The sequence below is a fragment of the Nycticebus coucang genome, chromosome 4 (assembly GCF_027406575.1).
Source record: "Nycticebus coucang isolate mNycCou1 chromosome 4, mNycCou1.pri, whole genome shotgun sequence".
Classification (NCBI taxonomy): domain Eukaryota; kingdom Metazoa; phylum Chordata; class Mammalia; order Primates; family Lorisidae; genus Nycticebus; species Nycticebus coucang.
Window position 1 is genome coordinate 113,704,480 of NC_069783.1, and position 285,097 is coordinate 113,989,576.

The window sequence follows — 285,097 nt, forward strand, 5'->3', positions numbered from 1 at the left end:
GCTAGGATGCTTGACAGTGGTCGTGACACTGAAAGTGTCTATGACACTTTCTGTCTTGTCCCTTTCTGTCATCATCTGAGGGACTTCCACCCTCACATCCTACCTCCTCTCTACCTATATGGCTAGCAGACTGGGCCTGCCCCAGTGGGAGGTGAAGAGGCCTTTGGGGGCCTGAAAGGGACACGTTGGCTGTGCCTTACCTTTGTCAAATAAGAGGAGAAACAACAAAACCAAACCACCTACAGAGAAAGAAGTACCCACAGTGAGAAGGGCCCCCATGGCCAGGCTGGGCTGGGAGTGGGGTGAGAATACTGTTCATACTCATCCTGCTGTCCATGACTATTCTGGACGCCTAGATGGACATCCATGGCCAGGGTGGCCACCACCTGCTACTCTGACACAAAGATGCTGGAAGCTGGAATGGCACAGAGAGAGCAGCTCAGGCCTGCATAGCACAGTGGTCCCAGCTCACTGCCCAGCCATGGTGAATCTGACTTTTCACTGGTCAGTTCTGCTAGGACAACAGTTATGGCATATGTGGTTAATCAGAATAAAATCAAAGGGTACCAGATTGAATGAAAGCTCTTGATTAGTGTCCAGACTGCATCCAATTCTGAGTTATGTTTTGAAGGGAACAAGTCATTTGAGAGTTCCTGTTCGCTAATATGTCCCCATGAACTTTTTAACTGACTTGATAATATATCTCCTAAGCCCTTAGCAGCTGCAAAAATTGATTCATAGAGTTATTTGTCTTTTTGTACTTTTTAATAAAAAGAACAAAACGTAAACTGGGTTGCAAAGCCCTGGTGACGTGATCTGACAAGCTGGTGCCTGTAGTACCCTGGCGCCCATGCTGTCTGCCCTAAGGTCGCAGTTACACAGCCTATTTTGGGGTAGACAGTTCCATTCCATGTTCTAGGGTGTTCCAAGAACTCTGATGGTGTCAGATTTCCACCTGAATGCTGTGTAGTGGGTAGTGCTTTGCATGTGAATTAGGATGCTGTTGCTATTCTGTTTCTCTTACACAGACTGCCCCTTAGGAGAAAGGTTCTTTAAGTGGATCAGAAATGTTATCTCAGATGCTAGTTTCTCTGGGGAGGAACCTGGTTGGGGGAGGGCATGTTGGATTGAACACACCAGAGAATAACATTTGGCACATTTGCCTAAATGAGACCTCAGGGCTGATGAGAAGTGTCTAAAATCAGACCATAACTTTCATCTCTTCACACTACAATGCTATGCTATTTTCAAGGCGAAGATACCACTGTACACTGAATTAGTAATATCCCCTGTATATCCCTGAAGCTGAGAAACTGGCCCCTAGTTTTGCCTACTACATGTTTTGAAACCCAATGGAGTGTGAGGTGGTGGCTCCAGCACACTGGCTGGTGTGGTGTGAGGCAGACTCTGGCCTCGGGGGCGGGGCTGCTGTGTGGTTTCGCCAGGTGCAGCAGCTAGGGGCTGGGGTTGCTCTGCCTTCTTTCTGGCAGTTGCCACTGGGGTTAAGCATGGCCAGTGATGCTCTTCATAACGGCTGCACACAACTGCTTGGGTGTTTTGCTGGTAGGAAGCTACAATCAAGGACTCCTGGGAGCCCTGAGCACATGGCACCCTCACTTGAGCCTAATAACAGGGGTGAATAAGGCACACTAAGCCACCCTAGGCCGAGGATCCAGGTGGCACTCCAGGGAAATAGAATAGGGCGGGCCACTGATCATCATTCCCCTGGACCACATACATCCTCAAAAAGGCCTGTTCCTGGGGCGGCGCCTATGGCTTAGTGAGTAGGGCGCCGGCCCCATATACCAAGTGTGGCAGGTTCAAACTCAGTCCCCACCAAACAGCAGCAACAACAAAAAAATAGCCGGGCGGGCGTTGTGGTGAGCTCCTATAGTCCCAGCTACTTGGGAGGCTGAGGCAAGAGAATTGCCTAAGCCCAAGAGCTGGAGGTTGCTTTGAGCTGTGACGCTATGGCACTCTACCGAGGGCGATAAAGTGAGACTCTGTCTCTATAAAAAAAAAAAAATAAAAAAAGGCTCGGCGCCTGTGGCTCAAGCGGCTAAGGCGCCAGCCACATACGCCTGAGCTGGCGGGTTCAAATCCAGCCCAGGCCTGCCAAACAACAATAATGGCTGCAACCAAAAAATAGCCAGGCGTTGTGGCGGGCACCTGTAGTCCCAGCTACTTGGGAGGTGGAGACTCGCTTAAGCCCAGGAGTTTGAGGTTGCTGTGAGCTATGATGATGCCACGGCACTCTACCCAGGGCAACAGCTTGAGGCTCTGTCTCAAAAAAAAAAAAAAAAAAAAAAAAAAAGGGGGCGGCGCCTGTGGCTCAGTCAGTAAAGTGCCGGCCCCATATACCAAGGGTGGCGGGTTCAAACCCGGCCCCGGCTGAACTGCAACCAAAAAATAGCTGGGTGTTGTGGTGGGCGCCTGTAGTCCCAGCTACTCGGGAGGCTGAGGCAAGAGAATCGCTTAAGCCCAGGAGTTGGAGGTTGCTGTGAGCTGTGTGAGGCCACGGCACTCTACCGAGGGCCATAAAGTGAGACTCTGTCTCTACAAAAAAAAAAAAGGCCTGTTGCTGCTTGAGGCTCTCTCTGCCCACCATGTTCAGCACTGCCTTAGACCAGGGTATCTAGCCACTATTTACACCTACCTGACAGTGTCTTCCTTGCCTCCACCCACTTTTATATTCCAGAAGCAGTGGAATGTTCAACTTTGTAAGTTCCATTGCTTAACAGAAATTTTCTTTTAATGTCTCAATGTTCTAAAGATGAGAGTGGGGGTAGGGAGATGTAGGAAAAGCGGTGCCTCTTGGAAAACACACACGCATCCACACACACAGTCCTCCGAGCTTTAACCTTTCCTTACAACGTCAGTGATCATCCAATCCTATCTGGAATCTTCTGAAATGGTTAAGCCAAGAATTTCAGTCGTGAATATTTCTGCAGTGATTTCGTCCGGAAGTTCTTCTTCAAGACAAATTTCTGCACCTAGCCAAACAAGAAAAGAAAACCAAATGCCTTCACAATGATGAGGTTTCTAACTCAAAAGTATTCTCCAAAAACACAAGAAAATGCTACTAAACAAAAGCAAGAGATACTTTGTATTAATGGTGTTTAGCTTTGATTTCTTGAAAACCCTTTGGTGACTGGGGGGTGTATAGCACACCCCCTGGGTGAGGAGCTCAACTACAATTTGAACTTTACCTTAGAAACAAAAACAATATAACCTAAACATTTGTACCCTCATACTAATCTGGAGAAAAAAAAAAAAAGGAAAGAAAACCATTAGGTAGAAATTGGCTAAAATCCCTCCTTTATGGTATGGAGCACTGTCAACCAAAATCTCTGCAAACCTCACTGGAAACCCTCAACAACATGGTATCAATGATTTTACTATTTCTGGATTCCTGGGAACATGACATAAATGTGTAACAATGGGCAAGTTAGATTCTGAGATCCAAGGTATGCAAACCTTGTAGATTGGAAATTACCCATGAGATTCTAGAGTCTAGAACTATCCAAGTTTGGGAAAGTTGTTTAATGTGACGCAGGGAATGGACAATGGAAGGAGAGGGAGAAGGGAGACTGGTGAGTGCTCTGCCCCCCCTTCTCCAAGCTGCTCAGTAGAGATGCTCTAGCCTGTGCTCTAGGCAGGCCCAGAAGCAGCCTGCTTGGATTTCTTCCCCTGAGCTGAAATTCACAACCCTAACTTCAGGTCCAGGGATGAAGGAAGAAGGTGAAAAATACTTACGCTGTAGCAGGAAGGGCAAGGAAGAGGAGGATCTTTTTTTTTTTTTTTTTTTTTGAGACAGAGTCTCACTATGTTGCCCTGGGTAGAGTGCTATGATGTCACAGCTCACAGCAACCTCAAACTTTGGGGCTTAAGCGATTCTCTTGCCTCAGCCTCCTGAGTAGCTGGGACTACAGGCACCTGCCACAACCTCTGGCTATTTTTCTTTTTTTTTTTTTTTGGTTGTAGTTGTCATTGTTGTTTAGCAGGCCTGGGCCGGGCTTGAACCACCAGCCTCCGTGTACGTGGCTGGCGCCCTACATTGAGCTACAGGTGCCAAGCCAAGGAGGAGGATCTTTAAAGACTTTAAAGTTCAGGCAGCTTAAAGCTGGGCTCAAGCTGCCCTCTCTGAGCCTCTCTTGGCAAACCCCTTCTGAAACAGCTGAAAACCGAATCCTCTGCTGGTGGCCAATATTCACTCGCCCAAGCTGGAAAGATGAACAGTTCAGTGGAATAAAGGGGAAAACAAGGCCAGAAGACACAAAAAAAGAGCAGAGCAAAGGAACAAAAGGCTTCCCTCTCTTAGACATAACTACGGCTCACTGATCTTTTCATAACTTATTCATGTGGGATTCCCAACAGACTTACTTTGTTGTGTGCATAGTCTTAAGGAGAGTGGCTTGCACTGATCAGGAGAAATAAATGCACTTAAGTTGGCAAATGAGTGTGCCCCAGCTACATGTCCAGCCACAGTACCTTTGAAGGAAGAGGTTGCAGGCTCAGATTTCCACCCCTCAGGATTCAGGCCGAACAGCGTAGCAAAGCAATCAGACATCTCCTCTTCTGTCATGTGTTCGCCTGGGTGTTAGTTACAAAGTAAAAAGGTGTCTGTTTAGCTCTTGGGGCTAAGCATAATATCAGGGCTTAGGGTTATTATTCAGAGGTCTTAAAGAAAATTATTCTATTTCCTTTAATTAGACACAAAAACAATCTAGAGAATCCCAGGATGCTGCTATATATCCTTTACATGGTGTCAAAAAAGGGTGCTCCAACCAGGGAGAACGTGAGGGCTCGTATAGAGAAATAAGGCAACTGGCTGATAAGACTGGACTCAGCTTTATTACAAATTCCCTCACATAAGAACCACCTAGTTTGACTGGGATGAAAAGGTCATCTAGAGAAAAAGCCTACTTGACTTTCTCACATGAAATAACAAGGAAAAGAGTCAGTAAAAATAAAAAGGTTTATATTGTTATGGTTTCATTTCCCAAATGCATCCCAATCTTAAGGTACCCCCGAGAGACTGATAAACTGGCATTTTTTTTTTCTCTTTTTAGAGACAGTCTCACTATATTGCCCTCAGTAGAGTGTCGTGGTGTCACAGCTCACAGCAACCTCCAACTCCCGGGCTTAGCAATTCTCTTGCCTCAGCCTCTTGAGTAGCTGGAACCACAGGCACCTGCCACAACACTCAGCTATTTTTTGTTGCAGTTTGGCCGGGGCCGGGTTTGAACCCGCCACTCTCGGTATATGGGGGCTGGCGCCTACCCACTGAGCCACAGCCATCGCCCTAAACTGGCATTTTTATTCTCATGTCACAAGTGAGGATACTGAGTCTCACAGAGTTTCAGGAAGATGGAACAAGAATGTCATTCTTCTGGGCCAGGAGAGTGGCTCACACCTATAACCCTAACACTCTGGGAGGTTGAAGTGTATGGATCGCCTGAGTTCAGGACTTCGAGTCCAGCCTGAGCAACAGCGAGACCCCATCTCTAAAAATAGCAGGGCACTGTGGTGGGAGCCAGTAGTCCCAGCTACTCCCAGCTGAGCCAAGAAAATTGCTTGAGCCCAAGAGTTTGAGGTTGCTGTGAGCTGTGAGGCCACAGCACTCTATCAAGGGTGATAGGCTAAGACTCTATCTCTAAAGAAGAAAAAAAAAAAAAGAATCTTATCCTTTTCTCATCCTTTTGGTTTCTAGGTCAGGGCCTTTCTCATTACTTCTTGCTGCCAGATGTGTAGGTTGATAAGCAGCATCCCTCATGGCTGACACCCTATCAACTTATTGTCCTTTCATGAAGGGTGAAGATCCCAGAGAGTCTGTCCCCTCAAACTCAATTCTCTCCATTGGGCATACCCATGGATGCCACCAGATACCCAGATTGTGTACGTACCTTTAGTTAGAAGCAGTTTCAGGAAGTCCTCTCTTTGAATAGCCTTTTTTCCTTTTGAATTGGTATAACCAAGAACATTAAAGCTCTCTTGGATGCCACTCATGGTGTTACCAAAAGGTGGCCTGTGATTAACATAAACTTTGAGGAAATCTGGTAAGTTGATTTTATCAATTAGCTTTCCCGTTTCCACGTACTCACTAAATTTGATTTCGTTAAACATATCATCAATCTAGGGAAAAGATTTTTAAAAAAGACCGTAGTCAACAGAAAAATACATATACTTCTAAAAATTGGAGAGTAACAGAAAAATATTCACAGTTAGCCTAGAACATGTCTGTTACATGTTGACTTGTGTCCTCCAGGATATAGGACAGGACCTCAGAATTTGACCCTGTTGGAAGTAGGATCATTCCAAATATAATTTGTTAAAAAGTGGTCATACATATAATTTGTTAAGAAGCAGTGCCTGTGGCTCAGTGGGTTGGGCGCTGGCTCCATATACCGAGGGTGGCAGGTGCAAACCTGGCCCCGGCCAAACTACAACAAAAAAAATAGCTGGGCGTTGCGGCGGGCACCTGTAGTCCCAGCTACTCAGGAGGCTAAGGCAAGAGAATTGCCTAAGCCCGGGAGTTGGAGGTTGCTGTGACGCCACAGCACTCTACCGAGGGCGACAAACTAAGACTCTGTCTCTACAAAAAAAAAATAAATAAATAAAGAAGTGGTCATACTGACTGAAGTAGCGTGGGCCTTTAATCCAATATGACTGATGTCCTCATGAGAAGAGGAGAGAAACACACAGGGAGAAGAGGCAGAGGTCTGAGTGATACAGCTTCAAGCCAAGGACTTCCAAGGATTGCTGGCAACCACCAGAAGCTAGAAGAGGCAAAGAAAGATTCTCCCCAAGAGGGAAACATGGCCTGACCATAATTTTGGCCAGGCACAGTGGCTTATGCTTGTAATCCCAGCACTCTGGGAGGCTGGGACTTCCAAGGATTGCTGGCAACCACCAGAAGCTAGAAGAGGCAAAGAAAGATTCTCCCCAAGAGGGAAACATGGCCTGACCATAATTTTGGCCAGGCACAGTGGCTTATGCTTGTAATCCCAGCACTCTGGGAGGCTGAGGCGGGTGGATTGCTTCAGCTCACGAGTTTGAGACCAGCCTAAGCAAAAGTGAGACCCCGTCTCTACTAAAAATAGAAAAAATGAGGCAAGAGGATCACTTGAGCCCAAGAGTTGGAGGTTGCTGTGAGCTATGATGCCACAGTACTCTACCCAGGGTGACAAAAAAGACCTTAATTTTGAACTTTTGTGAAAGATTAAATTTCTGTGGTTTTAAGTCATCTAGTTTGTAGTACTCTGTTATGGCAGCCTAAGACAGTGTCAAATTCCTCAATACTGGCATGAATACAATATAAGCACAGTCACCAACACTGTTTCATTATATTCTTATATATAAAAACTTTACACCTAAAGACCTAACAGTGTATTAACTACTTCCTTGCCTATGAAGCAGATATTAGTTTCATTTTAAAGACAGAACCATCAAGAATTTAGAAATTAGGCGGCACCTGTCGCTCAGTGGGTAGGGTGCAAGCCACATACACTGAGGCTGGAGGTTCAAACCTGGTCGGGTCAGCTAAAACAGCAATGACAACTGCAACAACAACAAAAAAACCGCCGGTCATTGTGGTGGGCGCCTGTAGTCCTGGCTACTTGGGAGGCTGAGGCAAGAGAATTGCTTAAGCCCAAGAGTTGGAGGTTGCTGTGAGCCATGATGCTACAGCACTCTACCGAGGACAACAAAGTGAGACTCTGTCTCAAAAAAAAAAAAAAAAAGAGATGAGGTCTTGCTATGTCATCAAGGCTGGAGTGTGTGGCTGCTTATAGCCCTCACTATAGCTTGAAACTCCTGGGATCAAGTGATCTTCCTGCCTCAGAATCTCAAGTAGCTGGGATTACAAATATGTCACCATTGCATTGGGCTGGAAAACTTAATATTGTTATGATGCTCTCCAGATCTCAGATTCAACCTAAACCCTATCAAAATCCCAGTTGGAGTTTTTTGCAAAAGATTTCAAGCTGGGGCTGAACACAATGGGTCACTCCTGTAATCCTAGCACTCTGGGAGGCCAAGGCAGGTGGATTGCCTGAGCTCATGGGTTCGAGACCTGCCAGAGCCAGAGAAAAACCCAACATCTAAAAATAGCCAGGCATTGTGGCAGGCACCTGTAGTCCTAGCTACTCAGGAGGCAAGAGGATTGCTTAAGCCCAAGAGTTGAAGGTTGCTGTGAGCTGTGACGCCATGGCATTCTATGCAGGGAGACAAAGTGAGACTCTGGCTAAAAAAAAAAAAAAAAAAAAAAAAAATTCAAGCTGGTTTTAAAATTCAAATTGCAAGGTAAAAAGAATACCCAGGCCAGGTGGGGTGGCTCATGCCTTTAATCCTAGCACCTTTGGAGGCTGAAGTAGAAAGATCACTTGAGCCTAGGAGTTGATGCCACTGCCCTCCTCTATGTTGGGTGACAGAACAAGACTCTATCCAAAAAAAAAAGCATAGCCAAGATAATTTTGAAAAAGAACAAAGTTGAAGAACTCACACTTGCCAATTTCAAAACTTAACTACAAAGCTGCAGTAGTCTAGACAGAGTGGTTCTGACAAAAAGATAAATAGTTCAATGAAACAGTATTAAGAGTCCAGATATATAAACCCTCACTTTCATTATCTATTGATTTTTGACAAAGATGCCAAGTGAACTCAATAAGGAAAGATAGTCATTTCATCAAATGATGCTGACACAACTGGACATCCACATGCAATACGTGGACTCCCTTCCTTACACCACATACAAAAGTTAACTCCAAATGAGTCAGACCTAAATGGATAAGCTTAAACTGTAAAACTGTCAGAAGAACACATAGGCATAAATCGTTGTGACTTAGTATTAGGAAAGTCTTCCTAGATATGACAACACAAAGCAAAGTGACAAAAGAAAACTTGAAAGAAAATTGGACTTCATCAAAATTAAAAACTTTTGTGCTTCAAAGGACACCATCAAGAAAGTGAAAAGACATATCACAGAAAGGGAGAAAATACTTGTAGATCATATATATGACAAGGGATTTGTATCCAGAAAATGAAAAGAAAATTTTTGCAAACTCAATGACAAAAAGACAAACCAATTAAAAAGTGGGCAAATTATTTGAATAGATATTTCTGCAAGAAGCTATATGAATGGTCAGTAAGCACATGAAAAGTTGCTCAAATCATTAGCAACTGGGGAAATCCAAATCCAAACAACAAGGAGATACCACTTCCTACCACCAGGATGGCTAAAATTGGAAAGACACACACTAATAAATGTAGGTGAGGATGTGGAGAAATTGAAACTCCAATATGCTGCTAGTAGGAATGTAAAATAGTGCGGTTGCCATGGAAAACGTTTGGCCATGAGAGATCAAGCATAGTGTTTCCACGAGACTCAGTAATTCCTCACCTAGGTATATGCCTAAGAGAAATGAACATATATTCACACAAAAACTTGTACACAAATAGTTACAACAGCATTATAATAATGCTGTGAAGTGAAAAATATCCAAAGGTTTATCAGCTGAGAAGCGGCCAAATTAAAGGTGGTCTACCCACCCAGTGGGATATTATTCAGCTATAAAAAGGAACAAACTAACATGCTATGACACAGACAAACCTGGAAAACATTACACTAAATGAATGAGGCCACTTACTAATAGAAACCAGACAAAAATCACAACATAAGGCCGGGCGCGGTGGCTCATGCCTGTAATCCCAGCACTCTGGGAGGCCAAGGCAAGTGGATTACCTGACCTCACAGGTTCAAGACCAGCCTGAGCCAGAGTGAGAACTCGTCTGTAAAAATAGCCGGGGGCCGTCGCGGGTTGTGGTGCCGACATGGCCAAGTCCAAGAACCATACCACACACAACCAGTCTCAAAAGTGGCACAGAAGGGAGGTGCCTGTGGCTCAGTCGGTAGGGCGCCATATACCGAGGGTGGCAGGTTCAAACCCAGCCCCGGCCAAAACTGCAACCAAAAAATAGCCTGGCGTTGTGGCGGGCGCCTGTAGTCCCAGCTACTCGGGAGGCTGAGGCAAGAGAATCGCTTGGGCCCAGGAGTGGAGATTGCTGTGAGCTGGGTGAGGCCACGGCACTCTACCAAGGGCCATAAAGCGAGACTCTGTCTCTACAAAAAAAAAAAAAAAAAAAAAGTGGCACAGAAATGGCATCAAGAAACCCTGATCACAAAGATATGAATCTCTTAAGGGGGTAGATCCCAAGTTCCTGAGGAACATGTGCTTTGCCAAGAACCACAACAAGAAGGGCCTGAAGAAGATGCAGGTCGTGAGTGCCAAGGCCGTGAGTGCACGTGCTGAAGCTATAAAGGCCCTTATAAAGCCCAAGGAGGTTAAGACCAAGATTCCAAAGGGTGCCAGCCGTAAACTCAGTTGACTTGCCTACATCACCCACCCCAAGCTTGGGAAGCATGCTTGTGCACGCATTGCCAAGGGTCTCAGGCTCTGCCGGCCAAAGGCCAAGGCCAAGGATCAGACAAAGGCCCAATCTGCTGCTTTATCTGCAGCTCCAGCTTCAGTTCCAGCTCAGGCTCCCAAAGGTGCCCAGGCCCCCACAAAGGCTCCAGAGTAGAGGCATCTGTCTGCCATGAAGACAAAAGGACTGGTGTGATCTCTAGGCTGCTGTCTGTATGGGGCTGGGGTCCTCCTGTGCTATTTGTACAAATAAACTTGAGGCAGAAAAAAAATAAAAAATAAAAATAGCCGGGTATTGTGGCGGGAGCCTGTAGTCCCAGCTACTTGGGAGACTGAAGCAAGAGAATCGCTTATGGCCAAGAGTTTGCTGTGACGCCACAGCACTCTACCAAGGGCAACAAAGTCTCAAACAAAGTCTCAACAGAGTCTCAAACAAACAACAAAAAACACCCCACAACATACTATAGCTTCTACTCATGAAATACCCAGGGTAGGCAAGTCCACAGTGCTAGAAAATGATTAATTAGTGATTGGCTGTGGCCAGAAAGGTGGGGCTTGGGAGAAATAGGGAGTAATTGCTAATGGGTATGGGGTTTCTCTTTGGATGGTGAAAATATAAAAGTGGATCATGGTGATAGTTGCACAGTTCTGTGAATAAGCTAAAATCCATTGAAATATACATATATGCTTTGAAACAGCAAATTGTCTGGTTGGTGAATTCTAGCTCAATAAAGTTTTTGTTTTTGTTTTTAGGACACCCTTTCCCAACTAAAGAATAAAAGCACCAATACCTTTGTGTTCACTCCCATGCTTCTTCCCCATCTTACTACCTCTGTCCCAGGCAACCACTCTCTGAATTTTCCATTCGTCATTACTTTGCTATTTTGTGTAGTTTCATTACATGTGTACATATCCCTAACCTACAGATTGTTTCCTTTTGTTTCAAAGATATTTTAAAAAGGAGATCATTTTAGACCCAGGCACTTGTTGCTCTCAAGTTGTCACCCATACAGTTACAGGATATAATTCATTTCATTTCATTCACTTTCAGACTTTTGTCACTTAGATTCATGCATCTGTATGAAGTGAAAAGAAAATGTGATGATATTTTGCTCTAAGAACTTTAAAATATTCCTTAGGGGCTACGTTAGGCCACCTCACCGTAGTTCAGGAACAGCATCTGATCAGGGATAAAATCTGTAACTCCAAGTTCCTAGATTCATTTTTTGAGAAAAACTTTCTTTTTTGCCACTAGCAGATGACCAGGTCATTGTACTACTACTATTATCTCCCGGAGAATCTAGGCTCACAAGACTTTTTAGATACTCATTCTTTGCAACTTAAAAAAAAAATAATAATTTTTAAACTTTCCCCTCCTCTTTGGAAAGTCATTCATTGTGTATTTTCCAAATTTTCTAGAAGGGGCAAAGAATGCTGACATGTCAGGATTCAAGTGGAAATGTGGTGCCAGTGAATGCAGGGTTCCTCACAGGACTTGTTATGTCCCTGGCAAAACACAAAGAAGAGAGAAATAAAATTTAAGAAAACCCCAACCATTCCTCCCTGTCATCAGCCTCTCTCTGCGCACTGGTTTTGTCCCATGATATAGTAGTCAGATGAAATTTGAAAACCCTGATTATGCCTGGCAAAGGGCTAGGAAATAGTAACTTATTTTAACATCTATGTTTTAAATTAATATGTTTCCCAATAAATCGTGGGATTTGGAATTTTACAAAGAGAGAATAGAGCCACAGAAAAGCGGGAAATAATTCACCACCTCTCACCCCCAAATAGGAATTCTACTTTGGTCTATGAGAATGAGTCAAGAAGTAAATCTATCTCTGTGTGCAATAATTATCAACAGATAACCCATCGGTAACTTAGGGGGCTAAGGTGAAAGGATCACTTGAGGCCAGGAGTTTTAAGACCAACTTGGGCAATATAGCAAGACCCTATCTCTAAAATTCAAAAATTAGTCAGGCGTGTACTAAGATCACGCACTGCATTCCACCAGTCTAGGCAACAAAAGTGAGACCCTATCTCTAAAAAGAAAAAAAAAAAAAGGTAACCAATTTCTCCCTATCCCATTCAATCAATGTAGAACAGAAATTCGGAGAACACCAATTTTTCTTTTTATTCTTTTTTTTTTTTTGAGACAGAGTCTTACTTTGTTGCCCTTGGTAGAGTACCGTGGCGTCACAGCTCGCAGCAACCTCTAACTCTTGGGCTCAAGTGATTCTCTTGCCTCAGCCTTTCTAGTAGTGGGACTATAGGTGCCCACCACAATGCCCAGTTATTTTTTGTTGCAGTTGCCATTGCCGTTTTAGCTGGCCAAAGCTAGGTTCAAACCCGCCATCCTCGGTATATGGGGCTGAGTCCTACCCACTGAGGGTATATATGGGGTATATGCCCTACCCACTGAGCCACAGGTGCTGTCCAAGAGAACACCAGCTTTTCAAAGCAATGCCATACCAGCCTCTACCCTGTGTCTTGGTCTAGCCCTGAGTATCAAGAAGAAAACAAAAACCTGTAATCTAACCACATGATCATCATTTCTGTGAAAGAGTTGAGTTTTCTTCCATGCATATAAAATATATGCATATTTTTTACAAAATTGGTATCATATTACATAATTTTGTATTTTTCCTTTAACATTGTATCTAAATGATCACCTAGTATTTTCAGAGAAGCCACATAATCTCAATGCAACATTCCAGGAATGGCTGTTTGAAATAACATTACTGGTTACAGATACAAATGAACCATTATTGATACTATATAAGTAGCTATAAATGGTAACACTGTTTTATATGAGTGCTATACTATGTTAAATGCACATTAAATTATGTACAAATAATTTTTTTTTTTTTTTGAGACAGAGTCTCACTCTATCCACCTCGGTAGAGCGCTGTGGTGTCACTGCTCACAGCAACCTCCCAACTCCTGGGCTTAGGTGATTCTCTTGCCTCAGCCTCCCGAGTAGCTGGGACTACAGGTGCCCACCACAACGCCCGGCTATTTTTTGTTGCAGTTTGGCCAAGGCCGGGTTTGAACCCGCCACCCTCGGTATAATGGGGCCGGGCGCCCTACCCACTGAGCCACAGGCGCCACCCTAAATTATGTATAATTTTATGTAGAAAGAAAGTGTCCAGTAGACACTATCTAGTATAATATTTACATATTATACTATATCATTTTAACAGTATTAATATATACCAATGCCACTATTTACTTTAAGCCAGTGGAGATGGGGGCTAAAAGTATGATCTTGGATGACAGACTTAGGTTCAAACTCTGGCTCTGCCATTTCTACCTATGTGAACTTGGGTGAGGTAGTTAACATTTATTATCCTCATGCATTGGCCTTTTTTTTTAAAGCTTATAAAACTACATATGTAAAATGCTTAACGAAATGCCCAACTTAGCTGAGCATTGCGGCGGGTGTCTGTAGTCCCAGCTACTCGGGAGGCTGAGGCAAGAAAATCACTTGAGCCTAAGAGTTAGAAGTTGATGTGAGCTGTGATGGATGGCACCCTACCAAGGGCAACAAAGAGCGACTCTGTCTCAATTAAAAACAAAACAAAATGCTCAACACAAGTAAACACTCATCAGACAGTAATTATTCTTCTCATTATTACTTTCTACGCACTTGCGAATTAGAACACATGTAGTCATATAATATAAATTATTAGACTTACATAATATAAATTATCATGTAATGTATGATCTAACTCAATTCAGAAACAGACTAAAGATGACAAAAAGAAAACCAACTCATTGGGGGCCACACTTAGAGAAGTGCTGCTCTTAGACCCCAGGGCTTCATGTGCTAAAATGAATCAGCATGAAGCTTGTGATTTTCAGTAAAGAGTAATGACGGGTAGCATTGTGGTGTACAATTCTTTGGGCCCACATCTGTCTTCCTCATTAAGCTGTAGCTAAAGCGTCAGAGTTTCATCTCTATTGCCTAAGCAGCTTAGTTCAGAGCCTGGCACATCAGAGGAGCTCAGAAAAATGTTTACTGAATAAATGAAGTAAATAAACAAAGCGAGGCCACTTAAAACTCACAAGAGGCTTATTTAAAATAATAACCACTTACTGCCCTAGTTAATTTCCTTCAGTTTACTCATAGTTACTGGGCATCTGGTTTAGTGCAAGACAAATGAAAAGCAAGTCACTTAATTGTTAGAAGAGTCTTGCACTCAGAGCTTTCAATCTCAGTTGGTCAGGAAATACAGCAGAACCTCCGTACCTAGCTGGGACCACTTCTCCTGTATTGACTACCTCCTTACGTTGACCTAATTTTCAGAAACCAGACATAACAGCACAGTAGGCCTAGTTCCTATGTTGACCGCCTCTGCACGTTGATCAGTTTGTTACAGTCCTTTGGACACTCAACCTACAGAAGTTCCACGGTGTGCATGTGTATGTGTGCATACACATACACGTTATATAACTACGTAGTAACAAGTGTGCAGGGAATGAACAAATAATATTCTGGGCTCTGTCCCAAAATAATATTCCAGTCTCCTGGAGGAAAATATACATTTATAAAGGGAGAAGATGAAACTTTCTTTTATGTGAAATCATCTATTATACACTTTGCAGATCTTTCATATAAAAAAATGGAGACTTGTAAGAGCAGCCTACCCTGACGACCTTCCGCTTCTAAGTGCAGATTTCTGCAGAAGAAGGGAATGGCTAGGAATTCTTTGGGGAGGGTTGTATTCTGTATAATTTGGCTTCAATTTACCACACTGTCTAGCTTCAAATCCCCAAGGCAATTATAATGACGTAAGAAAAACATAAATAATGTATAGTCTTTGGGGCACTGGTTTGAATCTCTGTGTCCGAGCCTTTTATGTAACCAGGCAGACTTTATGCAACTTCTTGAGGGAGAGGGAAAAGCTACATCTTAATAGGAAATGTGTCATTAACCATGGCAAAGCCTGAGTTTAACAGTTTCAAAGTCGTGAAAAGATTTTTTTAAATCACTATAAATCTGACATGAAAACAAAAGATCAGAAACTTTTCTTTGTGTAGCTTTAGCTATAAACTAACTCATCAGCTAACAAAGCTTGCACACTGATGTGGGGCACATCTGGATCACAGGGCCTTCAGAAAATGTCTTCAAAGAGTAAATGCATTTTTTAAAGTGGATGAAAAACTCTGGAATCCAAGGGATTCATAAAAACATTGACTGAGGCAATAGTGGCAGTGAGGGGAAAACATATACAATAGCCAGTGAAAATCTTACACCACCATTTTTGTTTTTAAGTTATTGTCAATGTCACTTTATAGCATTTGTTGCAGACTAACCTTTTCCTTGGATAGCTTTTATTCATTGGCAAGATTTTGATAGGTTGCTAAACTTTATTTTTTGCCATTGACAGGGTGAGTAAACCTTCAGTAATTAGGCTTCCTTATTTCCTTCAGGAGCAGAAAAAGAAGTCGCTAGGTTTGGTGGGGGGTGTTCTGTGCCTACCTCCTTCTTTAGCACCCTGTGCAACAGGTGGGTGCTGGGCTTCAAGGGCCGAACACCCAAAATTCCCTCATTCACAAAGCAAACCAACATAGGGTTTCAAATCAGGACTCCTGAATGAGAAGACTGCCATCAATTTGATGACTTTTGGACATTTATGTAAAGATCAACAGTTTATGTAAAGTATAATTTAGAAAAATCAAATACATATACCAGGTAAGTCAAGAAAATATAAAATTTTAGAGTTTCAGAAAGAGTATTATAAACAAGGCAGCACTAAGTCAGAGGAATATTCAAGTAAGGGAGTTTTAGAATCATGAACCCATAGATGTGGATATAATGATGAAGACAATAATACTAGATAATACTTTTTTTTTTTTTTTGAACAGGCTCTCACTCTGTCTCCCAGGCTAGAGTGCTTTGGCATCATCAAAGCTCACAGCAAGGGCGGCACCTGTGGCTCAGTCGGTAAGGCACCGGCCCCATATACCGAGGGTGGCAGGTTCAAACCCAGCCCCGGCCAAACTGCAACCAAAAAATAGCCGGGTGTTGTGGTGGGCACCTGTAGTCCCAGCTACTCAGGAGGCTGAGGCAAGAGAATCACTTAAGCCCAGGAGTTGGAGGTTGCTGTGAGCTGTGTGAGGCCACGGCACTCTACCGAGGGCCATAAAGTGAGACTCTGTCTCTACAAAAAAAAAAAAAAAAGCTCATAGCAACCTTAAACTCCTGGGCTCAAGTGATCCTCCTGCCTCAGCCTCCCAAGTAGCTTAGACTACAAGTACATGCTGCCATACCAGCGAATTTTTCTATTTTTTTTTTTTTTTTTTGTACAGATAGGTCTCATTCTTGCTCAGGCTTGAATAATATTTTTTTTACAGTAGTATTAGGCTTTTATTTTTAATATCTATTTTGCCATGAATTCATAAGGAAAAGGTTCCAGTAGTTCAGGGAGGTGCCTTGCCATTGAATGTGACAAAGCTTTGTATGACTGTTATGCCATGAATTCATAGGGAATAGATTTCAGCCCCTTATATTACTGTTAAATGGGTCTCTCGGTTCTCCTGTGTGCTATGCTGTATGCCTATTATGCCATGAATTCATGGAGAATAAATAGATTCCAGGACCCTAATATCACAGTTCCATTGGTTCTCATGGTTCTCCTGTGTGCTATGCTGTATGCCTACATGCCATGAATTCACAGGGAATGGGTTCTGGAGCTCAGGCTCCTTTCCCTTGGTTCTCACAAAGTGGGCTTCTCTGGGTGGAGCAGGCTGGCGCTTCAGTTGAACCCAGGTACCTTTCTCTTTGGCTTCCTTCTTTTTCTGATCATTTTCCTTTACACGTTTCAGGAAGCTATTGCAGCTCTTTTAGAGTGCTTAATACGCTCAATATGAACATGAATCTTCTTGACAAGAATCTTGCCCTTAACTTATTTGTTTACAACAATGCCAACAGCATGCTGGGTAACATCACAGACTCTTCCAGTTTTGCCATGGTAACATTTGTGTGGCATGCCTTTCTGAACAGTACCCATTCCCTTGATGTCTACAATGTCACCTTTCTTATAGATTTGCATATATGTGGCCAAATGAATAACTCCATGTTTTCTAAAAGGCCTAGAGAACATGTATCAGGGGCCTCTCCTCTTTCCCTTTGTGTTTGTCATTTTGGTGAATTACTGGAAGATAGCATCTCCTGCCAAAAGGAAGATTGAATAATATTTTTTAAATCTTTAATGTGTGTCATGGACTATAGTAAGTGCTTGCTCATTTAATCTTCATGATATTTTCAGGAAGTGGCCACTACTACTATTGTCTCCATTTTGTAGATGAGGAAACTGAGGGGTGGAGAGGTTCAGAAGCTTGACCAAGTCTTAACTGGTACCTGGTCATAGTCAGGATTCAAGTCCAGACCTGCCTGCCTTGGGAGCCTCCATGGCAGACTCCATAGTTAGCTTTGAGGTGCAGCCATCAGAGGGGCACCTGATGGACTTACCAAGCTCTGGACTTAAAATTCTGTGAAACAAAACATGGGCAAATTTATATTTCTGTTAACTTGTAACCAGCCAAGGAGGAGTCCTGAGTAATAATCCTATTTAGCATATTGAGTCCTCATATTTGAGTGAGTGGCTCCAGTCGATACCCCTCAGATCAGGGTTCTCAGGCACGGTTCATAGTCCGGCTGCTCATCTCAATGACTCTGAGAGGTGAAAATGTGGACTCCAGGCCCTGTATGTGGAGATTCTGGCTAGCTAGATCTTAGAAAGGACCCAGGACTTGGATATTTTAGTAAATGCTTCAGGTAACTCTGATGCAGCTTCCCAGTTTGGGAACCACTGTTCTAAGAAGCAGCCTTTGGTAAATAGATCTCTAAGGAACACTTTTATGTGGGCTATACAAACTTTCTCAGTAGTTGCTCCTGTTTTACAAAATGCACATTAGTGAAGGACCTTCTGTTTTGAAGCGCTAACAAGAATACCTGGTGTTTCTATGGTCCTCATTCAAAAAACTCAGTTCCCCAGATGCTATTTGGAGAATGAAAGTCACCTTCCAGTCATACATAGAACACACAAGACAGGTGATTCTGGGTAGGCCACCAAAGCCAAGAGAAATGACTGAGGCTACAGCTTATTTTCCTAAAATGTTCTCAGTCACCTGACAGGAACATTAAGTCTTAGTTGGGTTTCAAGAGTTGGGTGTCCCTGATGGTGGGCATGTAAAATGCTACATTCTTGACAATAAGACCTTAAGGTTCATATTCTCTGACCCATAGTCTACTTCTTGGATTCCAACCCAGGAAAATAATTAGGGAAGTATGCAAAAACCACACACAGAGATGCTCCTCAGAGCTGTGTCCCTGACAGCCAAATATTTCAGACAACTTATGTGCCCAGCAAATAGGAAATGGTTCCATTAAGTATGCAGCCTTTAAAAAGTGTGTTGCCAAGGAATTTTTACCACTATGTTTGCAAAACAATTGTTACTGAGAATGTTGATACATACACATATACACACATGCTCTGTATAATGTTGATACATAGATATATATATACATCATATAATCCCAATTCTTTTTTTTTTTTTTTTATTGAGACAGAGTCTCACTTTGTTGCCCTTGGTAGAGTGCTGTGGCATCGTAGCTCACAGCAACCTCAAACTCCTGGGCTCAAGTGATTCTCCTGCTTCAGACTCCCGAGTAGCTGTGACTACAGGTGCCCACCACAACACCCAGCTGTGTATATATTTTGTTTGTTTGTTTAGCAGGCCAGGTTCGAACCCACCAGCCCTGGAGCATGTGGCTGGCACCCTAACCATTAAGTACAGGCGCCCAGTCACCCAATTCTGTGTTTTAAAAAAGATATATCTGAGACAGTGCCTGTGGCTCAGTGAGTAGGGTGCCGGCCCCATATACCGAGGGTGGCGGGTTCGAACCCAGCCCCGGCCAAACTGCAACAAAAAAATAGCCAGGCGTTGTGGCGGGCGCCTGTAGTCCCAGCTGCTCGGGAGGCTAAGACAATAGAATCACCTAAGCCCAAGAGCTGGAGGTTGGTCGCTGTGAGCTGTGTGACGCCACAGCACTCTACCGAGGGGGATAAAGTGAGACTCTGTCTCTACAAAAAAAAAAGAAAAGATACATCTGTGCTGAGTGAGGTGGCTCACGTCTATCCTAGCACTCTGGGAGGCCAAGGCAGGTGGATTGCCTGAACTCACAGGTTCAAGACCAGCCTGAGCCAGAGTGAGACCTTGTCTCTAAAAATAGCCGGGTGTTGTGGCAGGCTAGTAGTCCCAGCTATTTGGGAGGCTGAAGCAAGAGAATCACTTGAAAATCCCTTGAGCCCAAGAGTTTGAGGCTGCTGTGAGCTATGACACCATGACATTTTATGGAGGGTAACAAAAATAGACTGTGTCTCAAAAAAAAAAAGACACATTTATATCCATATATAAAACAATAAAAGGAAATCCACCAAAATAAGAAGTTATTATCTCTGAGTAATTTGTATTTTTCCTTATAGTTTCAATTTCTAAATCAGAAAAAGTTAAAAAATTAAAATATGAAAAGCATATTTTCAGAGAGTATTTTTTCTTAAGACAGAGTCTCACTTTGTCCCCCTGGGTAGAGTGCCATGGAGTCATAACTCACAGCAGCCTCAAACTCTTGGGCTCAAGGGATCCTCTTGTCTCAGCCTCCCAAGTAGCTGGAACTATAGGCATCCATCACTATGCCCAGCTAATTTTTCTATTTTTAGTAGAGACAGGGTCTCACTCTTGCTCAGGCTGGTCTCGAACTCCTGAGCTCAAGCAATCCACCCACCTCGGCCTCCCAGAGTTACTAGGATTAAAGGTGTGAACCACCATGCCTGGCCTTCAGAGAGTATTTAATAAAATGAATAATGCTTATGATATAATATTAAGTAAAAAATATAAGATATAAATATATGTTCAATATGGTACCAATTATTAATAGTTCTCTAAAACTATATACACACACATAGTTGTGCTCCAATAACATTTTAGTCAAGGAGGGACTGCATATGGGATACTATAATTTTACTCTACCTTTTCTACTTTGAGTTATGTTTAGATACACAAACATTTTCCACTGTCTTATGGTTGCCGACAGTATTTTGTACAGTAACAAAATGTACAGGTTTGTGGCCTAGGAGCAGCAGGCCACACCATTTTTCAGGAGGTATCCCCATTCTTAAGTGATGCATGACTATATGTAATAATATGGATATATAAGCTGTTTAGCCTGGATAGTGGAATTATAAGTAGTTATTTTTTTCATTCTATGTGTACATCTTTCCCAAATTTGCTATATTGGGAATGGATTATGTTTCAAGCCAAGAAAAAAAAGACAATGAATTGCATCTTAAACAACAGTTTACATGAGGAACATTTCTCTGGGGTCTTCTTGTCCCTGTTGGGAGCTCCTTGCAGCTGGGCTGTGGCATAACCATGAGAAATGACTGTGTCTTCTGAGCTCCACAGCTCCCAAACATCCACCTCCCAGGGGCACCCCAATAACACTGCTAGCTTGATAGCAACTACACAGTGAACATAGAGATGATGACAATAACTGCCATCACCTCCCTGTGCCCCGTGCTTCCCAGACCTTGCCTCCTGAAATCCTATGAGGCTGGCCCTTACCCAGCAAGAGGCAAATCAAGGCCAGAGCCCCAGTCTGCCCACTTCCAACACCCACGCTGGTGAGCTGCACTCCAACCAACATCACATTTCTGTAAGGAATATGTCTTTTAGGAATAGCACATATCTTCACTGTCAGTTACTCAGGAGTGAAATCTGAAATGCCCAGAACCTTCTTTCTGATCCATTTATGTAAGAAAAATCTTTAAAATTTTAGTTTGACCTATAATTATTGTTCCCAGAGGTTTTCTTTTCTTTCTTTCTTTCTTTATAAATAGCATATCCCGCTGCTGTTCTTGTTTTTGTTCCACCTACCTTCTCTTCAGATGGGTAAAAGCCGATTGCTCTCATGACAAAAGGAAGCTCCGACAGGCAAATGTGTTCTGACACCTCTCTGGTCTCCATTGTATCGATACCTTGACTGCGGAGCTGAGAATAGTAGAAATAGTCTTCTAACTCCTACATGGAAATAAAATAGAAATGCAACACACACTTTGGCTTAAGTCTGAAGCATCCATTAAGACTTCAAGGACTTTTTTTTTTGTAGAGACAGAGTCTCACTTTACCGCCCTCGGTAGAGTGCCATGATGTCACATGACTCACAGCAACCTCCAGCTTTTGGGCTTACGCGATTCTCTTGCCTCAGCCTCCCAAGCAGCTGGGACTACAGGCGCCCGCTACAACGCCCGGCTATTTTTGGTTGCAGTTTGGCCGAGGCTGGGTTTGAACCCGCTATCCTTGGTATATGGGGCCGGCGCCCTACTCGCTGAGCCACAGGCGCCACCCATGACTTCAAGGACATTTTGTAGAAAATATATTTTGAACCCACCAGTCTCTGTGTATGTGGCTGGAGCTGTAACCACTGTGCTATGGTGGGTTCAAACCTGGCCGGGCCAGCTAAAGAAACAATGACAACTACAACAACAACAACAACAAAAATAGCCAGGCATTGTGGCAGGTGCCTGTAGTTCCAGCTACTAATGAGGCTGAGGCAAGAGAATCACTTAAGCCCAAGAGTTTGAAGTTGCTGTGAGCTGTGACGCCATGGCACTCTACCGAGGACAACATAGTGAGACTCAGTCTCAAAGAAAAAAAAGAAAGAAAGAAAATACGTTTTGAGCTCAATAGCAAAAAGAGCTTTGGAATGAAACAAAAGGGTTAACCCTGGGCACATCTGTTTTACAAACTTAACTAGATGTTACCAGGAAGCGTTTACTCTGAGGACAATTACCCTGTAGAATTTTCCTTCCCTGCCACCAGACACCAGACCATAGAACGGGATCAAGTCTTCACCCCCAAGAGAAACCGCTGCCTCCAGGGCGCTGGAACAATAACAGAAACATGACTATTAGAAAGCACTCATGCAGTCATGCATGAACACGCTTCAGACAGTGGTCTGCACGGCACCATGGCCCTCTGAAGAGTATCAGCACACAGATACAATCAGGGTCTCGGTAATTTCATTAACAAAAATCCCTCCAAAATGAAGTTGAAAACGGAAAATTCAATTCCAAGTGTGGAACTCGGTGGTACAGGGCACCTGACTTAATTATGGTCATATTCTCCCACTGATGACAGTGCAGATGCTTGACAATTTGTCTGTAATCTTTGGGAATATGTCTCTCCTGAGGCAGGAGGGAAAAGGGAGCTCTCATGTTCTGAAGTCACAATCCTCCCAAGCAGAGCACCTTTACCTGTAACTTTAGATCCACAATGACCAGAGCCAAAAGAATGGCATATTGTGCAGGTGGACTGCCAACACTAATTGCTTCCATAAAAACTCAGGAGACCATAGGGACTCATGCCAGTCAGATAAAAATAACCCTCTACTCTCTAACACAGGGTCAGATTTTCCAAAAATAAGCCCTTTAAGTGCTAAGAAAACCTATTTTTGATGAGACTGATTTTGCCTCATAACAAAAGGCTAATAATCTGAAATCATTATAATAATCCACTAACTGGATTTCTGCTAATCAGGTGATTAGCCTCTTTGCTTGGGGGTTAAAACACACTTCGATGTAGACCACAGTGGGGAAGTGGTTAGGTGTCCAGAATGTGGAGACACAGGGACACGTGTGAGTCCTTGCTCTGCCACTTGCAAGCTGTGTGACTGTGAGCAGGTATCTTCGCCTTCCTGGCCTCTGTCTGCTCAACTGCAAAATGGGAAGATTTATAGAGCTTGCCTCACAGGTTGCTGTAAGAATTCTATAGGTGAATGCACATAAAGACTGGAGACAAAGCCCTTTATTTCCCCTCCTGTGATGAATGTTGGTTGAGGTGTGGGGTCAACTCGCAACCCACCAGTTACTCCATCTCCTGGGCAGCCATTTAACTCCTTGGAGCTAGTTTCTTGATCTGTCACAAGACAGCGGTGAGGAAGAAATTATATAGTGCACACGAAGCACTCGGCACAGGGCCTGGCCCAGAGCAAAGGCTCAGGACAAAAAGGTGAGGATGATAATTACCATGGAGATGGGTGTTGATAGGCCCCTTTACTTCTCTCACAGAGAGTCAGCAATGGTCCTCTTCCTGGGGCTCTTTGTACAAGCCCGTGGGTGGGTGACAGTCTGAGGGACCTGGTGTATTCTCCAGGTGGGCCTGAGGGCCCCCTCCAGCAGGGCCCTTCACCCCACCCTTGGCTCTCATTTTAGGCTGTGGAGGCACGTGCCCAGCTGAGAGGGCTTCCTCTCCGTGGCCTTAAGGCCAGGCCTAGGCCTGATCCTGACGGGCTCTATGAGCAACAAGGTCACTTTTAGCCATGTGGTTCTAGTCTGGAAGTGACACAGAGGAGCTGTCACCACGAGGACCCCGAGGGGAAAGGCTCACAAGAGTTCCTGGTCCTCTGGAACAACCTGATACTCTGGGCTCCAGTGGTCAGGGAGATCCTATGTGCCCTGCTTCCTGGTTACTGTCAACTGACCCATACTGGGATAGCTCCAACCAGAGGTGGAAAAGAGAGTCACTCTCTCTGTAGTGAGAACTACAATTTATGAAATTTGGGAACTGTCAGTGGCCATGTTCTGCAGAGAATGAAGCCAACAGCACAGACATGCAGAGGGCACCTGCAGGTGCTGCTGTCTCTGCTGTCCTGCTGTGCAGCTCATGTCAACGACCTTCTCATAAATCTCCTTTTGCCTAAATTGGGTTTCTAACACTTTGTGCCTCTAACATTGATTAAGGCACAAAAGGGAAGTGACATTTACTGAAAATCTACTCTGTACCCAGCAATATATACAGTACTTCCGGGAAATGAGCTAAAGTTCAACCAGCCATGAGTACTGTGATGGTACATGGTTAAGTGCCCAGGAAATGCTCCCTGGAGGAGGAAGAGGAACAGTAATGACAGCAATCATCACCCTCAAAACAACTCCTAACTCCGCAAGTAGGTGGTGAAGCTGAGATGTGAACCCAGGTCTCTTTGCTCCTGGCTGAGCAGGGCAGCAGGGTGGCAGGAGGCAGTGAAGCTGAACATAAAAAGGTAATGGGGGATGTTAAGACAGATACCAGACAAGGAGAGGGAAAGGGTAGCAAATTTTCAAAGATAGGGAGGGAGAAATGTGGGATAGAGAGGGTACTCCCAGGGAAGTTCTGTATGCTGAGACAGTAGCACTTTGGGGTTGGGAGGTGCACTCATTAAAACAATCAGAACATGGGCAACCTGTTAGGGACCCCTTCCATTGTGTTGGAAACTTTCCTATCTTTTTCTAATAAGCTATTGTTCTATAAAAAAAAGTGATAATAATAATCAGAATGTGAGGGGATTTATCCTCCTTGTTTCACCCTACAACTTGTCCCCACCAGGAAAGCTGCTAGGGAATTTTGTTTGTTTACTTGTTTAGGGTTTTTACATTTCTTTCCATTAGCAAAGCAGTCACCAGAAGCAGTAATGAAGTGCTAATTGGTTTATAATGATCCTTTGTCCCCACAACAGATTAAATTGATATTCTCAGAAGCCTGGACTCTGGCCAAGCACAGGAAAGCTATTGGAAAGCCGGGCCTTTTTTTCTCTTTAGGTCTCTACCACTCCGGAGCCCATGACAACTGAGAAGGGAACAAAAATGAAAAAGGGAAGAGTCTGCTCTTCGGCAGGGTGCTGCTTGCCCTAGCGGTCTAGGTAGCAAGGAATCAAGCAGCTCATTCTGAGGACAGGAAGGGAAAGTATTTTTCATTCAGGGTGCTCACCTCCAGATTCTAAGTCCCCAGATTCCCAAGATCTGCTCTCTCAGGTGAAGGCAGAGGTAAAAGTCAGAGTTGGAACTGCAATCTGAAGTCACGATGGCTCCAAAGCAGGTTTCACTGGCTATTTTTACTCATATTTGGGTTAAGAGGAAAAGCTTCAATGTCTGCCATAAAAAGAAAGATATGCGCCTGGCAGATGGCAGGGGGTACACTTTACTAGAAGCCATAAATCAAATACATTCTTTGAGGAAGGAAGGTGCCTCTGAGCTGGTTCTGCCTGGCTCCTTATTGTCACGGGGTCAGGAGAGAGGCCCATCTGAGACAGGCAGGCAGAAAGGGCTTGGAGAAGGTGGTCAGAACGGAAACTGGCTGCTGAGTGGTTTACTCTGCTCAGGGGAGCTCACTGCATTTGGATAGAGGAGAGGATCAAGTGAGTGCCCGCCCCTTCTTTAGTGATAAAGATCCTGGGCGCATAAGTAAGGGCCCTTATTAGAAAGAAGGGAAGAAAGGAAATCATTAATTTCCTGAGTACTTAGCTCTGCACTATCCTATAAAAGTCCCTATGATTACCCACATTTCACAGAAAAGGAATCTAAAAGATCACAGCTGTTAAGAAACTGGCCCTGTGGGTGGCGCCTGTGGCTCAAGGAGTGGGGCACTGGCCCCATATACTAGAGGTGGTGGGTTCAAACCCGGCCCTGGCCAAAAACTGAAAAAAAAAAAAAAAAGAAAGAAACTGGCCCTAGGTCCCACAGCTAGTAGAGAATAGGCCCCATATTGGAACTCATGTCTCTTTGACCTTTAAGTCCATATACTTTCCAATGTCCAACTCCAGAATTTTCCAGCCTTACTTTAGGCTGAGGTTCTCAGTTCAGGATGGGGGACAGTGAGAAGAGCAGACTGAAAATACATATTTCAAATAATACTCTTACTATTTCTGTAATGCACACTTTGGAGATTTGGCCTAGATCTTCCTAGTTGGAGTGGATATGCAGAACAGACTAAGACAGAGTAAGATTTTAGTGAGCAAGGGTGAACCCAAGGTATAGTCACACTGCCTGAACTGCAAATGCCATGGGTCCAAGAGACTTATGTCTGCATGTAAATGTGAACAGATGTCACAAGAGAATAATGTGAAAGCCAGGCCTTGTAACATCTAAGCACAGTGCCCGGCACATGTAGGGGTTCAGTACTTGTCTGCCGTTGCTGACTGAAAAGAAGGGGCTGCGCTTGACATTCTCCTTATGGGCCAAGTTTCTTGCCCCATCACAGACCTTAAGTTGATTTTCCACTGTACAACCGAGCGATCGTGTCCTCCTGCTGTGAAGGCATAGCAACCATCGTAGGAAAGGGCCAATCCAGCCACCCCATTTGGGTGGCAAATTATAGCAGATGTCTTATGCGGATTGCCATCGACTGGTAAGATCTGAAGTCCAACCTGGAAAGGAATTCGTAACTGGATATTCAGGATCAGGTAACTAGGCATCAAGAGAGGCTGGCACACTCACATGTTACCTCCACCTCTAAGTGCTGGAGAAACCTATGTGTTTGGAACCCTCTCAGGGTGTGAGAGCTGACTTAAAATCACTAGGCATCCATACACACCAGCCCTCCGGGGAGGTCCCTGAGAGGAGATGGGCCGCTGCACAGTGTCAGCAGGTACACAGAAGGGAAGCCTTTCTCCCTGCCTTGTGCTCAGATGTCCAGGGTTTTCCAGAATAATTCTCACATTATGCTTTTCTTTTTTCTTTCTTTCTCTCTCTCTTTTTTTTTGTTTGAGACAGTCTCACTCTGTTGCCCTGGGTGGAGTGCTGTGATGTCATAGCTGTAGTCCCAGCTACTCTGGACGCTGAGGCAAGAGAATCGCTTAAGCCCAGGAGTTGGAGGTTGCTGTGAGCTGTGTGAGGCCACGGCACTCTACTGAGGGCCGTAAAGTGAGACTGTGTCTCTACAAAAAAAAAAAAAGAAAGAAAGAAAAATCCTTTGGTGATCTTCACAAATCCCCATGTCTTCAGAAAATATAGTAATTCTGCTCAGAAATACCTCCCAAGAATCGTTTTCACTAATCTATGGCAATTTTCAGTATCACTATGACCTGGCTAGAAGTAGGGGACTGAGCTATAAAGACAGGCCTCGCTGAGTCTTACAATCTTCGCAACTGACTGGTGCTCATCACACAGCCACTTACAGAGGTCAAGAACCAAGAGCTGCTACCTTGTCTCTGTTAATGAACACCAAGTAGCGCTTCTGTAGTTCCATGGTGGTCCTCGCTGGGAGGACTTGTGCCTGTTCAATAGGAGAACCATAAGCTGGTCCAAGGAGTGTCTTTCTGAATGAGAAAAAAGAAAAAACTTTTTAAATTCCATAAATCTGAATGTAGGTTTTAAGGCTTTTTGGTCATGATATCCTTATACATTTTTCATTCTGAATTTTCTATCTTGTCACTTAGCTAACTCTGTCCATAAGAACTCTCTCCACTGCTGCCTGTGCTGCCATAAATAAGGGGCCACAGCCCCAACAGCAATGCTCCAGGGAAGCTGATTATGGAGGATGCTTTTAGTAGCAGTGATTCTGACTTTCCTCTTTGACAGCTGAGTGAAGGGAACATTATGCTTCAAGAATGTGTATGTGGGGGCGGTGCCTGTGGCTCAGTGAGTAGGGCACCAGCTCCATATACCAAGGGTGGTGGGTTCAAACCCAGCCCCAGCCAAACTGCAACAACAACAACAACAACAAAAATAGCCGGGTGTTGTGGCGGGCGCCTGTAGTCCCAGCTACTCGGGAGCTTGAGATAAGAGAATCGCCTAAGCCCAAGAGCTGGAGGTTGCTGTGAGCTGTAACACCACGGCACTCTACCGAGGGTGATAAAATGAGACTCTATCTCTACAAAAAAAAAAAAAAAAAAGAATGTGTATGTGAACAAGGGATGAGAAAAAAGCTGTGAAGAAGTGACATGCATTGCCAGGACACAAATAAACACCCCGTTCTTTCCCCACTGGGAGGCCAGGAGATTAGAACGAGATACTGCAGATTGTCCCAGATGTCTGATGTATAGGTATGTGTGCAACATACAGATTTCCAAAAAGCTGTCTAGGCATCAAATTGTAATTGAATCATGTCCCAGCACCAGTAGAATCTGCTCAGAGGTGAGGATACTGGATGCTACCTGAGACCCAGAGCTGGATTCTTCTTGAAGATACCAAAAAGTAAGCTTCAGACTTCACTTGTGCAGGCACCTTCTGATACCCTGGGAGGGGCCCTAGCTACTTTTTGTTTTTAATTACGTCTCCATTTTTATTTATTTATTTTTTGAGACAGAGTCTTACTATGTTGCCCTGGATAGAGGGCCGTGGCATCACAGCTCACAGCAACCTCAAACTCTTGGGTATAAGCGATTCTATTGCTTCAGCCTCCCAAGTAACTGGGACTATAGGCACCTGCCACAACACTTGGCTAGTTTTGGGTTATACTTGTCATTGATGTTTGACAGACCCGGGCCGGATTCGAACCTGCCAGCTCTGCCACTGAACTACAGGCGCCAAGCCTTGCTTCCTTTATTTCTTTTTTTTTAAAGAGAGTCTAAATACCACAAGCCCTACAAAACCCAGGTCTGTCCCTGTGGAAGCTCAGTAGGGATTTCAGCTTATTCTCATAAGCCTGAGAGTTTGGATGTGGTTCCTCCCTGTATCCCTTGTTCCTAGCCCGGGTATTCCTGGGCCAGCAGGCGCTCATGTATGTGCTGGACAAATGAAGAGCAGATTCCATTCAACAAGACTTTCCTGAGTACCTCTCTGTGCCAGGCATTGCGTTAGGTGCTCAGGATGTGGAAATGAGTAAAATATGGCTCCTGCCACTGTGGTCACATTCTGGTAGGGACAATAGACATGGAATGAACATGAGGAGAGCAGCGTGGAAACCCAGCAACTTCACAGTGCAGGGATTTTGCCAGGAAGAGGAAGACTGGCCAGGTGACATCTAAGCTGCTTCTGGAACGGTGAATTGGAGAGGTAGAGAAAAACATGGAAGTCCCGGGGACACATGAAGCAGGCATGGGAGGTGCAAAGTTAGGGGACATAGAATATTGTCTGAAAACTGAGGGAGCACAGAGGGAAAAAATGGGAGGTGGAGGAAGGTGAAATTGAATAGGGGATTGGGGCAGATATGAAAGTGGCTTTCCCCACTGGGCTCCATGGTGCTGTGGGGAGGGTGTGCGTCAAGACTGGGATGACCTATGAGCAAGTTTATATGCATGTCGCATTAGGTGACATTTTATTTATTTATTTATTCTGAGACAGAGCCTCAAGCTATGGCTCTGGGTAGAATGCCGTGGCATCACAGCTCACAGCAACCTCCAACTCCTGGGCTTAAACGATCCTCTTGCCTCAGCCTCCCGAGTAGCTGGGACTACAGGTGCCCACCACAATGCCCGGCTAGTTTTTGGTTGCAGTTTGGCGGGGGCTGGGTTTGAACTCGCCACCCTTGGTGTATGGAGCTGGCACCCTACTCACTGAGCCACAGGCACCCCCCAGGTGACATTTTAAAAACACTAAAATGACCACTTGCTAGACAATGCACCATCTAATTCTAAATCATGCTTCTTTTATCGTTTAAGTGGAAGTGTTGAAGGCTCTTCTTCACATGTCACTGAGAGGGTGGAGGCAGGGCAGAGCCTGCTGAAAAACACAGACTCTGATTTGAATCCTGGCTCTGACCCTTGAAAATTAGGGCAGACCAGGCTCAGTGGCTCACACCTATAATCTCAACACTTTGGGAAGCTGAGGCAGGAGGATTGCTTGAGGGCAGGAGTTCAAGACCAGCCTGGGCAATAGCAAGACCCTATCTCTACAGAAAAATTTTTAAAAAATTAGCCAGGCATGGTAGCACATGCCTATAGTCCAGCTACTTGGGAAACTGAGGCAGGAAGATCACTTGAGGCCTGGAGTTTGAGGTTGCAGTGAACTATGATGATGCTACTGAACTCTAGCCCAGGCAACAGAGCAGACCTGTCTCAAAAGGTCTTACGGATTTGTCTATTAAGTGGAAGTGTCTAAACACTTCCACTTAAAGACCCTGTCTCAAAAAAGAAAATTAGGGGCAAGTTGGGAAGAAACCGGAACCTTTATATAATGCTGATGGGAATGCAAAATGGTATAGTTGCTGTGAAAAAATGGCAAGATCCTCAAATGGCTAACCACATAGTTACTGTATGAACAAGTATGTCCACTCCTAGGGCTACATATAAGAGAAATGAAACATAAATCTTCACAGAAATCTATTCCCAAATGTTCACAATAGCCAAAAAACAGAAACAACCCCAATGTTCATCAACTGATGAATGGATAAACAGAAAGTGGCATATCCATACAATGGAATATTATTCAGCCATAAAAAGGAATGAAGTACTGATTCATGTCACAATGTGAATGAACCTGAAGAATATTACGTCAAGTGAAAGAAGCCGGGTATAAAAGGCCACGTATCGCATGATTCCACTTACATGAATATGAATTTATATATCCAAAATAGACAAATTCGTAAGATAGAATGCAGATTACATTACATTTATATATCCAGAATAGACAAATCCATAAGACAGAATGCAGATTATACCTCAGAGAGTGGTTGCCAGGGACAGGAGGGGAGGGAAGAGTGGGGAGTGACTGCTCATGGAGACTAGGTTTCTTTCACAGGTGATGAAAATGTTCTTGAGTTGGATAGTGGTGATCATTCAACTTTGTGGATATACTAAAAACCACTTATGTGTATACTTTAAAAGGGTGAGTATGGTTTTATAAATTATATACCAATTTAAATTATAAATAAGGGGGAAAAAGTTAAGAGTTACTCAACCTCTCTCTGTCCTGGGTTCCTTATCTGTAAAATAAGGAAAAGGACAGTACTTACCCTCTAAGACTGTGCTGAGTTATATAAGTTAACTTATATAAAGCACTTAGCATAATTTCTGGCACACAAATATATAACTGTTACCTAGTACTACTGAACACATCAACCAATATCTTTTTCTTCTTATTGAAAAAATATTACAGGCTCTGCACCTGTAGCTCAGTGGTTAGGGCACCAGCCACATACACTGGGGCTGGTGGGTTCAAACCCGGCCTGGGCCTGCTAAACAACAACAAAAAATAGCCAGGCGTTGGCATGGGCACCTGTAGTCCCAGCTACTTGGGATGCTGAGGCAAGAGAATCACTTAAGCCCAAGAGCTTAAGGTTGCTGTGAGCTGTGATGCCATAGCACTCTACTGAGGGTGACAAAGTGAGACTGTATCAAAAATAAATAAATAAACAAATATTATATATTCATTGTGAAATTTTTCATACATTTAAAAATATAGAAAATAGAAAATCTACTGTAATTCTGCTTTGCTGTACCCTGTCCCGAGATAATCACAGGTAACAGTTGGGTGCATATGACTCAAGAATTTCTTATATAATTTTATATAAAAATAGAAATACGAGGGGCGGCGCCTGTGGCTCAGTCGGTAGGGCGCCGGCCCCATATACCGAGGGTGGCGGGTTCAAACCCAGCCCCGGCCAAACTGCAACCAAAAAATAGCCGGGCATTGTGGCGGGCGCCTGTAGTCCCAGCTACTCGGGAGGCTGAGGCAGGAGAATCGCTTGCGCCCAGGAGTTGGAGGTTGCTGTGAGCTGTGTGAGGCCACGGCACTCTACCGAGGGCCATAAAGTGAGACTCTGTCTCTACAAAAAAAAAAAAAAAAAAAAAAAACAGTTTAAAAAAAAAAAATAGAAATACGCTATTCATGCTGCATTGGCACTTTGCTTTATCTCGTATTACATATTCGAGATATTTCCAGTTACTACAGAGAGAGCTGTCTTACTCTTTTTCTTTTCTAAGAGCAGCATCATGTTCCACTGCAGTGACGAGCTATCATTTAACTAATCCTCTGTTAACGGGCATTTGAATTGTTTCCATTTTTAAAAATATTTTCAAACAAGACATCCTTTTACTTATGTCTTGGCATGCTGTGTGAGTACTTCTGTGGGCTATATTCCTACAAGTCAAAAGATACAACATTTAATAGAGAGTGACAAATTGCTGTCCCAAAAGGTTACACCAATTTACACCCCCACCAGCAGCAGGTGAGAGTGCCCTGTTTCCCTAATGCCTTGCCAGCACTAGGCACTATCAATCATTTTTATCTTTGCCTGATCTGATTTGTGAAAATGATACCTTGTTTTCATTTGCACCTTTGATATACTAGTGAGTATCTGTTCATAGGTTTATTGGCCTTTTTCTGTGAACTGTCTTTTCATGTTCTTTCAAATATTTTAAAAATCCATTTTAAATTCTTTTGGATTTATCCTGAAAAGGTAATTCCTTCCCACTTAGCTGTTGTTATGAGGCCTTATTATTCCTACAACTTAAAAGATGCTTCATGCAGGGGTTTTATTTTGGAATGATGGAAATGTTCTGGCACTAGACAGAGATGGGGCTGCACAACATTGTGACTGTACTAAATGCCAATGAATTGTTCACATCAGTTATCTATTTTTTACAAACAGGCCTTGGGTCTGTTGCCCAGGCTGGAGTGCAGCCGCATAATCACAGCTCTGCAGGCTCCAACTCCTGGCCTCAAGACATCCTCCTGCCTCAGCCTCCCAAGTAGCTGGGACAATAGGCACATGTCACCACACTCAGCTAATTTTAATATTTTGTAGAGATGGGGTCTCACTATGTTGCCCAGGCTGGTCTTGAACTCCTGGCCTCAAGTGATCTTCCCACCTTGACCTCCCAAAGTGCTGGGATTATAGGCATGAGCAATTGTGCTCAGTCAATAAGCTATTTTTTGAAAAAGATGCTTTACGCTTTCAGATTGATCTTCAATAGCCAGAAACTTATAACTGTGTGGTTAAAAGTCCCTCCTGCCTCTTTTCTCTGGTTAACAACTGTTAGGAGGAACTTCAAGTCTGCAGCCTGCCATCTCTAATTCTCCTACTCCACAGATCCAGATTTTCTCAACACTGGGCATATCTGAGGGATGTTCTTTGTCCAAAAAGTAGGTATCTACCAGGCCCAGTGGCTCATGCCTGTAATCCTAGCACTCTGGGAGGCCAAGATGGTAGATTACTTGTGCTTATGAGCAAGACCAGCCTGAGCAAGAGTGAGAGCCAGTCTCTAAAAACAGCTGGGCATTGTGTTGGGTGTCTGTAGTCCCAGCTACTTGGGAGACTAAGGCAAGAGGATCACATGAGCCCAAAAGTATGATTTTTCTATGAGCTATGATGCCATTGACACTCTACCAAGGGTGACCAAGTGAAACTATCTCAAAAAAAAAAAAAAAAGTAGTTATCCATTAAAGACAGTGTATGAAGATTCTGAAATCTTCCTAAAACTCTTCTTCATATATGCCTTCAAGGGTTTTCATGGTTTTTAAAAATTGTACTGGATTTCTCTTCCTATCATATGACATGACATTGCTCAGTCATTTTTCCTTCTGCCTTCTGGAAAAGAACAGTATTTAAAAAAAAAAAAAAAAGATTCTGGGTGGTCCAGGCCTTTTCAGGACCTATCTTATCTGAGATACATTTCAAAACGATCATCTTCCTTAAGCCTGAGCCAGCTGCTGCCCTAACTTCCTTCCCCTGAGTGGGATTACTGAAACATTCTCACTTCCAGTTTCTCCTGCCTCCTCCTCTTTTTTCAGCTATATGCAGGGCATAGACAAACTACAAGCAGAGGCTCCCCTCCAAGGCAGAACAGGTGAGATCTCAAAGCCAGGGTTGTGTTAGGGGCCTGTAGTGCTCAGTAGAAGACAGTTTAGGCTGGGTTCAAGGGTCAATTCCTGCCCTGCTTGACCTTGGGCAAATAAGACAGTCTCCCCAAACCTCAGCAGGATACTCTATAGGATTGTTGAAGATGAAACAGGATGAGGCATGCAGGCTCTGGTGCAGAGATGGCACACAGTAATAAATGCTTATCACAAAGGGCAACCCCTGGGACCTGCGTAGGCTGGAAGCACAAGAGGCCACCTGCAGATGCAGGAAGGCTTCAGAAGGGGGGGAGATGCTGTGCTAAGAGGCTAAACTTTGGATGCTCTGGGCAGGGTCATTCAATCTCCATCTACTCTTCCTCCCTGGGGTCTCCTGTCTGTGGGCTTTATTTGTTATCATTTTGTATTCGCTCCTAACCACTAGACAACCAGGGACTCATGGATTTGATCCATCCTCCAGCCCAGCCTCTCCCACGACCTCCATACTCAGGAGCCTAATTTGTGTATTCCCACTTGGATGATGAGTAGGCATCTCAAACTTGCCTTGTCCAAACTCTAACTCTTCATTTGTCTCAAATCTATTCACTTTCTTTGTTTTTTTAAGAGATGGGGTCTCACTCTGTCATCTAGGCTAGAGTGCTTGGTGCATCACAGACTCTGAAGCTTCGGAATTCCTGGCCTCAAGTGATCCCCACTGCCATGGCCTCCTAAAGTGCTAGGATTATAGGTGTGAGCCACCGGGCCTGGCCCTCAAATCTATTCTTCCCCTTGTCTTCCTTCCCTCTCTAAAGGTATGTGAGAAGCCCCAGCTCTCACACTTCCCTTTGCTCAGCTTGCAGGATCCACCCCCAAATCAGATTGGTCCCTGCTGCCCCTGGGGCCAAGCCACCAGAATCTCTTACAATAGCTTTCTGAGCCTTGCTTCTACCTTTCAGACACAGACTCTAATTTCTATACAGAAGTCTGACATCATTTTTAAGTATGAATCAGAACATGTCACTCCTCTGCTCAAAATCCTCCACTAACTCTTTTTTTTTTTTTTTGTAGGGACAGAGTCTCACTTTATGGCCCTCAGTAGAGTGCCATGGCATCACACAGCTCACAGCAACCTCCAACTCCTGGGCTTAAGCGATTCTCCTGCCTCAACCTCCCGAGCAGCTGGGACTACAGGCACCTGCCACAATGCCCAGCTATTTTTTTTTTCTTTTTGGTTGCAGTTCAGCCGGGGCCGGGCTTGAACCCGCCACCCTCTGTATATGGGGCCAGCGCCCTACCGACTGAGCCACAGGCGCCGCCCCTCCACTAACTCTTATGCAGAAAAGACCCAGAGTCCCCACAGTGTCATATGTCAGGCAACCTGCCTATGCTTCTAACCTGCTCTCCCAGGCTGACTTTCTCAAACCTCAAACATTTTCTGCCTTCCATCCTTTGCACTTGCTGGTCCTGTGTCTGGATGATTTTTCCTCCAATGACATGGTCTGCTCCCACCTTTCCTTCGAGTCTCCATCCAGAACTCATCCTCTCTGACCCCCAGCCCCATGTACAGCAGCAGCCCCTCTGCTCTAGGACCTCCCTTCTCCTCCTGCCTTTGCCCCCTTTTTGCAGAACGCTGATGACCACCTGGCCACCGTTACCCCTCCCCATGAAAGTGTAAACTCCATGATGATGGAACAGTACCTGGCTCATGTAGGGAGTGAACAAAGAAATACTATCAGTTGAATTTAAAACTCCTGTGAGAGGGCGGCACCTGTGGCTCAGTGGATAGGGCACCAGCCCCATACAGTGAGGGTGGCGGGTATGAACCTGGCCTCTCCCAAACTACAACAAAAAAATAGCCAGGCATTGTGGCGGGTGCCTGTAATACCAGCTACTTGGGAGGCTGAGGCGAGAGAATCGCCTAAGCCCAGGAATTGGAGGTTGCTCTGAGAGCACTCTACTGAGGGCGATAAAATGAGACTTTGTCTCTAAAACAAAACAAAAACTCCTTTGAGAGCTAAAAATAATAAAAATCAACAATTAGTAGTATTCAGGTGAAAGTATGTTTTTCTTCATGAGAGAAGTAAGGAGAATTTAGAACATCAGTGACTTTTACGCTTCCCAGGGTCTGTTTCCTTCATTGACTCACAGGCACTGAGCTCTGGACGCCTTACCTCTTGCAAGACCAGGCTTAGGTGAAAGGGCTCTAGGTTTGCATCCTGTCTCTGGCACTTACTTCCTGGCCATGTGACTTTAGGTGAGAATTACTTAGTTATTGATGCCTCAGTTTCCTCCTTTGCAAAGTAAAGATGATAATTGTAACCAAGCTGTTCACAGGTCCTTAAGTTGAGCCTTGAAATAGGCTGGGACTAGAGAAATTGATTTACAAATTAGCGGGGAGTTCTTCGTACTTACCTGCACATTTTGGTAGTAGAATTAAAAAGTTTCACTTTGTAGCCACTGTTGCAAATGAGTAGGAAGAGCTCCTTGGCCAGCGGTGGGTACCAGACCATACAGGTGGGGTAGTCACCCTGGTCAGTTCGGTGAATGTCCAGGACTTCCAGGTGGTCTCTGCAGCTCTGGAGAAGATTATACTCTATCTGCAGAGGGGCTCAGATAGACACCATAAGGGCTTAGCCAAAGAAGAGGCTCAGCTAAGGAGCCTCAAGCTCTTGGTTAACAGCCTTTGTAATTATCAGCCAATAGTACTATTCTAGGGGAGACACTGACACCTAATCAGTTCCCATTATTGAGCATTCACTATGAGCAAGATGATGAGCTAAGTGCTCTTAAAGCAGTATGCCATTTAATACTTATAACTCTCTTACCAAGTAGTACTATTGTGCTCATTTTACAGATGAGAAAACAGATGTTCAGAGTTGCTTGCCCGAGGTCATATAGGCAGACTAAAGCTTCAAATTTAGGCCCAACTGATTCTGAAACTCAAACTCTTACAGTACTGTTATCCTGCATCTCTTACCGGTATCTTAGGAACTCTCTGAGAGCAGGAACTAACTCATAACTAAATCTCAGCACAGCACTCAACCATTGTAAATTAGCAGCCTGCTGAATCTCTCCCATAGTTATGTTTTGCTGAGCAGACCAGGATGGATGGATGGTTAGGTGGATGGATGGAGTAAAGGAAGGAAAGAGAGAAAAGGAAGGCAGCAAGGAGGGAAAGAAGGAAGGATGTGCAGGTAAATATATTGACTGATGTTCAATCCTTTGGGCTTGTAATACCAGCTACTTGGGAGGCCTGAAATATTGCATTCCTGGTAACTCACATCTTTTACTATTTTCACATTTAGCTGACAGTCTGGCCCGACCCCTGCACACAAAGTATTAGTGAGTGTCAGCTTTCCCAGAGCGCACAGGGAGGCAAGGGGCAGGGTCTCCATGCTATGGGGACACTGCCTCCCACTGCCTCCCCACTTGCTGCTTCCCAGAGGCTTCCTCATTTAGAATGTGAGACTCTGTGCCACGTCACACCTGTGTTAAGGCAAAGTGACTAGGTAGAGTAGTGATTTTTAATCCGTGTGCTGTGAAAAAATTTTAAAGATCATTAATTATACACAGCTATGATTTAATTTTAAAAAGATTATTAATTAAATTATTTTTTCTTTTTTTCTCTGTTTATTAAATTATTTTTGAGGGAAGCTCAAAGAACAGTAAGTATATTCTTTTTTCTTTTTATTCTTTTTGTTGATCAACATAATTCAAGTGTGCCATGGAAGTTTAACTATAGGTTCCAGTGTGCCATGGAATAAAAAAGGCTGAAAAGCAGGGTGGAGGAAAGCTATCCAGCTCACCAAAAGCCTGTCTCTCCCAAGGCTCAGCAGTCTGGGCTCATTGCTGTCCAGGTGAACCCCAAACAGGAGACTCTGGATGCTTTTGCGATGAGAACGAAGTCTTGCTAAATATTCCCAGCCCCTTTTTCCATGTTTGACTACCACCATGTAAATGGCCACGGTAAAACTTACATCCTAAACATGAGCACAAAAGAAATTATTCCTTTTTTAATTTTGTAAATTAATAATCATTATACTTTTATACTAATTTTGCTTTTAGAATATTTTCTTCAGGGCGGCGCCTGTGGCTCAGTGCGCAGGGCACCGGTCCCATATACCAAGGGTGGCAGGTTCGAACCCGGCCCTGGTCAAACTGCAACAAAAAATAGGTGGGCATTGTGGTGGGCGCCTGTAGTCCCAGCTACTCAGGAGGCTGAGGCAAGAGAATCGCCTAAGCCCAAGAGCAGGAGGTTGCTGTGAGCTGTAACGCCACAGCACTCTACCGAGGGGGACAAAGTGAAAAAAATCTTAGTCTATCAGAGCAAGTAGTAAAATAATGCTCATTATACAGATGAGAAAATTAAGGTTAAAAGCAAGTATCTTGCAAAGGGGGTGGGGGAGAAAGTATTTATTGACACTATGGTCTTACTCTCAAACCAAGAACCTAAGTCTTTTTTTTTTTTTCGGCCGGGGCTAGGTTTGAACCTGCCACCTCCGGCATATGGGACCGGCGCCCTACTCCTTGAGCCACAGGCGCCGCCCAAGAACCTAAGTCTTTTGGCCTTGTCCATTTCCTTTGTCCAGCTACATAAAATAAAAAAGGTAAGATATAAACAAAGGTGTGAAGGCCAAGAGTGAATCAGATAGGAGTGAGAGAGCCCAGACTGATGGGATACAGGGACAGGGTGCCAGAGCTGTGTGTGCCCACAGTGTGCTGGGACAACGTTCAGCTTCACAAGTGTCGTGTACACAAACCAGAAGAGCAGCCACACCACAGTGGAAAGGGGAGAGTGCTGGAAGGGATGGTAGTCTAAGCTGATTTTCCCCCTCTCAACATAAAGGCAGACCAAGAGGGAGGAGGGAAAGGTAAGAGATCTGAGAAAATCTTTCCTGGGATTACAAGCCAGCCCTATTTACAGAAGGAAGAAACAGAATCCAAAATATGGTGGAGGACACTGCTCTGAGATGAGTCTTGTCAAAAATCAGAAAGAAATAGCCAGGTGTTGTGGCGGGCACCTGTAGTCCCATCTACTCAGGAGGCTGAGGCAAGAGAATCGCCTAAGCCCAGGAGCTGGAGGTTGCTGTGAGCTGTGATGCCACAGGACTCTACCGAGGATGACAAAGTGAGACTCTGTCTCTAAAACAAAAAAGAAATATAGCTCACAAACCACACAATTAACCATTTAAAGTGTACGATCCTGTGGTTAGTATTATCACAGAGTTTTGTAATCATCATCACAATTTTAAAGCATTTTCATCACTCCAAAAAGAAAGTCTACATTCCCCCCCCACCCCCACCCCTTTCTCTTTGGTTTTAAATAAGGTTGCTAAGCCACTGGGCAGTCGTCAGAGAAAATACTTACAGCAGTTGCCATATACTGAGAATCATGGGAAAAGCTTATATGCGTCACGCTGGTTCTGGAATATCTGAAAGGCTCTGGGATATCATTTTCTAAAGACATTGCATCAAGAATGTATACTGTCCCCTCTGTGAAACCAGCTCCAAGAAGGGCTCCTAAAATGACAAGCCAGAGAACAATGATGGAAAAGGACTTCATTCATTCAGGAAATATTGAGTCTGTGCCAGGCTTTGTTCTAGGGAATCACAATGAACACAACAGAGAGGTTCCTATACAGAGAAACAAACTGAAAAGCATGACATCTTTGGATGAGTGCTCAGATAGTACTAGGCCCAGAATGCTGTGGGATCCTGACAAAGAAGGTACCTTATTGATCTTGCTGAGGGGACTCAGAGTTGGAGAAAACTTTCTGGAGCTGTGACAGCCAAGGTATATCCCCCTTTGGTCTGTTTTCCATTTGGAATCAATGATAAGCTAAAAAATGCAATTACCTTCAGGGTTGTAGGTCAGACTCTGTACTCCAAGCCCTTTCTCAAAGACCCTACTGAAAAGGTACTTTTTCTTCTCATAATCCCACACTTTGATCATCCCACAGAAACTTCCTATAGCAATGAGGGGTTGATATGGGTGGCAGGAGATAGCACAAATGGCATCCTTGGGCTCTACAAATAATTTCTCAAGTTTGGTCCCATCTGTTGTTAAGTGGTACACGGCAGCGTCAGATGTTCCAAAGATAAAATTCCTGTTTGCCAAGGAGAGACCAAACAGTATCAGTGTTCGCAGGGAATGGGGTATGCCAGCTATTCTGCTTCTAATTGCACATAAAACGCCTCTGTCGTCTGTAATTTAGTGACATTATTAACCCAACATCTCCAAAAATATACCACCAATACCCAACAGCCTCCATTTGCAAGTGAAAAAGCCCACTTTTCTACAAGTAAATTGAGTCATTAAGTATGCAGATGGACAGTCAGTTGTACAATTAGCTAATCTGCACATGCAAATATTCATTTGTGTATGCAAATATGGAGTTTGGTGCACACATACAGATGTGCCTATAAATACTGCAAGGGCAATTAAGCAGACTCACAGATAATTCGGTCTTGAAATGTTATGGGCATCAATTATCCTGTGCCTTTCACCATAGAGGCCAGGACACGCTCAGTGTAGAGAAAAGAGACAATGCTACAGGAAGGACTCCAGACTCAAAAGAGAGAATTTAGGGATGAGGACCTTCCAGCTTCCATTTTACTAAAGAGTCTTAACATCAAAATTATGTTTAATTAATTTGTAAATGATCAAATAGTGAGATCTACCTGCAAGGCAGGTAAAGGACTGATCAGAAAAGCCAGGTCTCTCTATTTCGTATCCCAGGAACAAGCCGAACCTTCCACACCATGCAAACTAAAAGGATACGGTCAGTCTTTTTTTTTTTGAGACAGACCCTATAGCTATTGCTCTGGGTACAGTGCCATGGCATCACAGCTCACAGCAACCTCCAACTCCTGGGCTTAAGCAATTCTTTTGCCTCAGCCTCCTGAGTAGCTGGGACTACAGGCACCCACCACAATGCCCGGCTATTTTTTTATTGTAGTTGTCATTGTTTGGCAGGCCTGGGCTGGATTCAAACCTCCTACCAGGTCTGGTGTATGTGGCTGGAGCCTTAGCTGCTTGAGCTACAGGCGCCACCGGACATCAGTCATTTTTTGACCATTCAAATGACTAGATTCATTAACAACTTACCTTACAACAAAAAAGTCACCTTTTAAAGTGCAGTCTGGAGGGTAGTTTGATTTTTCTGTAGGAGGAGGTGCCGGGGTCTTTGAAAAGGACAAAGTTCTTATGGGGCTCAAGTTGAAGTGACTGTACCAGCTGACGATAGACAGGGTATGATCATAGAACTTAATGTTACCCTTAACGTCACCTGTGACAATATAGCTGAAATGGAGAATAATATCAGTTTGGTAAACAGCAGTAATAATAAGTACCTTCTATTGAACACTTAAATTATGTATCAGGTTCTGGATTCCAAGGCACTGTAAGAGCTTCATTTCTTATTCACCCAGTGAGACTTATTTTACTGTTATTCCACTTCAAATGTAGGAAAGTAAGGCTCAGAGAAGTTAAAAAATAACATAGGATCCCCAGTCAAATTTGAATCTCAGATAAATAATAAACAACCTTATAGTATAAGTACATCCCAAAGACTGTATGGGACACACGTATACCTATCAGGTCGACATGGCCAGACTATACAGGGAATCTAGCTGGATCTAAAGCAAAGTCCATGCTCTGAGATACACTTGTCCCTGCCCTCCAAGATTAGCCATATATAATGGTGGTGAGCAGTGATTTATACTCTCCACCACATGACTACAGATGGCAATGAAGACAGTCACTCTACCAGCCCTCCAAAATCATACAGGCTGGCAATGGGCTGCTTTACAGAAAGACACTGCTCATTAGAGTGATCGTAAAACCCTATCCAGTCACCACAGCCTAAGGCAGTGTTGCATGACAAAATGGCTTTTATTTCCAATCCTTGGATCCATCCCAAATGAGTCTTTTTTTTTTTTTGTAGAGGCAGAGTCTCACTTTGTGGCCCCTCGGTAGAGTGCTGTGGCCTCACCCAGCTCACAGCAAACTCCAACTCCTGGGCTTAAGCGATTCTCTTGCCTCAGCCTCCCGAGTAGCTGGGACTACAGGCGCCCGCCACAACACCCGGCTATCAAATGAGTCTTTTTAAAAAGACTCTGACATAATTCTAATTGCAGGAAGGAGGAGGAAAAATTTCCTCCTATATATGCATGCTGATTAAATGAGGTTTCTGATTAATGAGCAAGGCAGGTGGGCAGAGTAATTGGTCACATCTTTTGCTGCCCTCTGCTGGACAGAAGCAGCAAAACTGGCCAAAGGTTTTCAGAGACCTTTTCCTTCATGGTCCTAGCTGGAGAGAGGGGAACCCAGGTCTGGTCTTCACTGGGTCCTAACCCCCAATTAATTAAAAGGTGATGGCGTGACCAATTGCAGTTCTACCATTATTCTTTAGCACCATTGAGTAATGATGACAATTTGCATTTCTCTTTGTAAAACCATGTCAGACCTCACTGTTACCTACGTCAAAAGAAAAACAAAAGCGAAATAGGCTTTTTGAAAGCAGATGGTATAGTGACTCCAACCATATGGGCAGAGTCCTGTCATTAGACAATTTTCTCCACACTTTTGGGAACTTTCCTTGCACACTAACAATGGCTGCCATTTACCTCCAGCCTCCTCTGTGCTAGCAGTGTGCCTTGTCTCACTAAATACTCATAAAACAGTGCTGAGAGAACTAGTGTTGTTATGCCCATTTTGCACATAGAGAAATGGAGGCTCAGCGAAGTTAAGTCCCTTGCTCATGGTCACCCTGCAAGAAAGGGCAGCAGCTGGAATGCAAACCCAGCTATGGCGTTCTGTGGTGTTTAATGACCACTGTGAGTTCCTACAGCTGCTCAAAATCAAAGAGTGAGGGAATTTTATAAAGTTCTGATGTATTTGATCTTTTCACAATGGGTAAAAATGTTATTTTGTGATCAGAAAAAAATATATTGCTATTTGAGTTATTTTCTTAAATTTAAACTATATACAATTTGGAGCACAAAATAAGTTTAATTAGCACTGACCAAAAAAAATCTGTTACTTTTTCTTTCACTAACAAAAGGATTTTTTTAACATACAATTTTTAAAAGTCCAAATAGTACAAATGGGGCTATAAAAAGAAGTACATCCACCCCCAGCCTTGCTCCTGGTTCTCAGTTCTTTTCCTCAGAGGTACTCAGTATTTCCAGTTAATTGTAACTTTCCTCAGAAATATTCTCGGAATATATATAAGATATGTGTATACATGCAAAGGAGTTTTATAATATTTTTATAACCATCTATAGCTATGCTTTTTAATAATTACCTATCAACTGTAGTGAGCACAGTGATAGCTTCTTTCTGCAAATGAACCAATTTACAAGGCTTGATATAGGGAGAGCCCAAAAAGGCAGACGAAGATGAGGGTGAGCGGTGTATGTCCCAGACAACCAGCTTCCCTTCCATTGTGGCTGAGAGTATTTGTGTTAAATTCAAGTGAAAGACGGACTGGCTAAATTTTCCCACGAGCTTGTTGAAGGTCTGTGTTTCAAAAGACAGGTTATGAGTTACAGTCGGCCATAAATACAAAACAAACCACTTCTCAACATGACTTTTTTTTTTTTTTTTTTGTGATTTTTGGCCGGGGCTGGGTTTGAACCTGCCACCTCCGGCATATGGGACCGGTGCCCTACTCCTTGAGCCACAGGCGCCGCCCTCAACATGACATTTTTTAACATTATGCTGAAATACACTGGGAGAAAGACAAACTAAAGAACCACTCATTAAAAACCCTCTCCTGTGGATTGCCATGGTCCAGGCAGTTCTGAACCTCTGAAGGTTTGCTAAGAGCAAGTTAAGGGCTATGTTCTATGCTCAATTAAACTGTTTAAAGCAAATGGAAGAGTAGATAATAACTGTTACTATACCTTTTAAACTTCTCTTACAGAGGGGTCAAAGACTGATAAAGAAATTGATATCTGTTGTGAGCAAAAACATGCTCCAGTTGTAAAATATAAAATAATTTTCCCAGTCTTCTTTGATCATAAGGTATTTTTCCCATCAATAAGTAGGAATAATTTAAGTATTATACACAAAAATGCCCTAAATAAGACTCCTTATCAAATTTGTGCTAGGTGAAGTAAGACTCTAAGCCAGCTTTCTCAGTGTCTTAGAGATGAAGTATCAAAAGAACCCAGAGCAGTACGAGTTCCTGTGAGTGTTTATAGAATGAATGAAAGATAGGAACCCAGTAACCTATCATATAATATATAGCAAGTCTGCTACCCAATTCTCTAATTATACAGAGAAGATCCTAGGGTTTACCTCTTCTGATTTGAACACAAGAGGAATAGTAAAATAATAATTAGTCAATCAAGAGCATCAAGTTCTTTGTGTGTGTGTGTGTGTGTGTGTGTGTGTGTGTGTGACAGAGCCTCAAGCTGTCGCCCTAGGTAGAGGGCTGTGGCATCACAGCTCACAGCAACCTCAAACTCCTGGGCTCAGGCGATTCTCCTGCCTCAGCCTCCCAAGTAGCTGGGACTACAGGTGCCTGCCACAATGCCTAGCTATTTTTTGGTTGTAGTTGTCATTGTTGTTTGGCAGGCCCAGGCTGGATTCGAACTCGCCAGCTCTGGTGTATGTGGCTGGCACCTTAAGCACTTGAGCTACAGGCGCTGACCCCATCAAGTTCTTTCTAAGAGAAGCTATGTTCAATAAAAAGCATTTTTATCCTTTCAAATTACATTCATAGCTCATTATTCATGGATTCAGTATTTTTAAATTCACCTACTTACTAGAGTTTATTCATAACCTTCCCAATCAATACTCAGCACTTTCATGGTCATTTGCAGTTTTTCCTGTGTAGAGTGGCAAAAAATTTGCTTCATCCAACACAAATATTCCCAGTTGAGGTCAAACAAGGCAATGCTCTGCCTTCTTTTTTATTTTATTTTTTAGAGACATAGTCTCATTTTGTCACATTGGTAGGGTGCTGTGGCATCCTAGCTCACAACAACCTCAAACTCTTGGGCTCAGGCAATTCTTTTGCCTCAGTTTCTGGAGTAGCTAGAACTTCAGGCACTCACCACAATGCCTAGGCTATTTTTAGTTAGAGATGGGATCTTGTTCTTGCTCAGACTGGTCTCAAACTTGTGAGCTCAGGCAATCCACCCACCTTAGCCTCCCAGAATGCCAGGATTATAGGTGTGACCCACCATGCAGGCCCTGCTCTTTTTTTTTTTTTTTTTTTTTTTTTTTGAGACAGAGTCTCAAGCTGTCTCCCTGGCCTGGGTAGAATGCCATGGCATCAAAGCTTACAGCAACCTCCAACTCAGGCTCAAGCTATTCTCTTGCCTCAGTTTTTCTATTTTTAGTAAAGATGGAGGTCTCACTTTTTCTCAGGCTGGTCTCGAACTCGTGAGCTCAAGCAATCCACCTGCCTTGGCCTCCCAGAGTGCACGAGCCATCGCACCCAGCCAACTGTCTGCCTTCTTGTTTCAACTCTCCTATTGTAAACAAGAGTCCTTTTTTAAGTCAATAACCATGTTATTTGCCTTTTTTCTTGGTGATTTCAAGACTCATATTGGCCCCCAAACATAGTGCTAAAGTGCTATCTAGTGCTCCTAAGCAGAAGAAGGCTGCAATGTGCCTCACTGTGAAAATACACGCGTTAGATGAACTTCGTTCAGGCATGAGTTATAGTGCTGTTGGCTGTGAGCTCAATGTTCATGAAACAATGATATATATTAAATATGATGTTTTAAAACAGAAAACATATATAAAACAAGGTGAGTATTGATCAGTTGGTGAAAATGTGATCAGAGGCTCACAGGAACCTAATCCTGTATTTGCCCTAAGAGTAATGGTTCAGTATTTGCTAACTTAGCACTTGCAGAGACTTTACAGAACATGACTACCACAAATAATGAGAACTGACTGTACTTTCTGATGCTTTCATTTATGAAAACCAAAGTTTGTAGACAGAATAATCTTTCCCTGTATGTCCATCCACTTCATCTTTTTTTTTCTTTTAACATGTACTCTTAAAAAATAAGTATCTACAAATCATACTAAGAGAGAAGAAAGGAATCAGAAAAATCATCATAAAGTCCTCATGAGGACAGAGTACAGTGATACAAAGATAGAAAATGCTACAGAACTGGAGTTCCACTTCAGATACAATAACCTTGAGGTAAGCAGGCAAGACAAAATGTTTTCTCAACATCTGGTTCACCACCTTCCTATTGACTTTCAAATATCTAAATACCCACTATCATTGTTTATTATTCTGAAACTGAGCCGCTTTATAAGGGGTTTACTCATGTTCAGCTATTCTACTTATACCACTTCAAATTAACCTTCAGTCCCTCTGTTAATATGCACGTTGCATTATACTTTTGGATTTTTTTCTCATGGCAGTAAATTTTTCTCCATAACATTTTATTTTTAACCCAGTTACAACCTAAGAATAGGGGGAAGGGGGAAAGGGAGGGGAGGGAGGGGGAAGGTGGGTAGAGGGAAAGGGATTGGTGGGATTACACCAGCGGTGCATCTTACAAGGGTATATGTGAAACTTGGTAAACGGTCTGTGAAGCTAGTGAATGATGCCCCATGATCATATCAATGTACACAGCTATGATTTAATAAAAAAAAAAAAAAATTTTATTTTTAACAATACTTCCATTATTTTCAACTGACAATGCAATATGGATAAAGTACACAAGTAAAATGTTTCAAATTATTTCCCAATGGTTTAATATCAAGACTTACAAAGAATAGCCCAAAGCAACTAAGCTTGTACATGCATATTTATTCTCCACAAAATCTGATGTATAAAAATGCAACAGGCATACTCACTTTTTCTGTTAAAAGTGGGGCACTGTGAGCAAGTATTTCTCTCTCTTCATACTGGTAAGTACAGAAAAAATAATCACTACTAAAAAAGGACCTGGTTTCAAAAGAAGAACTACATAATGACAAAATCAAGACAAATACATTTTAACGAGGTCAGAAATTTGTAATTTCTTTTTTTTTTTTTTTTTTTTTTTTTAATTTGGCCGGGGCTGGGTTTGAACCCACCACCTCCGGCATATGGGACCGGCGCCCTACCCGCTGAGCCACAGGCGCCGCCCGAGAAATTTGTAATTTCTACAGGGTAAGAAAACTTACTGCCTCGGGGAACATCTGAAAACATTCTGAAAGAAAAGCAAATCCATAAACGATGCCAAAAATGATTGTGATATTGTGACCCCCCTTTTGTTCTCTTGGAGATAGCACTGACTGGAGCACAGTGGTGTCATCACAGCTCATTGCAACCTCAAAATTCCTAGGCTCAAGCAATTCTCCTGCCTTAGCCTCCCCAGTAGCTGAGACTACACGTGTGTGCCAAGACACCTGGCTAATCTTTTCTACTTTTTGTACAGAATGCTCTTGCTTAGGCTGGTCTCAAACTCCTAACTTCAAGCAATCCTCCTGCCTCAGGCTCCCAGAATGCTAGGATTATAGGCATGAACCTCTGTGCCTGGCCTAATTTCAATGTTTCTTTAACCTTAGGATTTTGCCTGTGCTGGTATATTCAGTATATCACTGACCTGCTTGCTAATTTATTTCTTTTTTGTTTTTGTTTTTGTTTGTGTGTGTGTGTGTGTATGCACGCAGTAATTTCTTTCTAACAGTGAATAAAGTCCAAGGTCTCGTGCTCGCTTCGGCAGCACATATACTAAAATTGGAACGATACAGAGAAGATTAGCATGGCCCCTGCGCAAGGATGACACGCAAATTCGTGAAGCGTTCCATATTTTTATATCATTGTATACAGTTATGATTTAATAAAAAAATTAAAAAAAAAAAAAAAGTCCAAGGTCTCAAAAACCCCTATATTTTAGACCTGTTAAATACAGGTATATCCAAATAGGCCAGGCATCTAATCCTAGCATTCCTGGGAAGCCACGGTGGCAGGATTCCTTGAGCTCATGAGTTCAAGACCAGCTGGACCAAGAGCTAAGACCCTGTCTCTACTAAATAGAAAAATGAGAGCATTGTCACTCATGCCTGTAGTCCCAGGTACTCAGGAGGCTGAGTCAGAAGGGTGGTTTGAGCCCAGGAGTTTGAGATTGCTGTGAGCTGTGATGATGCCACTGCCCTCTAGTCTGGGTGACAGAGCAAAACTGTGTCTCAAAAATAAAAGTGTGTGTTCAAATAAATATTTGCTCATTACTTTAATAAAATTAAATTATCTGCTTTGGATTTAATATGCTAATTTCCAATGGGACTAAAATGAATACTATAATTAAATCATAACATTTTAACATAGATCCATTGCTTTCTAAGCGGAGATATGTATTTACATTATCAAAACATCAGTAGTTAAGGAATGAACATACACTTGTACTCACACTTGAAACAAATCAAAATATTTCTACTTACCCATGAATAATATATTGCCTGTGTTTTACTATTGCTCACCAATTCTTTATTATTAGTTGGATTAAAAGTAAGGTGCTTCTGAAACATAAAGTGTGGAAATATATTAATGCTAATAAATTTTCTCATGTATGGCCATTCCACTCTGAACACACTTGATCTCATCTGATAATAAACTTTCTGTCTTTCTCTGCTTAAACTGAATGTTAAAATTAAATAATAATTTTTTTCCTGCTTATCAGAATCTTTTATTTTTTTATTATTTTTTTTTATTAAATCATAGCTGTGTACATTAATGTGATCATGGGGCACCATACACTGGTTTTATAGACCGTTTGACACATTTTCATCACACTGGTTAACAGAGCCTTCTTGGTATTTTCTTAGTAAATACCAAGATTTTAATTAAGATAAAGGAGTAGGAATGTAACAAAAAGAAAATACATGGCATTTGGTAAATAATAGGAATATCATTTAAATACTAGTTATTAAAATAGTGTCAAATGTGTTCCTTTTCTAATATTATTTTTTATAATTCATCATCTATAAATTGGAACAAAATAGAATAAACCAATGTTCATAAATAACCTTTATTCTTGGTTATTTGGTCTTATTATTCCATAACCCTTATTCAGTCTTTCAGACAAAGACTGCTGTATACACATTTCTAAATTTGACAGGGCCACACGGTATCTTGGAATGAATGTAAGACCCTGGAAGAGGTTTCTGATTCCTGCCAAGAAGTTGCTGGCTTCCTTCCTAAAAACTGACCCTGCAGAAACCATGCAAATAAGGGAAACATTAAGGGAAGAAACAAAACAATCACAGAAACAACAACAAAGTGAGATAGACATTTCTGTGGTGTCTTGAGATGTGCATGGGAGGTGGGAGATGCAGCCTGAGGCGAAGGGCTGCAGGAAGAATGTGAGGACAGACTGAGGCAAAGCTTTTTAAGTTCTATTCCTTCCGTGTCCACCCCATCTGCACACCTATTCCTTGTTTTTTGTTGTTTTTTTTTTTTTGAAACAGAGCCTCAAGCTGTCGCCCTGGGTAGAGTGCCATGGCATCACAGCTCACAGCAACCTCCAACTCCTGGGCTTAAGCGAGTCTCCTGCCTCCGCCTCCCAAATAGCTGGGACTACAGGCGCCCACCACAACACCTGGCTATTTTTGGGTTGCAGCCGTCATTGTTGTTTGGCAGGCCCAGGCTGGATTCGAACCTGTCAGCTCAGGTGTATATGGCTGGCGCCTTAGCCACTTGAGCCACAGGCACTGAGCCTGCACACCCATTCCTAGCCTGTCACTTTCTGCATCACTACTTGTACCAGTGTCTGAGAATTAATATCAGGACAGCACAAAAGCCTGAGTGTGGTGAAGAACTGATAAAAGCAAGTGCATGGACCAGACCTCACGAAGACTGAGAATCAGCCTCAAGTCACCTAGAATTCTTTGTTTATTCAAAGGATTTGTTCTATAAAATTTGGATTCTGTCAAAAGCCCAAACTTAAATAGAAAAAATTAGCTGGGCATAGTGGCAGGCACTTATAGTACCAGCTACCCTGGAGGCTAAGGCAGGCAGATTGCTTGAACCCAGGAGTTTGAGGTTGCCATGAGCTAGGTTGATGCCACAATACTCTAGCCTGGGCAACACAGTGAAACTCTGTCTTAAAATAAAATAGAATAAAATGGCCACACTCAAGGATCCAGAAGGTCACAGGTTCCCCAACCCTGGAAGGTGACCATTCTGTCAAGTGCTGTAAGAAACAAATGTAAGGGGGCGGCGCCTGTGGCTCAGTGAGCAGGGCACCGGCCCCATATACCGAGGGTGGCGGGTTCAAACCCAGCCCCAGCCAAACTGCAACAAAAAAAATAGCCGGGCGTTCTGGTGGGCGCCTGTAGTCCCAGCTACTCGGGAGGCTGAGGCAGGAGAATCGCCTAAGCCCAGGAATTGGAGGTTGCTGTGAGCTGTGTGATGCCATGGCACTCTACCGGGCAATAAAGTGAAACTCTGTCTCTACAGAAAAAAAAAAAAAAAAAGAAAAAGAAACAAATGTAAGGGCAGCGCCTGTGGCTCAGTGAGTAGGGCGCCGGCCCCATATGCCGAGGGTGGCAGGTTCAAACCCAGCCCCCGCCAAACTGCAACAAAAAAATAGCCAGGCGTTGTGGCGGGCGCCTGTAGTCCCAGCTGCTCGGGAGGCTGAGGCAAGAGAATCGCGTAAGCCCAAGAGTTAGAGGTTGCTGTGAGCCGTGTGACCTCATGGTACTCTATCCGAGGGTGGTACAGTGAGACTCTGTCTCTATAAAAAAAAAAAAAAAAGAAAGAAACAAACGTAAGTCTTCTTTGGAGGAAGTTATTTTCTCGAGCCTCAAATTATTTATACGCTTTTAAAACACACCATTAACTATTCAACAAAAATACCAAGACAAATGAAACAGACACATCCAAATGACTGAACACCAAGGAGAAAAGCAATCTGCAGAAAGAGTCAACCAGGAGATTTAGGTATTGGGAGTTTTCAGGCACAGATGTAACAATAATAAGCGTAATTAATATGTACGAAATAATAGAAGACAAGATGGAGAATCCTAGCAGATAGTTCTATTTAAATAATCAAATGGAAATTCTAGATCTAAAAAAAATGATTAAAAAGTTTAATAGGCACATGTGAATTCATAGGCCTCTGAGCAGAACTGTGGATTTGTCTCGCCTGGATATTTGGGATTTTATTTTTTCAAGTAAAGTTTTCATTAAAAAAAAAAAGTTTAATAGACTCAGCGCCCATAGCACAGCAGTTACAGCAACAGCCACATATACCCAGGCTGCTGGGTTTGAACCCAGCCTGGGCCAGCTAGACAACAATGACAGCTGCAACAAAAAATAGCCGGGCATTGTGGCAGGCACCTATAGTCCATCTACTTGGGAGGCTGAGGCAAGAGACTCACTTAAGCCCAACAGTTTGAGGCTGTTATGAGCTGTGATGCCATAGCACTCTATTGAGGGTGACAAAGTGAGACTCTGTCTAAAAAAATAAAGAAAGAAAATAATAAAAATAAAAAATTGGGTGGATGGGCGGTGCCTGTGGCTCAAGGAGTAGGGCGCCAGTCCCATATGCCAGAGGCAGTGGGTTCAAACCCAGCCCCAGCCAAAAAAAAAAAAAAAAACTGGGTGGCCCTGGTGGCTCAGTGGGTAGGGCGCTGGCCCTATAGACCAAGCATGGCGGATTCAAACTTGGCCCTGGTCAAACTGCAACAAAAACATAGCTGCAACAAAACAACTGCAACAAAAACATAACGGGTGTTGGGGTGGGCGCCTGTAGTCCCAGTACTTGGGAGGCTAAGGCAAGAGAATCACCTAAGCCCAGGAGTTGGAGGTTGCTGTGAGCTGTGTGATGCCACAGCTCTCTACTGAGGGCAATAAAGTGAGACTCTGTCTCTAAAAAAAAAATAAAATAAAAAAATTAAAAGTTTAATAGATGGTAGAAAAAAGTAGATACAGCCAAAGAAAAGATTAGTCAATAGGAAAGGAAGATAAATTATAGTAGAAAATATCCAGACTGGGAGAGGTGAGCTTGAAGCTGCCTCCACATCTTGGAGATGGGAGATGGGCGATGGTTGTGGTCCTTCTGTTAATGCAAACAACTAAACTGGCACATCAGTCACCTCAGAGTGAGGCTATCGTCACTGTAACTGTTGACCAAAGCTACAGAGTGAGGGAGGGTGTGAAAGCTGAGCGCGGTGACGTTGACAGCAGCTTCACCTGCCTTCTGGGACGGCAGGAGTGAAGCGACTAAAGACTGGAAGGATGGTGCAGTCCTGTTCCGCCTACAGCTGCAAGGATCGCTATGATAAGGATAAACCTGTTTCTTTCCACAAGTTTCCTCTTACTCAACCCAATCTTTGTAAAATATGGGAGGCATCTATCAGAAGAAAAAACTTTAAACCTACCAAATACAGCCGTATCTGTTCAGAGCACTTTACTCCAGACTGCTTTAAGAGGGAGTGCAACAACAAATTACTGAAAGAGAATGCTGTCCCTAGGATATTTCTTTGTACAGAACCACATGATAAGAAGGAAGATCTGGAGCCTCAAGAACAGCTTCCTCCACCTCCTGTGACACCGCCCCTTTCCTAGGTTGATGCTGCTATTGGCTTGCTGATGCCTCCTCTTCAGACCCCTGATAATCTCTCTGTGTTCTATGACCACAACTACACTGTGGAGGATACAATGCACCAGAGGAAACGGATCCATCAGCTGGAACAGCAAGTTGAAAAACTCAGAAAGAAGCTCAAGACTGCTCAGCAACAATGCCGAAGGCAAGAGCGACAGCTTGAAAAATTAAAGGAGGTTGTGCATTTCCAGAAGACGACGTCTCAGAAAGAGGTTATGTGATTCTACCAAATGACTACTTTGAAATAGTTGAAGTACCAGCATAAAAAAAAATGAAATGTATATTGATTTTTAATGGAGCAATACCACACATCCTCTTTTAGCTTATAAAGGAGTTTCATTTGAAAAAATAACACTTGATTACTTATATAAAAGCAATTCAGAATATTTTTTTAAAAAATAAATTGGATATATGCTGTAAAATTATAAATATTTTTGTTTGTAATTTTAGGGTTTTTACATTTTAACAAAATATTTTGGAAGTTAAAAACTAACCTCAGACCTCCAATGTAAGTTGGTTCCAAGATTGGAGATTTTTGTTTTTTAACTGTTGACAGAGATAATGTAAAAATAAAGTGCAAAGGGTGGCGCCTGTGGCTCAGTCGGTAAGGCGCCGGCCCCATATACCGAGGGTGGCGGGTTCAAATCCGGCCCCGGCCAAACTGCAACCAAAAAATAGCCGGGCGTTGTGGCGGGTGCCTGTAGTCCCAGCTACTCAGGAGGCTGAGGCAAGAGAATCGCTTAAGCCCAGGAGTTGAAGGTTGCTGTGAGCTGTGTGAGGCCATGGCACTCTACCGAGGGCCATAAAGTGAGACTCTGTCTCTACAAAAAAAATAAAGTGCAAAGAGAATGAGAAAAAGAAAATATCCAGACTGAAGCACAAAGAGATAAAAGAATAGAAAATACAAAAGAGAATTTAAGACAAATAGGGCAAGATGGAAAAAGATATGACTTAACATTAAGTGGAGTCCCGGAAGGAGAATGAAGAAAGAATGTGAGAGAAGGAAATGTTTAAATAAACAATGACAGACCAGCCAGAGGCTCATGCCTATAACTCCAGCCCTTTGGGAGGCTAAGGTAGGAGGATCACTTGAGGTCAGGAGTTCAAGACATCCTGGACAACACAACAAGATGCTGTCTCTACAATAAAAAATAGAAAAATTAGTCAGGTGTGGTGGCATACACCTGTAGTCCCAGCTACTTGGGAAGCTAAGACAGGAAGATTGTTCGAGCCCAGGAGTTAAGACCAGCCTGGGCAATAGTGAGACCCCATTTCTACAAAAAACAGAAAAATTAGCCTGGCATGGTGACATGAGCCTATGGTCCTAGTTACTCAGGAGGCCGAGGCAGGAGAATCACTCAAGTCTAGGAATTTGAGGCTGCAGTAGGCTGTGATCACACCATTGTACTCTATCCCATGCAACAGAGCAAGACCTTGTCTCAAAAAAATAAAAGCTGGCTTGGTAGTTGGCTTTTGAACAGAAATGGTAGAAGTCAGAAGATAATGGAATTATGTCTTTGAGGATATGAAATGCAGAAAGAAAATACTAACTGCCACTCTAGAATTCTATGCCCAAGGAAAATATCCTTCAAAAACAAAGACTTTTACATGAACATTCATAGCAGCTTTATTTTTAATAGCCATAATCAGGCAGTGCCATCAATGGTGAATAGATAAACAAATTGTGACATATCCATTCAATGTACTACTATATTTTAATTATTAAAAGGTACTACAATTATTTAATTATATGGCTATGAGAAGATTATTATTTTTTTTTTTATTTTTTTTTTTTTTAGAGACAGAGTCTCACCCTATGGCCCTCGGCAGAGTGCCGTGGCCTCACACAGCTCACAGCAACCTCCAACTCCTGGGCTTAAGCGATTCTCCTGCCTCAGCCTCCCGAGTAGCTGGGACTACAGGCGCCTGCCACAACGCCCGGCTATTTTTTGGTTGCAGTTTGGCCGGGGCTGGGTTTGAACCCGCCACCCTCCGTATATGGGGCTGGCGCCTTACGGACTGAGCCACAGGCGCCGCCCGGCTATGAGAAGATTATTAAGGGATGAGGCACAGAGGAAAGCAGAGAGACAGCTAGAGGATGGTGCAGGTGGATAGCAATGACTGTGGACTGGACTAGGATGGTGGCAACAGATATGGAGAGGAGAGAAAAGATTTTAGGATGTATCTTAGAAGTAAAAGGTTGGGAATGAATGAGAATACCCAAGAAGAAAGTATAGCAAGAAGAAGAGGAAGAAGATCTCCAAGAACCAAATCCTAAGGAATACCAGTATTCAGAAAGTATACAAATGAATGAAAAAGAATCTACAAAGCCTAAAAAAGAATGGCCAATTAGATAGCAGGAAAAATATCCATAAGCCCACCTGGAAGAGTATAACTGCTGTTGAGATGAAGAGTGAAAAAAGTGAGGTTTATTTGATTTAAAAACACCAGTGACCACGATAAGCATAGTTTCAGTGGAATCATGGCAAGGAGGAAAAACTATGTAGCTGTGAAAATGAAGGAATTATAGCTTGAAAGTCAACACAGATGAATCTCGGAAAACAATGGAAATAACCAATAGAATGTATTCCAAATACATAAAGGTCAAAAACAGGTAAAATCAAACAAGATAGTACTGAGGGATACATATATCACTGTAGAAAAGTAAAAAGAAAAGCAAGGGAATGCACAAAATTTGGGGACAGTGGTTAACCTCAGAGGAAGAAAGAGGAGAGATTAGGGAAGGGGAACGAAGAGGCTTCTAGGATTTAGATAACACTCTATTTATTGATCCGCTGTAAGTCCATAGGCCTGTTTGGTTTTCCTCTTTAAAATATATACACATTTTGGGCAGCACCTGTGGCTCAGTCGGTAAGGTGCCGGCCCCATATACTGAGGGTGGCGGGTTCAAACCCGGCCCCAGCTGAACTGCAACCAAAAAAAAATAGCCGGGCGTTGTGGCGGGCGCCTGTAGTCCCAGCTACTCTGGAGGCTGAGGCAGGAGAATCGCTTAAGCCCAGGAGTTGGAGGTTGCTGTGAGCTGTGTGATGCCATGGCACTCCACCGAGGGCCATAAAGTGAGACTCTGTCTACAAAAAAAAAAAATATATATATATATATACACATTTTTCATGTATGCCTTATTTTATAACAACAATTTAAAGAGATCAAATATTTCTCGCGGGGGAAAAAGAGTGAAGAAGAGATGAGAAGTAGAGAAAGCAAGTGGAGACAACTCTTCTGAGCAGTTTCACTGTGAAGAGAAGCAGAGGGCAGAGATGCGGGGTCAAAAGGAGTTCTTTAAAGACAGGTGACGTGAAAGCAGGTTTCTGTGTTAATGAGAATAATGATCCAGAGGGGAAGAGGTGACGGCTGCAGGAGGGGGCCCTGAGGGAGAGGGAAGTGAGGAATTAAAGAAGACATACATAAATGGCAAGATAATCCTATGTGCTGGCCCTTCATGGCAATCAGAGGGAAAAAGAGAAGACAGGGAAGTCAGAAGTAGGCTGTGGGCTTGGGAGTGAGAACGGACCAGGGTTTGGCTGACCCATTCTCACTGACAGCTTCCATTTTCTCAAGGCCATATGAGAGCTGGTTGTCAGCTGCGTGAGGGGAAGGGCTGAGAGAGTAGGGAGGAAGTGGGAACTGTTATTCCTGGAGACAGAACCCACTAGGACAGCCAGGCTGCGCTAAGAGTCCTTTTGAACTTTACTACTGAATTCAAGGACAAATTATTTATTTATTTATTTATTTTTTGAGACAGAGTCTCACTCTGTCACCCTGGGTAAAGTGCCATAACATCATAGTTCACAGAACCTCAAAATCCTGGGCTTGAGCAATCCTCTTGCTTCAGCCTCCTGAGAAGCTGAGACTACAACCATGTGCCTTTATTCCGGCTAGTTTTTTTTTATTTTTAGTAGAGACAGGGGTCTTGTTCTTGCTCAGGCTGGTCTTGAACTTGTGAGCTCAAGCAATCCACCCGCCTCAGCCTCCCAGAGTGCTAGGATTACAGGTGTGAGCCATTGTACCTGGCCCTGGGTGGTCCCTTTAGCTTTCAGTACCCAGCTACAGCTGTGCATACAGAGCAGGCTGATAGCCGGTTTATCCAGAGTTGGGGTGTTTTTGCAGCATTGTCTGATAGAACTTGCTGAAACCTGAGGATGGATATGTTCTATACTCTGTGCTGTCAACAGTAGCCAACAGCCACATGTGGCTAATAAGCACTTGAAATGTGGCCAGCAAAACTGAGGAACCAAATTTGTAATTTAATTCCATTTTAATTGATTTAAATTTAAACAGTCGCATGTATTTGGCAAAGTTGCAGAATACAAAACCAACACACAAAAATCAGCTGCAGCCAAGCACAGTGGTTCATGCATTTTGAGAGGCCCAGGCAGGAGGATTGCTGGAGTCTAGGAGTTCAAAACCAGACTGGGAAACATAGTGAGATACCATATCTACAAAAATAGTAAAAAGAAGATTAGTCAGGCATAATGGTATGTACCTGTAGTCTCAGCTACTCTAGAGGCTGAGGTGGGAAGATCCTTTGTGACCAGGAGTTGGAGGCTGCAATAATCTACGATTGGGCTCCTACACCCCAGCCTGGGCTGGGTGCAGTGGCTTATAATCCTAGTGCTCTGGGAGGCCAAGGCTGGTGGATTGCTTGAGTTCAGGAGTTCGAGACCACCCTGAGCAAGAGTTAAGACCCAACTAAAAATAGAAAAACTATCCAGGAGCCTGAGTCCCAGGTACTTGGAAGGCTAAAGCAAGAGGATTGTTTGAGCCCAAGAGACTGAGGTTGCTGTGAGCTATGATGATGCCATGGCACTCTATCCAGAGCGACAGAGTGAGACTGTTTCAAAAATAAATAAATAAATAAAAAGCAGCTGCTGTTCTGTACACTAGCATAAACAATCTAAACAGGAAATTAAGAAAACAATTCCATTTACATTTGCATCATAAAAACAACAAAATACTTAGGAATAAATTTAACCAAAGAAGTGAGAGATGTATACCCTGAAAATTACAAAACATTGCTGAAAGAAATTAAAGAAGATCGCCCGCGAACCGCGGCGGGGGCGGCCAGGCAAAAAAAAAGAAATTAAAGAAGATCCAAATAAATAGCAAGATATCCTGTGCTCATGAATTGTGAAAAGAATGATACTACCCAAAGGGATCTACAGATTCAATGCAATCTCCATCAAAATCCTAAAGGTATTTTTTCAGCAATAGGAGAGATACATCCTAAATAGCCATGTGGTTGGTGGCTACTTATTAGTGCAACTTTAAGAAGAAAAACTTTTTTCAAGAGCAGGAGGACCATTGTGAGGAAAGGAGAGAAGACAGGCATAAGGCTGCGTGTAGTTACCCAAACTGTCTGCTGGGTTTTTTTTTTTTTTTTTTGTAGAGACTGAGTCTCACTGTACCGCCCTCGGGTAGAGTGCCGTGGCGTCACACGGCTCACAGCAACCTCTTAACCCTTGGGCTTACACAATTCTCTTGCCTCAGCCTCCCGAGCAGCTGGGACTACAGGCGCCCGCCACAACGCCCGGCTATTTTTTTGTTGCAGTTTGGCCGGGGCTGGGTTTGAACCCGCCACCCTCGGCATATGGGGCTGGCGCCCTACTCACTGAGCCACAGGCGCCGCCCGTCTGCTGGGGTTTTAGATCTGCAAGCCAAGTATGTACTTATCTCAGTGCCTGGCACAGAGGAGGCACTCAATAATTACACAGTGAAAGAAGGGCACAAGGATGAATGAGACAACATAGAACGGCCGTGACGCACGAAATCAAGAGACCTGGTACAAACTTTCTCAGTGTTCTTGGCAAGTCACCTCATGTAAATTGAGAATGATAATTTTCTCTATATGCCTCATAAGTCAGTTAGAAGCAGGTAAGAGGATGCTTCTTGAATAACAAAGGGGGCTAGTAGGTCATTTCAGACAAATTTTTTAATAATTAATAATAGTATTTCACAGATACTAATATCTTCTTGCTGGCACGTTTGCATGGATTATGTAAGATAATGCAAGTAAAGAATTTAGCAGAGGGGGTGGTGCCTGTGGCTCAAAGGAGTAGGGTGCCGGCCCCATATCCTGGAGGTGGCAGGTTGAAATCGAGCCCGACCAAAACTGAAAAAAAAAAAAAAAAAAAAAAGAATTTAGCAGAATCTGACACATAATAAGTGTCAGAAAAGTATTAGCTATTATTATCAAAGATAAAATGAGATTCAGGGATATGACAGTGTTTTTTCTACTGCACTATAATACAACTCCACTGAAACGAAAACTAGAATTTTTTTTTTTTTTTGTAGAGACAGAGTCTCACTTTACGGCCCTCGGTAGAGTGCCGTGGCCTCACACAGCTCACAGCAACCTCCAACTCCTGGGCTTAAGCGATTCTCTTGCCTCAGCCTCCTGAGTAGCTGGGACTACAGGCGCCCGCCACAACGCCCGGCTATTTTTTGGTTGCAGTTTGGCCAGGGCCGGGTTTGAACCCGTCACCCTCGGTATATGGGGCCGGTGCCTTACCGACTGAGCCACAGGCACCGCCCTTGTTTTTGTTTTCTTTGAGACAGAGTCTCACTTTGTCGCCCTTGGTAGAGTGCTGTAGTGTCAGAGCTCACAGCAACCTCAAACTCTTGGGCTCAGACTATCCTCTTGCTTCAGAGAATACTTGGCTTGCAGTCTGAGTAGCTGGGACTACAAGTGCCTACCCCAATGCCCAGCTATTTTTAGAGACGGGTCTTGCTCTTGCTCAGGCAATCCACCTGCCTCGGCCTCCCAGAGTGCTAGGATTATAGGCGTGAACCACCACACCTGGTCCAAAAAGTAGGTTTTGATCTGGCATCACTGTAATTTTAGGTTGATATTTATACAGGCTCAAATTGAACTCACCTGAAGACCATACTCTTTGGGGAGTTCGAGAGTATATGCTGGTACTTCCACCGCCAAAGTCCACTTCCAGATGCACACTTTCTGTAAATGATGGCAGACAGAGGGGCATGAAAAGGTCTCTGAAGGCTGCTGAAGTAACCAATACCTCCTGTGGGGGCCCTGCAACTTCAAGTAACTAAGCAAAGTACCACCAGCTAAACCACAAGTAGAGAGGCCTTGATTCTATTCTGTGGAGTCTCGTCTTCTGATGTCACTGATGTCATGCAGACTGAGCAGAGCTGCCTAAGGGACACTCTTGCTGGCTAGCTTAATGAGGCTGACCCTAAGGGTTTTACCTGGACTTCAGCATCTGAGATGGTTGCCAGATATTTGGAGTCACGTGTCATGGCTATTGCCCTGATGCCATTCCCTTCTGGGCAGCTGTCGAATATTGTGTGTACAGGAATACTGTAAAAAAAAGAAACAGGACAAGGAGGTATCCCTAATTTCCCAGAGGGGACTGGGGCAAGTCGGAGCTCAGCTCAAACCTTCCGAAAACATAACAAAATGTGGCATATCTGTACAATGAAATATTATTTGGCCATAAAGAGGAATAAAGCACTAACATGAACTACAACATGAATGAGCCTCAAAAACGTGATGTTGAGGGTGGCGCCTGTGGCTCAGTGAGTAGGGCGCCAGCCCCATATACCAAGGGTGGCGGGTTCAAACCCAGCCCCAGCTGAACTGCAACCAAAAAATAGCTGGGCACTGTGGCGGGCGCCTGTAGTCCCAGCTGCTCGGGAAGCTGAGTCAGGAGAATCACAAAAGCTGGAGAATCACTCACAGCTGGAGGTTGCTGTGAGTCCTGTGACATCATGGCACTCTACCCAGGGTGGTTAAGTGAGACTCTGTCTCTACAAACAAAAACAAAAACAAAAACGTGATGTTGAGTGAAGGAAGCCAGACACCAAAAGGCCACAAATTGTATAGTTCAATATGAATTATTTAGAGTAGACAAATCCATAGAGACAGAAAGTAGATTGGTGGTTGCCAGAAGGTAGAGGGAGAAAGAAATGGGGAGTGGCTGATGATGGGTACAGAGAGTCCTTTGGGGATCATGAAAATGTTTTGGGGGCGGCGCCTGTGGCTCAGTCCATAGGGCGCCAGCCCCATATACCGAGGGTGACGGGTTCAAACCCGGCCCCGGCCAAACTGCAACCAGAAAATAGCCGGGCGTTGTGGCGGGCACCTGTAGTCCCAGCTACTTGGGAGGCTGAGGCAAGAGAATCACTGAAGCCCAGGAGTTGGAGGTTGCTGTGAGCTGTGTGAGGCCACAGCACCTCTACTGAGGGCCATAAAGTAAGACTCTGTCTCTAAAAAAAAAAAAAAAAAGAAAATGTTTTGGAAATAGAGGGGATGGCCGCACAACAACAGGACACACATACTAAATGCCACTGAACTGTACCCCTTCAAATGGTTGATTTTAGGCCAGGTGCAGTGGCTCACATCTGTAATCCTAGGGCTCTGGAAGGCTAAGGTGGGTGGATTGCTTGAGCTCAGTAGTTTGAGACCAGCCTGAGCAAGAGTAAGGCCCTGTCTCTACTAAAAATAAAAAAACTAGGCTCGGCACCTGTAGCTAAAGCGGCTAAGGCGCCAGCCACATACACCAGAGCTGGTGGGTTTGAATCCAGCCTGGGGCTGCCAAGCAACAATTATAACTACAACCAAAAAATGGCCGGGCGTTGTGGCGGGCACCTATAGTCCCAGCTACTTGGGAGGCTGAGGCAAGAGAATTGCTTAAGCTCAGGAGCTGGAGGTTGCTGTGAGCTGTGATGCCATAGCACTCTACCCAGGGCGATAGCTTGAGGCTCTGTCTCGAAAAAAACAAAAACAAATAAACAAAATAACTAGCCAGGCAAAGTGCCTGGTGCCTTTAGTCCAGCTACTCAGGAGACTGAAGCAAGAGGATCGCTTGAGCCTAGGAGTTTGAGGTTGCTGTGAGCGATGATGCCACAGTACACTATCCAGGGTAACAGAGTGAAACTCGGTCTCAAAGAAAAATAAAATAAAATAAAATGGGTGATTTTATGTTATGTGAATTCTACCTCAATAATAAAAAAAAAAATAAAGTCCAACTCAAGGCAGGATGTCAATGTGCTGTTTGCTTTCCTCATGAACTCTAGTCTTTCATTCACTCCTTACTGGGGGTCAATTCTGTGACAGGCATGAAGAATGAGAACATGAAAAAAAATGACGAGGACAATGCCCAGCTTCAGGAAAATGGGGACTCTCCTACATAGGCGGGAGTGTAAATGAACACAACCTTCCTAGACTACTTCTTAGACAGTAGTTTAGCTGTATCTATCTAAAATTTTCAATGCATATATTCTATGGCCCAGTAATTCCACTCCCAAGACTTTTTCCTAGGGCGGCGCCTGTGGCTCAGTGAGTGGGGTGCCAGTCCCATATGCCGAGGGTGGCGGGTTCAAACCCAGCCCCCGCCAAACTGCAACAAAAAAATAGCCGGGCGTTGTGGCAGGCATCTGTAGTCCCAGCTGCTCGGGAGGCTGAGGCAGGAGAATCGCATAAGCCCAAGAGTTAGAGGTTGCTGTGAGCCGTGTGACGCCATGGCACTGTACCCGAGGGCGGTACAGTGAGACTCTGTCTCTACCAAAAAAAAAGACTTTTTCCTAGAGAAATAACAGCAAAATTAAACAAAAGATGAATGAAAATTCACAGTCATTGATAGCAAAAATAAAACAACATAAATATGCATTAATATACTATATGCAAATTGTTGAAAAATAGTAAGGCATAGGGCGGCGCCTGTGGCTCAATGGGTAGGGCGCCGGTCCCATATGCCGGAGGTGGCGGGTTCAAGCCCAGCCCCGGCCAAAAATAAAAAAAAAAAAAAAAAAAGAAAAATAGTAAGGCATAACCATATAATGAAAAATTATGCTGCCTGGTAAAGAATGGGTTAGATTAGAAAAGTGACCAAAATTTTGTGAAAAAAGTAAATTACAAAACAATAACACCATCTTGAACATGAGAGAGAGAGAGAAAACTCGAGAGCATGAGCGCACATATCAGAAAATTCTAGAAGATAGGCTGGGTGTGATGGCTCGCGCCTGTAATCCTAGCCCTCTGAGAGGCTGAGGAGGATGGATTGCTTGAGCTCAGGAGTTCAAAAGCAGCCTGAGCAAGAGTGAGACTTGTCTCTAAAAATAACCTGGTGTTGTGGTGGGTGTCTGTAGTCCCAGATACTCGGGAGGCAGAGGCAAGAGGATCACTTGAGCCCAAGAGTTTGAGGTTGTGCATCTACCCAAGGGGACAGAGTGAGACTTTGTCTCAAAAAGAAAGAAAGAAAGAAAATTCTGGAAGAAAAGAAAGACTCTAAACTACTGGATAAACAATGGTTACTCTAGTGTTGGGTTTTGAGTAAGAAGGAACTTTCATTTTTTATTTATACCTTTCTGTACTGGGTTACTGGAAAAACTTAGAATTGTATGATCTAGACATAAGCCTCAACATATGCAGAATTTAATCACATGCAATTTAAATATCTAAAAGAGCAAAAGAATGCAAGAAGCAATGGAAGCAAGGATGAAAGCAAGGTGTACTGCGGAAGGAGGGGTCACTTGACCTCTAACGAGACGGAAGAGTGGGCGACGGTAAGACTTAAACCAAGAATATGAGCTACGTGGCTCCTGGTTTTTTTGTTGTGGTGGTGTTGTTTTGAAGTTCTTGTCATAACAGGTAATATAAATAAGCATCAGGATGTCACATCAGTGTACCAATTGGCTGGAACTAAGTCTGTGTCCCAGCTGAGGCTGTTCTGGTTCTCTGTTACATGAAAAACATCACCCCACTGAGAAGTAGCCTCAAAAATCCACTTGGGGAAGCTGGGCATAGTGGCTCACACCTGTAGTCCTAGCACTTTGGGAGCCCGAGGTGGGCGGATCCCCCTGAGCTCACATGTTCAAGACCAGCCTGAGCTAGAGTGAGACCCCATCTCTAAAAATAGCTGGGTGTTGTGGCAGGTGCCTGTGGTCCCAGCTACTTAAGAAGCTGAGGAAAGAGAATCGCTTGAGCTCAAGAGTTAGAGATTGCTGTGAGCTAGGATGTAACAGCACTCTATTGGCGTAACAAAGTTAGACTCTGTCTCAAGAAAAAAAATCCACTTGGGAAGGTAATGCCAAAATTCTTGGGACAGGCTCAGCACCTGTGGCTCAGGCAGCTAAGGCACCAGCCACATACACCTGAGCTGGTGGGTTCGAATCCAGCCCAGGCCCGCCAAACAACGATGGCTGCAACCAAAAACAAAACAAAACAAAACAAAAAATAGCCAGACGTTGTGGCGGGCACCTGTAATCCCAGCTACTTGGGAGGCGGAGGCAAGAGAATCACTTGAGCCCAGGAGTTGGAGGTTGCTGTGAGCTGTGATGCCACAGCACTCTACCCAGGGTGATAGCTTGAGGCTCTGTCTCAAAAAAAAAAAAATTGGGGGGGAATGACATAATGAAATCCTTAGTGGAAAAACATATCTTATCCCTGGAGATATTCAGAATTAAATAGAGGAAAGATAAAGTCAGTCAGACTTCTACTATTAACATATTTTTTTTTTTAAGTTCTTTTTATTTTTGGCCGAGGCTGGGTTTGAACCCACCACCTTTGGCATATGGGACCGGCGCCCTACTCCTTTGAGCCACAGATGCTGCCCTACTATTAACATATTTACATATTTGTGATTAGAGAATTTCTTCAATTTTTTAGGAATGTGTGTTTAAGTCAATATGACATATCAGAGTCTCTAACAGATTAGATTTGTGGATTCTAATTTATTTTTTATTTTTTTTTTCTTTTTGTAGAGACAGAGTCTCACTTTATGGCCCTTGGTAGAGTGCCGTGGCCTCACACAGCTCACAGCAACCTCCAACTCCTGGGCTCAAGCGATTCTCTTGCCTCAGCCTCCCGAGCAGCTGGGACTACAGGCGCCCGCCACAACGCCCGGCTATTTTTGGTTGCAGTTTGGCCGGGGCCGGGCTTGAACCCGCCACCCTTGGTATATAGGGCCGGTGCCTTACCGACTGAGCCATAGGCACCGCCCCTGTGGATTCTAATTTAAAATATGTTGGGTGGTGCCTGTGGCTCAAGGAGTAGGGCGCCGGTCCCATATGCCGGAGGTGGCGGGTTCAAACCCAGCCCCAGCCAAAAACCACAAAAAAAATAAATAAATAAAATAAAATAAAATATGTAGTTGATTTAGACTTGTGATTTTAAATTGAAATTGTATTAGTGTTTATAAACACTTAAGAGAATTTAAGATTTACCATATTTATAGCTAATTTACTAGATTTACAAGAATTACTGAAGTACTAGTGAAGGATCTATTTGTTAATCAGACTACTAAAAAACTTTAAAAAGAAACTGAATACATTGAATCTCTAAATGCAGTTTTTAAATGTTTAAGAGGAGTTAATAACCAAATTTGTAAGCAGGGCTAAACATTAATCAAAGCATCCTCAAAGGTGATTGCAAAAATATGCTACATTTATAGAGTAAAAAAAAATTTTTTTTTTTTTTTTGCAGTTTCTGGCCAGGGCTGGGTTTGAACCCGCCATCTCCGGCATATGGGGCCGGGCCCTACTCCTTCGAGCCACAGGCGCCACCCATATAGAGTAAAATTTTTAAGTTGAATGAAAAGCTTATGGAAGAACTACAGTTCTTAATTTTTTTTTAGATATATATTTATTTGCATATATAGTTTACACACATGCCATAAACTCCAATAAAAAATAACCCCTTAAAGGAGGCTCTTAGATACATGGGTCTTGTTTATTTAATTTTTCATTTAAATAAAGTGAATGTTGATTCTAAAACCAAAACAGCCTCTGAATAATCTTTTTGTGGTCCCAAAACCATCATTTAAGATATCATAAAACACACATTGACACAGCATTTCAATTGTTAATGCTTGCATTTTTTTTTTTTTTTTTTTTTTTGTAGAGACAGAGTCTCACTTTATGGCCCTTGGTAGAGTGCCGTGGCCTCACACAGCTCACAGCAACCTCCAACTCCTGGGCTTAAGCGATTCTCTTGCCTCAGCTTCCTGAGTAGCTGGGACTACAGGCGCCTGCCACAACACCCGGCTATTTTTTTTTTTTTTTTTGGTTGCAGTTTGGCTGGGGCCGGGTTTGAACCCGCCACCCTCGGTATATGGGGCCGGCGCCTTACCAACTGAGCCACAGGCGCCGCCCGCTTGCATTTTTTTTTTTTTTGAGACACAGTCTCACTTTGTCACCCTCGGTAGAGTGCTGTTATGTTATAGCTCACAGCAACCTCAAACTCTTGAGCTCAAGTGCTCCTCTTGCTTCTGCTTCCCACGTAACTGGGACTATAGGCACCTGCCACAACGCCCAGCTGGTTTTTTAGAAACTGGGTCTTGCTCTTGCTCAGGCTGGTCTTGAACTCCTGACCTCAGGCAATCCACTTGCCTCAGCCACCCAGAGTGCTAGGAATTGTTAATGATTTTGAATTGGCTTTATTTTCTAAATTAAAAAAAAAAGATCACTGTCCTCAGGTTGCTCTGAGTCTAGTAGGAAAACAACTTCAAAAAGGTCAAAAGCCACAGATTGGCACTATAACAGGGCTGGCTCTGGTGAAGGGGTCCGTTAGCAAAGGCTTTGGAGAAGGGACATGCTTGAAGGACTCCTGCCCTTCTGCTGAGGCTTTGTAGATTTCCTTTTGCATGAGATAATAACATTCCCTTGTAGTTGAGTTGGATGTCACATTACTTGCAACTGAAAGCCTGGAACAGCTGCAAAGGATGGCTAAGCATGCAGGCAGGGGCAATTCACTTTCCAGGGGAAGTGTGTGCCCATTTCTGAATGCAAGTGCGTATTCTCTCTCTGTAACAGGCTGATTTGGCAATGGGCAGTCTCCAAGGGGCAACACAACCAGATTTATGTCTGGAAAAAGATCACACTAAAAATGCTGTGGAGAAAAACCACGTGATGATGTCTATATATATGTATTTAAAAAAATAGCAAATGTAGGCCAGGCACCGTGGCTCACACCTGTAATCCTAGCACTCTGGGAGGTTGAGGTGGGTGGATAGCCTGAGCTAAGGAGTTCAAGACAAACCTGACAAAGAGTGAGACTCCATCTCTACTAAATAGAAAAAGTAGCTGGGCATTGTGGTGGGTACCTGTAGTCCCAGCTACTTGGGAGGCTGAGGCAAGTGGGTGACAAGAGGGTCACTCCAGTCCAAGAGCGAGATTGCTGTGAGCTATGACATCATGGCACTCTACCCAGGGGACAGAGTGAGATTCTGTCTCAAAAAAACAAAAAATAGCAAATGTTCTGGAAGGAAACATACCAAATTAATTCCCAAAGAAGACTGGACTGAAAATGGTAGTCAATGTTTTCTAATATAATGTATTATTTCCATTAAATGTAACAGTTTTTCATTAAAATGTATTAAAACTATTGTAAAAAAAACCAACAGGTGAGTGAACAGAATGCGGTATATCCATACAAGGGAATGCGATACCCTGTGAGCAGGAATGAAATACTTGTGCACACTAAACATGGGTGAGCCCTGAAAACATTATCTAAATGAAAGAAGCCAGACACAAAGGGTGCATGTTATATAATTAATTGATGTGAAATGCCCACAATAGGCATATCTCTATTTTTCATTTTTTAAAATTTATTTATGGTTTTTTTGAGAGAGTCTCACTTTGTTGCCCTCAGTAGAGTGCTGTGGCATCACAACTCCAGCAACCTCAAACTCTTGAGCTTAAGTGATTCTCTTGCCTCAGCCTCACCAGTAGCTGGGACTATAGGCACCTGCCATAATGCACCTGCCACAACGCCTCTATTTTTAGAGGCAAGGTCTCGCTCTGGTTCAAGCTGGTCTCGAATCTATGAGCTCAGGCAATCCATCCACCTCTGCCTCCCAGAGTGCTAGGATTACAGGTGTGAGCCACCATGCCTGGCCCCGATAATTTGTTGTTGTTTTTTTTTTTTTAAAACAAGGTTTTGCTCTGTTGCCTGGGCTAAAGTACAGTGGCATGATCTTATCTCACTGCAACCTCAAACTCCTAGTTCAAGGTATCCTTCTGCCCCAGCCTCCCAAATATCCAGGACTACAGGCACCTGCCATAACACCTCACTAAATTTTCTATTTTTTGTAGAGATGAGTTCTCACTCTTACCTAGGCTGTTCTTGAACTTCTGGCTTCAAGCTATCCTCAAGCCTCAGCATCTCAAAATTTTAGGGCTATAGGCATGAGCCACCATGCCTAGCCTATTAAAATAAGTTTTATGTTATATATTTTAATACAATACAAGCAATCAATGTCAAGGTGGATGGGTTTAAGATTGGTGGAAGGTTAAACTTGCAGGGAGGGAGGGAGATCAATTAGGAGGTTGATGAATGGCCCAAACAAGAGAGGATAGGCAGAAGCAGTGGGGATGGCTCAGAAGCTACTGGAAGTCGCCACAGCAGAACTTCTGAACATGATAGCAGGAGACGTCTGAGGGAACATCGGGTAGAATATCCTCCAGCAGCTTCCTCATCAGAAAGAAGAGGAAAACATTGACAGAGTCCTTGAGATTATGTGGATGTGTTTTCAAATCCTGCACCTGCTCCTTCCTGGCTGAAGAACAATAGGCCACGTTTAAGGATTGGGGACAGAGTGAGTCTGAGAAGAGTCTGAGAATAGATGTAAGTGGATGGGAACCAGGGGTACATGGTATCAGAGAGCCACAGGAAATGAAGAGTGTCAGATGCCACTGAGCAGTTAGTGGTGAGTGGTGAGGACTCCATGAAGGTCACCAGTCACCTAGGGGAGAGCAGTTTCTGTGTCCCCCATTCAGAAACATTCAACATAACTTCTTCCTAATCTTCTTCTCCATCTGGACTCACTTGCCAATCCCTCCCTCCCCACATGGCCAATGAGGGTCTGACAATCTTGTCACTGAATCCAAAACTGCTCTCTGCCCAGGACTTAAGAAAGAAAATCCGGGTATGAGCATCTATCCCAGACCAGGTACTGTGCTCTATTCATCTTCACAGCATGCTGTGCCATAGGTACAATGGGTTAAACAGTGTCCTTTCCAAATTCATGACCATCTAGAAACTGAGAACTTTGCGGACGTAAGACATAATTAGTTAAGATGAGGTCACAGTGGGGTAAGGTGGGACCTAAATCCAATGGCTGGTGTCCTAGAGAAGAGAAGACACAGAGACACACAGGGAAAACCACAAGAAGACAGAGGCAGAGACTGGAGTGCTCCCTCTGCAGGCCTAGAAACGCTTAAATGACCAGCAACCAGCAGAAGCCAGGGGAGAGGCCTGGGACAGCTTCTCCCTTCTGGCCCATAGAAGAAACCAACTTGTTGATTGATTTTGGACTTCTGGCCTCCAGAACCATGAGAGAGTAAATCTCCGTTATTTTAAAACACCTAGTTTTAGGGCAGCGACTGTGGCTCAATGGGCAGGGCACCGGCCCCATATACCAAGGGTGGCGGATTCAAACCCAGCCCCGGCCAAATTGCAACAAAAAAATAGCCAGGCATTGTGGTGGGCACCTGTAGTTCCAGCTACTTGGGAGGCTGAGGCAAGGGAATCACCTGAGCCCAGGAGTTGGAGGTTGCTGTGAGTTGTATTACGCCACGGCACTCTACTGAGGGCAATAAAGTAAGACTCTGTCTCTACCAGAGGAAAAAAAAAAAAAACAGTTGTGGCAGGCGCCTATAGTCCCAGCTACTTGGGAGGCTGAGGCAAGAGAATAGCTTAAGCCCAAGAGTTTGATGTTGCTGTGAGCTGTGACACTACAGCACTTAACCCAGGGCAACAGCTTAAGACTCTGTCTCAAAAATAAATAAATAAATGAATAAAATAAAATAAATAAAACACTCAGTTTATGGTAATTTGTAACAGAACCCCAAGGCATGTAAAACAGTAGATATTATTATCTTTTTTTCACAAATGGGGACACTTCTCTGGGTCTGTAAGTCACGCAGCAGGCGATGGCACAGAAGCCTAGAGGAGCCTGAGTTTGCACGTACACCTTCCTCCCTGCCATGCTGCTCTTTCATGTCACTGTGGTGTCCCCTGGGCCCCCTCCCCTTTTTCCTTCCAATTCTCCTACCTGGGCAAGCCACCACAAGCACATTTTCTATTCCCATTCCTATTCCGCCCAGCTGTGCCGGACAAAGCGTCACCACACTTTGTCTCGACTGATCCACTCTACTAGACTCATCCACTCCCAGCTCGTGCTTTTTGTCCTCAGCCAGGCCCTCCCGGAAACCCTACAGTTCTTTCCTTTCACTTTGAGTGACCTCTGCGGCATTTCAATTGATTACACAAACCACATCCCCACATTTTAAATTCCAACCCCTATTTTAACATCCTCAGCAAATAAGCCAGCCTCCTGCTTTAGAACTGTTGCCCAAAGTGATGTGCTCAGCCTCACGACATCCCCCAGCGCCTAGGTATCTTCTTGCTCAGTGCTTTTCAAAGTGGTGAAGGACTTTTTAAAAAATTTTGAATCCATTTCAGACCAATGCATACACAAAATAAAAATATCATTGCAGGGCCGGGCGTGGTGGCTCACACCTGTAATCCCAGGCTAAGGTTGGTGGATTGCTTGAGCTCAGGAGTTTGAGACCAGCCTGAGCAAGAGCAGAGTGAGATCCTGTCTCTACTAAAAATAGAAAAATTAGTTGGGCATAGTGATGGGCGCCTGTAGTCCTAGCTACTTGGAAGGCTGAGGCAAGAGGATCACTTGAGCCCAAGAGTTTAAGGTTGCCTTAGCAAACTCAGCTTGTTGTAAACTTTCCCGAATGCTTCCTCTGTACTTCCTGTTCAGCATGGGCCAGCACCTGCTGAGAGGTCAGCTCAGTCTGTGACCACACTTCAAGTAGCACTGCTCTAGCCCACAGAAATTTCACCAACTCCTTGTCTGATGCACTGTTAACAAAGGGACCCTAAAAGCTGAATTATAAGATTTAGGAAGAAAGGCAATAAAAGATGACAACCTTGATAATCAGAGAGACTTCCCATCCAATCTGTCGCCAGCAGGAGGGAAGGAAAGAGATGAGTTACAGAACAGATAACAGGAGTGGAAGAGCCTAGGTTTTGGGACCTGGGCCCCAGTGCCAGAGAATCTGTCAGCTTGTTGGCCTCTCAAGATCCCTGGACTGGTTTCTGTGATATCAGACTAAAATGGGCTCACCATTTACCCAAGTTAAGAAGGTCACTGGGACTCACTCTTCAAGCATCAGAGTGTGTCAAAAAGCAGTCTTAACACAAGAAAAACATCAGACACATTATGATAGAAGGGCACCCTATAAAATCTCAAAAAGTAAATCAAAACTGCTAAAATCTTCACAAAGTAAGTCTGAGAAACTGCCATAGCCAAGAGGGGCCTAAGGAGACATCACAGCTCAACCTAATGTGGCATCCTAGATAAGATCCTGGGATGAAAAAGGGACGTGAGGGGCGGTGCCTGTGGCTCAAGGAGTAGGGCGCCGGTCCCATATGCCAGAGGTGGCGGGTTCAAACCCAGCCCCGGCCAATAACCAAAAAAAAAGAAGAAAGAAAGAAAAAGGGACGGGAGGGATAAGCTAAGGAAATCTAAATGAACTCTGGATGTTAATAATAAGGAATCAATGGCCAAGGGCGGTGGCTCATACCTGTAATCTTAGCACTCTAGGAAGCCGAGGTGAGAGAATCCTCTGAGCTCACGAGTATAAAACCAGACTGAACAAGAGCCAGAGCCCATCTCTACTAAAAATAGAAAATTAGCCAGGCATTGTGGTGGGCTCCTGTAGTCCCAACTACTTGGGAGGCTGAGGCAGGAGGATCACTTGAGCCCAGGAGTTTAAGGCTGTTGTGAGTTAGGCTGACACCATGCCACTTTAGCCTGGGTAAGAGTGAGACTCTGTCTCAAAAAAAATAAAGTAATATGGGTTGGCGCCTATAGCTCAGCAGCTAGGGCAGCAGCCACATACATGGGAGCTGGCAGGTTTGAAACCAAGGTGGGTCTGCCAAACAACAATGACGACTACAACCAAAAAATAGCTGGGCATTGTGGTGGATGCCTGTAGTCCCAGCTACTTGGGAGGCTGAGACAAGAGAATCACTTAAGCTCAAGAGTTTGAGTTTGCTATGAGCTACGAAGCCACAGCACTCTACGGAGGGCGACATAGTAAGACTATCTCAGGAAAAAAAAGTAATAATAAGGTATCAATATTGTCTTATTAATTACAATAAATAGGCATACTAATGGAAGATGTAAATAACAGGCAAACCTTCTGTACTATATTATCAAAGTTTTCTGTAAATCCAAAACTATTCTACAAAACATCTACTGATTTAAAAAAGAGGCAATGGTGGTGGGCGGCGCCTGTGGCTCAAGGAGTAGGGCGCTGGTCCCATATGCCGGAGGTGGCGGGTTCAAACCCAGCCCTGGCCAAAAACCACAAAAAAAAAAAAAAAAAAAAAAAAGGCAATGGTGGTCTGTAAGTAGAGGGGAGATGTTAGAATTAGAGTATACAGAGCCACAGCAGCTTTGGAAATCACTCTACCCAGGGCAACAAAGTGAAACTCTGTCTCAAAAAAAAAAAGCCTCCATAGGGCAGTAAGATTGAATATACCAGGTGGCGCCTGTAGCTCAGTGGGTAGGGCGCCAGCCACATGCACTGGAGCTGGTGGGTTCGAAACCAGCCAGGGCCTGCTTAAAAAATAATAATAATAATAAATAAAATAACAATGACAACAATAACAAAAAAATAGCTGGGTGTTGTGGCGGGTGCCTGTAGTTCCAGCTACTGGGAGGCTGAGGCAAGAGAATTGCTTAAGCCCTAGAATTGGCAGTTGCTGTGAGCTGTGATGCCACAGCACTCTACCCAGGGTGACAAAATGAGACTCTGTCCCCATTCCCAAAAAACTCAAACCTGTAAGATCAGTGAATACACTCACCTTGGCCTCCCAGAGTGCTAGGATTACAGGCGTGACCCACTGAGCCTGGCCCAATGTTTCTCATTGTAAATGACAGATTTGGCATTTGGTTTGTGTTTTGAACTTGTATGAGCTGGGTTAGTATGAGTCAGCCTCCCTTACCCCTGAATACTTTGGAACACGAACAAACCAAGTTTCTAGGCACCAGTATTATTCATTCTTTGGTTAGTCACAGTAACAGATTCTCTACAGAAATTGGGGTGGGGGAGACATGACTGCACAAAGCCTACCCTGTGAAGGAGTCCCACATAATGATCAAGCAGTCTGGCCCTTTGTCTGCTGTAGCAATCCACCGCCTGTCTTCACTGACGCAGAGGCAGGAGATAACATTAGGGTGGCCCTATAGAAATGGAGAAAAAATGCTCTGAAAATATCCAGAATACTGCCCAACCTTAGGTACCATCAAGAAAGGCTGAGCTTCCACAGAGAAATCTAAACTTCTTTCAACGCTCATCTGGCTAAAAATTCTACTCCCACTGGCCTTCCCTGGGGTTCTTGCATCTTCTAATAGGTAGTTTTCAAATTTCCTCTCCCCAATAAACTCAGACTGGGTGCAGGGTCTCACACCTATAATCCTAGCACTCTGGGAGGCCGAGGTGAGTGGATTGCATGAGCTCAGGAGTTTGAGACCAGTCTGAACAAGAGTGAGACTTGGTCTCTAAAACCTAGCCCAGCATTGTGGCAGGTGCCTATAGTCCCAGCTACTTGGGAGGCTGAGGCAAGAAGATCACTTGAGCCTAAGAGTTTGAGGTTGCATTGAGCTGTGATGCCATGGCACTCTAATGAGGGTGACAAGGTGAGACTCTGTCTCTAAAAAAAAAACAAAAAAAAAACAACAACACATGTAACTGAAAGGGTAACATGAAACTGTTTACCAGGTCAACTAGTGGAAAGTCAGATACTAAGAAATAGGACATTTGGATAGGTCATTTGGATAGTGGAGTGGTGTGAGGAGGGCAGACATGTGTAAGGAGGTTTAGAGAGAGTGAAACGTAGACAGAGCTGCTGAAGGGAAGGAGGGAAAAGAGAATAACTTAACACTTTCTTACTTACTTACCTACTTAATACTTCCAAGTCAGGAGACCTGGATTTATCATTACTAGTGCAATCTTGAGCAAATCACTTAAATCACTCTGGGCCTCAGTTTCTTCTATAAAAATGGGTGCATTAACACTCACTTTTCAGCATGATTATAAGGAGCACAACCCTTTGAAAACTAGAGGGATCTACATGTCATTAGATCTGCATCCCTGCTGAACAGGTGCCTCTCTTGTTTCACCATAGTTACGTGGAGACATGATCTACCCGGTCCACATTTTTGCAGAAATGTGAAAAGCACAAGTGTTTTAAATCCTTATAACTATAAAATTAACATCAACTGTTGTCTGTAAGTTGATTTTGATTAGAATCAGAAAGACAATGAACAACAAAATGTCCTTCTAAAGAGAGGATTTTCTGTAGATCAAAGAGAGGTCAGAAAGCATGACAGTGATATAAAGAAGTCATCCTTTGACATACAAAACAAAATGCTCCACACAGATTAAAGACAACCTCTTTTACTTGCAAGAAGGAAAACCCAGCATACCTGAAGGTGGTACTGATGATTCCTGAAGACATTGTAGATGACTGCAGTATGAGCACAGACAAACAGAAGAATTCTCTCATTTTCCTCTCGAATATAGTAAACAGGAAGAGAGCTGTTCCACCCAAAGCACCAGGTCATGGTCTGGAAAACAAAAATAAAACCATGAAGACACTACAGTGTGGTTCGGCGCCCAGGGCACAGTGGTTACAGTACTAGCCACATACACTGAGGCTGGCAGGTTCGAACCCAACCCAGGCCAGCTAAACAATGACAACTGCAACAAAAAATAGCCGGGTGTTGTGGCGTGTGCCTATGGTCCCAGCCACTTGGGAGGCTCAGGAAAAAGAATCGCTTAAGCCCAAGAGCTTGAGGTAGCTGTGAGCTGTGACGCCACAGCACTCTACTGGAACAACAAAGTGAGCCTCTGTCTCAAAAAAAAAAAAAAGATACTACAGGGTGGTACCTGTGGTTCAAAAGAGTAGGGTGCCGGCCCCGGCCCCGGCCCCATATACCGGAGGTGGCGGGTTCAAACCCAGCCCAGTACTATGGCTCCTGGTGTTCCTGGCATAAGTCCCTGGAGGAAGAGGATTTGATAGCAAAAGTCCAATGAAGAGAAACCACTTAGAGGCTCGGCGCCTGTGGCTCAAGCAGCTAAGGCACCAGCCACATGCACCTGAGCTGGCGGGTTCGAATCCAGCCCGGGCCGCCAAACAACAATGACGGCTGCAACCAAAAAATAACCGGGCGATGTGGTGGGTGCCTATAGTCCCAGCTACATGGGAGGCGAAGACAGGAGACTCGCTTGAGCCCAGGAATTTGAGGTTGCTGTGAGCTGTGATCCATGGCACTCTACCCAGGGCAACAGCTTGAGGCTCTGTCTCAAAAAAAAAAAAAAAAGAGAAACCACTTAGAAAGTCCTCAACTGCATGCTATAATACGGATAAATCTTGAAATGTTATGATAAGTGAAAGAAATAGTGACATAGTTGCACAACCCTATGAGTATGCTAAAAACCAATAAACTGTATTCTTTAAAAGGGTGGATTTTTGAGGATGTGAAAAAATTGGAACTCTTGTGTACCCTGGTGGGAATGTAAAATAGTGCAGCAGTGGTAGAAACTAGTATGGCTATTCCTCAAAAAATTGAAAATAAAGTTACCCTATAATCTAGCAATTAAGTTTCTGGGTATATAACTCAAAATTACTGAAAACCAGGTATTAAAAAATACTTGTATATCCATGTTCATAGCAGCAGTAATTACTCACAACAACCAAAGGTGAAAGAAACCCAAGTGTCCACTAATGGACAAACGGATAAACAAACTGCATGGCCTATTCATACAACAGAAAATTACTCAGCCTTAAAAAAGAAGGAAATTCTTACAGAGGCCACCATATGGATAAAACTTGACAACATTCATAAGTGAACAAACCAGTCACAAAAGGAAAAATACTGCATGGCTCCACTGATATAACATACCTAGAATAGTTAAATTCACAGAAACAGAAAATAAAAAATAGAATGATGGGTACCAGAGGAGGTCAGAGGAAGAGGGTATGGGGAGCTGTTCACTGGGTGCAGTGTTTCAATTTTGCAAACTCCTGGAGATGGGTAGGAGGGATGGTTGCAAAGCAAGGTGAAGGTATTTAATAACCCCGAACTGTAAATTTGAAATTGTTAAAATGGCAATTTTTTTTTTGAGAGAGGATCTTGATCTATCAATCAGACTGGATAGCAATGACAATCACATCTTACTTCAACCTTGAGCCCCTGACCTCAAGTGATCCTCCTGTCTTAGCCTCCCCAAGTGTGAGGATTACAGGTCTGAGCACCACATCCAACTGCATTTGATTCTTACACACCTTTTTCTTGGGAGGATAAATGATAAAGAGATAAAATCCATCCAAGTGCAATGGCCGACACTTATAATCCTAGCACTCTAGGAGGCCAAGGGGGGAGGATTGCTTGAGGTTAGAAGCTCAAGAATAGCCCTAGCAAGAGTGATACCTTATCTCTACCAAAAATAGAAAAAATCAGCTGGGTGTGTTGGTTTGCATCTGTAGTACCAGCTACTAGGAAGGCTGAGCAAGAGGACTGCTTGAGCCCAGGAGTTGGAGGTTGCTGTGAGCTATGATGACACCTCTGCACTCTTGCACTATCCCCAGGGCAATAGAGTGACAACACTATCTCAAGAAAGAAAAAAGATAAAATCCCCTTGATGAATAAAAATTCTATACTGCTTGGGTGGCACCTGTGGCTCAGTCGGTAAGGCGCCGGCTCCATATACCTGAGGGTAGCAGGTTCAAACCCGGCCCGGCCAAACTGCAACCAAAAAATAGCCGGGCGTTGTGGTGGGCGCCTGTAGTCCCAGCTACTCGGGAGGCTGAGGCAAGAGAATCGTTTAAGCCCAGGAGTTGGAGGTTGCTGTGAGCTGTGTGAGGCCACGGCACTCTACCGAGGGCCATAAAGTGAGACTCTGTCTCTATAAAAAAAAAAAAAATTCTATACTGCCAAGAATAAATCTAAAACAAAAATGTTATGAAATGAGAAATTATAGGTACTATAAATCTGACTACTGCTTTTAATTCTTTCTTTTTTTTAAGAGACAAAGAGTTTCATTTTGTCGCCCTCAGTAGAGTGTCATGGTGTCACAGCTCACAGAAACCTCTAGCTCTTGGGCTTAGGCGATTCTCTTGCCTCAGCCTCCCAAGTAGCTGGGACTATAGGCACCCGCCACATTGCCCGGCTATTTTTTTGTTGCCGTTTGGCCAGGGCCGGGTTTGAACCCCCCACCCTCAGCATATGGGGCCAGCGCTATACTCACTGAGCCACAGGAGCCGCCCTGCTTTTAATTTTAATTTTGTTTTCACAGTCTTCTATAAAAATTAAAGATAAACAAACTGGAATATTACTCAGTGAGAAAAATTAATGAGCTATCAAGCCACGAAAAGATATGGAGGCTTGATATGCATAAATGCATATTCCTAAGTGAAAGAGAAAGCCTGAAAAGGTGGTATACTGCATGATTCCAATATATGGCATTCTGGAAAAGAAAATCTATGGAGACAATAAAAAGATCAATGATTGCCAGGAGAGAGGGATGGACAGATGGGTGGAGGATGGGGATTTAAGGTAGTGAATCTGCTCTGTGTCATACTAGAATAGGTGTATGTCATTATACGTTTGTCAAAGCCCACACAATGTATAACACAAAAATGATCCCTAATGTAAACTATAGATTTTAGTTAATAATAATGTATCAATATACGTTTGTCAACTAACAAATGCACCACACTAATGCAAGATGTTAATAAAAGGGAAAACTGGGGTAGCACCTATGGCTCAAAGGGGTAGGGCGCCAGCCCCATATGCCAGAGGTGGCTGGGTTCAAACCCAGCCCTGGCCAAAAACTGCAAAAAAATAAAAAAATAAAAACCAGCGTGGCGCCTGTGGCTCAGTCGGTAAGGCACCGGCCCTATATACCGAGGGTGGTGGGTTCAATCCCGGCCCCGGCCAAACTGCAACAAAAAAATAGCCGGGCGTTGTGGCGGGCGCCTGTAGTCCCAGCTACTCGGGAGGCTGAGGCAAGAGAATCGCTTAAGCCTAGGAGTTGGAGGTTGCTGTGAGCTGTGTGATGCCATGGCACTCTACCAAGGGCCATAAAGTGAAACTCTGTCTCTACAAAAAAAAAAAAACAGAGTTGGCTTAAAAAATAAATAAATAAATAAAATAAAAGGGAAAACTAGAGAGGAAGGAGGCGCAAGGGAGTACATGGGCACTCTCTGTGTCTTCAGTTCAATTTTTCTCTAAACCTAAAACTACTCAAAACTAAAGTCTATTTAAAAACGAATTAGAGCAGTGCCTGTGGCTCAGTGAGCAGGGCGCCGGCCCCATATACCAAGGGTGGCAGGTTCAAACCCGGTCCCGGCTGAACTGCAACCAAAAAAAATAGCGGGGCGTTGTGGCGGGCGCCTGTAGTCCCAGCTACTCGGGAGGCTGAGGTAGGAGAATCGCCTAAGCCCAGGAGTTGGGGGTTGCTGTGAGTCGTGTGACGCCACGGCACTTTACCAAGGGCCATAAAGTGAAACTCTGTCTCTACAAAAAAAAAAAAAAAAACAGAGTTGGCTTAAAAAATAAATAAATAAATAAAATAAAAGGGAAAACTGGAGAGGAAGGAGGCGCAAGGGAGTACATGGGCATTCTCTGTGTCTTCAGTTCAATTTTTCTCTAAACCTAAAACTACTCAAAACTAAAGTCTATTTAAAAACGAATTAGGGCGGTGCCTGTGGCTCAGTGAGTAGGGCACAGGCCCCATAGACCGAGGGTGGCGGGTTCAAATCTGGCCCCAGCCAAACTGCAACAAAAAAATAGCCAGGCATTTGTGGGTGCCTGTAGTCGCAGCTACTGGGGAGGCTGAGGCAAGAGAACCGCCTAAGCCCAGGAGTCGGAGGTTGCTGTGAGCTGTGTGAGGCCACGGCACTCGACCAAGGGTGATAAAGTGAGACTCTGTCTCTACAAAAAAGAAAGAATTAAAGCCAAGTTAGGAAATGCAGAAGAGCACTGAAAGTGATGGTTAAGTGATGAGCTGCTAAAAATCAGTGAGTTATATTGGGAGTATAGAAACAAAATCTGGTAAGTTTCCATTTTTATCTTTGAACAATACTTACAAAGTTAAATTATTTCTCTCCAAGATAAACATGGCAGGTAACATGGCTGACTTCTCTCTCTTACATTCTTCACTCCCCATCCTCTCCTGTTTCCATCTGCTCATTCCCTATAATTTATATTTATATTTAGCTCTCTTATTGTGTGGGTGTGAGTGGTAGAATTATGGAATCATAATTGTCTCAAGCTGCAACTTCTAGGAACAGAATTATTTAATAGTCGGCTGGTTCTTAAAAGCTGATTTATTCAAATGAAATTGTTCTTTTGGAAACTAGCTAATCCTAAAAGGATCATTTTATTCATCCTAGAAATTTATTTTTCTATTTAACAAAGTAGTTATAAAAAGAAAACATTCCTAACCATCCTGAGCAGACTCCTCTCGTTAGCTGTAACGGCTCTTCCAAAGTCAAAATTAGGCTGACTTCCCTCAGTACTAACACAAACACCTTAGTCAAGCAGCATTCACTACTGAAATCACATAGCATCAATCATCATGTGTTGCACCATTTTTTTTTTTGAGAGAGCCTCACTTTGTCACCCTCAATAGAGTGCCATAGCATCATAGCTCACAGATAACTTCAAACTCAGCTCAAGTGATTTTCTTGCTCAGCCTCCTAAGTAGCTGGGACTACAGGTGCCTGCTACAATGTCTGGTTATTTTTTAGAGATGGGATCTCGCTCTGGCTCAGCCTAGTCTCACAGTGTGAGCTCAGGCAGTCCACCCACCTTGGACTCCCAGAGTGCTAGGATTACAGGCGTGAGCCACCGCGCCCGGCCTTTGGACTAGTTTTGTTTGTTTGTTTGAGACACAGCCTCAAGCTGTCACCCTGGGTAGAGTGCTAGGGTATTACAGCTCACAGCAACCTCCAACTCCTGGGCTCAAGCGATTCCCCTGCCTCTGCCTCCCAAGTAGCTGGGACTACAGGCGCCCACCACAACGCCCAGCTATTTTTAGGTTGCAGCCGTCATTGTTGTTTGGTGGGCCTGGGCTGGATTCAAATCCGTCAGCTCAGGTGTATGTAGCTGGCACTTAGCTGATTGAGCCACAGGAGCCGAGCCTGTTTGTTTGTTTTTTAATTTCAGATTGTTATGAAGGTACAATTAGGTTACAATGTTTGTGTTTGTTAGGTAAGGTCCCTGTTGTAGTTCTATCCCTAACTCATTTTGCACCAGTTTTAACATTCATGACGAATGATGGTGGAGATATACACCTCTTTACGTCAATATTTTTCTAAAACATGGTAATCTGGAAAACAAAATGTTTTTGTCATAAAAGAAAGGATCTGACTAGATGATGCTCATAAGATTACTGTTCATAAATACACGATTACCTTGTGTCTTTGGTGGAGATGGGATTCACAATTAGGCCTATTTAAATCAAACCATGAGCATGATTTAAGTTATGACAAGCCTGCGACTAAGGCAGGGGACCCCAAAGGAAAAGGAAGATGTTACAGACACCAGAGCTATGGAGGAGCACATTCACTGCAAGAACTTTTGTGAGAGCAAGAATCTAGATGCAACATAAATGGCTGCTGAGAGGGGAAGAGTTAGATTTAAAAAGAGGGGCCTGTATGGTGGCTCACACCTATAATCCCAGCACCCTGGGAGGCCCAGGCAGGAGGATTGCTTGAGGCCAGGAGTTTGAGTATAGCCTGAGCAAGAACAAGACCCCAGTCTCTACTAAAAGTAGAAAAAGGCTCAGCACCTGTGGCTCAAGTGGCTAAGGCGCCAGCCACATACACCTGAGCTGGCGGGTTCGAATCCAGCTCCGCCAGCCAAAACAACAATGACAGCTGCAACCCAAAAATAGCCGGGCATTGTGGTGGGCGCCTGTAGTCCCAACTACTTGGGAGGCTGAGGCAGGAGAATCACTTGAGCCCAGGAGTTGGAGGTTGCTGTGAGCTGTGATGCCACAGCACCCTATCCAGGGTGACAGCTTGAGGATCTGTCAAAAAAAAAAAAACTCTTCAAGGGCTGCACCTGTGGCTCAAAGGAGTAGGACGCCAGCCCCACATGCCAGAGGTGGCGGATTCAAACCCAGCCCTGGCCAAAAAAAATAAATAAAAGTAGAAAAAAATCAGCCAGGTGTGGTGGTATGTGCCTATGGTCTGAGCTACTCGGGAGGTTGAAGCAGGAAGATGAAGCTCAGGAGTTTGAGGTTGCAGTAACTTACGATATAACAAAAAAAAATTAAAAAGAAGAGCTACATGTACTAATATAAGAAACCTTCTGGGCAGTGCCTGTGGCTCAAGGAGTAGGGCGCCGGCCCCATATGCTGGACTTGGTGGGTTCAAACCCCGCCCTGGCAAAAAAAAAAAAAAAAAAAAGCAACAACAAAAAAATAAAAAGAAAGAAAGAAAGAAACCTTCTAAGACATATTAAGTGGAAAAACATTTTGCAGAGATGCAGAATTATCTCACTGATAAAAACAAAACAAAAAGTAAATGCTAAATGTGAGAACACATACACATATGAGCACGCGGATAACACGTTTATACATGCATTGAAAAAGTCAGGAAACGGGCAGCGCCCGTGGCTCAGTGAGTAGGGAGCCGGCCCCATATGCCGAGGGTGGCGGGTTCAAACCCAGCCCCGGCCAAACTGCAACAAAAAAATAGCCGGGCGTTGTGGCGGGCGCCTGTAGTCCCAGCTGCTCGGGAGGCTGAGGCAAGAGAATCGCGTAAGCCCAAGAATTAGAGGTTGCTGTGAGCCGTGTAACGCCACGGCACTCTACCTGAGAACGGTACAGTGAGACTCTGTCTCTACAAAAAAAAAAAAGAAAAAGTCAGGAAACATACACAATTATACTGAGCAGTAACCGTAGTTACTTCAGAGAAATGGGATCAGAGTGGAAGTATTTGTAGGAAGAGGGATCTTTGCCTTCAAAAATGTATATATTGTCTGGATTTTTTACAAAGAGCACTGAGTAGAGCGGCGCCTGCGGCTCAGTCGGTAGGGCGCCGGCCCCCTTATACCGAGGGTGGCGGGTTCAAACCCAGCCCCAGCTGAACTGCAACGAAAAAATAGCCGGGTGTTGTGGTGGGTGCCTGTAGTCCCAGCGACTCGGGAGGCTGAGGCAGGAGAATCGCTTAAGCCCAGGATTTGGAGGTTGCTGTGAGCTGTGTGATGCCACGGCACTCTACTGTGGGCCATCAAGTGAGACTCTGTCTCTACAAAAAAAAAAAAATAAATAAACAAAGAGCACTGAGTATTTCTTTTTTTTTTTTGTAGAGACAGAGTCTCACTGTACCGCCCTTGGGTAGAGTGCCGTGACGTTACACGGCTCACAGCAACCTCTAACTCTTGGGCTTACGCGATTCTCTTGCCTCAGCCTCCCAAGTAGCTGGGACTACAAGCACCCGCCACAACGCCCGGCTATTTTTTTTTTTTCTTGCAGTTTGGCCAGGACTGGGTTTGAACCCACCACCCTCGGCATATGGGGCCGGCGCCCTACTCACTGAGCCACAGGCGCCACCCGAGCACTGAGTATTTTTAACAAAAAGAAAAAATAATCAAGAGGGGGAGGAAAGGAAAAAGAAGAAGAAAGAAAATACAAGCAAAAAGCTAAAGAAATGTCAGGAGGCTAGAGTATAAGGATTACTTAAATTTGAATCCAGCGTGGGCAACATAGCAAGACCCTCTGTTTAAAAAAAAACAAACAAAAAACCTGGCTTGGCCACTAGGGCGCCAGCCACATACACCGGAGCTGGCAGATTTGAACCTAGCCAGGGTCTGCCAAACAACAACAACAACAACAACAACAAAAATAGCCGGGCGTTGCGGTGGGCACCTGTAGTCCCAGCTACTTGGGAGGCTGAGGCAAGAGAATCACTTAAGCCCAAGAGTTTGGGGTTGCTGTGAGCTATGACACCACAGCACTCTACCCAGGGCAACACAGTGAGACTCTGTATCAAAAAACAAACAAACAAAAAAAGCTAAAGAAATCTGCCAAGTGAGACAGTTGAGACAGTCTAGAAAAGTTTTGGTTCTGCAGTCAGAACCCCAACTGGGAAGTGGCTCTTGGCAAGTCCTGAGAGCTGGGGCCATGACACACATTCTCATCAGGGATATTACCTGATTTCTTATTAGCTGGCTAAATAAGACAAAGGTCTTCATGGATCCTAAAAACTCAATCATTCTTTCTCTCAGACTGAGCAATTACAAGCTACAGAAGAGAACCTATAACTCCTCTGCTCAACTCTGCAGAAGGCAGGGAATCTGCAATTCCCACTAGATCTTTTCCTCCATCATCATCATCATCACACAGTTGTTAACACTTACCAAGTGCTCACTATGAGGTAGTGACTACAGTAAGTACTTTATATACACTTACTCAGTTCCAAATCTTCTAAAGGCATGAATCTATAGGGAAATTTTTTTTAAAAAGCATGAATCTAGGAAACAATTTTCAGAAAGTAGCAGATGGAGGAAGAAGGGAAAAAAACCTCTCCTCTTCCTTCTCCTCGTAAATGATAATATTTTTATTCCTCGCAGATGGTGCCTCTCTGGAATATTCTCAGCAGCAGCAAAGGCAGACTCCTTTGCACTGCTCGGGGCTTTTCACAGCAGCTCTCACTCTTGCCATGCCTTTCGCGTTCTGACCGTCTGGGAATGGATGGTTTTGGAGCATGCGAAGAAATCAAGACAGAAGAGAGGAGGCAAGAAGGGTAAGCAAGGTGTTGATGGAATATTACATTGTGAGGGAGAGAAAGAGGAGGGGAAGAGAGGGAAGAATAAAAAGGAGAAGGTGGAGTGGAAGACAAGGGAAAGGAAGAGAGATGGAAAAGAAAAGGAGGGTAGAGGAGGGATCAATTTTGAGTGAAATATCACCCTGTGCAACTGACAAAATACGTCTGGAATTTCCTGCCTGCTAAACAACACTATTGAACCCAGATGTAGCAGTTTATGTTCTACCACATGTGTCCAGCCAAACCTCTTAACTGAACTTTTAAAAGGTATAAGTCTATTATTATTTTTTTTTTTGAGGCAGAGTCTCGCTATGTCACCCTCAGTAGAGTGATATGGTGTCACAGCTCACAGCAACCTCAAACTCTTGGGCTTACGCGATTCTCTTGCCTCAGCCTCCTGAGTGGCTGGGACTTACAGGCGCCACAACACCCGGCTATTTTTTGTTGCAGTTGTTGCTGTTCAACAGGACTAGGCCGGGTTCAAACCCACCAGCCTCAGTGTATGTGGCCGGGGCCCTACTCACTGAGCTACAGGTGCTGCCTATTATTAGTTTTAAAAGCATCTTTCTGTTAATATTTTTTTCTCCCCCCAGCCATAAAATTCCCCTACTTCACAATACTTCCAAAGCACTAGGGGAAATTCTTTTCTTTTTTAATTTTTTTTAAATTTTATTCAAATTAATATGAGGGTACAATATTTCAGCTCCATTGTTCTCACTTCCAGGGCAAAGTTCCATTTGCAGAAGAGCCCCTCACCCAGGGGGCGTGTTATACACCCTCACAATGTGCACATTAGGTGAGATCTTGCCTCATGCCCTCCCTTCCTCACAGTGGTGGAAATTCTTACAAAAAGCATGTTACACTTACCAAGGGATATATGGTGCTGTCATCCTTCTGGAACAAAATGTCTTCCGTGGTAGTGGATACCATGGACTCCTCGGTGATTCCTGCTTTATACTGGAATTCTTTCTCTTTTTTATCGAGAAAGACTGATACTTTCTTTTCCTGTCCCTTCTTTTCCATCTCTGATTCCAAATCTCTTCCTTCTTGTCCCAATTCATCTTTGGGCATTTGGGTGGTTTTCTCCTCAAGGTCGCCTGAGGGCTGCCTTTCAGGTGAACAAACCTGTTGTTCCTCAAAACTGGTTTCATCAGAATCATGAAATTCATGTCCTGAGCTCAGGTGTCTTGAAAGCTCATTTGTTTCAGAACCCTCTGGTTGCAACGAATGCTTTGACTCACTACCTCTATGGGTTTTCTTTTAAAAGAAATAAAAGGAGATTGTGATGATAATGCAACATCCCCCCGTTATTGTTTTTAATTTTTTTTATTTTGTTTTTAATTTTTAACTTAAATTTTTTTTCTTTCTTTTTTAATTTAACTGACTGCTGGAAAAAATTTTTTCTTTTTTTGAGACAAGATCCTCCTTTCTAACAAAGGTTGGAGTGCGGGGGCCTGATCATAGTTTACTGCACCTTCAAACTCCTGGGCCTAAGCCTTGCCTCTTGCCTCAGCCTCCTAGGACTGCAAGCACCCACCACCAAACTCCGAGGCAGAGTTTCACTCTATTGTCCTGGGTGGAGTGCTGTGGGGTCATAATAGCTCACAACAACCTCAAATTCCTGGGCTAAAGTGATCCTTTTGCCTCAGCTTCCCAAGTAGCTGGGACTACAGCTGTATATCATAAGACATGGCTGATTTTTCTATTTTAGTAGCGATGAGGTCTCACTCTTTCTCAGGTTGGTCTCGAACTCCTGAGCTAAAGCTATCCACTGCCTTGGCCTCCCAGAGCTAGGATTATAGGTGTAAGCCACCACGCCCGGCCAGAGGACAATGTCTTAATATGTTGCCCAGGCTGGTCTCAAACTCTTGGGCCTAAAAATCCTCCCACCTCAGCCTCCCATGTATCCGGGATTACAGGTGTATACCACATCCCCCATTTAGTTTCCTTTTCTGTTCCTAATCAGCCAGTCTCACCAATATTAGCCTCTCCTTGGTATTAGGAAATGTTTTAAAAAGGAGGCTGGAACATTTTATATTTAAAAAATAAAGATATGTTAAGTTTATTCTTGGCCTGCTATTGCTAATACTAGCACAGCCCATAGCAAAACACAGTAGCAAAATCATTCTACTAAGTGGCACTGGTGGTCTCCAAAAGGCTGACTAGTCACAGAGAATTACTGATCCTTGGGCCAGAGTTGAGCTTTTATCATACTGACTCTGTGCTAAGACAAACACACTTCAGGTAACCCCTACCAGCCCTAAAGTCAGCTATGGCAACACACCTCCTCCAGGAAGTCTTCCATGATCACCCTCCAAACTGGGTTAAGTAGTGTTTTATCTTCCGGGTAACATTTGATCACTGCACATAGCATACTGTTTTATAATGTCTGGTTATAGGTGTGCCTCCTGACACACCTTAGAGCTCCTTAAAAGAATGGATTGTCTTATCTGGTTTTGTATTGACATAGCCTGGCCTATAATAAGCATTCAGTGAATGATTCTGAATGAATGGATAAATGAATTACAATAACTACTTTTTTTTTTTGTAGTTTTTGGCCAGAGCCAGGTTTGAACCTACCACCTCTGGTATATGGGGCTGGCGCCCTACTCCTTTGAGCCACAGGCACCACCCGAATTACAATTACTACTTACTGGGAAAGTTCCTGACACAGGTGACTGGAAATCAGTAACAAGTTTCTCCAAACTGACCATGGACTTAGTAATCTTTTGGACGGTGTCTTCTTCCTGTAATCCTGTTGCCTCTTCCTCCTGGGCTTCTCCTTCCTCTTTGTCCTCTTCTTCTTCCTCCTCCTCTTTCTCCTCCCCCTCCCCTTCCTCCTTTCTCTCCTCTCCCTCTTTCTTCTCCCTTTCCTCCTCTTTTTCCTCTTCCTCCTCCCTCTCCTCCCCCTCTTCCTCTGCCCTTTCCCTCTCCTCTTCCTCCTCCCTCTCCTCCCCCTCTTCCTCTCCCCTTTCCCTCTCCTCTTCCTCCTCCCTCTCCTCCCCCTCTTCCTCTCCCCTTTCCCTCTCCTCTTCCTCCTCCCTCTCCTCCCCCTCCCCTTCCTCCTTCCTCTCCTCTCCCTCTTTCTCCTCCCTTTCTTCCTCTTTTTCCTCTTCCTCCTCCCTCTCTTCCCCCTCTTCCTCTGCCCTTTCCCCCTCCTCTTCCTCCTCTCTCTCCTTCCCCTTCCCTTCCTCCTCTCTCTCCTCCCCTTCCTCCCCCTCTTCCTCCTCCCTCTCCTCCCCCTCTTCCTCCTCCCTCTCCTCTGCCTCTTCCTCCTCCCCCTCCTCCTTCCACTCCTTCACTCCCTCCTCCCCTTCGTTTTCTTCTTCCTCCTCCTCTTCCTCCCTCTCCTCCCCTTCTTTTTCTTCTTCCTCCTCCTCTTCCTTCCTCTCTTCACCTTCCTCCTCTTCCTTTTCCTCCTTCTCTTCCCCCTCCCTCTCCTCACCTTCCTCTCCTCCCTTTTCTTCTTCCTCCCCTTTCGCCTCCTCCTCGTCTGGAAAATCTCTCCATGCTAATGTGTCATCTTCTTTTGATTCTTGTATATTTTCTACTTCTTTATAATTTGGATTATAGTCTTCTTCCATTTCTGTTTCTCCATCTTCTTCTGTTTCTTCTAGGGAAGTTTCTTCTGCATCTGACATTCTTCTCTTTGGAGTTTCCTCTAGAGAAATTGTGACCACAATAATCAGCAGGCCCCTCTGTTTCCTATTGTGATTTCCTGGTGCACTAACCTATTGATGAAATGTGCAATACCAGCTCTGGTTCCTTCCCACAAGAATAAAAAGAATGTCATATTTGTGGGAAAGCCTAGCCCAAATCTTAAAAAAAATGATCCTGGGACCTCTTTGTCTTTCTAGGAATAATCTCAGAGCCATCTAACTCATTTAAAATATATTTATACTCCCACAGGCAGCAAAATGCATAACCCAGGCATTAGCAACAATTCCAACAGTAGGAATAAAAGAAGCAGCAGTGCAGCTTAGTATTAAAAGCATGGGCTTTGCAGTCAGCTTATCCTAGAACTGAATCCCATTTCACACTCATTTGCACTCACACTCATGAGTCCAGGGGCAACTCATCTTACTCTTCAGAAGAATCTGCATTTGCTCACAGGCAAAATAAAAATGATAATCCTAAATGCTAAGATTGTTGTGAAGATTAGGTAACACCTGTAAATTGCTCAATACAGTTCCAGCACATAGTGTCTGAAAATGGTAGCAATACTCAGTATGGAGCTAGAAGCAACCCTAATTCATAGAGAAAGAAACAGTTTAAAAGCCTTTTGACAAATTCTCTCATTTATTCCTTACAACAAACAAGAGTACCAACTGGGAGAAACGAGAAGGATGGACACGTTAGCTCTGAAAAGTTGGACCCAGAACAAAAATCGCCAAATTTTCAGTGCATTAGAATAAGAGAACCCAACTCCTTGAAAATATAGTCCCAAAGAGTACAGGGTAGATAAGGTGTTTCTATTTCTTCATTTCTCTTTCTTAGCCAATGTATCGGTTCATCAACTCCATCTCTGGCAAAAATTTAAGTAAATAAAGAGTTTCAGGCTCTGAGAAGTGAAGTGCCTTATTCAAGATGACAGTTGATAAGAAACAGATCTGACACTTAGTTCCTACATCTGAAAAATTACTCCCATGGATTCAAGTCCAGGGCTCTCACCACCAATTCAAACTTTGCCAGGGCATTTTTATGGGGACTGGGATGGGGACGGGTTCAACACCCAGTCGAGCCGCAGGGGCTTTAGGGCAGAGCTGGCAGGTGTGTGGTTCTGTGGTGGGGGCTCTTCTCCAGCTCGGATCTTCCTGGGGCCGTCCCAGGCCCAGCCCGGCCTGAGTAAAGTGCGTGCCCCTCATGAAGCACCAACTTCCGCCAGGCCTAGGGACCCCCACCCCAGGCTCCATGACCTTTGCCCCAGACTTACAGAGCGCGCCCACTCTCGTCCCCAAAAGGCCAGAGTCGTCTCTGCCGCCTGGACTCCCTCAGCTACTTCCGAGGGCTGGAGCTGCGGCTACCTTCTTATCTACGAACTCCTTAGTTACGGTTGCTACCCAAGCTTTGTCCCCATGGCAACCGCACAGCCTGGAGCGACAGGTCGTTAAGCTACCGGGCTGCTCCTGGGTCATGTGCCCAGAAAGCCGCCGCGAGCCAGGCTGGCGCGCCCCCTGCCGGTGGAAATGGCTCTTTTCGCCTGTCTTCCTCCCTTGCTTTCCTCCTCTCAAACCGTCCCCCACCTTTCCATGGTGCCATGTCCCCAAAAGGCTGCAGAGACCAAACCTGATGATTTTGATTTCCGAAGGGTTAGCAAGGTGAAGTTAAGAAGTCTGAACTCTTTGATAAAATTCTCTTGTCCAAAAGCAAACTAAATTTCCAGGTCTGGTAGATGGAACGCACATCTGTCCCGCCTGCCTCCTGGCCAGGGAACCACATGTTGTATAGAGAACTTTAACTAGCTGGGATTAAATATTATATAGACTACATTAACTTGCTCTTCTTATCACCAAGCGTTTCTGTAGAACTAGTTTGCAGAATCTATAGCATCATTCCATGTTCAAAATGACTCTCAGTTAGAATCTCACAGAAGACCAGGACAGGTGGCCATCCTGAGGTTTCCACAGGGAGGCCTGCAGGAAACCAGGCAGAGGCACTGATGCAGAACACTCTTTGCTGCTACTGTTTTAGGAGAATGAGAACTATGCCCCCTATCCCCACCACTATGCTTTGATGATGGTAAGGTGATTGATATGCATTCATCTCAAATTTTTAAAAAGGGATAAACTAGATGGACAAGCTGTGTTTATTATAGTCAGGGACTTATAAAAGGAAACTGGGAAACACTTGGAATTAAAATATGCAATTTAAACAGTAACTACTGGTAAACACAGCAAATCTGTAGCTACAAGAAAGGAATACACAATTTGAGGGAAGACATACCACAGGAACGCTTTCAAGTTGAAATGTTTTTAAGAACTCATAGCTGGAAGCATACACCAATACTGACTCCCAAAAGGGCAAGCTGGGGTCTGCACCTAACCCAAGCAAATCCAATCCCAAGAAACACAGGTTTGCTCAGCAGAATGTAGAAAAGTGGTGTACAAAAATTGGAGAAATAAACATTGTCATACCACAAAGAGACGGAAAGATGCAGACACATCATCAGTAGAAATCAGAGACCCATTTCAACAATTTAAAAGAGAAAAAATAAAAGAAGGAATAAGCATTTTCAAGAGGTCTGATCTGCAAACTGTAGTTCCCATTAGCAATATCAGGCATATCTTAGCAGTTTACAAAATAGTGCTGATCTCAGGGCAGGGCCTTGAGGTTCAATTACAGAAAGTCAAATTAGAAGCTAATCTGCAGTGCTTTATATTCCACAAGTGAAAGGAGCTTGCTGCCCTCTGGTAAATTACTGAAAAGGGACTAGCAGGGCTCGCTGGGGAGCCTACTGGCTTTCCTCATTCTCCAAAGGAAGCTGCTGCAGCCCTAAAGGCCTAACTGCTGAGGATACATGGAACTATTCAGCAATTTCTGTGGCCACACCAGCAGTGCTCCAGTGCAAAGAAAAATGTTGGTCAAATCCTGACTTTGGCACAATTGCTTGTTTGTTTTGCCCCACTTTCTATGAGGATGTTCTGTCTGAGCTTTGGTTTGAGAGAGTAATAAGAAATTCAGGTGGGGTGATAACCTGGTCATATCAGCACTGTAAAACTGTGTTTATTTGAAAATAAAATAAAATAAAACAAAATCCTAAAAGGTCATATCAGCACCTTCCAGAATAACTCTGAGAGTTATTAAGTTATTAAGAGAGTTATTAAGCCAGAGAATTCCCATTCAGGGCATTTGCAAAAGATGCTAAGCAGAAATCAAGTTTTCTAACAATGCCTTAATCCAGAGAGATTATATGAGAAGGCCATAGCGCTTCCACCACCTAGAAGTTCAGGCTTCCGGCCTCTTCCAGATCCTTTTGCTTCAGGGAGAGAAGAGAGTGAGGAAATCTCCACTAGACACAAGTCCAGGGCAAGAGAAGATGCTTTCCTGTTAATTAATGTTTCCCAAGGACAGTCATCTCTGCAGAGGAATAATGTTGCAACTGGAAGAAAAGAAGAAAAGGAATGGCGTAAATGCAGTGGGCTCCATTCAGGAAGGTCAGAAGGTAAGTCTTAGCTTTTCATCTACATTCTCTCATTCTTTTTTTTTTTTTTTTTCTTCAGGGGAAAGCATGAACACAGTCCCCCACTACCACAAATTATGCAGTCGAGTTTCCCACATTTTGGGAAATCACAGGGGTCAGCACATTCGGAGTGCAATGGATAAGCCTCACTCTGGGAAAACCACCTTCATGATTACGGTATCTCCCCTGCCAGGTAAGTTTATATACTTTCATTCTTTTAAAGCAAATGTGCAGTTAATGAAAGAACCAGAGAGATTTTTAGGAGAGACACCAGCTCCCTCTGCCTCTAGACTTGCAGTCTCATTCCTACCGCTCGTATTTACCACTAGTTCCTACACTGAGGATGCCCCAATGTCCCCCCAGATTTCCCTTCCACCTTCACGTCTAATACACACTCAAATGATGCTTCAGTGTGAATGTACAGAAATAGGTACTTTACCCCAGCAATCCTTTTCCTGACCAGCGTGTTGGAACAAGTCTGAGCTGGTGTTTCTCTCCCCTACGGATCACCACCACGTTCAGAGACTTCTGTAAAGAAAACAAGCACATTTTAAGAGTGGGCGGGGACGTGGCACTCTTGGGGCAGCCAGTGATGCTGGGAATCAGCACTATTTTCTTGGGAAAACACAGTTCCTCTCCCCCAAAAAATATTTAAAAGGTGCATATAAGATATACTTTATTAGTACAAAAGAATAAGATGAAATACAAATGAAGTGGTCATTCTAAGACTGTATTTTTTTTTTTTTTTTTTGTAGAGACAGAGTCTCACTGTACCGCCCTCGGTAGAGTGCCGTGGCGTCACACGGCTCACAGCAACCTCTAACTCTTGGGCTTACGCGATTCTCTTGCCTCAGCCTCCTGAGCAGCTGGGACTACAGGCGCCCGCCACAACGCCCGGCTATTTTTTTGTTGCAGTTTGGCCGGGGCTGGGTTTCTAAGACTGTTTATAAATTCAAAAATTGAAAACACCCAACATGTCCGTCAATAAGGTAGTATTCAAATCTAGTACAGTGATTTAAGAGTTTTAGTAAAACCAAAACAAAATAAAAACAGCAAGGTATGAACCCATTTGATTATATTTTTTTCTTTTTTTTTTAGAGACAGAGTCTCACTTTATCTCCTTTGGTAGGGTGCTGTGGCATCACAGCTCATAGCAACCTCCAACTCCTGGGTTTAGGCGATTCTCTTGCCTGAGCCTCCCAAGTAGCTGGGACTACAGGCACCTGCCAAAACGCCAGGCTATTTTTTTGTTGCAGTTTGGCCAGGGCTGGGTTTGAACCCACCACCCTTGGTATATGGGGCTGGCGCCCCACTCACTGAGCCACAGGAGCCACCCCATTTGATTATATTTTCTAAAAGGACACATGTGTTGCTTTGTGCAAAGTTTTCTGGAAGAATATACCCCCCCAAAACCTGGTAAGACTAGTTACTCTGAGAGAGAAATGTCAGTAGTTTGGAATAAGAGAAAGATGTTTCTGTTTGTGGGGGGAGACTATATGTTTTTATTATTAAGGAATCTACTTTTGTGACTTTCTTTTTTTTTTGTAGAGACAGAGTCTCACTATACCGCCCTCGGGTAGAGTGCCGTGGCGTCACACGGCTCACAGCAACCTCTAACTCTTGGGCTTACGCGATTCTCTTGTCTCAGCCTCTGGAGCAGCTGGGACTACAGGCGCCCGCCACAATGCCCGGCTATTTTTTTGTTGCAGTTTGGCTGGGGCTGGGTCTGAACCCGCCACCCTCGGCAAATGGGGCCGGCGCCCTACTCACTGAGCCACAGGTGCCGCCCTTGAATTTGAATTTTTATTTTATATTTAAGAGACTGAAATGGTCAAAATGCATATGAATAAAGTTCTTTTTTGTGTGTGTGTGTGATTTTTGGCCGGGGCTGGGTTTGAACCTGCCACCTCCGGCATATGGGACCGGCGCCCTACTCCTTGAGCCACAGGCGCCGCCCATGAATAAAGTTCTGATCTACTCCTGTCTGATTAGCACTATACTGCTATGCACTATACCATACTTCTTTCTTTAAATTCTCAGGTATGGTTTGGGCAGGGAAGAACCTTATTAATAAATTAAATGAAATGGTAGCCAAGTGTAGTTGCTCATGCCTGTAATTCCAGCGCTCTGGGAGACTGAGGCAGGAGGTCACTTGAGCCCAGGAGTTTGAGGCTGCAGTGAGCTATAATGACACCACTGCACTCCAGCCTGGGTGACAGAGCAAGACACTATCTCAAAAAAAAAAAAAAAAAAAGAAAAAAGAAAGAAAGAAATAGATACCAAGGGCGGCGCCTGTGGCTCAATGGATTAAGGCGCCGGCCCCATATGCCAGAGGTGGTGTGTTCAAACCCAGTCCCGACCAAAAAACTGCAAAAAAAAAAAAAAGATACCAAGTAAATTTTTAAAAATAACTTTTCAAATAGTCAAAATTACCATAAAACAAAGTTAAAAGACAAGGAACTAACCAGTAGAAAATATGCCACATGTATAACAAAGATGTGATATCTAGAAAATATAAAGAATCCCTACAGGGCGGCGCCTGTGGGCTCAGTGAGTAGGGCGCCGGCCCCATATGCTGAGGGTGGCGGGTTCAAACCCAGCCCCGGCCAAACTGCAACAAAAAAAAAAAGAATCCCTACAAATCAATTTTCTAAACCCAACAGAAAAAAATGGGAAAAAACATAAACAAGAAATTCAAAGAAGTACAAGTATAAACAAAGAAAGATAATCTTGGTAACTAGGAAAAAAGAAGTTACAAGACATCATTTAAGCAGAAATTTTAAAAGATCAACACTACAGAGTACTACTGATGATATGGTTTACTCACGTACTTTTTATCCAACTATGAATCAGTAAGATCTTTTCAAAGTACCTATTAAAATTTTACACATGCATAGCTCAGAGCCTGTAATTCTACTTTCTGGTATCTCCCTAAAGAAGCACCCACCTGTGTGCACAGTCACGCCAAGTATACAAGTGTTCATCCTGACATAAAACTGGAAGCACCAAAATGTCCACTGATAAGGCAGTGGACAAAACAAACTGCACTCCATTTATACAACAGAGAACTATACAGCAATAAAAAAGAATGAGTATGTACCAAAATGAAAAGATCTCCAAGAAACGTTGTTAAATGAAAACCCTAATTAGGAAGCAGGAAGGGGGAATTTTTTTTTTTTTTTTGAGACAGAGTCTCACTTTGTCACCCTTGGTAGAATGCCATGGCATCACAGCTCACAGCAATCTCAGACTCTTGGGCTTCAGCAATTCTCTTGCCTCAGCCTCCCAAGTAGCTGGGACTACAGGCACCCACCACAATGCCCAGCCATTTTTTTTTTTTTTTTTTTTTTTTGCGGTTTTTGGCTAGGGCTGGGTTTGAACCCACCGCCTCCCGGCATATGGGGCCAGCGTCCTACCCCTTTGAGCCACAGGCACTGCCCCAGGCCATTTTTTTGTTGTAGTTGTCACTATCGTTTAGCAGGCCCGGACCAGGTTCGAACCCACCTGCCCCTGTGTATGTAGCAGATGCCCTAACCACTGAATTACAGGCGCTGAGCCAGAAGGGGAATTTTAGTTAGGGTGGCTAGTAAAGGCCCTGTTGAGGTGTCACTGGTGCAAAGAAGACATGGGTGGCTCGGCCAGCCACATACACCAGAACTGGCGTGTTTGAATCCAGACTGGGGCCTGCCAAACAACAATGACAACTACAACCAAAAAATAGCAGGGCACTGTGGCGGGTGCCTGTAGTCCCAGCTACTGGGGAGGCTGAAGCAAGAGAATTGCTTAAGCCCAGGAGTTGGAGGTTGCTGTGAGCTGTGATGCCATGGCACTCTATCTAGGGCAACAGCTTGAGGCTCTGTCTCACAATAAAAAAGAGAAAATGGGGTAAGGGGGAAATCATTCCAGGTAGAAGGAACAGTAAGTGCAGAGACACTGAACTGAGACTGTCCTGAGTAACAGCACTAAGAAGGCAGCAAAGGACTCAGCAATGTTTCCCGGCCCCAAGCAAGTCCAGGGACATTGACCACATGCCAAGTGCTATGATCTGAATATTTGTGTCCTGCTCAAATTCATATGTTGAACCCCTAACTCCCAATGTGATGTATTAGGAGGTGGGGCCTTTGGGAGGTACTTAAGATGCAAGGGTAGAGCCCCTATGATGAAATTAGTGCCTTGCATAAGAGGCCCTTCTCCCCTTCTGCCACAGACTGTGATGACATAGGCAGAAGCTGCCACCTACAGACTAGAAAGCAGTGACACCAAATCTGCTGGCACCTCGATTGTGGACTTCCCAGCCTTCAGAACCGTAAGAAATGAATTTCTGTTTTTTGTAACCCACCTGGTCTATCGCATTATGTTACAGCAGCCTGAACAGACTAAGGCACCATGTAGCCCCAACTCACCCCCTCACTGTGCTGCACCACAGTGCTGATGTTACTCAGTGAGTGGAAGTTTTGGATGTTGACAGAGCCAAATTCCATAATCTCATCATCCACTTGTAGACCCTAAAAAGAGAAGAGATGATATAGAATCAGGCTAGGGATTTAATGTGCTTCTGGTGTTGCTTACCTTTCAATACCCAGTTTAATGTCAAGGTCAAGAACTTGTTTTCTATAGAGCAAGCTCAAAGCAGTGAGATCAGGGATTCAGACACAGGAAGGGGCAGTGGATAATTGGGCCACCTCCTCCTGAGGGTTCCTTCTAAGGCAGATCTAGTAAAAGTGGCCATGTCTACTCAATGTGTGACAGCTGATGGTTGTGGAGGCCTTAAGGTGTGTGGATAAGACAAATGCTGCTCTCTGGAGCCCTGACCCCAGATTCAAGGGTAAGAAGAGGCAGGCCAGTCTGGACCATTTAATTTAACAGTCAAAACAGACAAGACAAACATCTGTCCGAGAAGCGCCCGAACAAGCAGTCACAGGTACACGGCTGACCCAAACTACAGTGACCCTTTCATTCTAGGTCAGTGGTTCTCAACCTTCCTAATGCATCAGCCATTTAATACAGGTTGCAACCCACAGGTTGAGAACTGCTGTTCTAGATGCTAAGGAGGATGCAGACCACTACTCATTCATCCCTTTAACAAACATTTGTCATGGGCTGACTAGCCCGGTGCTATGTATTGTGGATAGAGTAGTGAATAAAACAGTTTATGTGGGTGGTGCCTGTGGCTCAAGGAGTAGGGTGCTGGCCCCATATACTGGAGGTGGTGGGTTCAAACCCGGCCCCAGTCAAAAACTGCAACAACAATAACAAGAAAAAAGTTTATGTGTAGCTTATAGTCCTGTGATCATTAAAGATTGACAGGACCTGGACCTGTTGGGTTCCTAACAGGACCCAATTTCCTGTTGGGAACTATGTATCCTGGCACAAGTTACTTCAGATCTTTGAGGCTTTTCCCGGTGGGTGAAATGAGGTAAAGATTAGTACCTACCCCAGAGGGTGGCTATTGGATTAAGTTTAAATACGTGTCCATGAAAAAACTTGCACAAGAATGTTCATGGCAGCGATGTTCACAATAGTCAAAAAGTGGAAACAATCCAGGCGGCACCTGTGGCTCCAAGGGGTAGGGCGCCGGCCCCATATGCCAGAGGTGGCAGGTTCAAACCCAGCTCTGGCCAAAAACTGCAAAAAAAAAAAAAAGAAAAAGTGGAAACAATCCAAATGTCCGTTAACTGACAAATGGATAAAGAAAATGGTACATCCATGTTGAGGAGTATGTTTTGGCCACAAAAAGGAATGAAATTCTAAAACATGCTACAATATGAGCCTTGAAAACATGATGCTAAGTGAAAGAAGCCAAACACAAAAAGCCACGTATTGTGTGACTCCATATACAGGAAATGTCCTGACTAGGCAAATCCATAGAGACAAAAAGTAGACTAGTGGGTGCCAGAGGCTGGGGAGAAATGGCCAATTTGTAAAGGGTTTCCTTTTAGGACAATGAAAATGTCCTAAAATTGATTGTGGTAATAGATGCACAGCTCTGTGAATATGCTAAAAGACACCAAATTGTATACACACTGCAAGTGGATAATGTTAAGGTATGTGAATTTTTTTATTTTTATTTTTTTGAGATAGTCTCACTTTGTCACCCTGGGTAGAGTGCCATGGTGTCATAGCTCACAACAACCTCAAACTCCTGGGCTTAAGCAATTCTCTTGCCTCAGCCTCCCATGTAGCTAGGACTACAGGCACCCGCCACAATGCCCGACTATTTTCTGTTGCAGTTGTCATTGTTGTTTAGCTGGCCTGGGCCAGTTTCGAACCTGCCAGCCTTGGTGTATGTGGCCAGTGCCCTACTCACTGAGCTACGGGTACCACCTGGTATGTGAATTTTATCTCAATAAAGCTGTTAATTTTTTAAAAACATACCAGGTAAGATGCATAACTCATTTTGCAGAATGCCTGATGCAAATGGCAACTATTATCATTCTTGACTTTTTTATTCAGGGCCTAGCTTAAATGAGCCCCAAGAAGAGATTCTCTTCCCCAAGAAGAGATTCTCACCTGGGACACTTAGCATCTTTTGACACGGAGAACAGTTCTCTACCCCCCGGTGTAGTAAGCAGCCAAGGCTGACCCCTCTCCAAAACCCTAGCCCCCTAGCACAAGGCTGGGTACATGACAGCCTTTGGTCAGTAATTGAACTTGAGCTGCACCATGTAGAGAGCAGGTCTATCTTCCCACAGACCCCCCTGCCAAGGGCCTTGGATTACCGCAGTGCTGGCTGGGGAGCCAGGGCTGATGCTGTTCACTTTGGCGAAGGCCTGAGAAGGTCTGTGGCTCACACTTTGCCCTGGTTTGTGGCTCATGGCCTCTTCCTGGGCCTCAGCCATGTCCCGGGCCTGCTTCTCCTTGTCGCGAGCATGTAGCTGGTGCAAGGCCTCCTCCACCTGCTTCATCACTTCCTTGTGATCATTCTGCAAGCCTGGGATGAAAACCACCATATCAGAGGCCAAGAGATATAGTCCTGTCCTAGGACAGGACTCCTGTATTCATTTGCTAAATATTTAATGAGCACTTCTGACATGCCATACATAGGGCTACTGGCCAAAAACAAACTCGGGACCAAGACAGAGGACCTTTCTCATGGACCTTATAGTCCAGGAAGGGGAGCAGCTATGGAACAAATAATTACAATAATATCTGATGGCTGTGGGGACATTCAGTCTGGCCTAAGTAACAGGAAGTTAGCCAAAGGACAACCTTGCTACGCTACCAGGCTCTTGCCAACTGCTGAGGTTTGGAAGGCAGAGCTAGTGTCATGAAATCTTTGATTTTTCTAGAAAAGCTGAAAATTGGGAGCCTTTGGGTAAAATCTCCTCATTTTTCAGTACTGACAGCTAATTCAAAATGTTGTGAATCACCATCCATGCAGACTCAACAAATCATGTATGTAAACCAGGCTGGCATTCTCATAACTTTTTTTAAACCTAAACAACTTTCTTACTGCTCTGGATTCTCCATCTTTGTTCAAGCCAGGTCACTCACATGATCCCCTCTGAGGACTTTTAAAGAAAGCCTGAGCAGACTAGCACTGTCAGCCAATCCATGGGTCACAGACTTCCCAACTTTCTAGGGCCTTTGACTGCAGACCTCCTGGGCTGCCAGGACTGGCTCCTCTGCCTGTCACTTTGGAGCAAAGATGAGGCACATGACTCAAGGACTCAACCCACAGGAGCAGTCCTTAAGAAAAGACCCCAAATTCGAATAAGAGGAAATAGCCACCTAAGAAGACTTAAAATGTTGCCAACATATGGTATGTGATTGCTTTCTGACTAGAAAAGCACTCGGCAAATGGCAGGGTCCATAAGGATCCCTAGATTTTTTGGCAACATCTGGTACATAGTAAGTACTCAATACATGGCTGTTGGGTAATGGCAGCGATTATTTTATTTATAATATATTACAGTTGAATTTTTTTGTTGCTTTTTTGAGACAGAGTCTCACTCGGTTGCCCAGGCTAAAGTGCCATGGCATCCTGCACTCAAGCCATTCTCCTGCCTCCACCTTCCAAGTAGCTGGGACTATAGGTTCCCACCCCTACACCTGACCAGTTTTTCTTTTTTTTAGTAGAAATAGGGTCTGAACCCTCCAGCCCTGGTGTATGTGGCGTCCTAGCTGCTGAGCTACAGGCGCTGAGCCAAGAATAGTTTTTGAAAAGAAGAACAATAAGGAGGAAGACCAATCAACCAGATTCTTAAGAATAATAAAGTCATTAACATGATGCCATATTAGCATCCAAAGAGTAGATCAATGGAACAATGTAAAAAGCCCAGAAATAGACCTAAGCATCATTAAAAACTTAGTATGTAATACTTCCAGCATTTCAAATTAAGGGAGAAAGAATGGACTATTAAATAAATGGTAATGAAAAAGCAGGCTAACGATTTGGAGAAAAATAAAAATCACCCCCCACACACACACAATAGGGAGTGCTTCTCAAATTTCCCCCAGTGGGCTCCATCCCTGGGGATTCTACAGGTTTAGCCAAAAGCCCCAAATTTCCCTTAAGAACAATTGTCTTAACATGTATCTTCCCATTTGTTTTAATGTAAAAATGAAATGTTTCTTTTCCTAAAATCATCGAGGAAACCTGAGACCCTAAGAAGTTTGAGAAGCAGGACCTTACACCAAAATATGCTGTAGTAAACAGATTAAACAGAAGTCATGAATTGAAAAATGCAGATGATAAATTCCCTTCTACTTTGTGGTAGAGACTACTGGCTGCCTCCCTGTGACAGAGTGAAGCATGGCCCACAAAGTCATCCACATCCTAATTCTCTGAACCTGTGAATATGTGACTTTATACAGCACAAGGGGCTCTGCAGATGTGATCACATTAAAAACCCTGAGATGGGGAGATGATCCTGGATTTTCTAGGTGGGCCTGATGTCATCACAGGGTTTCTTTTTTTTAGAGATGGAGTCTTACTTTGTTGCCCTCTGTAGAGTGCCGTGACATCACAGCTCACAGCAACCTCCAGCTCCTGGACTTAGGCGATTCTCTTGCCTCAGCCTCCCGCCACAACGCCTGGCTATTTTTTTTTGTTGCAGTTTGGCCAGGGCTGGGTTCAAACCCATCACCTTTGGTATATAGGGCCGGCACCTTACTCACTGAGCCACAGGTGCCACGCTACAGGGATTCTTTATAAGTGAAAAAGGAGGCAGGAGAGTGAGAGAAGGAGCTGTGACAACAGAATCAGAGGCCAGGGAGATACAACTACTGGCTTTGATGATGGAAGAGCATCAGGAATATGGGTGGCTTCTAGAAGCTGGAAAAGGCAAGGAAATGGGTTCTACCCTAGAGCCTCCAGAAGGAACTAGCCCTCCCAACACCTTAATTTTAGCCCAGTGAGACCAATTGGACTTCTCACCTCCAGAGCTATAAGATAATAAATGTTTATTGTTTAAGCCACTAAGTCTGTGGTCACTCCTTTTGGAAGAAACAAAAAATGAATAGATCACCCAACTTCTACTCTCTGCTAGTTCCTTAGTTAAAAGCAAATACAGGCTCAGCGCCTGTGGCTCAAGCGGCTAAGGCGTCAGCCACATACACCTGAGCTGGTGGGTTCGAATCCAGCCTGAGCCTGCCAAACAACAATGACAGCTGCAACCAAAAAATAGCTGGGTGTTGTGGTGGGCACCTGTAGTCCCAGCTACTTGGGAGGCGGAGGCAAGAGAATTGCTTGAGCCCAGGAGTTGAAGGTTGCTGTGAGCTGTGATGCCACAGAACTCTACCCAGGGTGACAGCTTGAGGCTCTGTCTCAAAAAAAAAGGCAAATACATAAAAGATTTAGGAGAGCAACATGCTTCTAGGAAAGTACATTCCCTATCTTTTCATGCAGGTGGAAGGGTCCAAAGAGGGGAAAACAGAAATTTCTGAGCATGATAGCTCACGCTTGTAATCCTAGCTTTTTAGGAGACTGAGGTGGGTGGACTGCTCGAGCCCAGGAGTTGGAGACTAGCATTAGCAACATAACAAGACCCAGCCTGTACAAAAATTAAAAAAAATTAACTGGGCATGGTGGCACATGGCAGTCCCAGCTACTCAGGAGACTGAGGCAGGCAATTCACTGGAGCCCAGAAGCTATGAGTAAGACCCTGCCTCAAAAAAACAAAAAGAAAAGAAAGAAAGAAAGAAAAAGGAACTGTGGAACCCTAGAGTCTAGCCCATTCCCTTGGTCTCAGTCCCTTGATGGGGACAGTGAGATAATCCCGTCAAGGTAGAAGAGAGGGCAACAGAAAACATCAACTATCGGTGACTTAATTTGTCTGTCTTTAACATCCCCTGCCACATGATAAGGGGCCATCCCCTGAAAGGGCCACTCACAGATGATGTTGTGCCTGGCAGTGCGGACTTGGTATAGGTCCACATCCGACCGGGGGTAGCCCTCGGAGTCCACCAGTGGCTCATTCATCCCAATTCCTTTTTGCTGGAGGGAAGAAACATAGTTATACAGATCTCACAGGTCTAACATCCTCAAGATGCCTTTCCCCAGACCCTCTTCCTTCAAAGTCATAATGAAAGTGAGGGCCATGGAAATCACCATAAACTTATCACAGACCTACACATGTGCTTTAGCTCTACACATGTGCTCTACACATGTCCTCACAACTACCTTCTCAAGTGGGCACTCTTTTTTAAGTTAATTTTCAATAATACAAGTAATGTATAAGTAATGTATACTCTTCTTTGTTGAAATTAGAATGGTGTTGCTTAAAACTACAGTCATTTATTACTGCCTAGTTCTCAAGACCAGAAGTCTGAAATCAAGGTGTCGGCATGGTTAGCTCCTGGAGGCTATGAGGGAGAATCCCTTCCATGCTCTCCCCCAGCCTCTGGTACTGCCGGAGTCCTTGGCTTGTAGCTGTAGCTTGAATCTCTGCCTCCATTTTCAGATGGTCTTTCTATGTCTGTGTTCCAAATCTCCTTTTATTTTTCCTTTATAAAGATATCAGTCACCGGGCGGCGCCTGTGGCTCAGTGAGTAGGGCGCCAGCCCCATATGCCGAGGGTGGCGGGTTCAAACCCAGCCCCGGCCAAACTGCAACCGAAAAATAGCCGGGCGTTGTGGCGGGCGCCTGTAGTCCCAGCTGCTCGGGAGGCTGAGACAAGAGAATCACCTAACCCCAAGAGTTAAGAGGTTGCTGTGAGCCGTGTGACGCCACGGCACTCTACCCTAGGGCGGTACAGTGAGACTCTGTCTCTACACACACACAAAAAAAAGATATCAGTCACTAGATAATTTTGCTATGTACAAACTGGGCACCTTGTCTAAGAGGTTTTCCTCTCTAAGCCTTAGCTTCCTCATTTATGAAATGGGAATAGTAGCACTCACCTCCTTTCCTACATGTTGTAAGCACTGGTGAGTTCACCTACACAGAGTACTGAGCACAGTGCCAAGTACACATATTGTCTAGTGCGTTGAATAGCAGTGGCCCTCTAAAAGATACACCCCTGTCCTAACCCCAGCACCTATGAACTTGACTTTATTTGGAAAAAGGATCTTTACAGATGTAATTAAGTTAAAGATCTTGAGACAAAATCATTCAGTGACTGGTAACTTGTTCTGGCACCCTAGGAAACTAGTATGTATAGAAAGTAATAAATGATAGCTGTAATTATTAGTCAGACCAGAGACAAGCTGCCCCATGTACACAGACACGGAGAATAAGGATCCCATTCTCTTTCCTCCCTTCCTCTCTGGTAGCCTCTCGGTTATACCCAAACCTCCTGTCTCCCTAACACAAGACACTTTGCAAATACCGCAGAAATGTACCGGCAGCTAAACACCAGTATCTGCCTCTTGCGTCCCCACAAAGACTAAAAGCTCATTAGCCTTTGAGAATTAATACATATAAGATACTGCTTCTCAAGGGGGAGGGCGTGCCACTGGGAGTTCATATACATGGATTAAATAACCCTGACTCCAAAATATGCCTGTAATCCTAGCACTCTGGGAAGCTGAGGTGGGAGAATACCTTGAGCTCAGGAGTTCAAGATCAGACTAAGCAAGAGTAAGCAAGAGTGAGGCCCTGCCTCTACTGAAAATAGAAAAACTAGCTGGGTGTTGTGGTGGGCACCTATAGTCCCAGCTACTCAGGAGGCTGAGAGAAGAGGATCACTTGAACTCAAGATCTTGTTTGAGGTTCAGGCAGCACCTGTGACTCAGTGGGTAGAGTGCCGGCCCCATATACTGAGCGTGGTGGGTTGGAACCTGGCCCCAGCCAAACTGCAACAAAAAATAGCAGGCATTGTGGCAGACACCTGTAGTCCCAGCCACTCTGGAGGCTGAGGCAAGAGAATCACCTAAGCCCAAGAGTCGGAAGTTGCTGTGAGCTGTGATGCCACGGTACTCCACCAAGGGCGACAAGGTGAGACTCTGTCTCTAAAAAACAAAAGAAAAAAAAAAAAAAAAAGAGTTTGAGGTTGCTATTGAGATGGGTGCCAGCTGCCTCATCACCTCCATAATATGGATGCCGGAGGCCTCACGACAGCCTCACACCACCACCACCACCACTCCACCCCTGGGTAGGAGGAAGGGGAGAAAGAGGTAAATGAAATGATGCCAAGTACCATTACTCTTAGATTGGTCCAGATCAGGCCAGAACAGAACAAGATAAGAACTACTGAGCTGAGCTGTCATGAGAAGGGTTAACAAGCTAAGTGCTGTGACAAACTGTTTTACTTATTCGCTAATTGCCAGATCTGCTTTATGTGACCTTTATGTTACCTATTTGCTAATCTGCTAAATTGCAAGGTTTGCTTCTGTAAAAGGGGTCATCCTGACCCCGTGCTCGCTTTTTGCTTCTTTTGCCAACTTTCTTTTTGCTTCTAATTGCTAACTTTCAGCCCACCTGTTTGGCCCTTTGCCAACTTTCAGACTAGAAAAAACCCCAACTTCAGACCCCTCAATGCTCTCTCACTTAGTCTGCTTTAGACTTTGCTGAGACAGCCCTGCAGTTAATAAAAGACTCCTTTTGGAAATTCTAATTTGAGTCGGTGATCTTTATCTCACCCCATAACACTATGAGCTAAAATGAAGCCATGGCACTCTACCCAGAGCAACAAAGTGAGACTCTGTCTCAAAATATAATAAATATTGGCCAAGCACAGTGGCTCACACCTGTAATCCTAGCACTCTGGCAGGCTGAGGTAGGTGGACTGCCTGAGCTCATGGGTTCGAGACCAGCCTGAGCAAGAACGAGACCTCATCTCTAAAAATAGCTGGGGCTCCACGCCCATAGCTCAGCAGTTAGGGCACTGGCCACATACACCAAGGCAGACGGGTTCGAACCCAGCCTGGGCCTGTTAAACAACAATGACAACTGCAACAAAAAAATAGCAGGAGTGGCAGGCGCCTTTAGTCCCAGCTACTTGGGAAGCTGAGGCAAGGGAATCGCTTAAGCCCAAGAGTTGGAGGTTGCTGTGAGCTGTGATGCCACAACACTCTACCAAGGGTGACATAGTGAGACTCTGTCTCAAATAACTAACTCAATAAATAAATAAAAATAGCTGGGCATGGGTGGCGCCTGTGGCTCAGTGAGTAGGGCGCTGGCCCCATATGCCGAGGGTGGCGGGTTCAAACCCAGCCCCAGCCAAACTGCAACAAAAAAATAGCCGGGCGTTGTGGCGGGCGCCTGTAGTCCCAGCTGCTCTGGAGGCTGAGGCAAGAGAATCGCGTAAGCCCAAGAGTTAGAGGTTGCTGTGAGCTGTGTGATGCCACGGCACTCTACCTGAGGGCGGTACGTGAGACTCTGTCTCTACAAAAAAAAACAAAAAAAAAAAATAGCTGGGCAATGTGGCAGGCGCCTATAGTCCCAGCTACTCGGGAGGCTGAGGCAAAAGAATCACTTAACCCCAAGAGTTTGAGGTTGCTGTGAGCTATGATACCACAGCACCCTACCGAGGGCGACAAAATAAGACTCTGTCTCAAAATAAATAAATAAAAAATAAATAAAATATGTATTCCTTTTCCAATTCTCTTCGATCCTTCAATAATCAAAGAAAAAGTCTGCATTTGATGTTGGTCTTTACAAAACCCTTAGATCACTTGCTATCTCTGGGACTCTCCGTTTTTTTTTTAAGTTTTAAATGGACATATCATACAATACTGACCCCTTTCAAGTGTATAATTCAATGATGGCTTTTCATCTGCTTACAAGAGTTGTATAACCATTACCACAATCAATTTTAGTACATTTTCATCACTGCCTAAAAAGAAACCTCAGATCTATTAGTAGTCACTTCAATTTTCCCTCTCCCCACTTCTTTTGCCAACCCTTAGCTACTTTGTCTCCATAGCCTATTCTGGACATTTCATATAAACAGAATTATGGAATATGTGATCCTTTGTGACTAACTTCTTTTTTTTTTGTAGTGATAGAGTCTCACTTTATGGCCTTCGGTAGAGTGCCGTGGCTTCACACAGCTCACAGCAACCTCCAACTCCTGGGGCTTAAGCGATCCTCTTGCCTCAGCCTCCCGAGTAGCTGGGACTACAGGCGCCCGCCACAACGCCCGGTTATTTTTTTGGTTGCAGTTTGGCCAGGGCCGGGCTTGAACCCGCCACCCTCGGCATATGGGGCCGGCGCCTTACCGACTGAGCCACAGGCGCCGCCCTGTGACTAACTTCTTTCACTTACCATAATGTTTTCAAGGATTATTCATGTTATGTCATATATCAATACTTCATTCCATTTTATTTGTTTTTTTTAGAGACAGGGTCTTGCTATGTTGTCCAAGCTGATCTTAAACTCTGGGCCTCAAGCAATCCTCCCACTTCAGTCTCCTGAGTAGCTGGGACTACAAGTATATCCCATCACGCCCAGCTATTTTTTCCTATTTTTTGTAGAGATGAAGTCTCACTATGTTGCCCAGGGTGGACTCAAACTCCAGGCCTCAAGCAATCCTTCTGCCTCCATATTGGCAACTGCAACCTAAATCCTGAGATTACAGGCCTTACACCCAGCACCATTTTTAAAAAATGAAAAACCCTGGCTTGGTGCCCATAGGTCAGTGGTTAGGGGTCCAGCCACATACAGTGGGGCTGGTGGTTTGAACCTGGCCAGGGGCCTGCTAAAGAACAATGACAACAACAACAAAAAAAAATAGCCAGGCGTTGTGGCAGGTGCCTGTAGTCCCAGCTACTTGGGATGCTGAGACAAAAGAATCGCTTAAGCCCACGAGTTTGAGGCTGCTGTGAGCTGTGACGCCACGCCCACTTTACCAAGGGCAACACAGTGAGACTCTGTCTTAAAAAAAAAAAAGAAAAAGAAAGACCCAGCAAGGCTTCAGGCTAAAAGCCTTCAGCAAGCAACAGTAACTAGCTAGACGCAGTCAACATATCACCTCCAGAAGCATTTTTTTACCTTGTATTTAAGGTGAGGCATTCTCATGTCCCATACACAATAGAGTTTGAAAATTTCTCTTTAAAATAAATTTGTGGTTCAACTTTAGGAAAAAAGTCAAGGGATACAACATCCTGCTTATGGTAGAAAAGTAACTAAAGTTTTGAGAAATTGCTGGTAATTTGCTTAAAAGCACCGGTTCTGGATATAACAGGCCTGAATCGTGAATTCCTTTTGTGACTTCCCTTTTCTGAGCTTCAGGGGCACATGCTAACTTCACAGAGTTGTTGTGAAGATTTCGCATACACACAAACCAGCACCCTTCAGTATATAGTAAGCACCTAGTAAAATAGTTCCCTTCATCTCACATCACCTAGGATACCTTCCATCCCACACGACCTCTGCAAATGGATTTGTGGTTTTCAACTAGCTTACATAAGAAAAACTGTTATCAGTTTGGAAGCTAGACCCACCTGGGAACTGAACTCATTGCTGCTATAATACCTCCTAACTATATGACCCTAGGCAAGGGTTCACCACAGGCTGGGCCTCCCCAAGGACAATGGGTCTTATCACTCAAATCACAGCCCTAAGATCACTAGCATCAGCATGGCTGGAAGTTTAGAGAATCTGCTCTCCCACCTCAATCAGAATGTGCATTTTAATAACATACCCAGGTGATTCACATAAACATTGAAGTCTAAGAAGTTATGATGTCAACTGGTTAGTAAAGCACAGGACACCTGGTAAACGTTCAATAAGGACCTGTGATGGTGGTGGTAACTATTACCCTTCCTCTGCAAACATTAGCTCTATGACCTTAGACAGATTTGTTAAGTAACATCTCAGTTTCTTTTTCCCCTAAAATGGAGAAAATACCAGCATCACCTCAAAGAGTTGTTGCGAGGATTAATAAGCTAACCCATGCCCAGCGCCCAGCAAAGGCTGCATGCATAAACTCTTGCTAGACATCAATACGGCCCTAACCGTTTGACTACACTTCTCGCTGCCAACAGAGGCCGCAGTTGCGGTGCGTTGGGCCTCTTGGGGAGAGAGATTCAAAGCCCAGCGCTCAAACCCAGGCTGCCCTGGACGCGCAGACCTCCTAGTTCGGGGGGTCGGGTCAGAAGGCCGTGGGGCGCCCCCTACGCCCGTCCGGGAGCCCCGATCCCACGCTCACGCTCTCCAGCACGTCGTAATTGGCCTGGATCTGTGCCTCAATCTCATCCTTGCGCCGCATCAGCTCCTGGACGTCGCTGACAGTCACCGCGCCAACTAGCGAGGAACCTCCACTCTGCTTCCCTTGCCTGGCAGACATCTTGGACCTCGGCCCGGGGTCCAAGACTCCCGACTCGGGAATCGGTAGACGCCAGAGGAGACTGTGGCTACGGGTCCACCCGCGGACCAAAACACCTTAGCCGTCCGTAGACGTGAGGAGAAGCGAGGGGCGGGGTTTCGGGGGCGGGGCGGAGCTGTCGGAAGCCACACCCTTGCTAGAATACGTGAGCGCGGCGGGGGCAGGATGCTGAGGGCTGGATTCCCGGTCCCCCCCACATATTAACTAGCTATAATTTTTGGCAAAAATAGTGATGGTGATAATTTATTGAATACTTATAATGTGCCAGACACCACCCTAAGTGCTTTACATATATTAATTAAACCACCTCTTGAAACCAGGATTATTACCCCCCATTTTACAGCTTAGAAAACCATCTCAAAAACCAACTTGCCAGCTAGCTATATATGAAGCCAAAATTCCCAGCTTAACCAAACAAATTTAACATCTTCACAGTGCCCCTGATATTTTGCACTAGAAAGGACACCAACATCAGCTGATAGTATCCAAACATGTTTGCCCGGAATCTCATCCCTGAGGACACAAGCAGATAAATGCAAAGTGAGGGACATTCTTCAAAACAACTGGCCTGAAATCTTCAAAAAGGTCAACGTTGTGAAATATTCATGGGGGCGGGGGTGGCAATTGCCTAGATTAAAGAAAGTTAATGAAATACAATAGGTTCGTGCCTGTAATCTAAATACTTTGTGAGTCCAGGAGTTGGAGGCTGCAGTGAGCTATGATTGTGCCACTGCATTCCAACCAGGGTAACAGAGGAATACTCTGTCTTTAAAACTTATTTTTAAATTTTTTAGAGATGCAACAACTAAATGCAATACGTGATCCTTGATAGGATCGTGGTTCTTCTCCCTCCAAAATTTGAATATGGATATCAATGATAAATGATTTGATACTTGAACTGTGGTTATGTAAGGCAATGTCCTTAGAAAATGCACCCTCCTAGGCCAGGTGCAGTAGCTCACACCTGTAATCCTAGTACTCTGGGAGGCGGAGGCAGGAGGATCCCTTTAGGTAAGGAGTTAGAAACCAGCTTGAACAAGAGTGGGATCCTGTCTCTATTAAAACCAGAAAAATTAGCCAGGCATGGTGATGGGCACCTGTAATCCCATCCAGTACTCAGGAAGCTGAGGTAGGAGGATCACTAGAACCCAGGAATTTGAGATTGCTGTGAGCTAGGCTGAGGCCTTGGCACCCTAGCCTCAGGCAACAGAGTGAAACTGTTGGGAAGGAAAGGGAAGGGATAGGGGAACTGAAGGGAAGGTTGGGGAGGAGAGGGGAAAAGGCACCCTGAAGTATTTAGGGACAAGTGAAGCAACTTTCTTTCAAATGGCTCAGAAAAAAATACAAATATGTATTTGCAGACAAGAGAAAAAGTAAATGTGGCAAAATATAAATAATTGTGGACTCTGAAGCATATATAAACATTCTTTATACTATTTTTGTAACTTTTCTGTAAGTTTGAAACCATTTCAACATAAAAAGATTATAAAAATAGGCTCTGTGCCCATAGCATAGTGGTTACAGCGCCAGCCACATACACCAAAGTTAGCGGGTTCGAACCCAGCCCGGGGCAGCTAAAACGACAATGACGACTGCAACAAAAAATAGCCCTGTTGTGTCAGGCACCTGTAAGTCCCAGCTACTTGGGAGAATGAGGTAAGAGAATCGCTTAAGCCTAGGAGCTGGAGGTTGCTGTCAGCTGTGATATCACAGTGCTCTATCCAGGGTGACAGCTTGAGGAAAAAAAAAAAAAAAGTGGCGCCTGTGGCTCAAAGGAGTAGGGCACCTCGGCCCCATATGCCGGAGGTGATGGGTTCAAACCCAGCCACGGCAAAAAAAAAAAAAAAAAAAAATATATATATATATGTATTTAAACAGAAAAAAGAGGAAAAATAGAACTGATTGAATTAAGCCTCCTATATATATATATATATATATTTTTTTTTTTTTTTTTTTTTTGTAGAGACAGAGTCTCACTGTACCGCCCTCGGGTAGAGTGCCGTGGCGTCACACGGCTCACAGCAACCTCTAACTCTTGGGCTTATGCGATTCTCTTGCCTCAGCCTCCCGAGCAGCTGGGACTACAGGCGCCCGCCACAACGCCCGGCTATTTTTTTTGTTTGTTTTGTTGCAGTTTGGCCAGGGCCGGGTTTGAACCCGCCACCCTCAGCATACGGGGCCGGCGCCCTACTCACTGAGCCACAGGCGCCGCCCAAGCCTCCTATATTTTGATTCTCTCTTTTTTTCTTTTATTTTTAATTTTTTTGAGACAGAGTCTTACTACGTCGCCCTCAGTAGAATGCTGTGGCGACACAGCTCACAGCAACCTCCAACTCTATGGCTTAAGCGATTCTCTTGCCTCATTCTCCCAAGCAGCTGGGACTACAGGCACCCACCACTGTCACATCCTACTCCTGACACCACTCGTCAGGGCCCAGGCCTGGCTTAACTAGGTTCCAGACGCTGACCGCTAAATTACCTTGCTCAAGTACAGTTTCTCTTAGGTGCCTGCGGGCTATCTACTTTAGCTGGAGTAAGATAGTGTCTTAGAGATAGTAAAGCAGTCTTCTTAGAATAGATAGAGAGTGTCTTAGAGAGAGTAAAGCAGTCTTCTTAGAATAGATAGAGAGTGTCTTAGAGAGAAAGATAGTGTCTTAGAGAGAGTAAAGCAGTCTTCTTAGAATAGATAGAGAGTGTCTTAGAGAGAAAGATAGTGTCTTAGAGAGAGTAAAGCAGTCTTCTTAGTCTTTAGCAGAGCTTGATAATCTTCAGCAGAGAGACACCGTGCTTGCTTTCTGCAGGCAGAAGAGGAGACAGAGTCAGAGTAAGCGGGTCCGTGATAGAATGCGCACGCTCCTGACTGCCCTCTCCTCCAGCCTAATAGAAGGCTGATCTCGTGCCTCTCAACACCACAGGTGTAGAGACTGCCGATTCACCACTGCTCTCATCTCACCAGCTCTCATGCTTGTTAGGAGAGCTAAATCCCTCTCCATGCCCTTTCTACCAAGGTGTTCCATTATTGAGCTATACAGGTATTTCTTACAACTCTCACTCCTCCTAGCCATAGGCTATATTAGCTGCTACACGCCACATCGCCCGGCTATTTTTTTTGTTGTTGTTGTTGTTTAGCAGGCCCCAGCCAGGTTCGAACCCCGACAGCCTTGGTGTCTGTGGCTGGTGCCCTAAGCACTGAGCTAGGGGCGCCAAGACTGACTCTCTCTTTTAAATAAACTAACATTTCTTTTTTTTTATTTATTTTTTTATTTTTGTAGAGACAGAGTCTCACTGTACCGCCCTCGGGTAGAGTGCCGTGGCATCACACGGCTCACAGCAACCTCTAACTCTTGGGCTTACGCGATTCTCTTGCCTCAGCCTCCCGAGCAGCTGGGACTACAGGCGCCCGCCACCACGCCCGGCTATTTTTTTGTTGCAGTTTGGCCAGGGCTGGGTTTGAACCCGCCACCCTCGGCATATGGGGCCGGTGCCCTACTCACTGAGCCACAGGCGCCGCCCATAAACTAACATTTCTAACACTGGCCATAGAGGGAGAGAGAGGGAGAATGACTAAATGCAATATACACAACCCCTGATTAAATTTTTTAGTGCAAAAGAGCAGCTTTAAAAGACATTATTGGACCAATTGGTGAAATTTGAATATGAATTATTTTTTGAGACAGAGTCTCACTTTATAACCTTGGTAGAGTGCTATAACATCATAGCTCACAGCAACCTCAAACTTCTGGGCTTAAGTGATTCTCTTGCCTCAACCTCCCATGTAGCTGGGACTACAGGTGCCTGCCATAACATCGGCTATTTTTAGAGATGAGGTCTTGCTCTTGCTCAGGCTGGTCTGGAACCTGTGAGCTCAGGTAATCCACCTTCCAAGTGCTGAGATTACAGGCGTGAACCTCTCTAAATTTTTTTTTTTTTTCTGCAGTTTTTGGCCGGGGCTGGGTTTGAACCCGCCACCTCCGGCATATGGGGCTGGCACCCTACTCTATTGAACCACAGGCACTGCCCCCAACCTCGTAATTTTATGATGGATGTTAAACTTCCTCTGTAAGATAACGGTATTGCTGTTATATAAAAGAGTCTCACTCAAAGGAGTTAAATGCTGAAGTATATAGACATTTACTGTCATGATTTCTGCTACTTACTTGCAAATGGTTCAGAGAAAAAGACACAGAGACCTGGAACTGTCCAAATATAACAACTGGTAAATGTAAGTGAAGGTATATGGATATTCATGGAAATTATCTTGCAACTCTTCTGAGGTTTGAAATTTTTCTAAATAAAAAGGCCAAGGCGAATATTCCCATTCATGCAAAGGTATTGTTTAGATGACTATATTACGTTGCTGTTGTCAATATAGTTATCATTATTATAGTAAACTCAGATCCTGCCCCTTCCACTGCCTTCTTAGCTGTTAAATCCATCCATCACCTATACCTCTACTTCTCCCCTACCACTTCGATCATTTTTCTGATTATAGCAGCCTGAGGTTCCCCCTTTAATGTGTTCTCCACAGCAGCCACAATAACCTTCCAAAGAGTGAGTGACATTCTCACACTGCTGCTTAAAATCTTGCAATGGTTTTCCAATGCCCCTTTCTTGGCTTTTATGACCACTTGCCTTAGGACTCCCCCCGACCTCTACACAGCCCTCCACAATGCACGCACATAATTTATAAATGTGTTTCAGTCACACTGAACTTCGTAGTTCCTGGCACATTTATTGCTCCGGCACTTAGAACTGGGCTGCGGCATCTGCCCCTCAAGTCCCTAGAACTCCATCTCAGGCCAATCCAGCTCCTCTTTTAAAATCCAGCTGCAAGATTACCTCCCCTGGAAAGCTGGGCTGCTTTCTGCACTTTCAACTTTGTTTATAAATGCATGTTTACTTGTTTGTCCCATCACTGGGGATGCTTAGAAAATGTGGACCAAGGCTTGTTTGTTTTTAAATGTTGGACTGAGTGTTTTGAGTAGTGCAAGGGACAGAGTGAGAGAACAATCTTAGCTCCTTCCCCTTTCCACTTGTTCTGATTCATCTTATTTGCAGTGGCCACAGACAGCCCAACAAAGCCTGTGCTTTGCAAAACCTGGTAGAACTCAAATGGTTTTCCCCAAACACTCATGTCTTGCTTATCTTCATTTCAGAACAAGGGGGAGGCCAAGAGATGCAGAATCGGAGACAGAACCAGGGATCTAGAACCACCCTAGTGAGACCTGGTCGGTCACAATTCATACTGCCTGACCAAAGGACTCACCAGACTTTCCATATTTCATCTCAGCCCTGGTCTAGGAATTGGGCAAATGACAAATCCTCTCCTTAGTGCCTGTATATAAAAAACAAGGGTTACTCTGAGGTCCACAACAGTGGCAGACTTATGTCAGTTGGCTCACCAATAGTTTTTGAGACTTTTAAATTAGTTACCAAATCAGTTTAGGGACCCATCACAAAACAGCAGGCACACTCATAAGGGTATCTGGGAAGCATTTAATAAGGGACTATTTACAAAGTCAAGGACTATGTTAAGAGTCCGTCTGTAATCCCAGTGTTTTGGGAGGCTTTGGAACCTAGGAGAGCTACAGCTAATAGGGGTGTGGCCTTTAGTACAGAGACACAGCTGCTGCTGAAATAGCACAGGGTTGGGGGGAGCCCCACTCCCACCTGTCTCTCCTCTTGTCTCCTCCAGGATCTTCTGGCAGGCTGAAGGCAATGGGGCTTAAGGCACAGAGCTGGGAAGGAGAGGAAGAGATATGGAGTGATAAATGGAATTTACCAATATTTAAATATTTGGAAAAGTAAGATACAGAGAACCACATAGTTGAATAATCCGACAATAAAGTCAACTCTCCCACGTATGTGTACATAATATGCTTGCATGTGATTGCCTAAGAATGGAGAAAGGTGGGTGTTTGTGCATTAAGGTGTTAGTATGTATTTTTTGGGCAGAGTGTGGAGCAGGTCAGAAATTAATTTTTTTTTATTAAATCATAGCTGTGTACATTAATGTGATCATGGGGCACCATACACTGGTTTTATAGACCGTTTGACACATTTTCATCACACTGGTTAACATAGCCTTCCTGGCACTTTCTTAGTTATTGTGTTAAGACATTTACATTCTACATTTACTAAGTTTCACATTCAGAAATTAATTTTTAAAAATAGGATATTTGTCAGAGTAATTTAATAAAGAAAGTAATCATTAAAGAACGTGGAACTGCACACTCAAGTGAGACAGGTGCTGTAGACAGATGCTGTTTCTAATGATGAGGCTTTGGTAATGTTTGGTTCTAGGAGCTGGTTAAAGTAATTATGGCATACCCATATACAAACGTGTATTTACTGCCATAAAAAAGTGGTTAAAGAGTATATGTAAAAAAATATGTTACAGAAAAGTATCAGGCTCAGCACCCATAGCTCAGTGGTTAGGGTGCCAGCCAAATACACCGGGCTGGAGGGTTTGAACCCAGCCTGAGCCTGCTAAACAACAATGACAACAACAACAATAACAAAATAGCTGGGCATTGTGGTGGGCACCTATAGTCCCCGCTACTTGGGAGGCTGAGGCAAGAGAATTCGCTTGAGTCCAAGAGTTTGAGGTTGCTGTGAGCTATGACACCATAGCACTCTATCAAGGGTGACAAAGTGAGACTCTGTCTTAAAAAGAAAAAAAAAGGAAAAAAAGAAAAAATGAGAAAGTAGAATTGGGGGTAAGGAGGAATGAATCCCAAAGTCACCTATTAGCATGACCCACCTAGCTTCTTTGAGCCTCAGTTTCCTCAACTGGACAATAAGTGTAATAATACCTCCCTCACAGGTTGGTTGTGTTAAATGCAAAGCATTGGACACATAGTCACTCCTATCCCTATAGGTAACAGAAATCCATAAGAGCTTTCCCTGAAGTTTGCGGAAATGGAAAAAAGGGATTCAGAAAGGGTTAGCAATGTATTGAAGGCAACTCAGCAAATCAGAGGCCACAGCTAACTCCCCTATTGCCCTGACCAGGAATGAATGTCAGTGCATTTTTTTCATTTCAAATCCAAAGGGTGGGGGTTGTTAACAAACGTGCAGACTTTGGATGATGAGGACACAAGTTTGACCTGGAAGGGTTCAATGTCTGATATTGAGTAAATTTACCCTCAGCTTACACAAGTGATGGAGCTACTGACGTGCTGGTAGTTTGGGCTGAGAGGAAAGAAAGCTCTTTGATGTACCCTGCTCAGCCTCCCTGGCCACTGTTTCCCTCTGCCCTTTGGGGAACTTTCACCCCCCTAAACCTCAGGCAAGCAAAGTCGGGGAGAGGCTCCTAGTCCTCAGTGAGAGCCTGTTGTCAATCCTCCAGGAAGTTTGGGAACCAGTTTTTAAAAACCAACATTATTTAAAATTACATTATATTATAAAATTAACTTTAAAATAAATAAATAAATAAACATAACTAAATAAACTACATGGCTCAGCACCCATAGCTCAGTTGTGAGGGCACCAGCCACATACACCAGAGCTGGCAGGTTCAAACCTGGCCTGGGGCCTGCTAAACAACAATGACAACTGCAACAACAACAACAAAAAAAAATAACTGGGCATTGTGGCAGGTACCTGTAGTCCCACCTACTTGGGAGACTCAGGGAAGAGAATCACTTAAGCCCAAGAATTGGAGTTTGCTATGAGGTGTGACGCCATGGCACTCTACCAAGGGCAACATAGTGAGACTCTGTCTCAAAAATAAATAAATAAATAAATAAATAAATTATATTACAGAAAATATAATGCTCAAATTTCACCACTTCCTTGAAACATTTTAGTACTACCTATGCTTTTGGGGTTATTTTCATCTATTTTATCTGTGTGATGTGTTGCTGCACGTGCTCAACTCCAAGTTCAGGGGTCTCATATTGGCAGCTTGAAATTGGGCATAGGAAGTGCCTATACCACAGAATTCAGCAAATGCTTACAACCAAGGATTGATTTCCTGTTTTCTTTCTTTCTTTATTTACTCATTTTTAGAGACAGGGTCTCACTTTGTCACCTGGCTAGAGTGCAATGGCATCATCAAGCTTACTGCAGCCTCCAACTCCTGGACTCAAATGATCCTCCAGCCTCAGCTTCCCAAGTGGCTGGGACTACAAGTGTGCACCCCCCACACCTGGCTAAGTTTTCTATTTTTTGTAGAGATAAAGGTCTTCCTATGTTGCCCAGGCTGATCTTGAACTTCTGACCTCAAGTGATCCTTCTGCCTCTGCCTCACTAAGTACTAGAATTACAGGCATGAGCCACTGTGCCTGGCAGCTCTCTGGCTCTTTACAGAAAATATTTCCCAGGTCTTGTTTTAGATTTAAGTGATAAAGTTCAGATCACAACCTTCAAATATATGTTTCCCAAATGGGTGCTAAGTACCTTAAAATCTTGGAAGCAGGAACTTATTTTATGTGTGGTTTGTCCCAAATATAGTGATGTAAATGTGGTTTGGATCTTTATCCTACCTGTGCATTTTCTAGCCACAATGGACAAGTTATTTGGGCAAGTCTTCCTCTTCCTGAGTCTCAATTTCCTCATCTGTAAAATGAGAGAAAAAATAGAAAGTGGAGAGGATAAAATAACCAGCTTAGCAGTGACATACCAAGGGGAGAGTGGGGGGGATGTTTCTTGCAGAAGGAAGTAATAAGGGGATTGTCATGGCTGGGTTCTCCAGAGGCAGAGACTAAGACAGAGCCTAGAATGTGAGATGATTTGATGAAAGGAAGGAGGGGAGGTGGATTGGGGAGAAGGAGAAGTCAGTGGTAGAGACCCAACAAGGTCTTGGCCAACCCTACTAGGGACTCTGAAGAAAGACTCCCTGGTCAGAGTTGTCCCCCATCCTGGGCTGAAGTGGCCCAACCTCTCTACTCCTTCCTTGCTTGGTCACCACATATGGGCTGCCCTGGGAAGGATGTGGTCTTGGGCCAAGTCTCTGCAGCTGAGGCAGATTCTATAGGAGGTGACAGCTGACTAGCAAACCTTGGAAGGGATGTCTCTGTGTCTCTCACAGGGATGCATCACCTGCTAAAAGTCTGTGGGCTTTATTTTATTATTTGTGACAGCAAATCTAAACAATGTCGATAATCAAATATTCCTTCCTGCCAAAACAGGCACCTCCCACCACCCCTCTCCTTGGTGCCTGACAGCAAATAGGTGCTCATTGATAGTGTTATTGTTGATAATATCATGTTTGTCAGGACTCGTGGTTATAAATGCCAGAAACCCCACTCAAACTAACTTAAGCGAGAAGGACACACTTTGGCTCATTCAGAAGCAGGCTAGAGCAAGCTGCTCAAACATCAGGAATCTGCCTCTCTTCTCTCAGTTCTGGATTGTCTGTGCTGGTTTTATAGACAGGCGCATTTTTCCTTGGCAGACTCAGGCAGGGCCCTTGCAGTACCATTTACTCAGCTTAGCAAACCCAGAGCTCAGAGAGAGCCTCTTTGTCAAGCAAAAGTCCCAGGACGAACCCATATTGGCCAGTTCTGGTCATGTGCCCAGGCCTGAAGCAAGCACAGGGATTCTCTGGCCAGTCCTGACTCATGCCCTCCTATACCACAGGGACAGAGAAAGGGAGAGGATGGTTCCCCAAAGGAAAACCAGAGATGTTGGTTTTAGATGCTGCTATTAGAGGAGAAATAGATACAAGAGAGGCAAGAACAGTATCGCCAGGACACTCTTCAATGTCCCCAGAGCCAAGCATGAAGGACATCTTACAGACTGTGTCTGATCCAGTGCCTCCCCGCTTGCAGTTCAGGACACTGAGACCCAGACATGGGCCAGGAGTGGCCCAAGATCACACAGACTATAGAGCCCAGGAACCCTGCATCTCATGGCATCAACTCTTTGAACTCTCCAGGTCATTGTTGGTGCCTGGTGATACAGATGCTTGTCACCTCAAAGTTCAGGCACATGGGTTCTGTGCCCCAAAAGATAAAAACCTGCCCCACCCAAATGACTCTTGTCTAGCTGCACTTGCCCTGATATCGGGGCCAGCTGGGCACCCTGGCCACCCTCATGCCTTCTGGTCCTCAGCTGAGACTTCAGCCCTTGCACAGGAGGGCTGCAGGCTGTGTGGCGGGGTGGGGAAGTTCCATCCATGGGCTTATACCTGTGGATCTTTCACAGCCACAAATGAGCCACTGGGCCACTCAGGTCCAAGCACAGCAGCTGTGGACAGCAGAGTTTCCTGCTCAGTGCCCTTTCCTGTGCTGATCTAGAGAACAGCAGGCTTGAACGTCGTGATCATGTTGCAACTCCACTATAAAACCTTCAATAACTCCCAATGCTTCAAAGATAACATCCAAGCCCTGACGTTTGAGACCCTCCTACCTTCCTTGTAATTATATAATAATTATATTATAATATATTATACTAATATACATGGTCAATAATCATTTAGTGCTTACTGTCTGCCAGGCATAAAACAAAGCATTCATAGCAACCCTATGAGGGCAGTGCCACTATAATTCCCATTTCACAGCTGAGTGAACTGAGGGGTGACATCCCTCATTCCAGGGTCCTCAGCTGGTTAGGGTACCCAATTGCACCCATCTCTGTTTACACAAAAGCTTTGCTTCTCTTTAGCTGGTCCCCAGGGTCCCCTCCTGTGCCTCCTGTGCTCTTCCCTCCTCACTCTGAATACCCTGCCCCCTCCTGCCACGCCTCCCTTCCCCCCAGGCACAGGCCAAATGAAGACTCTCCTCCAGGGTCTCAGTGAGGAAAGCCAAGAGAAGGATTTTCTCCTGCTGTGTGAAAATGGGCTTAGCGGTAGTTCCCAAAGAATCTTCTAGGGTATCTGAGCAATGACAGCATGACTGGAATTGCCTTAGAGCATAGACTTTAGAGAGAGGAAGGCCTCCATTTACTACGTTATTCTCAGTTCCATCAGTTACTGTGTGTTTTGGGGCATCTCTGTGAGCTTCCATTTTCTGATCTATAAAATGGAAATGATGATAGCGTCTACCTCACAGTGTTTTATAGTGAAAGTGGCATTTTATTTTTTAATTTATTTTTTGAGAGAGAGTCTTACTTTGTTGCCCTCGGTAAAGTGCCTTGGCGTCAAGCTCCCAGCAACCTCAAACTCTTCGGCTTAAGCAATTCTCTTGCCTCAGCCTTCCAAATGGCTGGGACTACCGGCGCCTGCCACAACACCCAGCTATTTTTTGGTTGCAATTGTCATCGTTTAGCAGGTCCGGACCGGGTTTGAACCCACCAGCCCTGGTGTATGTAGCCAGCGCCCTACTCACTGAGCTACGGGTGCCAAGCCTCCCTTGCAGTGTTGTTGAGGGATTTAAGTGAGTAAGGGGCATGCTATGTGTTTTGAACCAGTGGCTGGCACAGAAAATGAAGTGACCAGAAAAAGAGACTGTGTGTTAATACCATTGTTATTATTTAGAAAAAGTGCTCCAGAGGTGACTACCTAGTGGATCACACTCCTTCAGCTAAAAATCTTGTCTTTTAAGTTAAAAAGTCAGCTCACTTCTTAGACAGGGCACCAAAAGCACAAGTGACAAAAGAAAAGGTAGACAGGTTGGACGTCATCAATATTAAAAACTGTTGTGCTTCAAATAATACCATCAAGAAAGTGAAAAGACAACTTATAGAATGGGAAAAAATACTTGCAAATCACACACACATATGCGATAAGGGACTTGTATCCAGAATATATTAAGAACTCTTAAAACACAACCATAAAAAAGACACATAATCCAATTTAAAAATATGCAGAGGATATGAATAGATATTTTGCCAAGGAGGATATGCAAATGGACAATAAGCACATAAAAATGTTCAGCGTCATCAGCCATTTAAGAAACGTAAATCATGGGGTGAGGGAATTACGGGGTGGTAATGGTGGTACACCTTTGGGGGGCAGAACACTATTATTATTATTATTATTTTTGAGGCAGAGTCTCAAGCTGTCACCCTGGTAGAGTGCATGGCGTCACAGTTCACAGCAACCTCAAACTCTTGGGCTCAAGCTATTCTCTTGCCTCAGCCTCTCAAGTAGCTGGGACTATAGACACCTGCTACAATGCCCGGCTATTTTTTTTGTTGTTGTTGCAGTTGTCATTATTGTTTTTTAGTTGGCCCAGGCTGGGTTCAAACCCGTGAGCCTGGTGTATGTGGCTGGTGCCCTACCCACTGAGCTACAGGTGCCACCCTGGAACACTATTATGGGGGAGTCTTTATCTGACACAAGCAATCAATGTAATCTGGTTCTTTGTACACTCAATGAATCCCCCTCCCAAAAAAGAAAGAAATGTAAATCAGGGCGGCGCCTGTGGCTCAGTGAGTAGGGCGCCGGCCCCATATGCCGAGGGTGGCGGGTTCAAACCCAGCCCCGGCCAAACTGCAACAAAAAATAGCTGGGCGTTGTGGCGGGCGCCTGTAGTCCCAGCTGCTCGGGAGGCTGAGGCAAGAGAATCGCGTAAGCCCAAGAGTTAGAGGTTGCTGTGAGCCGTGTGACGCCACGGCACTCTACCCGAGGGCAGTATAGTGAGACTCCGTCTCTACAAAAAAAAAAAAAAAGAAATGTAAATCAGTCTCAGCATCACGGATGGTGGTGGGTTCAAGCCTGGCCCAGGCCAGCTGAACAGCAATGACAACTGCAAAAAAAAAAAAAATAGCTGGGCATTGTGGCGGGAGCCTGTAGTCCCAGCTGCTCAGGAGGCTGAGGCAAGAGAATTGCTTGGACCCAGGAGTTTGAGGTTGCTATGAGCTGTGACACCATATCACTCTACCAAGGGCGACATAGTAAGACTCTGTCTCAAAAACAAACAAACAAAAAAACCCACAATGAGATACCAACTACTTCAATGACAGGTGAGATGGTTAGGTTAAAAAAGACACCACTGGCTTGGCGCCTGTGGCTCAAGCGGCTAAGGCGGTAGCCACATACAACCAAGCTGGCAGGTTCAAATCCAGTCCAGGCCCGCCAAGCAACAATGACGGCTGCAACCAAAAAATAGCCGGGCGTTGTGGCAGGCGCCTGTAGTCCCACCTACTTGGGAGGCGGAGACAGGAGAATCGCTGAGTCCAGGAGCTGGAGGTTGCTGTGAGCTATGATGTCACAGCACTCTACCTAGGGCGACAGCTTGAGGCACTGTCTCAAAAAAAAAGAAAAAAAGACACCAACTTAGCTGGGCATCATGGTGGGTGCCTCTAGTCCCAACTACTTAAGAGGCTGAGGAAGGAGGATCGCTTAAGCCCAAAAGTTTGAGGTTACTGTGAGCTATGATGCCACTGCACTCTACTCAGGGTGACAGAGTGAAAATCTGTTTCAAAAAGAGAAAAAAAGACACCAACAATAACAAAGATGTGGAGAAATCAGAACCCTTGTACATTGCTGATGGGAATGTAAAATGGTGCATGCAGTCAGTGTGGAAAACAGTTTGGAGATTCTTCAAAATGTTAAAGAGAACTAGCACTTGGCCCAGCAATTCCACTCCTAGGTATGCACTCAAGAGAAACTGGAACATAATGCCCACACAAAACTTGTGCATAGACATTCATAGCAACGTTATTCATAATAGCCAAAAGTAGAGAACAACCCAAATGTTCACCAACTGAAGATAATAGATAATTAAAATATGGTATATCTACATAATGGAATATTTGGTCATAAAAAGAGATGAACTACTGTTACATGCTATAACATGAATGAAACTTGAAAACATAAATGAAAGAAACCATTTACAAAAGACCACATATTGCATGATGACATGAGATTTCCAGAATAGGCAAATCCATGGAGACAGAAAGTAGATTACTGGAGGACTAGGGCAAGAGGGGATGGGGAAAATAGGAGGTGACAGATAAAGGGCATGCGGTTTCTTTTGGGGTAATGAGAATGCTCTGGAAGTAGATGGTGTCTACTATTCTGAATGTACTAAATGTACATTTTATGTTATATGTACTATAATAATAAAATCGTTTTTATTGAGATGTATTGTCCATCCTGAAAGTACATAAATCTTTTCTTTTTTTTTGTAGAGACAGAGTCTCACTTTATCGCCCTGGGTAGAGTGCCGTGGCGTCACACAACTCACAGCAACCTCCAACTCCTGGGCTTAGGCGATTCTCTTGCCTCAGCCTCCGGAGTAGCTGAGACTACAGGCACCTGCCACAATGCCCGGCTATTTTGTTGTTGCAGTTTGGCCGGGGCCGGGTTTGAACCCGCCACCCTCGGTATATGGGGCTGGTGCCCTACCCGCTGAGCCGTAGGCGTTGCCTGAACGTACACAAATCTTATACATATCTCAACAACGTTTCACAAGGAGAACACATTTGTGTAACAAGCACCAGATCAAGAACATTCCTGGCCCCCTGAAAACCCATACAGTTATCATCTCAGTTACCATCCACTGAAAGGGTTTAAGAAATAAGAATTAGTTCCTCTCTGCTTCCATTACCCTTCCTCTTCCTAGAGGTCACACCCATTTGGGATTTTCTAATTTTGTTTTCTGCACTTACCTATTCACTGATATCTCATTATGAAGGACAAGGACTCTTTTATTAAGAATAAGAACTTTTTTTTTTTTTGTAGAGACAGAGTCTCACTGTACCGCCCTCGGGTAGAGTGCCGTGGCCTCACACAGCTCACAGCAACCTCTAACTCTTGGGCTTACGCTATTCTCTTGCCTCAGCCTCCCAAGCAGCTGGGACTACAGGCACCCACCACAACGCCCGGCTATTTTTTTGTTGCAGTTTGGCCGGGGCTGGGTTTGAACCCGCCACCCTCGGCATATGGGGCTGGCGCCCTACTCACTGAGCCACAGGCGCCGCCAAGAATAAGAACATTTTCACTCCACCATTGTCCTCTTTCCCCTCCTTGCTTCCATACAACATACCTTGGTTAGGTGTTTTGTTTGTTTGAGACAGAGTCTCACTTTGTTGCCCTCGGTAGAGTGTTGTGGCGTCCTAGCTCACAGCAACCTCAGACTCTTGGGCTTAAGCGATTCACTTGTCTGAGCCTCCCGAGTAGCTGGGACTATAGGCGCCCACCACAACGCGTGGCTGTTTTTTACAGATGGGGTCTCACTCTTGCTCAGGCTGGTCTTAAATCTGTGAGCTCAGGCAATTCACCCACCTTGGCCTCCCAGAGTGCTAGGATTACAAGTAAGATGTGGCTAGGTCTGGTTTTTTGTTTGTTTTGAGACACAATATTGCTGTTGCCCAGGCCGGGCGCAGTGGTACAATCATAGTTCACTATAGCCTCAGACTCCTGAACTCAAGGGATTGTCCTGCCTCAGCCTCCTAAAGTGGCTAAGACTATAGGCACATGCCACTCTACTCAGCTAATTTTTTAAAACTATTTTTAGACATGGGGTCTTGCTATGTTGTCCAGGTTGGTTTTGAACTCTTGGCCTTAAGCAATCCTCCCATCTTGGCCCCCACAAAGTACAGACATTACAGGCGTGAGCCACTGTGTTAGCTTAATTAAGTTTTGATTGCTTTCCTTTATTGCTTTTTTTTTTTTTTTTGTAGAGACAGAGTCTCACTCTCACCCTCAGAAGAGTGCTATGACGTCACAGCTCACAGCAACCTCCAGCTCTTGGGTTTATGCAATTCTCTTGCCTCAGCCTCCCGAGCAGCTGGGACTGCAGGCGTCCGCCACAACTTTCCTTTATTGCTTTAAATAAAATTCTAAAACTTCCATTCCTTGAGGTATTATCTTTAGAAAGCATGGTATAACTCTTCTCTTTGTAAAATGATGAAACATATACCCCAGCTTCTGTTCTCTAACCCTCTACTTTTAAATTCTGTCTTGAAACCAAGATTCAGTCTTCCTTGGTTTGTCAATAGGCTGATTATATAAAATGAAAAACAGTGTTAAACTCTGGACATTCATGCAACAAGACACTGCTCAACAGTAGGAAAAACCAAAGTCTAGACACGAGCGGCAACGTGAATGAATCTCAGATGTATTATGTTAGGTGACAGAAGCCAGACTCAAAGGCTGCATCTACAAGGATACATGTAGAATATAAATGTCTTAACACAATAACTAAGAAAATGCCAGGAAGGCTATGTTAACCAGTGTGATGAAAAGATGTCAAATGGTCTATAAAACCGGTGTAGGAGTGGCGCCTGTGGCTCAGTGAGTAGGGCACGGCCCCATATACCGAGGGTGGCGGGTTTAAACCCAGCTCCGGCCGAACTGCAACCAAAAAATAGCCGGGGGTTGTGGCGGGCGCCTGTAGTCCCAGCTGCTCGGGAGGCTGAGGCAAGAGAATCATGGAAGCCCAAGAGCTAGAGGTTGCTGTGAGTCCTGTGACATCATGGCACTCTACCGAAGACGGTAAAGTGAGACTCTGTCTCTACAAAAAAATAAAATAAAAATAAAAAATATAAAACCAGTGTATGGTGCCCCATGATTGCATTAATGTACACAGCTATGATTTAATAATTAAAAAAAAAAGCCTACATCCTTTTTGAATCATTTCTTTCTTTCTTTCTTTCTTTTTTTTTTTTTTTTGAGACAGAGCCTCAAGCTGTCGCCCTGGGTAGAGTGCTGTGGCATCACAGCTCACAGCAACCTCCAACTCCTGGGCTCAAGCAATTCTCCTGCCTCCGCCTCCCAAGTAGTTGGGACTTACAGGCACCGGCTACAACACCCGGCTATTTTTTGGTTACAGCCATCATTGTTGTTTGGTGGGCCCGGGCTGGATTCAAACGTGCCAGCTCAGGTGTATGTGGCTGGCGCCTTAGCTGCTTGAGCCACAGGCACCTAGCCCTTTCTGAATTATTTCTATAGCAATCTGGAAAACAGCAAAACTGCAGGGACAGAAGAAAATAGATCAGTAGTTGCCAGGGGTTAGGATTGGGGAGAGACTGAGCACAAAGATACACAGCAGTTCTTAGTGGGAACATTTTAGGATAATGAGATTGTTCTGTATCTTGATTGTAATGATAGTTAAATAACTATGTATATTTTCAAAATTCATAGAACTGTACACTGAAAGGAATGAATTTCATTCTAGTAAATTAGACCTCAATAAATAGAACCTCCTTGAAGCCATATTTACAAAATTTCAAATCATGTAAATTATGATGTAAATCATGTAAATATGACTTGCTGCAGAACTAGGCAGGGCAATGACACATGCAGAGAAGGAAATAAATCCTGAAGCCACTAGGCTTGGGGTGCTCCCAAAAGCAGAAGATTCCAACCAGACAGGCAGAATTGGTTCTCTTTACTCAAACTCTGTCAAATGGCTGAGAATCGCTGGCATGTTTTGTACTGTGGAAAATTCAAATAAACTGCAAAAGCAAAATGAAAACTATCCATAATAAACTGTTGGGTTCTGTTTGATTCTTTTTTATACAATTGGCAACATACGCACTGTTCTGTGCCTTGCATTTTTGTGTTTTTTTTTTTAACTTAGTGTATCTTGGAGCTTTTTCCGAGTCACTATATAGAAAGTTTCTTTTTCTTTTTCTCCTCCTCCTTGCCCTCCTCCTCTTCCTCTTTTTTTTTTTTTTTTTTCCAGAGACAGAGTCTCGCTCTGTTGCCTAGGCTGGAGTACAGAGGTGCAATCATAGCTCACTCCAGCCTGGAACTCCTGGGCTCAACAATCCTCCTGCTTCAGCAGGGAGGCCTTTCTCGGACCTGCTATTTTTTTTTTTTTGCTCAATCTACCCCATTTGCCTGTTGCCAAGACATCTTTACAGCAAAATTATTATCCACAGGACCCCATGTGGCAAGGTGAGACCAACAGGTAGTATTAATCTCAGCTGTGCCCTTTAGACATCCTGAGCTTAGCCAGTTAAAGCAAATCCCATTATTCATAAAGGTTTATTTTAGAAAGGGTGGTGGCGATTTCCATAAGTTTCTGTATTAGATTTTTTGTGTGTGTGGTTTTTGGCCGGGGCTGGGTTTGAACCCGCCACCTCCGGCATATGGGATCGGCGCCCTACTCCTTGAGCCACAGGCGCCGCCCATGTATTAGATTTTTTTTTACCCTGAGCAGAGGCATCAATTTGGGCACAGCACAGCTGTGGCACACACAAAAGCACAATCCCTGAGGACACAGGTTGTCCCCCCTGGAAATGCAGAATTTGCAACATCAGGGCACCCCAGACAGGATGCATTTGTCAGGCAGTCAGGGTATCAGTAACCCTAGTGTTCTCCTCCTAGTCCAAGTAATTCCATTTAGTCCTTGGTTGTAGGGGGATTGCTGAAGCATTCAGTCCCAACAGTGTGGACTGTTGCCCAGGCCTGACTGCAGTGGCTATTCACGGGCACAATCATAGTTCATAGCTCACTGCAGCCTTGAATTCCTAAGCTCAAGTGAATCTCTCATCTCAGCCCCACCATACCATACCTGGCTGGGCTGGACTTTGAATTCAAGACTCACAGCAACTTGAGAAGGCAGCAAAGGGAATTTTCCTTCAGGAAGAGAGAGGAAAGCTTCCAGGGACAGTTCTGAAAAGCCAAGATAATTTATGCTCCCTCCTCCTTCCCTGAACCTCACACGTGTGGGGATTTTGCTTTTCTATATTGTTAAAAAATCAGTTTGTCCCATTTAGTAATTAAAACTTCAACTTCCCAGTCACCTCCTACTCTTACCCCGTCTCTAAGATAATAATAATATACTCTGGGAGGCCGAGGCAGGTGGATTGCTTGAGCTCACTGAGTTCGACACCAGTCTGAGCCAAAGCGAGACCCCTATCTCTAAAAAAACTAGCCTGGCATTGTGGTGGGCACCTGTAGTCCCAACTACTCGAGAGGCTGAGGCAGGAGGATCACTTGAGCCCACGAGTTTGAGGTTCCTGTGAGCTATGACAGCATGGCACTCTACCAAGGGTAACCAAATGAGACTCTGACTCAAAAAATAATAATAATAAATTAAGAAAATTTTTTAATCAACCAAAAGCTTCACCCACACTGGGCTTCTTCCTCCTCACTTTCCCCAGTGCAGCCAAAAGAGGCCAGGGATCCACTCAGCCAAGTCCCCTAGGGAGTAAGCTGTCATTTTCAAATTCTACAGGGAACTTTTAACTCTCCAAGCAGCTGCAGGTGCAGCTCAAGCTGCTGCCTCATAACATAGGTAACTCCATAGCCACACAGGCACCCAGAGCTTCTAGTCCATTCCCAGAAGCCTACCAAATGCTCAGCAAGGTCTTCAAAAGGAGTTTAGGGCCAGGGCTGCATGGGTCAGAACAATACCAGTATCAAGGAGGAAGATGGTCAGTATGCCTGTAGCTAGGAATCTCATACAGCCCAGTTAAGATATTTTGTGCTCTTTCATCTCTTCTGTACCCAAACAATGCTTTTGCCATATGGCAGTGAGTCAGGGTTGTTTTAGCAAATTCCCTGCTGCCACCTCTGTGTCAGGGTTCCCAGGGCTCCAGATTCACTGATTTGCTAAGACTTAGCCTATGGTCATACTCACAGCTAAGATTTATTACAGCAAAAGGATTCAAAGAAAAGTCAATGAAAAAGTGCCTGGAGTGGGGGTAGCATCTGTGGCTTAAAGGAGTAGGGCGCCGGCCCCATATGCCAGAGGTGGCGGGTTCAAACCCAGCCCCGGCCAAAAACTGCAAAAAGAAAGAAAAGAAAAGAAAAGTGCCTGGAGTGAAGTCCAGAAGAAACCAGGCATAAGCTTCTGAGGATCTTCTCCACGGCACAGGCTCGAGTTCCTTAGCAGGGAGTTGTGAAATGAGGTATACTGGGGAAGCCTGCCTGAGCCACAGAGTCCAGGGTTTTACTGGGGGATCACTTATATGGGCATACTCTGCACAGCACCTCCCCAAATCCAGACTCCCAGACGGAAAGCAGAAACAACTTTGCTTATGGAAACAACTGAGGCATAGTCAGCCACTGTTATCATTTCTGGGAATGGTGAGAACTTTCCTGAAAACCAAGTTCCTGGATGCCAATCAAGGCCCACCTAGCTAGCAGGCCTCTCTGATAAGTGAATTTGCTGCATACCAGGGTGCAGTCCAGGACACATTTATGAGCCCATATGAATAGTGGGCTCCCTGGGCAAGGTTTCTGGTACCCACCACCTAACACAGGTTGGGCACAAAGAGCAGAGATAGTCACACCCAGCTGCTGCTAATCTGTTACCCAACTGAGCCCAGGCTGAGCAAGGGCCATCTGGCCCAGAGATGGGAATGGCACCTAGAGGTATAACCAGAATGTGACTGAGACCCATAGTGTTTCTGGAACAAATCCAGAGGGTGGGAGGGATAAAGTTACCACTTCTGCTCAGCTGAGCTGGACACCTGCCAGCCATAGGAACCCTGAAGCTGCTGACAACTTACTTCTGTGAGTTAGTAAACATTGACTTTGTGCCTAGGATGTAAGCTGGGCCAGGCTCCAGGAGTGGAGCCTTGAGTTAGCCATAGCAATCACAAGACCAACATGTTCTTGCTGGCCCGGAGGTGGGAGGCTGATGGGCTGCACTGAGCCCTTCTCCCCAGTGGGACCCTCTGGGCCTGTGAGCTCCGCTCTAGACCACATCCATGCCAGTTTTCTGAGCTGGAAACTTAGACTCAGGGAGCCAAGACAGACACTGGGATCACTGTCCCACTTCACCTGTCTCCTGAATTGTCCGATAAATAGAGAAAAGAAGGGAAATGCTGTCTGGACTGGTCCAATGAGATGCAATTTCAGAATCAAATAGGCCAGAGTTTGAATCTCTGTAGGTCTGTGACCTCAGTTTCCCCATCTATCTGATGGGGATATCAATGTCTACCATCCAAATAGAAGACAATACAGAAATTTCAAGTGTGAGCTCTGGAGTTAGGATAACCTTGTTCACATTCCAGTTCTACCCTGCCACTTGCTAAATTCATGGCCTGGGAAAGTTCTCTAACTGTAAACTAGTGGATCATAACCAGCATTAACAGAGACTGCATTTTGTGCCAAAGACTTATGCTTTACCTCATTTAATCCCCCACCACCCAATTACTGTTCTTATTTTACAGATAGGAAAATTGAGGCTCAGAGGAGTGTAGTGACTTTTCCAAGTCACATAGTCTGTGGTGGAGCCAGGAGCAAACCTTCACACACCTGCCTCTATCCATGACAGAATACAGCCCTTAAATTCTAAACATAAACTACATGCTTGCTATACAAACAGGGCTTTAAGACCCATCCCCAAATTCACACTCGAATTCCCCCTAAGTGAGAATTCTGGAGCCACAGTGCACTCGAGCTGGCCTTGGCTTCTGAGCTTTGGATTCTGGACCGTGATGGCTATAGCCTCAGCCCTGTGGGGGATCCTGGAAAGAGTGTGCCCTTGGCTTCTTGCCTTGGCTCTGCCCCCCGCTGGCTAGTGGACCAGGGTGTCACTCCCCTCTCTGGACCTGGCACCAATGCCCAGTCCAATGAGGTCATGCTGGATCAGTCTTTAGTCCTAGGACCTTCCAAGGTTGAACTCATCTCTCCACCCCCAGGAAAGCCAGGAGGCTGGGGCGGGACCTGCTTGGGGTTAAATATTCCTGTTCAACACTCCCCAGGCCTCTTGTCCCAGTCCTCTTGGCTGGAAGTTTAGCCAAGACCAGTCATGGTAAGTATCTACTTGGGACAATGGCATTCTCCTCTGACCCCATGGGACATGTGCAGTGAGACTTCCAGAAACACCTTGTGTTGGAGCCTCCAAGTTTCACTGTCCTTTTCTTTCTTCTTAGACGACTTACAGTGACAAAGGAGCAAAGGTACGTAAGTGGATAAATGTGGAGGTCTGGGTCTGGAAGGGGGTCAGGGTTCGGGGAGACCATGATGTCAGCTAAGAACAGAAGAGGAATAACTATAATGGATACGTGATGTCCGTGTGTGTACACTCAATTTTATCCTGACTCTCCCAGACTGAATGAGACTCAACTCCTAAAAAATTCTCTCTTCTGCCAATCTCTTAATCCCACCTGTAAGTTCTTTCTAATGTCTAGCTTAAATCATTGTTGCTTCAGCATAAGACTATTTCTCTCTGTGAAACCTATTTTTCTCTTGTGGGAGCTTCCCAATTATTCACCTCTCCCCATCAGGATCTCAATTTGTACATAAGAAACCTCTTTTGAGGCTTGGCAAGGCTGCATCAGGCTCAGCTTCTCCTAAGTTCTGTAATTAGCTTCTCCTAAGTTCTGTAATTCTGGCGTAAGGGAGGTGACTAAGGAAAGCCTCTTTACCTATACTTTTCTAGGCTCTCTTGCAAAGACTCAGCTTTATTCCTCTCTCTTCCTGCAGCCTGAGAGAGGCCGATTCCTCCACTTCCACTCCGTGACTTTCTGGGTTGGCAACGCCAAGCAGGTAGGAAGGAGCCAGGGCAAGGTGTTGGAATGAACAGAGTGCCGACAAGAAGGCCTCCTGCACAGAGGCCTGTGATTGGCTCCTGAGAGGGGAGGCTCAAGGCCAGAGTTAGACCGGTCACTCTGTGACTACTAATCACATCATCAGGGCCATGGACTCCAGCAGGAAACTTATCTAAGGACCTGATGTGCAGGGGTAGCCTTTCTTTCCAGAAGAGTCTCTGCATGGGGGGGTCACATGGCAGCCAGGTTGAGGGGGGCTGAGGGCTCTGTTTTGGGAGGCTCCCAGGCTGGCCCCTCATGAGCCCTGCTATTCTCCTGTGACCCAGGCCGCATCCTTCTACTGCAGCAAGATGGGCTTTGAGCCTCTCGCTTACAGGGGCCTGGAGACGGGCTCCCGGGAGGTTGTCAGCCACGTTATCAAACAAGGGAAGGTAAGTCCATCCCCAGTCCTCCCCAATCTGGGAGACCGGGTCTCTCTACTCTCTGAGGGCTCCTTGGTGTGCATTAGACTGGGAGGCCCATCTCTTCTGGCAGGTGTGCCCCTGGCTCAGGACACAGAGTCTGACAGCTTCCAGAAAGCAGAGCTCAGCCTCATCGGGCCCCCACCCCTGGGCGCCTCTGCTCAACCATGGGCCTTGTAGTGTTGTCTGCTTCTCAGCCCAACGTGGCCCACAGATGTTCAGAAAACCTAGGACATCAGAGCAGGAAGTTTAAGCAGTGCCCTGGGTGGTGGGATCCCTGGAGCAGTCCCTGCAGGAGACCTGACCCATAGCAGGTCTTGCAGGAGAGAAAGCCTCACCCTCGAGGACCAGTGGGAGAAGCTTATGCAGAGAAGGAACTGGAACTCACAGTCCAAGAATCCTGCATGGCAGAGTCCTCTATGGTGGGCAGGGAGTGGGGAGCCACCAGCCACACCTCCTCCTCCTTTGTCTCTTAGATCGTGTTTGTCCTCTCCTCGGCGCTCAATCCCTGGAACAAAGGTGAGGGGCCGAAGTGGGGGTGGGGTGGGCCTTGGGGACATGGCTTTGTGGGTGGGGTCAGGCTTTAGGGAGGGGGTGAGACTGGATGGGGTGTGAGGGGGGCTGAGACTAGGGGGAGATAGAACCCAGAAGGCTGAGAGCCTTGTGAGGAGGGTCCCTCAGACTTCAGTGTCTCCACCCCCCTGCCGCTACAGAGATGGGTGATCACCTGGTGAAACACGGCGACGGAGTGAAGGACATTGCATTCGAGGTGGAGGACTGTGACTACATCGTGCAGGTAAGACCAATCACACCTGGACTGACATGGGAGAGGAAGCATTGAGGTTTGGCCCATCCTGTCTACCATGGGGACCCCATAGGTCAGGGCTGAAGAGACACTGCTATGCCACAGTGACGAGCTTGGACATTGGTCCGTCACACACCTGGGTTCCAGGGATGCTCTGCCCCTTACTGTGTGTCCTCTCTCTGAACCTCAGTTTCCACATCTACAAAATGGGGGTGAGTACAGCAGCTATTTCAGTGAGTAATTATAAAGAGGGAATGAGGCTGGATGTAACTCACACCTGCAATCCCAGCACTTTGGGAGGCCTAGATGGGAGAATCACTGGAGCCCAGAAGTCTGAGACTAGCCTGGGCAACATGGTGATACCTTGTTTCTACAAAAAAAAATTTTTTTTAATTAGCTGGGCATGGTGGCAAATGTGTGTAGTCCTAAAAGAGGCTGAGGTGGGAGAATTGCTTGAGTACAGGAGTTTGAATTTGCGGTGAGCTATGAGGATGCCACTTCACTCTAGCCTGGGCAAGAGAGTGAGACCAAGGAAAAGAGAAAAAAAAGTTTAGCAGTTCAGAGAGTGAATTCCAGAGCCAGACTGCCCAGGTTTGATTCTTATTAGCTGTGCGACTTTGGGCAAGTGACTTAACTTCTCTGTGTTTCAATTTCCTCACCTATACACCTGCAGAATAGAGATAATAATAGCACCTTTTGTATGATGCTGCTGTGAGGATTAAGGTGGTAAATGCCTAAAACAGTGCTTGACACGTGATATAAGCACTAGCATGCAGTAAAGTTTTACTAAATAATTTTAATGGGCAGAGCACTGGGCACTGGGTCTGACATGCAGTAGGTGCTCAATGTTATAAGGTGACGCTTGTAATCTTTTTTTTTTTTGAGACAGAGTCTCACTATGTTGCCCTCGGTAGAGTGCTGTGGCATCATAACTCACAGCAACCTCTAATTCTTGGGTTTAAGCAATTCTTTTGCCTCAGCTTCCCAAGTAGCTGGGACTACAGGCACCTGCCACAACGCCCGGCTATTTTGTGGTTGTAATTGTCATTGTCATTTGGCAGGCCCGGGCTAGGATCAAACCAGCCAGCTCCGGTGTATGTGGCTGGCGCCCTAGCCACTGAGCTACAAGCGCCGAGCTGATGCTTTTTAATCTTATCCACCAACTCTTTTTACAGATGAGGAAATTGAGGACTGAGACAAGGAAGGGTCACAGAGTGAGTTAGCAGAGGCAGGACATTCACCTCAACTCTGCACCTGGGCCTCAATTTCCCTAGCTGCCAAGTGCACATGAGGCGTGAGTGTCATGAGTAACTGAGCCAGCTTGCGGCAGAACCATGCAGAAGGCCAGTGAGCAGGAGAGGCAGGCAAGGGCTCTGGGAGACTTCAGCTCTCATGGCTTCCCCCAACCCGTCTCCTTCACAGAAAGCCCGGGAACGGGGTGCCAAAATTGTGCGGGAGCCCTGGGTGGAGCAGGACAAGTTTGGGAAGGTGAAGTTTGCTGTGCTGCAGACGGTGAGTTAACTTCAGTGCCCCTCCTGCTGTTAGGGGTCCCCCAGCTGACTCTAATACACCACCCCACCCGTGCGCCTCGGAGCACAGACATTCTCCCTCAAGGCTGACCACCTGCAATGCTTGGCCAACTGCAGAGGCTGACAGGGACTACCCATCACTCCTCCCAGGCTTCTCTGCCTCCCGGGGCTGGGGATGGCTGACAGCAAGGGGGCTTTGAAGAAAGGAGAAGGATGAGGCTAGGGGAAGCCACATCTGGCCCTAGCTATGTGACTTGGACAAACCACTTAACCTTTCTACAACTCTTTAAGTCAGCAAGGCTGACTGGGTGCAGGGGCTCAGGCCTGTATTCCCGACACTCTGGGAGGCTGAGTCAGGAGGATCACTTGAGCCCACAAGTTCAAGGCTGTAGTGAGCTATGACGGTCCCACTGTACTCCAGCCAGGACACCACAGTGAGACCCTGTCTCTAAAAGAAAAAAGAAAGAGCAAGACTAGAGTTAGACCTGTGTGACCAAGGACACACTACTTAACCTTTTTGTGCTTCACTATCTTCAGCCATGACCCCTCATAAGGTTGTTGTAAGGATCAAATAAGGTCATTTGTGTACAACACCGTGACAATGACAGTGTCTGGCACATTGTAGACACTCAGTAAAGCATTATAGACACTTAGGAAAGCATTCGTGTCAAATATAATCATAGGTCTTACCTCCTCAAGATTAAATTAACATAGGGATTCTTGAAATGGTTGCTAGAGCTCTTCAATATAATCTCATCCAATGCCCTCATGGATTCTTAATTTCAACACACTTTTATTGAACACCTACAATTTGCCAGGCACTGGGCTAGGCGCAGGGGATGCCATGATGAGCAAAACAGTGCCCCTGGCTGGGCACCTGTAGCTCAGCAGGTAGGGTGCCAGACACGTACACCGGAGCTGGCGGGTTTGAATCCAGTCTGGGCCTGTCAAATAACAATTACAACTACAACCAACAAACAGCCAGGTGTTGTGGTGGGCACCTGTAGTCCCAGCTACTTGGGAGGCTGAGGTAAGAGAATCGCTTAAGCCCAAGAGTTTGAGGTTGCTGTGAGCTGTGAAGCCACAGCACTCTACTGAGTGGGACATAATGAGACTCTGTCTCAAAAACAAAAACAAAACAAACAAACAAATAAACATAAAGAGCCTAGTCTTATGGGGCAGATACTATGTCAAAGAAATTAATTCCCAAACAAGTGGGAGATGGTAGTTTATTCCAGAAAGGGGAAGCAACTTGCCTAAAATGACATATCGAGTTAGAGTCAGATGCAGGTTGGAACCCAGAGCTGTGCTGGCACCATGAAATGTGACCTGGCCTTGGTGTGGATGGGCGCTCAGGGGCCGAGCCAGGCTGTTTTCCACCCTTATAGTATGGTGACACCACACACACCCTGGTGGAAAAGATGAACTACACCGGCCGGTTCTTGCCTGGATTTGAGGCCACGACATTCAAAGATCCGCTACTTTCTAAGCTGTGAGTGTCCCTCAGGACTGGGGTGGAGTGGAATGCCCTGAGATAGTATGAAAAGCAGTGTCCCCTCTCCTCCCTGGGGCTGGGCTTTTCTGATGAGGCAGAGCACCTGGAGCCCGCTGGAGAACTCCTGAAAGGGCTCTTGAAAAGGTGACAGAGGCTCTGACCAGACTGCCCAGCTTCAAGTGCCAGCTCTGTCACTTCATAGCCCTTTAACGTTCGGCGAGTTGCTTCATTTCTCTATGCCTCAGTTTCTTCATCTATAAAATGGGGACAGTAATAGCATGTGAGTTGACAAATAAAGTGCCTGGCACATAATTAGTACCACAACAGCATGTGCTATTATTATCATTGAGGGATCCAGTGAGAAAGGAGGAGCTCTGTGGGGTAACCTTCCCACTCCCCAGCTCCTTTCCTTCCCCAGGCCCAAGTGCAGTCTCGACATTATCGACCACATTGTAGGAAACCAGCCTGATCAGGAGATGGTGCCGGCCTCGGAATGGTGAGCCCCTGGCCCTCCTCCTTCTCCCCTCTCAACAGTGACAGCTCCTCAGTGGGCCGGGCCTGCTTCCCAGTTCTTGCACAAAAGGAGAAAACAGAGCATAAGATGGAAGGAGTGAGCCTGAGGTTACTGACTCGTTTGTTCACTGTAAAACTATCATCTTGGACAGCAGAGGATTTAAGGCCCAGAGTGACCCACAGGTCCTCCCTCTGAGGAACCTCGGGGGATCACAGCCCAGGGATGCTGGGAGGAAAACTGTCACGACCCAAACAGCACGCTTGTCCAAATTAGAAGCGCGTGCTCCTTTCTCAAAGCACTTTACCTCCATCTGTTGGAGCGTTGCCATCCTATGTATTTGTTATCAGACACTTCCATCTACAGGAGAATTATCTTAATAAAGGTATAAATTTATGACGTAGATGATTTAAATGCCATATCCTTTCTGGAGCATGCTCAGGAACAAATTCTGAAAGGTGGAAATGGGATGGGGAGATAATTCCAAGATAGCCCTCAAAGCAAATATGTCCTCCCGGCCACCCTGCAGGTACCTGAAAAACCTACAGTTCCACCGTTTCTGGTCTGTGGATGACACGCAGGTGCACACGGAATACAGCTCTCTGCGTTCCATTGTGGTGGCCAACTATGAGGAATCCATCAAGATGCCCATTAATGAGCCAGCTCCAGGCAGGAAGAAGTCCCAGATCCAGGTAGGGCCTCCCCAGCTGGGGAAGAAGAGAACAAGAAAAGGGTTTGAGGGCTCTTGCAAGAGCAGGGGTGTGGGTGATGGCGCAGATGACAGTGATCTCCTTGTTTCCCTCTCCCAGGAATATGTGGACTATAATGGAGGTGCTGGGGTCCAGCACATTGCTCTCAAGACTGAAGACATCATCATGGCGGTTAGAACCCCATGTCTGGTCCTCATTCCCCTCCCATTCAACTTTAGGGATGATGGGTGGCGCCTGTGGCTCAACGGAGTAGGGTGCCGGCCCCATGTGCCGGAGGTGGTGGGTTCAAACCCAGCCCTGGCCAAAACTGCAAAAAAAAAAAAAAGTCAACTTTAAGAATGGTTTCTGCAAAATGGGGAGGGAGGGAACAGCATCAGCCCCGGGCCTCCTTCTCTGGCCTGGAGGGCTGACAGGGCCCCCTCACTGGTTCCTGCACCTCAAGTGCACCGACGTCCCCACCCCTCCCTGGAGAGTTCAGTCTCCACAGAACCTCCGGGCTCTTGAGGCTGCAGGTACCAGAGTATCAGGAGGCCTAGGTTGTGGTCCTAGTTCCATCAGTGGCACACTGTGTGTCTCTAGGGGGTTTGATCCTCTCTCTGATCTTCAGGTCTCTCACCTTGAAAGTAGGGACATTAGGCTACAAGATCAATTACATCCTTTTAGCCAAATCAAATGTCCTGCATCTGTAGATCCAGACTGTACAGAGGCTAGCTCTACTTATTCCTTAAGCGGCACTATGGCAGAGCAGACAAGGGCCTGGACTGTCCCATCCAATCCTGGCCCCACCAAGAATTCACTGCATGACCCCTGGCAACTCCATTCATTCATTCTCGTAATATGCACTGTTTTAGGTACTTGGGATACATCAGCAAAAAATAGTTTCTGCCTTTACAGAGCAATAAACAAAAAAAGTAAAATATATATGTGAGTGCTCTGGAAGAAAATACTTCAGGGAAGAGGGAAAGTGATGGTAAGGAGAGTTGTACATTTCAGTCGGGTGGTCAGGGCAGGCCTCATTGAGAAGGAGACATTTCAGAACACAAAATGATACAGGGAGAGAAGCCCGTGGAAATCAGGAGAAAAAAATGTCCCAGGGAGTTTGAGACCAGCCTGAACAAGAGTGACCCTGTCTCTACTAAAAATAGGAAAACTACTTGGGCATTGTGGTGGGAGCCTGTAGTCCAGCTACCTGGGAGTCTGAGGCAAGAAAATCACTTGAGGGTGGTGCCTGTGGCTCAGTGAGTAGGGCACTGGACCCATATACCAAGGGTGATGGCTTCAAGCCCGGCCCCATCCAAACTGCAACAAAAAAATAGCCAGGCATGGTGGCAGGCGCCTGTAGTCCCAGCTACTTGGGAGGCTGAGGCAAGAGAATCACCTAAACCCAACAGCTGGAGGTTGCTGTGAGCTGTGATGCCACAGCACTCTACCGAGGGTGACAAAGTAAGACTCTTTCTCTTAAAAAAAAAAAAAAAAAAGAAAGAAAAGAAAAGAAAAAAAGAGGATCACTTGAACCCAGGAGTTTTGAGGTTTCTTTGAGCTATGATGCCAAGCACTCCATCCTGGATGACAGAATGAGACTCTGTCTCAAAAAAAAAAAAAGAAAAACATTACAGGAAGAAGAAAGCCAGGCCAGGGGTGCCTAGAAGATTGAGGGAATAGTAAGGAGGTGGGTCCAGCAGGAACGGGATGAGCAAGGGAGAGAAGGTAGGAGTGGAGACAGATGGAGAGGGCCACAGTAACAACTTTGAATATGACACCAAGACTTGGTACCTCCGTGGGTGCCAAACAGAGGAATGACATAATTTATCTTGTATTTTTTTTCTTTGTAGAGACAGAGTTTCACTTTGTCACCCTTGGTAGAGTGCCATGGTGTCACACAGCTCACAGCAACCTCCAACTCCTGGGCTTAGGCGAGTCTCTTGCCTCAGCCTCCCGAGTAGCTGGGACTACAGGCGCCCGCCACAACGCCTGGTTATTTTTTTGTTGCAACTCAGCCAGGGCTGGGTTTGAACCCACCACCCTCAGTATATGGGGCCGGCGCCCTACCCACTGAGCCACAGGCGCTGCCCAATTTATCTCTTTTTTTTTTTTTTTTTTTTTTGGTTTTTGGCCAGGGCTGGGTTTGAACCCACCACCTCCAGCATATGGGACCGGCGCCCTACCCCTTGAGCCACGGGCACCACCCCAATTTATCTCTTAATAAAATTATTTTGGCTACTATGGTGAGAATAGATATTTAATTTCTCAATGCCTGCCTCAGTTTCCCTAGTTATAAGATGGGGATAATAATCACTCAGAAGCAGGCCAGGCATGATGGCTCACACCTTTGATCTTTGAGAGGCTGAGATGAAAGAATCAGTAGAGCCCAGGAGTTTGAGGATGCAGTGAGCTACAGATCATGCCACTGCACTCCAGTCTGGGTGACAGAGAGGCCCTGTCTCTAAAAAATAATGAATTAATTAATCATCAAGATGCCTCAAAAGATTTCTGTATGACACAGTGAGGCAATATGTAGAAAGCACCTGAGACGGTCACTCACTGGGAGCATTCCATAGTGCTAGCAGTTTCTGTTGTAATGGAGCCCATGACAGGGAAGGAAGGGACGAGGTCACACTGTATGTACCCTGGCAGTTGAGGGGAGCTAGGATGGGGACCCAGCACATCCAGTATCCCACTGGCCACGGGAGTTGAACATGGAAAAAGGAGGCTGACCTCAATCTTGCTCTGAGACAGATTCGCCACTTGAGAGAGAGAGGCATGGAGTTCTTGGCTGTCCCTTCAACATACTACAAACAACTGCGGGAGAACCTCAAGACTGCCAAGATCCGGGTGAAGGAGAGCATTGACGTCCTAGAGGTGAGGCCTGGGCAACGTCCTTAGCCAGGTGGGAGATCAGAGCTCCAAGTTCCATCTTGCCTCACAAGATGAAAGATGCCTCACAAGATGTTGTCTAAGCCCCTACCTGCATCAGGCACACAGTCTCAGAGGGAAAAGCAGACCAGGACCCCTTCCTGGACTGGACCTGGATTCTGGGGTGGGGTATGAAGAGGGGAGAAAGAAGACAAACAAATAAATAATGAAAACATTATCACAGAGAAAGAGTTGGTGTCAGGAAGTTAAAATGATCTGGGGCTACTTTAAAGAGAGTGGTCATGAAGGTGAGATGACATTTAAGTGCAATCCAGATAACGCCTTCCTGGCAGAGGAATAGGAAGTGCAAGGGTCCTGAGGCAGGGGCAAGCTCTGAGGGTCTGAGAAACAGAAAGGTGGCCAGAATGGATGAAAGGTTGTGTTTGAGGAGTAACCTGGGTCAGACAGGTAGGCAGGAACAGACTCTTCCTGTGGGCTATTTAAGAGTTTGGATTTTGAAAACAAAAAATAAAAATAAAAAATAAAAAAATAAAAGAGTTTGGATTTTGAGGCGGCACCCCTAGCTCAGTAGGTAGGGTGCTGGCCACATACATGGAGACTGGCAGGTTTGAGCTCAACCAGGGCCAGCTAAAATCAACAGTGACAACAGCAACAACAACAACAAAATAGAGCCAGGCATTGTGGCAGACACCTGTAGTCCTAGCTACTTGGGAGGCTGAGGCAAGAGAATTGCTTAAGCCCAAGAGTTGGAGGCTGCTGTGAGCTGTGACGCCACAGCACTCTACCCAGGGTAACATAGTGAGACTGTCTCAAAAAAAAAAAAAAAAAAAAAAAAGAGTTTGGATTTTGTTCTATGCCTAAAAATCATTGGAGGTGCTTTTGCTTTGTTTTTAAGTTTTATTGATATATATCACATATGTCAACTTTTTAAAGTGTTCCATTCAATGGGTTTTTTTTTTGCAGTTTTTGCCTGGGGCTGGGTTTAAACCCGCCACCTCCAGCATATGGGACCCGTGCCCTACTCCTTTGAGCCACAGGCACCTCCCAATTCAATGTTTTTTTAATCTATGTGTTATGTTGTGTAACCATCAAAATCAATTTTAGAATCTTTCATCACCCCAAGAAGAAACCTGGTACCTTTTAGCCATGGTGACCCAATCTCTCCATCCCCTTCCTCCCTCCTGCCTCAGCCCTAGGAAACTGCTAACCTACCTTCAGTCTCTATAAATTTGCCTATTTTGGACTTTTCAAGAAATGGAATCACACCATAAGCTTGTTGTGACTGACCTTTTCACTTAGCATAATGTTTTCAAAGTTCATCCATGTTGAAGCCTGCATCAGGGCTTCATTCCTTTTTAAGCCTAATAATATTCCACCCTATTGCCACATCTTATTTATCCATTCATCAGTGATAGATATTTGGGTTGTTTCCACTTTTTGGCTACTATAAACAATGCTGTTGTGAACATTTGTGCACAAGGTTTCTTTAGACGTATGTTTTCAAGTCTCTTTGGTATAGGCTGGGCGGTAGCTCATGCCTGTAATCCCAGCACTCTGGGAGGCCAAGGAGGAGATGGGTGGATTGTCTGAGCTCAGGAGTTTGAGACCAGCTTGAGCAAGAGCAGGACCCATCTCTAAAAATAGCTAGGCGTTACGGTGGGCACCTATAGCCCCAGCTACTTAGGAGACTGAGGCAAGAGAATCACTGGAACCTAAGAGTTTGAGGTTGCTGTGAGCTATGACGCCATGGCACTCTACCCAGGGATACAAAGTGAGACTGTCTCAAAAAAAAAAATTCTCTTTGGTATATATTAGGGTATCTATCTAGGAGTGACTCAGTGACTCACATGGGATCTCCATGTTTAACATTTTGGCAGGCCCAGCTGTGTTCGAACCTGCCAGCTCGTGTATGTGGCTGGTGCCCTAGCCGTTGAGCTACAGGTGCCAAGCCATCCATGTTTAACATTTCAAAAAAATTCCATCTATCCGAGTCACAGCACAAAAAAAAAAAAAAAAAAAAAAAAAATTCCAGACTGTTTTCCAGAGTTTTTGCACCGTTTTACTTTTCCCCCAGCAACATATGAGTGTTCTGATAGCTACTCCCTTCTGATAACAAGGGAGAGACATGGTCTAATCTTTTAAATGATCTCACTGATGTTTGTAGAGAGGACAGACTGTAAGGAAGCAAGAGGGAAGCAGGGAGCAGTCTTGACAGTGGTCTAGATAGGGACTGTGGCAGCGGAGTAGTAATAGGACAATTTGGGGATATATTTGTAAGTGGCTGGAACTGCTAGGGAAAGGGGTATTTTCCTGGCTTTGGTGGGGAGAGGAACCCCTATGGACTTTTTTTTTTTTTTTTTGAGACAGAGTCTTACTTGTCACTCTCAATAGAGTACCCTAGCATCACAGCTCACAGCAACCTCAAACTCTTGGGCTCAAGTGATTCTCTTGCCTCAGCCTCCCAAGTAGCTGGGACTGCAGGCACCTGCCACAAGTAGCACCTGCCCAGATACTTTTTGTTTGTTTGTTTTTTTAATTAAATCATAGCCCTGTACATTAATGCAATCATGGGGTACAATGTGCTGGTTTTATATACAATTTGAAATATTTTCATAAAACTGGTTAACATAGCCTTCACGGCATTTTCTTAGTTATTGTGTTAAGACATTTATATTCTACACTTAGTAAATTTCACATGTACCCTTGTAAGATGCACCGTAGGTGTGTTCCCACCAATTACCCTCCCTCTACCCATCCTCCCTCCTCCCTTCCCCTCTTTTTCCCCTTATCCCCTTCTTCTTGGGCTATAATTGGGTTATAGCTTTCATATGAAATTGGTTTCATAGTGATTCTCTTGCCTCAGCCTCCCAGGTAGGTGGGACTCCAGGCACCTGCCACAATGCCCGGCTATTTTTTGTTGCAGTTTGGCCAGGGCTGGGTTTGAACCTGTCACCTCAGTATATGAGGCCGGCATCCTACCCACTGAGTCACAGGCACCGCAGTGTTGGCTTTTTTTTTATGTTGAGTAATTTGAGTTTGCTGTAGATCCTAGTTATCAAGCTTTTGTCTGATTCATAATATGCGAATATCTTTTTTTTTTTTTCTGAGACAGAGCCGCAAGCTGTCACCCTGGGTAGAGTGCTGTGACATCCCAGCTCACAGCAACCTCCAACTCCTGGGCTCAAGCAATTCTCCTGCCTCTGCCGCCCAAGTAGCTGGGACTCCAGGCACCTGCCACAAGCCTAGCAATTTTTTGGTTGCAGCTGTCATTGTTGTTTGGCGGGCCTGGGCTGGATTCGAACCCGCCAGCTCAGGTGTATGTGGCTGGCGCCCTAACCACTTGAGCCATGGGCGCTGAGCCGCAAATATCTTTTCCTGGTTGTCTGTTTGCTTTGGTTGTTGTCTCCTTAGCTGTACAGAAGCTTTTCAATTTAGCACTTTGGAAGGCTGAGACGGGTGGATTGCCTGAGCTCACAGGTTCAAAACCAACATGAGCAAGAGCAAGACTCCGTCTCTAAAAAAAAAAAAGCTGGGCATTGTGGCAGGGGCCTGTAGACCCAGCTACTTGGGAGGCTGAGGCAAGAGAATTGCTTAAGCCCAAGAGTTTGAGGTTGCTGTGAGCTATGATGCCACAGCACTCTACCAAGGGCGATCAAGTGATACTCTGTCTTAAAAAAAAAAACCAAACTATTCATTTTAATTAAGTCCCATTTGTTTATTTTTGTTGTTGTAATTGCCACTGAAGTCTTCTTCATGAAGTCTTTCCCCAGTCCGATAACTTCAAGTGTTTTCCCCACAGTTTCTTCTAGGATTTTTATTGTTTTATGCCTCAGATTTAGATCTTTTATCCATCTTGAATCAATTTTAGTGAGTGGAGAAAGGTGCGGGTCCCGTTTCAGTCTTTTACATGTAGTTTTCCAGTTCCCCCAGCACCTTTTATTGAATAGGGATTCTTTCCCCCAGTGTATGTTCTTGTTTGGTTTATCAAAGATTAGGTGGCTGTAAGAAGTTAGTTTCGTTTCATGGTTTTCTATTAGGTTCCAGATGCCTATGTCTCTATTTTTGTGACAATACCATGCTGTTTTAATCACTATGGCCTTATAGCACAGCCTCACGTCTGCTAGGCTAATGCCCCCCGCTTTTATTAGTAAGATTTGCCTTGGCTGCATGAGGCTTTTTCTGGTTCCATACAAAACGAAGAATGTTTTTTTCCAAATCTTGAAAGTATCCCTATGGACTTTCTAAGAATCCCACCACACCAGGCTAGAAGGGTGGGCCAGTCTCCCTCAGCAGAGCGCCCTGTCTACCGCCTAGGAGCTGAAAATCCTGGTGGACTACGACGAGAAAGGCTACCTCCTGCAGATCTTCACCAAACCTATGCAAGACCGGCCCACGCTCTTCCTGGAAGTCATCCAACGCCACAACCACCAGGTGCAGCCTGTCCCTAGCAGGCCCCCCTAATGCAGGTAGCACGACGGTCTTTCGGGGTCCCCAGCTCACCTCCTGTCTCCCGTTCCAGGGTTTTGGAGCCGGCAACTTCAATTCACTGTTCAAGGCTTTCGAGGAGGAGCAGCATCTCCGTGGCAATCTCACCGACTTTGAGACCAACGGGGTGGTCTCTTGACACCTCCCTGCCCACCCCGCTTGGCTCATCGAGACTCCGCCCGCTGTTTCCGGAACATGCCGGTCCAAGCTCCGCCCAGAGCTTCAGAGTCTCTCCCCACACTTGTCCCGCCCTCTAGGCCCCGCCCACCAGTCAGCTCCGGGCCCAGGCTCCGCCCACCTCTGGTCAAGCTCCCTCGCTCAGACTACAGTCTACTTCAGCCCTCACCAGTAAAGCGGACTCCGCTCCAATACAGTCAGTGTGTTGTGTTTGTGCCCGACGAGGAGCAATGGCGTCCCTTCACCGCTAGGGGGAGCCCAGGGCGCCAACGCTGCCGGGGAGACTGCGTTGAGGGTTGGAGCGCTTGGGCGCTTGACCCTTTGGCGCAGATGTGAGCGCTTGGCTAAGTGGAATCGCGCCGGTAGGGGGAATTCTGGAACCAGAGGAGGCAGGGGACTGACACTCCCTGGAAAGACAGAAACACCTTTTCATAAAGTGGTAAATGCTCTAAGACAATAAATAGCAGGTGATGGGATTGTGTGGAGGTGAAGATGGCAGGGGAACTAATTTCTATCAAGCGAAGGCCCCCTTGAGGAGGTGACATTTGGGGGCCAGCCATGGGAAAATCCGGGAAAATAGGATGCCAGGAAAAGAGAACAGCAAGGGAACGGAGCTTGGCAGCATCTTGCTTTATGATTTCTAAAGATGAGCTGTCCTTAATTTTGCCACTCAGAGCCCAAACCTCCCAACATGAGTGGAAACAGTGCCAAGGGACTTAAGGGGCAACATCCTTGCTCAGCAACCACAAGACGTGGTGCCTTGGTTCTTGGTCTGAGGGGATCTGAGCCCCCCAACTTTCCACCTCCACCCTCAGCAGAGCAGCCACCACTGCCCACCGTCCCCCCGCCCCCTTCCAGGCACTTGCTTCTAGTGAGGTCTCCTTTAGGATGGGAGAGGAGCTGCTGGTCCTAAAACCCTTGGAAGGAAATTCTTTCCTCAAAACCACAGAAGAGGTAGGAGACAAATTAGGTCTTTTCTTCCAATGCTTAACACCTCCCTGAGGATAAGCCAACTCAGAACTAGGAGCAGACAGGTCTTAGGGTAAGAAAAACAATCCACCAGGGCACAGTGGCTCACACCTGTAACACCAGTGCAAAAATACCCTCCCTCTATTCTCCTGTGAATTATGCAAAGAATGGAAATTCTATAACCCAGCAGGTTGCAAACTGGTAGCTTACAGGCCAAATCTGGCTCACAGATGTATTTTATTTTGCCTGCATGCTTTCAAACAAATTGGTGCCATTATAGCTCAAACCACGACCTCAAACTCTTGGGCTCAAGCAATCCTGTCTCAGCCTCCCAAGTGGCTGGGACTAAAGGTGCCCACTACCACATTCAGTTAATTAAAAACATTTTATTTATTTATTTTTGTAGAGACAGAATCTCGGTAAGTTGCTCAGGCTGGCCTTGAGCTCCTGTGCTCAAGTGATCCTCCTGCCTTAGCCTATCAAAGTGTTGAGATTACAGCTGTACCTGGCCCATATTACATCTGTCCTTCACTGAGATACCACAGATACCAACCACAGGCTCCTCGTCACTCCTATATGGATCCATCATTGCTGAGACCTACTGGGCAAAACATCTATACGATGCTGCAAACACTGGACGTATTTAATTCTTCTCAGCTTGTACTATTTTATTAGCCCTTCCCCCCTCAAATGCAGACCAGAGAGATGTCTTAAGTGTTAAACATTCCTCAGGAAACATTTCCCAAAGTTATAGCGATAGTAATAGGATATGATACTTGAGCCCCATTTCCTTAATTGCAGACCATTAACAATGTTAGCTACCTAAGGTTTTAGGAAAAAATGTAAAAGGAAAACAAACTGTGGAAGACCTAGTCTAATTTTAATCCAGTTTACAGAATCTACCTATAGGGTCAGAGTTTAAGAAGAATACCCTGGGAGGTTGAGACAGGAAGACTGCTTGTGGACAGGAGTTCAAGATCAGCCTGAGCAACATAGTGAGACACCATCTTTACAAAAAATAGAAAAATTAGCCAGTGGTGTGTGGTGGTATGTGCTTGTAGTCCCAGCTACTCAGGAGGCTGAGGCAGGATTGCTTGAACCCAGGAGTTTGAGGTTACTGTGAGCTATGATGCCACACTGCACTCTAGCCCAGGTGACAGTGAGACTGTTTCAAAAAGAGAAAGAATTGATGGAGTTCAGGGTCACTATGAGCTAAGATTGTGCCATTGTACTCCAGCTTGGATGGCAGAAACCTGTCTTTAAAAAAAAGAACCCCCCCCAACAGGGCGGCGCCTGTGGCTCAGTGAGTAAGGGTGCAAGCCCCATATACCGAGGGTGGCGGGTTTGAACCCAGCCCTGGCCAAACTGCAACAAAAAAATAGCCAGGTGTTGTGGCGGGCGCTACTTGGGAGGCTGAGGCAAGAGAATCGCCTACACCCAAGAGCTGGAGGTCGCTGTGAGCTGTGACGCCTGGCAACAAAGTGAGAATCTGTCTCTAAAAAAATAAAAAAAAAGAACCCCCCAAAACCCAGAACTAATGTTCTGAGTGGACCACTTCACCCCATATACTTGCTACCCCTGAGCTTGACCAGCCTGCCTTCCATGTGAACAGGTTGTGCTCCCAACAGAAAGAAAGAATGAGAAGAGGGAGAGAGAGAAGAGAGACGGCGTATCTGTAAGAAAAGTCAGTATATTTATGGTTTGCTTTATAAAAGTTACTATAATACAATGGTACATAGTATTGAATTCACAAAAATATGAACAAATATTTACAGCAAGACACACTCGCAACAGAAACACTTCTCTTCAAAACAAGTTACATACAGATGACAGAGTCTATATGCACAAACATCCCTAAAATTTATTGGTTCTCTTCTTTGGGGAGGGGGGAGAAAAGGAACAAAAAAGTAGCAGAGACCCCAGACTCTTCAAAAGCAGAGATCTGTTCAATGAAAATGAAGGAGTTGAAAGAAAAATGAGCCAACACATTTCTGGATTAATGCAAACCATTTGGGGGGAGGGGGGTCCCAGGGAATGGGCAGGTCCAGTCCCTCACGCTTGGTAAAGGCTGGCCAAGGTCAGAACTGGGCACTGGGGGTGGGCAAGGTGAGGCCAGGGGAGGTGTAAGCCTGGGCCACTCCCTTGCTTTCCTCACATCCCCCCACTTTTATGGGGGGATGGGGATCAGATAAAGACAGCCCCTTGGGGGCTGCACGAGTAACTTAAATCAGCCATCCCTACAGACTACATGTTTCTGCATGTGAAAAATAAATATTTCCTCAGTTGCACAATTAGGCAGAAAACTGCAAACAGAAGAGAAGGTCGCTGCTGTGCCCAGGTACCCCCTCTGTGCCTTAATGCCACCGATTTCCTCAACCTTGAAATCAGTGGGCACAGTCTTTAATAGAGAGGGCCTAGGGTGAAGAAATTAAAAAAAGAAAACAAACAAAACACAACAAAACCACCAACGACAAAAAAGAGAAAAATAACAATTCTTTGTACAGAATTTACATGATAACAAGCTTGACACAAGCTGAGATACCAGAGGCTCCAGCCGCCTGCGTCTGCCTGGAGCGCTCTCATCTTGGTGAGGACTCCTGGTCACAACAGTCACTTTCCAGAAATTATTTACACACCTGCTCTGCTTCCTAGGGTACAGGGGGATGCGCTTTTGTGTCTTTTTTTTTTTTTTTTTTAAGTACAAAGAAATGAGCAAAAAAGTCTTCCCACGTGTTTCTACAAGAAACAATGTTCCCAAGAAAAAGTCCTTTATGGCAGCCTATATACAGAAGTTGGTTCTGAACTTCAAAAACCTGTTTTCCCCCTTTGTTTTGATTTTACACACACACAAGGAAAGAAAATCCATGGAAATAAACCTGAAGAGGATAATGGGAAGTTGCTAAAAGGGTTAAAAGGAAAAAAAAAAAAACTGTCAAAGACTTCAATTTGATTTTTAAAATCTTTTCCAAGATTTTCCTTTCTCTGGGAGAAATATCCTGCTCACTCTGAAAATAAATATGCTCTGGTCTTCTTGCAGTGAGGGGCTGCTGGCAGGAGGAGGTGGGCTGTGAGCTGGGGGTGAGCGGGTGAAGCTTATAAACAAACAAATGCCACATGCAGATGGTCAGACAACCCGTAATGGTGGGACTGGGGGACCCGCCTACCCTGGGAGCCTCCCTTGCGCCCAGGGTAAAGGCAAGGGCAGAAGAGAGAGGGGTGACCTTTCCCAGCGTCCCCTTCCCACACTGGGGCCTCTGGGAGGCTCCCTCATTGCTGGCATCCGAATGAAAAAGTAAACATTGAACCCAAGGTTTTGGGGGTGGAGGGGTATGGGGTGGCAGGGATGGCCCAGATTGGAAATTCCTGCCTGGGCCCAGCTTGGCTCCACCAGGGTCTGCCCGGATAAATGGCGCCCCCAGGCTGCTGGGGAAGGGACTGGCTGTGAGGCAGGTAGGGGGAGGTGTAGGGTCTCCTCACTGCATCCACAGACAGAGAGGGGGGCCTTCCGGTATGTAGTGTTCCAAGGTCAAGGCCAGTGGCCTAGCACCTTCACTCCTCCCTGCACCACCAGGCCCAGTGCCTGAGCCGGGCAGGTTCCAAGAACATGGGCAGATATGAATAGTCACACCGAGGCCTCTGCAGCCCCCAGCAGGGTCCCCTTTCTGACTTTGCCTTCACATTTCAACGGTTAAAATGTCTTTTTATGATGAGGAAGAAAATAAAGAGAGGACAAAACAATGTAGCAGCATTTACGGGAAGAGGCTGAGGAAAGAGAAAAAGACAGAGAAAGATAAAAAAAAGAGATAGGAAGAGGTGGAGAGAGACAGAAAGAGAGAAGTTTACGTTGGAGTTAAACAAAAATCCTGAAAGGAGCATTTTTTAAAAAATGAAAGAGACATGGGCTGAATGACAGAGAAGCCCTTTCCCACTGGGAGCTGGAGCTGCGGGAGTCCTGGGGGTAGTGTTGGGGGGCGCCAGGCCCTGACATGGCCGCTGGGCAGAGGACAGCACCTGAAATGGGGGTGGGAGGTGGGGCCGGGCCCCGGGCGGCAGCTGATGTCCATTGATTTTGGCATTGGGGTCTAGTTGAGGGTCCCCCGGCAGTTCTCTGAGCCGCAGAGGCAGGGGATCTTCACGTCTTCAATGGGGAACTTGTAGTCATAGGTGATCTCCTCGTTCACATTGATGTGCTGCTTCGAGTAGATGACAATCTTCTTCTGTGACTCCACTGTGATCACCTTGGCATAGCAGTTGGGCTGCAGGCAGGTGGAAGGAGAAGGTGAGCCCCTGACCCACCCAGGCCCACCCAGGTCCCACCTCCGCAGCCCCCTCAAACCCAACCAAGCCTGTCCTCCAGGCCTGACTTACTGCCTACTGGTCACCACTAGGCCTCAGGCTCCCCCCAACCTGGATGACAAGGACCCCTTCCCCCTGATACTAAATAATGACGACGATAAACATTTCCCAGGGCTTCCATTTTTGTTCATAGTGCAATTGACTCCCGAATTTACATTCCTGGCCAAGGCCTCACTTCTGAGCTCTAGACAAGGCACCAGCAAATATGGGCCCCCAGCTGCCTATTTTTGCAAATAGTTTCATTGGCACACAGCCACACCCACTTACCCATGCATTTTCATATCATCTGTGGCTGATTTTGTTACAGTGGTGGTGGTGGCTACATTACAGAGATCATCTGGGCCACAAAGCCAAAAATATTTATTAACTATCTGGCCCTTTACAGAAAAGTTTTGCTGGCTCCTGCTCCAAACCCCTAAGTCTTACTTTCTATCTGCCAGAGGCAGCTCCAGAAGACATCTTTGAGCCTAAATTCACATCTGCTTCTGCTCTGGGCAGTGGCCACACCGTGTACCAGGTCCCCAGTCCCTTGTCTCCCAGTGATGACCTTTACCAGTGCCTGATCTGGTCCACCACGTCTGGAGGGCTCTACTGCCTAAGGACCTCTTGATTCTACCCACTGCCCTCTACCTTCCTCAGCTGCCACCAGCCATGCTCAGCCCTCCATCATTGCTGACCCCTGATCTTGCATCCAGAGAAACCCTTCCAATGGACAACAGATCTGGCCGCCCCATGGCTCCACACCTCCCAGTAACCTGCCTCAACTTTTACAGAAACTTGATTCTTCAACTAACAAGGCTGAGTAACTTGGTCACCCTTGACCCTGCCTATCCTATACTCTCACCCATGCCCTCTTCTTATCTCTCAACCAGAAGTTCTCCCCACTGCCTTTTTTTTTTTTTTTTTTGAGACAGAGTCTCACACTATGTCACCCTCGGTAGAGTGCTGTGGCATCATAGCTGACAGCAACCTCTAACTCTTGGGCTTAAACGATTCTCTTGCCTCAGCCTCCCGAGTAGCTGGGACTACAGATGCCTGCCACAATGCCTGGCTGGGTTTTTGTTGTTGTTGTTGTTGTTATCATTGTTGTTTAGCAGGCCGGGCCAGTGCCAAACCCACCAGCCCTGGTGCATGTGGCCAGCACCCTTAACCACTGAGCTACATGTGCTGAGCCAATCCCCACTGCGTTTGAACATGCCCTTTTCACTTGCCCTGCTCACTTCACCTGGTCATTCCTTCTTATCCCTCAGATCTCACAGGATAGTCACAAAAAAGTTTCAACCAGCCTCCTTCAGCCCAGACAAGTCACAGTCATGCCTGCCTGCTAGCACATATGAAGGACTTGCTTTGTCAGCACATCAGAGGGCCCACGAGTAATAACCTGTTTGGTCCTCCCAATCACCTACATGGAAGGACTGTTACTGTCCCTGTTTTACAAATGAGCAAACTGAGGTGCAGAAACTGTAAGTAACTACCCTACAGTAACATGCTAAATAGTAATGCCAAGACTTGAAACCTAAAGTTAGGGGTATCCACCCACAACCAGCCGGACTCCTTCTTCAAGCTTCCTGCCCTTGCCTTTTGGCACTCAGTTGTCACTAGCCATAAGTGTCTATTTATGTTTAAATTAATTAAAACTAAAAACAATTGAAAACTCAGTTCCTAAGTTGCAGTGGCCATATTTTAAGTGCTCAGTACCATGTAAGGCTAATCTATGCACTGGGTAGCACAGATGCACAGCACTTCCACCCTACAAAAAGTTCTGCAGGACAGTTTTACCCTAGGAGGGCTGAGCCTGACCAATAGAGGCACACAAAAATGCCAGCACAGAGAACTGCATAAGTATCAATTAATTAAACCAACCACTTCCTGAGCACCATTAGTCCTTTACATGGTAAGAAAAGCCTCATAATGCCATTCTGGGAGGCTGAGGCAGGTGGATTGCTTGATCTCAGGAGTTCAAGACCAGCCTTATCAAGAGTGAGACCCCAGGCGGTGCCTGTGGCTCAAGGAGTAGGGCACCGGTCCCATATGCCAGAGGTGGCGGGTTCAAACCTAGCCCTGGCCAAAAACCACAAAAAAAAAAGAGTGAGACCCCGTCTCTACTAAAAATAGAAAACTAGCCAGGTGTCCTGGCACACACCTGTAGGCCCAGCTACTCGGGAGGCTGAGACAAGAGGTTCACCTGAGCCCAAGAGTTTGAGGTTGCTGTGAGCTATGATGACACCAGAGCACTCTACTCAGGGTGACAGAGTGAAACTGTATCTCAGAAAAAGAAAAAAGAAAAAGCCTCATAGTACCCATTTTACAGATGAAAAAACTTTTGAGAGGAGAAATGTTTCTTTTTTTTTGGAGACAGAGTCTCATTATGTTGCCATCAGTAGAGTGCCATGGCATCACAGCTCAAAACAACCTTAAACTCTTGGGCTTTAGAGATTCTCTTGCCTCACCCTCCCACGTAACTGGGACTATGGGTGCCTGCTACAATGCTCAGATTTTTTTGTTGCAGTTGTCATTGTTGTTTAGCAGGCCTGGGTTCAAACCCGCCTACCTCAGTGCCTCAGTGTATGTAGCCTGTGCCCTAACCAACGAGCTAAGGGTACTGAGCCTTTTTTTTTTTTTTTTTGAGACAAGACTCTCACTTTGTTGCCCTCAACAGAGTGCCTTGGCATCATAGTTCAGCAACCTCAAACTCCTGGGCTTAGACAATCTTCCTGCCTCAGCCTCCCAAGTAGCTGGGACTACAGGTGCCTGCCACAATGCGAAGCTATTTTTAGAGATGGGGTCTTGCTCTTGCTCAGGCTGGTCTTGTTGAACCCCTGAGCTCAGGCAATCCACAGGCCTTGGCCTCCCAGAGTGCTAGGATTACAAGTGTGAGCCACTATGCCCAGCCCCCGAAAAGGGTTCCTTGGATGAGGCCCCATGTCCCCTACCCTCCCTCCCTGTACTCATTGGCTGACCAGAGCTGATTCCCATACCAGGGGTGTATAGGTCCTGGCACAGAGGCAGGGGCAGAGACAGTTCTTGCTGGGCACTCACATTGCAGCTGTGGTTAATGAAGCGAGCGAAGTTGCCGCACTTGGTGGCATCAATGATGGTGTCATGGTCTACCCGGAACATGTAGCTGCTACCGATGCCCTCGTCCTCATAACGTTTCTCCCGCATGTCCGCGATCACCTGGCCGCAAAAAGGTGTCAGTCTGGGACTGGCCCACCCAAGGGCCCACAGACAGGGCCTGTCCCACTAGGCAGCCCCTACCTGGCGGATGTTCTGGCCTACATATTCTATGACCATCTCATCAGCTGCAATGGGCTCCATGGCAAACAGGCCCCAGTCGTGAATGTGGCTCTTGCAGAATTTGAGCTTTTTCTTCCGGAACTGGGTGGGAAAGGAGGTGGGAGGGAAAGGAGAGCTGAGCCCCAGTCTCAGGTCCCATCGCCACCCCCACTGCCCTGGGGTGGGGACTGGCCTCACCTTGAGCTGGTTGAACTTGAGCAGGTCGCTGTCACAGCTGCCAGTGAAGGAGGACAGCAAGCGGCGCTGCTCTGAACGCCGCTCTGAGCCGGCCCGAGTGGAGGCGTGGGGCTGGGCCGGGATGCTCATGCCCTGCAAGGACAGCGAGGATGAGGCGCATGGTTCAGTAGGGCCTGGGGCCCCATCACCCTTAGCAACTCCACCCTATGCTCTGGGTCTCAGTCATCCCCAACATCCTAGGTTCTTCACTACAGGCTTCTCTGTATCTACCTGTCCCTAATTCTCACTGCTTCCCTGCCTTCTCCTTCCCATCTGTAGCTGAACATGCTCAAGTTCTTCCCATCTTTAAAGTGACTATGACAACAGCTTCCCTGACTTTTCCTGTCTTTTCTTCATATTGGCTGAACGTTTTGAAGGATGGCAGGTGTCTGTTCTGACTGACCCCCACCATGGTTCTCACCAAGGCTCCTCTTGACATCCCCCTAGCACCTGAAAGACCAGATCCTTCCTACACCCTTACTTAACACCCTCAGCACCACCCATTAACCCCTGGAGCTTCCCAGGTCTCTGCCCACCACGAGCTCCCTTGCGGGGAGCTTGTCCCACCAGGACCTTCGTCACCATCGTGATGATGCCAAAATTCAGGTCCCTGGATTGGAAATCCCCCTCCCAAGATCTACTATACCCATATGTCTAAATGCCCGCCAGACCTTCTCTACCTGGATGTTCCAGAAACCCCCTAACTTGAGCTTCCCACAGTGAAGGCACCATCTGCCTTCCCATCTCAGGGCATCCAGATACCCAGTCCCACAAGCAAGACCTGTGTCTGGGCTGTCCTGCCAATTCCCTTGTCTCCTGTATCCAATCTGGCCCCAGTCCTTCCATTCTACTTCCTAATGTTCATTTGAATGCACCCTCACAGCCCACCCAAGTCCAACCACCCTCATGTCTGGCCTGGACACTAAAGCAACCACTATAGTCAGCTCTATATAGCAGCAGGTATGAGCTTTAAAAATTCACAGACCAATCCATGTCACTCTTGTCACTTTGTTATAAAACCCTGCCTCAGCTTGCCACCATGCACAGAACACAGGTCTAACCTCATCACCACAGCCCTTAGGACCCCGATGACCTGTCCTCTGACTCTCTGGCCACAATTGGCCTTTTCCTTTCCTTTCACACTGCTGAGGTCCTCTGTGCCTCAGGGACTTTGCATATGCCATTCTCTGTGTGTGAGTGACCTACTGGATTTGATCAACCCCTCTCCTGTTTTAACTTTTAATTGAAGTCCTTTTCTACTTCTCTGCGGGCTCTCCCTGCTATCCATGCAGCTCATTCCCTTGCTTTATTCAGGTCTAGCTCAAACACGACCTCTGACCTCGACTTGCCAACACCTAACCCTTTCTTCTGCTTTCTCATCCTGGAATCACATGCCTACTGTTCTCTTCATTCTTTCCTACCTCCACTAAAATAGAAATCCTATGAGGAAAAGGATTTTGCTTTATTCACTGCTGTAGCCCAGAATAGTACCTGGTATATAGCAGGTACTCAAAAAATATTCCCTGAATCTTTTGGAAATGCAACTCTACTCACATCCTCGATTAAAACCCCTTGGAGCAAAAAAAAAAAAAAAACCCTTGGAGCTGCTCTGGTGCCAACAGGACAAAGACGAGCTCTTTCTTGGCCCCAAGGCCCTGCCCACCTCTCAGCTAACCCCCCACATTTGGGAACCCAGGTGAGTAACCTTCTCTCACCCCTGCTAGTCCACAACCCCACACACTATTGGGTGACCCAGCCTCTAGGAGTGATCCTCTCCTGCTACCCAGCCCAGAGGCTCTGGTGTGTCTGGGCCCCCAGTGGCAGTACCTGGGTGTCTGCAGGGGGCTCATCAGTGCTGACGCGGCTGCTGTTGAGGTATCTAAGCTTGTCCTTCTTGTCAATGGTATAGAAGCCTTCACTGCGCGCACAGCCCGTCACATGCTCACGGATGCCATCATCCCGCTTCTTTTTCTTAGCTGAAGAGAGGCTGGTAGGTGGGTGTGAGTTAAGGGCCACACAAGATGTTCTCAGAGTCCCCTCCTGGTCCCTCAGGGGTCCTGTCCTACTGGACCTAGCCTCCCCTCTCTCAGTTCATCCCTGTCAAACCTCCACATGGCCCAAAATGGTCAGTACCCAGCTGCCTAGCCTTGTTTCTCAACCATTTTCTGCCTCAGTTTCCCATCTGTAAATTGGGTCAACAATGATGCCTCTATGAATAATTAAATATGCTTAGGGTCCTTAACAGACTTGCTGACACAGAGTGAGTGCTCAGTAAATTACTTTGATAACTGAGGGATAATGACAGCTTCAACCTCATAGGGTTATGGTAACTAAGCATCAAGATAGCATGGTCAAGGGCCCAGATTCTACAGCCAGATTTGCCTGGGTTTGAATCTCAGCTCTGCTACTTTGTAGCTGTGTGGCTTTGGGCAGGTCACTTATCCTCAGAACCTCAATGTCTTCATATATGAGAATTATTATAGCCTCATCCTAACTAGGCCGTTGGGAGAATTAAATTAGGTGATGAAGACTTCAGGCTAAGTGAACCCTCAGCCAGTTCCTGTTACTGTTAAGTCCTACAATCCTGCTGTTACGTTTGGCCAAGACCTGCTAACTCTGGGGGGTGAGATGGGCCTGGCACATAGGAAGTATTGAGAAGTGCCAGAGATGACTCAATACAGAGCCTAGAATGGTGCCGGCACACAAAAAGTACTAGGAGGTGACAGTGACACATGCTTTCACCTTCAGGAATGCAGGTAGACCTCTATACACAGAAAAGATGGGGCCCAGAGAGGTAGGAGTTCTGCATCCCAACAGGTGTGACCCCCCCACGTCCAGCAGGATATAAGGATGATAGACCCAGAGTGTGTCATTGAGCCAGTCCATGCCATTGTCCTGCTGCAGTAGCCGCTCATAGGTGACACACAGAAAGCGAATATCCTCCTCATCAATGCCACCATTCCAGATGTCATACAGGATGGTCATTTCCTCGAACTCTGAGCGGGGTCGGAAGAAAGGTTGGGGGGGCGAGAGCTCTGGGGAGGCTGAAGCTGCTACCAAATCCTCATGGCGCTTTTTAGGTGGCCGGCGCCAGGGCCCCCGCACCTTGGCCAGCTCCATGTACTCTTCCGTGATCTCCTCACGCCCACGGGGGCCTGGTGGGATGGCCTCAGAGGGCCACTGGTTGTCTAGCTCCTTGAAGGGCAGTTTGGCAGGTTCCACAGGTGGTGGAGGTGGGGGTGGAGGAGGCTGGGGGGGTAGCGGTGGTGGGGGCGCTGGAATTCCTGCGTTCCGGAAGTCCAAGGTCACCGTCCGTGGATCATGGGTACTGGGGAAGACGGGGGCCTGTGGCTGGCTTGGCAGGAGCAGGAGGTCCCTTCCAAGGGTAGTTCCTGCTGGTGGCCGGACCAAGGGCCCGTCCAAGGAGAGCACAGATGGCGGGGAACGCCGGGGCCTGCCCGGCTTCCTCTTCATGGTGGGCGGGCAAGGGGCCAGGGTAGCAGGCAGCAGGGGTGGCAGCTGGGTAGGGGCCCGAGTCTGAGCCCGAAGGACGGGTACAGGTAATGCCAGGGGCAGGGGCAGAGGCAGAGGGAGAGGGAGAGGCAGGCCCGTTTCCAGGATCACTGGGGAGGCCAGGGGCCCCGTGCGCTCATCACGCCGGCCAGCCTGGAGAGGACAGACAGGTAGCAGCAGGGGCCCGCCGGACTCAGGGAAGGTGGGTGTGAAGCTGAAGTCCCGGCCAGGTGTCCGTGGGAGGCCCCCGCTGCTGAAGCCAGGGGACTGGGCAGGGTAGGAGAAGGGGCTGCCAGGCACCTGTGGGGAGCTCAGTGACAGGCCACTGCTGCCCCCCGATAGTGGGGGCTCCCCACCTGGCGTGGCCGGCACAGTCTCTGTGCTCTGGGACTTGGCCAAGCTGCCACAGAGGCCTGGAGTACGTGGGGGCTGGTCCTCAGCAGGAGGCTCTAGAGGGACGGATGTGTGAGGGGGCTCTATGATCTCAGGCTCTGGTGGTGGGCTAGGTGGCCGGGGAGGCCGGTGGGGTGGCAATGGTGGCTGCGGCGGCAAAGAGAGCATTGTAGGGGGCTCAGGCTCTGGTTCCAGGTCATCCTCTATAGAAAGAAGGGCAAAAACAAGACCATTACTATTTGGTTTAAACCTCTCTAGGTGCCTGTTATATGCTCTGATACCTGACTAGCTCACAACCCTCTAGGTCTACAAGCGGGACTGTCCATCTTCAGCTAAACCACTTGAGGACTGCTCAGCAGCCTACCCAGTGTCAGACATACAGTAGGAGCTTCACAAATGATGCTGGGCTAAAGCAAGAGATGTGGTTGCTAGCCTTTCACATTGTATGTTCAGAACAAAGTTCCTGTGTCCCAAGAAAATTTGGTCTGTAAAGAAATAAAATTCAACCAGTCTCTTTTCTGCAGGAATTGTCAGAGCTTGAAGGTTGCTCTCCTAGCATTTACCTTTGTTGTTACAGAACGCAATTTCTAATTTGTCTGTTGTCATCTGTCACCCTGCCCTCAACTATAAAGTCTGTAAGGGCAGATAATTTTGTCTGTTTGGTCCATCGCTGTATTGTTAGTGCCTAAAATAATACTGGGAACACAGAAGAGAACTAATACTAAGTCAATATCCAAAGGCCATGGTTAGTAGCCAATAAACAAAACACAGTTGTCCCTGGGCATACCAGGGGGATTGGTTCCTGAACCCCTAAGTATATGAAAATCTGCACACACTGAAGTCCTTTAGATGGCCCTACAGAACCCACATATATGAGGCTGCCCTCTACATGGGTTTCACATCTCATGAATATTTTTCATGTATGTTTGGTTGGAAAAAATCCACATGTAAGTGGATTCTTGTAATTAAAACTAGTGGTGGTCGAGGGTCGACCTGCAGTTTTTGTTTTTTCCTGAAGGGCTTATTCAAGGTAGGTGGTAATCACATGTGACTATGTAAGTTAAAACTTATTAAATAGCATTACAAATTTGGTTCCATGGTGCCACTGGCCACACACTACAAGAGCTTAGTCACATGGCAGAACATAGCCAGAAGATACTTCCATCATGCCACAAAGCTCTACTGGATGGTATTGTTAGAACCTTTCTTTCTTTTTCTTTTTTTTTGAGACAGAGTCTCACTATGTCGCCCTCGGTAGAGTGCTGTTGCGTCACAACAACCTCAAACTCTTGGGCTTAAGCGATTTCCTTGCATCAGCCTCCCAAGTACCTGGGACTGCAGGCGCCTGGCTATTTTGTTGTTGTTGCAGTTGTCATTGTTGCTTAGCTGGCCCAGGTTGGGTTCGAACCCGCCTGCCTCAGTGTATATGGCTGGTGCCCTAATCACTGAGCTATGGGCGCTGAGCCTGTTGGAGCCTTTCTTTTTTTTTTTTTTTTTTTTTTGTAGAGACAGAGTCTCACTGTACCGCCCTCGGGTAGAGTGCCGTGGCGTCACACGGCTCACAGCAACCTCTAACTCCTGGGCTTGCGCGATTCTCTTGCCTCAGCCTCCCTAGTAGCTGGGACTACAGGCGCCCGCCACAACGCCCGGCTATTTTTTTTTTGTTGTTGCAGTTTGACCGGGGCTGGGTTTGAACCCGCCACCCTCGGCATGTGGGGCCGGCGCCATACTCGCTGAGCCACAGGCGCCGCCCCCTGTTGGAGCCTTTCTATGCCTTGTGAAGCTCCATCATCATAGGTGTGTGTACTGCCCACACCTTCACACCTGGCTCAGTGCCCCAAGATCTCCCCCACCCACCTATCACTAAAGTCACCTTGGATACCAAGCCCCGCTTTATGGAAGCATCTCATAGGACCTAATGGTCTAAGGACCAAACCATGGGGGAAATACTGGCACCAAGGAATGACAAAAGCAACAGTTCCCTTTTGGGTTTGCCTACCATGTGCCAGGCTCAAGGCCAACACACTATACATCATTTCACTCTATCCCCCCACATGACCCCAAGAGGGAGGGCACTCTCTGTTGATCTGGTTTTACAGAGGTAACTGAGCTCGGGAAGGTGACGTGATTAACCCCAGGGAGCTAGGCTGATTCAGAAGGTGAGGACATCCTGCCTACTTCCCCTCACCCTCCCAGGAGGCTGCAGGTGTTACCTGGAGCTTGCTCAGGGGGTGATGGGGGCCGGGCCTCCACCTCCCTGGCAGGGGGCTCTGGAGACAGCACCACAGCCCCTTCCTGGTTCAGGCCCAGCTCCTCAGGGGACTCCTTGCAGCCTGCAGGCTCTTCAACATCCACAGGCAAGGGGTGCTCCTCCAGCGTGGGGGTCAGCTCCTTGGGGGCCTCAGACTCAATGTCCACCTCCTGGTCCATGCTCAGCAAGTCCATCCTGGGAGGTACCACTGGGGCCAGAGATGCTTCCTCCCTGTCCTCCTCAAAGTCCTCAGGGGCTGCAGGAGCTGCATTCTCATTAGCCATCGCCATAGCCTCCTCCTCTTCCTCCTCTTCCTCTTCTTCCTCCCTCTCCACCACCTCCTCTTCATCCTCTGAGGACGAAGAGGAGGACTCAGAGCTTGACTCAAACTCGGAAGACTCAGAACTCTCGCTGGAGGATGCAGCTTCAGCCTTGCAGGTCGCAATGCTCACAGTCTCTGGGTGGCAAGACACATGAGAAAGCACCGTATTATTACAGGAGCCTCACCAGAGGCCCAGAACTGGCAGCACCTCAGCTAAACACAGCCCTCAGATATGTGTGTGTGTGTGGGGGGAGCTGTGTTAACTAGTCATCTTTGCTTTTTTAAGAGGCAAAATTCACATAACATAAAATTAATTGTTTATTTTGAAGTGAATAATTCCAATGGCATTTAGTAACGTCTATCATGTTATACACCCACCACCTCTACCTAGTTCCAAAATATTTTCATCAGCTCAAAAAGAAACCACATGTCCTTTATTGAACCCTTTTTAACCTATCCTCCCCTCAGCCCTGAGGAACCACTGATCTACATTCTGTCCTGGCCAGGCACAGTGGGTCATGCCTCTAATCCCAGCACTTTGGGAGGCCAGAGTATGAAGATCACTTAAGGCCAGGAGTTTGACACTAGTCTGAGCAACAAAGAGACACTTGTTTCTACAAAAAATCCAAAAATTAGCTGGGCATGGTGACATGCTAGTAATTGAGCTACTTGGGGGGCTGAGGCCAGCAGTTCAAGGCTGCAGTGGGCTATCATTGACCATTGCCCTCTAGTCTGGGTTACAGCTCTTTTTTCTTTGGATGTATCCCTTCTAGACAGTTCATAGAAATGGAATTATATAATATCTTGTATGTGTGTTTTCATGAGTTAACCTTTCAAAAGCATCCTTGTTAGTATAGTGGTGAGTAAAGAAAACAAAAAATCTTAAAAGCACAAAATTTTGCCCTAAAAGTATTTCTTTCTTTTTTTTTTTGAGACAGAGTCTCTCTGTTGCCCAGGCTAGAGTGCCACAACATCATTGCTCACAACAACCTCAGACTCCTGGGCTCAAGCAATCCTCCTGCCTCAGCCTCCTAAGTAGCTGAGACTACAGGTGGCTACCACCACACCTGAGTAGTTTTTCTATTTTTAGTAGAGATGGGGTCTTACTCTTCCTTAAGCTGGTCTTGAGCTCTTCAGCTCAATCTGTCCTCCCACCTTGGCCTCCCAGGTGGGAGCCACCACACCCAGCTCCCCTGAAAAGTATTTCTGACAATTGCTCAGGCTCTGCCCTGTTGTGAACACGGAGCCCCAGCCAGGTCTGGCTGCCACAGCCTCCCACTCACCTCCATCTGAGTCCCCATCTTCCTTTTCACTCGCCTCTGACAGGGCTGTGTCTTCATCATCATTCTCAGACTCATCCCGGTTATCACTGTACTCATCATCTTCATCCTGGTGACAGTGAGGAGAGGACAGGTGAGCCTAACTACCTGGGTCCTCTCACCCAAACCCACACCCCGAGACCTCCCCAGCACTTCGGATACCTTATCTGATGTGGATGAGGTTGAGGAGGAGGAGATTTGGCTCCGGGGACCTTCTTCTTCCTCTTCCTCTTCAGCTTCCTCCTCCTCTTCCTCCTCTGTGCTTTCCCGCTCCTCCTCCTTGTCAGAGGCCGAGGATGAGGGTGAGGTGGTAGAGGACCCCGATGAGGAAGACGCTGATGAGGACGAGGATACTGACAAGGATTCTTTTTCGTCCTCCTCCCCACCACTGTCCAGCTCCAGGGGCCGCGCTGGGCGCCGCCGCACTCCCACACCTTTGGGGTCCCGTTTGGCCAGCTCGCAGGGGGCATCAGCCACATCCCGGTCCCGCTCTGACTCTGTGAGGAAGGAGGCATGCTATAGCTGGGCTGGGGGGATGGGGCAGAAGGGGACCCCAGCACCCAGTAAGTAGATGGAGGTGGGGGGCAGGGCACAGACAGACCTTCATCTTCCTCATCCACGGAGGTTGAAGGCCTCAGCCGCTTCTGGTCACCGGACGAGGCTGTGTCAGGTGGTTCTTTCCTCTTGACCTTGAAGGAGGGCAGGCGAATGGCCCCACGCAGCCCAATGCCCAGGCCCAGGCCCTCATAGCCCAGGCCCTCACCCTTGCCCCATGATTCCAACAGGCACGAGGCAATTCGGTCCTTGGGCTTCGGCCTGTCCTCATCCTTGTGCTCGCCTGACTTCACAGGAGTCAGCGAAGCCTAGGTGGAGAGAGGAGGGGACAGCGACCACAGTTACAGCACTGCCACCAACCCTTCAGGAAGCTGTCCCTGAGCAACCTGCCTTCCTCTAAGTGATAACAGCTGCTGAGGTAACTATGTGCTCACTGTCCACATTCCTGGCCATGCTATGCTGTTACCCAGTAGGCTTTAGACCTTACAGTTCTGAAATGCTCTGCCTTCAAAGGGACACTGTGAAAATTAACCAAAAATAGCTCCATTAAGAGCACAACACTTGGGCAGCACCTGTGGCTCAGTGAGTAGGGTGCTAGTCCCATATACCAATGGTGGCAGGTTCAAATCCAGCCCCAGCCAAACTGCAACAAAAAAATAGCTGGGTGTTGTGGTGGGCACCTATAATCCCAGCTACTCGGGAGGCTGAGGCAAGAGAATCTCCTAAGCCTAAGAGCTGGAGGTTGCTGTGAGCTGTGATGCCATAGCACTCTACTGAGAGCAACAAAGTGAGACTCTGTCTCGGAAAAAAAAAAAGAGCACAACACTTGAGGCCTGGTGGCTCTTTTTTATTAGCATTATTAATGGAATAGCAATCAGCTACTACCATTACTAATCTGCTATGGTCAATGAGATTAGGCTGAGCCACAAAGAGTTGTGCATCACTGACTTTAGATGGTTCATTCTGGTTTTACTGCCCTCTTGTACAGGTGAGAAATAGGCTCTGACAGGTGTTGCTTACCTGTGCTGCAGAGAACAAGCTCTTAAGTCTTGGCATCATTTCCCAAAGCATGCTTTGAGGGGGGAGGGGATAGCAAAACTGATATACACAGTCACCTCCGGATGAGGGGAACATAAAGGGCTGGGATAGAGGATAGTGACTGAAGGAGTTTAAAATAGTCAAGACAAATTTCTCTCATCTGTAACCTCACAGACTATCTGTAAGTTATAAATAGACCATAATATATTGAAAAGCAAAAAAGTGGTCAAGACAAGACTCTAGGGGCGGTGCCTGTGGCTCAGTCGGTAAGGCGCTGGCCCCATATACCGAGGGTGATGGGTTCAAACCCGACCCCGGCCAAACTGCAACCAAAAAATAGCCGGGCATTGTGGCAGGCGCCTGAAGTCCCAGCTACTCGGGACTCCCGCTTAAGCCCAGGAGTTGGAGGTTGCTGTGAGCTGTGTGAAGCCACGGCACTCTACCGAGGGCCATAAAGTAAGGCTCTGTCTCTACAAAAAAAAAAAAAAAAAAAAAAAGACAAGACTCTGTGTTACAGGAGGTATGAGGGAAAGTGAGGTGGGCCGGCTTTGAAGGGCCCCTTGGTGAGGCATTACCTGCCATGGCAGGCACTTTCTGCAGCTGTGCTACTCTGTATGGTCGCCACCAGCACTTTGAATGTGGCACATGCCAAGGAGGAACTAAATTTGTGATTTCCTCCATTTTAAATTTTAAAATTTAAAGAGCCACATGCAGCTAGTGGCTGCTGAATCAGAGAACACAGTTGGCAGAACCTTGAAAGTGGCCACAGGTACTGCAGCTCCTACATGGAGGGGTCCTCCAGTGACATATCCTGGGAAGAGAGGAGGGGTCTGGCCGGGGCCCTGCCCCAACCCCACTGGCCACCCTGGAGTGGCCTGCACCCACCCACCTTGGCCATCCGCTCCTTCTTGTCCCACCACTCGTCAAAGGCCCGGAAGGCCACTACTTCTACCATCTTGCGGTTCAGGTCACGTTTCATGATGGCCTTGAGCTCTTTGAGTACCACCAGCAGGACACCATCCACTGTGGCCTTGTGTGGGTCCTCCTGACGGGGCACGTAGCCTGGTGGTGGTACTGATGGGTCAAACTTGGGCAGGGGTGGCCAGTGCTGCCCACGGCCTGGACCAGTATTATTCAGGGAGAAGGGACCCCGGTAGGGTGGCAGGTTAACAAACTGAAGCCCTGCTGAGGCCGCAGCTGCAGCAGCAGCCATGAAGGGTGGGTAAGGGCAAGCGCCCTGGCCTGTCATCAGACGGCTCAGCATCTGTGTTTGCATCTGGAAGGACATGGGCATGCCACCCCACTGGCCCCCCAGCACGTGGCTCATGTCTACCTGCATCACGGGAAATAGCCCTGGTGGGAAGGGAGGTAACGGTGGTAGGATGGGTGGGGGCGGGACACCTGGTGGTCCTGGCAGGGGTGGTGGGGGCACTGTCACAGTGGGGTGGGCTGGAGGTGGTGGGGGTGGTGGTGGGGGCAGTGGTGGGGGCATGGGGAATCCAGGCTGTGGTGGTGGTGGTGGTGGTGGTGGTGGGGGTAGCGGTGGGAAGCCAGGTGGTGGGGGCAGCGGCAGGGTTGGGGCCAGCACAGAAGGGGCTGCCGCGCCTGGGGTCACCACCATGGGCTTGGGGCAGTCAGCGCTGGTGATGGGGGCTGAGGGCATCTCATCATCAGAGATCTCCATGTCCTCACCCGAGGACTGATGGCCCTAAAAAGAGAGTGGAGAGAGAGAAGTCAGGTGAGCCTGGGAGACCAAATAGCTCCTAGAGGCACTGTTCTAGGTGGGGAGACAGGTGAAATAGACAAAAATTGTACGCCTGTGGAGCTGAATGAGCAGGAGGGTGCAAAGCATAATCAGAATGAAGTGGGAAAAATACAGCACATCCCAGACAAAAAAAAGGTAAGGAGAAGGACAGGGAACAGAGAGAAGGAGGTTTTCTTTCAATTTGTATTCAGAGAAGATAATACAGTTAACACTTCAATGGTGCTTCCTCCATGCTGGCACCTTTCTAGGCACTCTACGTCTATTAACTCAGTTAATCCTCAGAATGCCCCTATTGTTATCTCCATTTTTAATGACGAGAAAATCAGGATACTTATAGCTTAAGCAATTTGCCCACGGCCACAAAACCAATAAGAGATGGAGACAGATTTAAACCAGTAAGTGGCTCCCCTGTGTTCTCAGTTGGCCTGCTGTCCTCACTCTGGCAGAGGTGACATTGGAGCAGGGGTGGGGGACTTTAGCAGCACTCAGGGCTCATAAATAGGAAGTGTGTTTTTATTTCTTTTTCCTTCATTATTCTTTCCACCTTGTCTTGTGACCACATGCTTGGTGTTGGCCAGTCTAGGGCTAAGTGCCACGGACATACGCTCTCATTTCTTATCTGCATAAACATGCGACCCCTTTTGACAGGTGACAAGACACACACAAGAGAACCTCTGCCACTATCCTGGTGGCACAGCCAATCAGAAAGAGAGCTGGCACCTGGGCCTGGGGAGGGGTTATTGCTGGAATCTAGGGGTGTGGTGTGGGTTTAGAGAGGACTCAGGATGGCCTCTGAAGGAACTGGCCATTCTTTTTGGGATAGGGCTTTGAGGAGTTCAATGTATACTCCTGGAATTGGGCTCCTAGTGGTGGAGGCAGAGCTGGAAGGCTGGGAGGGATGGGCCACCCCTGGCTTTTGTGTCAGGACAAGACAGAAGGTGGCTCAGGCTTTGCCCTGGGTGAACGTGCTGAGGACGAAACACAGTTTATGTAGGTTGCAAGAGACAGAGACTGTGCTTGAAGGCTGAGGGAATGGGATCTGTGCAGCTTGCAAGGTCAGAGGTAAGACCTACAGGTGAGGGAAACCTCCAAGGGAAACTGGGGTGGAGGAGGAAGATGGAACAGCAGCAAGTTCTAAATTTTACTGGGTCCCTTCTATACATACATGCTCTCCCTCTCAGGATCCTCATACACACAAGAGAAGGACAAGCAGAATCTGTCAGACACTTAGAAAAAACTCTCTAGGAGCTCTGTCTGGGACAGAGCCACTGAACAGGGCAGCCACTGGGTAAGGCAACGGAGCATAGAGGGTTAACCCAGGCGCCGGCCGCCAGCCAATCACAGGGTGGCCAGACTCCGTTCCAGCCTCGACGCCCCGCCCCCGCCCAGCCAGGGTGCCGAGCAGCAGGAATGTGATGAGCTCTGAGCGCTCGGCACAGCCGGCTGTGTCCGGAGCTTCCGGGGGATCGTCTCACTTAAGCTGAGGCTGTGTGAGGCAGGTGCTCTCACTGCCCATTCAGCAGATGATGAAATCGAGACTCAGAAAGGGAAAGTGCCTTCCCCAAGGTCACATAAGTGAGTGACAGAGGTGGGACTCAAGGCTCAAAGTCTAGAGCTTTTTAACCGCCAATTTTTTGTAAAGAAGGGAGTCTTCACCCTCTACCCCGACCCGTGACCCCTGTGTAGCTCCCCCGCCTCAACTTCAGCCTAGGCTGGAGCTATGGCTACAGCACACCTCGCAGAGCCCACATGCTGCTCTCCAGGATGCCAGCAAGTGGCGCCCGAGAGCCATCAGTACTTCAGGGCTCCCTGGGCTATCCCAACTCTAGCTCTCAGGGCCTCAGTCTCCCCTTTCGTGCCACTGTGGGGGAGCCCATGGCCTCCAGTTACTCAGCCATGGACCAGCTGGTGACCAGGGAAAACACCCCCCAAACTCAAGCAGCCCGGAGAGAGGGATGAAGGGTGAGTGGCAGGGCCGGTAACTCCCAACCTCTGTACACCTGTCAACTCCCCCTGCCTGGACCCCTTGAGGCCAGAAACCACTTCCCTAGAATTGCCTGGAGGCCCCTGAAGCCCCAGCCACCTGCGGCCCCCTCCAAGCCAGACGAAGTTCCTTTCTGTTCCTCCCTCAGGCAGCAAACCGGCCTAATCAAAGGACCCAGGAGGGAGGGATTTCCCCCCATCTCCACCCACAAGGGCACAGAGCTCTTAAGTCCCTGGAATGCTCATGCCTGCCAGGCCCATGGGCTCTAAGGAGGCCTCTAGGAGGGTCAAGGCAGGAACCTGGACCAGGAAAGGGGCAGAGAAGAGCCAATGAAGGTGTCCTAACCGCCTCCTGGCGCTTGGCACCCACACCCTAACTATTGGGTGGGACTTCCTGAGGCTAAAGATTTGGGCAATGAGACCCCCATGAAGTGAGGAAAGGGTACGGGATGGTCAACTTTGCCTACTTCTTGCTATGTGTCAGCACCTTCCCTCTGACCCCAACTAGGCTTTATGTCCTTCACCCTGGAGCCAGCCAGAGAAGGGAAATTTCAGTGCCCTCCCCACCTGCCATGGTATCCCATCTTTTCAGAGGGCACCAGGCTTTGGGAGACAATGCCCCACCACTCCCACCTGGCCTTGCCCAGCCCAGTACTCTGGTCCAGCTGCCTGTGCATCAGGACCAGCCCTAATCATTCCCAAGTCACCCAACAGAGAAGAGGGCTTAGAACCATCACCACAGCCCATACTCTCTGGGGTTTCAGCAAACTCCTATCAAAGAAAGCTCAAGCCAGAATTTATCCCCAAGATTTTAAAAGTCTTGACTCTCCTTTTCTAACGAGAGCACCAAAACTAGGCCATATTTTTCTCCTCTCCATGGCTGCTAGGGAGCTCAGAGTCAAAGCAGCTGCTTACAGCCCCTGGTGCTTTTTGCATTCTCTTTTTATTCTCTAAGTGCAGTCTGTTATATTGGCTTCCCTAAGCCCTGTTGCTTCTATGTCTTAGCTAGTTATCTTAAATGTTTCTAGGGGGAAAGAAAGAGAGGGACACAAGACAGACAAAACCAGTCCCAGACAGATGGGCAGAAACGGTGGTACCTCATCCATCTTCTCTGAGATTGGGGTCCTGTCTCCGGCTAGGTCCAAGGCCACTTCAGCTGTCTGGCCCAGAAAACCGGTAGGATCCGGAGGGCCTGGCTCAGGTGGAGGCCGAGGCCCAAGGCCCAGGTCAAGCTCATCATCCTCATCGGAGTCAGGCAGTGGTGTAGGGCTGATGTCCTCCAGGCCAGTGCTGGAGGGGCGCGAGGATGGGGGTGAGGGGCCTCTGAAACCCAGCTGGGAGTTGGTGCCGAAGGGGGCCAGTGGGGAAAGCTGGGAGGAGGAGGAGGAGATGGGGCTGCCCTCCATCTGCAGCTCAGTGTCCGAGTCCTGCTCTCGCAGGAAGGGCAGCTTGGTGCGCTGTTCCTTCAGCAGCATCTCAATGCGAGAGTCTAGGCTGTCATGGGGCTTCTCTGGCCCTGCAGGTGACTCCAGTGTGGGTGTGCCTGGGCTGTCACAGGGTTCAGGACTCCAGCCAAAGGTCGGCCGGCCACCCAGCTCCATGCTGTTGGTGTCAGGGGGTGGTGGGCCAGGTGGTGTGCCTGGCTTCTCCTTGGCCAGAGGCTCAGTAGGTGGCAGGGGTGGGGGCGCAGGTGCCCTCCGGAAGTCCCCACTGTCACGGGTCCCAAAGGTGGCTGTGGCAGTGGGCTCCTCGGGAGGCAGGGCAAAGGGGGGCGCTGGGGTCTGATACGGAGAGAAAGCCGATTTGAACCCAGGAGTGGGGGTAGCTTGCACAGGTGGTGGAGTGTGGGCAAATGTGGCCGGATCCTGTGGTTGTGCCTTGAAGGGAGGGCCACTGCTGCCCCCACTGCTGCTGACTGCCCCAAAGGGGAGGTCTGTGGAGCCCCGGAAGGCAGCCGTGGCCCCAGCCACTGCAGTGACTGCTGGAGAATTGTGGACATAATGATGTTCATGGCGACGGTTGTAGGCATCCGTGAACTTGCTTTCATGCCGTCGGGTCTTGAAAGTTGCTGTGGGGTCCTGGCTGAAGAGGTAGGAGGGTGTGGGCTGGCGGCTGGAATAGCTAGAGTCCTGCGAGAAGGGGGTGCCGAGGCGTGGTGTGAGCGGGGTGCCCTGTCCATAGGAGTTGGGTGTGTCCAGACGGCAGCTGGAGTAAGCAGTGTCCTGGGAGAAGGGTGTCCCACCACTATTGGGTGTGACAGAGGAGGAGCCAGAGCCGCAGCCTGCAGACAGACCACCATCCTTGAGGCGTTTCAGGGCATCTGATAGCTACAGAGAGAAAGAGACAAGACAAAGATGTGAGACCACTGTGGGGAGGAGGTGCAACGGAACAGGGCTGTTTTCTATTCTCATGCTGGCTGCTGAAGAGCGCAGACCGCTCTAGAACTATGGGACAAGGAACAGATGTGGAGAACATTAAGGAAAATGTCAGGATGGTCCTAACTTTAACAAGGAGGATAGCCATTTATCCTCAGGGAATCTTGAGATGGCAGAGAGAGGCAGAGAACAAAGATGACCCAGACATTTTGGTTTAGGCTGAGATTTCCTTCTTGCCTCAGGCTGTCAGAAATCAAAGACCTTCCAGGCAGGCATATGACCAAGAATTCTGGTCTTGGGAGTGCGAGGGTGGCCAAGAGCTTTGTTTCCCCCAGTCTCCCAGTTTTGGGATTTAAGTAGGAAAAGTGACATGACATAGGAAAAGTGCCTTGTGAACAATCCAGCTGACCAGCAAGTAAGCATACTCCTCATTCCTACCGGTGGCCGGTAGATGCAGAGGAGTTGGGTTGACACTCTCCCTTGTGAAAGAGCTGTCCAGGTAAGTGTCCTGGGAAGGATTCAGTCTTGGTCTGGAAGGGGGAGCCTGAACTCTGTTTTCTAGGAACAAGGGTAGAGGGGTGCCCAGGACACCAGACACTAAGGAGTCTAGACACAGTAATGTTTGTCATCAATGTGTAAAAGCAGGCTCAGGGTCTGTGAAAATCTTAGCCTGGGCCATGGAGGGTTACAGAGAGGGGCTCTGTGGAGGCTAGAGGCCACCAGGAATAGGACCGACCCCCAGGGTGCCACTCCAAAGGAAGCTCAGGAACAAAGGGCTTTGGGACACTGCTCTGCCGTGGGTGTGGCCAGACTTCACTCCCGCAGGCCTTAGTCTCCAGATGGAGAGGTTGGGGGGCCGGGTGGTGTCTCGGCAGAGTTGGTGAGGCTTTTCAGAGGTGGTGGTAGGGCATGTCAGAGAGCTGGTGATGGGGAGAGTGATAGCAGTAAACCCACCTGCAGAGTCTCGTTCACAATTGGAGAGATGGCATCCAGCTCACCCACTGGAAGGGTCTGGGGGGTGTATCGGCCTGTGACCAACAGTTCATAGAACCGCATACGGGTTTCCCCTATGGGCGGGCAGGGAAAGGGTACACAGTGAGGGTCCAAGACAGGGCAGTACCCACAGGGATTCCAACCTGCTTGGCATCTCCATGGGCCGCTTGTGCCTAAGACCCCAGGCCTGGCAATGCTGTGTGACCCTGAATTCCCACCTGCCTCAGGACCTCGTTCAGGATCCCCATCTGAATGACAAAACTGCTAAACTGGATCATTTTTCTGATCTTGAAATTCAGAATTTAATTCCCCAAACACAAAGCCCCTTCCCATTGCCTGGGCTGTGGTGCTCCACAGAGAGTCAGATTTCCCTCATCTTTTCACTCTTCTACTCCACAGCCAGGAGCTTGCAGCAAGAGGAAGGAAAGCCTTGGGAACTGACACAGAGGTGCCAGGCCAACGTACAGCAGAGTTTGCAAAGATACACTCTAGTAGCATATTACTGTGAACTCCACAAGCTCCTACTCAAGCTCCTAACTAGGCCGGGGGCCCTAAGTTGCCTGGGGACTGCTTGGAGCCCCTTATGCGAGCTGCTACCCCTAGCAGAGAGATGCACTCACACACCAGAGCTCAGATATCATATTTATAGAACTTCAGAAGCAGCTGCTTACATATGCAAAGGAGACCATTCCTGGAGCTACACTTTACACTTTACTGGTCTCTTTCTTGAAATACAAACTTAGTTAGCAGTCTCTGAGGGCTTTTGGGTTTGAGTTTTGGTTTTTGCAGAAATGAAATTTTGGTGAGACCTGGCTGCTCCTTAAGATGTGGGTATGTGATGGGGGAGGGGGCTCATGTTCAATTCTCAGGAGGGAATCAGGCTCCAGTCACCTAGGGCGGCATGAAAATTCAAAAGGGTCCTTCCTCCCAAGGCCCCCTGACTGAGAAACTGGGGGAGATATAGAACTAGGTACAGGCTTGGCAAGTTTTTGTGGGGTAAGTATGCTCACCCAGGACCACTCAATCAATTCATTCTAATCATTAAAAGCAAAAAAAAAAAAAAAAGTCTATATTTTCTTGTCTTGCGTTTGGTGGGCACTGATTGTCCCGAAACCCTGTCCTCACAAAACCCCTGGAAGCTACGTTTAAACCTTCTTAGGCAGTTTCCTAAGGGACCCCAGTGGGCTATGGACCCAAGAGTGTCTGCCACAGGGCTAGCTGGTCCTCAGAGCAGTAGGTACCTTCTTTTAAATTGGTGGGAACTTCCTTAGAGAGGTCACAGGCAAACTCTAGAGGATACCTAGAATCCTGCAAGCCCCTCCCGCCAGTATGGGGAGGAGACCTGCTGCAGAACCAGAGGATGGGAGGTGTGCCTTCCTGCAGCTTGCCCTGAGGCCAGCTCAGAGCCAGCACCCAGCGGGATTCCCGAGCAGGGGAGATGCTGCGGTCTCTTTAAGAGAGAGGAGGGAAGACACCGTGTCAACCCTCAAGCACCCAGAGCAGCCCGCCCTGCTCTGGCCGCTCTATCAGCAACATTATCAATGAAACAACACTCTGAGCCCTAGATTGGCTCCCACTTCCAAGGAGAAGGGGCCGGTGGGAGGTGGGTTCCCTGGATCCTTAGAGGACTCTTCTTAGTTGAGGGACCTTCTCTTTTATGTATTTAAAGACATCCTCATGGCTCTCATTCAGCTCCCCACAAATAAACTAACTCTCCCCCTACCCCCAACACAGACACAATACCAAAGATTGTCTAACCCAGGCCACCGGGGTTCGGAAAGGGGCCCTGAGGTGTGTCAGTAGTGTGGAAGCCTCCAGAGGGTCCCTAGGGGTGCGGTAGCCAAGGACCAAGCACATTTGGTAAATTATACCTGTCTCCTAGCAACAGACAACACATTTAGCTCCATGTGACTCTACCCTCAGGAGGGGGCAAGGAGAAAAAAGTTTGTGGGGGATCCCAAGAAAGAGGGGGGCCTCCCAACGGGACAGGAGGGGAGCTAGAAGAGAACATGGTAAGGCTAACAAATCTCCCTGTGGCTCCTCCCCCGTGGGCCGCCTGGACCGGCTTCCACTCACCTTTGGTGTCCAGCTCCACGTGGATAATGTTGCCCATCACCGAAGTGCTATGCAAGTGCTGAACAGCCTCCTTCGCTCCCCTGACCGTGGCAAAGACCACCTTGGCAATGCCCAGGTGCTTCTTGGTCTTAGGGTTGTACAAAATCTCCACCTCCTCCACCTCCCCATACTTCTTGCACATGTCCCTCAGGAAGTTTTCGCGGATGTTATCATTCAGCTTGGCAAATGTCACCTGCTTCGGAGGCACCGGGCCCACGTAGAACTCATCGATCTGGCAAGAGCCGAGGGGGAAGGGAATTTGGAGAACATTGAAACTGAAGGGAAAACAGTATTCTGTTGAAAACAATGAAGGGTAAAAATTTTTTTAAAAAAATGAGGGGGGGAATGCACGCGGGCGGGCCCGGGAAGCGGAGGATTAAATCGTTTGGAACGTGGAAGTCCTCTGGGTTCGGAAGAAAAGGGGAAAAAGAAACAGTTTCTCTTTCCCCACCCCCACCCCCATTCTGGCCTCCTCTTCCTGCTGCTGGGCCAGGGGAGACCCCTTGGGCTAGGAAGTCGTCCCCCTAATCCACTAGGCTGGGAAGAGGGGTGGGTCCCGGGCCGAGTTCCTGGGCGGGCAAGAGCCAGGTGGAGACTCCGAGCCCCCAGCTGAGCGGGCAGGACACTGTATCAGCGCCTTGATTACAGTTTCACCAAGTGTTATTTTGTTTACATTAGCCGAGAGGGGACACCCCTCTCCGCAGCACTATCCCCCTCCCCGCCAAAACTTCTCCAGCCCCGAACGGCGGGAACTCTGGCTGGGCTTGGTCAGGACTGGCGTTATTTTCGAACTCGGTGGGGGGGGGGGGCCAAGACCGCGGGGCAGGGGGGAGGGGTCCTACTTTGAATTTGGGCACCGACAGCTCCAGCTCCTTGTTTTTGGTCCAGATCCCGACGACCCGGGGATCTTCAACAATTTCCACCGGGCGGTTGCTGGACATCTGCGGGGAGAAAAGAAAGGGGGTGGGATAGGAGGGCTAGTCCTCCTCCCCAGGGGCAGGGGCAACCCCCCTTCTCTGAACACTTGTCAAACTTCAGGACTGGGGACCCGGCTGACAGTTGGCTGAGTGGTCGGGAGCGGGGTCCCTGGCCGGTCGGCTCCACTCCCCCGGCACGGCTGGGGGGCGGGTGGGGGTGGCGGGGAGGCGCGCCGGCTACTCACCGCCAGACTGAAATGCTGCCCATCGTAGCGGTATAGTTTATGATGCCCCTTTTTCAGAGCCGGGTCAATCATCAACTTGTAACTTCTCCAGTGGTGGTTCCTCCTCTCGCCCGAAGGGCCGGGCTGCGGCGGGGGCTGCTGGTGGTGGTGGTGGGGGGGGTGACTGTTCTCCATGCCGTTAACCCAACCTGAAAACGAGCAAGTTGTTGTCGTCTCCGCCGCGGCGGCGGCGGCAGCCGCTTCTACAAACACGCGAAAAGAATCAAATCGGCCAACCCCCACCCCCTCCCACCTTACCAGCGCGCCCCAAAAGGAGCTGTCTCGCTGGCTCCCCCCAAAATAATAATGAAGCGAGAGAATAACCCTTCCGGTAGAATTACGCGCCCGCCCGCTCGGCCACCGTCTCGGGGCGGCAGCCAGGGGCTCCCGGGGGTCCCCGGTGCGGGCTGGCGGGGCCCCGAGTGCCCGGAGGACGCGGGTTCCGGCCCATGGTGCCCGCCCGGCCGCCCGGCGTGGCGCTCGCTCGCTCGCTCGGCCCGGCTCGGGCGTGGGGCTCGCGGCAGGCCTGGCGCCGCCGCCCGCCCGCTCGGGCCGGGGCCGAGGCCGGGGGCTCGGGCCGCCCGGCGGCTAGCCGCGGCCTCTCCCTCCCCGAGCCGCGCTTACATCCCCGCCGGGCGCCGGCCTCCCTGCGCCGCCAGCCAGTACATGGTGTCCCCCGCGGGAGCCGAGGCCGGGGCGGCCGGTCTGGGGGCCGGGAGGGGGGGACGCCGCCGCCGCGGCTGCCGGGCCCGGAGCTGCTGCCGCTGCCGCTGCCGCCGCCGCTGCTGCTGCTGCTGCTGCTGCTGCCCGGGAGGCGGCTGGCGGCGGAGGCTCGGCTCCCAGTAGCCGCACATCCCACAATACACCGCTAAGGAGCCCGACCCGAGCGCTCACCCTCCTCCTCTTCCTCCTCCTCTTCCTCCTCCCCTCTCCTTCCTCGCTGCTTCCCCAGGCACTCTCCCGGCGGCGGCAGCTGCGCCGCCAAAGCCCCGGGCCCCAGCGGCCCCCCACCCCTCACTCGCGCGCTCCCACACTGCCTCCCCCTCCCCGGGGGGAAGGCCTTTTAATTTATTTATTCTGCTGGGACTGAGGTGGGGGTCTTGGCTGGCGGGGGAGGGGGTCTCCCCGGGCTCTACCTCCCGCGGCTGGGACTACCCTCGGAGCCTCAGCCGCCACTGCGTGCGCCTCGGGCCTCCAAAACTGTTTTCAAACTGCCAAGACCGGAGGTGGACGCATGGGGACTCGGGGGAAAGGGCTGGGTTTTGGGGGGCCGATTGTGTGTTTGCACGCTGGGAGCCTTGAGGGGGGATGCAGACGTCTACTCGAGAGGAGTTGCAATCGAGGTTATCGCCGCTCCGGCTTCCTCTTCTGGCCCGCGACCCCCTCCCCCGGAGCGGAGCTGGGGAGGGGAAACCAGGATTTTAACCAAATTAGCATTCACATTCCTGGGAGGATGCAGCCCTCGCCTGGACTTGGGCGATAGAAGCTTTTTTCTCTGTTTTTCTTTTTGGAGGAGACCGCCTTGTAATTGTCCTGAACACATGCTTCTCCCTCCCCCTTCTTCCTCCAGCCACCGGCGGAGGAGAGAGTCCCCCTTTTTTGCATTTATCTTTTCCTTCCCCTTTCTTTATTAAAGATCCGGGAGTGGCGGCAGCCAATCAGCGCGCGGCTTCCATTTTGTGAGTTCAACTCTGAGCCTCCCGGGCTGCATGAGGACGCATATTGCAGCCCCCTATGCCTCTCTTTTCGGGCGGCCGAGGCGGAAAAGCCGCCTCGCTGGGGTTTCGTGGTGGTGTATTTCATATTGGGGCTCTTTTCGGGGTTTGTAATTTGGCCGTGGGTAGGTAATTGGCTGGAGCAGGGCGGCAGGGCGCGGCAGCCAATCAGCGCGCGGCTTCTATAGGGCTTGAGTTATTAGACGCTGATCTCAAAACATCCTTCATCAGACACCAAGGAGAGGCCAACAGATGAGGGAAGCCATTTTTCTGCAATGGAATTAAATGGCCAAGTGGGTTTTTCCTTTGTTGCAAATGGGGAATGTTTTTCCTTTGACTCCACCATCCAGTTCAGGACGCCTCAATGAGTTGTTTAACATTTGTCAACAGGCCACAGGACTCAAAATTGGAAGAATGAAGAAGACTTTAAAAAGATCTGGATTTTTCCTTATGACTTGGAATCCATCTTTGTCTTGTATAACTAGGTCATAGCACACCATTAATGTCAGCAGTTAACAATTTTGAATTCCAAAAAACCTAAGTAAACGACATATTTAATTTTTTTCCTCTTTTTCTTTGGGTGGGTGGGAGGGAGCTCGGAACTGTCTTAATCTGTATTCTCTTGACTGAACAATAAATTTTTAAATATATAGTTTCCTCTATTAAACACTTAAACCTGGCCATCTTATTAACTCCTTCTCTCTTTTTAACAAGGTAATGTTTTAAATGTATAGTTTTAGGACTAGCGAAATGACAGCAACAAAAAATTGTGGGCAGTTGTTACTTTTAAGTTTTAAAAAAATCTTTTACATTGTAAGTACCCAATCCATTATGTCCTTATGCAGTGCAGTTTTTCATGTTAATGTTGCTGAGTTGTCCTTAATTTTCCGAACCTTCATCTGCATGTGTGTCTTTGTTTCTCTTGTCTAAGATAAGCCAGTTAAAATGCTTTTAGACGATTTTGCTTTTATAAAGCTAAGGTTTTAGCTTTATGCTTTTGAAAACGTTCACAGCAATAAATGCTAGTCTCTTTCTTCCCAGTAACTTGTACACTTTCTTTGAAAATCGATCTATTTGAAGAAAAGCAGTTTTGTTTTTCTCCTTTGGTGGGGTAGGGTGGAAGGGGGGCTGAGGAAGGAAGACCTTCTCTTTGTGTAGAGAGACTAAAGCCGTCACAGGAAACTAGATTAAAACTGGAAAACAAGTCCTAGCTGGTTCGAGCCAACACCAACGTTAACTGGGGGTATTTTCTATGGTAGTTGGGTGGCTGGTGCGACTTTTGCCTTTTGTTTGTTTTGACTGTGTATTTTCGCCTTTTGTCTCTTAATTGACGATCACACCATTGCTATATCCCGAGCAGTAAACAGTCCTCAGCGAAGCCGCCTTTTTGCCAACCCAACACTGGAGAGTTTGCAGAAGTGGAAGGAGCAGAAAATGCCATAGAGTGTAACTTACAAAAAGGTAAACATCAAAAAAGACAACACCATAATCCCCAAATTTCCCAACTAAACAAACAAACAAAAGATATTTTTACAATAACATCTCCAAAACCACCGCCCAGCTTGATCTTCTAGACTCCATGGCACCGGGCTGAGCGGGTAAGTAAAAAAAAAAAAAAGTGTCTTTTGCCCCTTCGAGGAAATCCTTTTGCAGGCCAAGGGCTGCAAGTGTTTGGGAGCTGAGGGGAGAGAGGAGAATTCTGGAGCTTTGTGTTTGGCAGCCGGAATAGGGAAGGGAGTTGGACAAGGAAGGCTCTTAAGACCCCCTCTGCCTTTTTTGCCCTAGAGGCGAGAAGAGGGGACGCTGCAGCTACTCTCTGGCATCCAAGAAGCCGCCTGCGCTCGACCCCCTTGTCCTTCCCAGGTCTGAGCCTTGATGGGGAGAGAAACTGAAGTGCTTTGGAGACAGGGGTCTCAAAAGACGAGGAAACCTCCCCGTCCAGCCTTGGGCCTCTTTCCCTTTTGATTGTGGTGGTTTCGCATCTCGAAGTCGGCTTTTGGGGGCTCAGGGGCGCGCCTGTGCCTCCAAAGGGAAAAAGGACAAAAGGCCGGCGTCCATATTGGCACCATGACGCAGCATCTCCCGCCTGCAGCTCAGCTCTGGGCGCTGCCTGTCTTCCCCGCACTAGCTCCTCCCGTCCAAACACGAGTTTTGTTTTCGGGCTTCGAGTTCATCCGCGGGCTGGGGCTGGCGGGCAGGCCGGGCCAGGGCTGCGGTGGCTAATGGCGGCCGGCTCGCTTGCTTTCTTTCTTCCTCCCTCCCTCCTTCCCCGGCTGCGGGAGTGCAGATCTCAGGGGCCCTTTCGGGGGCTGCGGGCCTAGGGGGCGTCGCGCGCCGCAGCTTCCGCGCTCGCCTCCGCCGGGCGCGGCGGCCAGACGGGCGCCATTTCGCGCGCCGCCCGTGGCTCGGGCGGTGGCGACCACCGCGCGCCAGGCTGGAGGATGGGAGGGCGGCGGCCGGGGGGAGGGGAGGGGAAGCCGGCGAGCAGCCTGCGTTCCAGGCCGCCGGGAGCCGAGGGAGGCCCCGACTCGGAGGCCAGGCGGGCACGAGGAGGCCTTGCTCCGGCTCGGCCGCTACTGCTCTTTCCCCTCCCTCCTGCGCGGGAGCCAGTGGCGCAGGGCCTCGAGGCGGGTCCCTGAATCCCCCAGGCTCCTCGGGAGGTTGCGGAAGCCCCCGCGCGGCCTTGCCCAGACCCCAGGGGGCCCCGCTCCCTTAGGCGTTCAGGCCTGGCCTTCCAATAGCACTTTGCTGGCAGAACAGGAGGCGGGTTGCACCCTTTGTCCCCAGGTTGGGCGAGGGGCCCTCGTGGTGTCCGCAGACGCCCCATTTGGTCGCTCAGGGCACACCCTTTCCAACCCAGCTCTCCCGGAGAGAGGTGGGGGTCGGGGCCTGGGAAAGCTGAGTGGGCCTCCCTCGGGATCCCCCTAGGCGGAGGGCTGTAGGGTAAACCCTCAGATCTCCAGCCCTTCCTGGGGGAGGGGATGCGGACGGGGCGGGCCTTTGGAAATGCAGATGAGTCGCCTCCTGCTGCTAGTCGCCCGAGCTGAACCTTAGTGACTCAGGCATCCCCCATGCTATCCTTTCTTGAGTGAGGGTCGCCTTAGCTGCTGGGAGGGGGGCTGGCATTAGTAAGACTCCCTTCCTTCAAGGAGATCCCGTCTGGTTTGCATTTGGCCAGTCGATTGCCTGACCGACAAGCTGGGGACGGCCCTAACCTGCCCTCCGGCTTCCTTTACCCCTCCCAGGTTCTTGGCGGTATAGGGGCCAACGTCTAGATACCCCTAGAGTGGACAGTCCTTTGGACAACAGAAGCAGGCTTAGTTTGACTCTGACAGTTCTCCCATTAAGGTAGGTGTGAGCCCTTTTCCATGCCTTGTGGGAGAGTGGGGGGCTTTGGCCTGCAGCCTAGGGAGGGCGGGACCCCAAACCCGCTGGGCTAGTTATGCAGCCCCTCCCCCACACAGATGTGTGCCTGTGTGTGTGAACTGCTCTGCCTGCTGGGCCTGCTCCGGCCATCCATCCCTGCCTGTCAGCTTCTGTTGTCAAGCATGTGGGGCGTGCAGTTCTCTGCTGAATTTAGCTGCATACTAGAGGCGGTACTTCCAAGTATTTCCCAGTTGTGTGTTTTGTAGTGGAGGGAAGGCCCTGGATGCCTCCTACTTTTGAAAGGCACAGGCGGCTGCCAGGAAATGGGGTAGTGCTGTGGCCTCCCCTTCTCATCCTCAGTGGAGCATGGCATGTGAAGTGACAGTATGAGCTGCTGGTGTTTGGGTGCTAGGGAGGTGAAGAACAGAGAGACCTAAGATCTGGGCCATTTTTCTCTGTCAAAGAGCCTTCCATGACTCTACTCCTCCCTCACAATCCCTTCCTACTTCCAAAATGGACAGATGTGTATAGTCTTGTTTCTAGAATCAGCCAAAGCTGGATTTGAAACCTGGCTAGCCATTTATCTTTATGACCATATGACCTTGCATAAGCTGCATGGTCTCTGAGCCCCAGTTTCTCCATCCACAGAAATGGGGCTGGATCACAAACTTGATTCACAAGCTGGAGTGGGCATTAGAATCGCAGCGGCAGCTCATTGAAACTGCATTCTGGACCTGGTCCCCAAGTGTCTAATGTAAGAGAGCCTGAGAACTTGAATTTCTAACAAGTTCCCAGATGACACTGATGTTACCATTGGGGACACATTTTAAGACCCTTTGGGCTAGATAACACCTGGGGTGTTGAAGCAGAAACACAAGCTTGGTTCCTGGCACTCAGTAATTGGTTTCCTTCTGCTCACACCAGCTGATGTCACATGGCTTCCCCTCCTCTTTGTCTGGGAGGTTCCTCAGCTGGAGATTTGTGGCCCTTGATCTTTGCCCCCCTTCATGTGATCTCTAGTTTGTAATGTCTTTGATGAACCATTTGGGTCCAGGTTCTACCCATCAGGCTGCATCTTCCATTTGGTCTTCAGCTTTCAAGTCAGGTCACCTCTGCTCTCTGGTACCCTGTACCCACCAGGATTTTTTTGGAGGCTTCTTGGTGCTTAATCAAGGAAAGCTGTAAGTCAGCTGTGGGTTGGAACCTCCACGGTGCTAGTGACCTTGGGTAAGCATCTCCCTGTAAAAGGGTGATAATGATGCCTGCTGGAAAGGGTGGTGGGAGGATTAAATGTGATTAAGGGGGCTGTCTCAAAGCAGGCTTCACACTAGTTGACCTCCATTGTGACTGTGATATTGCTGGGAGTGGCTGCAGTGAGTGGGGGTGGGGCTGTCTTGAGAATTCCTCCCCCACCAGCCCACCTGCTGAATAAAGCATGCGGTGCCGCCTCAGGGCAAAGGGGAAACTGGCTGAGGCAGCTAGTACAGCTTTACTCCTGAGTGGTTTGGGTCTGCCTGAGGGTAGAGGCCTGTCCCAGGCTGTTCCCTGGTGGGGTCATGATTTGCAGTCACCTACTCTTGGCCTGGTGAAAAACGACTTGCCCAAGGTCACCAGGCCATCACTAGTAGAGCCAGGATGGGGTTCCAGGTGTTCTGACTCCCATCCCCATCCCTGTGCCCCACCCTACCCCAGCTGTCTGGGTTATTTTGGGCTCCCTCTCATGCCAGCTGTCTGCTGGCCTCGCTGCCAGAGGTTGTCTGCTTGGAAGTAAGCAGTGTGGTACTGTTGGCTCCTCCTGCCTTGATGCTCTCTTCTGCCCCGAGGGAGAGGGAGGCAGAGGTGCACACCTCTGCATGCTCCTCCGGACTCCCCTCGCGCCCCCCCCCCCCCAGTACAAGTAAGTGCACTTTCATCCTTGCTGAGAGGAGATGATGAGGTTTATGTTCATAGGCGCAAGCCTCCCCTCCACACTCCCTGAAACTTAGTTTTCAGTCACTCTACCATTGAGGAGCTCTTTAAACACTTTGAGCTTCCCTTGGCCTGTCAGCTGCCTGAGAGGGGTATACCTCCTTGTAGATAAGAGTCTTTGGCACTCCCCAGGTGGGTCTTTATCTCCCACTGGCCTCAGATGACTGAATAATTGATTGTCTTCTGCCTCCAGCTGCATTCAGGCCGGCTATAGCCTGTTCCTCCACTCCCGCCCTGGAGCCAATTAGGGAGCAATTAGGTGCTAAACTGTGGTCTGGGTGTGATTCTCAGAGAGGAAGCTGGTAGCCCACCTGGAAGGAGTGTACCCTCTCTCCACTTGAGTCTCACCCCCTCTTTCTCCTTTTTGTGTCACCTCCCCCCCCCCCATGTCACTCCCTGGGAGTGAGGTGGGACAGGGCACTTGGCTGCAGGTCACCTAGTGAGCGTGGGGCGGGGCAGTGAGCATGGCTCCAAGCCCCAGGAGAGGGCCACGCCAGCAGAAGGGCAGCCTGGGCTGGGAGGTGGCTGGGCTTGCCTTACTACTGGGCCACCAACATCCCCGCCTCTTCCGGTCTGTCTATGGGAGCCCTAGCGTGGAATGATGACCTTTCTGACCCTCATGGTGGAGATGCAGCCTCTGCCTGATAGAGGTAACCCCACCATCTCTGATCATGTGGGTTCAGAGCTTTCTAGTTGGTGTGTTTTCGGCAAGTTTTTGCTATATGCACACTGGGAAAAGGAAGTTCGGATAGCTTTTGAGCTGTTTGAGTATAAAGGGAGTTTTGTGTCCTCCTGAAGTGAACCTCCCATCCCTCCAGTGCTCCTGGGCAGCAGGGCCTGGGGGAGTCCTCAGCAGGTCAGGCAGACAGCCCTGTATTCCCCTAGCCACTTCCTGTCCCTGGAAATGGTTTCACCTACTAGGGCTCAGTGTCTTTTGTCTCATGTGAGGAGCATCTCGGGGAAAATGTCCCCATGATTTCTTTCAAAACCTGGCACCATCAGTTCTTCCTTTATCTCAGCTATCTCCTTTTGAGCTCCCTGTCTCCAAAGCACTGTCAGCACCCAGGGAAGTGATGAGACCGATAAGCAGCCTCTTCAGCCTGACCTGGGCCTGCTGGACTTTGCCCTGAAAAGACCAGGCCCCTGCTGCCTTTCTGGGTTCCATTTCCCTGTTGGCCTCACTGTAGCACAGGCCTCTGTGTGTACACAAATGAGTTTACCCCACAGATGCCTCCTGGCAGCTGCACTAGGCTTCTGTGTCCTGGCAGCTTTTGTGTCAAGAACCAGAACCAGTTTAGTCGCATACCAATGTGGGGGGAGGTCAGGGATCGACCCCATCATGATTTTGTTGTTGTATATTTATTTATTGTATATTTATTTATTGAGAGAGCTGGTAGTGTTCACCCTTTATGACTTTTGTTATCAGACCCTTACCCACCCATCTGTGACACTCGAATGTCAGCAATTTTGGATCAGCAGTTTTCAGCATTTTTCTTATAGGCAGTGATGAATTGTCCTGTCTTCCAGGAAAAGCCAGTAAAGTTAGCAGTGTATTTGTGTTTGGTGAAGATCAAGGTATATATGACTGAAAATATAGGATCTGATAATTCTGTAAATCCATTTATGTCAAGCAATGGCTTTTTTTCTCATGATACAGACACAAATATGACAATATAATTTGTCAGTAGCTGACAGTGCTTTGGAGACAGGGGACTCAAAAGGAGATAGCTGAGATAAAGGAAGAACTGATAGTGCCAGGTTTTGAAAGAAATCATGGGGACATTTTCACTAGTTCAGATAGTGAAAAAGATGAATTCATAGAGGTGGAACTTGAAATTATTCCTTCTGAGGAAGAGTGTGAAGAGGAAGATGGTGATGACAATGGAGAGAAAGAAATGCAAAACATGGAGCCCAAGAGAAGACCACACCCAGTTGTAAAAATAGAGCAGCCTATGGTTCAGATGACAGCACCATCAGGAATGACTTGGAACTCACATTCAATGAAGGATTAAGGGAGAGAACAATCAGCTCCTACTACGAGACTACGAGACACAATCAGGAGTACCATCAGGAATAGAACCCAAAATGCCATTGAATGCTTTCCAACTGTTTATTGATAGTGAAACTGTGGATGTAATTATCAAGTTTACAAACCAGAAGCTATATCTAGTCAACAAGTTATGTAAGGACGTATTCATCCAAAATTCTGGCAATTTTGTAAAAGAAGAACTATTAGGACTAATTGGAATTCTTATAAATTGTGGTGTATATGGGCAAAGTAAAGATGATATCTGAGATCTTTTCAGTGAGAATTTTCTAGTTTACCATGCTACATTTTCAGAACACAGAATGTGACTCCTACTGAAGTATCTACGTTTTGATGATGATGCAACACATGAAGCTCGCAGACAGCATGGTAATTTTGCTCTAGTTCAAGAGCTTTGGAATATGGTTATAAATAGCTCTCACTTCACTTCAGTACTCATGAGTCTGTCACGGTCAATGAGGAATTGGTGTCGTTCCATGCATGTTGTCCATTTAGACTTTACAAACTAATGAAGCCTGGGAAGTATGGAATTGCATAGAATCTTTTGTGTGATTCTTCTACAAACTACTGTTTTGCAGCAGAGCCTTACACAGAGAAATCAGAACCTTCCAAGTAATTACAGTTGTGTTTCCCAGATTGTAAAAAAGACTGGTTCAGAACTGTCATTGGGATTAGTCTGGAAGAAATATTGCCATGGACAGAAAGTTTACCTCTATTTCCCTGGCTTTCAACTTGCTTCAAAAGAATATGACCACAGTTGGTACTGTTGGCAGTGATAAAAGGGATTTGCCTCTAGAACTCAGACCAGTGTTAATGAAAACTGTCCATCTGGTACAGTAAGGTTTGCCTTCTTTGCCTATGTGACATGGTAAATTCTAAAGATAGAAAAGGTAGTTACAGTACTTTCCACACAGCTTGACGATATGAAGATGACAGATAATAAGCCTGATGTAACCCACTTTTACAATGCTACTAAAACAGGTGTTGAGACACTTAGTAAGTACATGAAAACTTATTCCTGTCACCAAGGTTGGCCCCTGACAGTTTTCTTCCACATCATTGACATTGTAGCATACAATTCATATGTGATTTTTGGGGAAACAAATAGCCACTGGTCATTCAAATAAACAATTGGGAAGAAAATACTTTTTGAAGGATTTGGCACAATGGCTCTGTGAAGAAAACATAAGAAGGCGCACCCAAAATGCAAACAGTCACCACAAAAAATATACAATGGCAATGAATCTTTGTGGACATGAGTACAATCAAGGATAAGGCATGATGACAAGAGGAACAGCTCATACTGAACCAAAAGGAATAGTTAACAAGACAAGCAGTGGAAAGTTTACCAAAAGAGGTGTTGCTGCTACCTTCGTCCCTGTGGGGGAGACCAGAAATATTTGAAGGCATGCAGTGAATGCAGCAAATAAATACATCTGTCCCCACCACAAAGAGAAGAAGAAAATGTAATGAAAAGAACATGGAGAGAAGGTGACTAAAGTGTTGTTACTTTTACAATGATACATAAAATAAGTAGGTTTTCATGAAATTATAATATTCTGTTACGGACTGTCCCTCCTTCAGTGTTTATTTGGTACCGAATTGGTATTGGTATGTGACTGCTATAACCTCTTTCTTGCCTCCTACAACTCTTCAGGAATTCCCAGTGAATCTCTGAGTTCAGCAACAGTGATGGAGGTCCCTGGAACAGCGCAGGTAAGGGAGCAGCCTCTGGCCAGCAGGCATACTCAGGTCCTTGGCTGGCCTGGCGGCCTCTGAGAAAGCTCTGAGCAGCTGGCTTGGCTCCTGGGTATTTTTAGCTACAGATCCAGCCCCACCATCACCACGGGAGCCAGATCCAAATTAAACATGCTCTAGGCCGGACAAGGCTGGGGTTTTGCCAGCCTACTGGCCAGGCAGGGATGGGTGGCAGGCTGGGCAGTGTCAGCTGTTCTGCTTGGCCTGGAGCTGGGCTGGGAAGATGCACTTGTGCCCATTTCCACCCTTCCTCTTTCCCTCCTTCCCTCCTTTCCTCTAGTTTTGTGCAGGCTTGTCCTAAGTAGAGATTATAGCCCCATTTATCAGATGGAGAAAGTGGGGACTAAGGTTTGAGGATTTTGAGGACAGTCAGGCCCTTGTCCAGTATGCTAGGTTTCCAGTGACCCTTCTAAATGAATTCTTCCCCTGGCAGATGGGCGGCTGCCCTCCCGCCCTCCTTCTCTCCTTCCCAAGTCCTTCTCTCAGCTTCAGGCTCCCTGAAGCAGATGCCTGGGACAAGCTGCTGAGGTGTCCTTCCTTCCTTGAGTGACTGTCACTGTACCCTGGCTTGTCCTCCCTCCTCTGGTCCTGGGAAAACCTCACTTCTCACAGGTCTCTGGACCTAGTCCCTCCACTTCTGCCACTGAAAGATAGCACCAACTAATAACGGCTCCCTGCTGGTCACCCCCTGAGAGTTCAGGGCCTGGCTGTGCTGGGCACCTCCTGTTCAGGAGTCTCTTGTCCACCCCACCAACCTCCTTGAACTTGGCAGTTGTGTCCTCCATGGTGTGACCCAGTTGCTCTGACAGCCCTGCCTGGCTTCCCCTCCCTCCACAGAACCAGACAGGGCTTTCAGAGCCCCCATACCTTTTTCTAGGCTACATACCCATCCTGCTTCCCTTAGTCTGCCCTCCACATTGCCAGGCTTAGCTCACATGCCAGCCAACTTGTTAAACCCTTTCCTGAGCTCCTAACAGGCTGGAACACAATTGCTTCTCAATAAATGTGCTGCAAAAAAGGAATGGATGACTTGCTGTAATTTGTGGGGTGCTTGACCTAGAAGATGCCCAAAGGACTCCCTGCCCCCCAACAATCTGGGGGGCCAGTTCTAGCTTGCCCTTCCTAGCGCTGCTTTGGCTTCCACGGCAGTCATTGCTGCCCTCTGGCGGTCATACCCTGCTTTGCACCCGCTGGTCCACTGAGTGCCTTGACCTGGCATTTATGGAATTGCCAGGTTGGCACTTTTCCTCCACGAAATGAAGTTTACCTGACCTTTGCTGAGGCCCTGAAAATTGAGTCTTCAGGCTGGGCTCAGAGGCAAGAAGTTTCTTTTTGGCGGGAAAACTACGTGAGGTCATTTTCCCTCTTCCCCAACCAGGCTGCTGGGTGGATTGTGTTAAATATGAGCTCCACCTACCCCAGGTGGGATGCCCTCTTCCGTGGACCGGCTGTGGGGGTCTCTGCCAGCCCTGATCACTCGTCTGGTGCAGGGGACAGTTCAGGGTAGCAAGGAGGGAAGGAATAGGGGCCACAGATAACAGCCAGCTACCCCTGCTAAGTACCTGCATATAGGAGGTGCTGGTTTGATCAAGGGATGAAAGGGTTCCAAGGGACGAAGGACATGTAGCTGCCTCAAAACAAATTAGTAGGTGTGGAGGTTACCAGTCTCTCCAAAGTCCACGGAAGGGGACACAGCTGATATGAACTAGATCTACCCCCAACCTGTCCCCTCCCGGATGATGTCTTGCTCTGTTCACACCTCTGGCCGCTGTTGGGAGGAGGAGCTTGCCCTCCAAAGTCGCTAGCTCTCTGAGCGGCCTGCGCCGAGGCTATTGCCCGGCAGAGGGCGCCCGCGGTCATACTGCGCTCCTATGGAAGGGGACTCAGGTAAGCGGAACCCAATTTCTCACCGCTAGCCGGTACAGACACATGGTTTCAGGGGGCAAACAAGACCCCCCAAGTCAGCTTCTCTGGCACCAGTGCCACTACTTCCTGTGGGGAAACAGGTCAGAGGCAGCCTTACCCAAACCACACAATTCGGGCAGGGCAAGGGTGGGGGGCTTTTCCCGGAGCTTGAAACCTGGATTCTTCGAACCGGGGAGCTGGAGACACAGCCTGCCAATCAAGGGAGCCCGGTCTAAGGGGGGCCGAGCCGGCCAATCAGAGGGCCCCTGCCAGAAGGTGGAGTCAGCCAATAAAGGACGCCCAAAGTGGATGGCCAAACGATCCAGTCTTGCCGGCGGGGGGCGCGCTGTGACGCTCTGGGATGGAGATGGACGGCAGCTGAGCACCGTTTTCTCAGATACCTCAGTTTCTCTGGGAAAAAGAGGTGGCTACCCAGCGTTGGGACTTCAGCGTAGAGAAAACAGGCTGGGAGGCCGGCCAGGGAGGCTGCCTGGCAGAGGTGGTTCAGGCTCCGAATGGGCGGGGCTTCCCTGGCCCCGCCCCTGCAACCGCCCCCGCCCCCGAGCGCTGAGCTCCCGCTGTCCGCCAGGCGCGCGGCAGCTAGTGCTGCTGGCTCCGGGCTATGGACACCCCCGGGGCCCCGGCCCAGATCGCCGCCCCGGGCCCGGGCAGGAAGGAGCTGAAGATCGTGATCGTGGGCGACGGCGGCTGCGGCAAGACTTCGCTGCTTATGGTGTACTGCCAGGGTTCCTTCCCCGAGGTGAGACACCCCTCCCCCCCAGGTGGGCTTATGGACATAGGCTGGGGGGTGGCGGGGATGGGCTTGGGACCACTGGGGGTGAGGGACATACCTCAGCCTGTGTCCAAACCCCGGACCCTGGGGGCTCTGGCACCCTGAGCACGGAGAGGCAGCTGCCACCCTGGGCACCCCCTTGGGAATTCTAGAGCCTAGCAGCAGGTTGAGGGGACTGAGCTGAATTGGGTGACAGTGGTGGACAGTGGGGGTTCTCTTTAAGGACCAGCCCCACCCCTTCTCCCACAGCACTACGCACCGTCGGTGTTCGAGAAGTACACGGCCAGCATAACCGTGGGTAGCAAGGAGGTGACCCTGAATCTCTATGACACGGCCGGTGAGTGTGTATGTGCGCCCAGGGTCTCTGGCGTCTGACCGAGGGGTTCCCCTACCTGGGCATTCCCCCACTGGGGCATCCCCACCCGCAAGCCTTTGCATAGCCCTGACTTCCCATTACTCCTGGGGGCTGTGCAGGGACCCTGACCAGGAGCCACTGGACCACAGCCTGGCTGGATGGCCTTGGAGGCAAGAGGCTTCAGTGGCTCCGTTTGTAAATGGAGGGCGTTTGGACGGAGTGAACTCCCTGCACCCTCCCAGCACTGATACGTTCAGAGCCCAGGGCTGGTTCCTCTCTTGTCATTCTAAAAAACCATAAGCTACATCTGAGCCTCCTGTGGTTCCAGAATTGGTGTGTTACATTCTGTGGTCTCTGAGGACTCTGTGGGCTGCAGATTGGAGTCTCTGGTGCTAGGATTGAGTGGGCTGCACTTCTGCGCCCTGTGGTTCTAGGACCCTCTGGGCTGCAGATCAGAGCCTAAGGCCCTGGGATTCTATGGCCTGTAGCCTGCAGTTCCGTGTCCTAAAGCTCCAGGATCTTGTGGATGTGAGTTCTGTGTCCCTGGCTTCTGGGATTCCATGGACTGCAGTTCCTGCTTCTAGAATTTTATAGCTACAGCTAGTTCTGTGCTTTCTTGGCTTCTTGGGAGAAACCAAGCAATTTTATAATGAAGGATGGATCAGAGCTCTGGGGAACATGGGACCAAAATAAGGTTCTCCCTGCCACCTGCAGTTCCCCACACAAGTGGATTTTATGGATTTATGCTAATTCTATCAGGGTCCTTAGCCTCAGTGTTGTGATGGCTGGGAGGGTGAGAAGACCCCTGCTGCCTCTGGGCTCCAACATTGGAGAGCAAAGGTTGAGATCCCTAGGTGAGGCCTCACCCAGCCTCTGTGACTCAGTGTTTAGTGACCTATGTGGAACCAAGTCAGCAGTTGTCCCTTCCCCTGGCATCCAAGTCTTGTATGTGTGAGGTAAAGCCTCTCACTGACCCATGGTGGAGCGAAAATCCAGAGACCTCCAATCTCTCAGGTAGATCCTGTCCATTCCAGCTTCAGACTCTCCTCCATTCCTGACTTAAGCAGTTCCTGCAGTAGCCTCTGAGGAAGGACCCTTCACTTATTAGATGGGGCTTCTGCAATGCCACCCCCAGAACAGAGCATGCCTCCAGCCCCATGTAAGCTAGGAAAGCCAAAGGCTTGAGGAATTCCTAAGGCATGGCTGGGAGGGCAGTAAAAGTCATGGTCTGTCTGGGGACATTTTATTTTCATGTCTGGGAGTCAGGGAAGGGCAGGGCCATTAACCCCAATTTGTGGGTGGGGTGCCAATGGGGCAGAGACATTGCACAGCAAATCAAGGCCCTGGAAGAGTCAAGGGAGTTTCTCTCCTCCCTCTGCCCTCAGAGCCTCTCCCATTAGAATGAGGGCTGGGACCCCTTCTGGCCATTCTGGCCTTGTACAGAAGATGCTCAAAGAACATGTGAGCAGATTGTGGTGTAGGGGCCTGAAGGTGCTAACTGATGCAAGAAGTATTGTGCTAGAGAGCTGCTGCTGGAGGGGTGGGGGAGTGCCTGTCACTGTCTCTTTAGCAGTGAGAGACCACAGGCCATACACTATCCCATCCTATCCCTGCCACCTGCCTTGTACTCAGACCTGGGCTTTGAAGCTGGTGCCACTGGCTGTGTGTCACTGGGGACATTTGGACTTCAGTTTCCACATCTATCATCAGCACTGAGATAGTAGTGGGGATTGTGCCAGATTAAAATGATGTATAGCACTCCGAGCAGGGTCTGGCGCTCAGGAAAGGCTCAGGAAGTATAGTCACTGTGACTTTTAAAAACCCTCCCACTGTTCAGGCCCTCCCAGCTGCAGAGAGGCCAGCTCTCTTTCCTGACAGGACTATTCTGAGCAAAGAAAAGCAGTGTAGGGTTTGAGCCCCTCAGTGAGTCCTAGTTGGAGTAGGCTGGCCTCATGGTCAGCATGGCTGACCAAGCAGGGATCCTCAGGGGAGAAGAAATCTGGTGGCCCCCTCCAGGGTATCCCACTGTGACTAAGGAGGCCCTGTTGGCCAGAGGAGAGTCTCTGGTCTTCGAGCAGTGTAAGGAGAGACTGGGTCTTTCCTCTCATGCGTGCAGGGCCCAGCACAGTGCCTGTCACAGTGCTAGTCCAGAGAAATGATTATGGGATGAAGGAACAGTGACTCTGAATTCAGATGATTCCTCTCTACTTGTGGGGTAGACAGAGATCAAGGGCACATGGCAGAAAAGGGTGGCCTGGTGACCCACTAGAGCAAGACAGAGGCTAAAGAATGAGGGGAGTGGCCAAAGTAGAGATGAGTTTAGTGAAGGTTTTTGTAGAAGGTTCTAGAACCCAATGGGCAAGACCCAGTCCCAACCATTGGTGACCAGAGCTGTGGGAGAGGTGTGGCTCATGGGAGGCACAATTTCTCAACACCCAGAACTGAGTGGCCCTGCATGGTGCCAGGACCATGCCCATAGGGGCCCACATGGAAGGCCAGTCTGGGTGCTGGTCTCTATCCTGCGGAAGCAGTTCCAGACACCACAGTGGTGGGAAGGTGGGTGGCAGGGCAGGTGATGGGTGACAGGGCTTTCAGTGCTCGAAGGTGAAGGGAGGGTGGGGCTGTGACACCCACTGCTCTCAAAACCTTACCAGGCGCTGACGGCCTTAGAGGCAGGAAGCTGTGGCCCAGCCTGAAGTTTCCTGGGCTGAAAGGAGGCGGGGGTGAGGTGAGCTGTTAAGACACTAACTAGAGACTGAGCTCACTGTGCCTTGGGGTGGGATCCAGGGCTAGAGGGGCACAGATTGGGGTGATGTTGCCCTGAGGAGGTGAAGAGCTGTGGTTGCCTACTAGGCCTGAGATGGAAATAGTAGGAAAAAGTTGGGGGCAAAGAAGTTTCTAAGACAGGGAATTGGGGACAGGAAGATGTCATGCACTCCAGGAGCACTGGAGGCCCTGGGGCAAGCTGAGACTGGGGATGAACCAGAGCACGGTGTCACCTACTGGGGCAGCCCCAGCCCCAGCTTCCTCCTGGGGAGGAAACGCAGGTGGGCGGGCCCCAGCTGGGTTAGTAAAAATGGGTTCCTCTTCTGGTAGCTTCTCTCATGCAGTCAAACCCTTCCTATGACCAACCCTGGCCAGAGCTGGGAGCCATCCGCCCTGTGTGTGTCCTCCAGCAGACTTGGGTACTACTATGGTCCAACAATACTCTCCTCAATCCAGCTCTGGGAAATGCCCATCCCACAAAGAAAATGCCCCTGTGTGAAGTGAGAAACTCACTTTCAACAGCCCTACAGCTCTGCCAACTTCTTTTTTTTGAGACAGAGTTTCATTATATCGCCCTCGCTAGAGTGCTATGCTGTCACAGCTCACAGCAACCTCCAACTCTTGGGCTTAAGCGATTCTCTTGCCTCAGCCTCCCACATAACTGGGACTACAGGTGCCTGCCACAAAGCCCAACTATTGTTTTATTGTAGTTGTCATTGTTGTTTAGCAGGTCCAGGCCAAGTTCAAACCCACCAGCCCCGGTGTATAGTGTTAGGCTAGCGTCCTAACCACTGAGCTACAGGTGCCGAGCCTCCTCCAACTTCTTGAAGGCAGGTGGCTGCAAGGAGCACCTAGGCCAAGGACTTTTCCTGGCCAGAAACAAATGCATGTAACTCTGAGACTTTTATAAACTCTTTTTTCTTTTCTACATTTCTTAATGAGACCTATATGGTGCCCAGCTTTTTTTTTTTTTTTTTTTGTAGAGACAGAGTTTCACTTTATGGCCCTAGGTAGAGTGCCATGGCATCACAGCTCACAGCAACCTCCAACTCCTGGGCTTAAGCGATTCTCTTGCCTCAGCCTCCCGAGCAGCTGGGACTACAGGCGCCCGCCACAACGCCTGGCTATTTTTTTGTTGCAGTTTGGCCGGGGCCGGGTTTGAACCCGCCACCCTCGGTATATGGGGCTGGCACCTTACCGACTGAGCCACAGGTGCCGTCCTATGGTGCCCAGCTTTTTATAAAAACTCTTAAGCCCATCTGTAAAGGCCAATGGGACCCCTCTGTGACTATGGGCAGGTGACTAGACCCTTTTAAGCCATGGCATTGTGGATAAAGTGGGAGAGAGTAATATCACCTTTGGCTGGGAGGCCCTCTAAAGCTTGTGAGTCCAGAGATTCTGGGATTAGATCTCCCACCTGGGCTACTAACTTGCTTTGGAAGTTTCTATTTCAGTAGTAACCACAATAGCAGTCTCTCACCTCTGCCCAGCATTGCCTAGCCTGCTGTCCTTTGACTTTCTATATCAGGAGCAGGGTTATCAACCCCTTTCCCAGATAAGGAAACTGAGACCACAAGAGGGAAGGCGCCAAGGACCTAGATAGGAGAGGGTATCTGGAACGCTCTATCCCTCCCAAGGAGGCATGGGATGAACAGCATTGGAAGTACCTCATCTGCAGGTCACCAAGTGGAGCCTCACACAGAATCCTGAGACTAGCTGAGCCAGAAAGGCAGCCTGGAGGAGGAGCTGAGCTGGCACCTGGGCTTTCCCTTCCTAACGTCCCTCTTTTTTGAGATAGCTGTATTGATAGGCTCAGGGCTGGGCCACACAGGGTAAGGATTTCCTTCCTACCATGTGGGGTAGACTGAGAAGAAAGGCATCCCAGTAGCCCCATCTGTGGTCATCTGTTATTTAGGAGGCTTCCCCTTTGCTGTATGACCTGGGGCCAGTCACTTCAGCTCTCTGTGCTTCAGTTTTTCCACCAGAAAAAGGGGGTAAAACAGTGTCTACCCTGTGGGTTACTGTGAGGGATGATGAGTTATTGCAAGCTCTGAATGGGACTTGGCATATAATGAGTAAGCCTTCCCAGGTAAATGCTGTCCATCTTGGGCAGTGCCATAGCTCAGTGGGTAGGGTGCCAGCCACATACACTGAGGCTGGCTGGTTCGCACCTGGGCCAGGCCAGCTAAAAAACAACAACGACAACTACAACAACAATAAAAAATAGCCGGGCGCCTGTAGTCCCAACTACTTGGGAGGCTGAGGCAAGAGAATCGCTTAAGCCCAAGAGTTTGAGGTTGCTGTGAGCTGAACAAAGTGAGACTCTGTCTAAAAAAAAAAAAAAAACTGTCCTGTCCCTACTAACTGGCTTTATGATCACTGTCACCAGGGCTCCCCTGCTTTTCACATCTGCATTTCCCAGATGAGCTGAGTGAGCTGCAGAGGTTAATTCCAAGTTGGCAGGCCTGGGAAGGGTTCCTGTAAGAACTGGCACTTTCCAAGTGGCCTGGCAGACAGCTGACCTCGGGAACTAAGTTGGCATTCCAGCTCACAGGGTACCTGGCCCTGACCTTGATGAAAGCCCCCTCAGCCCCTTGGGCTCTTAACAGATTTTCCCCTCCCAGCTTCCCTCCAAGGGTGGCTGCTTGAATTAACATAGGTCAGGAAGTGAAATGTCCTCAAGAGCAAGGGTTGTGTAAACCCATAGAGATTATTGTCGCACTTTCTTCACCTATTCACTCCTTTGTTCCTTCGTTTACTAAACCTTTACTGAACTTGCCTGTATTCCTAGGGATACAACACAGAACAGTATAGAGGTGACCCTGTCCTCAAGGGGAGATGAACAAAAATAAAAAACAGAAAAAGATTGTGAAGTCAGGGAGTGAAACATGCAGTAAGGCAAAATGAAGCCAGAGTCATAGGAAAGACTTAGGAGGAGGTCATTTCACAGCAGTCAGTAAAGGCCTCCAGGAGGAAGTGACATTTCTGCAGAGACCTGAAGAAAAAAGCCAGCAACGCTGCTGCCTGTCTAACGAGGCTTCTGGAAGAGGGAACAGTAAGGGCAGAGGCCCAAGTGGGGAGCAGGCTGATACAATTGCTTACAACCCTCGGTAGTCTGACTTCCTTCTTCAGCCCACTGTCCCCTGACTCCTCCACATCTTGCCTGATGTCATTGCAGGCCGTAATTGCCAAACCCAGAGGGCTCTTCTCAGCCCTGTCTCTACTGAAGTTGACCAAGAATTTTACAATTTGAAGATAATTAGCTTATGGAATGCCTGCCAGGTGCCAGGGATTATTTTTAAGGACAGACATGTTCCTCTCCTCATGGTTCTTACAGTGTAAAGGGCAGACAGACAGTAAACATCTAAGTACAAATCATGGCAGGTATATCAGCAGAAACCACCCAAAGAGACCAGTTTAGAGACAGTAGGCATGGGTGAGGAAGCCTCTCTAAGGAGGTGTCACAAACCCAGGGCAAATTAGCCACCAAGAAATGAGAGGACGGTCTGATCATGAAGGGCCCCAATTGACAACTACAGTCATCCCCCCCTTATCTGCGGTTTTATTTTATTTTATTTTATTTATTTTTGAGACAGAGTCTTACTTTGTCACCCTCAGTAGGGTGCCATGGTGTCAACAGCTCATAGCAACCTCAAACCCTTGGGCTCAAGTGATTCTCTTACCTCAGCCTCCTGAGTAGCTGGGATTACAGGCGCACACCACAATGCCCAGTTATTTTTTTTTTAGAGACAAGGTCTTGCTCTTGCTCAGGCTGGTCTTGAACTTGTGAGCTCAGGCAATCCACCTGCCTTGGCCTCCCAAGTGCTGGGATTACAGGCATGAGCCACTGTGCCTGGCCTATTTTCCACAGTTTTAGTTACCTAAAGTCTGAAAATAATAAATAGAAAACTCCAGAAATAAACAGTTTATAGGTTTTTATTTGCACGCCATTCTAAGTAGTGTGATGAAATCTCCCACCATCCCCCTCTGTTCCCTGCACCCTCGGATGTGAATCCTCCCTCTATCCAGCGGATCCGCACTGTCCATGCCACCCACCGTGAGCCATTTGGTAGCCGGCTCAGTTATCAGATTGGCTGCAGCAGTATCACAGTGCTTGTGTTTGGGGAACACTTATTTACTTAATAGTGGTCCCTAATATTACAGCTCTTTTTGAATTTGTTTAGCAGGTTTTCTGGTTCTCATGGGAAAACCTCCACATAAAAAAATTAATAACTTACTAATAGTGTCCCCTTAACGTAACAGTAGTGAGGCTGACATATTGTTATAATTGTTCTATTATCAGTTATTGGTGTTAATCTTGTACTGTGCCTAATTTAGAAATTAAACTTTACTATAAGTATGTAAGTATAGGAAAAACATAATATATGTAGGGTTTTGTACTGTCCTAAGTTTCAGGTAACTACTGGGGGTCTGGGAACGTATCCCCTGTGGATAAGAGAGGACTATGGTACTTGCTCACTACTGCTGTAATTGTGCCTTAATATGAACCCTGTTGTTACATCCTAGAGGCCCAGAACCTATTTTTGCACAATACAAAACAAAACAGGGTGTTAGTATGTATAAGCAGAAAGCACACTCCACTTGGAAGCCAGTGAACTGGTCTGGCTCTACACAGTCAGCGATTCAGCGGACTCAGGCGAGTCACTTCACTTCTATGAAACTCAGTTTCTTTATATAAAATAAGAATATTCACAATTTCCCTATAATATCAGATTGTAATGTAAGGATTTCTTAATCATTTGTAGACAAAAGCACTTTAAAGAGGCCTGGCACGGTTGTCCATGCCTGTAACCCTAGCACTCTGGAAGGCCGAGGCAGGTGGATTGCCTGAGCTCAGGAGTTCAAGAGCAGCCTGAGCTGGAGCAAGACCCAGGCTCTAAAACTAGCTGGGTATTGTGGTGGGCGCCTGTAGTTCCAGCTGCTCGGGAGACTGAGGTAAGAGGATCGCTTGAGCCCAAGAGTTTGCGGTTGCTGTGAGCTCTGATGCCATGGCACTCTACCAAAGGTGACAAAGTGAAACTGTCTCAAAAAAAAACAGAAAAAGCACTTCATAAACCATATAAAGGCTCAGTGCCTGTAGCTCAGCAGCTAAGGGCACCAGCCACATACGCCAGAGCTGGTGGGTTTGAATCCAGCCCGGGCCTGCCAAACAACAATGACAACTACAACAAAAAAAATAACCAGGTATTGTGGTGGGCACCTGTAGTCCCAGCTACTTGGGAGACTGAGGCAAGAGAATCGCTTAAGCCCAGGAGTTTGAGATTGCTGTGAACAGTGATGCCACGGCACTCTACCAAGGGTGACATAATGGAGACTCTGTCTCAAAAATAAAATAAAAAATAAAAACCATATAAAGTACAAGGTATATTATTATGAAAGTAGAGAGAAGGCAGTTATCCTGCAAAAAGAATAGGTCATTAGTCTGAATGTTTTAAGCATCAAATGCTAGGAAGGAAATGGGGGAGGGGAAAGTAGAAATAAGAGAACATTCCAGGTGTGAGAACCCAAGTACATGGCTCTGAGACACAAGAGCTTGGTGGGTTTGAGAAACAAGGAGGTGGCTGCCTTGGCTAGACTGTAGTGAGTGCAGGGGTGTGGAGGGAGGTGAAGCCATGTAGACCATGAGAAATCTGGATTTTTATACAAGGGCGGTAGGGAGCCAATGAAAATGCTTCAGCTATGGAAACGGGAATTGGATGTGATTTGTGTTTTAAGATCCATCCAGAATGGATTCATCAAAGGACTGCAGGAGGCCAGGGAAAAGGTGGCACAAGAGTCCAACGGGGTGTGAGGATGTGCAGGGGGATGGCAAGAAGTAGACAGAGACCACTGCCAGCAGAACCTTCTGCAGTGATGATGGAGGTGCTCTGTGCTGCCCAGTTCATGAGCCACTGGCATCAAGTGGCAATTCATCACTTGAAATACAGCTACCAGCTTGGTGCCTATAGCTCAAGTGGCTAGGGCGGCGGCCACATACACCGGAGGTCAAGGGTTTGAATCCAGCCTGGGCCCACCAAACAACGACAACTACAACCGAAAAATAGCCGGGTGTTGTGGTGGGTGCCTGTAGTCCCAGCTACTTTGGAGGCTGAGGAAAGAGAATTGCTTAAGCCCAAAAGTTGGAGGTTGCTGTGAGCTGTGATGTCACAGCACTCTACCGAGGTCTACAGCTTGAGGCTCTGTGCCTCAAAGGAGTAGGGCCCCAGCCCCATATACCAGAGGTGGTAGATTAAAATCCAGCCCCTGCCAAAAACTTCAAAAGAAAAAGAAAAGAAATGCAGCTACCAAAACTAAGGAACTGAATTTTATTTTTTAGGGACAAAGTCCATCTGCAACGGTATGACCATACCTCACTGCAGCCTGAAACTAGGCTCAAGCCATCCTCTTGCCTCAGCCTCCTGAGTAGCTGGGACTATAGGCACAAGCCACTATCTCTGGCCCAGTTTTTTTTTTTTTGAGACAGTCTCGCTATGTCGCTCTCAGTAGAGTGCTATGGCATCACAGCTCACAGCAACCTCAAACTCTTGGGCTTAAGTGATTCTCTTGCCTCAGCCTCCCAAGTAGCTGGGACTACAGGCATCCACCACAATGCCTGGCTATTTTGTTGTTGTTGTTGTTGTTATTGTTATTGTTGTATGGCAGGCCTGGGCTGAGTTCGAACCCTAGCTGATGAGCTACGAGCACCGAGCCTCTGGCTCATTTTTAAATTTTTTGTAGAGATCAAGTCTTGCTATGTTGCCTAGGCTAGTCTTGAACTCCTGGCCTCAAGCAATCCTCCTACCTTGGCCTCTCAAAGTGCTGGGATTACAGGTGTGAGCCATCACCCCCAGCCTGAGGAGCTGAATTAATTTAAGTTTCAACAGCCTCACAGGGCTGGCGGCTACTCTGATCCTTCACCTTTTCTCCAGTATTGTGGGGATTCTGGTTGAAGGACAGTCTGTAGTGCTCCTGTTTACTAGATACTCTTAGGGTCCACATGCATCAGGCGCAGTGGCTGGTGACAGTCCTATGAGGTGGGTCTTATGATGTCCGTATTCCAGGTGGTGGAACTGAGGCTCCCACAGGTGTTCTAAGTCAAGGTCACACGGCAAATGAGCGGTAGAGTTAGGCTTCAAAATAGTGTCTCATTTGCCCATAACTTTTTTTTTTTTTGTAGAGACAGAGTCTCACTTTATGGCCCTTGGTAGAGTGCCGTGGCCTCACACAGCTCACAGCAACCTCCAACTCCTGGGCTTAAGCGATTCTCTTGCCTCAGCCTCCCGAGCAGCTGGGACTACAGGCGCCCGCCACAACGCCCGGCTATTTTTTGGTTGCAGTTTGGCCGGGGCCGGGTTTGAACCCGCCACCCTCGGTATATGGGGCCGGCGCCCTACCGACTGAGCCACAGGCGCCGCCCTGCCCATAACTTTGTTAAGTGCTCTGAGGACTTTTGGGGGGAAATCTCTGGGTTGAAGGGGAACCAGCAGGAAGGGAAAGGGTGGCTATGCCCTGTCCTTGTGGGGGCGGAGGGGGATGGGGATCAGGCAGGAGCAGATGAGGCCTGGCTGTGTTCAGTGGAAAGCCACTTGTCCTGAGAGGCCTTTAGCAAGGGAGGAGCAGAAGGCAGGCTGGTGCCACCTGGCACTCACAGTAGTTAGGGCCTGGGTGGGCAGGTGTTCCCTGCTGAGTAGAAGGAAGTGAAAGTGCTCTTCTACGGAGGTATCCGGATCACCAGTGAGCCCCAAAGGTGCATGTTCTCACTGTGGGAATTATTTAAAAATACTGGACAAAGTGCAGTGCAGGATCCTGTCCAGGAACCAGGGGGGAAATGAAGGCCATTATTGGTGAAATGGGCGACATCTGAAGGTGGCCTGTGGATTAGACTATGGTGCCACTAATGCTTTTCTGGACTAGGTTCTTGTCCTGTGGCATGTAAGGGAAGGCCCTTGTCCTTAGGAAATATGCTTTTGGTGAAGACAGAAAGTCTGCAGTTAATCTCTCCCATGGTTCAGAGAAAAAGAAGTGTTTACATCTAGAAAAAGCAAGTGGGGCAAAATGTAACACTGGGGGAATCTGAGTTCTTTGCACTCTATTGCAATTTTTCTGTAAGTTTGAAATTGTCAATATAAAAAGTTACCAAGAAAACTTATTTTAAAGCAGAGTAACCCACCCCCAAACTCAGGCCTTGCTCTAAGTTTCGATTCAGCTGACTTTGGGGAGAGGCCAGGTGTTGGGATTGTTAAATCACCCCCAGATGAGGCTGAGTGGGGTGATTTATACCTATAACCTATAACCCCAGCACTTAGGGAGGCCAAGGCGGGAGGATCACTTGAGCCCAGGAGTTCAAGACCAGCTTGGGCAACATTGAAGACCCTATTTCTACAAACAGGTTTTTTTTTTTAATTTAGCCAGGCATGGTACTGCATACCTGTAGTTCCAGCTACTCAAGAGGCTGAAGCAGGAGTATTGCTTGAGCTCAGGAATTTGAGGCTACAGTGAGCTAAGGTCTCATTACAGCCTTAGCAGGAGAGCAAGATCCCTGTCTTTTTTTTTTTTTTTTTGCAGTTTTTGGCCGGGGCTGGGTTTGAACCCTCCACCTCCGGCCTATGGGGCCAGCGCCCTACTCCATTGAGCCACAGGCACCGCCTTTTTTTTTTTTTTTTGAGACAGAGTTTTACTATGTCGCCCTTGCTAGAGTGCCGTGGCATCACCGCTCTCAGCAACCTCTAACTCTTGGGCTTAAGCGATTCTCTTGCCTCAGCCTCCCAAGTAGCTGGGACTACAGATGCCCGCCACAACGCTCAGCTATTTTTTTGTTACAGTTGTCATTGTTGTTTAGCTGGCCTGGGCTGAGTTCAAACCTGCCAGCCTGGTTATACATGGCTGGTGCCCTACCCACTGAGCTATGGGCACTGCCAGACCCCATCCTTAAAAAAAAAAAAAATTGGGCGGCGCCTGTGGCTCAAGGAGTAGGGTGCCGGTCCCATATGCCGGAGGTGGCGGGTTCAAACCCAGCCCCGGCCAAAAACCACAAAAAAAAAAAAAATATCCCTGGATGAGTCTCTTGTGCATCTGGAACTGATAGCCACTCTGCAGGGTGAATCTGAGTTGGGGAGGGCACTTAGTGTTGTTCCAGCAATCCCCTCACCCTCCCAGCATTTGCAAGAATGACGGGGAGGGCTCAGCGCATGTAGCATACACCCAGGCTGGTGTGTTTGAACCTGGCCCAGGCCAGCTAGACAACGATGACAACTGCAACAGAAAATAGCTAGGCGTTGTGGCAGGCACCTGTAGTCCCAGCTGCTTGGGAGGTCTGAGGCGAGAGAATCGTGCTAGTGGTTCTCAACCTTCCTAATGCCGCAGCCCTTTAATACAGTTCCTGTGGGTCTCAATCCACAGGTTAATTGCTGGCTTAGGCCCAAGAGTTTGAGGTTGCTGTGAGCTGTGACATAACGGCACTCTACCGAGGGCGACATAGTCAAACTCTGTCTCAAAAAAAAAAAAAAAATGATGGGGGAGGAATTCAGCCAACAGCATCAGAGATAAGGGAGCTAGAGGCTAAAGCAGAACATGTAGCCTCTGGGACTTGGAGGTGCCCTTAGGACTGCCCAGCCCCATGGGTCTGAATCTGCAGGGAGGGCTGCAGCCTCAACCTTGACCCAAGCATCAGTGCAGGGACACACACTCATGATCGCCATCCTTGCTAGCAGCACTTCCAGCACTTAGCCTATGATTGCACCCAGCTCTAAACACTGTATGAGCTCAATTTCCTATGTTATTTCACCATCCAAGACTGTGGGCTGCCGTTCCTATTTTATAGATAAGGAAACTGAGGCCCAGAAGCACGCAGTCACTTCCCCAGCTCCCATCAGAGTCCAGACAGGGGACTTGGGGTGAAGAAGGAGGGGGCTCCCCCTGATCCTCATCTGCCCTCTGGTTTCAGGCCAGGAAGATTACGATCGGCTGCGGCCCCTGTCCTACCAGAACACTCACCTTGTGCTCATCTGCTACGATGTCATGAACCCCACCAGCTACGACAACGTCCTCATCAAGGTGAGGCTGCCTACCCACCAGCCTGACTATGGGGGTGGGGGTGGAGACCCAGATTCCGCCAACCCCAGCCCTGACGCCCTGCCTTCTCCTGCACAGTGGTTCCCTGAGGTCACACATTTCTGCCGTGGGACCCCCATGGTGCTCATTGGCTGCAAGACAGACCTGAGGAAAGACAAGGAGCAGCTGCGGAAGCTCCGGGCTGCCCAGCTGGAGCCCATCACCTACACGCAGGTCAGACCCCCTCCCTGCCCCCACCCACCCCCGCCAGGGCACAGCTGTGGTTGAAAACCTCCCAGCCCTTTGGCCTCTGCAACTACGGTGCCTTATAGCCTTTTAGGGAGCAGGATTCTAGGGATAATAATTTTTTTTTGAGACAGAATTTCATTATGTCACCCTCGGTAGAGTGCCACAGTGTCACAGCTCACAGCAACCTCAAAATCCTGGGCTCAAGCAATTCTCTTCTCTCAGCCTCCCAAGTAGCTGGGCCTGCCACAACGCAGAGTTATTTTTTTGTTGCAGTTGTCATTGTTGTTTAGCTGGCCTGGGCCAGATTCAAACCCACTAGTGTCGGTGTATGTGGCTGGCGCCCTACCCACTAAGCTACCAGTGCCGCCTAGGAATAGTAATTTTAAAATATTGATAGCCCTTGGATTTGAGCACTTTACATTTCTCACCTCAGTTAATCCTTGTAACTCTGAAGCAGGTACTGTTAACCATATGAACCCTGCAGACCCATACCCATAATCTAAGAGTATCTCTTTTCTTTTTTTTTTTTTTTTGTAGAGACAGAGTCTCACTTTATGGCCCTCGGTAGAGTGCCGTGGCCTCACACAGCTCACAGCAACCTCCAACTCCTGGGCTTAAGCGATTCTCTTGCCTCAGCCTCCCGAGCAGCTGGGATTACAGGCGCCCGCCACAGCACCCGGCTATTTTTTGGTTGCAGTTTGGCCGGGGCCAGGCTTGAACCCGTCACCCTCGGCATATGGGGCCGGCGCCCTACCAACTGAGCCACAGGCGCCGCCCAGAGTATCTCTTTTCAATAGTACTCAATTGTCATCAACTAATAAGTGAACCAGTTTACTTGGCTCTTAGGATTAAGCCACCATTAAAGAATACAGGAAATATAGGTATCTAGAAAAAGATGGTTAATCCAGTTTTGGGTTCTGGAGATAGATGAAAAGACAGTCAAACCAGTTTTCCAGGGTCTCTGGTCCAAAGGGTTAACATTCCCCCAGAGGCCCAGAGAGGTTAAGTAGCTTGCCCAGGGTCACATAGCTAATCTGAAGTGAAACTAGGATCTGTCCCACCCACTCTGGCTCCAGAGTATGAGCTTTCAACCACATCCTGTCTTGTCTGCCTAATGGGATGAGCAGGACAGACGCTTGTTTGAAAGTAGGCTTCTGCTCCCCACTAGTCATAGGCAGATCCCTTTGCAGGCTTTTGGGAGAGGCAATGGAGAAAAGATGGAATAACAGGAGCACAAAGGAAAATTAGTAAGAAACTTTAATAAAAAGGAATAAGCCTTAATAAAGATAAGTTTATTTCTTTAGATTTTTTAATGGTAAATTCATTAAAAAAAATTTTTTTTTTAAATTTATTTTAATTATTTATTTTTTGCAGTTTTTGGCCAGGGCTGGGTTTGAACCCACCACCTCTGGCATATGGTGCCGGTGCCCTACTCCTTTGAGCCACAGGCGCCACCTAAAAAAAAATTTTTTTTAACTGTAGTAGCAAGCTCAGTTGCTCAAATTGTGCTTCCAGGGAAGGGAGAGAGTTGCATCAGAAGTCCTTGCTATCTTGAGTCCTCCCGGTTTTTCTCCCAAGCCTGGGAGACACACTTGGGAGAACCAACCCCAGCTCTCAGAACCCAGCAGCCCCTCTCTCTGCCTGAAGCCTGGCAGAGGCCAGGGCAGGGCCTCGTTGGACAGCACCAGACAGGCCCTGTGTTCCATCCACAGGCACTCTTGGGACCCAACCCTGCAGTAGAGAATAGAGAGGGCCCCAAGCCAAGGCCTCTACCCCTGTTCAGCTCCCAAAGCCAGCCTCACTCCCCTAAATCCATGAGAAGCGTCAGGTGGCCTAGGGGACTCCCTCACCTAATGCTGGCTCCTCCCCCACCTAGGGCCTGAGCGCCTGCCAACAGATTCGAGCAGCACTCTACCTGGAATGTTCTGCCAAGTTTCGGGAGAATGTGGAGGACGTCTTTCGAGAGGCTGCCAAGGTGGCCCTGAGTGCTCTGAAGAAAGCACAGCGGCAGAAAAAACACCGGCTCTGCCTGCTGCTCTGATCCCAGGGCAGATGGCCTTCATGACAGCACTGACAGGTCCCAGGTCCCCAGGCCCCATCCCCAACAACTCTCCAGCACTTGGTGTCTGGGCCCTGGAGTTAGACTTCTGGAACATTCTGGAATTCTCTTTCCCCATCTGGGGCTCTGACCACAAGCTTGCCTCCAGGCTCCCACTGGAACATGGTGATGATGAGGGTGCTGGATTCTCCTCCCTTTGTGCCCTGGAGCCAGTGTTTGTCCCCAGGACCCAGGAGTGTACTCAGCACAGCTACCTCCAGCCATGTGTGTGCTCCCCGTGTAGACCCAACTTATGCTTGAAATTGAATTTACATCTGGTACGGGGTACGTGTGGATTTGGCATTGTTCCACATGGGCGCCCACTGCTCCTGTCACCCGCCTCCCTGGTCTCCCAAGATAGGCACAGCTGTATCCTGAGCTGCTTCCTGTCTTCCTTCCAGGGGCAGCAGGGCCAGGGCCTATCAAGAGAATACAGGCAACAAGCCCCGGATGAGGGGCTGCCACCAACCCTACCAACACCCCCAGCCTGTGTCCCCCATGTAAGAGGTCAGCCTCAGCCTTCAGCTTGGCCACCATCTGTGCAGAGCTGGGCACATGTGCACAGAGGGAAAGGAAAGAGCTCTTAGCAGTAAGATGTGCACCCTGTACCAGCCATCAGCCCTCTACTCAAGTTCTTATCCAAATCCCCATTGTCAGAGACTCAAGTTGAAAAGTGCCATCTGCTCCCTGTGTGATCTTGGGCAAGTCAGTTCTAGAATGTTCTCATCTGGAACAAGACGGGATTGGGCCATTTAAATAGTCATCCAGCTACCTACCTTCTGTCTCTCACAGCCTCTGCTTAAGCCAACATGGGGCATGCAGGCCTCCGAGAACTGACGTGATCGACCCCCTGCCCACACAGGATGGCTTCTCAAAACCAGTCCACAGACTGCCTTGTCAGCAACAGCCAGACACCTGAGCCCTGAATTTCCTTCCAGAAGGTCTGGGGTCAGAGGTCCAGGACTTTTTGAACAAATGCCCCAGGTGATTCTAATGCCCACCAGAGACTAAGAGTTGCTCTGTGCTGGAGTGAGTCTAGGCATCGGTATTGCCTATGATGGGATAATGGTGTCAGGTGGCACCTGCCCTCCCCACTATCTCCTGCCTCAGCACCCCTTGTGGGCTGCTTCTCAGAAGTCAGGCTGCCAAGGGAAGGAGATCTGAAAGCCCCCCACCCCATATAGTTTTCCCAAGGCCCTGCCCTCTCCTGGGTAATCAACCAAGGATTTATTCTGGAAGGCCTCATGGAAAAATGATAGTCTAAGAGGGAAAAGTCAGTAGACTACAGACTGTGGGCCACATCTGGCTACTGCCTGTTTTTGTAAATAAAGTTTTATTGGAACACGTCTGTTCATTTATGCATTGGCTTTTGCCCTACAACTGCAGACTTGACTGGTTGCCACAGATGCCATCTGGCCGTTTAGAGGCATCTGCTGATGCCTAAACAAGGACAAACCTAGGTGCCTGACAAGGGGAGCAGGGAGGTATAAAAGGGAGTGGAGGGGCCTGTGGGAGTGGGGAACCAGGCACCCGGTTTTGCCCTGTGGAAACACTGCCAGATCCTTACATTTTTCTAGGGAAAGCAGAAATCTGAGTTTTTATTTTGGTTAAAATGTAACTGATTTTAAAAATTTAATCCCTTTGAGGGCCAAATAAGGCATGTCTGTGGACAAAAGCTGTGAAGCCTGCTCAAAGTGATTTGTAAGAAATAGTTACCTGCAGCTGAGCCCACAGATGGGAGAAGGGACAGGACATTTAACCAAACATGCTGGCCTCCCACACCCCAAACACAATCTGACACTAGGTGGGTGATCAGCAGCCCTGCCCTGGCCTTGGAGGGTGGCCTCTGTGGGTGAGCTTCCTCAGACCCCAATATACCCCCACATTCTAGAGCCTCTGAGCTGGAGGAAGAGACATGGAGAGTTGAGAGACCTCTATGATAGCCTAAATGCCAGCCAGCGCTGAAGGTCATGGTGCCACTCCTGGAATACATGCTGCAGGAGCAGACAGGTGGGCTGTAGGGGGGTGGCATCAGACAACCTGAGAAGGATGGAGCTTCCAGAGTCACTCAGAGCCCACAGGTGCTAAGACACCCTCAGGTGGTGACCCTTGGACTCTCGGGACCTCCCAGGTGGCCACGGGTGGACAAGCCAGGAAGCACAAAAAGCACACAAAGATGGACAGTGGTTCTCTGAGAACTTGATAGCTCCCGCTGCAGGGAGTGGAGCTTACAGCAGAGGCCAAGGCCCCAGGGGAGGGGAGGCTCTGAGGGTGTGGGCATGGAGGGCTTCATTCCACCACTTGCCTGGGACTCGGTGAGTAGCAGGTCAGCAGAAATTCAACCCGTGAAGCACATCCAAACCCCAAGGTGAGGGGTTCAAATGACAGGAGTGGGGACAAAGGGGCTCCCTGAGGCTTCAGGCCTCTCCCCCAGGAAGACTGGCCCAGTCCTGGCTGGGACATCAGGAGGACCTGGTATTAAATATGTTATAAATAGGTGGGCTAATCCTGTGCGCACAGGCAGGGTTCACATTCCTCGTGTCCGGCAGAGACCAGGCCCTACGGCGTTGCCACTGGCCCCTGAGACGGCTACAGCCTGGCACTCCTGGAGGCGCTCAGCAGCCCAGGTGCCACCGGGCTCCCCAGCAGTCTCAAAGTCCAGGAGCTCAAGGGGCACAGGAGTCTGAGGCTCAAGCCTTCTTGGTCTTGTTTCTGTTCTTCTGGAGTTTGGTGTGCACGACTTTGAGTGTGGTCAAGAAATTGCCGAGGAAGAGGATGAGGAACGTGAGTGCCAGCACAAACACCTGGGGCGCCCGGGAAGCAGCAGTCCCCGGGCAGAGAGGAGGGGAAGCCTGGGTCAAGTGCCCTGCAGCAATACCCGGCCCTGTGCCCCCAAACCCAGCCAAACCGCCCCCCTCAGGAGGCACAGATGGAGTGGGTCCTCAGGGTCAGCAGGGGCCTGGGCAATGTGCCATGGGGAGAACCTCCTTGGGACTTACAGATCCTTGATGCCTCCCTTCCTTCCCTCCAGCCCGCCTCTCTGGCAGCAGGGCCCACACTGGGCTGGGGGAGTTGCCTAAGGACAGACCTCTCCTCACACAGGCCTAGCCCTCCCCAGGAACCATCTCCCACACCCCCATGCCCCCTGCAATACACACAGTCCATACCTGCCATTCTTTGCATTCCTCGTGGCTGGAGAGCTCGAACAACGTGACTGCATTGTAGAGCTGCCAGAACTGCAGAGAGGGAGGCAGGCACTGCTCACTCACCAGTTCCCCTGGAGACCCATGTGGAAAGCCAGAGAGATGGCCCAGGACCCCACGGCCTTGGGTATCAACCACCCGAGACACTGCTGGCTCCCCAAAATGAAAATGCAAGTACCTTCTGCCAGAGCCAGTCTGCCCTTGGTGTCCCTGGGCCCAGAGGGCTGTCCTAGCCCTAGCACCCCATAAGACCCAGCATGGGGAAGGCCAGAGAAGGAAGGAGAGGCCTGGAGACCTGTTCCTGAGCATCCGCCCAGGCAGGAAATAACCCACAAACTCCCAGGCACTCACGTGGCCACAGAAGAGGAAAGGCAGGAGGAAGGTGAGACCGCGCCACATCCAGGACTGGAAGCCTTCTGTGGGGAGGAGGGATTCGCGACAGGCCTTGTGAGGGGCTCAGGCGCCTGCTGCCCAACCACACCAATCACCTTAAGACTAGCCAGGTATAAATACCACGTCACATAGTGGGGGAGGGGTGGCCCCTACCATGACAATAACAGCCCCTGTTACCTGGCCTGGTTCTTCTCATTCCTAAAATCACCACGGAACAAGTGGGCCTGACAACACTCACGGAATGCCAGGCACTATGTTGTTACTAGTTTCTTTAATATGCACAAAATTTTGCATTTGAGTCTTGACAAAGTACAATAATTCAATGGAAATGACCATCTCAAAAATAGCAGAGTTTTATTAAAAACAGTTTCCCCTGAAAGTTTGGACAAGGATGTCTCCACATTTTTCTGACTCTCGTGAGTTAAGAGAGCTAGGTGTGTAGCCCAAGTGGATTTATATGTACATTTATATGTTTATAGTATTCCTAAGTAGACATATTATACATAAATTAGATGCATAAACACTAGACTAAAATATCATGTACATGATAAAACATAAGATGAAAAATAGTCACTTCAAAGTGATAAGACAGAGGCTCAGTATGAGGGCCTTGTCAGCCGAAACAAAATCCATGATGAATCATGAAAAGTGATTCGGATAGTGGATGGTGCTCGTGGCTTTGTTGCAGTGGTTCTCAACCTTCCTAATGCCGCAACCCTATATAATACAGTTCCTGTGGGTCGTGACCCATAGGTTGAGAACTGCTGTTTTGCTGCACGGTAGGTCTTGCCAGGAGGGGCTCCCAGCACCTGCCCCTCCCACTCCACCCTGCAGTCCAGCTACTCACCCACAGTGAGGTCCAGGTGATTCCTCTCCCCTAGGGCCCGTAGTCGGTAGAGGCAGCCCCTCTGGTAATAATATTGTAGGAACTGGACACAGCCTGCAGGGGGAGCACAGCACCAGGCTCAGGACCTGATGTCACCTCCTCTGCCAAGTTGGCAGGCTGGTGGGACTTCACTGGCCAGAGGACAGGGAAGACGCCCTGGTTTCAACCCTCTCCCAACCCCACACTCACAGACTTTGGTCTGAACAGGCTTTATCTTTTATCCTAAATACAAAGACAGCTCAGGTACATGAGGACCTACCTACACCCCAACTAGATTAGAAATTTCTGGGGTTTTCCTAAGCATACAGTAGGTACTCAACAGTTGCTTAATGTAATGCAATATGTGCCCATGCTGTGCAGGGAGCTGTGTGTGATGCCAAAACACAAGAGTGTTTGCAGTTGCTAAAAATGAGGAAGTAAGGAAAGCGAAAAATAGCTGTGATAAATTGTTAAAATTTTAACAATTAACAATAGAAATTTATTTTTTCTTTTATTTTTTACTTTTTTGAGACAGAGCCTCAAGCCGTCAGTCTGGGTACAGTGCCGTTGCATCACAGCTCACAGCAACCTCTAACTCCTGGGGCTTAAACAATTCTCTTGCCTCAGCCTCCCAAGTAGCTGGGACTACAGGCATCCGCCACAACCCCTGGCTATTTTTTGGTTGTAGTTGTCATTGTTGTTTGGCAGGCCTGGGCTGGATTCGAACCCACCAGCTCTGGTGTATGTGGCTGGCACCTTAGCCACTTGAGCTACGGGTGCCGAGCCTAACAATAGACATTTTAAAAGTGGGTTATAACAGTTAAGTTAATGTACGGACGGCACATCTGTAAAATATACATAATGCAATATGTTTGGAAAGACATAGATCTTAATTAACACTGATCACCCCTGAAGGTGGGATCATATACAACTTCCATTCTTGGCTTTAGACATTTATATTTGTTTGCAAGCAGGATTTTTTTTTTTTTTTTTGTAGAGACAGTCTCACTTTATGGCCCTCGGTAGAGTGCCGTGGCCTCACACAGCTCACAGCAACCTCCAACTCCTGGGCTTAAGCGATTCTCTTGCCTCAGCCTCCCGAGTAGCTGGGACTACAGGCGCCCACCACAACGCCCGGCTATTTTTTGGTTGCAGTTTGGCCGGGGCCGGGTTTGAACCCGCCACCCTCAGTATATGGGGCCGGCGCCTTACCGACTGAGCCACAGGCACTGCCCAGGATTTTTGTTTTTTGTTGTTTTTTTTTTTTTTTGAGACAGAGTCTCACTATGTCACCCTCAGTAGAGTGCCGTAGCGTCATAGCTCACAGCAACCTCAAACTCTTGGGTTTAAGCAATTCTCTTGCCTCAGCCTCCCAAGTAGCTGGGACTATAGGCGCCTGCCACAACGCCTGGCTATTTTTTGTTCTTATTGTTATAATTGTCATTGTTGTTTAGCAGGTCTGGGCTGGGTTCGAACCTGCCAGCCCCAGTGTATGTGGCCAGCACCCTAGCTGCTGAGCTACAGGTGCCAAGCCCGCAAACAGGTTTTTACACAAAAATTAATTTGTATTTTTTGAAAAGACAGTATGCACACAATTTAAAATTCAAAGGGAGGAGACAATCCCTCGATGAAAAATGAAATCCTCCCCGTCCCCAGCCATCCACCACCCCCAACTCCCCAGAGAATGTGGAAGCAATTCTTGGAACCAGTGCTTTGTATACAAACCCAGAGCTATTCTAAAATGAAAAAAAGAATATATATTTCCATTTTGAGGACTTATTTAAAACTTGGAAACAAGGTTAGTGCCCCAAACACAACATCATTCCCAAACGTGGCAGCTGGTCTGCCAACCTGGGGAAGGACAGGCCACGGCAGAGGTGCCAGGGCTGGGTGTGGGCCAGGCTCTCCTGATCCCAGGATGGTAAATGGAAGATAGGATGGAAAGTTGATCTGGGCAGCGAGACAGCTCTTTTCTGGATTTCCGGGACCCTTCCCTCTCTAGTCTGGTATCCCTTCTACACAGGCAGGCAGAGATGTCTGCTGGGGCCTCCCCCAGTGAAAACCACAGGAAGCTATGTCCCTCCCCAAAGCTGAGGAAGAGACACTCACTCTGAAAAATTGAAAATGCTAAAAACTGATTTCGGAACTTCTGATAAATCGGTCCATTGGGCCTGCAGAGAAGGCAGGAATGGGAAAGAAACAAAGGTGAGGTGTGCTGTGAAATCAGACAGTCATCCCTGCCCCACCTGTTCCAACCAAGAGAGAAGAAAAGGTTTTCAAGTTAAACCAAGGTCCCCAATTTCTGCCCTTCTCTGTCCCTGACCCTGGACCAAGTTGTCCTTGGTCCATTGTCCTTTCCAGAATTAGGGGAGCCCGCATAGTCATGCTGAAACCCAAGTTCCTGCCAATCCCTCTGTCTCCTTTAGTGCCACAGTCTTGTTCACTCCCTGTCACCTCCACCCCAGGCAGCCAGGGACCCTGAAACATTTCCAAAAAACCCTGGGAAAACTCCCCAATTGGCTTGGCAAGGCCCATAGGCCAGGCTGCTGCCCAGGATGTAAGCTCATTTCTGCCTTCCTGCCCAGGCCTCCCATCTGGATCAGTCCCACCCATCCCATCCCCACGCCCTAGCTCCACACTCTAGCTCCCTGGGGAGGCACAAGGAAGCACAGTAAGGAGCTACTCACCAGGTCAGCATCACTCCAGACAGGAACGTGGAGACATAATGGTGAGACACCCACCAGCCTTTAATTCTCGAGGAAGAGGAGGGAAAGAGAGGGACTCAGGCAGGGGCACACGCAGGCATCTGCCTCTTTGACTCCCAGCCCCCATGGGGAGGGACTGCCCCATGGCTCGGAAATAGCTTCGCAAAGTAAGAATGGACTGAAGCCATGACCTTGCCCTTCTCTCTGTTCTACAGAGCCATACAGTCCCATACCTGCAGATTAGTCAAGAGACACACTTGGACTTCCAGGAGTCTCCATAACCCTCAGAACACATCTTGAACCTCACCTGCCTTCAATCCCTGCCTCCCCATCCTTCTCCCCAGAAAGAGGTGCGCCAAGCATCTTGCCTTCCTTGGAACTTGCCAAGCCTGATGCCACCTGAGGGCCTATTTGGACTGAATTGTATCTCCCCAAATTCCTATGCTGAAGCCTATATCCCCGCTCCCTAGTACCTCAGAATGTGACTATATTTGGAGACGGGGCCTTTAATGAGGTAATGAAGTTAAATGATGGTGGGTTCTATGCTAATAGGACTGTTGTCTAGTGAGAAGAGGGAGGGACACCAGGGACATATGTGCACAGAGAAAGGCCACGTGAGGACACGAGGAAAAGGCACCAACTGCAAGCCAAGGAGAGAGGCCTCAGGAAAAATCAACCCTGCTAGAACCTTCATCTTGAATTTCTAGCCTCCAGAACTGTAAGAAAATTAATTTCTGTTGTTTAAGCCACCTAGTCTGTGATTTTTCATTGTGGCAGCCCAGCTAAGTAACACAGGCCTTTGTACTTGCTTTTTTCCTGCCTAACTCCTGGTCCACAATCAAGTTTCAGAGCAATCGTCACCTCTTCAAAAAGGCCTCAAAAGGCCTTCTCTGACCACCATACTACAGCCCTACTCTGGACCACGTTACCCCATTTCATTTTCTTCATGATGCTTACTACTGTCTGAAAACAGGTATAATTTTATTTGAGCCCCCATCCGACATACAAGCTCCAGAAAAGCCTGGATCTTATCCATGTTATTCCCCAAATGTATCTCGGACACCTGATTTCAATGTGTTCTATAAATGTGTTGAATAAACACACACACTCCCCTCTTACACATATACACATGTGCACGCACGTGCACACATACACAGCTGCAGCTTCGGCATTACCCTACACATGGTGGCATCTCACTCTATCTCAGAGACAACTTCTCCCCAGAAGCCACACTCCCCAGACTTATCTCCTGCCACCTCAGTGACAGCTCTGGACTTCATTCTTCCAGTCCAGAAGCTGTGAGGACTGTTCTCAGAACTCAGCACTCCCCCAGCTTGGGGCTCTCCACCCACAGTGTGAGGAGCTGGTTGTCACCTCCCCATCATTGTCAGGGGCAGTCTAGCAGGAAAGGAGTTAGACCCTCAACCTTTACCCTTAAAAGTCCCCTGGTTTGCCTCAGGCCTCAGCTGGCCTTCCCAAGCTCCTCCTTGGGAGCTGTTATCGAAATGAGTGCCAGCAAACACACCTGGGAGCAGCCAGCTCCTCCTCCCACAGACTAGGCAGTAGGGACTGGGCTGCCTATGGGAACAGTAATCACCCTTCATCCCTCCAGAACTCCCTCTGGAGAAGACGGGGGGCCTGAGCCAGGGAGATTGGGTTCAAGCTGCTGCTGCTCACAAAGAGAGGGAACCCCCAGGATCTTCTGGTTTGGGGGAGGACATGTTGGATTAGGCTCTTATTTTTTATTTTTAGAGATTAGATCTTACTCTGTTTAGAGTTCAGTGGTGCGATCGTAGCTCACTACAGCCTCAAACTCCTAGCCTGAAGTGATCCTCCCACTTCCACCTCCTGAGCAGCTGGGACTACAGGGATGTGACACCATGCCCAACTAATTGTTTTTTTTTTTTTGTAGAGACAGAGTTTCACTTTATTGCCCTCGGTAGAGTGCCGTGGCGTCACACAGCTCACAGCAACCTCCAACTCCTGGGCTTAGGCGATTCTCCTGCCTCAGCCTCCCAAGTAGCTGAGACTACAGGCGCCCGCCACAACGCCCGGCCATTTTTTTGTTGCAGTTTGGCCGGGGCTGGGTTTGAACCCGCCACCCTTGGTATATGGGGCCGGCGCCCTGCTCACTGAGCCACAGGTGCCGCCCCCAACTAACTGTTTTTAATTTTTTGTAGAGACAGGTCTCACTATGTTGCCCAAGCTGTCTCAAACTCTTGGCCTCAAGCAAGCCTCCAAGGTTGGCCTCCCAAAGCTCTTGTTTTCTTGTCTTGCCTCCCAGACCAGTACCTACAGAACTGTTCTATCCCTGGCTTCTTAAAATGCCACATGTCAGTCCAAAGTCTGGCGCTACCTGGTTGTTCCTCAACTATTGCTATGAATGCTGTTGTGACATCCTTGTGGAAGTCCCCTAATACGATAACATTGTTTCTCACCGTGGCTACCAGAAGCCGATAGCTGGGTCAAGGAGTCCACCAAGGAGTCACTTGTAAAACTACCCTCCAGGCTTGGCGTGTGTAGCATAGTGGTTACGGTGCCAGCCATATACTCCGAGTGTGGCAGGTTCAAACCCAGCCTGGGCCAGCTAAACAACAATGACAATTGCAACAAAAAATAGCCGGGCGTTGTGGCAGGTGCCTGTAGTCCCAGCTACTTGGGAGGCAGAGGCAGCAGAATTGCTTAAGCCCAAGAGTTTGAGGTTGCTGTGAGCTGTGATGCCACAGCACTCTACTGAGGGTGACATAGTTAGACTCTATCTCAAAAAAAAAACAAAAAAAAAACTACCCTCCAAAACAGCTATCCCAATTTACATGCCCATCAGCAATATAAGAGAGTATCTGGTTCCCCAAACCCTCACCAACACTGGACGTTGTAGTTTTAAATTTCTGCAAATCTCATTAGGTGAAAATTGGTACATCATTGAGGCTTTTAGTTTGCATTTCCCTAGTAAGTGGGATGAACCAGTCTTAAAACTTTACAACCAGAACATGTTTAAGATCAGGGTCTGAATCTTAACCATCTCTGTACAGCCCATGCATAGTTCTGGACATAAATTAGCTGTTCAGGCCAGACACAGTAGCTCACACCTATAATTCCAGCACTTTGGGAGGCCAAGCAGGAAGATGGCTTTAGCCCAGGAGTCTGAGGCTGCAGTGAACTACGATCGAGCCACTGTACTCCACCCTGGGTGACAGAGTGAGACTTTGTCTCTTTAAAAAAAACTTCAGCTGTTTAAACAATAACCTAGGTGTGCCTTAGAAGTTACTGCAAGGGATAATATTTTATGTAGCTCTATATTCCTAGCATTAACAGCACCAAGTAAACAACAGGCACTCAATAAATGTTAACGTGAATAATATCCAGGAGATGTGGCTGGTGAAAGCAGCAGCTAGTCTGAATGTCACCAGCATGGAGATAACCAGAGATTGCTGTAGGCATCCTGTGAGTTCATGGGGACAATGTAAGATGTCCATCTATTTCTTTGTCCCCAGCAAACCTTCAGCCTCACCCATATATCCATCTCGTCTGTCAATCTAAGAGGACCTCTGCCTCTAATTTTCTGATAGCAAAAGCAGTTGGCCAAACCCGCAGACCATGAGCTTGAAAAGCAACCAAGAGGTCTCTCTGCAACCTCCCCAGAGCTCTGCAAAGCCACACATCAGCCCTCAGATCTTGGTGAGCCCCAAGCTCCTTTACCTCCTCTTGAAACCCCCTGAGACACATCCTCTCCCTGTCCAGGAACAGACTGTGCCAAACCCACAGACTCCAGGCAACAAGCCTGACTGAGCAGCAGCTTTTAATTTCACAGCTTGAGGTGCCCACAGCCCAGCTCTGACAGATGCCTCCAATAAACACATCTCAGTGACACTGGGTGAGGCTAGAAATTGCTTCTTCCCTGGCCCGGCATTCATAAGCCCTGTTGTCTATCTGCACACCCCAGGGCGCTGGATTGTTTTTGTGTACGTGTGTTTATACAGCAGTTTGATTGCAATATAATTCAGATACCATACAATCCACCTATTCCAACTATACAATTCAGTGACTTTTAGTATATTCACAGAGTTGTATGACTTTCATCACAATTTCAGGACTTCTTTTATCACCTCAAAAGAAACCTACATCCATTAGCATTCACTCTCTGGGCCCATTTGGCACAGAAATAAAGCTTACAGGGCCTTTTGTTCTTTTTTAAGACAGTTTCACTTTGTTGCCCTCAGAAGTGTGCCATGGCGTCACAGCTCACAGCAACCTCCAACTCCTGGGTTTAAGCGATTCTCTTTTCTCAGCCTCCCAAGTAGCTGGGACTATAGGCACCTGCCATAACGCCCAGCTATTTTTTGTTTTTAGCAGGCCAGGGCTGGGTTCGAACCCACCAGCCCTGGTTCAGGGCCTTTTTTTCTTAAATGAGCAGACAGACAGAAGACAGCAAAAAGCAAGTGCATGTGTGACCAGAACACACAGCATGACCTGGCATTTGGAGACTGTGACAGGGAGATCGTCACTTCTTTTAGGAGACTTTAGACATGTTTGTTAGTATGTGGAAAGAAAGTATGTGCTCCAGCTACCATTCAACCCAGGCTTTATGCTCTGGATTATCTAGACAGCTGGAAAATGGCTCCTACACTGAGGATCCCTTCCTTCCCTGCCTACCACCCTCTACCTATCTGTGTCCAAGGATAGGCCCCTATAAAAATCAGGTAGGCTGGCTATAGCCCCTCCCACACAAGAGTCATTCTAGAAGATGGCACCTGTTTGGGCCCCCAGCCTCATGCCAGAGTCCACTTGCCCATCCAAACCCCTTCCCAGGAAGACATGGGAGGCAGCCTGGAGGAATGGCTCCATTACAACTTGAAATTCCTTGAACCATATTTGCCATGAAGGGGTCTTTGCCATAGAAAAAAAAAACCCCTCTGTGAATGCCCCCAAAAGGCACAGAGTCCCTAGCTTAGTGTCTTAGGAGATGACCATAAATGTGTGATTGAATGACAGATGGGGTGGAGTAAAACAGATGCTCATGCAAACTCAGAGACAACCACTCCTGCTCTCCTATCCGGGCACAGACTTCAGGGAACCCAGAAAAGCTCCTGCTGGACCGTTAGGCAAGTGAGGCTTCTCTCCACACCTGCAGGGACCCCTGGCAGTCCTGTTCCCTCTGGTAACCTCCCATGCATAGCTTGTCACCCTAGGAAAAAAAGAGCTGTCCAGAATAACTCTTAGTAAAGTAAAATGACTTCCAGAGGCATCGCATGAAGGGTGACATGTCAAGACTGACAGGAAGCCCGTAGGTGCAGGAAGAGAATCAGACACAAGGAAGCCTGGCCTGCTGCCTTGGCTCCATTCCCTGTCATATGCTACCCCGGCTACCCTCCAATCACACCCAAAGCAAAATACCATTAGCTCTAAAATTAAGGAAAACTATGAATGTTATTTATTTGGTAAGTTTTCTACTTCAGTGTTTCCCAAAACATGAGGAGCACACCAAGTTTCAGATGATACCAGAGTGTGACACTAGGCAGTGCTGAACCATGTGTAAGAAGTCCTCTCTTTAGTTTTTTGGGTTTTTTTTGAGACAGAGTCTCAAGCTGTCACCCTGGGTAGAGTGCCGTGGCGTTATAGCTCACAGTAACTTCCAACTCTTGGGCTCAAGCGATCCTCTTGCCTCAGTTTTTCTACTTTGCTCAGGCTGGTCTCAAACTTGTGAGCTCAAACAATCCACACACCTTGGCCTCCCAAAGTGCTAGGATTACAGGCGTGAGCCACTACACCCGGTCCTCTCTTTAGTTCTTTCCATACTTCTGATTAAGTCAAGGAGAGACTCTCAGCTAGATACTACAACATCTTTAACGCTTTTCAAGATCTGTTCATCCCCCTTTTACCAGACACACAGAGAGATGGTGGCCTCGGGCTCAGAGGCTTGGGATAGGAATAACTGACTGCAGTAACTTCTACTGTAAAAATGAAAGGATATTTTTACAGGACGCTCTTCCTACAACTGATGCTGGCTTTCCATGTATCGTGGTAAAATAGTTTCCTTTTAAAATAAATTAGCACTTATTTACATAAAAAATGAAGGATTGATTTAAAATGAGGAAATTATCATCCAGGTGGTGTGCGGATACATCAGTGTGAGTGAGTACAGTTTGAGAAACACTGATCTTTTCTAAATGGTTACACGCTACAGGTTGCATTCCTAATCGACATCCCCCATAGGAGGCTGGGAGGAAGGGGACACGTGTCCTTACCTCTTGGCTCTATGTTCAGGGTAAGATCCAGCAGGGTAGGGAACTGCCACAGAGACCACCAGGCAAAAAAAGTGAGAAAGTTGCAAATTATTTGGGTGAGGATGGCAGACGCCTGTTGGGTCTTAAATGCATGGTTTCTGGGCATTCCTTACTAGCCCCCAGGAGGAAGCAAGTGGGGAGAAGTTGGGAGGTTGTTAACTTTTGTTTCAGTAAGGAAAAGGAACAAGAACGGCATGCCGAGGTTCAAGTGGCCATCCCAAAAAGGAATCACGGCCAGGCAGAATGGCTCGTGCTTGTTGTAGTCCCAGCTACTCGGGAGGCTGAGGTAGGAGGAGCCCTTAAGCCGAGGAGTTTGAATTTAGTCTGGGCAACAAATAGGAAAAAAAAAAAAAAAAAGGGAATCAGACTGTCAAAAAAACGGGTTCTCCAGGTAGCAAGTCCTGGGTCTTAACTCGGTTCCAAGACTCAGCTTAGAGGCAGGCAAGGCAGAAAGCAGACTGAGAGAAAATAGCAGAGCTTCTTGTACTCAAAGTCCTTCATAGATGAGGGGATAAGGAAGCCCCCCACCATGCCTAGATTCATTCAGCACCACTGTGACACAATCATTTCCCCTCTGGGGACTCTGAAACAGCCCAAAGAGAGGACATGAGGTGCCCAGGGTCACAGGTATGCTCAGCAACAGCACTGGGACTGAAACCCAGGAACCCTCACTCCCAGCCTGGCCTCATCCTCCTTAGCATCTTCTCTTTGACAGGGCAGGTTTGATGAGATCACCTGCCCATTCTCCTCTCCATCTCCCTGTGGAGGACATTCCCTCTTGCCATCAAAACCCACTTATCCTAGTGACAATATCCCAGTTTTCTTCCCAATATATCAATTCCAATTCCAATTCCAATCACAGTAGTGTGCATTCTCTGGAGATAGTAACTGGGTCAGGGATAGACATGTGATCCAGTCAGCATCTGGCCCCAATATCTGGATCCAGTGAGAATGTGCCCTGTTTGCTGAGAATGTTACAAATAATGACAAGAGCCTGGAGCTGCTGGGTGCCCCTGTGTGGAGCCTGAGAATAAAGACAACATAGTCGAAGGCAGAGGTGACTGACAAAAAGAAACTAGGTCCTGATGATGAGCAGGTCTGAGCACCTGGATCAAGCCCTACCTGAAGTCAGACCAATGGGCCTATTCTTTTTATGAGAAAATATATTTCCTGTTACATTAAACCAATTTGAGGTAGGATTTCTACTGCTCATAAGCAAGAGACCATAAACATGCTACCGCTTCAATAGTATCTGACAGTTTTCCTCTTCTCTGGGCCTGGACAGTCCCAGAGCCCTCTGAGGAGGAAAGGAACGCAGGCTGAGGTCAGCCCTGATCTCACTCTCCTGCAGATTTCCCTTTGGCTCCCTCTATGCCCTCCAAAAGGCCAGCCCCCAAGTACCTTGAGCCGTTGCTGATGAGGATGCTCTCCCGAATCGTCAGGGTACAGTAATACCACACCAGCAGGAAGTTAAAGATCTCGTCGGTCACCCTGGTGAGGAAACAGCCCCAGGGTGGGGAGCAGGCATAAGAACCAGGGACAGGTGTCCCACCCTGACCTTACAGAGCAGCAAACCACGGTGAGGGCTGTCCATAGCGGGTGGTAGCTCTGGACACCCACAGTAATGCTGGAAGACAGAGGAGTCTGCCTTCTCATTCAGCTTCTCTCCCCTGGAATGCCCATGCCCTCCTCTCCTTTCTACCTGAATCCTGTCTGTGCTTACAGCACCTTCCCTGACCAGCCAGCCCAGGGCAACCTGATTCTCTTCAAAATTCTTTCTGCTAGATGTGCAATTTCTGGTGGGATGGTAACAGAGGGGTTTTGTGTTTTTTTTTTTTTTTTTTTTGGTAGAGACAGAGTCTCACTTTATGGCCCTCGGTAGAGTGCCGTGGCCTCACACAGCTCACAGCAACCTCCAACTCCTGGGCTTAAGTCATTCTCTTGCCTCAGTCTCCCGAGTAGCTGGGACTACAGGCGCCCGCCACAACGCCTGGCTATTTTTTTGGGTGCAAGTCAGCCGGGGCCGAGTTTGAACCCGCCACCCTCGGTATATGGGGCCGGCGCCCTACTGACTGAGCCACAGGCGCCGCCCGGTAACAGAGGGGTTTTAAGGACAGGAAACTTAATGTTCGATTTCAAGTTCTCTATCATGTAAAGATGTAATTCCTTCTATCCTCTTAAACTACCTGTAAACCTTGTTACACATTTTTAAAAAAATCCCCATGGGCCATTACCGCCTGGAAGACTAACTTAAGGAATCCTATGGCTCCTTAAGAGTGACCACAGACTCTCCTGGGCTGTGCAGGCCTCAAAGGCAAACAGACCTGGGCAGCCAGAGCCCCACAGTGCCATGGCCAGCGTGGAGGATCAGGAAACAGCCTTCAGGGACTTGTCAGAGACCCACTGGCCTCTATCTTGCCATCTGCACATGGAAAGGCTGAGCTCCAATGTAAGCATCCCTGGGTGAAGGGATCCTGGGACAGAGCTGATGACAAAAGCTCCTCCAAGAGCTCCCCTGCCACTGCCAGCATCTCTGACAAGGCATCAATGAAGGCTTTGTCTTTGACCCCAACAGGGACTCTCCACTGTAGCTCCCAGCATTGTACAGACTCCACACCGCTAGGGTCAGTCTGCACAGAGAGGAGGAAAAACATCCCCAACCTCCTCCATTTCCCTTTCTGAACTGGAAACACTTTTCCCCAACCTAAGGCCCTGGGCAAACGGAATAATGATGCAATTGTAACAACAAAAGATGTGGGAAGACCCTACTGTGTAGTCACAGAGGACAGACACTCTCAGCCCACACCCTGCTGAACCACTGCCCTCAGAGTCGGCCTTAAATAGAGTCAGGAACAGACTCTGGAATCCCAGGGCTTGCCTCTCCTCAGCTGTGGGGCCATGGACAAGTTGTTATTCTCCTGAGCGGACACGGCCCAACTGTAAAGTGGGAGAGGAGCAGCACCTCCCCTGTAAGACTGCTGTGAGCATCAGCCGAGCTGGAGGCACAGAGTTCTGGGGACAGAACCTGGAATAGCGTAGGGCTATCATGTTCCCTGCTGTGACTTTGGAAGCACCACAGTGCACCCACAGTCTGAGAAATAAGTCCCAGACATCCAACTCTGAGGACATCAGTGGACATCATGACCTGAACAGGAAATAAGGGGAGCAGGGGTGAGCACAGGCCTCCCCAGGGCAGAGTGTCACTTTAGATACCAACTGACTGTCCAGCTCCCCTCCAGGCAGAAGGCAGGCCCAGGGGTACGTCATGGCTACCAGGATATTTTTCACCAGTTGCTTTGCTATACCTTATAAGTGAGAAGAATAAAAATAAAGTTCTATGGCTTAAGCCCTTGTTCTGGATACATTTGCATGCGTTCATGAATTTCCCACGACTGCTGTGACAAACCACCTCAAGAGTGGCAGTGCAACATACATCCGTTCTCTGATCAGAAGTGGGACTTAGAAGGCCAAAACCACACTGTCAGCAGAGCTGCATTCCCTCTGGAGGCTCTAAGGAAGAATCATGTCTTTGCCTTTTCCAGCTTCTAGAGGCCACCTGCATTCCTAGGCCTGGGGTCACTCCCATCTCAGCCTGTCTTCCTTCTTTGACTCTGACCTTCCCATGTGATTATCACCCAGATATTTCGAGATAACCTTCCCATCTCAAGATGCTTAACTTTGTCATACCTAAAAAGTTATTTTTGCCATGTTGGATAACTTATTCATAGGTTCTAGAGATCAGGATATGAACATTTGTGGGGACCATTATTCAGCCTGTCACACAGTGTTGCAGGCATTCTGCATAAACGATTGCTCTGGACCCTAGAAAGAACCTATGGGACTGGTCCTTGAAGCAGGTACACTTACAATGTTCATGTCTACATGACTTCCAATTGCTAGAACTTGCTGCCCCTCCTGGCATGCCCAGGGGCTTCCTCAGGCCCCCAGAGCCCACTCTGCTGGCACAAGAGGCAGATCAGAAGGGTGGAAGAATTAACACCCTCAGGGGACAGTCCTCACCTCCCCTGGCTGACAGCAGTTGGTGGATAAAGACCACTCTCTCCTGGCTCGGCGCCTGTAGCTCAAGTGGTTGGGGTGCCAGCCACATATACCAGAGCTGGCGGGTTCGACCAGCCGGGGCCTGCCAAACAACAATGACAACTACAATCAAAAAATAGCTGGGCATTGTGGCGGGCACCTGTAGTCCTAGCTACTTGGGAAGCTGAGGCAAGAGAACACTTAAGCTCAGGAGTTGGAGGTTGCTGTGAGCTGTGATGCCACAGCACTCTACCCAGGGCGACAACTTGAGGCTGTCTCAAAAAAAAAAAAAAAAAAAAGACCAACTCTCTTGCCCCTGAGGTGAGATAACTCTGAGGCATGTGCTGCGCCATCCCCTAGTTTCCCCAGCAGTACTGAGCTCCAGCTGCCAGTGGGTTAAGTTCTCCTTGTCTTATTTTCCCTTCCCCCACCAATGTTTCCTAGGATTACCTCCTAAATAAACCTCAGGCACTAAAGTGCTTGTCTTGGGGGTTTCTTCTAAGGGAACCCAAATGAAATATTACTTCCTGTTTTACAGGTGAGGAAACTGAGGCTCAGAGAAGGGAAGTGAACGGTTCGGGATTACAGAGTGTAAGCACCGGACTGAGATCCAAACCCAAGACCACCTAGCCCAAGCCTAACTCTGACTACCCCTTTCCTACCTGGTTCAAACCCAATGAGGACAACCCTAGCCAGACACAGCCTCTTGGGCTTCAAGCAGCAGAGCTAGGTTTCATACCTTCCAGCTGCCTCACCAAAGTCTTCCCAAGGCCAGGCAGACCTGGCAGAATAGGTATCCTGAAGCCCATGGGAAAGATAAAGAAGCAGACACAGAGAGGGCAAGCGCTCTACTCAAGGACACACAGCCCAAGAGTGGCAGAGCTAGATCTAGAGCCCAAGACTCTGGTGGGCCATGCCCACCTGCAGGTTTAGGAGTACCAAGAAGGGACTTTGGGTAGGGCTCCCACCCAAGAAACAACTCTAAGGGAAAAAAGAAAATCCTGCTCCTTGGACACACTGGATATTAAGCCTCGAGCTTTTTCATGTATGTCCAGTCTGAGTACAAAGTGACAGCAGCACTAAAAACAAGCACTAACACTTATTGTTCATGTGCCAGGCAGTAGTCTAAACACTCTGCATATATAACTGACCCAGTCAATTTCCTGACCAAGCAGCCCCTGTAATCCTCACTTTATACGTGAAGAAACTGAAGCAGGGAGAGACTAGATCATTTGCCCAGGGTTAAAGAGCAGGGCAAGCTTCCCTGTGGGCGCTGGAACAGGGGCAAACTGCTTGCCCATCCAGCCCCCTGCTCTGCTCCACATTTAACAAATGTAAGGTGTACTGGGTTGAACAGTGTCCTCCAAGCCATATCCACTGAGACCTCAGAAAGTGACCTTGTTTGGAAATAGGATCTTTGTTTGTATAGGCAATTACTTAAGAGGAGATCATACTGGGTTGGGGATCCTTATAAGAAGGCCACTAGAGTGGCCGAGCACAGTGGCTCATATCAGTAACTCTGGCACTCTGGGAGGCTAAGGCAGGTGAATTGCCTAAGCTCAGGAGTTGAGACCAGCCTGAGCAAGAGTGAGACCCCCGTCTCTAAAAATAGCCAGGCGAAACAAATTAAAAAAAAAAAAATAGCCAGGCATTTTGCCTGGCACCTATAGTCCCAGCTACTCTCAAGAGGATTGCCTAAGCCCAAGAGTTTGAGGTTACTTGTGAACTGTGACCTCATGGCACCTCAGAGGGTGACAAAGTGACACTCTGTTAAGAAAAAAAAAAAAGAAGAAGAAAAAGCCCATGGGGGCAGTACCTGTGGCTCAAAGGGGTAGGTCACTGGCCCCAAATACCAGAGGTGGTGGGTTCAAACCCGACCCCAGCCAAAAAAAGCCCATGGGGGCAGCGCCTGTGGCTCAAAGGGGTAGGTCACTGGCCCCAAATACCAGAGGTGGCGGGTTCAAACCCGGCCCCAGCCGAAAACTGCAAAAAAAAAAAGAAGTGAGAATCTGTCTCTAAAAATAAATAAATAAATAAAGAAGCCTATGAGAGAGACACCCACACAGGGAAGAGACCATGCGACAACAATGGCAGAGATTGGAGTGAAAGGGCTTTAAGCCAAAGAGCACCAAAGACCACGGCAGCCACTAGAAGCTGGTGAGTCAAGGAGGAATCTTCCCCTGGAGCCTTCCGGGCAAGCGCTGTCCAGCCAGCACCTTGCATTCAGACTTCTGGCTCCCAAGACTGTGAGAAAGTATATTTCTGTTGTTTTTGGCCCCCCAGTTTGTGACGCTTTGTCCTGGCAGCCCTAGGAGACTAATCCAGAGGAGGGTGGGGAGAAAGGGAAATGCCCAGTGGTGAGCCTGAGCACTTGGCGACACACACAGGCTTGCCCTGCGAGGGCCCTGGAGACCTAGCATGAGGGGATCTGATTGCACATCAAGAACTTTTACCCTCTTCCACTGGGCACGTGAGAAGGCGTTACTGGTGTGTGCAGCCTTTGCCCTCATGGAGAGGAGCTGGGCCCCCAGGCAGCAGGTGGGCACAGGCCCAGAGCCTAAAAAAGGCCATTGTTTGGACATTCAAGTGGCCAGACCAGCAGCTAGACTTCCAGCCAAGTGCCCGCCAGGAAATCAACCCTCGGCATGTGGGCCAAATGCCCAAGCTGTACTTGGCTGCCTCCCTCAGGACAGAAAATCTAGGGCCAGAGAGAGGGACAAGACCTTGGGGCAAGGCACCCTCCGCTTCTCAGAGCCATATGGCCTTGTCATACTCAGATGGATAGTGGATGGTCCCCAGTGGTGCTGAATCACTGAATCATCACAATCTTGTGAGGCAGGGACTGCTGGCCCCCTTGTTTTACAGATGTGGAGATGGAGGCCCAGAAGGAACCCACTCATGCTACAGCCAGCTATTCTCAGCCAGGATCTAAGTCTAGCCTGGCTCTTTTCTTCTTTCTTCCTTTTTTTTTGTACATATAATTGATACATAATTCACATAGCATAAGATTTGCCCCTTTAAAGTATACAATGTAGTAATTTTCAGTATATCCACAGAGTTGTGCGATGATCCCCATTACCTAATTCCAGAACATCCTCATCACTCCAAAAAAGAAATCCTATACCCCAAAGCAGTAACCCTCCCTGGTTCCTACCCCCAGCTCTCTGTCTCTATGGATTTGTCTATTCTGGACATTTCATATCAACACAATCAGACAATGCGGCCTTTTGAGACTGGCTTCTTTCACTTAGAGTAATGTTTCCAAGGTTCATCCATGTTTTAGGGTGAATCAGTCCTTCATTTCTTTTTAGGGATGAATAATATTCCCTTGTATGAATGCCACATTCAGCTCTTTCTTCTCTATAACGGTACAAGGTCTTCCCTGCAGCTGTTTAACAGACATGTGTTATGCGGATGCAGGGTGGACAGGACTGTCACCTCCCATGAGAAGTGGTCCTTCTCTACCCTAAACCTTTTCACACCAACCACTGAAGAAGCAGGAGAGACTGTGGATCCCTCTGCACCCCTCTCCCCTGGGCCCACTCTTCACACCCTGCACACATCTCATACCCCATTACCTGTAGTGGAGCACAAATCGACATGCCACAGCACCCAGGAGTAGGATGATGGTCAGGTACAGCTTGAACTTCTCATACTCGTCCTTGTAGGCAAACCTGCCATGACAGACAACCCCAGGAAAGGTCATGCCATCGTTACTACTCTACTGTCTGAGGGTGGGACCGTTAACTCTGTTAGCTCCGCAACCTACTGCCACTCCCTTGCACCACGAGGACCTTTTCAGCCCACTAAAGGAGAGACCTGGCCTTGAATTAATGGTAGTGATCAATTAGGGAAAGACGCACCCCATGTCCATGGACTCCCAGTTTAGGACTCTGGGCCTGTGGTAGGAATGGGCAGGACGCAAAGGCAGGGCCACCTCTGTCAACCAACAGCTGTGGCAAAAAGGCCAGGGTTCAATTTTGCCTGGAAATGGGTTAGATTCAGGTGGACAGAACTGTCCATTTCCCACAAGAGAGATTTCTGGTGGGAAATGGGGAGTCTTGTCCCTCTAACTTATTAACTCTGTGAAAGGAAGGAAACCCCCACCCCCAAATGGTCCACCCACTGAGAATGAAAGTGTCAAAAACACCAAACGCCAGAACTGTTAATGCATTTTGTTTTGTTTTGTTTTATTGCAAAAATTCTAGCTTGGACTCATCTTTCCTAAATTGAAAGAACAAACTTCCTGGATTCCTTTGGGCCAGGTGAGGGTCTGGGCATACATACTTGGCCTGGTTGCTGAGGAGGGTTACATTCACATTGCCGAGAACCAGATTCAGGTAGAGCCTGAAAGGAAACACCTGTGAGGCCTTCAATCCTTACAGATGGGCCCCAATCAAAAATATTCAAACTTACCAAGCCTGTGCTGAGCACCCAAAGTTAGAAGATAGGATGCTAAACTCAGTTGTCCCATACCGAGGGAGAATTAACGATTAACCAGAGAACTTCATGTGACACATGAAGCTGGTTTAGACTGTATTTCCCACCCTCCCTTGCAGCCAGATGTGAGCATGTGACTAAGCTGTAGCCAATGAGGTGAAGGCACAGGTATGACCTCTATTTTAAGAGAATCTCTATTTTTTTTTTTTTTTTGTGGTTTTTGGCCAGGGCTGGGCTTGAACCCGCCACCTCTGGCATATGGGACAGGCGCCCTACCCCGTTGAGCCACAGGCACCGCCCAAGAGAATCTCTATTTTAAGAGGTCAATTTTAAAAGAATTCTCTTTAAAAGTAAGGCATAGGGTGGCACCTGTGGCTCACTGGGTAGGGCACTGGCCCCATATACCGTGGGTAGTGGGTCCAAACCTGCCCCAGCCAAACTGTAACAAAAAAACAGCCAGATGTTGTGGCAGGTGCCTGTGGTCCAGCTACTTGGGAGGCTGAGGCAAGAGAATCGCCTAAGCCCAAGAGTTGGAGGTTGCTGTGAGCTGTGATGGCCCAGCACTCTACTGAGGGTGATAAAGTGAGGTCTGTCTCTAAAAAAAATAAACAAATAAAAGCATAGGCCTTTTTCCTTGTCCTGACAATGGCAGCCTGTTCACTGTCTACAACCAACATATCTTGCTCTGTAAATCTATCTTTTGTTTCCTAAATAAACTTTGTTTCATGCATTTAAAAAAGGGGCATAACTCTCATAAATATATACATCTTAAATGTACAACACGATGACTTTTTACATATTTACACATGTAACCAACACCCAGACCAAGGAACAAAATACTTCTACGCCAGGAGACCCACTCATGCCTACCCCAAAACAGAGGTAGTGACTGTTTTGTTTCCTGTCATCATGGATTCATTTATTCACATAAATTTCCACAGTGTGTCATTTTTTTTTCTTTTTGTCTTTTTTTGAGACAGAGTTAAAAAAAAAGGGGGGGGTTACTTTGTAACCCTCGGTAGAGTGCGGAGGCATCATAGCTAACAGCAACCTCAACCTCTTAGGCTCAAGTGATCTTCCTACCTCAGCCTCTTGAGTTGCTGTGACTATAGTTTTTCTACTTTTAGTAGAGGGAGGGTCTCACTCTTGCTCAGGCCGGTCTCAAACTCCTGAGCTCAAGCAAACCACCCATCTTGGCCTCCCAGAGTGCTAGGACTACAAGTGTGAGGTACCACACCTGGCTGGACAGTGTTTTATTTTTTTATTCCTGACTTCTTTCCCTCAATATTATGCCCATGAGTCATTCATGTTAGGTGTGAATCGGCATGTTCTTCTTTTTCATGGTGTAAAATATTATACTAAATCGATGATACCACAACTTAGTTACCTTCTACCGTTGATAAACATTTTGTTTTCAGTTTTAGTCATTTTTTGGTTTGGGGTTAGAGTACCAAACATCTATTCTTTTAGCAAGTTTCCCATATATTTTAATACAATATTATTAATGCTACTCCTTCTGCTTTATGTTAGATCTCTAGACTTACTCATCCTACATAACTACCACATTTTACCCCTTTACCTCTATCTTGACATCGTTCCACACCCCACCCTCAGTAAACACTGTTCTACTCTGTTTTTGTTTTTTTTTGAGACAGAGCCTCAAGCTGTTGCCCTGGGTAGAGTGCCGTGGCGTCACAGCTCACAGCAACCTCCAACTCCTGAGCTTAAGCAATTCTCTTGCCTCAGCCTCCCAAGTAGCTGGGACTACAGGTGCCCGCCACAATGCCCAGCTATTTTTTGGCTGTAGTTGTCATTGTTGTTTGGTGGGCCCGGGCTGGATTCGAACCTGCCAGCTCTGATGTATATGGCTGGCACCTTAGCCACTTGAGCTACAGGCGCCGAGCCCATACAGTATTTTTCTTTTTTTTTTTTTTTTTTTTTGGTAGAGGCATAGTCTTACTTTATCGCCCTCGGTACAGTGCCGCAGTGCCGTGGCATCACACAGCTCACAGCAACCTCCAACTTCTGGGCTTAGGCGATTCTCTTGCCTCAGCCTCCTGAGTAGCTGGGACTATAGGCGTCTGCCACAACACCCGGCTATTTTTTTGTTGCAGTTTGGCCGGGGCTGGGCTTGAACCCACCACCCTCGGTATATGGGGCCGGCGCCCTACCCACTGAGCCACAGGTGCCGCCCCGTATTTTTCTTTCTGCGTCTGGCTTATTTCATGTCCTCTGGGTTCATCCACATGTTTTCAGTTTTTAACTATTTCAAATACAACTGCTGTGAACATTCTCTTTTTCTTTACTAGGGATATAATTCACAGACCACAAAATTAACCCTTTTAAAGTATACAAATTAATAGTTTGTAATATACAGTAAAACCTCCATAGTTGACCACCTCCCTGCACTGACCACCTCAAGCTGACCTAATTTTCATAGACCAGACATGCCCCACATGTATGTATCAGTTCAGCAGGCCTAGTTCCTTATGTTGACCACGTCTGTATGTTGACCAGTTTGTTACAGCTCCTTGAGTGGCCAACTTACAGAGGTTCTACTGTTTACTATATTATGCAACCAACACCCTTACTTAATTCCAGAATATTTTCATTATCCCTCCCAAAAACACTCCATACCCATGAACACTCATTCCTCCCTCCCCACAGCCTCTGGCGATTCTGTTCCTATGGATTTGCCTATTCCGGACATTTCATATAAATAGAATCACACAATACGTGACCTTTTGTGTCTGGCTTCTTGGCTGTGAACATCCTTGAACACATCTTTCACAGGACATAAGCACTCATTCCCTTTGGGGATATACCCAAGAGTGGAATTTCTGGGTCACAATATATGTATGTGTTTAGCTTCAGTAGAAAATGGCAAATGCTTTTTGTAAAGAGGCCATCTGCTTGCCCTGCACTGCCCATTTCACCTTCCCTGAGAAATGTGATGGTACAAGCCAGCTGTGGCAATGCAGATGAGGCCAACTGCCTAAGGGATGGTGAAGTGGTAAGCTAGGAAAACCCTGAGCCCCCAGATGAACATGAGTCCACCACTCTGCCCCTCTCTTCTGGACTGCTGTGTGTGTGAGAAAAACCTCTCTTATCGGAGCCATGGTATCGTTGGGCCTCTGTTACAATAGCCTATCCTCTAACACAATAACAAAGGTGGAAATAAAGAGTCATAGAACCTCAGTAGCAGAAGAATAAATTCTACAGAGGGAAGAGTTTGGAAAGGCTCCAGTGAGGCAAAATATTTAAATTGGGCTTTGAAGGATAAATAGTAATTTTGAGGAGAAAAGAAGAAGAAAAGAACCTTCTTTCTAGCTATAAGTGGACCGTAGGGGCATTTCTGGTCTGTTCTAATTAGAACACAGGTGTGACAGGACGCCTATTTTCCCCCACCTAGTATATCTCTACTTTCTGAAAAGGCCACTGTAATTTCCCTTCAGAGAGTCACATTTCCCCCTAGGGCCTTGGGGAAAGCATGTGACCCAGGTTTAGCCAATCAAAACAGTGCATACTTCTGATTGGCTTAAGAATGGTCACCTGAGGTGATCTAAGCCAATGAGAACCAGCCCTGGGACTTTAACCAGAATGACTAAGCAACAGACTTTCTACATTAGAATTGATAAGCAGGGAGGATGCAAGCCCAAAGCTACTAGGGGCTAGTTTACAGAGAAAGCCTACCTAAGAATGAAACACACACTGGAAAAGCCAGTAAAAAGAAAATTAAATAAAGGCTGGGCACAGTGGCTCATGCCTGTAATCCTAGCTCTCTGGGTAGATTTATTCAGCTCAGGAGTTTGAGACCAGCCTGAGTAAGAGTGAGACCCCGTCTCTACTAAAAAATAGAAAGATTAGCTGGGCATTTTGGCAGATGCCTGTAGTCCCAGCTACTTGGGAGGCTGAAGTAAGAGTATCACTTGAGCCCAAGAGCTTGAGGTTGCTATGAACTATGATGCCACCATGCTCTACCCAAGGTGACAGAGTAAGACTCTGTCTGTAATCCTAGCATTCTAGGAGGCTGAGGCTAATGGACTGCCCTGAGCTCACAGGTTCAAGATCAGCCTGAGAATGAGGGAGACCCCCTCCTCTAAAAATAGCCAGGCATTGTGGTAGTGTCTATAGTCCCAGCTACTTGGGAGGCTGAGGCAAGAGAATTGCTTGAGCTCAAGAGTTTGAAGTTGCTATGAGCTATGATGCTATGGCACTCTACCGAGGGTGACAAAGTGAAACTCTGTCTCAAAATAAAATAAAATAAAATAGGCTTGGCACCCCACAGCTTAGTGGTTAGGGCTCCAGCCATACACACTGAGACAGGTGGGTTCAAACCTGGCCCAGGCCTGCTAAACAACAACAACTGCAATAACAAAAAAATAGCCAGGCATTGTGGTGGGTGCCTATAATCCTGCTACTTGGGAGGCTGAGGAAAGAGAATCGCTTAAGCCCAAGAGTTTGAGGTTGCTGTGAGCTATGACACCATGGCACTCTACCAACAGCAGCATACTGAGACTCTGTCTCAAAAAATATAAATAAATAAATAAATAAATAAATAAATATAAACAAATAAAATAAAATAAAATAAAACTAAATGAGAGGCAAGTCCTAAAAGTATTATTTACACAGCAGGATCCAGCCCTACCTGAAGCTATTCCTGGACTTTTAAGTTACATAAGCCAACGGATCCCTTATTTTTATTAAGCAGCTCTGAGTTGGGGTCATCCGCAAATCAAAGAATCATGACTGACAGAAGGTACACAGAGAACTGGGGAGAGGAGATCTGGGAAGGTGGATTTCAATTGACACTATGAACAAAAAGGTCATGAGGTTGGGTGCAGTGACTCACGCCTGTAATCCTAGCACTCTGGGAGGCCAAGGCAGGTGGATTAGTTGAACTCAGGAGTTCAAGACCATTTGAGCAAGAGTGAGACCCTGTGTCTACTAAAATTAGAAAAAAATTAGCTGGGCATTATGACGGATGCCTTTAGTCACAGCTACTTGGGAAGCTGAGGCAGAAGGATTGGTTAAACCCAGGAGTTTGAGGTTGTAGTAAGCTAGGCTGATGCCATGGCACTCAAGCCTGGGCAACAGAATGAGACTCTCTTTCAAAAAAAAAAAAGAAAAGAAAAGAAAAAGGGTCATGAATGTTGGGCTGCTACAGAAAATGCAGAAAATGATCACCACCTAAGCCCTTTCAGGTGTATCACTACCATGAGGCCATGATAGAGGTCCCCTCCCAGACTCACAAAGAATGTGTGAGAAGGGTCCTGACTCCTTCTCTTTCTCACCCTTGCTTTCCCTTCCCCTCATCCCCAATCCCAACAAGTAGGTGGGAGTTGCATGGATCAGGTGTTCTAGGCCTGGGCACCTGCCTGGGCAGGAGCAAGGGAGTCTCCAGCACCTACCCATTCTTCTTGGGCAGATAGGCCTCCATGTCAAAGAAGACATTCTGCCGTTCCTTGATGTTCGTAGCAATCTGCTGAATAAGCTCTGCCTCCTCCTGACTGGCATGGTGCTTGTACCTGTTGTCAGAGGTGTAGGCACAGAGGCAAGGGCATCACTCAGATGGAAGAAGACTCCGGATGCCCTGAGCACCACCAGCCACCTTTCCGCCCCAACACTTGTAGTGTTCTGTATCTCTACTCTCTGGGTGTGATGCTAGCTTCCTGGTAGCCTTGTGCCCCTGGGAAAGTCCTTGAACCTGCCTGCCTTATTTTCCATACCTGAAAAATGGGAATAATATCAGGTCTGACCCATAGATAATATCTCGATGAGGATTAAATGAGTATATACAGTGTGAAGTAAGGGTGTCCAACACAGAGGAAGGCAGAATTTAGAGGAAAAAAACAGAATCCTAAAAATGCCATTTGACCCCTGGATCAGTGATGCCTGAAGCTACTTCTGGTCCTGGTATTTTTCCACTAAAATTTCCTTTCTGTGCTTAAGCTGGCTTTGAGTTGGGTTTCTGTCCTACCTCTGGAGTGTGTGCTTCAGGTCCTTCAGGCGCTTCTTCTGCTTACTGATGGTACCACTGCACAGAGTCTGCAGTGCACTCAGCTCCTCCAGCTTTTGCTTATAGATCCTGTGTGTCTCCTGAAACACAGAGGAGCCAGGCAGATCATTTTTCGTAGTTTGCCTCTGGTCAGGGGCCACAGATGTCACAATTTGAAAGCTAAAACAATACAACTATCAAGGATATGGCTTAGAAGATTGAGAGTAGAGCCTGGCACAGTGGTTCACACCCATAATCCTAACACTTTGAGAGGCCAAGGGAGGAGGACTGCTTCAGGCCAGGAGTTTGAGACCAGCCTGGGCAACACAGTGAGACCCCATCTCTACCAAAAATGAACAATTAGCTGCATTCACCTATAGCTGCAGCTACACAAGAGAGTGCGGCAGGAAGATCATTTGAACCCGGGAATTGGAGGTTGCAGTAAACTATAATGATGTCACTGCACTCCAGCCCAGGCAAGAGAGTACAATCTTGTCTCAAAAAACAAATTGGCTGGCTTGGCACCCATAGTTCAGTGGTTAGGGCTCTGGCCATATACACTGAGGCAGGTGAGTCCGAACCCTGCCCGGCCTTGCTAAACAACAATGACAAATGCAACAAAAAAATAGCTGGGAGGCCTCAGCCTCCCAAGTAGCTGGCAGGCGCCTATAGTCCCAGCTACTTGGGAGGCTGAGGCAAGAGAATTGCTTAAGCCAAAGAGTTTGAGGTTGCTCTGAGCTGTGACACTACAGCACTTTACTGAGGATGATACAGTAAGACTGTGTCTCAAAAAAAAAAAAAAAAAAGCTTGGAACTAGAAATAGAGAAAGCAGCATGGCACATCACTTGTAGGATAAATAACTGCTGCTTTTTCCTGCCCAGATTGTATTTCTTCTGTAGTAACAGCAACCAAACATGCCTTTAGGCCAGGGCTCACAACTGTAATCTCAGCATTCTGGGAGGCTGAGGAATGGATTGCTTGAGCTTACCAGTTCAAGACCAGCCTGAGCAAGACCCCATCTTGCTCAGATGGAAGAAGACTCCGGATGCCCTGAGCACCACCAGCCACCTTTGGATAAAAAATAGCTAGGTGTTGTGGCAGTGCCTGTAATCCCAGTTACTTGGGAGGCTGAGTCAAGAGGATCACTTGAGCCCAAGAGTTTAAGGTTGCTGTGAGCTATGATGCCATGGTAGTCTACCCAGGGTGACAAAGTGAGACTCTGTCTCAAAAAATACATGCCTTTGAGGGCCACCTTTTGTCTTTGTAGTCCACATGGTTTTGATAGAACTTAAAGTCCTCATACCAACAGTAGTCATGTGACCCAAGTCTGGCCAATCAGTATCCTTCAATCTCCCAATAACTGACTGACTGAGGAGACCATATGACTCAAGCTGGGCAAATGAAAACCAACCCTGATACTTTGACTAGAATGATTGGTTCAGTGATGCCTGTTTTTCTCTTCCATTTGCTAATGTGGTAGAAAGTACTCCTGGGGGGTGGCATCTGTAGCTCAGTGGGTAGGGTGCTGGCCACATACACTGAGGCTGGTGGGTTCGAACCCAGCCCAGGCCAGTGAAAATCAACAATGACAACTACAACAAAAAATAGCATTGTGGCAGGCACCTGTAGTCCCAGCTACTTGGGAGGCTGAGGCTAGAGAATCACTTTAGACCAAGAATTTGAGGTTGCTGTGAGCTGTGATGCCACAGCACTCTACCCAGGGCAACAGCTTGAGACTCTGTCCAAAACAAACAAACAAAAAAAGTACTCCTGGGGTTCTGAGTGGGGCCAATCTACCTATAATGAAGCCAAGTAGGAAAACAGAATTAATTGAGAGATGATAAGAGACAGAATCCTCATAGCATAATTTCAGCTCTTGGGTCTAACTAAGCCTGAACATACTACCATCCAATTCTCTAGGTTGTATGAATTAGTATATTCATTTTCCCTTAGTGTTCACTTTGAGTTTCTGACCCTGGCGATGAAGGGATTGCTAAGTCAACTAGGAAAAGCACATGTCTTCCCTTAAAGTCCTCCTTCCCAACCCAGACACAGTCACTCCAATGAACTCAATAGCTCATTTTTAGAAATGCCCAGTGACAGTGACAAGGCCAGGGAAATTACAAGAGACTTTTCCCCAGTGCTGGAAGAACAGAACTCAGAACAGAACTTCTCATCATTGCTACCACAGCACACCTCCCAATAATACATAAGACCATAAGCAGGAAAACAACTCTTTACCTCTCAAGTTCTGATCATCTAAGACAAATGCCAACAATCTGGAGAAACTAACAAGAGGACTGAGGATCACAACATTCAAAACAAGCCCATGAACACATTTACAACGGCTGTTTTCTCAGCTGATGGAAAAATGTATTTAGCAGAGGGAGAGCCAAAGGGGATGGTCCAACAGTGAGTCTAAACTTCAGTGCCTACCAAGTGTAGTGTCTAGACGTGAAAATTAAGCTAGAAATAAGGAAAAAGTGAAGGCTGTGAAGTGAATAGATGACAACTATGAACAACATCCAAGAATGCCATGAGCGAGTCACCTTGGATCCACTCACTTAGAAAACGAAATCATTAGCCTCCCTCTCCTTTCTCAGCCACCCAGAGAGGAAAATCAAGTTCTTTTTTATTTAGTGATTTTAAAATTTCAAGCTTGGCTGTCACAGTGGCTCATGCCTATAATCTCAGCACTTTGGGAAGCCAAGGTGGGAGGATTACTAGAACCCACGAATTCAAGGTTACAGTGAGCTACAGAATCATGCCAAGGGCATGGGCAAGAGAGTGAGACCGTATCTCAGTGTGTGTTCTTTTTCTACATCAGACACCTCTAAACTACAGCCTACGAGCCACCTAATTTCGTATGGTCAGTAAGATAGAAGTGAGTTTTGCAGGGTTGAAAAAAATTAAAATAATATCCCATGACGTGAAAATTACATGAAATTGGCATGGCAGTATCCATAAATAAAGTTTTACAGCAACACAGCCACACCTATTCATTAACATATTGTGTGTAGTTGCTTTGGCACTACGACAAGTGAATAGTGAGGAGTTGTGACAGAGACCATATGGCCCACAAAGCCTAAAATCTTCACTAATTGGCCGTTTACCAAAAAAAGTTTGCCCACTCCTATGCTAAACCATTTGGGAGTTAGTGTAGACAACATGCCTCTTTACTCTGAAATACTGCAGTGTGTACCTTGTAAGAACTATAATATTCTCTTATATATCCACAGTACAATTGTCAAATACTGATGACTCTTAAGCAACACAGATTTGAACCGTGAGGGTCCATTTATACATGTATTTCCTTCCGCCTCTGCCATGCCTGAGACAGCAAGACCTCTTTTTTCTCCTCCTCCTCAGCCTATTCAACGTGAAGATGAAGAGGATGGAGACCTTTATGATCACTTCCACTTAATGAATACGAAATATATTTTCTCTTCCTTGTGATTTCCTTTTTTTTTAGAGACAGTCTCACTTTATCTCCCTCGGTAGAGTATTGTGGCATCACAGTTCACAGCAACCTCCAACTCCTAGCAATTCTCTTGCCTCAACCTCCCAAGTAGCTGGGACAACAGGAGCCCGCCACAACACCCAGCTATTTTTTTGTTGCAGTTTGGCCAGGACCGGGTTCGAACCTGCCACCTCAGTCTATGGGGCCACCGCCCTACCCACTGGGCCATAGGCACCGCCTCCTTGTGATTTCCTTAAGAACATTTTCTTTTCCCTGTCTTACTTTATTGTAAGAATGTGGTATAAAATACATATAACATTCAAAATACATGTTAATTGACTGTTTGTTATCAGCAAGGCTTCTGGTCAACAGTAGGCCCTGAATCTCCACATTGTTTCACGTTCAAATGTCCAGAAGATTCAACCTTGATAGAATACAATCTTATGACCTCACATGCCATCCAAATTCAAATTTTGCTGCATCTTTTATGGCAATTTTCTTCCAAATCCGTTCAGTCTCATGCCTTAGGTTACTGCTCGTAACCCTTTGGTCTCTTTTAATCTAGAATAGTTATTCAACTTTTGTCTTTCCTGAATTGAAATTTGTTTGTTTTTTTGTAGAGACAGAGTCTCACTTTGTCGCCCTCAGTAGAGTGCCATGGCATCACAGCTCACAGCAACCTCCAGCTCCTGGGCTTAGGAGATTCTCTTGCTTCAGCCTCCCGAGTAGCTGGGACTACAGGCGCCCGCCACAACGCCCGGCTATTTTTTGGTTGCAGTTTGGCCGGGGCCGGGTTTGAACCTGCCACCCTCAGTAAATGGGGCTGGTGCCCTACCCACTGAGCCACAGGTGCCACCCCTGAATTGAAACTTTTAAGAGTTCAGTCTAGTTATTTGGAGAATGTACCTAGGCTCACCTGATGCTTCCTCATGATTAGATTTTGGTTGTACATTGGAGCCAGAATGCCACTGAAGTGTCCTTAGTGCCTCTTGCCAGAGGGATAGAGTGTTCGCGATGTCAGCTTTGATTGGTTGGTAAAGGCGATAAACTCCCCACTATACGGCAACCAGCTTTCCATGTGTGATTAGTAAATTAACTCTGAAGAGATGCTGCATTATCATCACTTTCGAATTCTTCATTGCTAAACAGATATCTATGTTCAATAAATATCTGCTGGTAATAAAGGAAACCCTGCCTGGGAGCAATGGCTCATGGCTGTAATCTCCGCAATCGGGGAGGTCAGAGCAGGAGGATTACTTGAAGCCAGAAGTTCTAGATCTGCCTGAACAACATTGTGAGACCCCATTTCTACAAAAAATTAGCCAGGTGTACTGGTATATACCTGTTGTCCTACTCCTTCTTAGGAGGCTTAGGAAGGACACTCACTTGAGCCCAGGAATTTGAGGCTGCAGTGAGATATGACAGAGCCACTGCACTGCAGCCTGAGTGACAGAGTGAAACCCCGTCTCCAAAAAAAGAAAGAAATGAAAAAAAGAAACCCTCCAAAACTGGACAGGGAAGATAGGGACAGAGCAATCCTGACAGACAACACAACCGTCAAAAGGTTGGCCTGAGAGGCTTCTGGGAGACAAAGGACTTGCACCCACTCCTGGTAGTCTTGTCTCGGAGGTGTTGGTCCATAGACAGGTAAGACCAGGGCTGCAAACCTGCTGCCAGATGCTCATCAGGCCCTCTTCAATTTGAATTAATATTTAATCTCACAAGTAAAACATGAAGACATTATCCTCATTAAAAATTAAAACACTACAGCTTCGGCTAAAGTCGGCTTTGAATATATCCCTAGCCTGTCTCCTCCTCCTTCACAGAAGCAAACACTGTTACCACTTTCTAATTCTAGACCTTTTCCTATGTATTCCTCCAGACAGTATTCTGTGTATTTATTAAAGAAAAAATCCAGTTGTTTTTTTTTTTTTTTTTAGAGACCGTCTCACTTGGTCGCCCTTGGTAGAGTGCCGTGGCGTTACAACTCACAGCAACCTCCAGCTCCTGGGCTTAGGCAATTCTCTTGCCTCAGCCTCCCGAGTAACTGGGACTACAGGCACCCGCCACAACACCCAGCTATTTTTTTTTGGCAGTTTGGCCAGGGTCAGGTTTGAACCCTTGGTATATGGGGTTCTGAGCCCACTGAGCCACAGGTGCCACCCAAAAATCCAGTTTATTGAGTCATGATAGACACATAAAAGCTATATACATTTAATATATATAACTTGATGAATTTGGAGATAAGCATATATCCATAAAATCATCACAACAAAATAGCCGGGCGTTGTGGTGGGCGCCTGTAGTCCCAGCTACTCGGGAGGCTGAGGCAAGAGAATCGCTTAAGCCCAGGAGTTGGAGGTTGCTGTGAGCTGTGTGAGGCCACGGCACTCTACCGAGGGCCATAAAGTGAGACTCTGTCTCTACAAAAAAAAAAAAAAAGGGCAGCACCTGTGGCTCAGCGGGTAGGGCGCCGGTCCCATATGCCGGAGGTGGCGGGTTCAAACCCAGCCCCGGCCAAAAAAAAAAAAAAAAGTTGTAAAAAAAAATCATCACAACAATCTCTATTATAAATCTAGCTATCATCTCCAAAAGTTTTCACCTGCCCTCTTTATTTATTAGTACTTATTTTGTGTGATAAAAACACTTAACATAAGATCTACCCTCTTAGCAATTTTTTAAGTATACGATATAGTATTGTTAACTATAGGCACTAGCTGTATAGCAGTTCTAGACTTACCCATCTCGTATAATTGAACCTTCGTACCCTTTAACTATACCTTCTCATTCCCCTCATGTACCTCTGTATTTATATATTCCCTCTTTTTTCATTTTTTTGAGACAAGGTTTCACTTGTTGCCCAGGCTGGAGTGCCATGGCCTCAGACTAACTCACAGTGACCACAAACTCCTGGGTTCAAGGGATCCTCCTGCCTCAGCCTCCTGAGTAGCTGAAACTACAGGCACCTACCATAACACCCAGCTAATTTTTCTATTTTTAGCACAGACAGGGTCTTGCTCTTGCTTAGGCTAGTCTCTAAACTCCTGAGCTCAAGAGATCCTTCTGCCTTGGCCTCCCAGCATGCTTGGATTACAGAAGTGAGTCACCACACCTTACCTATTCCTCCACCTCCTCCTTTTTTTTTTTTTTTTTTTTTTGAGACAAGGTCTCTCTCTCTGTCACCCTGGCTAGAGTGCTCACTGCAACCTCAAAGTTCCGGGCTCAAGAAATCCTTCTGCCTTAGCCTCTGGAGTAGCTGAGTCTATAGGCATGAACCACCACAACTGGCTGATTTTTTTTTCTATTATTTTGTAGAGACAAGATCTAGCTTTGTTGCTCAGGCTGAACTCAAACCCTGGGCCTCAAGTGATCCTCTCACCTTGGCCTCCCAAAGTGCTGGCACAACAGGTATGAGCCACCATACTTGGCTTATGCATTTCTATATTCTTGTGTGTGCATGAGAGAGAGAGAGACAGAATCTCACTCTGTTTTCCTGGATAGAGTGCCATGGCATTATCATAGCTTACAGTAACCTTAAACTCTTGGACTCAAGCAATCCTCCTGCTTCAGCCTCCCAAGTATCTTGCACTATAGGTACCTGCCACAATGCCTGACTAGTTTTTCTATTTTTAGTAGAGATGGGATCTCACTCTATGCTCAGGCTGACCTTGAACTCCTTAGCTCATGTAATCCACCTGCCTTGGCCTCCCAGAATGCTAGGATTACAGGGTGAGCCACTGGGCCCAGACCATTTCTATATTCTATATGGATCCAATTCCATGTGCACACACAGAAATATATATACATACATATGTATATGTTTGAAAAATAAATACCATTACAAAAAGTAATTGTCTTTAGCACTTTACATTCTCTTTTGCTTCCTTTTGGTAACAGAACTCCACTAAGTTGTAATTAGGTACATGGCTACCCACTATAGACTACATTTCCCAGCCTCCCTTGCCTGTAGGTGTAGTGGTATAACTCAGAGTTAGCTAATAAGATGCAAGCCCAGAAGTGATGTGTGCAAGTTCTAAACCAGATTTTTTTTTTTTTTGTAGAGACAGTCTCACTTTATGGCCCTCGGTAGAGTGCCATGGCATCACAAAGCTCACAGCAACCTCCAACTCCTGGGCTTAAGCGATTCTCTTGCCTCAGCCTCCCGAGTAGCTGGGACTACAGGTGCCCGCCACAACGCCCGGCTATTTTTTGGTTGCAGTTCAGCTGGAGCCGGGTTTGAACCCGCTACCTTCGGTATATGGGGCAGGCGCCTTACCGACTGAGCCACAGGTGCTGCCCTCTAAACCAGATTTTTTACTAGGAACTGTCTATCCACTGCTCTCTCTTCTCTGGCTGGGATTCAGCAACAATGGGTCCAGTTACTTTGAAACCATATAGTGCAAATGGCAAAGCCTCCCTGACCAAACCAACCTGGTCCCAAGGTGACCTCATGCGACAGAGCTTTCCACTTGTGATGGGTTTTTTTTTGAGACAGAATCTCACTTTGTTGCCCTCAGCACAGTGCTGTGGCATCACAGCTCATAGCAACCTCCAACTCTTGGGCTTAGGCAATTCTCTTAGGCGGGTGATGGGTTTGAACCCGCCACCCTCAGTATATGGGGCCGGCACCCTACCCACTGAGCCACAGGCACTACCCCACCTGTGATGATCTTAGAAGCTGACCGCTCATTCTTTACCATGTCTCACGTTGTCTCTATTTCCTCCCCCAGTAATCTAGGTAAGCTTGTGACTGGTTTTACCACTAGAATAGGGCAGAAATGACACTATACAACTTCTAAGAAAAAGTCACGGAAGGTCATGTGGCTCCCACCTTATTTTCTGTAACACTCACACTTGGAGGAAAAAGTCCAACTACCCTGAGGCCACCATGCTGTTTGGGAGCTCTAACCACACACAGAAGTCATGGACGCGCTCCAATCAACAGTTCCAACAAATCTTCTTGTCATTTCAGCCTAGGTGCCAGACATGTACATACAAAATGATTCCAGTCCCAGCCATGTGTGTTACCCATGGCCATTCAAGTCTTCCCAGCTAAGGCCCCAGTCTTCAGAAAGCACAATCAAGGGCAGCACCTGTGGCTCAGTGGGCAGGGCACCAGCCCCATATATCGAGAGTGCCAGGTTTGAACCTGGCCCTGGCCAAACTGCAACAAAAAAATAGCCAGGCGTTCTGGTGGGCACCTGTAGTCCCAGCTACTTGGGAAGCTGAAGCAAGAGAATCACTTAAGCCCAGGAGTTAGAGGTTGCTGTGAGCTGTGACACCACGGCACTCTACCAAGGGTAATAAAGTGAGGCTCTGTCTCTAAAAAAAAAAAAAAGAAGAAGAAAAGCACAATCAAGCCTCCCCATTTGCCCTAAGTTCCTCACCACAGAATCCATGAGTATCACGCTGTTATTGTTATTGTTTTACACAGCATTAGATAACTGAAGTACCACTCACCCTGGACCACACTTCTGTCTAAACCAAGCATCCTCAAACTTTTTAAACATGGGCCAGTTCACTGTCCCTCAGACCGTTGGAGGGCGGACTATAGTTAAAAAAAAAACTATGAAAAAAATTCCTATGCACACCGCACATATCTTATTTTGAAATAAAAAAACAAAACGGGGACAAATACAATCACACCACCTCATGTGGCCCGTGGGCCGCAGTTTGAGGACCCCTGGTTTAAACTGTCACAAGAGAAGAAACTACAGTAGAATCTCCATAGGTGATGATCTCCTTAAACTGACCTACTTTTCATAGACCTGACAAGCACCTGGTCTATGTATGTATCAGTACAGTAAGCTTATGTTGACCACCTCCATATGTTGACCAGTTTGTTACAGTCCCTTGGGTAGTCAATTTACAGAGGTCCTACTGTACTTTATTTAAGCCATTTTACTTTTTTTTTTTTTTTTTTTTGAGACAGAGCCTCAACCTGTCGCCCTGGGTAGATTGCTGTGGCATCACAGCTCACAGCAACCTCCAACTCCTGGGCTCAAGCAATTCTCTTGCCTCTGCCTCCCAAGTAGCTGGGACTACAGGCGCCTGCCACAATGCCCTGCTTTTTTTGGTTGCAGCCGTCATTGTTGTTTGGCAGGCCCGGGCTGGATTCGAACCTGCCAGCTCAGGTGTATGTGGCTGGCACCTTAGCTGCTTGAGCCACAGGCGCCGAGCCCCCAGCTATTTTGTTGTTGTTGTTGCAGTTGTTCAGCTGGCCCGAGCCGGGTTCAAAACCGCCACCTTTGGTGCATATGGCTGGAGCCGTAACCAATGTGCGACAGGCGCTGAGCCTAAGCCATTTTATTTTGAGATATTTTGTCATAGCAGCATCACTTACACCCTAAAGTACATACTTTTGACTTTTTAAAATACATTAATAATATCAGAATATACATAGGATTCCACAACTTCCTTTTCTCATTCAGTAATATGTCTTGAAGATCTACCCACATGAGAATATATACATGTGCCTCACTCTTCTTAGTACCAGGCAGTATTTCACAGTACTTGGTCATTTCCGTGTGGATACTTAGGTTGCTTTCAGTCTCTGACTATAACAAACAATGCAACATTGAATAAATTCTTCGCACTGCTTCTCTGGGCACATACTCAACTACCCTCTTGGGGAAGAGGGAAGAAATTTCTAGGTTAGAGGGCACAGATTTGTTTTTAGATTTAACAGATCTTGGCAAACTGTCCTGCAGAATAGCTCTACCAATTTATACTTCCACTCACAGGATACAACAGTTGTCCACACGTAAGCAACATTCAATGCTTTTTTTTTTTTTTTGAGACAGAGTCTCACTTTGTCACCCTTGATAGAGTGCCATGGCATCACAGCTCACAGCAACCTCAAACTCTTGGGCTCATGCGATTCTCTTGCCTCAGCCTCTCAAGTAGCTGGGACTACAGGCGCCCCCTACAACACCTGGCTATTTTTATTTTTGAGTTTTGGGGGGCGATTCATTGAGGGAACAAAGCATTAGGTTACACTGATTGCGGTTGCTAAGTCCCTCTGCCCTGCTATTTTTAGAGACAAGGTCACGCTCTGGCTCAGCCTGGTCTCAAACCTGTGAGCTCCGGCAATCCACACTGCCTGGCCTTCCAGAGTGCTAGGATTACAGGCAGGAGACACCTCGCCTGGCCTTTTTTTTTTTTTTTTAGCAGGCCCAGGCCAGGTTCAAACCTACCAACACTGGTGCACAGGGCCGGCATTTTAACCATTGAGCTACGGGCGCCCACCCACTCAATGCTATTAACATTTAATTTTTTCTGGGTACTTTTCTAATGTTCCACTGGTGATATTTTCTGTTCAACCCTTAAGGCATCAGATTGGATAGGGATAGGAAGTCCATGGGCCATCTCATAATTTTGTCCCCTGGTTTAGGAGGTCATTCCTGTTGCCCTGCTGTTCTCTTGCTCTGCCATTGGCCAGAGCCACTTTGGGGAAGAGGGGGAGATCCAATACTAGAAGATCAAACACATCTAGTCTGCTTCTGGCCTCAGCTCCAGGCTTGGGATTTGCCAGTCACAGGGAGGACACCATTGGGTAGGAGTTGGCAGAAACAAGGAACTTAGTGTGACACACACTCCATCTCCAGGCAACCTCACCCATGCCCCTTCTTTGTGGATCCCACCCTCATGACAGCTTCACAAGCTGTGGCAAAGGTATCAGTTCATTTATCAGATCTGTTTTGTTTTGTTTTTTGAGACAAGGTCTCAATCTATCATGGCTCACAGCAACCTTACACTCTTGGGCTCAAGTGATCCTCCTGCCTCAGCGTCTCCTGAGACTATGGGCACCTGCCACAGTGCTCAGCTAATTTTCTACTTTTAGTAGAGACAGGGTCTCACTATGTTGCCTCAGCCTCCCAGAGTGCTGGAATTACAGGAATGAGCCACCTAGCCCAGCTTCTCAGATTGGTCTTCAACTCCTGAACTCCTGAGGTCAAGAAATAATCCTGCCTTCGGCGTCCCAGAGTGCCAGGATTACAGGCATGAACCACTGTACCCGGCCCAAATATACATAACTTTTAACTATTTTTTAACTTAAAATAAATTTTTTTAAAGCCGAGCATTGTGGCAGGCGCCTGTAGTTCCAGCTACTTGAGAGGCTGAGGCAAGAGAATGTTTAAGCCCAGGAATTGGAGGTTGCTGTGAGCCATGTGATGCCACGGCACTCTACCATGGGCGATAAAGTGAAACTCTGCCTCTACAAAAAAAAAAAAAAATTATTTTTAAATTATGATTAAACAAAAAACACACAAAACAAAATTTACTACCTTAACTATTTTAAGTGTACAATGCAGTGGCATTATTAACAAGTACTTTCACAGTATCATACAATCATGAATCACTGAATGATGGAAACGCTCTGAGAAACGTGTTCTTAGGTAATTACGCCACCATCACAAACCTAGACAGTATAGCCTACGACACACCTGGGATACACAGCATAGCCTCTTGCTCCTCAGCTACAAACCTGAACAGCCTGCGACTGAATGCTGCTACTGTACTGAATGCTGCAGGCAACTGGAACACAATGCTTAGTATTTGTGGATCTAAACATAGCTAAGCATTGACGCCTATAATCTTAGCACTCTGGGAGGCCGAGGTGGGTTGATTGCCCGAGCTCAGGAGTTCGAGACCAGCCTGAGCAAGAGCAACACCCCATCTCTAAAAATAGCTGGATGCTTTGGCCGGCACCTGTAGTCCCGGCTACTTGGGAGGCTGAGGCAAGAGAATTGCTTAAGCCCAAGAGTTTGAGGTTGCTATGAGCTGTGACGCCATGGCACTCTACCAAGGGCAACATAGCAAGACTCTGTCTCAAAAAAAAAAAAAAAAAATCCTAGCACTCTGGGAGGCTGAAGAGGGTGGATCACCTGAGCTCAGGAGTTCGAGAGCAGCCTGAGGAAGAGCAAGATCCCATCTCTAAAAATAGCCAGGCGCTTTAGTAGGCACATGTAGTCCCTGCTACCAGGGAGACTAAGGCAAGAGATTAGTTTTGAGCCCAAGAGTTTGAGGTTGCTGTGAGCTATGATGCCATAGTACTCTACCAAGAGGGACAAAGTGAGACTCTGCCTCAAAAAAAAAAAAAAAAAAAGAGAGAGAGAAAAGATACAGTCACAGCACACTACTTGATTCTGCTGTAAATGCTATAACATAAATCTCTATGACATAAATCACTGCCAGAGAACCTACAGAGCTATTCTTCTTTATAAGCTTTTTGGTCTCCTGCTTATTTTATTATGAAGTATTTTGAAAAAAAGAAAAGCATATAATTATCATCCATCTTCTCACTCTTAGTTTAAGAAATAATAGTGCACATGCAGTTCAGCAGTCCCATGCATCCCTCCCACATGGAATCCTTTGCCCCCCAAAGAGGTGAATCCTTATGTTGGTAATCTCTGAAGCTTGAGACAGGCCAGCATCACCATGTTTGGCTAATTTTTTAATTTTTTTTTAGAGACAGTGTCTTGCTATGTTGTTCAGACTGATCTTGATCTCCTGGCCTCAAGCTATCCTCTGACTGCGGCTTCCCAAAGTGTTGGGATTACAGACTTCATGCCCAGCCTTATAGTACTGTCTATGGTCTTCATCGCTTCCTTACAAGTCTTTTTTGTTTGTTTGTTTTTTTGTAGAGACAGAGTCTCACTTTATGGCCCTCGGTAGAGTGCCATGGCATCACACAGCTCACAGCAACCTCCAACTCCTGGGCTTAAGCAATTCTCTTGCCTCAGCCTCCCGAGTAGTCCCGAGTAGCTGGGACTACAGGCACCCGCTACAACGCCCAGCTATTTTTTTGTTGCAGTTCAGCTGGGGCCGGGTTTGAACCCGCTACCCTCGGTATATGGGGCTGGTGCCCTACTCACTGAGCCACAGGTGCCGCCCTCCTTACTTGTCTTTATTCTTAAACTACATATATATGTATGGTTAAGCAGAACAAAGTATTGTTTGGAATGTTTTTAACCTTTATTATAAATGATACATTGTACCTACTCCACTGCAACTTTTTGCTCAATGTTGAGCTCCAGTTCATTCATTCTTCACTTGGAACATATTGAGTAATGATAGTATATTAATTCTCCTATCCAGGGTGGCGTCCATAGCTCAGTGGGTAGGGCGCCAGTCACATACACCAGGGCTGGCGGGTTCAAACCTGGCCCAGGCCTGCTAAACAACAATGACAACTACAACAAAAAAATAGCCGGGCATTGTGGCGGGCGCCTGTAGTCCCAGCTACTTGGGAGGCTGAGGCAAAAGAATCACTTAAGCCCAAGGGTTGGAGGTTGCTGTGATACCACAGCACTCTCTTGAGGGCGACAAAATGAGACTCTGTCTCAAATAAATAAACTTTTAACTGTGTAGATATGTATTATTTATAAAAACATAGAAGGGATTCCATTTCCAAAAAAAAAGAGAAAAGCAGTGTAATCTAATTCTTTGTATCCTCAATGAATCCCAAACAATTAAAAAAAAAAAAAAAAAGTGCTAACATTAGCTCTGTGAGCTAGGATGCCCATAGCATCTTTCCTACATGTATAGTTACCATTCTCCGTGTGTGGGAGACACAAACAAGTGAGTTTCCATTGGAGAATTCCAAGATCTCTGCCACGACCTCTCCTGTCCTCTGAGGCCCCAAGCTCTGTCCCAATGGGAAAATGAGGTTAATGACTCAAGGTCCCAACATGGCTGTGAAACATCTGGAAACACCTTCCTAACACATGTTGGCTGAGTCACAAGATCCAGAACTGGGGAGTCAGACCTCTTGAGTCAACATCTGTTGTAGAAATTACCAGGCATAGGAATCTCATGACATTTACAGACAGCTGTGGGCCAGGAGTGGCAGAAGTTGGTGGGTAACCCCACCACCACCACAGCCTTATAGCCATGCCTCTCTCCCTGGTGGTATTTTTATATAGCTCTCTAAGAAATCAATTTCAAATAAATTTTCAGATGGTGACTATATTAACTAGGAGTCAGGACTCATCACCATAGAAACGCTACCAAGGATGGCAGGGTGACTTCACCTACAGTGTATCAATTCTGCATTAGGAAGATTCTGAATTATGTGCCAGAATAGACTAGTGATATCTGCTATGGGAGCAGTCAATGGGAGCATATTCATGTTACTTGATTAGATTCTGCAGTCAGGGGCGGCGCCTGTGGCTCAGTCGGTAGGGCGCCGGCCCCATATACCGAGGGTGGCGGGTTCAAACCCGGCCCTGGCCAAACTGCAACCAAAAAATAGCCGGGCGTTGTGGCGGGCGCCTGTAGTCCCAGCTACTCGGGAGGCTGAGGCAAGAGAATCCCTTAAGCCCAGGAGTTGGAGATTGCTGTGAGCTGTGTGAGGCCACAGCACTCTACCAAGGGCCATAAAGTGAGACTCTGTCTCTACAAAAAAAAAAAAAAAAAAGATTCTGCAGTCAGACTGCCTAAGTTCAAATCCAGAGTCTGCCACATATTAGCTGAGTAATATAATCTATGTCTCAGTATCCTCAATTGTGAAAGGGCTGGCAGATATGTGCAACAGACTATGCACTGTTGAAAGATATGACATCTGGGTGGTGCCTGTGACTCAGTGAGTAGGGCGCCGGCCCCATATACCAAGGGTGGTGGGTTCAAACCCGGTCCCGGCCAAACTGCAACAAAAAAATAGCTGGACGTTGTGGCAGGCGCCTATGGTCCCAGCTACTTGGGAGGTTGAAGCAAGAGAATTGACTAAGCTCAAGAGCTGGAGGTTGCTAACAGCTGTAATGCCACGGCACTCTACCGAGAGCAACAAAGTGAGACTCTGTCTCTAAAAAAAAAAAAAAAAAGGAAAGATATGACATCTGGGGCTGTGCCTGTGGCTCAATGGGTAAGGCGCTGGCCCCACATACTGAGGGTGGTGGGTTTGAACCCAGCCCCACCAAACTGCAACAAAAATAGCCGGGCATTGTGGCGGGTGCCTGTAGTACCAGCTCCTCGGGAGGCTGAGGCAAGAGAATCACCTAAGCCCAGGAGTTGGAGGTTGCTGTGAGCTGTTATGCCATAGCACTCTACTGAGGGCGATAAAGTGAGACTCTGTCTTTAAAAAAAAAGATATGACATTATCAAAAAGAATATAGTGTGGCCTAATGGGCAACCACGTATTACTTTCCAAGACAGCAATTTGAACAGTGTCTGATGATGTCATTGTGTTTCCCTTGAAAAACTGAATTGCCCCATAATCCCTCTATGAGCTTACTGAAGCACCTTGGGGGTACTCTGGCACACAGTTTGGGAATCACAGATGTAAGCAATTTCCATTACCACTTCTCAAAAGATGACTACCCAACATCTCTCTCTTTTGTTTTTACTACCACCAGCATTTTCATTTTCCTCCAGGGAAGCATTCCTCCCCACCCTTATTTCATATAATGTGGGTAACCCTAGGCCCCAGGAGCAGACATTTTACCAAGACCTGCCAATCAGTGCCACAGTGAATGTCTAAGGGATAATCACTAGACCCATATTACTTGTGGGCAAATATTTATTGAATATTCAAGAACAAACAAACAAAAAACAGCAAAAGTATACTTTGTTTGTTTTCTTTTTTTTTTTGGTTGCAGTTTTTGGCCAGGGCTGGGTTTGAACCCAGCACCTCTGGCATATGGGGCCAGCGCCCTACTCGTTGAGCCACAGGCACTGCCCAGTTTTTTTTTGACACAGTCTCACTTTGTTGCCCCTGGTAGAATGCTGTGGCATCATAGCTCACAGCAACCTCAAACTCCTGGGCTAAAGTGATCCTCTTGTCTCAGCCTCCCAAGTAGCAAGGCATACAGGCGCCCACCACAATACCCGGCTATTTTTTAGAGATGGGGTCTCACTCTTGCTCAGGCTGGTCTCAAACTCCTAAACTCAAGCAATCCGCCCATCTCGGCCTCTGAGCGTGCTAGGATTACAGGCGAGTCACCGCACTCAGCCTTGAATCTCAATTTTTTCATCTATAGAGTGGGAGTAAAAGCTTACCATTTGTCTAAAGTGAAATATTACACATAAACCAATTTATATCATGTCAGATGCAACAGTTGTGATTATTAAGTATGCCTTTCGAATTGGTAATGTTTTGACCATGTTAAACCTATAATCATAGGGCGGCACCTGTGGCTCAGTGGGTAGGGCACCAGCCCCAAATACTGAGGGTGGTGGGTTTGAACCCAGCCCCAGCCAAACCACAACAAAAAAATAGCTGGGCATTGTGGCAGGCGCCTGCAGTCCCACCTACTCGGGAGGCTGAGGCAAGAGAATAGCCTAAGCCCAAGAGCTAGAGGTTGCTGTGAGTTTTGTGATGCCACGGCACTCTACCGAGGGCAACAAAATGAGACTCTGTCTCTACAAAAAAAAAACAAACCTATAATCATTGTAAACCTAAAATTGTGGTAAAAGTAAATTAAATTTCTCTTTTATACGACTTGAGGATAAATAAAGTAAACACTGATTTGCAATACAAAAGAGAAATGTCTCAGGAAATGTTGTTGGTGCATAGTTGAAAATATTAGGAAAATAAGGAAGTCTAATGCAGTTTTCCTCCAAGGCTCAGGAACTTTTCCCAAAGGAAACAAAGTAAATAAACTTCATTGGAGTTAAGAACTCCATTAGTTCTGCAAATAAAATGAGATGCAATCTAAGCTCCCAGAACCATTTTGGGGGTCATTTGTCCTCCAAATTCCCCCAATTACTTTTTTGTTCTATATACTTTCTTTTTTTTTTTTTTTTTTTTTTGGTTTTGGGCTGGGGCTAGGTTTGAACCCGCCACCTCCGGCATATGGGACCAGCGCCCTACTCCTTGAGCCACAGGCGCCGCCCATGTTCTATATACTTTCAAATTTGCAGGGCGGCGCCTGTGGCTCAGAGGGTAGGGTGCCGGCCCCATGTACCGAGGTGGCAGGTTCGAACATGGCCCCAGCCAAACTGCAACAAAAATATAGCCAGGTGTTGTGGTAGGCTCCTGTATTCCCAGTTACTCGGGAAGCTGAGGCAACAGAATTGCCTAAGCCCAGAAGTTGGAGGTTGCTGTGAGCTATGATGCAACAGCACTCTACAAGGGCGATAAAGTGAGACTGTCTCTAAAAAAAAATTATAATAATAAAATAAAAAATAAAAAAACTTTGCATACAACTTGAACTAGCAATGAGTAAATTTTAACACTAAAAGAACAACTTCTGGGTGGCGTATGTGGCTCAAGGAGTAAGGCGCCAGCCTCATATACCGGAGGTGGCAGGTTCAAACCCAGCCCCAGCCAAAAAAAAAAAAGAACTATTTCTGAAAAGAAGATGTAAGAGCATAGGGGTTTCCATTTCTGAATATGGATAAATTGTGTTTGCATACTTGTGTGCAATTATTTTTTAAATATTCTAGAAATAGGCTTGGCACCTGTGGTTCAAGCAGCTAAGGCGCCAACCACATACACCTGAGCTGGTGGGTTCAAATCCAGCCCGAGCCCGCCAATCAACAATGACGGCTGCAACCAAAAAATAAATAAATAAATAAATAAATATTCTAGAAATAACAAAAAAATAGGGCGGCACCTGTGGCTCAAAGGGGTAGGGCGCCAGCCCCATATGCCAGAGGTGGCAGGTTGAAAACCCAGCCCTAGCCAAAAACTGCAAAAAAAAAAAAAAAAAGAAAGAAAGAAATAACAAAAAAACAGTAAAAATATACTTTGGAGAATGACTTTGAACAGGTGCATACCAATGGGCGGGGCATTCAGAGATCATAAATATCTCTGAATGCTCCCCCCATTGGTATCTAGCCTATAATAGGGAGTTCAAGAATTATAGTGTATTTGGTGGTTATGAGCTTCTGTTTGAGCTTAAGAGTTAGTTAGCCTTGAGACTCTTAGCTGAAACTACAGGTAGAAAAGATATTGTTTCTCCTGGGTTTGCTAAGCTGCTAAACTAGTGGATATCAGCATGGGGCTGCCAGTGGCCATTTCTGCCTAAGAATGAAGCTAATATACACAGAGTACATCATTTGAACTCCTGGATCCAGTCTTGCCCAAAGCAATTTGCCACTGGACTTGAGTCAATAAACCCCTTTTTTGGCTTAAAACCAGTGAAACTGGGTTTCTGTCATTTGCAACTAAGAATCCCGACTAATGCATTGTACAAAAGCAGCACACAAATGAAAAGAGATTCCACAAGTTCAAAAGTTTTCTTCTAGAGCTAAGCATTCAAGATATTTTTGGAACCCACTATGTTAGAGACCCCAAAAGTATGTAAATTACACAAGAGGCATGGGTTCAAATTCTAGTTCCATGACTTTCAAGTTACTTACCATCTCTTACCTTAATCTCATCTATAAAACAGGGTTGTCATTTAGAATAAATGGGATAAAGACTGGGTAGGGTAGTTCACGCCTGTAATCCTAGGACTGTGGGAGGCTGATGCAGCAGGATTGCTAGTCAGGAGTTTGAGACCAGCATGAGCAATGTGAGACCCCTCTCTACTAAAAATAGAAAAATTAGCCAGGAGTAGTACACACATCTATGGCCCCAGCTACTCAGGAGGCTGAGTGAGACAGAGTTTGAGATTGCTGTGAGCTGAGCTGATGCCACAACACTCTAGCATGGGCAACAGAGTGAGACTCTACCTCAAAATAAAAATAATAACAATAATAATAATAACAGGGTGGCGCCTGTGGCTCAGTGCGTAGGGCGCCAGCCCCATATACCAAGGGTGGCGGGTTCAAACTCAGCCCTGGCCAAACTACAACAAAAAATAGCCAGGTATTGTGGCGGGTGCCTCCCAGCTGTTCGGGAAGCTGAGGCAAGAGAATTGCCTAAGCCCAGGAGCTGGAGGTTGCTGTGAGCTATGATGCCATAGTATTTTACCGAGGGCAAAAAATGAGACTCTGTCTCTAAAAAATAATAATAATAAATAATAATAATGATAATAATAAATAAAATAGATTGGGGCGGCGCCTGTGGCTCAGTGAGTAGGGCGCCGGCCCCATATGCCGAGGGTGGCAGGTTCAAACCCAGCCCCGGCCAAACTGCAACAAAAAATAGCCAGGCGTTGTGGCGGGCGCCTGTAGTCCTGGCTGCTCGGGAGGCTGAGGCAAGAGAATCGCTTAAGCCCAAGAGTTAGAGGTTGCTGTGAGCCGTGTGACGCCACGGCACTCTACCCGAGGGCGGTACAGTGAGACTCTGTCTCTACAAAAAAAATAAATAAATAAATAAAATAGATTAAATGGGATAATCCATGTGTCACATGTACTCACAAGGTCAGCTATTATTGTTGTTATTATTACTATCAGCCTTTGTCTTGTAGATAAAGAAACTTGAGCTCAGAGACATGGCTTGGCAAAGACTAGACAGTGGCAGAGCTAGGATCTAAACCCAGGTATCCTCTGTCCAGTGTTTTTTCTGCATGACCCCTGCTACAAAAGAAAGAGGCCCACAAGGCAAGCCATGGTGGAAGAGAAACAAAAGCCAACAAAAAAGTACTCAAGGCGCAGATCTACCTGGGGCAGTGGTTAAGAGGACAGACTCTGGTATCCAGCAGCCTGGGTTTGAATCCTGGCTCTAGCATTTACAGGCTGTGTGACCTTGGACAACTGACTTAACTTCTGTAAAATGGAGATAACAGGATCTATGTCAAAGGGTTATTAATGAAAAATACTGATTTCCTGCTTTTAGCCTGCCTCCCTTATGCCCGTTCTATACACAGCAGCCAGAGGGATACGTGTTTCATTGACCATAAAAGCCTAACTCTTACAATGGCCTGTAAGGCTTCTGCATCTCTATGACATCAGACTATATGGAAAAGTCACTGCAGGCTACCTCCTTCTAGGGCTATAAGGGATAGGTCAGGTTTCCAGTGATGCAAGGCAGGAAATGTTCATTAAATTACTTGCCATCCTGTCTGTAAGTGACCTTCTGTGGCCAGGCACATGCTGGTCTAAGACTAACACTCAATTCCCCAGCATGATCAAAACCCCAACTACCCAGAAACTTAAGTCCTCATGAAGACTCATGGTGCCCCAGAGTCTAGTGAGGCCCTGACAGATGCAAATCATTGCCTAAAGAAAACTGCTCCTTTCCTCTCAAAGATTACATTGGGTTTTTTTGTTTGTTTTGGGGAGGGGGCTTTGGGGGAGATTCCAAAGACCTTTCAAATCCTCTAGGGTCTGAGAATTAGGGAAAGAAAGGTCAAACACAGAGATATTATACATCACCCCAGAATCAAAGAATATAAACATGAAACTCACAAATCCCAGATCCTAAGGCAGACACAGGGAAATTAAAACAAAGTGGGATTTTCCAGTGGAGGAAAAATAAACCTTCCTAACCCTTCCTGTTATTAGCTTTCCCAGTTGCAACATGACACCTACTTATCTGCTGTTATCACCTTCCCCCCAACAAATATATCAGAAACTCTGTCCCACACATTCAAAATGTACACCTACTTATTATGCATACAGTTCCACAAACCTCCATCTCAGGTATTCAGACCTCTCATATTTAACATGAGGGAGGGGCAAGAAGGCAGAGACTAAATTTAGAAAATCAAGTTCTAGCCCCAACTTTACCACTAAATAGTTGTGTGACTCCAGTCCAGTCAATCAGCATATCTAAGCTTCAGTGTCCTAGCTGTAGGATAGAAGATGTAGATGGTACTTTTTGCTCCAGTCTGACTTTGACTTCTGGAAAGTCATCTATCACTGGCTTCTGACCTAGCAGCTGACCACCAGGGTCCCTCTTTGCCAAACTAGGATCCAGTCCACTCCAACACCCTCTTCCCTACAGAACTAAGGAGACATCAATTTCCCCAGAGTCATACCTTCCTCAACTCTCGCTGTGCACCAGGGGACAAAATACAGTTACCAGTTCCTCTGACCCTAACACACTTGAGCATATGAAACACAACTAAGAACAAAATAAATCAAGCTCTTCTGCAACCCCTGCCTGCCAAGACTTGCTATCTAATTGCTGTTAATTGCATTAATTGCATAGCTCCAAAGTGTTAAGACTCCTCTCCCTCCTCTTCCTCCTAGTCTAAAGCAGGGCAAAGGAAAGGAATTACGAACAACAAACTCTCTATACAACAAAGCTCTTCCCTTCTCCCACTCCCTAGTCCGATACTCACTCTGTGGCTCCCCAGCTGAACATGGCCTCAGAGTCCCATAGGACAAAGTACTAAGAAGTGGCTGAGCCATTTCTAAGAGAGGGAACCCCTGGGAACTCAGTGGGACCCATAGACATGAAGGAGAGGGCATTACCCAACACACTCTGGATAGGCCACAAAAGAGATGATAGTTCTGGGTACCTTACCCTCTGCGGGGCCTGAAACAGCACAGTCCCCTTCCTGCCCAGTCTCTCCAGTGCCCCTCTCTATTCATCAGAACATATAGCTGCTTATCTAGAAAGATCCATCACAGACAACCTTGGCAACATCCTCTGGACACTGTAGACAGCCAGCTGAACAGCGGATAAGAGCTACATACACGAGCAAAATGTCACTGCCCCAATTGAGGAAAGGAGAGGACTGGGGTTGGATTGTGCAAAGTGGTTTCAGGCAAACAGCCCAACCCCAAGATAACAAACGATCCCATGGCTGGAAAAGGAGCAGCCCCATCTCTAAAAATGGTCCGAGTTCCTCTTGGTCCCAAGGTTTCCCGAGGCATTTCTAGTCATCAGAGTTAAGTAGCTGAGGCCTGGTTGAACCTATCAGGAACAAATACTCCTGCCAGAACCCCCAAGGCAATGCCATTCTCTCAAGGGACCTCCCTTATATCCACCCTCACCCCACTCCGTGTAAGGCGCTGGGCCAGAGGGGTAGATCTGAGAGCAGTCTCTACCCCTGGGTGAGGCATCCCCGCTCTCAGAACTGACAAATGCCATCCACAAGGCCAAACTCAGGCTGCAGCAGGGCCAGAGGCGGGCGCAACAGCAGAGCCCCCCAAAGACAGGAATTAGAGGTCCCTAAATCAGCCTAGAGGTCCAAGGTTAATGGCTCCTAAGTACACCTCCCAAAATGGAGCTGTAGGAGAGGGCTGCCCTGCCAGAATAGGAGAGTCGGGCTGCCAAAGGCAGATGGGTGGGCATAGGGTTAGATGAGACTCCCGCGGAGGTGGGGGCTGGGTTGTTCTCTCTGAGCCTCAGCACCTATCACCCCCTCAAAGCTCCCCCCACGTGGACACGTCTAGAACTTGCCTCAAAGGTCATATACCAACTTTGTGCAGAGAAGGAGATGCGTGGAGCAAAGAGCTTTGAGAGAGGGCGGGGAATGTGGGGGCTTCGACGGCGCGCCCCGTGTGGACGAAGAACTGAAGCGCTGGGAGATGGGGGCAGCTAGTTCATGCCGACCACCAGCCCCCAGGGCTAGCCAGGGACATTCCTTGGGCCCTGACTGAACCCACCGCCCAGGCCTGAGGAGCAGGAAGGGAAAAGCACTGCAACGCGGTTAGCAGAGTTGCAGGACCAGGTGGCCTGGCCTTACCTGCAATTCCTGAAATTCTCCCTCCAGCTCATGCCATTCGCGTTCGCAACGCTCCAACTGCCTGGACATGGTGCAGTGATGCAGGGTGGAGGCGGCGGCGGCTGCTGCTCCTGCAGCGTGGCCCGGCCGACCCCCCGCACCCCACGGCCGCCCGCCCGCCCGCTCCCCGGCTGCCCCCAGAGGAACCAGCTGTTCCTGCGCAGCGGGAGCCACGCGCGCACCTGACGTCACGGCCCCGCCCCGGCATCCGCCCCACCCCCTCGCCCGGTTGGGGGCCGCGCATGCGCGTGCTCTCCAGCTCCGCCCCCGCGCGCCAGGCGGGTACTGTGCAGCCTTGACTCTCTTGGTAGGGTCTGCGGCTGCCCCCGTGGGAGCGCTTCTGGACCTCCAGAATCCCTCTTCTAGGATGGGCTGGGGAACTTGTCTGCAGAGCTTATTTTACTCAGATCGTGGGGTTTGGCAGTGTCGAGGGTTGGGGGGGAGATAGGAGATTTGGGGAGGCGAGAGCTCACCCATTCCTAAACATTGCTCCACCTCAGCCAAAGCCAACGCCCAGAAATGCTAGAGCTGACATTGACTATCCAGCAGAGTCCTGGACAGGCAGCAAAGCGCTGAGAGGGCCTGTTATCTCACTTGTCATTACGTACTGCAAGTAATACATCTAGATTCCTGCCCTCTATGACTGGATGACTCTTTTTCAACAGCTGTTTCTGTCGCTCAAAGGACGCAACAGCCTCCAGGCTTATTGAATCCAATTATCTACCCTCCCCTGCCAAGTCCTACAAGATCTGCCCCTGCCTAGCTTTCCTGTCACATCTGCTGCCTCGCGGCCCTGGATCCATTCTCTCCAGCCATTGCCTTTTCTTTTACTGACCTTGCATGGAATAGTCTTCCCTCTAGATCTTCATATGGTTGCCTTTTTCTCATTATTCAAGGCTCAATTCAAATGACACATCTTTATTTGTTTTCTGGGGCTGCCCTAACTGGGTGGCTTAAATAATAGAAACATATGCTGTCACATCTCTGATTTCTGGAATCTAGAAATCTGAAATCTGTTAGCAGGGCCTTGGTCCTTCTGGGACTCTGGGTAGACTCCTTCCTTGACTCCTCATAGCTTATGGTGATGGCCATCAATCCTTGGCTTGCAGCTGCATCACTCCAGTCTCTGCCCTGTTGTCTCATAGTCTTCCTCCTTGTGTGCATGGTGCTGTGTGTCCTCCCTTACAAAGATATCCTTTTCAGGTGTGACCTCACCTAAACTGATTACATCTGCTAAAACCCTATCTCCAAATAGGATCACATTCCAAGGTTACAGTATCTTTTGGGGGAACACAGTTTAACCCATAACACTACCTTTGAACACGTGGAGGTCCACACCTCCTCCCAGTCACTTATATCTCACTTGTTTTATCTCCTTCATACAGGTTACCACCATGTGTAGTTGTTTGTCCCTATGTTGTTGACTTTTTCCCCTCCACAGGAATATAATCTCCAGAGAACTGACCTGTGTCTAAGTTATTGTTGGATTCCCAGAGCTTTCCACATAGTAGGCCCTCAATAAATACTGGTTGAGGGAATGAACTTTAAAGATCATCTACTGCAGAAGTTCTCGAGTTTAGGGGTTCACAGACTGCTCCAATAATTTGATACATGGAAATGCACACAAGTACCTGAAAATTATTTTTACAATTCTTAATTGAGGTCTAAAGAGAGGAGCAACCGATCCAAAATTCCTAGATAATTAATGGCTCACGTTGAAGTTCTCATCTCTGACTCTTAAACCAATATTCTATTAATTAATAAATCAAGCTGGGTGCAATGGCTCCCACCCATTATCTTGGCACTTTGGGAGCTCTTGGGGGGAGGACTGCTTAAACCCAGGAATCTGAGACCAACATGCACAACATAGTGAGAGCTCATCTTTACAAAAAATATTTAAAAATTAGTGGGGCATAGTGGTACAACTATAGTCTCAGTGACTCAGGAGGGTGAGGCAGGAGGATCACTTGAGCCCAGGAATCTGAAGCTGCAGTGAGCTATGATCACACCACTGCACTCCAGCATAAGTGACACAGCAAAATGCTGATTCTAAAAAAATAGTAAATAGCCAGGTGTGGTGGCTCATGCCTGTAATCCTAGAACTCTGACAGGCTGAGGTGGGTAGATTGCCTGAGCTCAGAAATTCAAGACCAGTCTGAGTAAGAGTGAGATCCCATCGCTACTAAAAATAGAAAAACTAGGCGGCGCCTGTGGCTCCGTCAAAAGGCGCTGGCCCCATATACCGAGGGTGGCAGGTTCAAACCCAGCCCCGGCCAAACTGCAACCAAAAAATAGCCGGGCGTTGTGGCGGGCGCCTGTAGTCCCAGCTGCTCGGGAGGCCGAGGCAGGAGAATCGCTTAAGCCCAGGCGTTGGAGGTTGCTATGAGCTGTGTGAGACCATGGCACTCTACCGAGGGCCATAAAGTGAGACTCTGTCTCTACAAAAAAAAAAAAAAAAAAATAGAAAAACTAGGCATTGTGGCAGGTGCCTGTGGTCCCACCTTCTTGAGAGACAGAGGCAAGAGGATCACTTGAGCCCAGGAATTTGAGGTTGCTGTGAGCTATGACACCATGGTACTCCACACAGGGTGACAGAGTGAGATTCTGTCTCAAAAATAAATAAATTAACTAATTAAATTAAAAATAAATCCAGACTTGCACTTTCTCTTGGAAAATGGAAAGATCTGGTCATGCTGGGCTCATAGTCCTGCATGACAGTTGATTGGAACACAGTAACAGCTGGACCCTTCACATGGGGCCTGCAAGTTACCACCATCCCCACCAGACTCAATTGTCTTCCCCCTTCCTCCTTCATATATTTGTGTTAACTTCTGCTCCCTGGATACCTTTGATTTTGAGATACTTGATACAATGTGTCACAAAGCAAGTCAACTGAAGATTTTAAAACCAGCTAAATCACCTGAATGGTGGAAAAACAGAAAATGGTTTATTTAATTGGGATTAATAGAATCTAAAAAGGAACACAGAGCCCTGATGGAAGAATACCGTGTTATCAAACATATGATGTAGGAAGAAGATGCCTCTGCTTGGAGCTGCAGGATCCCACCGTGTCTTTCTTTTTCAGCCCCAAGCTGCCTCTGGGCAGGAGAGGTAGGCCCTTCCCTCTCACCCACCCACCCACCCACCTCCCCCAGGGAGATCTGTGTAGCTGCCACCTCATGGTCAGGTTCCAAATCTGAGGGAAGGGACTCCTCTCTGAAGGGTCAGGACTCCACGTGCATTATTTACAAGCTCTTCTGTAGATAACCCTGGCAGGCTATCCCCATCCAAGGGACCATTCAGGTGCGACCTGATTACTACCCCTGTCCCAACCCCTTCCCAAAGAAGTGCTTTCAGACTCATTCAGCAACCTGGGGCTGGACCTGTCTCTTTAGGGACTTGGATTATGATGGATGAGAAAGTGAGGCTAGAGACATTCTCCCCAACCCCCTGTGCATACCACTACAGGGAAATCTCCCCTATTTGTTCTTTTTAAGGCACTCTGCTTAGGGATTGCCAGCCTGAGGATTTATTCAACTGGCTACTTCAACAAAAGTAGCAAACACATAATGCTCACTATGTGTCTGACACTCTTCTATACATATGTGTGCATTAAGTCTTCACGACAACTTTATGAGGGAGGATCTTTGTTATTCCTACTTGACAGGTAAGTACTCTAAGGCATGATTTCGCCAGCTTTTAATGGGCCCATGAATTTCCCCCACACCAGGATCTTGTTAAAATGCAGATTCTGGTTCAGTAGGTTCTAAGGAAAGGCCCCAGATCTGTAATTCCACAACTCCCAGCCAGTGCCAGAGTCCAGGGAGCAGAGAGGTGAAGAAATGTACCCAAGTGCACTTATCCAAGGACAAGTTAAAATTCCAGGTACTTTTCCTTCATCTACTTCCCACAATACTCTTGCTAGAAATGGTCCCAAAGATTATAACAAGCAATGTGTGCAAAGATAGCAGCACTTCCAAATCAACAACAAACTGCAAACATCCCCAGGACCCCACATTATGGAAACTGGTGAATGGTGATCTATTTCATGCCATGGTGTAAGGCTGTTAAAATGATAATTATGGAAATTAAATGGATATTTGTAAACAGCTAAATTAAATCATGCTGAGTAAAAAGTAGGATCCAAAATAATGTATACATATTGATTAAAGTTATATGATCATTCATGTGCCCTAAAAAAGACTGAATAAATTTAGGACAGAAATAGTCTGTAATGAAGTTGATGGCCTTTTTTTCTTCCTTTTTTTTTTTGGAGACAGTCTCACTTTGTCACCCTCAGTAGAGTGCCGTGGCCTCATAGCTCACAGCAACCTAAAACTCTTGGGCTCAACTAATTCTCTTGCCTCAGCCTCCCAAGCAGCTGGAACTACAGGCACTTGCCACAATACCCGGCTATTTTTTTTAGAGATGAGGTCTCACTCTTTTTTTTTTTTTTCAAAGATGCTCATAGTGTACTTTTATTTTTATTTTATTTTTTTTAATTTATTTATTTTTATTGTTAAATCATAGCTGTGTACATTAGTGCAATCAAGGGGTACAATGTGCGGGTTTCATATACAATCTGAAATATTCTGTTCAACGTAGCTTTCATGGCATTTTCTTAGTTATTGTATGTAGACATTTGTATTCTGCATTTAGTAAGTTTCGCCTGTACCCATTCTAAGATGCACTGTAGATGTGGCCCCACCCATTACCCTCCCTCCACCAAAACCTCCCCCTTCCCGTCCCCTTCCTTGGCCCTTTCCCCATAGTCTTATGCTATAGTTGGGTTATAGCCTTCATGTGAAAGCTATAATTTAGCTTCATAGTAGAGCTAAGTACATTGGATACTTTTTCTTCTATTCCTGAGATACTTTGCTAAGAAGAATATGTTCCAGCTCCATCCATGTAAACATGAAAGAGGTAAAGTCTCCATCTGAGGTCTCACTCTTGCTCAGGCTGGTCTTGAAGCTGTGCGCTCAGGTAATCTTGCTGCCTCAGCCTCCTAGAGTGCTAGGATTACAGGTTGAGCCACCACGCCTGGCCAGCATTTTTTCTTTTGCAAAGTTGTTCAATTCAGTAGAAATTTAAAATCCTTACCTTGTTCTTCACAGGTTTACAATGTAAACAGCAAGTATTTTCAATTAAATTTCATTTGATTAATGTTTACTGCTGAAGTATCAAAATGTCTTTTATACGCCTGTAATCCTAGCATTCTGGGAGGCTGAAGGCAGGTGGATTGCCTCAGCTCACAGGTTCTAGACCAGCCTGAACCAGAGCAAGACCTCGTCTCTAAAAATAGCCAGGCATTGTGGTGGACGCCTGTAGTCCCAGCTACTTGGGAGGCTGAGGCAAGAGAATCGTTTAAGCCCAAGAGTTTGAGGTTGCTGTGAGCTATGATGTCACAGCACTCTACTAAGGGTAACAAGGTGAGACTCTGTCTCCAACAAAAGAAAAAGAAAATGTCCTGGCTCGGCATCTGTAGCTCAGTGGTTAGGGCGCAGGCCACACACACCAGGACTGGCGAGTTTGAACCTGGCCTGGGCCTGCTAGACAACAATGAAAAATACAAAAAAAAAAAATAGCCGGGCATTGTGGCGGGAGCCTGTAGTCCCATCTACTTGAGAGGCTGAAGCAAGACAATCGCCTGTAGTCCCATCTACTTGGAAGGCTAAAGCAAGATAATCACTTAAGCCCAAGAGTTAGAGGTTGCTATGAGCTGTGACATCACGGTACTCTACCCAGGGTGACATAGTGAGACCCTGTCTCAAAGGAAAAAAAAATGTCCTTTATATCCTCATGTAGTTATCTGCATTACCAAACTTACCTAGGGAAGTAAAATCCACACTGGACAGAGGCTATGTGATTGAGTGGCCCAGGCAGAGAGACCTGAATTCAAATCCTAGCTCTACCACTTGCAGGATGGATGACTCTCAGTACATTATTTACCTTCTCCATAAGCAAAATTGTAAATTCTGGGCGGCGCCTGTAGCTCAAAGGAGTAGGGTGCAGGCCCCATATACTGAAAGTGGCGGGTTCAAATCTGGTCCCGGCCAAAAAAAAAAACTGCAAAAAAAAAGAAAGCAAAATTATAAATTCTCCTCGTAGGATCATTGTGAGGATTAAATGTGACAACATAGGTAGGTAAAATGTCTGGCATAATGTCAACATCAGAAAGTACCAGTGTTATATATTTGTGCTTACTTAAAAATAAATATTTTATTTTGGGATAATTTAAGATTTATAAAAAATCTCCAAAGAAAGTACAGAGTTCCCATACACGCTTCACCCAGTTTCCCTTAATGTTGACAGTTTACATAACCATGGCACATTTATCAAAACCGAGAAGTTGGCCAGACATGGTGGCTCAGGCCTGTAGTCCCAGCACTTTGAGAGGTGAAGCGCAGAGATCACTTGAGCCAGGCATTCAAGGCTGCAGTGAGTTGTGAGTGCACTACTGTACTCCAGCCTGGAGAACAGAGCAACAACTTGTCTCAAAAGCAAAAAATAACAACAATTAAAAACAACAAACAAACAAGAAATCAACACTGATATATTACTATAAACTAGACTTTATTCAGATTTTGCCAGTTTTCCCATCTAATGTCCCTTTCGTTCCAAAGTTCAATCTAGGTGTCCACATTGCATTTAGGCATCATGTCTGCTTAGTCTCCTTGGGTCTGTAATAATATCTCAGTCTTTCTTTGTTTTTCATGACCTTGACACTTGTGAACATATATATATATATATATATATATTTTTTTTTTTTTTTAAGTAACAGCTTCATTAAGATATCATTTACATACCATAAAATTGGCTGGTTTTTTGTTTTGTTTTTTTGAAACAGAGTCTCACTATGTTGCCCTCAGTAGAGTGCTGTAGCATCACAGTTCACAGCAATCTCAAACTCTTGGGCTTAAGTGATTCTCTTGCCTCAGCCTCCCAAGTAGCTGGGACTACAGGCGCCCGCCACAATGCATGGCTATTTTTTTGTTGAAGTTGTCACTGTTGTTTAGCTGGCCCACCAACATCTTCACTACCAACCTTATTACTGTTTATGGGTTTGTTTGTTTTTCTAGTTTTTGGCCAGGGCCGGGTTTGAACCCGCCACCTCTGGTATATGGAGCCAGCGCCCTACTCCTTTGAGCCACAGGCACTGCCCATATTGTTTGTGTTTTTCATTTTAGTCATCCTTGTGGTTTTGTGTGAAGTAATACCTCATTGTGCTTTCAATATTGCATTTTCCTAATGGCTAAGAATGCTAAGTGTCTTTTGATGTGCTTATTGGTTATTTCTATGTCTTCTCCAAAAGACATATATATATATATACTTTTTTTTTTTTTTTGAGACAGAGCCTGGGTAGAGTGCTGTGGCATCACAGCTCACAGCAACCTCCAACCCCTGAGCTCAAGCGATTCTCCTGCCTCTGCCTCCCAAGTAGCTGGGACCACAGGCACCCACCACAATGCCCAGCTATTTTTTGGTTGCAGCCATCATTGTTGTTTGGCGGGCCCAGGCTAGATTCGAACCCGCTAGTTCAGGTGTATGTGGCCGGAGCCTTAGCCACTTGAGTCACAGGCGCTGAGCCTGTATATTTTTTTATTTCAGATTAATATGAGGGTAGGTATGATTAGGTTACATTGTTTGCATTTGTAAGGTAAAATCCTACTTATAATTAAATCCTTCACCCAGGAGGTGTACCATATACCCCTACATTGTACCAGTTACATGGAGACTTACTGAAGCCTCTCTTGCTCCCTCTCTTTTGTCCATTTTTTTTTTTTTGAGACAGTCTCACTTTGTCACCCTTTTTTAGAGTGCCATAGCATCACAGCTCACAGTAACCTCAAACTCTTGGGCTCAAGCGATTCTCTTCCTTAGCCTCCTGAGTAGCTGGGACAACAGCACCTGTCACAATGCCCAGCTATTTTTTTTTTTTTAGAGACGAGGTCTCACTCTGGGTCAGGCTGGTTTCGAATTCGTGAGCTCAGGCAATCCATCCACCTCGGCCTTCCAGACTGCTAGGATTATTTTGTCCAGTTTTTTTTTTTTTTTTTTTTTTTGAGACAGAGCCTCAAGCTGTCACCCTGGGTAGAGTGCTGTGGCATCACAGCTCACAGCAACCTCCAACTCCTGGGCTCAAGCGACTCTCCTGCCTCTGCCTCCCAAGTAGCTGGGATTACAGGCTCCTGCCACAGCACCCAGCTATTTTTTGGTTACAGCCATCATTGTTGTTCAGCAGGCCTGGGCTGGATTCGAACCCGCCAGCTCAGGTGTATGTGGCTGGTGCCTTAGCCGTTTGAGCCACAGGCACTGAGCCTATTTTGTCCATTTTTAAATTAGGTTATTTGTGCTTTTATTGTTGGGTTGTAAGAGTTCTTTTTATATTCCAAATGCAAGTCCCTTATCATATATAAAACTTACAAATATTTTCTCCCATTTTATGAATTCATTATATATTAAATTTATTCAACAATCTCAAACTTAAAGAAAAGTTGCAGGTGGCACCTGTGGCTCAGTGAGTAGGGCACTGGCCCCACATACCAAGGGCGGTGGGTTCAAACCTGGCCCTGGCCGAACTGCAACAAAAAAGTAGCCGGGTGTTGTGGTGGGCGCCTGTAGTCCCAGCTACTTGGGAGGCCGAGGCAAGAGAATCACCTCAGCCCAGGAACTGGAGGTTGCTGTGAGCTGTGTGACGCCACAGCACTCTACAGAGGGTGATAAAGTGAGACTCTGTCTCTACAAAAAAAAAAAAAAAATTGCAAGTCTAGTACCAAGAATTTGTTTTTTCTGACCCATTTGAGAGTAAAGTGCTGATTTAATGCCTCACTGCTCCTGAATACTTTAGTGGGCATCTCCTGCAGTCAAGGAACATCTTCCTGGGCTGGGCGCCTATAGCTCAGTGGTTAGGGCGCCGGCCACATGCTCTGGGGCTGGTGGGTTCAAACCAAGCCAGGGCCTGCTAAACAGAAAATAGCCAGGCATTGGTGGCGGGCGCCTGTAATCCCAGCTACTGGGAGGCTGAGGCAAGAGAATCACTTGAGCCCGAGAGTTGGAGGTTGCTGTGAGCTAAGACATCACCACACTCTACTGAGGGTGACAAACAGACGCTGTCTCAAGAAAACAAACAAAAAGAACATTCTCCTAATCAGCCACAATATAAACATCAAAATCAAGAAATTAACACTAATCGGGGTGGCGCCTGTGGCTCAAGGAGTAGGGCACCGGTCCCATATGCCGGAGGTGGTGGGTTCAAACCCAGCCCAGGCCAAAAACCACAACAACAACAACAAAAAAAAGAAATTAACACTGATCTATAATTGCCTCACTAATTCTCAGACCCCATTCAAGTTTTACAACTGTGCCAATAGCATCCTTTATAGCTAAAGGATCTAATCCAGAATCCTCCATTGCATTTACTTGTCACATCTCTTTCCTTCAATGTGAAACAGTTTTTAAATTTTTATTTTGGCCTTGATATTTTTGGATAGGATGGTTATTTTGTAGAATTCTCCTCAATTAGGGATTCGCCTGCTATGTCCTCATGACTAGATGGAGGTAGCAGATCTTCAGCATGATCACCTTAGAAGTGATGTGGTTTTCCCATTGCAGCTGATCAGGTAGTGCAGAATGTCACTGGTCTCTATACTGATGATGTTCGCTGTGACTGATTAAGGTCATGCTTTCCAGCCTTCTCCACTCCAAAGTTACTTTTTTTTTTTTCGAGACAGGGTCTCGCTATATTGCCCAAGCTGGAGTGCACAGGTGTTATTCCACTACTGATCAGCATGGGAGTTTTTGTTGTTGTTGTTGTTTTGAGACAGTCTCAAGCTGTCGTTCTTGGTAGAGTAGTGTGGCATCACAGCTCATAGCAACCTCCAATCGCTGGGCTCAAGCGATTCTCCTGCCTCAGCCTCCCAAGTAACTGGGACAACAGGCGCCTGCCACAGTGCCTGGCTATTTTTTGGTTGCAGCCATCATTGTTGTTTGGTGGGCCAGGCTGGATTCGAACCCATCATCTCAGGTGTGTGTGGCTGGCACCTTAGCTGCTTGAGCCACAGATGCCACGCCGAGCATGGGAGTTTTCACCTACTCCATTTCTCTCTCTCTCTCTTTTTTTTCTTTTTTGAGACAGAGACTCAAGCTGTTGCCCTGGATAGAGTACTATGGAATCACGGCTCACAGCAAACTCCAACTCAAGCAATGCTCTTGCCTCACTTTTCTATTTTTAGTAGAGACGGGGGTCTCGCTTTTTGCTCAGGCTGGTCTCAAACCTGTGAGCTCAGGCAATCTACCCACCTGGGCCTCCCAGAGTGCTAGGATTACAGGCATGAGCCTGGACTGTGAAGTTACTCTTATTCCCTTTGTAATTTTTTTTTTGTTTTTTTTTTTTTGCAGTTTTTGGCCAGGGGCCGGGTTTGAACCCACCACCTCCAGTATATGGAGCTGGCTCCCTACTCCTTTGAGCCATAGGCGCCGCCCCCCACCTTTGTAATTTTTAAGTATTTTATGGGAAGGTACTTTATGTAAATATTCTGTTCTTCATCAAGTATACCATTTATTTATATCAGCATGATTCATGTCTTTCTAGTTGATGAGGCATGATCCATCACTATTAACTACATCGTATAGTTTTGTTTTTTTAGAGATGGAGTCTCACTTTGTCACCCTCAATAGAGTGCTATGGCATCATAGCTCACAGCAACCTCCAGCTCTTGGGCTTAAGCGATTCTCTTGCTTCAGCCTCCAAGTAGCTGGGACCACAGGCGCTCGCCACAATGCCCGGCTATTTTTTTTGTTGTTGCAGTTTGGCCGGGGCCAGGTTCGAACCTGCCACCCTTGATATATGGAGCCAGTGCCCTACTCACTGAGCCACAGGCGCCCCCTATTAACTACATGTTTTGAGGCGGGGCTCCATGGCTCATGCCTATAATCCTAGCACTCTGGGTGGCGGAGGCAGGTGGATGGCTTGAGCTCAGGAATTCAAGACCAGCCTGAGCAAGAGTGAGACCCTGTCTCTATTTTTGTTGTTGTTGTTGTTGTTGTTGTTGCAGTTTGGCTGGGGCTGGGTTTGAACCTGCCACCCTCGGCATATGGGGCCGGCACCCTACTCACTGAGCCACAGGCGCCGCGCATACCCTGTCTCTATTTAAAATAGAAAAACTACCTGGGTGTTGTGGCAGGCACGTGTAGTCCCAGCTACTTGGGAGGCTGATGTAAGAGCCCAGGAATTTGAGGTTGCTGTAAGCTATGATGTCACAGTACTTTAACCAGGGCAACAAAGTGAGACTTCTCAGAAAAATAAAACAAACAAACAAACAAAAACTATATGATGTGATGTTCAAGATGCCTTTTTTTTTGTAATAATGACAATTCCTCCAACTTCCAATGGCCATTATCAACCAGATCTTAGTTGAAGGAAGGACTTGAAGGTTTAGAAACTAAACATTTCCTAATTGATCTCAAAAGCCATCTGAGAACATGTAAGGAATGTATTTATTACCAGACGCCTTTGTTATCCTCATCTGTTGCAGATACAAAAAGCCCTATATGTTCGGTTGCAACCAACATATTTTGAAACAACAATCAGCAACACAGATTTCTTTGTTCAGTGCATTTGAAAAATTAGGTCTGAAATTTCCCCAAGGAAACTATATTTACCACATTCTTTTGTATAATGGCAGATACAGGAGGGAAACATACACAAGAAATGTTTTTCAATGAATGGGCAAAGGGTTGGCTGCTTTTTATGTTTTTGTTTTGATTTGCTTGGTAGGTTACAAGATCATATCTTGGTTCGTTGCGCCACCTGCTGCCAATTTCTTGAAATTTCTATTTCCTCCAACAAAAGGCAAAAAGGTTTCTTCCACAATAATTAACAAATATATTTCCCCCCACTCTGAAAGACTAGCACTAACAGGAAAACCCACTAATATGATTGGGTGGTTTAAACATTGTACCATTATTCATCTTTAACAAGACAAACAATTTTGCTTTCCACCACATGAGAGAAAATCTCAAACTCAAGAAGAGGGGAGGAAGGGAAGAGTTCAGTAGCTTCCTCTTCAGTGTGGCACACTCCCTGGGTGTAGGACACAGCAACAACTCTGATTCTTACCTATCATGTGTAATTGTATAACCTACTGGTACCCTCATATTAGTCTGAAATTTAAAAAGAATGAAAAGGAAAAACATTTGCTTTCCAAATTTTCAACAATGAGAATGTATTATTTTTATTGTGACATAGAACATACATTCATAAAAGTACATAAAAATGTATTTGTATAGTTTAAGAAATGATTTCAAAGGGAATCTGTATAACTGTAACTCAGGTCAAGAATAAGACATTGGCAGGCGGCACCTGTGGCTCAGTGAGTAGGGCGCTGGCCCCATATACCAAGGGTGATGGGTTCAAACCCAACCCCGGCCAAACTGCAACAAAAAAATAGCTGGGTGTTGTGGTGGGCACCTGTAGTCCCAGCTACTCGAGAGGCTGAGGCAAGAGAATCACCTAAACCCAAGAGCTGGAGGTTGCTGTGAGGCTGTGAGCTGTGATATCACAGCGCTCTACAAAGGGCGACAAAGTGAGACTCTGTCTCTAAAAAAAAAAAGACATTGGCATAGCTCTAGACAATCTATGTCCCTCTTTCCTGATCCCTGTCTCCTTCTTCCCTCTCACTCCTGAAGTAACCACTATCCTGACTTTTGGGATAATCATCTGAGTATATATCATTATTATTATTATTAGAGACAGAGTCTTTCTCTGTTGCCTTGGCTAGAGTGCTGTGGGATCATCATAACTCAAAACAACCTCAAAGTTCTAGGCTCAAGCAAGCAATCCTCCTACCCCAGCCTCGGGAGTAGCTGGGACTATAAGTGCCTGTCACCACACCCAGCTAATTTTTCTATTTTAGTAGATATGGAGGTCTCACTCTTGCTCAGGTTGGTCTCAAACTCTTGAGCTCAAGCAATCTTCCTTTCTTGGCCTCCCAGAATGCTACAATTACAGGCATGAGCCACCATGCCTGGCCTATATATCTGTGTATTACTACTTTTATAACCAGAAAACAACTAAAGTATTTATTTTTAAAATTAATTACATAAAAAATTTTTTTGAGACAGAGTCTCACTTTGCTGCCCGTAGAGTACCATGGCATCATAACTCACAGCAATCTCAAACTTTTGGGCTCAAGCAATTCTCTTATCTCAGCCTCCCAAGTAGCTGAGACTACAGGAACCTGCCACAATGCCCAGCTATTTTTAGAGACAGGGTCTTGCTCTTGCTCAGGCTGGTCTTAAACCCACAAACTTAGGCAGTCCAACTGCCTCAGCCTCCCTGAATGCTTGGCTTACAGGCATGAGCCACCTCACCCAGCCCAATAATATAAAAAATTAGATGTGTGGCTCAGTGAGTAGGGTGCCGGCCCCATATACTGAGGGTGGTGGGTTCAAGCCCAGCAACAATAACAACAACAACAAAATAGCTGGGTGTTGTGGCAGGCGCCTGTAGTCCCAGCTGCTGGGAAGGCTGGAGCAAGAGAATTGCCTAAGCCCAGGAGTTGGAGGTTCCTGTGAGCTGTGATGCTGTGGCACTCTACCAAGGGTGATAAGGTGAGACTCTGTCTCTAAAACAATAATAATAATAATGTGAGTATTAGTCTGAGTATTAACATTATTTCTACATTTAACAAATATATATTGAGTTCAGCATGATTAATCGTTAGGAAAATGCAAATCAAATCACAGTGAGATACTACTTCCACACTCACTAGAAAGGTTAAAGTTAACCAAACAAGAATAAATGTTGTCAAACATGCAGAGAAGGCTCAGTGCCCATAGCTCAGGGGCTAGGGTGCTGACCACATACACCAGGACTGGTGAATTCGAACCCAGCCTGCTAAACAACAATTACCCGCTACTTGGGAGGCTGAGGCAACAGAATAACTTAAGCCCAAGAGTTTGAGGTTGCTGTGTGTGAGCTGTGATGCCACAGCACTCTACTGAGGGCAACAAACTGAGACTCTGTCTCAAAAAAAATGCAGAGAAATTAAAAACCCTTATATATTACTGATGGGATGTAAAATGGTGTAGCCACTTTGGAAATAATTTATCAGTTTCTCTTTTTTTTTTTAAGAGACAGAGTCTTACTTTGTTGCCCTCGGTAGAGTGCTGTGGCATCACAGCTCACAGCAAACTCCAGCTCTTGGGTTTAGGCGATTCTCTTGCCTCAGCCTCCCCAGTAGCTGGGACTACAGGCACCTGCCACAACACCTGGCTATTTTTTTTTTTTTTTGCAGTTTTTGGCCGGGGTTGGGTTTGAACCTACCACCTCTGGCATATGGGGCTGGCGCCCTACCCCTTTTAGCCACAGGCACTGCCCACACCTGGCTATTTTTTTGGTTGCAGTTTGGCCAGGGCCAGGTTCAAACCTGCCACCCTCGGTATATGGGGCTGGCACCCTACTCACCGAACCACAGGCACCGCCCTTGTCAGTTTCTCAAACTATGAAACATCATGTGATCCAGCAATTCCACTCCTAGGTGTAATATCAAGAGAAATGAAAGCATACAAAAACATGTATACAAATGTCCACACAAAAATGTGTATACAACTGGGTTATAGCTTTCATATGAAAGCCATAAATTAGTTTCATAGTAGGGCTGAGTACATTGGATACTTTTTCTTCCATTCTTGAGATACTTTACTAAGAATATGTTCCAGCTCCATCTATGTAAACATGAAAGAGGTAAAGTCTCCATCTTTCTTTAAGGCTGCATAATATTCCATGGTGTACATATACCACAATTTATTAATCCATTCGTGGATCGACGGGCACTTGGGCTTTATCCATGACTTAGCAATTGTGAATTGGGCTGCAATAAACATTCTGGTGCAAATATCTTTGTTATAATGTGATTTTTGGTCTTCTAGGTATATACCTAGTAGAGGAATTATAGGATTGAATGGCAGATCTATTTTTAGATCTCTAAGTGTTCTCCAAACATCTTTCCAAAAGGAGTGTATTAATTTGCATTCCCACCAGCAGTGTAGAAGTGTTCCCTTTTCTCCGCATCCTCGCCAACATCTCTGGTCTTGCTATAACCCAGTTATAACCTAAGAATATGGGGAAGGGGGAGAGGGAGGGAGGGAGGGAGGGGGGAAAATGGGCAGAGGGAGGGAGATTGGTGGGATTACACCTGTGGTGCATCTTACAAGGGTACATGTGAAACTTAATAAACGTAGAATATAATTGTCTTAATACAATAACTAAGAAAATGCCAGGAAGGCTATGTTAACCAGTGTGATGAAAATGTGTCAAACTGTTTATAAAACCAGTGTATGGTGCCCCATGATCACATTAATGTACACAGCTATGATTTTATATTAATAAAAAAAAAAAAAACAGGCGGTGCCTGTGGCTGAAGGAGTAGGGTGCCGGTCCCATATGCCGGAGGTGGCGGGTTCAAACCCAGCCCCAGCCAAAAACCACAAAAAAAATAAATAAATAAAAAATAAAAAATAAAAAAAGAGTATACAAGTGTTCAAAATAGCATTATTCATACTAGCCAAAAAGTGGAAACAACCTAAATGTCCACCAACTGATGAATGAATAAATAAAATGTGATGTGCCATACAATGGAATATGATTCAGCCACAAAATGGAACGATATACTGCTGCCACATGGAAAAACTGAACGCTTGATGCTAAATGAAAGAAGCCAGTCACAAAATAACACTTAGTGTATGATTCCACTTATAGGAGATGTCCAGAATAGGCAAACCCATGCAGGCACAAAGCAGAGGAGCGACCACCAGGAGCTGGGGGAAGGAGGGAAGGAAGAGCACCTGCTAACATGTATGAGTGATGAAAATGATCAGAAATTAGACAGTGGTGGTGTTTGCACAACCCTGTGAATATACTAAAAACCACTGGATTGTAATTACATATTATAACGTAATATAATTATATATTAATTCCCACTCCCATTTCTTCCTCATTCTCTAGTAACAACCACTACTGTGAACTTGAGGTGTACCCTTCTAGCCCAATTTGTATTCTTTTACGTATTATGTTGTGTACTTTTTATAATTTAAATAAATTATGTTAATTCATTTAACCCAAAATAATGTGTGCTGAGACTTTTGTCAGCTTTTTACATTTTCCCATGAAATACGCATATAAGAACTGTGCAAAAAACATGATTTACAGTTTAACAAATAATAATTAGCTGAACACCTTTCTCACTATGACTCAGGTCAAGTATTATCCTCTTTCCCCCAGAGGTAAACGCAATCCTCATTTTTTTTCTTTTCTTTTCTTCTCTTTTTCTTTCTTTCTTTTTCTTTTTTTTTGAGACAAAACCTCACTCTGTCCCCCTGGGTAGAGTGTCATGGTGTCATAGCTCACAACAACCTTAATTTCCTGGGTTCATTATGATTCTCCTGCCTCGGCCTCTCAAGGAGCTGGGACAACAGGTGCCTGCCACAACATCCAGCTAGTTTTTTCTATTTTTAGTAGAGATGGATTCTCACTCTTGCTCAACCTGGTCCTGAACTCCTGAGCAATACACCTGCTTCAGCCTCCCAGAGTGCTAGAATTACAGACATGACCCACTCTGCCCTGCCTACAATGATCATTTTTATAGTAATTTCTTTTCTTTTCTTTTCTTTTTTTTTCTTTTTCAGACAGAGTCTTACTCTGTCACCCTCAGTAGAGTGCTGTTGTGTCACAGTTCACAGCAACCTCCAACTCTTGGGCTTAAGCGATTCTCTTGCCTCAGCCTCCCAGTAGATGGGACTACGGGCGCCTGCCACAACACTGGGCTATTTTTGTCACAGTTGCCACTGCTGTTTTAGCTAGCCAGGGCCAGGTTCAAACCCACTACCCTTGGTATATGAGGCCAGCACCCTCCCCACTAAGCCACAGGTGTCGCCCTCTTTGCTTTTCTTTGTAGCTTTACCACTTACATTTGCATCCCTACATGACACAGATTAGTTTTTCCTGGTTTGAAACTTTTACTTATAAAATTATATGCATATAATAATTAATTATATACACAAATATGTATGTTTACTTGTCTTCTTGCACTCAATATTATGAGTAAGTATATAGAATCACTGATCGTTGCATGTGACTATAATTCATTCATTTTCGCTGTGGTATTCCATTACATGAACAGTACAACAGTCATTTACCCATGTCTATCAACCCTAAACCTTTGGGTCAATTATAGTTTGGGCTTTGAAGAACAATATTACAATGAACATCCTTGTCCATTTCTCCTGAAATATATAACTAGGAGTTAATTGCCAGCCAGATGTAAAGGTTTAGCACATCTTCAACTTTACCAGATAATCCCAAACTGTCTTCCAAAGTGGTTCATACCCCCTGAAAGAATTCAAACCTTTTACTTTTTCAAATTATCTTTCCAAAGTATATTTCATTTGGTTAGTGGTTTAAAAGCAATCAAAGTGGTGGGTTTTCCCAAAAACTTCCTTTGGGCAATTTGCAACAGGGAGATAACTGGTACTTGTTAGAATAAAGCTGTGGTTAAGATGTCAGCAAGCAGCAGCACCTAGTCCCTTTCCACAGATACAGGAGGGTAAGTACCACCACTGAGGCATTTTCCACACACCAGAATGTAAATAGCTGCTAATGTGCTTTCACAACATGATTTAATTTAACCCTCACAGCAGTCCTGAGAAGTAAATACTGTGTTTTGAGATGAGGAAACTGAGCTTCAAAGAGTGATAGATCTGGAAAAGGCAGCAAATCCCAGGCAAGGACTCACACCTAAGGTAAGTTCTCTTCATCACACCATAGCTGGAACCTCAGATAGTATCTTATTCTACAAATAATTTTATTGTAAAAGACTCATTTTAGGCTCAGCGCCTGTGGCTCAAGCAGCTGGGGTGCCAGCCACATACACCTGAGCTGGCGGGTTCGAATCCAGCCTGGGCCTGCCAAACAACGACCGCTGCAACCAAAAAAATAGCCAGGCATTGTGGCGGGTGCCTGTAGTCCCAGCTACTCGGGAGGCTGAGGCAAGAGCTAAGCCCAAGAGCTGGAGGTTGCTGTGAGCTATGATGCTACAGCACTCTACTGAGGGCGACAAAATGAGACTCTGTCTCTAAAAAAAAAAGATTGGCTGTTTATTTTACACAAAAGCTAACTGATGCAGTCAACATGGGAATTATTTATCATACAGAACCTTTCTTTGGTATGGAAAGATTGTCATAACCTAGGATTATGAGATTTCCTTTCTGTTTTGTTTTTGTTGTTGTTGTTGTTTTTAAGATGGTCTGTTTTTAAGACAGTCTCACTTTGTTGGCCTAGGCAGAATGCTGTGGCATCACAGCTCACAGCAACCTCAAACTCTTGGGCTCAAGCAATTCTCTTGCCGCACCTTCCTGAGTAGCTAGGACTACAGGCGCCTACCACATCGCCCAAACAGGGTCTGTAGGAGGCACCTGTGAGAAATAGTTTGGTAATAAGGGATTGGGGAAGGGATTTAACATCATGGGCTCTGATTAGTGAGACCCACGAGAGCACGAAGGTATGTACATCATTGGTTAGCAGTCTCCACACCTGTGGCGTAGGCGGCCAAGGGATAGCGTGGGGAGAAGGTAGCCAGGGCTCCTCCTCTTGCTCCACTTCTTGCTGGGATGCCTGATCGGCGCACCCCTACTAAGACTGCTGCTGAGAGATTGCTGCTGAGAGGCTGGCTTCTACTAATACTGACTGTGACTTCTAAGGTGCTTCGGAACCTGAGACCTGAACGAGACCCAAGTTGGTGAAGTAGCCCCATGTCCGGACAGTTGAGTGGGCAGGCAGAGACATGTGTGGAGGGCCCTACAGGGGTCTCACTCTGGCTCAGGCTGGTCTTAGACCTTTGAGCTCAGGCCATCTAGCCACCTCCGGCTCCCAAGTGCTAGGATTACAGGCATGAGTCACTGTGCCTGGCCTTATGAGAGTTTCTTATGAAAGATTTACATTTAGAACCTAACATCTTGAGTAATGAATAAGATCCATACTATTTGTTATTATGGCCAGATTGCAGAAAACCAGTTAAATATTTTACCTAGGAACCAGCATGTTTCACCCCAAATAATTTATAAGATAAGTGTGTTCTAGTGGGTGCAGTGGCTCATACCTGTAATCCCAGCACTTTGGGAAGCTGAGGTAGGAGCATCCCTTGAGGCCAGGAGTTTGAGACCTGGGCAACATAGAGACCTCATCTCTAGGAAAAATATGTAAAAATCAGATGGGTGTGGTGGCATACACCTGTAGGCTGAGGAAGGAAGATGGCTTGAGCCCAGAAATTCCAGGCTGTAGTAAGCTATGATCACAGCACTGCCCTCCTGCCTGGGTGACAGAAAGACTTTGTCTCTAAAAAAAGAATATGGAGCCGCGCCTGTAGCTCAGTCAGTAGGGTGCCAGCCCCATATACCAAACGTGTTGGGTTCAAACACAGCCCTGGCCAAACTGCAACAGAAAAATAGCCGGGCGTTGTGGTGGGTGCCTGTAGTCCCAGCTACTCGGGAGGCCGAGGCAAGAGAATCGCATAAGCCCGGAGTTGGAGGTTGCTATGAGCTGTGACGTCACAGCACTCTACCAAGAACGATAAAGTAAGACTCTATTTCTAAAAAAAATAAAATAAAATGGGCGGCGCCTGTGGCTCAAGGAGTAGGGCGCCGGTCCCATATGCCATAGGTGGCGGGTTCAAACCCAGCCCCGGCCAAAAACCACAAAAAAAAAAAAAAATGAAAAAAGAATATGGGCTCAGCACCCATAGCACAGTGGTTATGGTGCCAGCCACATACACTGAGGGTGGTGGGTTCGAATTCAGCCTGGGTCAGCTAAACAATAATGACAACTGCAATAAGAAATAGCTGGGTGTTGTGGCGGGCAGCTGTAGTCCCGGCTACTTGGGAGGCTGAGGCAAGAGAATCACTTATGCCCAAGAGTTTGAGGTTGCTGTGAGCTGTGACGCCACAACACTCTACCAAGGACTCATACCTGTAATCCTAGCACTTTGGGAGGCCAAGGGGGGTAGATCACTTGAGCTGAGGAGTTCGGGACCCTTCTATAAAAATATCTGGATGTTGAGGCTGAGGCAGGAGAATTGCGGAAACCCAAGAGATGGAGGTTGCTGTGAGTCCTGTGACGTCATGGCACTCTACCGAGGGCGGCAAAGTGAGACTGTGTCTCTACAAAAAAATATATATCTGTATCTGGGTGTTGTGGCAGGTGCCCGTAGTCCCAACTACTTTGGGAGGCTGAGGCAAGAGAATTGCTTAAGCCCAAGAGTTTGAGGTTGCTGTGAGCTCTGACAGCCATACCACTCTACTGAGGGTGACAAAGTGAGACTGTGTCTTAAAAAAAAAGAATATATTCTTATCTCATCTAGCAGTCAAAAAGAAAAACAAACTAAAGAAAAAAAAAAATGTGTCCAGGGAATGTAATGATATCAAAGGCGTTAAATGAACTCCTAACTCCAAACTTGCAGGTACTTCTTCTGGCAGAGCCTAGAAGCAATGGAAAGGAGGTTTGAAACTTGTTAGTGTCTTTGAAGATGTCAGGTTCATGTTTCTTTGTGGACAGCTGTTAAATTGAGAGGTGTAGTATATATCAGTTTGGTTAACTTAACATCTTCCAATACCAGCATTTTGACTGGGTAGGGAAATGAGGACTATAATGGTGGCTCTGGCATATTTTTGAGACCTTATGTCTTACTGTGATTCAAGCTTCTTACTGACCTGTCTCACTGGCACCCTGAAACGTTTATTTTTTCCTGAGATAGAATCTTGCTCTGCCACCTAGGCTAGATTGCAATTGTGTCATCATATCATCTTAGCTCAATGAAACCTCAAATTCCTGGCCTCAATCAATCCTCCCATCTCAGGCTCCCCAAAGTGCTGGGATTACAGGAGTGAGACACTGTGCCAGCCCTGAAACAATTCTTACCTCAAATTCTGGGATTTTGCCTGTGTTTAAAACAGAATCTTATTATGTTGCCCTCGGTAGAGTGCTGTGGCGTCATAGCACACAGCAACCTCGAACTCTTGGGCTTAACGATTCTCTTGCCTCAGCCTTCCAAGTAGCTAGGACTACAGGCGCCCACCACAATGCCCGGGTATTTTTTGTTGCAGTTGTCATTGTTGTTTAGCTGGCCTGGCCTGGGTTCAAACCCGCCAGCCTCAGTGTATGTGGCCGGCACCATAACCACTGTGCTATGGGTGCCAAGCCTTTGGGTGCTTTTTAGAGACAGAGTCTCACTATGTTGCCCAGGCTGGTTACTAACTCTTGAGCTCAAGTGATCCACCCACTTCACCCTTCCAAGTAGCTGGGATTACAGATGCACACACCACTGCATCTACCTGAGACCTATTTGTTTCCATCAGGGCTATAGCCCCAGTACTTAGCACAGTTCCTGGCACTCTAATAAATATTGAATGAATGAATATTTAGCATACGTGTCATTTGGTTATATGACATCCAATTCATTCTTTACCCCTCTGCCAGCTCTCCTCTGCTCTTATGTCCCAGTATGATAAACATTCAGACTGAAGGTCTGAATGTTCCAGGCGTCCTGCTGGGCTTAGTCATTGGAGGGAAGCTGGAATGCAGGAGGGGGAAGAAGCTGGAGAATTGCCCCATCTTGCCTTGGGTGCCATCTCCAGTAGCATAAGCCTCCGCTGCCATAATTATGGCTTCCCCTAGGCGACTCTGGCCGTGAGCTCTGGTCACACCACTTTCCTTCTATCCCACCAGTCATCTGTGGTGGCTTCCTCCTGTTATTAATTCCTGGATTGTCTATTGTTACCCTATTTATTTTCTGCTATGATCTGAATGTTTGTGTCCCCCCCAAGCTCACATGTTGGAATCTGAACCCCCAAGGAGATGGCATTGGGAGGTGGAGGTTTGGGGAGGTGATTAGATCCAGGTCATGAGAGCGGAGCCTTTATTAATGAGATTAATAGGGTCATATTAACTCCTGTTGGATTAGTTGGAATATTGAATTTTCAGTCCACTTAAGGATTTCCTTGTTTGTTTTTTTCATTATTTTTGGTTTGTCTCTCCTGCCATGTGAGGTCAGAGGAAGAAGGTGCTATCTGTGAGAAGTGTCAACTGGTTGGTTCCTTCTGAGAGCTTAGGAGAATCTGTTCTGACCTCTCTCCTGGATCATGGCAGTGTACCAGCAACCTTTGCTACCCCTGTGCTTATAGAGGCATAACTCCTGTTTTCACATGATGTTCTCCCAGTATCTTGAAGTTTATATCCAGATTTTCCCTTTTTACAAAGAAACAGTCACCTTGGATTAGGGTCCATGCTAAAGTCCTCATCTTAACTTGATCATCTGCAAAGACTATTTCCAAATAAGGTCACAATCCAGGCAGATATTAGGGGTAAGAACTTCAGTATCAGTTTGAGGAACACAATTCAACTTATAACAGGAACTTATATGGGACCGGCGCCCTCAAAGCCTTGCTTTGAGGCTTACAAGTATATTTAATCTTTAAAAAGTGAGAAGAAATTGAGGAAGGAAAATAGTAAGAAAAGAGAGGAAAATAAAGAGGAAGAGAAGAAAGAAAAAGAAGAGGGAAAAAAACAAGTTTAAGGAAGACTACATAATTTGTGGGGTTCAGTGAAAACTGAAAATGTCGCCTGTACTCCCAGCGCTGTGGGAGGCCGAGGCAGGCGGATTGCCTGAGCTCAGAGGTTCGAGACCAGTATGAACAGCAGTGAGCCAAGTAAGACCCGTCTCTACTAACATCAAAAACATCGCCAGAGGAAGAAGAAAATGAACAACAAAAAAGAGTACTTCAAACGAAGAACAATGAACAAGGAAGCTGAAATTAAAAAAAAAAAAAAGGAAGAAAAGAAAACTTAAAATGTGAGATTCCTTTTAAAAAATTACTATAAATTTCAAATGGTGGCTTGGCGCCTATGGCTCAAGCAGCTAAGGCGCCAGCCTCATACACCTGAGCTGGCGGCTTCAATTCCAGTCCGACCCGCCAAACGACAGCTGCAACCAAAAAATAGCCAGGCGTGTGGCAGGCACCTGTAGTCCCAGTTACTTGGGAGGCGGAGGCAGGAGATTCGCTTGAGCCCAGGAGTTGGAGGTTGCTGTGAGCTGGGATGCCGGGCATTCTACCCAGGATGACAGCTTGAGGCTCTGTCCCTCCCCCCAAAAAAAAATGTTCAAATGGTGACACCAGGGTACTAAGCTAAGCACCAGGCTCTTCTGGTGTATGGGTCCCAGTGTGACTGCACAGGTCACCTGCCCAGTAAGCTGACACTGGGAGAACATCATATTAACTGATGTTGGATTTTCAGTCCACTTAAGGATTTCCTTGTTTATTTTTTCATTATTTTTCTATGCTCTTTAAGAAGTACTTATGAGGGTGGCGCATGTGGCTCAGTGGGTAGGGCGCCGGCCCCATATACCGAGGGTGGTGGCTTAGAAACTGGCCCCCGACAAACTGCAACAACAACCAAAAAAATAGCTGGGTGTTGTGGCAGGCGCCTGTAGTCACAGCTACTTGGGGGGCTGAAGCAAGACAATCACCTAAACCCAGGAGTTGGAGGTTGCTATGAGCTGTGACTCCATAGCACTCTACCGAGGGTGATAAAGTGAAAACAGTACCTATGAAACAATTAATTCTTTCTTACAAAGTCCATTCGTGGCTTAAGACCCTTCTGAAGCTGGGCAAGGTAGCTCAGGCCTTAATCCTAGCACTCTGGGAGGCCAAGGCTGGTGGACTGCCTGAGCAGGTTCCAGACCAGCCTGAGCAAGAACAAGATCCCACCTCTAAAAAACTAGCCGGGCATTGTGGCAGGTGCCTATAGTCTCAGCTACTCAGGAGACTGAGGTAAGATAATTGCTTGAGGTGGCGCCAGTAGTATAGTGGTTAAGGCACTGGCCACATGCATTGGGGTGGTGGGTTCAAACCTGGCCTGGGCCTGCTGGACAACAAAAACAACAGCAACCCAAAAAAATAGCCAGGCATTGCGGCAGGCCCTGTAGTTCCAGCTTAAGCCCAAAGGTTTGAGGTTGCTGCTGTGAGCTGTGACGCAAGGCACTCTACCTAGGGCGACATAGTGAGACTGTCTCAAAAAAAAAAAAAGACCTACCTTGGGCAGCACCTGTGGCTCAAAGGAGTAGGGCCCCATCTATGGGAGGTGGTGGTTTCAAATCCAGCCCTGGCAAAAAACTTTAAAAAAAAAAAAAAAAAGGGGGCGGCGCCTGTGGTTCAGTTGGTAAGGCGCTGGCCCCATATACCGAGGGTGGCGGGTTCAAACCCGGCCCCGGCTGAACTGCAACCAAAAAATAGCTGGGCGTTGTGGCGGGCGCCTGTAGTCCCAGCTACTTGGGAGGCTGAGGCAAGAGAATCGCTTAAGCCCAGGAATTGGAGGTTGCTGTGAGCTGTGTGATGCCATGGCACTCTACTGAGGGCCATAAAGTGAGACTCTGTCTCTACAAAAAAAAAAAAAAAAAGAACTACCAAAAGGAGAGAAGCTTTTCTCCCTAGCCCCAAGGAATATCTCAGCCAATTCCTCAGGGTATTCAGGAATCACCTTTCCTTTCCTTTCATTTTTTTACTATTTTGAAGCATTTATTTTTTTTTGGCTCAGTGGGTAGGGTGCTGGCCACATACACCCGGGCTGGCAGGTTCAAACCTGGCTCAGGCCTGCCAAACAATGACTACTACAACAACAACAAATAGCCGGGCATTGTAGTGGATGCCTGTAGTTCCAGCTACTCAGGAGGCTGAGGCAAGAGAATCACTTAAGCCCAAGTTTGAGGTTGCTGTGAGCTGTGATGCTCAGCACTCTACCGAAGGTTAACAAAGTAAAACTCTGACTAAAAAAAAAACAAAATAAAATAAAATTATTTAGGGCGGCGCCTGTGGCTCAGTGAGTAGGGCGCCAGCCCAATATGCCGAGGGTGGTGGGTTCAAACCCAGCCCCGGCCAAACTGCAACCAAACAATAACCGGGCGTTGTGGCGCGCGCCTATAGTCCCAGCTGCTTGGGAGGCTGAGGCAAGAGGATCGCGTAAGCCCAAGAGTTAGGGGTTGCTGTGAGCCGTGTGACATTATGGCACTCTACCCGAGGGTGGTACAGTGAGACTCTGTCTCTACAAAAAAAAAAAAGAAAAATTATTTATTTTTTATAGACAAGGTTTCCTTACTTTGTCCAGGCTAGTCTCAAACTCCTGGCCTCACATAATGCTCTTGACGTGGCCTGATAAAGTGCTGAGATTATGTGAACCATTGAACCCCACCTTATTTTCTTCTTTGGCTGTTAACAAATACTCCTATCACTTTCCTGACTAGGACATATATTCACGTAGGTATTTTTAATTGTATGTGTTTTCAACCTGGGCACATGGGAGAATTCAAAATGTTTCTTTCTTTTTTTTGAGACAGTCTCATTTTGTCACCCTCAGTACAGTGCCATGGCGTCATAGCTCACAGCAACCTCAAACTCTTGGGCTCAAGCGATCCTCTTGCTTCAGCCTCCCGAGTAGCTGGGACTACAGGTGGCTGCCATAGCGCCCAGCTATTTATTTTTTTAGAGACAGCGGGGGGCGGGGAGGTCTTGCTCTTGCTCAGGGTGGTCTCAAACTCGTGACTTCAAGCAATCCACCTGCCTCGGCCTTCCAGAGTGCTAGGATTACAGGCGTGAGCCACCGCGCCGGGCCCAAAATGTTTCCTTCTTCAGTCTTGAAGTCTAAAAATCTAAGAATTTATGAGGAAAAGAAACACTTAACAAAAAAACTTCTCTCCCTAAAACTTTAACATACTCGTAAACGAGAATAATCTTGTAAACTATTTTTTAAATCCAAAAGTAAATTCTCTGTGTTCGTACTCCGGTCTTTATCTTTTCAGATTGAGTAATAACGTAAAACCGCATCCGGGACAACCCAGTCCCACAGTCAGCTCCCGCCCCGCCGCAGCGGTCTAACCCTCCGACCCTTCCGCATTGGCACAGGATCGCGCCCACTTCCGGCAGGGGCGCCCAGAGCGCAGGCGCAACTCCAGCCTGTGTTCCGCAGTCATCCCAGTGCAGTGCTGATATATGCGCATGTGCAAAGGGGAAGAGCTGGTTAATTGCGCGGGAGAATGTGGGTCCACCCAACTCACGCGACTGTCTCCGTCCAGCTAAGTAGAAGGGCGGAGCCCACAGCGCCCTCCGGTTTCAGGCAGAGCATGCGCACAGAGTGCAGAAATGTGGTAAAGGCATGAAGGCGAGTTTTACGCATGCCCATTTAAATGAGGCTTGAAGCCTATTACGTCAGCTTCATAACCCACCTCCTTTCTTTGACTTTTAAAGGGGCAGAACCTCTACCCGCTGAACTTTGAGCTTTCTGATGTGAGGTTCTAAAACTAATTTTAGGGTCGCGGAGGGTAGACAAAAATAAAAATAAATAGGATTTTTATTTTATTTAACATGAGATCTACCCTCTCTTTTTATTTTTTATTTATTTATTTTTTTTAGAGCCAGAGTCTCACTTTGTCGCCCTCCTTAGAGTGTTGTAGTGTCACAGCTCACAGTAACCTCCAGCTGTTGGGCTTAGGCGATTCTCTTGCCTCAGCCTCCCGAGTAGCTGGGACTACAGGCGCCCACCACAAAGCCTGGCTAATTTGTTGTAGTTGTCGTTGTTTAGCAGGCCTGGGCTGGGCTGGGCTGGGTTCGAACCCACCAGCCCCAGTGTATATGGCCGGCACTTTAACGGCACTTTAACCTCTGAGTTACGGCCCTGAATTACTTTTTTTGTTTGTTTGTTTGTTTTGAGACATAGCCTCATGCTGTCGCCCTGGGTAGGGTGCAATGGCATCACAGCTCACAGCAACCTCCAACTCCTGGGCTTAAGCAATTCTCTTGCCTCAGCCTCCCAAGTAACTGGGACTACAGGCGCCCACCACTATGCCCAGCAATTTTTTTTGGTTGTAGTTGTCATTGCTGTTTGGCAGGCGCAGGCTGGATTCGAACCCCCCCAGCTCTGGTGTAAGTGGCTGGTGCCTTAGCCGCTTGAGCTACAGGCACCGAGCCTGAATCAGGCCCTCCAAACAACAACAACTGTAGCCAAAAAATAGCCAGGCGTTATGGTGGGCGCCTATAGTCCCAGCTACTTGGGAGGGCTGAGGCAAGAGAATCGCTTGAGCACAAGGGTTTGAGGTTGCTGTGGGCTGTAACGCAATGGCACCCAGGGCGACAGCTTGAGACTCTGTCTCAAAATAAATAAATAAATAAATAAAGTAGGATTTATTGAAGGAAGGAGCAAGATGGCGGCCGAGTAACAGATTCCTTGCAATGGGGCACGACCTTGGGAGGAGAGAGAGAGAAAGAAGAAAAGAGCAGTCTTCAAGAACTCTAATCTAAAAAAAATGATTTAGGAGAGCCAAACTTTAAATGTGAAGAAGTTTTTTTTTGTAGAGACAGAGTCTCACTGTACCGCCCTCGGTAGAGTGCCCTGGCGTCACACGGCTCACAGCAACCTCTAACTCTTGGGCTTATGCGATTCTCCTGCCTCAGCCTCCCGAGCAGCTGGAACTACAGGCGCCCACCACAACGCCCGGCTATTTTTTTTGTTGCAGTTTGGCTGGGGCTGGGTTTGAACCCGTCACCCTCGGCATATGGGGCCGGCGCCCTAAATGTGAAGAAGTTTTAAGAATTCTGTAACCAATTTATTTTGCTTAGGTTTTCCTTTATATGCATGTGCAAGAGTAATTTATGATAAAATATGCCTATATAAAAAAAAAAAGTTTGAGCACCTGCTGTGTTGCAGACCCAAATTACATTGCTTCCTGCGTGCATTTTCTAGTTTTTCCTTTTGTAATAATGTATAATAATCACACTCACGTGTATATTTTTGCATAAATATCTTCCCCAAAAGAGATAAAATAATCTCTTGGCTGTCCCTTACAAGCATATTTAACCTTAGACTTAAAAGAGTGAGAAGAGGGCAGCGCCTGTGGCTCAGTGAGTAGGGCGCCGGCCCCATATGCCGAGGGTGGCGGGTTCAAACCCAGCCCCGGCCAAACTGCAACAAAAAAATAGCCGGGCGTTGTGGCGGGCGCCTGTAGTCCCAGCTACTCGGGAGGCTGAGGCAAGAGAATCGCGTAAGCCCAGGAGTTAGAGGTTGCTGTGAGCCGTGTGACGCCACGGCACTCTACCGAGGGCGGTACAGTGAGACTCTGTCTCTACAAAAAAAAAAAAGAGTGAGAAGAAACTGAGGAAGGAAAAGAGGGGAAAATACAGAGAGGACGAGAAGAAAGAAAAGAAAAGAGGGGAAAACCCACAGAAGTTGGAAGAGGACTAACTACATAATTTGTGGGGTTCAGTGAAAAATAAAAATGTTGTGGGCTGGACGGTCTGGCTCACGCCTTTAATCCTAGCACTCTGGGAGGCCAAGGCGGTAGATTGCCTGAGCTCCCGAGTTTGAGAACAGCGTAAGGTAGAATAAGACCCCGTCTCTAAAACTAGCTGAGCGCAGTGGCGGGCGCCTGTAGTCCCAGCTACTTGGGAGGTTGAGGCAAGAGAATCGCTTGAGACCAAGAGTATGAAGTTGCTGTGAGCTGTAATGCCATGGCACTATACCGAAGGCAACATAGTGATACTCTCTCAAAAAAAAAAAGAAAGAAAGGAAAGAAAAGAAAAAAACAAAATGAGGATTCTTTGTTAAAAAATTACTACCAAGGTTCAGCGCCTGTAGCACAGTGGTTATAGCACCGGCCACTTGCTCTAAGGGTGACGGGTTAGAATGCGACCTGGGCCAGCTAAATAAATAACAATGACTATTGCAACAAAAAAATAGCCCGGCATTGTGGTGGGCTCCTGTAGTCCCAGCTACTTGGGAGGCTAAGGCAAGAGAATCGCTTAAGCCCAAGAGTTTGAGGTTGCTGTGAGCTGTAACGACACCGTACTCTACCACGGGCAGCATTGTGAGCCTCTGTCTCAAAAAAAATTTTTTTTAACTTTATTTATTTATTTATTTATTTTATTTATTTTGAATTGCAAAATGGTCTTGCTCTTTTAATCTGGGTATATTACATGACTACCTGAACTTAAGAGTTTGCTGCTTTTTATTTATTTATTAGATAGAGTCTCCAGCTGTCACCCTGGGTAGTGCACCATGGTGTCACAGCACACAGCTCAATAGCTCAAACCCTTGGGCTCAAGCGATCTTCTTGCCTCAGTTTTTCTCCGTTTTTCTATTTTTAGCAGAGACTGTGTGGGGGGGGCCGGTGTCTGGCTTTCACCTGCCTGGGCCTCCCAGAGTGCTAGGATGACAGGTGTGAGCCACAGAGCCCGGCCAGTTTGCTGCTTTTTTTTTTTTTTTTTTTGAGACAGAGCCTCAAGCTGTCACCCTGGGTAGAGCGCTATGGTGTCACAACTCACAGCAACCTCCAATTCCTGGACTTAAAGAGAAACTCACAGCAACCACCAACTCCTGGGCTTAAGAGATTCTTTTGCCTCAGCCTCCCAAGTAGCTGGGACTGCAGGCGTCCGCCAAAACACCCAGCTATTTTTTGGTTGTAGTTGTCATTGTTGTTTGGCAGGCTGGGGCTGGATTCGAACCTGCCAGCTCTGGTGTACGTAGCTGGCACCTTAGCCGCTTGAGCTACAGTTGCTGAGCGCAGTTTGCTACCTTTTAAAATGAAGATAAGAGCCCAATGGCTTATGCCTATAATCCCAGCTTTCTGAAAGGCTAAGGCAGGAGGATCATTTCAGGTCAGGAGTTTGAGACCAGCCTGAGCAACATAATGAGACCCCTGTCTCTAAAAAAAATTAAGAAATTAGCTGGGTGTGATGGCATGAACCTGTATTATCAACTACCCCAGAGGCTAAGGCAAGAGGATCATAGAGCCCAGGAGTTCAAGGTTACGGTGAACTATGATTGGGCAAGGGCATTCCAGCCTGAGTGACAAAGCAAGACCCCCTTCTCTACAAAACAAAACAAACAAACAAACAAAGAAACAAGGATAAAGATACCTACCAACAAATCTCCTAAGGATCACTGTGAGAAGTAAATCTTTTAAAAAGTATATAAAGTGCCAAGTATTATGTCTCATACTAGCTGTGTATTGAATAAAGAGTAGTCATTATGTGGAATTATTCAGTCAGAAAATAGTTTTTATAGTTCCTGTAACACAGTTCCAGATGGTTCTTCAGGAGGATTTACTTAATTGCATGGATGGCTAGCAGTGTGTAATGGTGTCTCTTTTTCCAATATCACAGTCCATTATTTTTACACATTTTTCTAGTCTAGACAGTATGTAATGGTATGGCAGGGTTATTTTAATTTTCATTTCTTTAATTGTTAGTGAGACCATGCGTTTTTCATTGGGATGATTTATTAGCTTCATTTCATTGCCTAACAACTATTTTCAAACACTGATTTCTACTGGTTTATCCCTGCAGACATTATGTTTGGTTCTGACAGAGCATTTTTTTTTTTTTTTAGAGCCAGAGTTTCACTTTGTTGCCCTCGGTAGAGTGCTGTGGCATCACAGCTCACAGCAACTTCAAACTCTTGGGCTTAGGTGATTCTCTTGTCTCAACCTCCCAAGTAGCTGGGACTACAGGTGCCCACCACAACGCCCAGCTATATTTTTGTTGCAGTTTGGCCAGGGCGAGGTTCAAACCCACTACCCTCGGTATATGGGGCCAGCACCCTACCACTGAGCCACAGGCACTGCCCATCTGACAGAGCATTTTGCTGACCAGTTTTTTTGTTTGTTTTTTTGAGACAGAACCTCAAGCTGTCACCCTGGGTAGAGTGCCATGGCATCACAGCTCATAGCAACCTCCTACTCCTGGGCTCAAGCAATTCTCCTGCCTCTACCTTCCAAGTAGCTGGCACTATAGGCGCCTGCCACAACACCCAGCTATTTTTTTTTTTTTTTTTTGGTTGTAGCCATCATTGTTGTTTGGCGGGCCGGGCTGGATTCGAACCCACCAGCTCAGGTGTATGCGGCTGGTGCCTTAGAAGCTTGAGCCACAGGTGCCAAGCCAACCAGTTTTGTTGTTGTTGTTGTTGTTGTTAAAGAAGGTGGAACAGGGCGGCGCCTGTGGCTCAAAGGGATAGGGCGCCAGTCCCATATGCTGGAGGTGGTGGGTTCAAACCCAGCCTCGGCCAAAAACCACAAAAAAAAAAAAAAAGAAGGTGGAACAAGCACAGTGGCTCATGCCTGTAATCCTAGCACTCTGGGAGAATGAAGTGAGTGGCTCACCTGAACTCAGGAGTTGGAGATCAGCTTGAGCAAGAGCAAGACTCCGTCTCAGGCTTTGTGGTAGGGTCCAGTAATCCCAGCTACTCAGGAGGATGAGGGAAGAGGATTGCTTGAGCTGAAGAGTTATAGGTTGCTGTGAGCTATGATGCCACAGCACTCTACTTAGGGTGACAAAGTGAGACTCTGTCTCAAAAAAAAAAAAAAAAAGGTGCAGGCAGAGCCTGTGGCTCAAAAGAGTAGGGCACCGGCTCCATATGCCAGAGGTGGTGGGTTCAAACCCAGCCCTGGCCAAAAACTGCAAAAAAAAAAAAGGCGCAGGAGAGGTTAGAATTCAAAGGTCATCCCCTAGAGATCCGTCCACTTTCTCTAATACCAAAAATGTCTGCATCTGTGTTTTCCCACATGGTAGCCAGTTGCCAAATATGTCCATGAGTTCTTGGAGTGAAGCTAGTGCAACTGAGAAACTTTTAATTTTATTAAATTTAAATTTAAATATAAATAGGCCAGGCATGGTAGCTCATGCCTGTAATCCTAGCACTGTGGGAGGCCAAGGCAGATGGATTGCTTGAGTTCAGGAGTTCAAAACCAGCTTGAGCAAGAACGTTTAGGAGTATGTTAAATACTGTCTGTACTAAAAATAGAAAAGGTAGCAGGGCATCATGACAGGTGCCTGTAGTCCCAACTGCTCAAGAGGGCTGAGACAGGTGGATCGCTTGAGCCCAAGAGTTTGAGGTTGCTGGCTTGGTACCTGTAGCTCAGTGAGTAGGGGACAAGCCACATACACTGAGGCTGGCGGGTTCAAGCCTGGCCAGGACCTGCTAAGTAACAATGACAACTGCAACCAAAAAAATAGCCAGGCATTGTGGCAGGAGCCTGTAGTCCCACCTACTTGGGTGGCTGAGGCAAGAGAATTACTTAAGCTCAAGAGTTTGAGGTTGCTGTGAGCTGTGACACCATGGCACTCTACCAAGGGTGACGTGGTGACATTCTGTCTCAAAAAAAAAAATAGTTTGAGGTTTCTGTGAATTACAATGATGCCATGGCACTCTATTCTATCCAGGTGACAGAGTGAGACTCTGTCTCAATAAATAAATAAATTAATTAATTAAAATATAAATAGCCACCTCATTGCAGATATTTAGGGAAAACGTAAGAGAGAAAGGAGAGAAAAAGAGGGCACCGAGAATGTCATTTGGAAGTGCCCTCATGTATATGAAAGGACTCAAGTTTAGACTTTTGGCATTGTTCTCAAGAGAGAGACAGTCCCAGCAACTGTTGGTTTTCACAAAAAGGTTGAGTTTGGTTTGTGAAAATCTATTAAGCTATACTCTGATGATATATCCACATTTCTACATGTATTTTATACTTCAATAAAAAGTTAAACAAATTTATCACACTTTGTGGTAATTTGGCTTTTTTTCTGATTTTTACTTTAGGAGAAGTCTTTTTTTTTTTCTTTAGAGACACAGTTTCACTTTGTCACCCTCAGTAGAGTGCCCTGGCGTCATAGCTTACAGGAACCTCAAATTCCTGGGCTCAAACCATTCTCTTGCCTCAGCCTCCCCAGTAGCTGGGACTACAGCTGCCCACCACAACACCCGGCTATTTATTTTAGAGATGGGTCTCACTCTTGCTCAGGCTGGTCTTGAATTCCTGTCTTCAGGCAATCCATCCACTTCAGCCTCCCAGAGTGCTAGGATAACAGGTGTGAGCCACCTCGTCCAGCATAGCAGAAGTCTTTTTTTATTTTTATTTTTTGAGACAGAGTCTTACTGTGTCGCTATTGGTAGAGTACCGTAGCGTCACAGCTCACAGCAACCTCAAACTTGGGCTTAAGCGATTCTCTTGCCTCAACCTCCCAAGTAGCTGGGACTACAAGGCACCAACCACAAGTCTTAAAAAAAAAAAAAAAAAAAGTGATCTAAGACTCTCCCTGGACATCTCAGAGCCCCTAGAGGGCGCTCATTCGTTGAGTTTTTTCACATACTATAAAATTTATTCATTTAAAGTGTACTATTCAATGTTTTTAGACTACTTAGAGTTGCGCAACCATCACCATAGTCAATTTTAGAATATTTTCATCACCTCAAAAGAAACCCTGTACCCCTTAGCTATCAGTACCTGGTAACCACTAATCTACTGTCTGCCTCTATGGATTTGTCTGTTCTAGATATTTGAAATGAAAGAAATCAAGTAACATGTAGCCTTTTGTATCTGACTTCTTTCACTTAGCATAATGCTTTTAAGGTTCCTCCATGTTGTAGCAGGTATCAGAGCTTCATTCCTTTTTATAGTCAAATAAGATTCTGTGGTATGGACAGACCACATTTTGTTTACCCACTCATCTGTTGATGGTATTTGGGTTGTGTCCACCCTTTGTCTATTATATGCCAAAGACTTCACTGGTCCTCACAGGTTGCTCAGTTCCAGAAGGCCTCAATCTCATTTGATTTTAGATCCTGCTCTCAGGAGAGGACTGCAGTGTGAATGGTACCCCCATGGAGCTGGACAGCTCAGAAAGTATTGGATGAACTCTTAGAATTCCCTTAGGATTTCCAAAGCTTTGGGCCCAGGAAAGTGTCAACAAGGCCATGTCTCCTCAAGGCAA

At 46.6% G+C, this 285,097-nt stretch overlaps 6 protein-coding genes, 3 non-coding genes and 3 pseudogenes across 13 annotated transcripts; 7 read left to right on the top strand and 5 right to left on the bottom strand.

Moving 5' to 3' along the window:
- Positions 1-2,740: 2,740 nt before the first annotated feature.
- On the bottom strand, positions 2,741-87,025 carry CFAP251 (cilia and flagella associated protein 251). Its single transcript, XM_053587007.1, has 22 exons — positions 86,830-87,025; positions 86,039-86,235; positions 84,252-84,641; positions 74,029-74,169; positions 72,674-72,783; positions 59,765-59,876; positions 59,430-59,510; positions 48,369-48,446; positions 46,800-46,850; positions 43,270-43,484; positions 41,070-41,264; positions 39,818-40,068; positions 39,330-39,481; positions 37,768-37,941; positions 36,374-36,558; positions 27,447-27,561; positions 26,507-26,670; positions 22,285-22,375; positions 21,369-21,512; positions 5,907-6,135; positions 4,492-4,593; positions 2,741-2,993 (listed from the first exon to the last, which is right to left on the bottom strand). Exons 1-22 carry the CDS (start codon positions 87,023-87,025, stop codon positions 2,893-2,895), a joined length of 3,474 nt encoding a protein of 1,157 aa, XP_053442982.1. The 3' UTR covers positions 2,741-2,892.
- Positions 6,613-11,966, top strand: LOC128583108 (60S ribosomal protein L29-like; annotated as a pseudogene).
- LOC128585050 (U6 spliceosomal RNA) lies at positions 47,638-47,744 on the top strand. Its single transcript, XR_008379800.1, has one exon. It is a non-coding gene; the product is annotated as a U6 spliceosomal RNA (small nuclear RNA).
- On the top strand, positions 52,168-52,799 carry LOC128583103 (THAP domain-containing protein 1-like; annotated as a pseudogene).
- A 2,134-nt stretch (positions 87,026-89,159) lies between the features above and the next one.
- PSMD9 (proteasome 26S subunit, non-ATPase 9) lies at positions 89,160-107,330 on the bottom strand. Of its 2 annotated transcripts, XM_053587001.1 has the most exons (6): positions 107,100-107,326; positions 100,900-101,002; positions 97,284-97,495; positions 94,968-95,069; positions 91,004-91,092; positions 89,175-90,483 (listed from the first exon to the last, which is right to left on the bottom strand). In XM_053587001.1, exons 1-6 carry the CDS (start codon positions 107,235-107,237, stop codon positions 90,456-90,458), a joined length of 672 nt encoding a protein of 223 aa, XP_053442976.1. In that variant the 5' UTR covers positions 107,238-107,326; the 3' UTR covers positions 89,175-90,455. The 2 variants fall into 2 exon arrangements, with proteins under 2 accessions (XP_053442977.1, XP_053442976.1); XM_053587002.1 differs by lacking the exons at positions 97,284-97,495; positions 100,900-101,002 and having other exon boundaries at positions 89,160-90,483; positions 107,100-107,330.
- LOC128585236 (U1 spliceosomal RNA) lies at positions 90,602-90,765 on the bottom strand. Its single transcript, XR_008379960.1, has one exon. It is a non-coding gene; the product is annotated as a U1 spliceosomal RNA (small nuclear RNA).
- Positions 107,331-128,701: 21,371 nt separating the features above from the next.
- Positions 128,702-142,807, top strand: HPD (4-hydroxyphenylpyruvate dioxygenase). 2 transcript variants are annotated; one of them, XM_053586989.1, is made up of 14 exons: positions 128,702-128,827; positions 128,949-128,975; positions 129,502-129,564; positions 129,893-129,997; positions 130,504-130,546; positions 130,741-130,823; positions 132,255-132,344; positions 133,750-133,853; positions 134,275-134,352; positions 134,897-135,059; positions 135,177-135,248; positions 137,814-137,936; positions 142,266-142,382; positions 142,471-142,807. In XM_053586989.1, exons 1-14 carry the CDS (start codon positions 128,825-128,827, stop codon positions 142,573-142,575), a joined length of 1,176 nt encoding a protein of 391 aa, XP_053442964.1. In that variant the 5' UTR covers positions 128,702-128,824; the 3' UTR covers positions 142,576-142,807. The 2 variants fall into 2 exon arrangements, with proteins under 2 accessions (XP_053442964.1, XP_053442966.1); XM_053586991.1 differs by lacking the exon at positions 135,177-135,248.
- Positions 142,808-145,254: 2,447 nt separating this feature from the next.
- On the bottom strand, positions 145,255-172,125 carry SETD1B (SET domain containing 1B, histone lysine methyltransferase). Its single transcript, XM_053586958.1, has 17 exons — positions 171,899-172,125; positions 171,236-171,423; positions 170,916-171,014; positions 170,035-170,305; positions 167,920-168,032; positions 165,688-166,917; positions 161,732-162,550; positions 159,851-160,112; positions 159,412-159,746; positions 159,214-159,319; positions 157,571-158,065; positions 154,298-155,560; positions 153,279-153,445; positions 151,413-151,544; positions 151,197-151,316; positions 150,978-151,115; positions 145,255-147,838 (listed from the first exon to the last, which is right to left on the bottom strand). The coding sequence occupies exons 2-17, from the start codon at positions 171,407-171,409 to the stop codon at positions 147,665-147,667; spliced, it is 5,898 nt and encodes a 1,965-aa protein (XP_053442933.1). The 5' UTR covers positions 171,410-171,423; positions 171,899-172,125; the 3' UTR covers positions 145,255-147,664.
- A 6,796-nt stretch (positions 172,126-178,921) lies between these two features.
- Positions 178,922-182,433, top strand: LOC128584387 (uncharacterized; annotated as a pseudogene).
- Positions 182,434-184,493: 2,060 nt separating this feature from the next.
- RHOF (ras homolog family member F, filopodia associated) lies at positions 184,494-200,287 on the top strand. The gene is made up of 5 exons (XM_053587003.1): positions 184,494-184,793; positions 185,076-185,163; positions 197,891-198,000; positions 198,097-198,231; positions 200,123-200,287. Exons 1-5 carry the CDS (start codon positions 184,656-184,658, stop codon positions 200,285-200,287), a joined length of 636 nt encoding a protein of 211 aa, XP_053442978.1. The 5' UTR covers positions 184,494-184,655.
- Positions 192,101-192,162, top strand: LOC128585199 (U7 small nuclear RNA). Its single transcript, XR_008379929.1, has one exon. It is a non-coding gene; the product is annotated as a U7 small nuclear RNA (small nuclear RNA).
- Positions 200,288-203,009: 2,722 nt separating the features above from the next.
- Positions 203,010-251,420, bottom strand: TMEM120B (transmembrane protein 120B). Of its 3 annotated transcripts, XM_053586993.1 has the most exons (12): positions 251,204-251,420; positions 228,253-228,371; positions 227,684-227,800; positions 222,120-222,179; positions 221,411-221,506; positions 215,196-215,285; positions 207,493-207,558; positions 206,915-206,976; positions 204,788-204,880; positions 203,899-203,963; positions 203,512-203,580; positions 203,010-203,148 (listed from the first exon to the last, which is right to left on the bottom strand). In XM_053586993.1, the coding sequence occupies exons 1-12, from the start codon at positions 251,270-251,272 to the stop codon at positions 203,035-203,037; spliced, it is 1,020 nt and encodes a 339-aa protein (XP_053442968.1). In that variant the 5' UTR covers positions 251,273-251,420; the 3' UTR covers positions 203,010-203,034. The 3 variants fall into 3 exon arrangements, with proteins under 3 accessions (XP_053442968.1, XP_053442970.1, XP_053442969.1); XM_053586995.1 differs by lacking the exon at positions 227,684-227,800 and having other exon boundaries at positions 251,204-251,403; XM_053586994.1 differs by lacking the exon at positions 215,196-215,285 and having other exon boundaries at positions 251,204-251,403.
- Between the last annotated feature and the right edge of the window lie 33,677 nt (positions 251,421-285,097).

What these genes read in the sequence shown, in the direction of transcription:
- PSMD9 (XM_053587001.1), bottom strand. Translation starts at nt 107,237, where the DNA reads ATGTCTGCCAGGCAAGGGAAGCAGAGTGGAGGTTCCTCGCTAGTTGGC. An exon ending in ATTACGACGTGCTGGAGAGC is followed by an intron (nt 101,003 to 107,099) that starts GTGAGCGTGGGA and finishes TCTTCCCTCCAG; the next exon opens with CAAAAAGGAATTGGGATGAA. An exon ending in TCAGGAAAAGGATTGCTGGG is followed by an intron (nt 90,484 to 91,003) that starts GTAAAGTACCTA and finishes CTTTTCTTCCAG; the next exon opens with TTGCAACATTATTCCTCTGC.
- TMEM120B (XM_053586993.1), bottom strand. Translation starts at nt 251,272, where the DNA reads ATGTCCAGGCAGTTGGAGCGTTGCGAACGCGAATGGCATGAGCTGGAG. An exon ending in TCTGGAGTGATGCTGACCTG is followed by an intron (nt 206,977 to 207,492) that starts GTGAGTAGCTCC and finishes CCTTCTCTGCAG; the next exon opens with GCCCAATGGACCGATTTATC. An exon ending in TCACCTGGACCTCACTGTGG is followed by an intron (nt 203,964 to 204,787) that starts GTGAGTAGCTGG and finishes TCCTCCCCACAG; the next exon opens with AAGGCTTCCAGTCCTGGATG.
- SETD1B (XM_053586958.1), bottom strand. Translation starts at nt 171,409, where the DNA reads ATGGAGAACAGTCACCCCCCCCACCACCACCACCAGCAGCCCCCGCCG. An exon ending in AGAAGGAGCGGATGGCCAAG is followed by an intron (nt 160,113 to 161,731) that starts GTGGGTGGGTGC and finishes CTCTCCACCTAG; the next exon opens with GCTTCGCTGACTCCTGTGAA. An exon ending in CCTCATCCACATCAGATAAG is followed by an intron (nt 159,320 to 159,411) that starts GTATCCGAAGTG and finishes CACTGTCACCAG; the next exon opens with GATGAAGATGATGAGTACAG.
- CFAP251 (XM_053587007.1), bottom strand. Translation starts at nt 87,025, where the DNA reads ATGTCAGATGCAGAAGAAACTTCCCTAGAAGAAACAGAAGAAGATGGA. An exon ending in CCAAAGAGTATGGTCTTCAG is followed by an intron (nt 48,447 to 59,429) that starts GTGAGTTCAATT and finishes TTTATGTTTCAG; the next exon opens with AAGCACCTTACTTTTAATCC. An exon ending in GTGCTCACTACAGTTGATAG is followed by an intron (nt 41,265 to 43,269) that starts GTAATTATTAAA and finishes TCTCCATTTCAG; the next exon opens with CTATATTGTCACAGGTGACG.
- RHOF (XM_053587003.1), top strand. Translation starts at nt 184,656, where the DNA reads ATGGACACCCCCGGGGCCCCGGCCCAGATCGCCGCCCCGGGCCCGGGC. An exon ending in GCCAGGGTTCCTTCCCCGAG is followed by an intron (nt 184,794 to 185,075) that starts GTGAGACACCCC and finishes CTTCTCCCACAG; the next exon opens with CACTACGCACCGTCGGTGTT. An exon ending in ACGACAACGTCCTCATCAAG is followed by an intron (nt 198,001 to 198,096) that starts GTGAGGCTGCCT and finishes TCTCCTGCACAG; the next exon opens with TGGTTCCCTGAGGTCACACA.
- HPD (XM_053586989.1), top strand. An exon ending in ACGTTATCAAACAAGGGAAG is followed by an intron (nt 129,998 to 130,503) that starts GTAAGTCCATCC and finishes TTTGTCTCTTAG; the next exon opens with ATCGTGTTTGTCCTCTCCTC. An exon ending in GGAAGAAGTCCCAGATCCAG is followed by an intron (nt 135,060 to 135,176) that starts GTAGGGCCTCCC and finishes TCCCTCTCCCAG; the next exon opens with GAATATGTGGACTATAATGG.